Source organism: Mastacembelus armatus, chromosome 13, assembly GCF_900324485.2.
Source record: "Mastacembelus armatus chromosome 13, fMasArm1.2, whole genome shotgun sequence".
In the NCBI taxonomy this organism is placed as follows: Eukaryota; Metazoa; Chordata; class Actinopteri; order Synbranchiformes; family Mastacembelidae; genus Mastacembelus; species Mastacembelus armatus.
The window spans coordinates 13,558,645-13,798,361 of record NC_046645.1 but is presented as its reverse complement, the minus strand read 5'-3'; the positions used below and the strand labels follow the sequence as shown (position 1 = coordinate 13,798,361).

The following is a 239,717-nucleotide window of genomic DNA, read 5'->3' as shown; positions in this document are numbered from 1 at the left end:
GCCATCTAAAGTGTACTCTCACTGGAAGGGTGATGACCTGAAAGCAGACCCACCAAGCCTGGACACTCCACAATACTGCAGAACATACTGGAGAAAGAAGCATCACATAACAACATTGCTCAGTGGCTGGTGGACCTAAGAACAAACCACAGCAACCTTCCTGAACAAGATCCAGTAACCATCACAGTGACAGACATCAGAGAGGAGTCTCAAACATGAAGAACTGGTCAGCACCAGGCCCAGACATGATCCATGCCTACTGGCTAAAGAAACTAACCTCACTCCATGAACACCTAGCTGTGCTAGATGAACCAGCTGCTAATGGATAGGCACTCACCCTGAATGGTTAACTGAAGGCAGGAAAGTCCTAATCCTGAAGGACCCCTGGAAGGGATCAGTCCCATTCAACTACTGCTGAATAACCTGCAACAACATGGAAGTAACATGGAACAACATGGAAGCTTCCATCAGGCATCATAGCAGATAAGATGAGTAGGCACATGGATCAATATGGGGCCCAGAAAGGAATTGGTAGGAATCACCTACTACTGCTAGATAAAGCAGTCACCCAAGACTGCAAAAGCAGACAGATCAATCTGGATCTGAACCTGGATTGACTACAAGTGCTGCACACATTGATCCTGGAATGCTTGAAACTGTACATCAACATCAACAGGACTTTAAAAGCCTTCATCAAGAACTCAGTGTTAATGTGAAAAACAAACCTAGAAGCCAACTTCATGCCAATCGCACAAGTCACTATGAAGAGTGGTATCTACCAGGCAGAGGCACTGTCCCCACTGCTGTTTTACATAGGCCAGATCATCACCAAGAGCAATTACGGATACCGACTGGAATGGAACAACCATCAGCCACCTCCTCTACATGGACAAAATCAAGCCAAGTGATGACGTGTTTAGTGAATACCTCAGGCACCAGAAACCCCCAGAGATGGAAAAGGAAGAGCAAGAACCATCATGGAAGGACAAAGCCCTGCACAGTATGTACCACCGGCAGATAGGAGAAGTGGCTGATATCAAAAATCCTACCAGTGGCTGGACAAAGCTGTATTCAAACGCAGCACAGGAACAGGCAGCACAAGTACAAGATCAATAGAGGCTGGGGTCTACCACACCAGACAGGACCCCGGGTGCAGGCTGTGCAAAGGTGCCCCTGAGACAATCCAGCACATAACAGCAGGTTGTAAGATGCAAGCAGGGAGAGCATACATGAACCCTCAAACTCCCAGGACTCTAGTAGAGGATCTGAGATTGAGGAGGACACACACACACACCACCCATAGGGGTGAGAAGGGAATTTTATTTTATTTTGTTTATTTTATTTTAAAATTCCCTTCTAAAATTATATATATATATATATATATATATATATATATATATATATATATATATAAAAAAATTCCCTTCTCACCCCTACGAGTGGTGTGTGTGTGTCCTCCTCAATCTCGGGTAATATGCTTTTATTATTTGTGCATGTCGACAGTTTAATGTGAGCTACATTTTTGGGAGAAAATATTTTAAAGTTCACAGTGAGGTCTGTAGATTAACCAGAACAACTCAGACATTGTTTTTAGAAACTGCTGGGGCTTTTTGAATTTCATTATCAATTGTGTGTGTACCACAAACAAAATACCATTCACCCCCATTATTCCAAGGTGAGGCATTAATCTGAGCAGTGGATGCCTTAAAACTCTGGCAAATGAATGGGGAGATCTAGTGGGACGGAGTGGGAAAAATGTTTTTTGTGATTTGGTAAACTGACCCCTTAAGCACCAGTTACTGCCTGTGCTTAGATGAAAAGAAAATATCAGAACAGCATATAAGGCTATTTCAAGGAGGTGGTTGTTTTGTTCACCTTTTATGGAAATCCCAGTTGACAAAATATTAAACACAGGCACATATAATACAGCACATCTAACACAACACAGCTCTAACCATTGCAATGAAGTTAAAATCCTACTTATAGGTTCAAAATCGAAAATGTAAGGATAAAGAATTTATTTCAGGGCTGAACTGCATTACATTTTAGTGATCTAGCTACAGTGGCCACTCATCGTATGCGAGGTGACACAGTAGTGTCAATATGTTTGTTTTCTCTGTTTCAGGGAACCTGTTACCTGTGGTAAAATAGTCAGAACATGATTTGACAAATCAGTAGATCCATCTTTCGGTGATAAACAGCTCTCACTGAAGACTTGTCTTTTCGGACTGGTACTGTTGCTTTCAGGATAAATGGAACCCCCTTGTGTCATTGTGAATGGCCTTACAAATATTGACATATCTGTCAGCCTGTCTAATCCTTAATGATAGCTTTCGGAGCCTATAGGGATGTATTTTCTTCACATAACCACATGTCAGTGTCTGGAGGTAGAGTGAGCTGGTGGTGTATGGATTTGACAGTATTTTGAAATAACTAATTTTATTTCCAAGTTCAGTCAAGCAAATGGGCAACAAATTGCTCTTACTATACTGATGCCTCACATTAAACAGGTCTGCTGCTACTGTATGTGACTCATGGGGCAACCAGAGACCTAGTAATTTTGCTTTTTGTATATATATATATATATATATATATATACATACACACATTTATATGTGTGTTTGTGTGTATACACAATATATGTGACAATAAGACACATACTGCGCCCACTGCAACATTATACACATACACATATCACAATTAAGATGATATTGCAAATAGGAAAATATTACCTGCAATGTAGATTTTACACTTTTGTTTAAATAGCAAAACCTTTTATTGCTGGAGTTGAAGAAATGTTCGTGTTTCTGTCTGTACCAGACCCACCAGGGGCTGTGTACATACTGTGTCTTATAAAGCGACTAGTAGATTAGTTCTTTTTCTCCCAGAAGCTTCATGCATATGTAGACAAATGCAATTATTTCTGCGAGACACTCACAGCCGCCATTAACTCATACATCACGATGGCAAAGAATCCACATTATCCATCACTTAAATGCTGCAGTGGTAAATATGATAAACAAACACCCTTTCTGCAAATATCAGAATTGTTTAATGATACAATTTCAATTATCTTCAGCTGTTTTTGCCAGTCTACCAGTCGGAGTCTCCAGAACAAATGAAATGAGAAACTACACCTCCAGCTCTAAGGCTACACTGCTCAGTGAGAGTGAAAAGCAAATATATGTTCTATTTGCCATGGTAAGGCAGTCATAACAACAAATGTCAACATGTGCACTTGTGATAAAATCTTTCTGAATCCTGTATTTTGCGAGACGTGTTGATTTGAGAAAGAAGTGTCTTGTGTGCAGTGTGAGTTGGGAAGTGAAGAGAATCTAAAAAGCAAGCAGTATTTAAGGTGGTACATAATTAAAATCAACATGTTGAGGGAAACCTTTGCCTTGAAAGCCCAGCAGATACAACAGAGCACTGTGCTGACATAATTGTGCATGTTGTGCTCACTAGCGTGCATGTGTGTGCTTGTCGACTAGATAACATCAAACAGCAGACAATAGAGCTGAGCCAGATTACAGACATCAGAGACAGATAGCACAAACTGTCTGAATGACAACTGAGAGTACAGACCTCACGTTTTCTCTCTTCTACCAGGAGTTATTGATTTACCCAAAATTGATTATGACTTGAAATTGATTTTCAGCGGGCTAAGCAGCAGTGGAATCATTGGATTAAGATTTGGTTTGGGTTATTAGATTCAAATAAAGACATGTCCCTGCCGAGATCTAATCCAACCTTGCTAACACCACCACACACATGCATATGTGGTGACATCTTCACATGATCATTGTAATTTAACTCGACACCACTACAGTGCCTCTGTAATCCTTCCAGCAAGGTGACTACACACACACCCTTCTCTGCTTTCTCTATGATTATGAAAAAAAAAAAAAAAACAAATATAAAAGGCCACCTCAAAGTTATGCTGGTGCTCACACACAGTGACCCTGACTGGGGGAGTCTTCGAGAAAGCGGATTTAGTGAAAACTCAGACTTGTTTAGACCTGAGTTGAGGGAAACAGATATTCTTTAAACTCAGAGTCAGATACTGCATTAACTTACTCCTCAAACTCTGAGTGTCTCCTCCCCCTTGCTGAGTCTGCAGAAGCTGTCAGACCAGGTGAATTTAATTTCCTTATTCATACATTCAAAATCCCAGTTAGACAGCAGACAATAATTTATCTTTACTTTTTTATGATCAGTCAGTCAGTGTAAGAACAGCGATCTCTCCTCACATCGTAGATTTATCCTCCATTTAGAATAAAATATAGACTGCACAGTCCTTTATTACACTGGCACTCTATGGATAATCCTATTACAACAACTGCATTGTGTTTGAAATAAAACCACACAACAATGTTTAATTTCTTCAATGGATCTAATATGCCCACACTAAAATGAGGTTATAATATTGGTTAAAATGAGCCTATAGTTTGCCTTACCTGTTTGTACGATGTTCTTATATTTCATTTTGAGCTGCCAGGTGTTTTTGTTCCATTGGATTGCACCTAAATGAATACAAAACACATCCCACCACCTTTTTATCTGTAGCCTACTGTTAAAGAGACAAAGTGTGCTAAGTGTTAAATGATAGGACTATGCATAATGTAACTGTGTTTTTCAAACCTATGCATCGACTCCAGCAGCAATTACCTCCCACAACAGTCCCCTCTCCTATGCCACTGCAGATGTGTTGGGCTTTTTTTCAAAAAAGGTCTTCATGTGGTTAAGAGCACACATGTAACACTTATCAGTTCAACTGTCTATTTCAGACAAGACAGACCACAGGAAAATTGAATTCAATTTTCGCAAATTCTATTTTTCATTTCTTAGACTAGTCTATTTATTCATTTTTTTTAACTTGATTTTTCAGTTTTCTGTCCATGACATATCCGATGGAAAGAAAGAAAAACTGAAATTGCACAATGGATGTATTTTATTTGTTTTGTATTAGAATTTCTATTTCCACTTGTATGAAGAAAGTAGCCCCATTTTTCTTCCCTGCCATGATGAGTTGCTGTATCTGGGCACCACTGATGGTGGTTTTTTTTATAGTCCTCATGCATGCAGTTAACTCAGAATTGTTCAACTCAGACTTGGTTGAACTAACTCTGGTGTGGAACTAAAACTCTGTGGATCATCTCAGGGTCAATGAATGACCAAATATGTGTGACCAACTCAGAAACACAAACTCTGAATTTACCCCGGTTAAGTTCAGAGTTTGTTAAATCTGCTTTCTGGCTGTACTGATCGATGGGTGTCGGGGAGTATCGACAGTCACTAAGGGCTTGGATTTGGCTTGGTTCCATCTGTGTTGTAACTACTCCCTCATTAACTAAAATCATTTGTGCCCAGGATTAAAAAAGCTCTGCCAATGCTGCAACCTTAATTATTGCGGCCATTGATCAGTTTGTGCCATTCTTCAGTGGTTTTGTTGTTTGTGTGTGTTTGCTAAAGGATGCAACATAACACATATCGTATTTTTGGATTTATTATATTCTTCCTTTCTCCGATGCTCAGGACCAATGAGGATATTTATTTTATGGTCCGGTAGTTAAATGTTGTTGTTGTGTATAACTTGACGCAGTAATTTGGTTTTTATGAAGGTCTGCTACATCACTAAAACATATGACCTTTCACTTAAACTTGCATAATTACTGACTTTTATTTACCAATTGAGGGCAAAAAGCAGAAAAGAAATACACACACACACACACACACACACACACACACACACAAAACACAACACAACATGATATTATAACACAGAACAACATTAGCATTCATTTAGACTCATGTTTCTGACCATCTGGAGAGTGTAAGTCCAGTGTTCTTGCTTTAGCTCTCTTCTGCTCAACAAAAACTCTTGCAGGAAATATGTAGCTATTTACTAGTTACTTCCTAACTTCATCTGACTTTTGTTAAGTGCTGGGTAGTAATGTGAAGTGGGATTTTACAGCTTTCTTGCTGAAAAAAAAAAAAACTGCCAGCAGTAATTGGAAGCAACGTAAAAAAGGAAAGTAGTGAGAGTGAACCAAAACAAAGTTATGGGCCGGAAAACTAAAACAATTAACCTGAAAGAAATTAAAATGCTCTGCAGAGCTTAAAGGAACTGCAGATTTGAGTGATAATTATCTGTGGGTACAGCACTCTGAGCAACTCATTTCACATTGCACATATTCATTTGCACCCTTGTTAATATAAAAATATATTAGTATAGCAGCATAACACTAGTTTTGTCTTGACTTTGCCAATAGCCAAAGTCCCTCCATACATATCAAATCTGGACCTTTAAGTGTGTCATGTATTTCTATTATTGGGTGTCGTGTACCTTTCAGGCCAAAGGCTATACGACACAGAAATACTGGTATTGAATGGAAATAAGACAATATGCTTTATTATCCTCCCAGAACATTAAGCTGTAGGCTTCATAAAGCTTCCCAATTATGAAATCACCAAGTATCCTTAACGATATTACTGTGACGTGTATTACAGTAAATAAACAAAACACTGGCTGTGTTAATTGTAACTGATTGCTGCTTGTAACAGGTTACACAAACTGCTGAATGGTCTCAGAAACAAGTGCATACGACTACAGTAAGCCCCAAGGGGAGAGCCCAATTTAGTCAGACCACCTGCACTGCAGAAAATATGCTAGACTTTGTTATTCACCCGTGTGAGATTTAACACCATTCAAGGTTGTATATCCTTTTGTTAACAGGCTGGCAGTTAGTTTGGGAACATATAAATGCAAAGTGGGCCATAGTCTATGTGAGTATGAGGCTATTTTCTATATGTACTGTACCAATATAAGCTCAACTGAGATAATGACATGGAAAATATTTAGTCATTTTTTGCCAGCACTGTTAGCCAGTGAATTACTCTACAGAGCTTCTTGTGCTGACTGCGCATTATCATCATGATGAATCTTTTGTCTTTTGTAGTGTGTCTGTATAGAAACAGCCGCTACTTCACATACTAATACCACTTCTTTTGTAACCATATTGCAATTAATGAAGCTTTGAAGTTTTTCAATAGTGGAATTGTACACAAACATTTGGTAGCATGCTTAGAAATATATTCCAGTCGCATTCACAACACACAACTACAAACTGACACCTCATGGACAAAGACATCAGCAAAATGAAATGGTGAGCAGAATGGCTTCAAAAGGTTCCAATGAAATAAACCAGGCATTTGTTTTCTGTTGCAGCAAACTGAGCAAAGAATATATTCATTTATTTTTCATTTCAATTCCCAGTTGCTTGGATTTTTAACAAAAGTAAATTCTCGTGTATTGTAACTCTCATGTCCTGACTCCTTGAAATAGGTAGAGGAGGGGTGAGCACCTCTAAAGTCAGCTAAACTGCCATCATGTTGATAGCACTTTTCTGAAAGGCCCCTGAGAGGTCCTGAGGACTCTCACGTTTGTACTTTGGCAATACAGGGAAGCTCTTTGCTCACTGTTTACATGCCCCTTCTAGAAGAGGATTAATAAGTAAGAGCCTACATAAGCAGCTGTACATGAATGTGAACAAAAGATAACTTAATAGTGTATAACCCCCAAATCATATTGCTTTTTTAAGCCTTGTGTCTTCATGTCAAGTGCCTGATTAAAATTAGCATCCTGGAAAGTGCTTATTATGCCCTCTTAACCCCATACATCTGAAATAGGACATATTTAGGATTCTGAGTGGCAGAGAGAAAACCCCTTCCCTGTGGGTTGGAGGCCTCTGTCATGTTGAAAGTGTACATTTTTGACACATGCTGACAAGACATTTTGTTTTGTGAGGATGCAGAAAGACATTTGACCTGATCCGTTGGTGTGGGCCGATTATGGCTGTAAAGGTAAGTGTCCTCTGTTGTCCCCCAGGTGTGTCATTCCTGCTTAGGCAGTGAAATATGTGCTGTGGGAGGGAATAAATATAACCCTAAACCTACAAACATTCATTTAAAAAACTTTTATTAGAGCAAACCAAAACAAGTACTTGACCATGAATAAATACACATTTTTAACTAGATGGATTTTGCAACTACCATAAGCTACCAGTTGTGTCTTTGTATTTACCTTTTAAACATGCTGCCAAATTTAAATCTCTAACATAATAAAACCCTTAAATCACAGTTAATAATAAATTTTATTTTAGCACACACATTTTAAGCAGTTATGTTTTTATTCAACTTCTTATTGTCTTCTGGCTTCATCTGTCAGCCTTGTTAGGATAACAGATGAATTATGTAGAACGGTTTGCAATAGTTTCATTTCAATAACATCTTCATTTGCTTTCCTGTGTTGAAGAAATCACACTCGGTGGATTGATCTTGACGGTTTCTAGTCCAGTGTGGACATTTTTCGGATGCACTAGGCTCAGAACAACAGACTGATCTGTGCTCAGGTCAAATCAGAGTCATTCAGACACAGGACCATTATATGGAATCAAAACACATCAAGTATTATCAGAGAAAACTATACCAGTTAGATGTTGAAAGATGTGTGTGTGTGTGTGTGTGTGTGTGTGTGTGTGCGTGTGCGTGTGTGTGTGTGTGTGTGTGTGTGTGTGTGTGTGTGTGTGCAATTCTGACAGATGTAATCTCATCACCAGTTGATTGTGAGTTCATAAATGCAAAGCTTTAGCTTTAGCTTCAGCATGTGAAAATGCCTATAATGTTTTTTTCATATACACCTTAAAAAGTAAGTGACCTTAAAAATGAAAGCAAAAATCACAAATTATAAACAGAATGATTATGTAAAGGTTAAAAAAAAAGTTGAACCTTTTTAAATGCATATGGTATGGGTTGTTATTTATTAACATTGGCTTGTGAGGCTGTCATTTACATACAGGCAGCTTTGAGAAGAACTAAAAACACACATGGTACAGCAATCTGGAGGAGCAATTGTGCAGCTAAATATATGAAGTTCAACACTGAAAGCAAAAATATATCCTCATCCCTGTAGTGCAGACCTGTGTGTGCTTATGCAAGCATTGTGTTTTTGCACTTGTCAATCTGGTTATGCCCGAAAGTGTTCAAAGATAAATAAATAAATAGGATGTCAGGAAATAACTACTTATTTGAATAAATATATGCATTATTTGAATAAAAGTATACTAATAATATATAATATGACCATGAAATTGTGAAATAATGTAACACATCATTGCAATTCAGCTTATCATTTTGAATTTTTCATTATGTTTTAATAAATATGCTCATTATTTTCAAATATTACTTCATTAAGCCTGTTCCCACAATAATAGAATTTATTGCAAACCCCCTTTTTTTAAATTACAGCAGTTTTTATTTCAAAATGTGATTGGCTGTTCATTTGGTACCTATTACTGTTGCTCTTTTACCTCTTTTTACCATACATGGCAGCTAGTTAATGAGTGAGTAATTCATGATGACAGGCTGGAACGGTCTGCTTAGTTTAGAGATTTTAAATGCTTGTACATGTGAGCATGTGCCTGTGTAGGTGCTGCACAATCCATGCTGGGAGATGTCCAGAGCATATAAAAGCAGATCATAGAATTTCATGAAGGGTGTTGTTACTGGACAGTGTGGGTGTGTCACAGCTTCTGTGGATCGAACTGCTGCTCTACCAACAAATGTCAGCTTTCTTCTCTTCACCGTAAATTAAAGGCATTGTCTCTCTTCCTCGTGTCCTTGCAGGGGGTTGTTTTGTGTGTGTATGAAGAAGGGAGAGGCAGTGCAAGCCTGTTTGATCTGACAAGCTTGAATTTAATTGACTGTGATGGGGCTACAGAGGACACGCGAGAAGAAGAATAGACAAGAAGCAGAGGTGTTTTCCAGTTTTCCTCAGATCTTTGTTGAAAAGCAAGGGGTGCAAAGACTGGGGTGGCACTTGTCACTTAATACAAACAGCAACAGTCTGTAGACTTAAAATGTAGGTTATAAAAGTTTGAAATCAAGTTTTCTGCAAGGTCTAGGTGTTCTGTTACCCATCAAAGAGAGCTGAGGCTGTTTTCCCACCGCCAATTCACAGGAACTTCTGTATTGTTTTTGGATGTGGGATTACAAATTAACAGCATCACAGTCAATATTTGGAATAGTTTGATCAGAAGCCTGAACAGACCTTGAAAAGATGTATCCTTTACACACCACCTTCTATGCTGACTGGTGTGAAGCTCTACACGGGTAATAATTCCAATGTGTTCACATCTTTTTTAGATTCTGACAGTTGCCTCCCTGCTGTTTGTGGGATAGAGAAACGTTGTACCAAAGCTGATGGGATAGATGGAATCTCTCAGACTCTCCCTGTTGATACGACACAGCAAATGAGGTGAGATGGAAGGCAAGTTTTTCAAAAGGCTTTGGCATCTTATTTTTAGCGGCGAGGAGAGAACGGCATGCTGACACGACTAGCGGTACCACTAGTCCCCTGTGACAGAGTGGCACTCACAAGGGCTGCCTCACCGTTTGCTGTCACTGCTGTGGGGATGTGACATGGGAGCTTGATTCCCTAGCTCACACCCCCAGGGAGATGGCAAAGGACACTGTTGGGTAGGTTTTTACATTTTTACACCATGCTCCACAAACGTTATTACAAAAGATGGGCAGGCCATTCTTTGCCATTAAATTAAATTGAAAAAGAAAATCTTTACCATCTTTTACCATTTTTCATTTTCTTTGTGGCCTGTTTATCTATTCATCTATCTTCCCATTCATCACCGCTGTCACCAAGACGTCCCTCATCATTTTCTTTTCATGTTTTCCTCCTAGCCAGTTAGCCACCTGCACCCAGTAAGAATACATATGCCAGATCACTTTTTCTTATAAGAGGTGTGTCGTCTGAAGGTAATGGCAATGAAAACATGATGCATCATTTTATACTGTACATGTACAAAGGAGACATCAAATTAAGTCAGATGTTCAAACAGTAGCAGAACACCACCACCACCAAAAACTTTGGTCTCTATGATGAACAGAATTTATTCTTTTCTCTGACCTGTGCATAAAGTGAAGGCACTTTGCAAAGATGCCATTTTTCTAAATTATTGTATTTACAGTGTATCCACCTGATGTGTTAGACGTCCAGAGAGCTGTTGGTATTCCTCTCCTCCACTAATATCACATACCGCATTAGATAAAAGGCTTTAGGGAGCAGAAAACACCCCAACAGTGTGGTTGCACATCTGTGAAAGACAGCTGTGCTCACCCAAAGCCAAGAGAACCACAATGGGCAAGGAATGCTGGGAATGGACCGTGCAGAGAGAGGCTAGAGTCCAAATCTACACACCTAACAGAGTAAACTTGAAGTATGAAGTTTTTAAACCATAAATGAAGCTGTTTTAAAGACTGGGTCTGTGTATCTATCTGATGCTCTGCCAGCAGCTGCATGAGGACACACGGTTGTTGCCAGTAATGCTCTAAGAAAATCAGCAATGTGCCAGCAAAATTCATCAAGAAAAGTGTTTCCTAGCTTGAAAAAGTGAGTGTAGACGATGCATGTTTTAAAAACTTTAAAAATAACACCATTACAAAAGTTTTATGAGAAGGTAGGATTCAATTTATTGAACAGATCTGATGGATATTACAAGGTGTTGTCTCTTACACTGCTGATCACACCAAACATTGCTGGCAGCTGTGGTCAGAAGTGCACTGAAGAAGAAATAAAGGATTTTAAATTTAAGTGTTTTTAACAAAAGTTGAGTGAGGATACTACAACATTGGTACTCTAGTAGGTGTTTTCAATATATCTTTGTTTTGGCTTTCTGTTGAAAGGGGCAGCATCATTTATATTGGCCCCATCTACCCACCTAATGAAAGTTTCTTTGAACTGTGAGTAGTCATATGAAAGAAGCTGGAGGAGCCCTTGTCAGCTTCAAGTGATTCAGAAGGACCCTCAGTGACTTTGCTCAACTTTCTGTCACTCTGAAAACAATCATAACACATACTCTGCCATACTTTCACATCCCCAACACCCTCATCATTGACCTAAAAGCTGAATCCAGCAACAGCGAGTGTTACAACTTCAGGAAGCAGGAACGAGATGGAGTGGTAAGTGGTAAGGAGTAGATAGTGACACTGGAGGAAATTTTCTCCTGTCCTGTGCCACACACATCAGATTTCCTCCCCAAAAAATGTCAGCCTCTAGTAAACGAGTGGTTGATGGTGTGAGTTTGTTTCTGAGTCTCACTAGGGCCCCTAGTGGCTAAAAAGAGATTTGTCAGAGTAGCATTAATGTAAGGGTTATTTATTTATAACTACAGCAGCCTCGTATTTACTTTGAGATGGTGTGAGTAAATGTGTTTTTTCCGACCTCACACAATTGCCCACAGGATGATATTGGCATTGTTGTTACATCAGTGATCCAGCAGGGGGCCACTGAAATCTGAAGTGCCCCTGTCCTGGCACTAATCTTGAACCTAATAATAGGTAATAGAATATTGACAACCTGTTGCTGTAACTGGGTCATCTCAGTTTGCGCATCTCAAACTGAGAGATTCTAGACAATTTAATTATTAATAGTAAAAATTAAACCAAATCATCCCTGTTTCGTGATTAAATGTAACTTTCAAACTCAGTAACAGCAGATGGGCGTCATCTTCAGATGACTACGTCAAGATTGATCAGCCTGACGTCATTTTGATTTCCGCGTCAAAACTGAGCGGGCGCTGTGGTGACTAAGGGCAGTAGGCCGGTGCGTTTTTGCCACAAATGGATGTTATGAAATGGCTCAAATCAACTTGTGCAACCAGAGAGAAGTGTGGAATAGATTGTTTAACCTGTGGCGCCCCCACCGCCGCTATCAGAGTTTGTGAAAGCGGGCTCCACATACGGACTGAGGGGCAAAGGAGGTAAACACCTTTCCAAGTTACCAAACAACACTACAGACAATGCCATGTCATGACATGGGAGCTTCTGCTGCTGCATGCCAAAAGTCATTTTCAACGCACAAACATGTTTTCACTAAACACCGCCAGAGCAGGCCTCAGCCGTTACCACACAAACGGAAAAGTTGGCCTTCTGAGAGGAAATCACTCCACATGTTCAGGAGTGAATTTAATGAGAAGATCCAGCTCCCACAAAAGACATGATATTCAGCTTTACTGAGACAGAGCAATAAAAGGTAGGAAATGATTTTATTTTTTCCCCCTTCTCTCTTGTCTATCAGCTATATTAGGAGTGCGCGCCCAGCTGATCCACGCTTATACAAACATGAATACGAATGAATTCATTTTCCATCTTGGTGCTGTCATCTGCTGCTGCTGGCTTTTTACTAGACCGACCTTATGTCCGTGGCCTCCTTCGTGCACACGCTCATTTTGATAAGTTTCCGTCTGGTGACGTTTGTAAGTGTTTGTGAACTGAAGTTCTTATTAATGCTCTTAAGGGGCTGTTGGCTGCTGTGTTTCTATTATTCGTTAACAACATACTGTCCTGCGACTCTTGTTATGTCAGTACCCGTACCTCTCTATTACAAAAATATTGTGCATTTTGAGAAAAGAACATGAACCGCTGGAAAAAACGCATTTTCGGGAAAAAAAAGGTGTCAGGACGCACGGGTTTAATGTGCATCGGTGATCAAGACGTCTCGACATGAAGAATAATGAGATCTAACCGATCAGGCTGTAATGTCTAGAGGTGTTTCACTCTGCTGAAAGTGCGTTGAATCAAGGTAAACAAGTGGATGGTCGTGCGTAATGGCTCTGCGCTCTGGCGCAGTACATGTCAAATCAGAGGCTGTAGCTTTATCAGGACACCTGCTTTGCTGCATTCAGTTGCTGCAGGGTTTTAATGAACTAAAGGAGAAGTTTCTCATACAATATAAAGCAGCCGTGGACAAGAGATCCTGTTAGAATCAATCATATATGTCTGTTCTAAGTACAGTAACATCAATGACTTACTTTGCATTGCTTTGAATTTTCCCAAGTATTTTATGTAATAAGGAGTTTTGATATTCTAGGCTTTTATGAAGTGCATCAAGTATTTGAACTAAATAGGCTATAAGGAACAATTTATAAAAGGTTCAAAGAGGTGTGTCATTCCTCAAAGCTTTAGAGGCAATGGCAAAGAAGTTACTAGTGAAAAAAAATGTGCATTGATGTTGGACATATTGGCACTGCTGTGTAAAAAGTGGCCCCTGATTTTGAAAAATCCTCCATGTGCTCTTGTCTACCACTGACCTGGCGTAATTATTCTGGGCAGAGGTGCAGATGTTGTTGGCTCTAAAACCAGGTAGAAACTGTCCAGTATGACACTGGTCCACTCCCCCGTGTGGTGCACTTCAAATGCACGTATCCAATTAAAATCAGGGCACGATTCACTTGTCATAAAATCAATGCAGATCTGTCCCTTAATGCAAAAGTCAGCGGTGCTTGAGATAGTGTGAGCAAAGTTAAGTCTTTTCTGCCTCTGCCATCATTTTCCTTCTTTCTGCTCAGAGAATGTAATACAACAGCCTCGTAGTATTGAAGTTCTGTCAACGAACAGCTAATGAATTGTTACAGCAACTGCAGTGGATCACAGACATGTATTTTGTTTTTCCATATTCTTTGGTGTGTTTGTGGAGGTGGGCGAATTTTGTAAAACCTATAAAAAATTCTGTGGATATTCTGGTCTTCATGCAGCCTGCCATCTCCCTTCATGTAATTCTGGCACATTTCAAGACTAATGAAAAGAAGCTGACAACCATCTCAAAGGAATATTTCTCTTTGATGTAACATTTGTTTTAACTGCATTCTTACTTAACTTCGGCATTAGTTGCCCTGTAAGCTTTCAGTTGATTCAGTTTCTTCAGCAAAACCCCTTATTGATAATAAAACAAAAATAGCCTTTTCCCCTTAACCACAATGACACTGGTACATTAAAAAATCAACACACAGTAACACAAAGTGGTATTTTGTGATAGATCATTTAATGGCGTTTTGCTCACATCCTGTTCTCTGCCATGAGTCCACACTCCACCTGTAATTATTTTCTTACCTCTAAAGGTGCATTAACAAAGATTTTACACTTTTCCTAACAAAGGTGAAAACTGGACATGACGTGTTGTGTCAGATATACTACCCAGCCTGCTACGTAATGGCCTTCTGTTGTTATTCTACCTTTTCTCCTCTGTGTTGTAAAAATATGGCAAAATTGTCACACCGTCCAGTACTCTGAAGGGCTGTTTTGGACATATTCAACTTGATTTCTTTTTCACTTGGCCAGCTGACGGTGATAAAAGTCTTAGAAAATGAAGAGAAACCTGAGAAAATAATGTGTCAGAAATTAAAAAATGAAGAAAAATCCTATAAAAAAAAAAAATTGTGTAAATGTAAATCTTTACATCTGAAATAGCTGTTTTTAGTTCCACCTCATTATAAAATCTACTGGTTTACGCTTCCCTGCTTGTATGTTAAATTCTTTCTCAAACCGTAACATTTGCAAGCTATGAAGAAAATTCAGATATAGCATTAGTATACACAGAAGTCTGGCATTCAGCCACATGCTCTGAGTTCATCAGCGGGGTTTGTTTTCTGTAAACACAGCTGGGATCTGGTACTTGTGTAGGTGGTACAAACCTACTTGGAAGCCATACAGGCGCATCCATACACCCATGTGTGCTGGTGCATGTGTATATGTGTCTCAAAGAGAATGGGGTGATGAGCATCACATGTTAAAATATGTGCTTTAAAACTCCTGTTTGTGTCTTATTGTAATGTGCAGCGCTGCATCTCAGTGTGGGTGTGTTTTTATCGAAGTGATGCCTGTGCCGTGGGGCAGGAGCACAGAGCAAGGGAGTGAGACAAGTTTGAACTCAGTCTTAGATACCCTGCAGCTTCTCGCTGAGTGGGAGCATGTGGATGTAAGGCGACACACTCGTGCTGTCTTTTGTTGGATAGACAAAACTTTTAGCGACTGTGTAATCTAGAAAGGGCAGCAGAAAACACCTATTATAACAGAGGGGTTTATGTTCCTCAACTTGCCTCTTTTCCAGTAATATTTTCAAAATGAGGCTTAGTTGATGCGCAGTAGGTTATTTGATTAATTTGCTGTCTTCATTAGTGTTGATTCTGCTGTACTCCTCGACACATTACAAATTACAATGTTGTTTTTTTTTTTAAAAAAAGAAAACCTCTATTTGGTTATTAAACTCTATTTTATTGTGTGTAAACAGTACACAGCGCCAAAGCTCTGGCTTTGGGAGTATTGGCAACATGGTAGTGAAGTGTGTGCAGAATATGACATGATAATTAGACTCTGCTGGCCCAGTGTTCAGGCCCATCAGCTCCAACTGACAGCCTTCATTGCATTTCAAACAGCACTGTGCTGAAGCACAGGGGAGCGTCCTGACTGCTCTGGTAAGTCTGTGTTATTTCTCTGTACTTAGAGAGGCAGAGAGGATTAAGTGGGTTTGGGAGGGTATGTCACTAGCTAGCCTCAAGGTGAATGACAAAATCACTACAACATCAGCATATTTTATTCTCTTTGTACCCAGTGGTAGGAGAGCTAGAGACAGCTAGAGCCACTTTGTTAGAAGATCAGAACAGAGTTTTATTCAAATTAAAAACTGGGAGATATCTGGACATGGATTCTGAAAATCTACTGTGAAAAAAAGCTCGGTTTTCCTTCTCGTCCACAGTGGTGATGAGCAGCTGTTGTCTTGTAACTCTTCATAATAGGTTTACATTATATATCTTAAAACAACATCTGTCTCAATACAGAAATAATTTTTAAATAATGTGTTAATTTCAAATGTAACTTTATTCAGCTATTGTTCTGTCACATGCCGTTAACATCTTCTGTCATTTAGAATCTTTATATACTCACTAGTCCATTTTATATATTACCCTGGTTCAGGATGTGACATTGAAGATGATAATTCATAATTGTGTATATTTTTTAATATATTTTACTGCCATCTTTGTATTGTGGAGCTAATGTTATTAGAAGGAGAAGTTCATTGATGGGTGACCTGACCTTTTTATTTATTTATTTTTTTTGGTACTTTCAGCGCACACTTTAAAGTTGCACAAAGACAGGAGGTTATCAGTGTGACTCTTTTGCAGCTGGAACATCTGGGCAGGATGTGTACAGACCCTCATTAACGTCAGCATTAACAAAATACCAAACTTAACAGCAGCACTGTAGAGTTGTGTTGACTATGTTAATATACTGTATTACTGCAACAGATGCCAAATGATCACTTGCTTGGTTTAATGCTTTTTTTTTTGCTGCTTTTTTTTTTTTTACAGTAAACAAAACATTTTCACTAGCAAAACTCGGCTTTACTTGACTTGACTTGGTTTTTGGGGTAATCCTCACAGTATGTCACCAAGTCAGTTAAACCTCAGGGATGTCAATCTGTGCTTTGAGGAAGCACATGTGATTGGGAATCAGTTTCACCTCTTTTGGTACAAATTAAAGTGACAAAAGGTGAAATGGAGAGGCAAAACAGAACTCTTCACAGAGAGCAGGTTCACTCTGAGCACATGTCACAGGCTCAGAGAGTCTGGAGGTGCTGTAGTGAACATCGTGGGTCCTGTAACATCAGTGAGAGTGACTGGTTTCGTTGGTGGGTCATTGATATTCTGGGGAAGTGCAGTATATCATTGGAGGGCCACACAGTCCTCCGTGTCATAGCCAACAGTACCCTGACTGTTGTGAGGTAATGGGATAAAATACCCAGAGTGTCTATCAGACCTCACACTGATGCAGGGGCCCTGGGTTCTTCCTGGTGCAGTAAAATGCCCGACCTCATGTGGCTGAAATGTGCAGGCAGTACCTGGATGACAAAGGCTCTGATGCCAGTGACTGGCCCTCACATTCCCCTGTCCCTGTCATTGGGACACTTATATTGGACATTATGTTTTGGAGCAGTTCATACCAACAAGTACCACTACAGACAGTCCAGGAGCTCACTGATGCCCTGATCCAGGTCTGGGAGCAGATTTCCCAGCACACCATTCACCAACTTATCAGGAGCATGTCCAGACGTTGTTGGGAGTGCACTTGGAAAAAATACACATTTTTGAGTCACCTTATGAGTTGCTGTGATCAAACTGACACAAACTGGATGAGTGCTCTCAATTTTTTTCAATTTGTTTCAATACAGCCCTCCATGGCTTGATGTTTGTGATTTCCATTTAGTTTTTTTTTCAGCAGTATATTTTAGTGGGTCATTTGCTCTCAAAGCCTATACAGCTGTTATTGCAGTACCAAGCATAAGCTGGCAGGATATCTATATCCAAACTCAATGATATTTTGTTAATTTCAGGACAACCTAATTGTTTATCATGATAGGCTTTATTTTGTTAAAACTAAAGCACTGCCTACATGATCCAATTAAGGACACACCTGTGCATTTACAGTAAAGTTTTATCCTGGTGTGGATCATACTTTAAAGTTTTCTTGGTCACTCTCATAATTCGTACAGCACATAGTTAGCAAACAAATGTCATGGCAGGTTATATGAGAGACAATAAGAATAATATTTAATGTAAAAACATGAGTCTGTCTGCAAACATCTATTTACACTAAACAAACTGTTATCAATCATGGGCAACCCTGACCACCCTCTCCATCCTGTGCTGGACCGACAACAGAGCGCCTTCTCCATAAGGCTCAGACAGCTGCGTTGTCTTAAGGATCGCTACAGGAAATCCTTCCTCCCTCATGCCATAACTCTGTACAACACATCTTCACTGTGTCAGATAACACCCTGGACTGACTGTCTGAACTGGTAATATTTGCACACAGGTTCTCACAATATTCACTTTCACTTTCACTCTCTTTGAAATATTTTGCACACTTAATGTATAGTCTGCTCACTTATTGTATATTGCTTTTTGTATATAATTTCTATATTCCTCTATCTTTTTTTTTTATAATTTCTTATATTTTTTCTTTTTCTTGTGAGATCTATGTTTATGTTGAGTGCCTGTAATTTGCTGCTGCAACAGTGGAATTTGTACATACATTTGTATTCCGCAAACCTGCTGTGCAGTGGTCATTCTAGCAATTCATTCAAACTATATCAGTTGGAAACTTAACAATTGTGCACTTTATCAATGCTGCATTAAAAAGTTGATTCTGGGAACATTTCTATAAATTTACAGACTAATGTCAGTTATCAAATTATAAATTAAATTACAACAATTACATTAACAATTTACAACACTGATCTTTACACAGAATTTTAATAATAAATATTTCCCTAACATCATCTCTTCTTTCCTTGTATGTTACGTATTTATTATATTTGTTATTGATATTGTGTTTGCAATAGTCAGACTGTAATTTGCATTCTGTAGTCTAAAGGCTTTATCACAACATGCTGCCTTTTATTTTCCAGCCATAGCAGTATCTTGGTTTTTCTGTGTATTGACTTGGCTCGTTTTGGTCTCCTGCTTTTTTTCTTTGGATTTATTGCTTAAGCCCAGACTGTTTGTATGCCTCAGACCATCATTTGGACTCTGACCCAGCCTCTGGTTATCCATGCCTGATCCTGTTTTCCTGCACTCTAAGTAAGCTTTGTGTTTCCCTCACCGTTAAGAAACCATTAAGCTTTATCTGCCAGCCTGCCTGTTTGTCTGTGCATTTGGGTCCTCTCCTCCTGTCTGCTGTCTTTCTATACAAGTGTGTTACAGAAGTACTGTAATTGTCAAAAAAGCTGCTGTATTGACTGAATCTGCTGTATAAAATGGAAAGAGGAATGAATATTTCTTCTTGTACATTAGTTGCCTTGGATTCTGATTAACATAATTAATCTTAGAATATATATTGTATGGTACTGTTTAAATTCAGTTTTTAAATACATTTACACATTTAGTCATTTTATTTGACATTTCTGACACAGTGCTACATGAGTGGCACTAAAGAGTATAGAATAATAAAAGTAAAATGCTTCTCTGAAGAGGAGTCCTCCTTCTGTCAGATCCACCAGAGGAGTGATTAATTCTGGGGTTTCGGTTTCTTCTGTTTCTTAGAAGTCCTCAATTGATTGCATATGTTAACTGTAGGCATCTGAAATCTGAAAATGTTGTTGTCTTAAAGGGGGAGTCACGTTTTATATGGTATGGGTGTTATTTATATAATCTTGGCTGCACTACGGCACCACAGTGATGCTTTAGAGGAAACAAATCTGGGAAAGCAGAGGATCATTCAGTTTTCAACCTGCTGGAGATAATGGAATTCCAACCAGGGTGGCCACGTTCACTTGGATGAGTCACCAGAACGCCTTCAAGGCTGTTCCCGACTCATTTTTTGTTGTTGCTCTGTTTAGCTGCCGAAGCTCAACATTTTGTGGCATCATCATGCTGGCAGAATCATAGAAGGATGGCTTCACCCCGCAGAATGAGCACTCAACCTTGGTGTCTAATGGAGTAAAATCTGCTCCAGTCTCCTGCTGTTCTTCAAACCAAACCTTATAGCACAGAAGCTTGTGGAGACAGAAACAGTATCACAAACAAAACTGTAGTATTCTCCATGATGTAAAAAATGAATGGCAACAGCATTGGGGACCCCCCCCCCCCGTACAATAACTGTTCATGCACATCCCTAATACCAATAATATCAAACACTGCCCTAAATGTAAAAATTTCGTGTTTTATTAACTTACCCTCTTATTTATTTATGTCCTTTCTTATCTGGAGTCTGTGAAGCAAGAGAGGGAGAATGCAAATATATTGTATTTAATATGTAAAACAAAAATGTTGACAAAGTAAATTTTGGATTCAGGCATTACTTTGCTCCACTTTTAAAACAGGACTTTTGAACTCTGATGGGGACATGATGTAGCTGGAAAGTAATTGCAGTCAGAGTAACTTTTACCTAGAGTTCAAATGGGTAATCTGGCTAAATGATGGTGTTTTTTTTTTTTCATATAACCAGCCTAAAAATCTAATCGTTTCATGACTTGGTGGTCTTAGTCGTAGCGGCGTAGCTATCTTCCCAGATCAACAATTAATCAGTTATTCACTTTGGTGAGTGCTATTCTATTAACCAATAGAAACAGTGGTTAAAAATGTCTGTTCAAGCCATGGACATTGCAGTAGACAACAGTCAGCATTTTCTGCTGTAAAATCAGACATAACATGATTCATGAAAAGTGACACTGCATTAACCAGCAATCCCCCCTTCCACCTACAGTACCAACAATAACAACTAAAGATCATTTAACCTAGATGTATTGTTATGGAGAAACACATCACACCGACTTTGCATATTCCGTCTGACTTGAGGTCAAACACAAGAGGATTAGTGAGCCTGTAATCCATGCAGGTGGTAGTGTGGCCTTGGGCTACTCAAGTCTTCTCAGTTTAGTATGCAGGCTGGCTGGTTTGGAGAATTGGAGCGCACTGCTGCTCTGGGGGGATTTTAAGCTAAATAAATAGACAAAATAAAAAAGCTGGAATAAGAAAGGGTTTTATGGAAAAGGAGGTGATATTAGCTTTGTGATTGAGTGGGGAGAATGGGACTTGGAGAAGGAGAGGGAATGGAGAGTCACACTGGGTGCAAGTGTTGTGGCATTTTATGGTGTTTCTCCTCTCAATTATCATGTTCCCTACTGTGTTTTCTCCCTTTCCAGCTCACCCATTTTCTTCATCTCCTTTTCAATTTTCTAATTGTCTTGTTTTAATTAAAGCCACACAGCAGTGACTATGAGTCAATTAAAAGCCAAGTAATGAACATAGATAGTCAAACACTGCATTTTTTTGGAATCTCCGTCACAACGTGTTGTATCCACAGTGTCACACCCAAAGATGAATCAATGAGCTTCTTCACTCCTGTATGAATAAGTCATGTAAAATGTCACATTCTGGTGCTCTATTGGGAACCTTGTAGTGTGATGTGTATAAATAGTTTTTATGTGTGCATCTACATACATGGTATATTTATAGAAATAACTCTTGAGTGTGTGACCTAGCACATAGCTCTTTGTTTATTTTTTCATAGTTTTTGCAATTTTTTCCTTCACTTATTTTATTCCCTGTTTCATTACTGTGATATCACATGTCTGGCTGTGTTCCCTTAGCGTGTCATTTCCTCCCCCATGAATCCCAGCCAATTCCCATCCCTCTAACCACTCAATTACTACTGTACTGTATCCCCCTGCTTTCTCTCCCTCAGCTTCTCTCATTTTCTTAATGATACCAGATTCCACATTTTAGAATTTATTTTTCCTCATTCCATCTTTTAATTATGCAGCAGCTTTTTTTGGCTCTGACTTCTAACGATACAGTCGGTGTCTTACCTGTTTTTACACAAAGGGTACTCCAGCTGAACTGGGTCCTGACTGTGCTCTGATCACTCCTAGATTTCCTCTGCACTGAGACAATTACAATTATGTCCCTGTCTTTGATGTGCTTTCCAAGTAAGTGGGTCAAGTCAGATGAGAGTATGTGTGAGACAGATACCTCAAAGTTGAGGAGAATCCAACAATTCTGTGTAAAACTCTGCCCCAAAAAGATAACGTTGACTAGAAATGATTTCCGCACTAGACTGTGTTATTAATTGATGTCTTAGTAAAGTGGTTAATTGCCTGTTTTATTCCTGATGAGTCCATAGGATTTGCAGAGTAGATGTTAAATTTGATAAATGATGACAATCTGGTGTCAGTTTTGTCCTTGTGATTTCGTTCGATTTTAGTTTTCTGCATCGGAAAACGTTCATTAGAAAAGTTATATTTGCAGATGGAATGTGTTATTACAGTGTTTGCAAACACGTGAATAACAATCTCAACTAAAAGGTGCATCTTCCTTTTAGTTTGGAAAAGTATGGAGGGTTGTTGTGTTGTTATGTGATAACAGGTTGTTTTTCTTTGGCATTTCACTGTCTCTTTTGACTCGTCCGTTAATGCTGTGACCAGATTTGGTCTAATCTTCACAGACAACAGATCTTGATTTTTCCACATGTTCAGGTAGTTTCTTCCCAGCCTCAGACCCAGAGGGACAGACATTTGTTATGACATAAGTGATAATGAGAGGTGAGTGAATGTAATAATGTATTTTACTAGAAGTTATTATGATTATCAGTGCACAGGCATCTGAACATACCATAGCAGAAGAATTTCACTGTTTCCTGAAGGCTAAATTCAGTTAAAACTGACATCACCTGTCACTGACTTCATTTTGAACGTGTTTTGCACTGAAGCAAATCAGTTGTTAAACTGAGAAATATACTTTAAACCCAAGCCTTATTAAAACCCTATAAAAATGTGCGTATGACAACTTGAGTAATTTACTTGGAAATGAGAAATGAACCCCTGTGCTGCATTTTCTCACCGAGTTCACACAGAGGGGTTGGTTTGTCATTTCATGTCAGCATACATAAAGTTGACTTTAGCATTTCTCACAGTGAACAAGACTTTGATTAATACTAATACTAATAAAGTTCAGTAAAGTTATTTAAAATCAATTCAGTGTATATGCTTGATAATAGAATGCATTAAGAAAAAATTGTCTGCATCCAAGCTGCACCTTTACTTTTTTTTTTTTTATGAACTAAATAAGCTCAAAATATTTTCATATGACTTTTATGGCAATTTCAGTTAGTGCAACATTGTAATAGTAAAACCAAAACACTCAAAATGAGTCATGTAATCCCAATCCCACCTCCAAGTGGTGGCAACAAATCAAATTCTGCTCAGTGCAGCATCATAGTAGAATGTGAACTCAGTGTGCTCTGTTGGGTGTTGTATCAGATTGGTAATATTGAACATTGCTCTGTTAATAGTACCACATTGCAGGCATTACAACTGGCTACTGGCCAGTTTTCGTGTTCTAATTTCCACACTGTAGACATTTATGCAGTGTTGTTCTGCAAATTGAACTCATCGTTTATAAAGTAAACCTAAAGGACTTAGGTTTGTGCTCAATAAAAGCCGATACTAATCAGGCCTTGATACTGATATTTGAGATCAAATTAGGATGTCCCTAACAGGAATAGTCTGACATTTGAAAAGTATGATAATTTATTTTCTTACAGAGAGATAGATGAAAAGATCAATGCTACTCTCATTCTGTTATGGTGAATATGAAGATACAGCCAGCAGTCAGAAACAGAAACTAAAAAAAGTCCAAAGGTAATAAAAAGCTCCTATCATCACCTCTAAAGCGTCTTCTTTATTTAAATTGAGCAATACTGAAGAAAAAAAAAAATGCAGTTTTCAGGCTTTGTGCTGTGAAAACCTATGAGCTGTCATCGTGTCCTACATTTGTAATGACTATTATGTAATAAGAAGAGGCTGTGTTTGGAGGTAGCTTGTAATCCATGATGTGATTGAAAGCCCAAAAAAAGCTTGTGGTTGGGCTGAGCTGATTATTTTGTTACTGATCACAAGATCGAAAATTAAATTCCATGCCCAAACTGAAAAATTTGCTGTAAGTTGTTACCAGTCTGGTACCAGTTTACCAGACTTCCAGAATCAGTGTGTAATTTACTCAAACGAGCCTCTTGTGAAACCATTAAATTCATATTATAGCATAAACCCTTTTCCTTGATACTTTTCTTAATTAGCACATTATTAAGTCTGTTGCCCCAGACTTGACGGTTGTGGGTGTAGCTGGGGACCAGCCCACAGCAGACCTCAGAGGAGGTCTTCCTAAGGAGAAGTTGGCTGAACTTTGGTAAAATGATGATGAGATAGTATCCAAAGCAGCAGAGCTCAAAATGTTGTAGCTCATTTTCATACGTCATGTTCTCTCTCCGACTCAAGGATCATTTTCTTATGTTCTACCTTGTACCCTATGTACAAAACATATTGTACAGTATTTACTGTTGGAATATTATGCACTGTTAATGTCAGAAAATAGAAAATTGAATTCATACATATATTTCACCCTTCATACTGTTTTTCTTTATACTATTGGTGATATTGAACTGTGAATTAAATTACATTTATTTTGCATTAAAAGGTTGTTTAAAAGTCTTTAATTTTTTGAACCTGGCATAAACCCTAAACAGTATTTGGACTGCTCCAATAATAAAAATCCTTCAGCAAAAAAGTGAAGTTAAAGTGAGTAATTTCAAAAAAAAAAAAAAAAAAAAAAAGAAATCGTAGAAGAGCAAGAAAATAGGGAGAGGCAGTGAGAGTATGAAGAGGCTGTTGGAATCAGCTGGGGGAGGCGTAATAACTGGTGGTGGTGAGTGGATGAGTATCAAACACCAGATGCCAGACCTGCTATCAATTTAAATATAATTACACAGCAGTCTCATCCATGCATAGAACCTTCTTCTGTGCTCATTTATCATTTAACAGAATTTGGGGAAAAAAAAGTTATATTGAACACTTACTTGTGGATCAATTTCTATCATGGTAAGGATTTTTAGAGAAAAGGAAATAGAATTTATGTTCTAAAGGCCCATTAATAATAATAATAATAACCTGGAATATCTACAGATTCCATGTGACACTTTCATTAATATCCTTATTGCTTTTAAATGATTTATTGAACTGCAGTACATCACTTCACAGTCTGCATGCTGTCTTTGATTTTCTTTTCCCCAAGTTGGCAGTAACTTATTTCATGTTTCTGTTTATTGTGGATAAAACTGGCTTTTTAAAAATTCCTTTTGTAGCCAAAATTACACGAATATTTACAATTTATGTTGCACATAAATTGTAGATGTATGCAGGATGAGTGGCTCTGTTTGTTGGACAACAGCTATAGTTTAGCCTGCAGGTCTGATCAGAGGAGACAGATTCCAAACTAGAGCATTGATAGAAGGAGAAACAAGGTGGAAAAAGCCAAATTTGCTGACAGAATCCATTTTAGGTTTTAATGAATTAAAAGGAAAGAAAGACAAGAAAATGAGATACAGCATGCCTATTACCTTCTCCAAAGAGACTTAGAAAACCTTAAATGCAGCAATAAACAGACTCAGACCGCAACAGTAGACATAAGAAGATATAGATTTTAATATCTTTATAAACATTTTTGTACTGTTGTTCTCTGATGATAACTTACAGAATAATTGAATTATGTCAGAAAAAGAAGATGAATAGGCTTACAGTAGAACAAGAAAGAGGGAGGTGAGGAATTGTGCATTAACCAATAAAAGGTTTTAAAAATATAGCATGAAAAATATGTGAATAAAGAAATCACCAGAAAATCAAAACTTGAATGACTCCTCCTGACAGGAAGAGCAGAAAACCCTGTTATCATCATTGATGTCACTGATATTGTTTTTTTCTCATAGTAATACAGTTAATGATTATTATCAGCACTGCAAGAAGTCCTCTTGTCTCCATTGTTACTGGTACATTTCACATCATTGATACAACACCATCTTATCAGTAGATTTAAGGGAGGCACAGACGCTCCAGAAGTACGGCAAGATGTCCAGTAATTGTCCATCTTTCAATGTGTATTGTTCTGCATCCCCTTGATACTTCAGAAGCGATTATCTTTGTCTTGTATCCCCACATCCATGGACAATCGCATCAGTTAATTAAGGGGCAAAATTCCCCTATGATCCCAGTCTTGCTCCATCCCATGTTTTACAAAAAAATGTCTTAAGGATCACGAGCCATAGAGGGTATACACACATTTTTTTTTTCTTGAGTCTTGTAATCCTTTGAAGTTAAATCATTATGAAAAAGGATGTGTTCCTCACATTTTCAGTGAGGGAGATACGCCATCAAGGCAGAGGGATCAGTACGGCACAACCTCATAAGGAAACTTAGAAAGCCCCAATTGACCTTTGACCTCTAAAGCTCCTGTTGGCCCTGCAGCAGGGGTCTGTCTCTAGGTCCGTTTTGCGTCATAGAAAAATCAAATGAACAACAGCTGACACGAGATATAGACAGACACTTCAATATTCACAGCTTGATCTCCCAGAGACACACATTGTTTTCCAAGCAAATGAAAATAGCGCATGGCGGTCCTCATCATCTTTTAGCAGCTTATTATTCAGTTGCACAGAAGTAGAGTGACGTGGTGTAAATCAAGATGGGTGCAGAATTGTGTGCTGAAATGTAATACCAATGAGAATTACTGTTAAATAGACAGAAGGTTTGGACATGCCTGAAAAACAGCCAACAATATAAAGTGTAGTTACAATTTGTGATAGCTTCATACAGTGTATGAGCTAACTGGTTGCTCTATTTATGGCCTGAAAACATCTGTGGCTATAGATTTCCATTCTGTAGTAACAATGGCGCGTTCCTATGTCTGACGCTGACATTTTATTGCCATGCTTACAGTTTGCCTCTTTGTTTATAAGAAGCACTTCCACCTGGCTGCACAGAACTGTTCTTTGCAAAGGATGCAAAAAAGAAAAACCATTTTTAGCAGAAAAGGATGAGTGCTGGATAGGATTGACCCTGGACGCTATACAGGGTCACTTGTACCATTTTTATAACAATTTACAAACTGTGAACTGAAAATTAAAGCTGGATGGCGCACCTGATGGCCTACCTTACCTGTCTTAGAGTTAACAAGTCATCGCTTATTCTTGTGCTCTCTTTTCCATTAAAGTGAAAGACTGATGCTAAAAAATGCATAAGACACCAAGACATATGAAGATGAAATCATAATGGCTCCAGTGGCAGTGCAAGCTTGGTCTGGATTCACCTTCTGTCATTCTCACGTCCTCTGAATTTTGTGCTATGAGTCTTTCTGCTGTAGATGTTTGATGCTTTGATGCCTGTTTCAGTCCAATCAGTAAAGCTCTCTACACAACATTTACACATATAATCATACTCACACACATACATAAGACACACAGGCCTTGTAGTGCAGGAGCAAGAGAGGATCTGAGGGCTGTGTTTTCTGTGAGTAGCGTTTGCCAAACCCTCTGAAGGTCAACGGATTATGTAGTCAATATTTGTCGTTACCAAGGCCACAAAGAGCGCGTAGACATGTAGTGAGGACTGGGACCACGTTGCCCTATTGTTGGCTTGCTGAACCCCACTAGGGGGGCGAACTGTGGTCCGGGGAGTGCACTTGTGCTTCCTCCGTGTAACGGTGCCATCTGGGGACGTGTGATCATGCTTCCCCCCGTCTGTGAAGTCTGGGGAGGAATCCTCCTTGTCTGCTGTGATCTCCTTTGAGTGATGAACCTCATTGTCACCCTTGCCCTTGCTCACCCTGTTACGAGGCTTTGTGCAGTTCCGAGAGCGGCCGGGCCTCGAGGGGTGCACTATATGGGTCTGCCCCCCAGATCCCACTGCCACACCACGATTCATAGAAGGGTTCACCGTGCCAGATAAATTGTTAGTCTGGGCTCTGGACTCAGAGTTAGGAACCGTGGGTGAACAGTTGGAGAAGTCCTCTTTGCGCAGCTCCTTTAGGTCTTTCCCAGCCATATCAACTGGCACATGGCAACCCACAGAAGATGTTGAACCCCGGAAACGCTTCAACCATTCCCACAGTGACAGGGCCTTGCAGTCACATGACCAAGGGTTATCATTGAGACGCAGGTATTCCAGGGCGGGCAGTGTGTCCAGGCACTGTCCAGACAGCTGTATCAGGGAGTTGTTGAACAAGTAGAGTGTGGTTAGACGTTTCAGGTCATGGAAGGCGAGGTGGTCAACCCATTCAATCTGGTTTTGGTGCAAAAGGAGTCTGTCCAAGGCTCGAAGGCCTCGAAAAGTGTTCTGGTTAAGGCTCCACAGACGGTTTCCATGCAGGAACAGGTGGCTCAGGTTGTGAAGGTCCATGAATGTGTCATCCTGCAGGAACTTCAGATGATTATCCTGAGGAGAGACAGAGATTTTAGTGACAGCCCTAGTATGATGTTTGTGGTAAAATGAATAAGACAAACAACACAATGTGTACTAAGTGTACCTGCAAATAGAGATACTGCAGATTTCTGAGGCCTTGGAAGATATTATTAGGTAGTGAACTAAGTCCACAACGGTACAAGTGTAGTGCATTGAGCCGACTCAATCCATGAAAGGTGTCTTCAGCCAAGGAGCGCAGATGGCGATTGTCTCCCAGATCCAGCTCCTCTAGCAGCGTGAAGCCGTGGAAGGTGGAAGGTTCAATGTATGTGATGTTGTTGGAGTAAATCCAGAGAGTCACCGTGTTGGAGCTGAAGTGGCCACGAAGTAAGCGATGTATCTTATTGTTTTGTAAGAAGATACGCTCACTGTCAGGAGGAATGCCTTCAGGGACTGACAGGAAGTTGTGAGCTTGGCAGGAAACGGTGCTGGGTGCAGTATAGCAGATACAATGACGAGGGCAGGACCAGGAAAACTCAAGCCCACAGAGAACCAGCAGGAACTCCAGCCCACAGCCTGCAGTAAACACACACACACACACAGGTTGAGAGAGAAAAAGGAAGGTTGAGAAGGTGAGATTACAAATGTAAATGGCACACACTTAAGGGGACAGTAAATTAGTTAATTTCAATTTGAAGTCTATATTAATTAAGCTCCTTCATGTGTAGTTTAGAGCTTGAAATGAAGAAATATATATGAAAAGCACAAAGCGTAAAAGGCCATGCTTACCATTCTGTGACATTCAACTACACACAAATAGCTAGATAGATAAGCCTTTACTGTCCCAATGGGAGATTGATTTTCAGAGCCTGTACACAGCACAAACAACATACAGTACAGATATTCACACAACATAGACACCAAATATTCAGGATCAGAGATGCAGTCTGCTTAGGGCTGCAATGACAAGCTCTTAAAGCGCTGTATCTGTATTCCAGTGGCGATAATGTGTGTGTATGACTGCTCACATATTTCACTGTGGACCGAAGTGGTGGACAGACCGACAGATCTAGAGTTCCAGCTAGGCTAAAAAAAATATTGAATCACACAGCATAGGAAATCAGAAATCTAAACAGTATCTACAATGATTGGTGATTTGAAAATGGATTCCTTGTCTGGGGCAGCAGAAGTCAGCAGTAGCTGAAGATGGTTCTGGGTTTGAAACAGCAGTCTTTCTTTGTGCAGTTTACATATTCTCCCCGTTTCTGTGTGGGTTTTTTCTGGGTATTCCGCCTTCCTTCCCCAGTCCAAAGACATGCAGGTTAGTTCAACTGCTGATTCTGTCGCTGTCTCTATGTGACCAGTGATCTGTCCAGTGTCAGATGGGATTTGCTCCAGCCCGCCCTGCAACCCTTGGTTGGATAAATGGATTAGATAGTGGAAGGATGGAATTCCTGACTTTGTTTTTTTGATTTCTGACTTTGTGCCAACTGGGGACATGTTTTGATCCTAATAGGTTTAATTTGGAGTTTTGTATCTTACAGCAGTGGTATTTCTATGTCTCTGATCAGTTCTACTCAGAACTACACATTTGGACCTTCTTTGTCACGGTTTACAGCCCAAATCCACTGAGTATGTTTAAACCCACAGTGAGGAATCTATTCAAGTGAACAAACAATAACACCTGTTCTGGTGAGTCACAAGACATTGCAGTGAAACAGATTGGATCCCTGGTGCAACACTCTCGTCTGATTCAACACATATGCAGCTATTTCAGAAATTACCCTTTCCAATATTCTGCCACCTTAGGGAGATGCGCTATTATGACTCCAATCCCTTCCCTGGGTCCATTGGCACTACTTTGCAGCAAGCAGAGGCTGCGATGAGCCCGTTTGTGTTGTTAAATGGGGCGTGGAATGCTTATTTAAACTTGTAGTAAGCTGCTCTGAGGCACTTTCTGATTGGTGACATGATTCCCCAGATCCTTGAGACGGGATGTGACTTATCCACAGTCTCATCTAATATGCGCACAACTCATGGCCCATCATGAAAGTTCCATCTGACAACCCCTGGCTGTCTACTACTCAATTTATTATTCACAGCATAGCAGAGGCCTGGTTCACTGCCTCTAATCGATACGCCTCTGTTGCGTCTTAACTCACCCTGTAATCCTGGGTCTTTTATGCTGGAAATTCAGTAGCTGCAGAATTACTCTTCACCAAGACACTGGCGTATTTATTTGAATCTACATGTATTTTCTTGCCAAACTGTGGCTAAGCTGTGACATTCAGCATCTGACTCTGCTGACCTTTAACAGTAATTCTCGGTGTCTAGTAGCAGAGCCGGAGCAGAGGAGCTGTGTGTCACCTGAACAGAAGTGTGCTCTCTCTGGCACGGATCTAATCCTATTTGTTAAGCCCTGCAACAGCACAACAATGGAAATGCATACATCCTCCTAAACCAGAAATGTGCCCACTAAATGAGGTGATTTTTCACAGTCGAGCACTGTCAAAAGGTTGAATGTGAGTGTGTTCTCACATGTGCTGGTATGCAGGTGACTCGTATTAGAGACCATGACAGGCATTATTAGTTTTTTTTTTTTAATCTTAATGCACCTGGGTCCTCTTAAGACAAGGAGAAGAGCAGTGTTTCTGTGTTTTGTCACTCTGTAGCTGTCAATTTGTCTCTCAATTCTCCATTTCCATGATGATGTATCAAGCATGGCACCTACCAAGTGAGCAAATATGTGAAAACATTTTGCGTTACGCCTGGGAAATAAATGTTTTCTTTATTTATCAGACAAAGAAGAAAGACAAAACAGTGTCATCTTAGCTGCTCTTTGAGATACATTTGCATTAAGTAGGAGTCAGTGGGTGCCGGAGATGCAGCTTTCCAATGATTTCATTTTATATTGGTTCACATTTTTATTATTGACCCTCACAGCTACACTACACACAGCACTATAAGCTATTTTTTCAGCCACCTGCTTCAACAGGAATTCATCTTCATTTAACTGATCTTCCTCTCACTCCAGTAATTATATTTTTTGAAGCCTTAAACTCTTTCCATTAACACTTTACTTCATGCATGTCTTCAATAGAATTAGGTACCAGATTTGTAATGGGAAATGATCTGAGCAGGCGAGAGACAAGACAGTGATAAGCGTGATACACAAGGAGAGTGAGGGAATGAGGCTGTAGATGGTGCCTAGATAGTGAGACAGTTTGAATCAGCGATCTGCTAATCGTGTTGGACACGTAAGGATGCACCTCCTGTCTTCTCCCTCTCCTCAGTTTGTCAAGACAAAGTAATAGATTCTTTACCCAGCTTAATATATTCCTCTAAAATGGCTGTTTCAGTGCTTTGCCAAATAAAAAATAAACGGCAGATGCAGTATGGCGTGTAATATATTCTTCTTTCCCTTCCCAATGAACAAAATATTTTAATTTTATCCCTGATGAGGCTTTAGAATATGTAAGCGTATGATGCAGATGCTCTTTAGAGGCAAAGAGTGTCTCTTCTGGATGGAGACTTAGTGATGGGAGAGGAGCCGACAGCCCATTCCTTGTTTTCAGCCACTCTGAGGACGCGTGTGCTCTCTTTTGCAGCTGGCATAGCATTCCACTTCCACTGGAGACTATACCACCTGCCAGCCCTGTGAGCTCAGCAGCCTGTATAGTTACACCACCAAACACTACTTTAAATACAGCTGTTTTAAAAAAAAAAGCACACCTGCATTAACATAGACACGGGAATACCATGTATGTACTTATATGTAGGAGCTCTCTATGGACAAAGATCATGTCTGTGTTATAACCATAAAAAGCTGGATGACACTTGTTTGCAGAGCTTGGAATAGGGAGACCGGTTTTCCGCACAAGGGAAAAAATAAATATTGTGTGGGAATGCTGTCCATAAATGTAAGTAATTAATGTGTGTCAAAACTTCATTGTGCAATCGCACAATGAGCCATTCAACTCAAATTGTATTATAAAAATAGCTTTGGATGCTATGGAGTGTATATATGCCAGTAGTGCCTATTGGAATTTGGCAGAAGAAAGGAGAGCCTCTGAAAGAAAGATAATGTGTTTCTGGAAAGGAAAAGGCACAGCTATTTCTGGTAGGAGTCTGGGCTGTTTATTAAGCCTCGTCATAATTCTTTCACCTCCAGGTCTCTTGCCATGCAGCTTCCCATAACCCCGTTTTTCCCACCTACTGGTTACTGATGGCATGCTACTGGAAGCTCCATTCAGGGAGAATTACAATGTGACCCCATCATCACCAAGTTCCGCTTTTTACTTTGGAGGTATAGAAACGGAAAGAGATAAATAAATGAATAAAACAGAATGGTGCGTCCCTCCCTGACAGACAACAGAAAGCGACTGTGTAGAATATCAATGAAATATAGTTCACACTAGATTTGCCCTCATGAATAACACATCTCTGCTAATAGGAGGGAAATGGTACATCTGTAGCGCTGCGTGACTCTACCCATCATTAGACTGGACAAACTCAATTTCCTGTGTCTCTCCAAAGACCCTGATAAGCACCCTTGTGTTTTTGTTGGTGCTGGCTGGTTTTAAATAACATTTAGACTCCCTCCTCACTCAAAAGGTGTTTACAGTCATGTCCGGGCATATGGTAGTTAATGATGGTAAAGCTCTACTTTACATTAGATTACTTATTTCACGGCTCCTTTCTTCTGAGGGCTGTGGCTTAAAACCCAGATGACAAAACGTGTGTGTGGTGCTAACTGAGGTCTCACTTGGTGTTACATGGTAAATGTTAGACTGTAGTATTTTAGTCTACTGTATGTCATGGGCATAGCACAATGTTAATATCTCTTTATGCCACAAATAAAATCACAAAATGATATCTTATTTTAGTCATGATGAAATCTTAAAACATTAAAGTAAGTCTAAACTGAGACTGTGACTGTCATGACTGTTTATGGTCTGGGTGGAAATTATCAGTGGAACTAAAGCTGCGGCCAATTTACATGACTTGTTTTTTTTTTTTTAAATCTGGAGTTCGACATGTATAAAAATAAGATAAGAACCATAGTAACAAAAATTTCAAAAACTCATTTGTCCATTCTGCATGCATTTTTTAGATATGTACAATACCACATAATACCGATGCAGTATTACATAAATCACTTTCTGTTCCTTTTATGTTATATAAACCTTGATTTTGCAGCAAGTGGAACAATACTCTGAACACTTTCAAACATTACAGGCTAAATGATTTCATATTTATTTTAATTACCAAGGTTGAATCAAAAGCACAGATGCAAATATTTATTCTTACGGATAAAGCAACAGCAGTAATGAACACATTCACTCAAACTGTTTCTCATTTCCATTTTTAAAGGTTGTCGCTGTCACCGATTATCTCCATTATTTTCTGGGTGAACTGCAAACTCATACATGAACATTCCTGCCAAGAGCAGTGACCATCAACACTTCTGCCTGGGCTTTCATTTGTTTTTACAGCCTTTTGCCTTTTATAGATTTTTGTCTCATTTTCATTCTCTGGACCCACTCCAGGCAATATTGCCTCGTAAGGTTGTCTGAATATTCTTCTAGTGACTGAAAGCAAAATGAGAGAGAGAACAATGACAATGCTGAAATTTCAAAAAATGCATCAGAATAGAAATAATTCAGAAATTATTCTTGTGCTGAGGCATCGGCAAACTGAGAGAAAGCTTACAAGTGCATGCATGTGTGTTTCTGTTGTATTGGAGAATTACTGATTGCATGGTAGCACACTACTAAAAAAAAAAAAATTAGGTCATGCAGACCTGATAGTGTAATTATTATATACTGTAGAATTACAAAATATTAAGCATATTTGAGGGATAATGAGTTCACGCTTTTTTGGAAAATCCTGTTATAGCTTCCAAAATCTTCTCTTCTGAACATGATAGAGATTTTATGAGAGATCCATCAGCCCTTCATCTCTGTTCACTTTCTCACCTCGCTGTAGACAGTCACGTAATTGTAAACATGGTGAGAGGCCCAAATGAGAATTGCTCAAGCTGCTCTTCTAGACCAGCAAGAACTGAGCTATTGATTTATCATTTTGGTTATTCAGTTCCATGTTTGATTCCTTTGATTTGTGCAATGTGTGTATGAATATGCTCTGAAACTGTTGACACTCTTCAGCTGTGTCACTGCTTCCTGTGCTTGAATTATGATTTGATCATTTTTCTGTCGGTTTGGCTTCACTTCAAGGGACTGAACCGCTTTATGTTTCTGACTGAACCCCAGTCATAGCAGACGGATGGTGAAATGAAAGCAAAGAGGCCAGGTGAGAACTGGAGCCCAGTTGCATACTGTAAGCAGGCTGGCATACAGCATGCCAAGTTACATCAGGCTTTAATGGACCAACGTCTTTCCAACATCATTGATATTTATGTTTGTTGAATGCTGTTTTATGGCTCTTTGGCAAAACACTGCTGTTCACAACATCAATCAGAGAACCCTGTTGATAAATCTCTCTCAATTCACAATTGACAAGGTGAGAGAAGAAATTAAAGAATGGGGTTAAACTCCAGATAGAGAATAACAAGTTTTTGTAGGAACCTATGATGGAGGTCTCTCTCGCCAGAACATGAACATGTCCAAACCATCTCAATCTGGCTTCCCTGGCTTTTTCTCCAAAACATCTAACATGAGCTGTCCCTCTGATGTCCTCATTCCTGATCCTATCCATCCTCGTCACTCCCAGAGAGAACCTCAACATCTTCAGCTCTGCTACCTCCAGCTCTGCCTCCTGTCTTTTTCTCAGTGCCACTGTCTCTAAACCAGACAACATTGCTGGTCTCACCACTGTCTTGTCCACCTTTCCTTTCATTCTTGCTGACACTCTTTTGTCACACATCACACCTGACACTTTCCTCCACCCGTTCCAACCTGCTTGCACACGTCTCTTCACTTCTTTTCCACACTCTCTGTTGCTCTGGACTGTTGACCCTAGGTACTTAAAATCCTCCACTATGTTTTACTGCGGCTAACCTTCATTCCAAATATTGCATCTGTGGTACTCTTTCAAGTGGCCTAATGGATAGGGAGATGGACTTGTAACCTGGAAATTGCAGGGTTGAGTCTCAGGTCTGGCAGGAATTGTCAGGGGCACAAAGCGAATAGTCATAACCTTCAATACCACGCCTGAGGTGAGACCTTTGAGCAAGGCACTGGACCCCCAACTGTTCTGGGTGTGTGTGCACTTTGGAATTGGGTAAAAATGCAGAGCACAAATTTCAAGTATGGGTCGCCATATAAGTCACTTCCACTTTCTTGGCATGAAACCATACTGCTGCTCACAAATGCTCACTTCTGACCTCAGCCTAGCCTCCACTACTCTTTCCCATAACTTCATTGTGTGGCTCATCAGCTTTATTCCTTTGTAGTTTCCACAGCTCTGCACGTCTCCCTTGTTCTTAAAGATGGGCTCCAGTACACTTCTCCTCCATTCCTCAGGCATCCTCTCACTCTCCAAGATCTTGTTAAGTAGCCCAGTCAAAAACTCTACTGCCACCTCTCCTAAACACTTCCATACCTCCACAGGTATGTCGTCAGGACCAACTGCCTTTCCACTCTTCATCCTCTTCAACACCTTCCTCACTTCATCCTTACTGATCTTTGCTACTGCCTGCTCCACAACAGTCACCTCTTCTACTCTGTGCTCTCTGACATTTTCCTCATTCATCAACTCTTCAAAGTATTCCTTCCATCTTTCCATGGACCTGTGGCTACTGTCAACACATTTCCATCCCTGTCCTTGATCACCCTAACCTGCTGCACATCCTTCCCATCTCTGTCTCTCTGCCTCGGCAACCTGTACAAATCCACCTGTCCCTCCTTAGTGTCCAACCTATCATACAAATCCTCATACGCCCTTTGTTTGGCCTTTGCCACCTCTACCTTCATTTTACGCTGCATCTTCCTGTACTCCTGTCTGTTCTCTTCTGTCCTCTCAGTGTCCCACTTCTTCTTAGCTAACCTTTTTGTCTTAACACACTCCTGAACTTCCTCATTCTACCAAGTCTCCTTATCTGCTTTCCTCTTTCCAGATGACACACTAAGTACCCTCCTACCTGTCTCCCTGATCATTTTAGCTGTAGCTGTACAGTCACCTGGAAGAACCTCCTGACCTCCCAGAGCTTGTTTCAGCTCCTACCTGAAAGCCACACAACACTCTTCCTGTTTCAACTTCCACCACTTGGTCCTCTGCTCTGCCCTTGTCCTCTTCATCTTCCTCACCACCAGAGTCATCCTACACACCGCCATCCTATGCTGTCTGGCTACACTCTACCTAGCCACTACTTTGCAGTCACTGATCTCTTTCAGGTTGAAACGTCTGCACAAGATGTAATCAACTTGTGTGCTCCTGCCTCCACTCTTATATGTCACCCTATGCTCCTCCCTTTTCTGGAAAAATGTGTTCACTACAGCCATTTCCATCCTTTTTGTGAAGTCTACCACCATCTGTCCTTCTGCATTCCTGTCCTGCATATCAAACTTACCCATCACTTCCTCGTCACCTCTGTTTCCCTCACCAACATGTCCATTGAAGTCTGCCCCAATCACCACTCTCTCACCACTAGGGATACCCTGAATCACCTCATCCATCTCCCTCCAGAATTTCTCCTTCTCTTCTAACTCATATCCTACCTGTGGGGCATAACCACTGACAACATTCAACATCACACCTTCAACTTCCAGTTTCAGACTCATCACCCTATCTGACACTCTCTTCACCTCCAGAACATTCCTAGCAAAATCCTCCTTCAGGATAACTCCTACTCCATTCCTCTTTCCATCCACACCATGATAACACAGCTTGAACCCTGCTCCTAATCTATAAGCCTTGCTACCTTTCCAACTGGTCTCCTGAACACACAAGATATCCACCTTTCTTCTCTCCATCATATCAGCCAACTCTCTAGTTTTCCCTGACAAAGTCCCTACATTCAAAGTCCCTAATCTAAGTCCTACACTCCTGCCCTTCCTCTTCTCTCTTTGCCTCCTTCTTCGACCAACAGTAGTCCAATTTCCACTGGCACCCTGCAGGTCAACAGCACCAGTGGTGGTCATTGTTAACCCAGGCTGTGACCGATCCGGTATGGAAGTCATATTTGTGAATCGCATGTTTGATTTGGCTTAAATTTTACGTCGGATGCCCTTCCTGACACAACCCTCTGCATTTACCCGGACTTGGGACCGGCACGTGAAAACACTGGATTGTGCCCCCTTCTGGTTGCATTATATATATATAACATGTAGTATATGACAAAAAATAAATACATCCTTTAAAAACATTTTGTATGTCTGGCTTTATGTATGATGACAGGATAGAACCTCCTTTGTGATGCCAGTCTGGGAGAGATATTCTGCCATTCTTAAGAGATGATTCTTTTCTGCTGCTCTTTGCTGAAGAGGTTTTGTTGTTTGGCCTTTAAAATACAGCAGGTTGAGTTCTACTACAAGCACTTCGTGCAGGTCATAGTTTTCATTTTTTTTCTTCCTTAAAAACTTCTCATTTCTTGCTTGCTTTTATAACTGTGTGTTTGCACTAGGAAAATTCCTCTCCTGCCAAGCCTCTTAAAACTATGAGTCATCTTTTCATTTAGTATTTTGAAATACAAGCTTCATTTTCTTTTGCACTCCTGCAGCTCCATATCAACACATTCTCACGTCCATGTTTCACAGTTGGCACTGTAGTAGTCCTGGCTAAGTCTAGACCAAACATGCTAGACCCCATCTGATCCAAATGAACTAATTCATCCTAACCTCATCAGGCCTATTTTCATTTTCTTTGGCAAAGTTTGATCTTGCAGTTTTGTGTAATTTTGTCAGGAATGGACTCTGTCGATACAAGTTGACTTCCTGCCATGTCCTTCACACTGTCTGATCAGTCACTGACACCAATTTCCACAGATGATCCTTTGTGCCAAGTCACAAGCACTTACCCATCTGTTTTCTAATACAAGGCTGCAAAAGTAGTGAATTGTGTGCGGCGTGATTTTTTTTCTGAGAACACCCTCCACACCTTCTGTTATTGGTTGTATGGCTCATTATGTACTGTACATCCAAACCACTGCTGCAACTGCGTTTCAGCTTATGTTCAGTAGCCGATGCTGCAGTGATGCTTTTCTCCGTATCCTGTCTTTTTGAAGTCTCACAGTGTAGTTTCTAGAGCCATGTTGCTATACACATAACCCAGACTAAAACTAAGAAAGCTGTGGCACTCACATGTTATTTTATAACCTTGTTCATGCAGTTAACTGTATCTGAAAAGCACAGGTGTACTCACTCTTGTTGCACTGGCCAGAATTTTCACTGTAGTCTATCTAAATATTACATGAGATCATATCTGCTGCACTTCACAGATCTAAAATTACTGTAAGTGAAAAAACAATTTTACATCATCATCAGCGCTGTGGTGATATCACACATACTGTAGGTGTACTCATATCTCCTGTATACTGTATATAAAAGAGCATGCAAACCAGAGGAAAGTTCAACCTAAACGTGACAGAAATGAAGTGTCTGACAGCAGTGTCTCTCACGTCACGGAATCAGAGGACCTAAAAATAACTCTTCCAAAAAAGCAGCACCATATGTATGAAGCATGTGCAGAATAAAGACAATTATATGTGGAGAGTGTGCAGCTGAATACAGCTTGTTGATTTCAGTGATTGATTTTAAAGAAACTGAGACAGAGAGGTTGATTGGCTGAGCTGTCCATATGTTTAATGTTTAATTTCTCCATTTTAATTAACACATTTAATGGAGCAGGTGCCAATTTCACTTTCTTACTTTTAAAGGTGCATGTGCACCTGCTGGTCTTGTCTTTCCTCTCACCTTCACGGTATTCTGTTCAATGTTGATAGATCCCATATGCCGTACATGCACACACCACAAACACACACATGCATACACATAGTACCCTCCGTGCACAAATATATATAGACACACTAACCAAATCACTCTTGTTGGGGGCAACACTATCAGCCGCCAACTACATAAATTCATCATGACAGCGCAAAACCAAATGATTCAAATATATTGCACTCCCTGTGGCAGTATTGCACTACACTAAACTAATGGTTCTGCCAACCATAGATAAATCATCCAATGTGTATCCATATGTAGTTCACACGCTGTAGTTCCATTAAAGTGATAGAAAGCATTTATATTGTAATTCCCCCAGTGTAGGGGCTAATAATTATCTTTCATGGTTGATGGTCTGTGGCTCTCAGAGGTATATAATGCCAAGTTTTAACTTTTCAGTTGTAGGCAAAGACATATCTGGTTTATTGTAAAGGACTGTAAAGATAGTCCTGTACAATAAACCAGATAGGTCTTTGGTGTCAGGATCATCTCAGACACTAGTGCCACTAAAATTTCAAATAAATAAAATAATAAATAAATAAAAATGTATAATAATAATAATAATAATTTCAATTTCAATAATTGTCTTTTATAGATAAAAATAGCAGTGATAATAGGACTAAGAGCAAGAGTATAAAACATTTAAAATCCATTAGTGCCTAAATGGTTCAAATAGTCCAAGTAGGCCTACTATTTGAGAGATGCAGCTGTTTGTATAAAGCCTTCAGAGAAATGCAGAATGATTACATTAGGCTTTTATTGAGACTGTCATCTTAGAAACTGACTATAAAAATAACCACTAGGCTTCCCAAGTATCAGCTACCTCTTAAATGAGTAAAATTAAACATGGATAAAATGCATTTTATAGTTGGACCAAGCTGGCTGTCATACCTGGAGCATAAGGTTTCTACATAGGACTGTAGATACGCAAACTAACATGCTTTATGTCTCAGTTATAGTGGGTTTCTCATAGGTTGGAGCTGAGTATAACTTTCAGCAACAGGCTGGATGGTTGTCAGTCTGGCTTGTCCAGTTGCCGTGTCTTATTCAATCATGTGCACATGTCAGTGTCAGAGTGCTGCACAGCCAGTCAATGTGTGTTTTGTCAGTGTGACATCTGAGTTGTGTGACAGTGAGCAGACAGAAGGAGAAAAAAACACATAAAAAAAAAGTTCAACCGCTGTTGAAAAAAGAATAACTGGTCTGAATTCATTTACGTAACTCAATTAATAAGTAATCGAGGAAGAGGTAAAGATGAGTTTATTGTGCACATATGGAAACATGTCTGCAGCACTCGTACTAGTTACTTTGTAAACCAGAGGACCTGATTACAGGCCTTGTGTCAGTGAGCATCTGCCTTATGAAGAATCTGAGCAAGGCATTGAATCATTACTAGCTCCAGGGCTGCTGCTCTTTTACTGACCCTGTTCTCTGATGTTGCTGTGGAAGGGCCCAAGCAAAACAGTGAAATTTCCCCATGGAGTTAATAAATTAACACAGTGTTTAGAAAAAACAGTGCAGGATGGCCAGTGCAGGGCTGCAGCCAAAAGTAAGAAAGATTTACTTCTCTGTTTTGGATTCATATGAGCAGCACAAATATATAATAACGTTCCAATCAGTAAAGCAGCATGCTGATGTACCCTATAATTTGTCTCAATCTGCTCTGAATTTTTCTCTGTGTCCTTCATTTCCGTTAGCTCTCAGCTCAGACACTATAATCCTTTTAAGGATTTACAATACCTGTTAGATAAATGTTTTTTTTTTTTTTTTTTTTTTTAGTTACTAAAATTATTCTGCTGCTAGGTGGTTATCGTCAGGAAATAGTGAGTAAATTGTGTTGTTTTAACTCTGGGGCTGTGAGTGTTTTTCTCAAAATCAACATCCCCTGTTCGACCATCTTGTCAAATTTTCCTTTAAATTAGTTTTTATATTGTACATTGCTCTAATTCAAAGTAGCAATCCTGGCTTAACTGCTTGAAACTGCTGTTTAAAACTGCATCATGGTTTCTTGTGTAGATTAAACATTCAAACACAACACAGTCACTAAGGTATATGCCACTATAAACTTTTCTGGCATATTGATTTAAAAATTGGATAGCTCTGTCTGGACCCATCAGGTCAGTAGCCTACAGAGTGCACTAAGATCTGGCATTTCACACTTCACCAGTCTCCAAATCCAGGTACGTCTTCCATGTTTCTCTTAAAACAACCTTCCTGCTGCAGCAGCTGCCTCCTTGAATACAAACCTCATGCGCCCTAGATTCGACAGATCAATTATTCATAGCAGGTGAGAGTTTGCTGCTCCAAGTACATAAAGGCACGTGCGCACAGATACACTTGCATGCACATTGAGTTTCAACAATCTCAACTAATGGCTTAAAAGAGGCGTGGAGAGATGGGAAATCAAGCAGAGAAGTGTGTGTGGGAACAGGGCTACTCTGTGGCTCATTAGGTCAAGAGAATAGGATGACCAAGAGACAAAAAGGGCCCAGTCCGGAAGTCAGAAGATAACCTCAACGGAAATCAAAACCCAATGCAAGCAGGTGTGTGTACAGATGCTGATGACCAGTATGCACTATAGTATACAGGCATTTATATTCTAGTGTACCATGAATTTACAAGTGCACATTCGTGAAGAAAATAAAATAGCTGAAAATAGTATATTTAGTTATGCTTTAGAGAAGCTGTTAGTGTTTAGAACATAATAAACATACAATAATGGATGGATTATGTTGCCGTGTGTTATGTTAGATGTTTTGTTATGTTTTGGAGTGCAAGGTAGCTGATATTCAAAAGCCAGACTTTTGTTGGTGTATTCCTTTAAGTAGACTCTCAATTTAAACAAAGGTGCATGCAAGTGATAATTTACCTGCAGTAGGCTTCTTTCACACAATCACTGTTCAGCAAATGGCGTGCAGTACTGGCGCATTTCTAGCCAAACTTTGCACTCAAACCGATTGATTGAGAAAGCCTTGTCAGATTGTGGATAAAAGTTGAATGTGTATATGTCTGCCTTTTCTTCAGAAAAAGCTGGGGGAGGGAGGAATGGAAACAACAGAATACAAAAGAGCAAAAGGAAAAAAAGGGAAGGGAAAGACCTTGATCTTAAGAGAGTAATCCCTTTTCATTAAGTGTAGTTTTTCAGACCCTGAGAGCTTCGCCATTGATCCGGGTGTAATGTCAATTCATTAATGTGCTGGGGCTCTGCAGGACATATCGCCAGGAAGGCCTCCAACACTATCTCCCAACATACACATTCAACATTTACTCTTTTTATTTTTTTTTTTAATGAGAGGGGGAAAGACACTACTGTACAGTCAGTTCTCATCAAATCAAATTTAGATGTGTTTTGCTCCCGACTCAGTTCCACCGTGGTCTTTTTTTTATTCTCATGTTTTTTTTTTGTCTTGATTCAGTCTGTCATGGGTGTCATATAGCCTTAGCTGCAGATGATAACTTACCATCATTTCCTTCGCTCATTTCACTGCAGTGTGTTACAGTTGCCCTTGAGTCACCGTTGAGTCTTCATCTAGCAAGTGCACACATATCTGCGGCTGTTTATTGAGTTTATACACTCCTGAGAAATTTACCAGCCTTCACTGTGAAAGCTCCTCTATAGTTCACAAATGTTACTTTTTAATAAATGGATAAAGTTAATGTCTCTTCTGCTCATTCCATTTACTGTTCCTCTTTACGACCTGTCTCTGCCATTATTTACTCCTTTCCTCTCTTGTCCCATGTCCTCCTTGCTGTCTAATTGATTCTGCTGTTGTTTCCCCAAACTACAAAGCAGGAGGCTTTTCTGGATAAAACACAGTCACTGTCTGGTTGTGATTAAAGAAACCCTGGTCTGGCTGTTAGAGATACTATAGCAGCTTATGGGATTTAGTGAGTCACTGAAAAAGCACAACACCAAACCCAAAGATTCGCTTCAAAGTGTTCCATCACCAAAACCCTAAAACATACAACCCAATAATGAATTTCTTACTCTTATTGCTTATTGCCCAGACGCTTGTGTTTTATCCATAAAGTGGACTATGAGGATCATGATGAATCGCCTGATGTTTTCAGGAGACATTCTGGTGTTTTACAATGTCGTCAGGGCTGCTGCTTTTGTTGCAGCTCTGCCATTTGAAGTTTCTATTTTGCTTTCCTCTTCTCCATTGTAAACCTGAACCCTCTAGAGGCAAACCACAGCTTTGTGAGTGCTTTCCCCTCCCTCTCAGCTGCTTGTCTGCATGCAACTACCACTCACTAGTGAGTACTCCCAATCCCCTCTCGCCTTATAAAGTTAAGTGCCTTGCTGCAGACGTTCCACAGATAAGTGGTTTATTTTTTTTTTTCTTTTTTACCCCTCCACAGTGGATGGTCTGAGACTAATTTTTGTTGCATGTAATGACTTGGTCCCTTGGTCCCTTTATCAACATATGACCAAAAAAGAGAACATTCTGCTGCACTGTATATAGCCATGGTCACAAAAGCAGCTGCAAAAGAAGACGTCAGGCTCCATCTCAGTTCATAAGGCTGGATGATGAAATACGATTCCCTCCAGCCACCCCACCCCATCTCTCCTTATATACAGATAACAAGAAATAAAGTCAAGGACAGAGAGAGCTGAACCACTGAGGGGTTAGTTTACACAAAAAAAAGTGAGCATCATATTTCATAGGTGCATAGAGAGGGAGAGGCAGAAAAATAAAGAGAATGGAGAGGGAAAGAGAGTATATAGAGTTACAGAGGAGGAGAGAAACAGTGTAGGAGCAAGAGAGGAAGAGAGAAAAGAAAAGCAATAGATGCTGAACTGAATTAAATAAACTTCTACTTTAATTAGGATCAAACAGTAAAATGTAATGCTTGTTTTGTATTCACTTTTTGGACCCATTAATTGTATTCACCTGGCCATTTCTAATCACTACAGGAGAAAACACTGCCTTAAAATACTTATAACAGTGGCAAAAAAACAAAAAACATGTACACTGAACATGAGGAACATCCTGTTCTAATGAACTCCTCCCCTCTGGAAGGTGCCACAGAATACTGTACACCAAAGCCACCTGATACAAGGACAGTTTCTTTCCTCATGTTATCACTGATGAACATTAATCCATGTTTGCCTGGATAACAGAATACAACAGACACCCTCTAGTGCAGTATTTGACCCCACTGCAATAACTCTAAATTAGTGCCATACAGTGTAAGTGTAAAATCACAAACTGTAAATATTTGTAAATATACAACAATCATTTGGAAGCTCATCTCTACACTTGACTATTTACATTTTTTTCTACTCATATTTAAATGTATATTTTACTGCTGTTTATGACTCAAAACCAGATGTTCTTTACAAAAATAAGCTACAAACATGTTTAACAAGTTTAGAAATGAAGTAGTCCTGTTAGTAAAAATCATAAACTGGCAAATCGCACTTAAACACCACATTGGGTTTAAAGCCCAAGCACCCGCCAAAGATCTGTGTTGCCAAGAGGAGAAAAATCCCATCAGTCAGTTGGGCATGAGCCTCAGTTCCTCTCACAGTAGCACAGCACTCACACAATCAAGACCAACCAAACCATAGCCAACCACTGGGCATCTATTACAAAACCTGACAGCATTTATCACTGAACAGACAATAGTAAGTGGCAGGTTATCTTAGGACTGTGAATGACACAAAACTGAAAACAAACTGACTGAGAGACCACAATCTGGAAATTGAGACTGGTGGATGAACGCCGACAAACCTGGCACCTCAGAGAAAACTGACTATTAGCAGCTAAAGAGAAACATGGCAGCTCTCCCTGCTACACTACAGTCCATTTAAAGACATAACAACACAGAAATAAAATGCACATTCTTTGACACCAAAAACAAATTCAGAATTTACCTTTAAAAAGAAAATGGCATTGCAGCAAAAAATATGTCTGAACATGTCACAGCCTCAAGGGACTACATGTCATCATACCATATACATCTATCCATTGACCATCGGTCGCTTTTTTGGCACATCCAGGGTCGGCTGGAGCCAAAGCTGACACTGGGCGAGAGGAAAAGTTCACTCTGGACAGATCATCACGCTCAAGGTTGACACATAGAGACAGACAAACACTCACACATTCACACCTACAGGCAATGTAGAGTTACCAATTAACCTAACCCCAAACTGCATGTCTTTGGACTGTTGGAGAAAGCTGGAGTGCCTGATGAAAACCTACACAGACCCAGAGAGAACATGTCAACTCATATCATATTCACTATATTACAATTTATTCATTTCTTTTTTTAAAATAGTTTTTCTCTGTCTTTTGGAGAGACTTTTTTGAAGTTGATACATAGACAGTGCATTCCAATAAACTGATGTTCAAGAGCAAACATCACAAGGATAGGAAAATGTAAAAAAAAATGTGAGAAGAGAATGAATAAAAAAGTAATTTTAAATTAATAGTAATCTGTGTATCAAGTGGGGCAAAACATTTGGTGTCTTTTTGTTAGATTCTTAACCCTGAGACACAATGTAAACCTTTTTACAATGCTGCTGTCTGTGCAGCTAATGAAGCAAACATGATATTGAGATAGGAAGAGATTAGAGGTAAAATGAGAGTGAGAGAGAAAACAAGAGAGAAATAGAGAGCTCTATATCCACCAGAAGTAAAAAAAAAAAAAACATTAAATAAGTTGGAGATTACTTTCAGTTTCTGTGTGCAGTGCAGGACTCCTTCACACCAGACTGGCCAGGCCTTATAAAGCAACTCCTGCCTTGCATATCTCCCCATTGGGGCTATTATCTTCACACCTCTGTGCCCTCACCACCACAAATGTTACTTCCTCACCATGTCACCTTCTCTCACACACCTATTCTGCACTACCCTCAGGCAGCATTGTTGGTAGGACTGTTTTAGAGGTTAAACTGGGCCCCAGTCAACCATGGGAAGCTGTAATGGTGAAAGCTCAAAGTCAAACACACCAAGTTTGCCAAAGTGATTCTTTCAGTTGAGCTTATTGTGTTCACAAAATAACAAACTTGTGTTTGATGTGTGTGCAGCACTTTTAAAAGGGATGAAATGTATTTCGCCAAGAGCAAACAACAGGCAATGTGAACTATCTTGACAATCATTAAATGCAGTGTTGAACATTAAAAATGTAAATTGAACATTTTTTTAAAACAAAGTCATCATACCAAAATGCCAGAATAGCTTTTGAAAAAGGGCTTGCAAGTTGTTTTCTTATCTTCGTCTGCTGTTCGGTAAAGTTTAGGCAACTAAAACCACTTGATTAAATAATAATTAGGCTGACAAGTCTCTGTATCTTCCTTATTATCAACAAACCCATGACATGATAAATTTCGTTGTCTTGGTTACTTTAATAAATGTTTGGGTAAGGTAATAAAAATCATGATCATGATTAGAAGAAACAATGCTGCCTAACTGGGAAACGAACAGCAGTGTCACAAGTTATGCCCAGTGTTCTGTTGACCCATCCACGCACCCCAGCCGCCTCCCTGTGCAGTCTTTATCTGGCAGTGTCACCTGATTCCTAATCGGTTCCTGTTATAATTACCACAGCCACTAGGGGGAGTTGTCACTTGAACATGTGTATGTTACTTGGGAAAGTTTGATAAAGTCTGATGCTGTCAAACACAAAATCTAGATAAGCCTCAATCTATGGGGCCAATTACAGGAACCTCAAATTGACCATGCTGTGTTTTTTCATTGCATATGAACATGGGTACTGTAGTTTTTTCTGAGTCAATTTAAAAGACCATCCTGCTGCAGTAAATGCTAAGTGGAGCACCATATTTGTCTTGGACATGCTCCACTTCTGTTTGTTTCCCATTTACAACATGGAATCGTCATTATTTCTTTTAACCTACAGTGTATTATTGTTACCATGACGACAAAGGTCCTTTATAAGTGGTAATTTAGTCTTTAAAGTCATTATTGTAGTCCAAACTACAGTCTCTCTATACACAACCAAGTTATGTTTGCTAAACCTGATGAAACCGTGACCTTAACTAGTGCTATTTTAGTCCAAAATACAATATGTCTTAACCTAACCAAGTTGTTTTTGTGCTCAAACCGTGACTGTGCCATAACCTCAACCCGGTGTTTACTGTTGTAACCATGACGATGAAGGCCGAGTACACAGCTCTTGCCACACTCAAAATTATTATAAAATGATGTATTCCACTACAGTTTGTAGTAATCCTTACAGATAAAATGATACTCAAGATTAATGTGTACATTATATTAATGGATCCCCAGTTTTTAAGTTAATTTAATGCTTTAAATCTGTCACACTACACTCTCATCCTGATCATTGAAATGGATTTAATGAATCTTTCTTTCACAGATATAATATGATCTTCCTTCTTTTTTATCGCTGCTTCAGACAGTAACAACTTTATTAGACACCTCTATTTCACACTGTAGGTGGTCTGCTGCTAAGCATATTGTCCAATAGAGTAAATTCAGTGTGTTGATGTTGTACTTGGGTATTTTAGTGTCAGTTTTAACCACTTTCATCAATGTGCACACCATAAAATAGCATGTCATTACATCGACTTATTACCGTGTATGAAAAGCCTACATAGCATCTTTAAGATGAACCAGTATAGTATCTTTAAGAGGAACTAATGCGCCTGGAAGTTATAATAAATTTCACCCTGAAAACTTAGTTTTAAATCTTAAATATATTTCCATAATATTAAATATTTATGGGTAAATAGGCAAATGGCCAGCAGGTTAAACTTTTCATTAATAGTTTAATACTAAAAAAACTGAATAAAATAAATACTAAGGAGTCTGGTTGGATACCAGACTCACCTTTATGACCCATGTGGAACACGTAATGAGCACACTGGGTTTTTGTAAACAAGCCATGCCTTTTTTTTTTTAGTAGCCTGACTGTCACTCTACAATCTAGTTATGCTGCATTTGATTATAGTGATATTGTATACCATGCACAGTATGCATGCATCTCTCTCCACTTTAAAGCCTCTTGAAGCTGCTTATCGCAACACACTCCACTTGTTATAAATTCCTCTCTCCACTGAATCTTATACAAACAGGTGGGCTGATGCTCCTTTTTTTCTATAATACTCTAACTGCCACTGATTAGAGCTGGCCTGGCAGTGATACAGTATATGTGCTAGACTCAGCTCACACCTGATAATCTGGTGCCTGAACACATCCGACACTCAACCTCAACCAGCCCAAGCTGGCTGGTTACCACCTGGGAACACCCGAATCCCTCTAATTCTGTCTCCCCACATGACACAGAAACACACAGCTGGGTGATAAATTGCAGGAAAGAATGTGATCAGTTTTAAATAACATATAATATATTCTGCTCTCCTACCTGCTCGCAGTTTGCAACTGCCTTCAGAGCATCTGTATATGACACGTTTTAATTTCATTTTCAAGTTCTCAAGTTCTTAAATTCATACAGTATTCCTTTTCACAGTGCCAGATTTCTGTGTGCTGTTGAGCCATGCCTGTTCATGTCTAAAGCTTTTTAAGATGTCGGCTCCTTAAAGGTATTACAGTGAGCAGAGAAATACAGTGTGCAATCATAAACCAGACAGCATGTCTAACAAGTGGAGTTTTTAAAGGCAACATAGTGGCACTTACTGGACACCTGAATATCTTTCAGAGCACTTTATGGACCATACTAGTGTTTTTGCATCTTCCATTTGGCCCATTTAGTGCATATGGTACCTTGTAATTTACTTTGATTTTCTACTTTCCATAAAACACTGGTTTCAGTTACTGCGCACTTCTTGGTAAACTGCAATTTTTTTATCTTTTTATATCATGACAATTAAGACTGAATTTATTTTTTTTGTTAAAACTGAATTAGCTCATTAAGAAATTTTATTTTGCTATGGTTATGATTTATTATTCGTTATTGTGCTGTTCCATTGATTGTATTGATCGTCATTCTGAATACAACCGAAAATTTGATCTATGATGATCTATGATCTCTTGGTGTTGGTATATTGCTGAAATTATAAATTATAAATATAAAAATGTAAACTGAAACTGTGCCATTGACTTTATCATTTGCAAAACAGGTCTGAAATGTAATCATCCCTACAAGCAGCAGTTGTTTTTACTATTGTTCATTATTGTCTGTTTAGGGAATTGTAGTAGTAAGTGACCAGGACAATTGCAATATGTGACATTATCGTAATGTTTTGCTTCCCAAATAGGTATATGTTCCTTTTAAGTAGCTGAGTTCTTTTCAGTGTCATCTTTGATTGATTTAAGTGATGTGTCGCAGGTGGCTTAAAAGAGACTATGAAACAACAACACCAAAACATACATAGTCAATTCATTACACTCTGTGGATACAATGCCATTATATAGTGACATAATACATTTCTAGCATGATTAATTTGTTAGCCAGGTATTTGGGTAAATTTTACCCCTTTGGCAGTTTTTGATATACAAAGATCTTTGGCCACTAAAATGTATTAGGTTTTTTTTTTTTCCAACTTAGATTAGTGTCAAATTTTCATATCATTGTGAGCAACAAATGATTTCAAAACTAATCCTTGTAGATTTTTTCTTGTACCAGTAGGAGACAAAAAAAAAAAAATGTGCGACAGGAGAGCCAACTGTATCTTTATGCAACAAACCTCAATTTACATGATTCAATAAGGTTCAATAAGTCATGTTTGTTCATTGCTAGTCTTCTGGGTTTGAGTTTTGAAAAACATAACTTGTGAATATGATGCATTTGAGGTAACAAATTGTAATATACCTGAGCTTCCTTGAAAACACCACGTTTTCAAAGCTTCCTCTGCTTACACAGCTGCATCTCAATGAGATGGTAATGTAGCTTTTGACAGTAAAATTGTATGCTGCAGAAAGCGGGAGTCACATGAACCATGGTTAATGGGCTAAAACATGCAAAAATCAATACAATATGATACAATCAAAGGCACAAGAAAACTTCAAACACTCATTTTGTGTCTGTGAAAATGTCATTGAAAAAATTTTTTGTTTTATGTTATGATGAAATAACTACAAAATGGGATGCCAATAAGAAATGGCACACAATGGCCAGTTTTTAGCATGGACCAATTCAATAGAGCACGTAATATGAGCTTGCCATATTAATTTTGTGGGATCGTAGCGATCACACAAAGTCGTCAAGTGAGAGTGATGAGTGACTGAATGAGTGAGCGACAAATAGCCTTACTTTCATTACTTTCACCACCCAAGCATTATTATCCCCAGGCTGCTCCTTCACCAATGATAGCCTACGTGTTTGAAAGTGTAAATCTGCAGAGAGATAATGCACTGTGCGTGGTACTTGGAGGGAAAGAGAAAATGAACCTTTTTTTTTTTTTTTCCTCCATCACAGACTAATGACACCAGGCGAGTTTGAGAAATAGTGATGGGGGAAAATGCTCTGCCGCAAATGCTTCTGAGTCAAGAATTATTTCCTGTTAAGTGCAGGAGATTTTTTTGTATCCTTTTCCTGCTTTCTCTCTGCCTCTCTCTTTCTGACATGTACTCCGGGACTCTGGGAATTCATTCAGTGGATTGCTCCAGTTAGAAATGACAAAACAGAAATTGGAAGCATATTTCTCTAACAGAAATAACTGAACTTGCATTAGAGGAGAATGCTGCAGATGTGTTGAACGACAGAGTCCACCAGCCATACAGATATTGGCAATGGTGTGTCTGAGACTGATGAACACATTCATATTAATGCTATAAAGCCCAAGGACCTCTTTTCAGTTCCCCATAGTCAGTGATAAAGAAGCTGTTAAGGACCATTTTGTAGATTTAGACTCATAAACTTGGCATAGTTTAATATTTGTTTGTGTAGTGCTCAAATCCACATTTTGTCAGTTCAAAACTCTGCAGCCTGAAGACCTAAAGTGAACAAAAAAAAAAAACATTTTTGGATGTGCAGTGCAACTTTCAGTTCAAATACATCAGCATGAGGCTGTTTGGCCATAAGTCATGCTAGCCAACAGTATCCTGTAAATTCTCAGTTCTTGACTGGCTTACCTTTTTCAAAACAACTCATGTGCCTGATCACTGGCACTGCTAACAGTATCTATGCTACAAGAAGCAAGCAAAGATTAACTTCTGTTTATTTGTATTCTGCTCTGATGATTTTAATAGTTACTTCTGTTTCAAATCAACTTTCTGTCAAAGTCTCATATGCAGTTATATCTTGCTGGGTCCTTGGAATAGAGATTAAAGATCACAATGTGCAAAGCCGGATTGCCAGCAGAGTAACCGCAAAGACTGAACAAAATCTGCCAACAAACACAACTAAAGCACAAAGCTCTATGAAGTCACTGTGCCAAAGAAGAACTAGCCCAAACTCTTAAAAAGCCACTCCTTGTTGTTTTTACATTAGAGCTTTAAATGGATTCAACATTTGCAAATGTATTAATTACCCTACAGATATGAGACCATGTGAAAAAACATAACAAACTAATAATAATTTTCCAAAAATATCAAACTTTTCCATAAAGTGTATCCTGGATAATTGCATATCTTGAAGGGTCCATTCGTCAACAAATGCATTGGTCATATGGTTAAATAGATTTGTGTCACATACAGGTAACCAACAGGACCTGAAAAAACAAGAAAACAAAGTTACTTTTTAAAAAAAATAAAACTCTTTATGAAAAACAAGCCCTCCAAATGAAACAACAAAATACATGATTTTGCAGTGCCTTCTTAGAACAACATGTAGACGTGTTTCTGACCTGATGTGATGTTATGACAGGACAAGTCTTATGATGTGGTTAGGACTTGTGGTTGGAAGACCTCTGCTGTCATGCTTACAACAATAACCACTTCTTAAAGATTTAAGAAAGACTTGCATGTAGAAATGGAAAAATAACAACAGTGGCCAGTGCTTTGTTCATTCATGTGTTGCTATATAATTACTATGGCTGCTAGAAAGCTTTGCCACTTAAATGTTAAAAGTGTTCTTACTCATGGAAAGACAGTCTTACAGGGTACTGTGCCATTTATAGTGTTTTGTTCAGTTTAATGGGATTGATTTTTCCTCAAGAGAATCTACTCCCTATCTCCTGCCAGCAACAGGAATAGGTGAGGTGCAACGATCTTTAAATATTGAGAATTATGTTTGTTTACGTTCATTTCAAACACAAACTTGTGATTTCCAGTTCATGCATTGCCCTATCCTGGAGCATCCTAGGAATCTAGATAGAACTCTGGAACAGCTCCATTTACATAAATCAAGCTTGTAAATCATAACTGGGTGTCAGCAGGTTCATGTAACAACTAACTTTTGCCCAAGTGAATCTCCCAATGAATCTCCCACTGAAACTGTCAATGCCAAGCTGGAAAAATGAGGTTTGTGTAGTTCACCTTGATAAATGCTCCGTTTTGCTGCTACCCACTGCTGTTTTGTGCTGTCGTGACTTGATGAGGTGTCTGCCTCCCAGCCTCACAAACCAGTCTATGACTATGCTGCCATCTGTCCCACCTCTCTGTCTTTGGTAACTGCTATTTGCTCTGCTATATCACTCATGTCTTGTCTGCTGCCTCGTCTCAGACTCACGCTCAGTCTTTTGTTTATGCATTTTGTGCAGAACAGATTATTTATGTGGCTTGTAGGAACTGAGGTCAGGAGATCCTTTTTAAATATCACACTGACATAGGATCCATTCATATTTCACAGTTTTTTTCTCCATATCTTTGACTCAGTTATTAAACAAACTTCTCAAAGCAGTACTGACATTCTCCCCAAAATATAGTTCGTTCCGTGCAACGTAACAACATTCTCATTCAAACTGATTGAATTGAAACACTTTTTGAAACCATTTCTTTGGCTGTCACCTAACTTGCATTTCCTGACTTAGTGTTTATGCTGTAGTTTGCTGTCCAAGGCAGTTTACATTCATATTGCTTATCCACATACACTCTAACAACCTTTCTATTGAACAACTGACACAAGAGTTGTTAATAAATCTAATAGAGCTCTGGCAGTCGGTGGTAATAGCAAGACCTCCCATTTGGACTCAAAATGTGTTGTTTGGAAATGACAGATAAGCAGGCCACTCACCTCGGACACATAAAGACGATACATAAGTGACTGAAAATAGTCACCTGAAATGAAAGGTAACTCCATTTGCCCTGCCGTGAAAATGTGACAGCACTAGAAAATGACTTCCCTCAGAGCAGCGTCATTATATTTTGACTGATCTGCCCTGAACCCTGTAGTTGCCCCAAACATCTTGTATCTCATATTTTTTCAGCAGTTATGAGCCTCCTGAAGGACCAGTCCTTTTAGTACTCATTTTCTAATTCCACTCCACAGTTGCTTCTCTTCCTCCAGCTGTCCATTGTCATTCACTCTCAGTGTCATTACGTACACGTGTTGCAGACTCTCACCACTACTTTCTGCAAAACCTAACAAGCCAGTCCTTTAGAGGAGACTTTGATTGATGACATTTTTCACCAATTTGCCACTCACTATTCATGACAGGCAAAATCTTATCCAATGTACTGGATACTAACTTCCAAAAAATTAAATCTGCAGCTCCATTGAGAGATGACTGTTTGCTTTGCTTTGTTTCACCTCACCACTTGGCTTTATTCTGACTTTATTCTATTCTTTAATCATAGGCCATACCTGCTGTTCATATTGGATACACTGGGTTATAGTCTTTTTATGAAAAGTAAAGCAAGTAAATTTATACTTAATGTAAATAAAATTATTAAGTAATTGTATGTATTGATAAATTTGTAATACTTTATTCTTTACTGAACAAAACATATACTTTATCTTCAATGATAACTGACAAATTAGTGCATATTTATTTATTATGATAAATGTACCTACATTTGTTGCAGGATCTGTATTAACCAAACACTTTAAAATGAGCTTGCTTCAAAAGCTTGCAGATTAATAATTAATTTAGCCTAAACTAAAACAGAGCAAATAATAGAGTCCAAGAATGCCCAAATGCATGGTAACTTTTCCTCAATTTTGTTCACACATTTATTGTTTGTTTTTTTTTTTTTTGAGTAGATAAATGGTCAAGAGTAGACGATGTTGGATGTTTTCAGCCCAGCTAAACTTTCATTGATTGTAGAACATTAGTGAGTTCAGAGTTTGACAGCAGAATGTTTAGTTTGTTGGCAAAGATTTTGGCGTCAGCCTTACACAGTCAAATTATCCTTTCTTGACTCACCAATTTGCATTGATGTTCGACGTTTATACAAGGAGAAATATGTCATACAAGTGGCAGAGATACCAATTTATTCACAGCAGCAGCTTAAAAAAGACAAAATGCAAGAAAGAAAAGAAAGTGAAGCTTCAAAACATGCTGCCTTTGGAGGTACAGAAGTGTTGCTCACTTTTCCTAGAAAATTTCTTTCTTATTGCTATTGATGTTGCTGCTCATAACCAGAGCTGAATGCATCACTGTTTCATTCTCTGAGGGTTGTTGGAAAAACATTTTGGAGTTCAGTAATTGGAGTGCTAACAGAAAGCGCAGGTTGATAGAAAGTTGAGTTTCAAAAAAGTGAAATGCACAAAACATCACTTTTTTTTCTGAATTAATCACTGTGAATTTTGCTTTGTCCATAACTCCGGACATGTTGCGGGTGGTAAAATAAGCTTAATGGGGTCAGCCAATTACACCTGATAATCCAGTGAACTTGGCTGCAATTAAAACAGAATGAAGAGCCAGAGGAGAGGCTATAAATATGAGAACACCCCATATGACATTGAGGTAATGAACACATAACATGTGCCATCTGTCATGAAGATATGCATGGTTTGATACAGGTATTTTCACCAGATTCACTCTATCATGAAGTGGTACATTTTCTGGGCCTATTATATAGTCATCTGGTGATACTGTGCCACATTTGGTGTTAACCACTAATCAGAGAGTACTGAGGGAGGTACTGTCTGGCCATGGTTGAGCGAGAGTCTGTTATTGAGTTACATTCTACTCTCAAAGCCATTTCACAAAAAAAGAAATCTGCATAATTGCTGCCCTAAATGTGACTGGCTATTATTATTTCTGGACAGCAGTTCTCTTTGAGTGAGGCTTATACATTTTTAGAATATTATATGGTAAAATTTGAGTGGACGCAAAAACCATGTTCCTTTTAAAACCCTGGTAGCTCTCACACCCCCAAAAATCAACACTTAAAAGCTACACTGAAGTAATTACAATTGCCTAGCTTTAATCACTTGCCAGAAGCTCGATATTTAATTTTATCAGAGGAAATCAACATGAGGAACAACTTCCATATGCCTGATGAAAGTCTGTAAATGCAATGTCCCTTGATGTTTTTTCATTTTGATCCTGCAAGCCATTATACTTCTATTTCCTTTCATGAATTAGGCTGTCTGAGCTGGGAAAGTGCTGGTGGTTCTATCATGCCCCATTACAGCTAAGCATTCTGGGCAATGGTACTTTAGCTCATCTTAAAAATTGCTATTATCACACAGCACAACAAAAATATAAGATAACACAAACTCTGAGTGGTTTATCACGTTTACTATGCCAAAATAAAATACCCCAAAAGTTGAAAATGTTAAAGGTGAAAGAAGCTTCTCAGAAATATTGGTGGTGCATATAACTGCAGACACAGAGCAGGACCTTTTTCTTTAGCATGCTCAGTGTCTATAAATGCCTCACAATTAAACATGAACACAAAAGCTATGTGCCTCAGCATCTGCTAGAGACTTCTCAGCTTTAATGAGTAACGCCCTGTCTGAACTTTGGCCAGAAATGTCTGAATGGAGCCCAAAAAGGAATTTTTAATTTTTAAAACTGTAAATTTTATGATTCTTGTATGTAGACAGGATGTAGGTTATTTGGACCACAGTGTTACTGTGTGGGAGCTTTTCACTTCAAGACTGTGAAAACAGGCTGAGATCATAACATTCACATGGATTCACATGTGCTTACACTTAGCTACACACACACACACACACACACACACACACACACACAGGAACTCTAAGGTCATCATCTTGTTAGGTACCTTGTCATATTTTCAAGTTGACAACTCTCTGTAGCTCAGCAAAGTGTGGGGTTTGTGTTTTTAGCCAGAGCTGATCTTATCTCAGTGAAAGCGGATGCAGCATTTCTGTACTTTGATGCAATAATCACATATGACAAGGGCTCATGTTGAGTTTTTCTTAAACTCCTAAACCAGACATACTGAATTATATGTATATATAATATCCTGACTCTGACTCAGCTGTCACATCACAAATCTGACTTTTGTCAAATGTAAGTGATGTCCGCTTAATTTTTCTCTGATGAGTCGAGGTTAAAGCCTCCAGAGGATTCAACCTTGCTCATGTGAAGGAACATGTGAAACACAGGAGTGGGCAGAATAATCACCTCATGGCATGAGGCTTCTCCACATTAAGGCGATTAAGGTTCCTCCATGCCAGTTTAACAGCATCTTCATGGGATTGAAAATTTGTGTCGTTTTATGGAATCAAAAAGACGCACTTTTCGATTTGTCATCTTGCAGATGAATATTTAATAACGATCCAGGGAGTTTTAAATCATTCGAAGGCTTATATTGCACTAACCTTCTTGGCACTGCTACAGTGAGAAAATCTTATTCCATCTAAGCTCCTGCGATCTGCAGTTTCCACGTCAGCGCTGGAGGTTGATTGACTTTGCTGTGGTGGAATCCCGCTCTATAATTACTGCTAATTACATGTTTCTCCTTCCATGCCAGTGTTTACATGTGTTGTGTTTAATTTTAGATTGCACCATTAAACGATTCCCAACACTTATGTGTGAGAGCAATAATAATTATGGTGATTGTCAGTGCTGGGTAAAAAGCAGGGAATCAGAGGCTTTCAGTGTGTGTATGAGAGGCTGTATTTTCTGTTTTATTGGTGCCACTGAGAGAAGATGAAGGGTTGGAGGCTGAGTGAGATGGCTGAATGACAGTTTCAGTCGACAGCAGTTATGCTGGCTTATACATCTGCAGATCTGTCTCTCTCATCTCATCTCATCTCATCTCATCTGTCTGTCTATAGGTCTGCTCCTGTCTGTCTGCCTATCTGTCCATCTATCTATTTAGATGAGGGCGACTCTGCCTTCCCAGCTGTGGACAAACACCTGTCTTCCCAGCCTGAAGATTTGTTTTTAACACATTCCAATTATTTCCCTTAATGAGCTCCTGTAGAGGTAGATGTGCACCCCCATCATCATTACAGTAGGGACAGCAGTTGCAGTGCTGGGCCTGACTGGCAGCTTACACCGACCTGTTTCCCCTGACTGACTGCAGCCTGCATTCACTGACAGCTGGAGCCTGGCCTTCTGGAGCACGGCATACACTCACACACGTACATTCAAGCGCACAGATGCATGAACCTGTGTGGCTACGGGAAGTAGACACTGGAAAAACTAGGATTTTTCTTCACTATCATGATTACTTTTAGTATCTGCAAAATCAGTATTACATATTAGTACTAGTACTATTAGTGCCACAACTAGCAGCAAACAAATAAAACATCTTTCTCTTTTACTTGTCCTTTGAAGTTGAAAAACTTATCTCATTCCACATTGTCTAACTACAGTGCAATGTTAAAATCAAGACTCCCTGATATTCTTTGCCTACATCATTCCATCAAATGGAAATATGACTGCACAGCATAAAGTTAAGGAGTTAATAAAAAAGCAATCATGAGGAGTGTAAATTAAAATAGCATATTTTTTCTACTTCTGAATTCTACTTCTGAAAGTATTGAACATTTATCCAATAAAATCATCTCCAGTTCAATCTCCAAATAGAGAATAAGGATTGTACTGATTTGTGATTTCATTTCTAGGTAGAGGAGCCCTGAGGTCAGCACTCCTATAAAAAGCAGCAGCCATAGTAGACCCACACAAGACTGCTATTAATCTGACATTACGTCTTCAGTCTTGGTGTTTGATTTAAGCTGCGACATAAGTAGGGTGGTAAATTTACTTCCATCTTTTGTACAACCTTCTGAGAAACTATAGTTAAAAATCTTCAAAGTGCCATTGCTTTTTCCATAATGTGTCATACTGATGATTAATATAACTTGCATGGCTTCACAATAGCTTTCACATCACATTTCACAGCATTGAGTCTGCCTGGCGGCATCACATGCTGAGAGCCTTAAAAGAGTCTATAAAGACCCTGAAAGAGAAGCTGAAATAGCGTTTTATTGCACTGCAGCATACTGTACCTACATCTTCACCTGAAAACTAAAGAAAGGGCCTGAATGCAACTTAAAACACGTCTGTGGACTATTTCCTTCATGGCAACTACCACAAACCCTGTGCACAATTGTGTGAAAGCACAAAACATGGATGTAACTTGGTGAATGAGGATGTTTCACACAAACAGGGTCAGATGGCAGAGAAGAGCTGTCTGACACCCTCATGTCAAGGTAAACAAGTCAGTACTTTATCTCAGTCTACAAATGTTGTGTACCTGCGTTAGCTGATTTGTCTAATGTTGATATAAGGTACTGTAGTTTGCAAGGGGTATATCTGTGCTAACAAAGGCTGCAGAGGTATCAGCATAGATTTAATATATTTCATTAACTCATTTCTCATTGCTACTAAAGTTATCTTGCGTCAATTAGAAGCAGGATTTTGACATCTTTCATTTCATTTAGTTTCTCCACTAATCCCCAGTTTGTTTTATCTGAAGAAAAATCGCTGCTAATTTACAGACTGTGGAACGTTTATTTATACGTAGTTTGTCTGGGAGTAACAGATAATGAACAGATTATTTATCTCTTTTCACAATTCATTTGAATTGTGGTTGCTCTGGTGTTTTAACACTATGGTGAAAAATAGATTTCAGTTTGCTAGTGCTGTATGCATTCCTCAAAGTGCTGAAAACATATGTGATAAGTGCTGTTACTTATACATTACACTACATTACGCTACATTTGTTTGGGATTCACTGATTTGCAAATGAACATTAATATTTACCACTGTATGGCGTTGTATTATACAGCGTGTAGTTAGCTTGATTTAACTGACTTTTTTAAAAGGACTGCTGGGAAATACATTATGTCCTAAATACCAAGTATACAGCATGAGTTGGGTCCGTTATCTTTGTAACAACAATATTTACATACACTGTTAAATGTCACAAGCAACAGCCACTGTGGGTCCCGGTGCCACATTTGTTGGTGGTACGACTTTCAGCTTAATGAACAGGCCAGATGCGAGCGGTGGACTACTGCAATGCCAGCAAAATCTCACAGAAGCAGCAGAACACAGTGACCTTGATAGCCAGGAGAGTGGGAAAGAATGAAGATTGACAGAAATGTAATGAAGTGTTTGGGAATATTAAATGCCATTCTCACTGACATTAGATTGCAGTTTAGAAGGGATATTATTCCAAAATTGCCCATTGCAACTGTAGAAGGCCTATCCAGGACTCAAAGTCACACTATAAATGACATAAAGAGAAGAAAATAAATGGTTTGAGGTGGTATTGCAACCTGTGATGAAAAGCAGCCAATTCCCTGTTTTTCTTTGATTTAATATAGTGGCGACTAGCCACCAAACCAGAACTTAATTTTATCATTACTAGAGGTGGAGTGTTGGTGTAACCATATAATTGCCCAGGAGGTAAAAGACATTTGGCTCTACACATTGTATACAAGCAGACAGTGAAGTGTTTGTCTGCTTTCCCAGACAACTATTTACCACCCACCTATTTTTCTGTGGCCTAGATCCCCACTTCATTGAACCAAGATTGGTTCTTGATAACAGTGTTCTCATTCTTCAATCCCTACTACTCACAACTGCAAACAACTTGACGAGATTCAGAACTGGGGGTGCGGGGGGCATGCTATAAAGATGCCATGATCACATCTGGAGATAAAAAATAGGATTTTTGGATTCACACTCATACTCTGTGTTTGCCACATTACATCCGTTTTAATGGTGCTGTCAGATTTCCTGTATTTGAGGAATCCTTTCTACAAAGGAAGCCTTTGTGATACAGTATGCAGCATTCCCTATTAATTATTGAGGCCAGTATCCCAAATGTATCTCAAACCTTTTCAGAGTTCATATTGTTCCTGACAGCAGGAATATACATGGGCTACACTGCGGTACAAATAAATCTAAAAGAAGCCCATTTACATTAACTGTCATTGTTGCTGAGTTTATAGATCTCTCATAATGACACATTTCAATTTCAGTTAATGATTGTGCACAGGTCTTGGGATTGTATTTAATCAGGCTAGGCCTTTTGAAAGGAATGACTGAACAGAACAACGCTGTCATGAATTTTGTTCTCTTCACATCAGTATATTTAATTATACAAAGATGTTTTTCACCAAGATTATAATTGTCCTAATAACAGTGCTGTCAAATTGTTTTCAGAAATGTCTCTCTGAGACGCAGAATAATCAAGAGTATCTCTCTAGTCTAAACTTTGCGCTCCAATACATTCCCCCTGCTGTACCAGGTCTGTCCCTCCACTCCCACCACCCCTCAGGAAACTGTGGTGATGATAAACTATTGATAAAGCTATTGTGTGGTGGATGATTCAGGGATGCTGGATGAATCATTTTTGATGCTCCTTCAGGAAATTTGCACCATCACAGCCACAAGCTGAAGGCACAGAACAACTTCTTCAGAAACTCTACAAAGGAAATTGGAAGGAAGTCACATCTAAAAGAAAGGACGAGAAAAGTTTTTACTCTGTAGGTGTCAGAATGCAAAAGCATTTCAGAGCGGCTCCACAGAATTAGAGCTTTTCATTAGAGCTTTTCATCAGCTGTAACCACTGTTAGCTACTGTAGTGTAAGGCTTCCATGGTAATGCCTGTCCTTTCTTTTCCTAAATGCAATTTTCTGATGTTTTGTGACCCCGCTTAAAAAGTAGAACAGTATGTTCTTCTGACCACACATCACATCTTCACTGGTTGAACATGTGTATACATTCATGTTTTTGTTTTCTACAGTTTGTATTCCTTTTTGTTTTCTAAGAATATTATAAGCTATAGTGTTGACAGTATTGGGATTAACACTAGGGCCATAGTGTAAGCTACCATACATTTCTATTTTTTAGATTCTTCATGTTTATCATGGATCATGTGTAAAATGATGATTGCTGATTCATGCAAAAAAGAGCCATGTTATAGTTTACATACTGATTAGAGCCATGGCTTCTTGGGCTTATTCCACTCAGGTTTTTCACTTGCTGTTTTGAAGATTTGTGCAGTGGATAGGTGTACTTCTCCAAATTGATTTTTCCAAGATTTAAAATCGGAGCTATCATTGAATCTCTGTGTGTGTGTGTGTGTGTAAGTGAGTGTGCAGGACATGAAATGGGTACAGGTTTCCCAGGAAACTGATTGCCAACAAGTAGGGCATTTTCATCCTATAATGAGATTGTGACTGATTTAAGTAGAAGTTAATTATAGCTTAAACATGTAATCCTAATGCTCTAAAGGCAAAGAAAGATGTTTTGCTCGATTAATTCTTTCAGTAAGGATTTGAGACTACACAGGTGATAATAAGGTAAGACAGAGACCTTCATTGCTCTGATATGCCTTCAAGACAGGATTGGATTCGAGGAACCCCCATGAGAGGATGTGTCCCATGGTGACACATCTTAAAAGAAAATGGAGTTGCATAACTTTAACTTATCCTTCACAATGGCATTCAGGAACAGGCACCTCTTTCATCCATGTCTAACTCAGCTTCATTGCAATTACTTTCTGTGACATGGCCCACTTCAACAGCAACACAACACACACCCACACAGAGTTTATTTCATTCAGTGTGCATTCTAGTCCATACCAGCCAGATTCCAATTTCCTAATTACTTCACCTCATAAAAATTCTCTGTGCTCGTCCTTTCCACTCAACCTGACACACTGTAGACAGTTTAACTGGCAAGAGTTCAGGGAGAGAGAATAACACTCACCCGCCTTCATCTCCATTTATCTATTCCTAATGCATTTTGCATTAATGCTAATATTTGTAATGGCGCGCAGAATGCAGTTCGGTGTTGTTTGCTGAAATGGCTTACTGTTTGTGGACACATCAAGCAGAACACCAGGATGAGATAACTTGAGATAATGGGAGTGTGTGTAAGGAAGCTAAAAGGAGTAAAACAGATGTTGGCACTGATATAGACTGGATGGACAGTTTCTGGCCACTCCAATTATAATTAAGCTGAGGTCAGGAAGAGTGAAAAGTAGTAACGCAGGCATTCATGTCACCTTGAAAAAGTAGAGTGCCATACTGGCAGGATCTATTTATTTATATTTTTATTTATTTATCTATTTATACACTTTCATTGCCTCTTTTATGATAAAGACAGAAACATTTCGCTGAATTATTTTCCTTTGAAGTATTTTGTGTTGCTTCCCAGTTCTTCTTGAATTTGGTCAGGCGAAAATCTGGCTGTAGCCAATGCTGCGGTTACAGCCTTGCTGTTGGGAGCTGTATCTGGTATTTATTACTTCTCTTTTCTGGCTTACAATTTTTTGTTTATAGTCCTTGTACTTGCACATAATCACTGAACTGTTTAAAAACATCCCACTAACAGCACAGTCTTTGCTGCATTGTGAGAAAAGTAATAACAGAGTCTTTGCTCATTCTGAATGTGCCATCTTTCATTTTATTTGTAAAATTCTAACTAGCATATTGAGCATGGGAACAGTGCTAATGTGAAAAGCACTAATTTACTTTAAAATCGCTCTCCTATTATACAGGTGTATTACAGATATAAGTGTGTGGGTAATAGTGAACACCCCTGGTACTGAGGGTGCACTATCATTTCCAGCACATTGTAATGCGGTGAGTGTAGCTAATTAGTCTGACACCTCATTTGCCTTCTTCTGTCTTATGTTATGGTTTGTTTACCTGTGCAAGTGAGTGCATGTGTGTTTGTGCATGTGTCAGAGTCTGCTCTTGTAAGCAAACTTCTTTTATTAGAGAGCTGTGCGGTGCATAGGTTTTTTTGTATTACTGTGGGAGCAGGTGGTTTGTCATTTTTGCCTGATCGATATTTGATCTTTTTGTTTGTTGCGTGGTGTCGCAATGAAAGCAGAAAGGAGGCAAAATAACAGGGTGCTCCTATGGGGCACCTGGTCAGCCCCAAGGCAGACAGAAAAGCCCTTTAAGCCTCTCTCCAGGACACACAATAACCATGCCATTGTCGATGGCAGGTGGAGGGATTGCAGAATGGATAATGCAGAGGAAATAATAGAGGAGTGAAGGTGTGTTGGAATTGATGTTAACATGTTTTGTGCTGCTTTAGTCAGAAAAATGCACAAAATGCTGCTCTGTTCAGCTGCAGTGTGGAAGCCTTGCCCCTGGTGATGAATGTGCTTTTTTTCCCAGTGTATTTTTCAGATTTTTCTCTGAGCCTCAACTCGATCTGATGCACATGTTTGGTATTTGGTGAATCCCTCTGGGATAGAGCCTTTTTTTGAAAACTGACTGCAGAACTGCCCTACATCAACCATGGAACTGCACTAATATGAAGAATTGACCAGTCTTGCATAGGATAACTTAAATCCAACTTGTTCATTAATTTCTTATTTTAAAATATCAGGGGTATCTTGTCTGCACAGTCTGCAAGCTCTCTCTGCTTTACCTCCCTCTCATATTGCCAGCAGAAATGTAAAAAAGTTCATCACAACAAAAAAGTTCATCACAACAACAAAAAGATGGCACTGGTGAACAATTTTGCTGTGTACAATGTTGGTAAGGTAATTTAGGAATAAATAATCTCTGCATTCTGCTTCTGGGGCATTAAGTGATCTTTATGCAAGGAGATTGGTGCTCAATGTAAATACTTATTTGTAGTCATGCTCCCCTTGTTTGATTTTCCTGCAACTTCTTTCTCTAGCAAAACTGCAGAGGGTTTGTGCAGCATTGTTTAACACAATACCCCTGAATGGCTTCTAACTAGAGCCACAATCCTATACAAATTCATGATGACACAGGATTCTATCTATTTAATTTTTTACACGCTGCCTCCATTGTCCTCAAAATATAGCAAAGCCAGCATGAAATTGCAGATGCATTACTCTGGCTAATTTACAGCTCGCAGGCTCAACGAGCACTTCCTAAAATAGATGGGAGACAAGGGGTCAGCTACATTTTTGTCATTCACTGATAAGAGCAGCTCATTCCAAGTCTGTTCCACCTACTTATGTCACCAAAGACAATTCCCACATGTGTGATGGGCACGAGAGCTGTCGCTTTGATTAATGGGACAATAACATTTACAGCCACCATCCAGTTTATTTTCCCTCAAATGCCTTCCCCTGAACTCTCCAGTTTTACCCGCAGATATTTCACTTTTATGTCTTTGATGGCGCCGAAAGAGGGTGATGTGAGGAAAAACAGTGCACAAATTCACTTCCCAGGTTCTTCATTTCTTTTGCTCATGACTTGCCCTGAACATGAGATCGTATGAAAAATCTGGTGGCAGTATGCAGATTTTTGAAAGCAGCACAGTAATGTGGAGAGAGGAGTGGGCTCTATGTGTTACTTTTATTGTAGACCAATGAAGCCATAAGCCTCATCGAGATGTGACGCCCACCTTGAGTCTCACTCCCTCGGTTACTTCGGTACCACATCCCCTGGCAAATCATAGATTCCAGTTCAACCACATATTCATCTCACTCTACTCAACCCCACAACATTCCTGACAGTGCACCCCAGTTCTCAACAGACATCAGAATAAAATAACTTGCTTACCTAAATTGCATGGTCTTTGTTACTGAATCACAGTGGACTCTAACAAACGTTTGTTCATGTGGGCTGGTATTCTTTGTGTGTGTCTGCATGTGGGAAGGAGAGCAGTGACTTGGGAGCCTTGGTACAAACACACACACAGATGATATTTATGTGTGTCTTTGACTTACATGTTTGATGTGTGTGTGTATGTGTGTATATGTGCATATGTGCACTGGGCTGAAAGCAGGGCAGTGACAGGTCCTGACTGTGAGACTGACAGCCCTACTGGGAGTTGGAAAAGAGATGGATTTGGTTCAACTAATTGAACTGTAAGAGCACTGAAGCTTTCAAAGGCGCCAGACCGAGCACTATTTTCACTTAAGATACGTTAAGACATCTCTGTGTGGGCATGAATACATGCATCTGTGTGTGTGTGTGTGTTTGTACCCTGCATGTGTGTTTGCACATTTGTATCTTTATTATTGACTCTGCATCCTGTCAGGGTTGATGGCAAAGCAGAGATCTGGTTCATGTTCACCATAAATGCCTTGATTAAGCTTTTCCTTTGTTGCTGTGTTGTGTGGCTTTCAGGGAGGAGCTGAAACAGGCTCTGGGAGGTCAGGAGGTTCTTCCAGGTGACTGGACAGCTACAGCTAAAGTGATCAGGGAGACAGGTAGGAGGGTACTTAGTGTGTCATCTGGAAAGAGGAAAGCAGATAAGGAGACTTGGTAGAATGAGGAAGTTCAGGAGTGTGTTAAGACAAAAAGGTTAGCTAAGAAGAAGTGGGACACTGAGAGGACAGAAGAGAACAGACAGGAGTACAGGAAGATGCAGCGTAAAGTGAAGGTAGAGGTGGCAAAGGCCAAACAAAGGTCGTATGAGGATTTGTATGATAGGTTGGACACTAAGGAGGGACAGGTGGATTTGTACAGGTTGGCGAGGCAGAGAGACAGAGATGGGAAGGATGTGCAGCAGGTTAGGGTGATCAAGGACAGGGATGGAAATGTGTTGACAGTAGAAAGGCAGTTGGTCCTGACGACATACCTGTGGAGGTATGGAAGTGTTTAGGAGAGGTGGCAGTAGAGTTTTTAACTGGGCTACTTAAGATCTTGGAGAGTGAGAGGATGCCTGAGAAATGGAGGAGAAGTGTACTGGTGCCCATCTTTAAGAACAAGGGAGACGTGCAGAGTTGTGGAAACTACAGAGGAATAAAGCTGATAAGTCACAGAATCAAATTATGGGAAAGAGTAGTGGAGGCTAGGCTGAGGTCAGAAGTGAGCATTTGTGAGCAGCAGTATGGTTTCATGCCAAGAAAGACACCACAGATGCAATATTTGCTTTGAGAATGCTGATGGAGAAGTACAGAGAAGGCCAGAAGGAGCTGCATTGTGTCTTTGTAGATTTAGAAAAAGCGTGCTGTAGGTGTGACAGAGGAGTTCAAGGATGACATTGTCATCTGTAGTGACAGCAGGGAGCAGGTGGAGGAAAATCTAGAGAGATGGAGGTTTGCTCTGGAAAGGAGGGGAATGAAGGTTAGCTGCAGTAAAACAGAGTACATGTGTGTAAATGAGAGGGACTCAAGTAGAACGGTGAGGTTACAGGGAGTAGAGGTGAAGAAGGTGGAGGATTTTAAGTACCTAGGGTCAACAGTCCAGAGCAACGGAGAGTGTGGAAAAGAAGTGAAGAGACGTGTGCAAGCAGGTTGGAATGGGTGGAGGAAAGTGTCAGTTGTGATGTGTGACAAAAGAGTGTCAGCAAGAATGAGAGGAAAGGTGGACAAGACAGTGGTGAGACCAGCAATGTTGTCTGGTTTAGAGACAGTGGCTCTGAGAAAAAGACAGGAGGCAGAGCTGGAGGTAGCAGAGCTGAAGATGTTGAGGTTCTCTCTGGGAGTGATGAGGATGGATAGGATCAGGAATGAGGACATCAGAGGGACAGCTCATGTTAGATGTTTTGGAGAAAAAGCCAGGGAAGCCAGATTGAGATGGTTTGGACATGTTCAGAGGAGGGACAGTGAATACATTGGTAAAAGGATGCTGAGGTTAGAGCTACTGGGAAGGAGGCCTAGAGGAAGACCAAAGAGGAGGTTCTTGGATGTAGTGAAGGAGGATACAGAGGGTTAAATGGAGGCAGATGATTCACTGTGGCGACCCCTGAAGGGAGCAGCCGAAAGGAAAGGAAGCTGTGAATTGTTTTTGACAGGCTGTTCCAACACGGCATGCTTCTCCACTGATGGCTCTTGCTTTAGTCGTTATGTTACATTTGCTATTTATCAGCAGACTCGGAAGCTGGCTTTATTGGGCCTATATGCCGATCTGAAATCTCAGTGAAGAACTTGAAGACCTACTGTTGTTATAACTGCATTGCACTTTCTATAATGTTTAACACCAGAGGACAGACATTGCAGGTCACTGTGAAAGGTTGTGCTCACACGTACATTCATGCACGTACACACTCCTTCTTCTATGACAGGTTGATGAATCTTTTATATGTTTATCCCTTTTAACTCTATAGCTGCTGTATTATTAAAGTGCTGGTGTGCAGCTTACATTAACCCTCTCAGACAGGACAGGCAGGGGCTAGGACAGGGCAGTCTCTCTCGCTCTCTCTCTCTGTCTCTCTCTTTTGTATCTTGCTGTCTATCATCTATCATCATCTGTTCATCTGCCTCTGTCTGTTTACTAGCCTTGTCTCTATCCATCTCCGTCCTGCCTCTCATCCTCTGTCGCAGCTGCCTTCTTGATCTTGGTGCATCTCTGCAACGTCCTTCTCTCAGTCAAACCCACCTTCGATCCTCAATGTGCGTATGTTGTCAGAGAGTCCCTATGCTTTCTCTGTCTCTCAGGAGCTATCTATCAAGATGAGCTGTCTGTGTGTGTCGTTTTCTCTCTGCATGTCTGAGCCAAGAGACCTAGTCCTCCTCATGGACAGCCTTTTGAATCTGACTGTGCTTTGGCCATGGAGCACTGACAGGAACTTTAGAAGGCCTGTCTGGAACAAGACAGTGAAGGGAAATTGAGAGGGCATTGAAGAGGTTATGAATCCCTGTACCGAGTCCTTGGCTGACAGGCATCTCATCCCTCCTGGCTCCCAGTCAGGGGCTGAGATGGATGGGTGGGATAGTTGGGATGGACGTGTCCCAGCTGGAGAGACAGCTATGAGTGGTAAGACTGGCAGAACACCATAAACAAGAGATAAACCTTAAGGTTTAAAGATGAAGGGTGACAGTGTGAGTATAAGCGTGCATATGTTTGTGTAGGGCTACATGTTTGTTTTATTGTGTCTTTATGGTTGTGGGGGTGGAGGTGGTGGTGGTGGTGAGGGGAGGGGTAGGTGTAGTGATGAAGCACTGCAGAAAGCAGGGCCGATTATGTGTGGAAATCCCTGCATACATGTGTCAGCATTATGGGTCTGAGAGACAGAGAGAGGAAATGTGAGATGAGCCATACTGGGCCATGCTGTTTCAGTAAGCTGTGATTCAGTATTGCCTCTTTCTGCAGTGCCTCCTTCCCAACCTGCCTGTTGTAATCCGCCCTGCCTGGCACTGGGTTCTGGTTACGACTCTGCCCATCCCACCCAGGCCCTGTGAGGAACACAGTATTCCCTCCACAGACAGAACCTATTGATTGCTGTGTCAGAGGCCATATTATCCCATCCCCTTATTGGACTGCCAGAGTTTTTGTTCGTTCTGTCTCGGGCTGTGTGTAAAGCCAAAAGATGACATTTAAACTATGGCTGGTGCACGCCTGCTGGACTGCAGCTGACAGCCTTACTAATGGCTACTTTAGAGATGGCATTTCACTCTTGGCTTATTAACACTATTAAAACACAGCCTATTCACACAAGGTGAAGGTTAGTCACATTGTTTTGTCCTGATACATCAGATATAGGAGCTTTCAAAGTGCATGTGGAATAACAAACAGCATTTTCTTTCTGACTTGTTTTATACAGCATCGCAGAAGAGAGTCGTTCGGGGATGTATAGAGAAACATGTAATTCACTTGATTTACAATACTGGTTGGATACAGTCAACATAAAGGTCACACCGCTGCTCAGTAATGCATGCAGCACCCTAGAGAATCACTGTAGCCAAAAAGTTTTACTGCCAGTCCCCAAACAACAAGAGCTACAGTACGTATTTGATGCCTGCCTGCTCTTTTCTTCTGTAGCAAATCAACCAAGTGCACTAGCTCATTTAGATCCCATTTAGAGAGGAATCAGTCTTACTGTCAAGGTACTAACCACCTAGATGAACACTGTAGCTCTGAAAAGGGTTTTAACTTACATTTGGATTCCACTATATATAGCTCTAAGACTAATTGTGTTCTCTGCTCACGTCCTTGGACAGATGACACACTTACACATGGAAAGAAAGAATTGGCTTCAATTATAAGAGAAATCTGATTATTAAATATAAATGGAGCAGAAATGACCATGGACAAATGCACATGGTCACAGGAAACAGCCATGTAAATCATGGTTATGAATTAGCAATTTGAGATATATTTGGAGAGTCTTGTCAGATAGCAAGGTGTTGTCAGTTTGTAGGGTCTTCTGGTCCGGCAAGCAGACTGCACTTCTAGTGATGTCCTTCAAGGAAGTCCAAACGCCACCGGTGATATGTACATAAAGGTGCTACTTTTACCTGGAGGAAAACTGATTTAATACTACTTGCAGACTAACAGGTTTTATGCAGTGTCATAAGAGGCAATCTGATGAAGTTTTGATTTATCAGAAAAGTCGGGTAGTAATGTTTGTCATCCTTGGCTTCCCATGGAGACTCTGTGCTCATTTCGCACCTCCTGTCTGCAATAACGCCTCTCTGAAGTGTAGCATTTTCGATAGCAACACCTATAAAAACCAACCAGTGTTTTCATTCACATAATTAGGACTGGCAAGACGGGGACTCTGTAAACAAATGCAGTTTAATGTCGCCGCTAATAAGGTGATGAATAGTTATAGTTGTTATCCTGTCACAGCAGCGGAGGAGAGCTGTCTGTAGGGATGCTGGGGTTGGGGTGAAAGCTGAAAAAAACAACTCACCTGTGGAAAAGAAAAACATGGGGACTGATAGAGGACAGAGGTGTTGAGGATAGCGGAAGGAGACATCAAATGGGAGAGAGAGAAGTGGGATGCTGTCATTACCCCTGAGAGGACAGGTGCAGACCACGATTAAGACTGAGTTTCTCTGGCAGCCATCTGGAAACAGCCCTCACATCACCCACGAGGGACAGGACATTTGCAAGCATCTATTGCCATGTGCACAGGCTCAGGCCACACACATGCATGTGTTCACATACACATATGCAGCCACACAGCAGCAGTTCTGAGCATGCCGCTGGGGTGTAACAAACAAACTATGCGGTGATGCTGTGGTTGAATTTGAGGCTAGAGGGACACTTGAAATGAATTATGAATACAATAATATTTCCATCCAGTTTAGATCTTCCTGTTCCAGTTCAGCCTCAAAAAACAGACACAACCCCTGCTATAGGTCTCAGTCAGTCTGTCCCTACTACTTTGCTAGCTCAACCCAAATCATTTCTCTTCCTTTCTGAGCTGCAGGGTAATAAGGGAACAGGAAAAGGGAGGGAGAGAAAGAGGTAGAGCCTAAATGAAAAACCAGCCTCGGTTTAACATCTTCTCTTTCTGGGGCACGGCTAAGCTTTATTGGATTTTTTTTCTCCTACTTTTCGTCAAATCAGAAAGAATTTTCTCATAACCTTTGGCACATGTGCAATGTCAAATTTAATCACTTCTTGTTGAAATACAGTCTACATGAAATTAAAATGCAAAGACAGCGACAAATAATAATTTAGTGTCTGACAAGTATTGCATATTACCCAGGCCCTCTTCACTCTCCTCCTTGTTAACAAAGTAATGCTGAAATCTCGGCTTTGCATCTTAACACTACTTTAATCATAAGATATATGAGATTCATGAATCTCATGAACCCAGTTAATACCCAACCTTATTGTTGTTTCACCATAACTGAAAGATAATCCTGAAAGTGTTCCTTTTTTGTTGAAGACAATCCATCGATACAGTCATTTTCAGGTTGCATATCAGGTTCAAGTCTTTAGAACTAAGGGCCTTAATATTTAAGAGCATGATGCTGTTGGGGTAGTGAGGGTTTCTTCACAGCATGTGACTCTTGCCCATTTGTCAGTCTATTCCTGTGATGCGGTAATGTAATTGTCTGACGAAGTACAATGCATGTTAAAGGCCAGTTATAATTGGCTCTAATAGCTTGCAGATTATCACACATACGGTGAAGGGTTTCCCTCTTTGTATTTTGTTGCACTGGTCTTACTGTCTCATTAATTCTAGTGTAGCTTTTTAGAGGACTCCACATGTGAACGATTCAGAGTGTGTTGATGAGCTGGTGTTTAAATGGACAAACAGAAATTAAATATTTTTTATTGAATTCATGCCATTTATTAACCTGTTTAACATTATATTGACAATTCATTTCTCAATATAACTCCTCAATACTTTGTCATGTTAGGCTATTAGATTTTTGTAAGCAGAAAAACCCACTAGAGTTTAAGGCTTATTTTATATTGATATTGATGTTTAAAACTATTTACAATAAATAAATAATTAATCATAGTAATAGTGTCAATAAAAGACATTAAACAGTCTCACCAGTACATTATCTGCAAAGCAGCGTTTGAATCAGGTTTATCATTTCCTGCTTTCTGACCTCCGATTAATGGATAGTTCATTATCATCCACTCAGAATCCTTTCTGCCAAAAAAGGTGCTTGTGCAAGTCACTGGGATGGAAAAACAATTCATTAAAAAGTAATCTAGTGCATATAGCTTGAATCAAGAAAATGATAGGTTTTCTACAACAGGCAGCTCTAAAAACTATTAATCATACCTCAAAACAAATGAATGGCAACAAAAAGTTTTTTAATTCAATGACTGTTTTAAATGTAAATCACCATACGTATTAAACAAATGGGTTTATAAGTGCTATTTGTTGATTACCTATTTGTCCTCACCAATCTTCTGCAGTGGAAGACAAAAATTCCCTCTGTGTTTTTGGTTTTGTTTTCTTCCAGTAATCATAATCGAAACCACAGCATCATGGTGTAAACTATAATTTCAATCATGCATGAACTCAGCAGTGCAGCAGAGCTGTAGCCCTGGAACCCACACTCACCCCACATTCCCCAAAAGTTGCTTTAATGGAGACATTTAGATGCAGTTCACAGAAAGTGAGTTTTATTTGTGTTTGTAAAGTAAGCTTTGCCTGCCTCCTGATAAATATAAGTAAGCTCATAGATTTGCTTAGATTAATTAGCTTGCTGGTTTTAAGCTATCTGATGTTGGTTCTATGCTGTATTTTTACAGTATTTATGAAACTGCACTCAAAATATATTCTTGCAATACTCCTACTATTACATCTACAGCAAAGAGTACTTTTGTGCTCCCAGGAATTACACTTTTTTTTTTTTTTTTTTTTTACCAGAAAATATAAAATGGGAGGAAGCATTCTGTTTCTCACTAATTACATGTTCTGTTATATTTCACGTGGAGGATGTCTGAGATAGTCACCCTCTGCACATCCTGCTGTCTGTGCCGCCCCTGCAGATGAGCAAGTGATTGCTGTCACCATTACTGTACAAAACTGATAGGACTGTGATGGGATTTTTAATTATTTCAATCGACCTGTAGCCTGATCACCACTAAAATGTAAATATTTGCTAATTGTCTATGTAAAAGCAATTAATTCAATTATAAATAATCAGTTTTTGAAACCATGTACACAATGGGAATTTTAAATCTGTATTGTTTCACTCTGCAGGGCATTAATATTGCTTTGAAGAATCATTATCATAATGCTGTGTAAATGTTTATAGGGCTGCTAATAATTTACCATAATGTCCTGTTTGTGGTCCTGGAGACCAGGCCTACTTCAACCTCCTTTTTAAACCAAAGGATTAAAGCAGAAAACTTGGTTGAGTTTGAGTTTACTATAAAGTCTAAAATTAAAAGAATAACGGAGTAAAATGAAAAAAGAAAAAAAAAAGAAAAAGAAAAAAACTATTGCTTACATAATGCAGTGTATCCAAATAACCCATTAGTAATCTGGTTGCATTTCCATAAAAGTATTTTATCAGGATTCATTCTATACATTTCTTCACGCTTGTTTAGGATATGTACACTTGGATTATGAGGTCTCTCAAGCCTGGGTGGTTACCAGGCTGAGCTTACTGAGACTTTTGATCTGCCTACAGTAATCTTCGCAACATCACAGACAATATTTACTGTATACAGTACTTCATGTTTTTCTGCATTCTACAAGGTCAACATTTCTTGCAGCTCCAGGAACACTGTTTCACTTCTGACTTTCATTATCAGGATCAATATCAATATCATCTAACAATTACATTAAAATGACAGTTATTATGATTGATGTACACTTTGCCAGACAGGCAAAAGTAACCACTTTAATTATACCTTAATCTCCTGTCCATTTTAAATTAATCTTCATTCATTTCCCAGTACTGTATTTTTACAATATTACCTCTCCACCAGAGTTTAGCCTTGCTCAACCCACAGCCAGCATCAGGCAGCCAGCTAATGGGCCCGTGTGGTTCACGGCAGCATCAGGCGTTCCTAATGATCCGTAACTGAGCAGCACTCGGCTGTACAGTAAGACTGTTCAGGAGCCTTGTGAAATCTAACCCTGATCTCATTTTGTAACATGTGCTTCCTCCATAACAGGGCGTCACTGGTGGGCGTGAATAATAGAGGAGCGAGACTCTAAGCACACAGGCTGACAGCAGTGGTACTCACCCTCCACCCTAGCAGTTTTACTACATTTGTTGCAGTATCCTCCCATGTCTGTCGTTGACCCAGTAGCAACAGCTTGACTAGCTAATAAAATCTGATTTGGCTGATTTTTATTCTACTCCACATGTATTAAAGTCTATTTTAGCCAGGCCAGCGTCTCTAAAATCACTCCTACATGCATGCAAGCAGGCTGAGCTGGGCTATTGTTGGGGCAGAGAGAGAGAGACTGTGCTTCACAGCCCCTAATCCTATTGCAAGTTAGGCCTGCTGTTTGTTTCCCTGTGCTGGCCCTATCAGTCACACTTAAATGAAGCCAGAGGGAAGGTAATATGGGTAGATTGGGCCTGAGTGGCATGGAGAAGTTGCCAGGGCAGATGGGGGACTGCGGAGCAATACTGTGTGAAGTACCACAGCAAGGGGTTCAGCTCGCTGTGGATGGAATGTGTAATGGTAATGAAGAGAGATGAGATGAATCTGATACTCAGAGGAGGGAAATCTCTCTCTCTCTCTCTCTCACACACACACACACACACACACACACACACAATACTCTTGAGAATGGGCCTATGGATTATGCGCTGATAAACATCATTCAGTACGATGCTATTTCTGCAGTGTTTCCACTTTTAAATGTTTCAACAGATAGAGTGAAACTCAGACGACCAATATTCAATGATATACTGTATGAAGGGAATGTGCTGACATAATACATAGTCAGTTCTCGAATTGAGGATGCCTTGAAATAATTTCTGTGATAGGCTACATCTACACAATCCACACTTTGTGTCAGTGGGTAATGGACTTCCTCTGGTATGCACTGAATAAGGACTCTTGAAGATGGAACAGGAGATAGGCTGGCATTTTAAAATGCCTACACCTGATTCAGGCTCTCTCTAGCGTGGTGAGACAACAGTATCAATGAGATGATTCACTGTGCCTATTTTTAGGCCTCTACCAGACACTTTTAATGCACAGCTAACTCATTTTTTTACAGAATGTGCTATGGCTCTTAAAATATGCAGTGATGGATGTCACATTCAGTCAGAGAGTGCATTTCAGTCTTGATGCAAATAAATAAAACATAGATGTGATCTACTTTTACAGCATTTTATCATGAGTGCTTAAATAAGATAGAATCAATAAGTGGACCTTTGACAATGCTTGTTATCTTATTAAAGAGCTAAGCAAATACATCCATTGCTTTCTCAAAACAGCTCTTCTAGAACTCAGTGAGCTACATAATGAGATATGAGAGAAAAATGAGGAATTATTTGGAGTCTGTTTTTCTACCCTAGTCTGGTAGCTAAAGAGTTATCGGTGTCTAAAGTGTCTTAGAGAGAAATGAATGGGTGGGTTGAGGTTGCACTATTATTCAAATCTATGTAAAATCCATCAATAATACTTTTTAGTCTCTTGCAAGGTGCATATTAGTGTTTGCACCATAGCTTCAGCCTATCCCTTTACATAACAAATAAGCTCAGACTCAAAAAATAGCCCCTTTCTCTTATTCTCCCAACTAATGAAGATTTATGGTTGGCGGTGTCAAATCAGAGATGATTTACCTAACACAATGGCTAGCCCACCATCAGAGGAAGGAGCGCAAAAGAGCACAAAGGAAGGTGTGCTATTAAGAACTCTTAGCTTCTCCTCCTCGTCCAGCCCCATTAATATGCACACATATGTGCTAGTGTAAAATAAGTGTGTGCAGATGATCATATCTTTCAGAATCATGAGCCATAATAACCGCATACAGCACATACAACGTTGATTATAATGCACTCATACTGAGTGTCCTTAAGTAAGTAGTACAGAAATCAGAAGCAGTTGCAGTTTGAAAATATCAAACAAAACAATTTTGTCATGTGCATGCTTCAACGTAACATAACATGAACTATCTTTAACAGTTCAGAGTGATTCCTTTTCCTAATTTAATAAACATTTTATAGACATGATTGAACTGATGACATTAAAATCTTCAACATAAAAAAATTTACAGACAGGGAACCTCTGTCCAAACAGATCTCACTCATAGGGAATACATGTTTTGTCACTTTATTGCTTTAGTACTATAATACTGCACAGGGTCTGTGGGCCTTCAGATGCTGTAGAGGTAAAGCCATCGCCAATAATACACAAGATTGGTGCCTGCTGGGAGTTTTTAGTTAGACTGAAATCAATGTAGAAAAAAACTGGTTTTATTCAAAATGCCAGTTTTAAAAATAGGTCACGTGTGACTGACATATTTTCAACATAAAAAAAGACAGTGAAAAGAGTCTAGCCCTCATCTTTTATACCAGTCAAGACAAGAATGATTGTCATCATTGAAATCTCATTTCCCTCCACCTTTAAAGAACTCAAAAAAGCAGGTGGACATTCCAAAGCATGAAGCTTGGAAAATCAATCAGAAACGTAAGCGTAAGTTCAATGCAGTTCTCTTGTATGGCTGTCTTACTATGCCCAGGTTAGCTTTAATCATTACTGATCCCTTGCCACTATTCAGAAGCTTGCAGCTCCCTCTCCTGCGCTGAAAGCCTTTGATATGGATAGGTGTGAAAGTGGTTCTCATTGCTGATCCCTACCACCACCAGGCCCACCATCCCAGTAATGCAGTTTGCAGTCTCCAGTTTGTGAATTGATTACTTCGCTTTGCCTCTTTAAATTGGTGTCTGGAGAGTCTCTTTCTCTCTTTCTCACTCTCTCTCTCTGTCTACTCAGAAAAACTCCCATCAAATCAAATGGAAATCTAATATGGGAGGTTAATGGGAATGAATGGCAGGAGACCTAGGGTTCAAAATGATGGGTGCAGGTGATGTCCTGTGTCCTGTTCACCCTCTGGTGGGCTTCTCTCTGGGTCCTAAACAAGTCTGGCACTCTCTAAACCAGCAGCCCTGTGGTGTGATGCTGATGTAGTCATATGTGTAATGCCTGTTCACGAATGTTTTTGATGAGAAAATATTGATGCCCCACCCCATCCCCCTAAATATGAAAATCCTCCTTTGATTGTGACACCTGCCTCTCTTCTCTTCTCAGCCCCTTATTCCCTTCCTGTTTCCCACCTTGTACCCAGCAGATCAGACAGAGCAGACTGGATGGGGCTCTCTGTGTGATTACATGTTGAGTTTACATGTGTCCTGGCTTGCCAGAAGGCTGAGTGAAAAAGGGCCACATGGTAGGAGGTGAGGAATTGAGGGCGACCATGAATAATTATGTGGGAATGTGTCAGGTTGTCAGTCTGACTAAGCAATGCATGCAGAGTTTACAGTACATTTGGACTGTCTAGACCTGCCTCCTCACCTTACGCTCCACATTTCAGCTGATTTGCCCTTTCTGCACATTCTTTTCTCAATCTTACTTCTTATCCTGTCTATCTCTGTATTCCTCACCAGCCTGGCATGTCTAGACACTCAGCATTGAGGCAGACTTTGGCATATTACTGATCGATGAATCACCTTGGGGAACACATGCAGCACAGCTGGGCACTGTCATTTTCCTAGGAGCCATAAAATCTCGAACACACACACACACACACACACACACACACAAACACACATAAAAATATTTTGACATTCCATAGCCCCTGACTGAGTCTACATATACTTTAATGGATTAACGTCAACCCTACGGGCCTCCTGTTTACCAAACACTGCACCACACGCAAAATGTCCTGCTGTGATGTCATTATTACATATGAAGAATGGCAGTAGGGTAGAATTTCAAGGAAAAGGGCGTCTGAAGGGCAACTTTATCCCCGGTAGGTGAAAACACAACATATGAATTACTTATTGTGCTGTTTACATCTGACATGCTCACACTCAACATTCTCATTCTTAACCCATCCTTCCTCAGCCTCAGCTGGGTGTTGTAAAACATCACTGACCCCAGACAGACTGCAGCCATGCTTCCTAACCCCCACCACACCAGTTAATGTCTTTTTGGAGGGCATGTTGATATACAGTTAAATAGGAAAAAAATATCCCCCAGGTGAAAGAACAGCAGGACTAGAGGATAGTGTCAGTGTTCGTGCAGTTTTTTTTTTTTTTTTTTTGAAAGCCAAGACATGTTTTTGTGTGTGTAGAAGTGAGTGAATGAAAAATGCAAGAGGGAGGGGAGAGATGGATAGATGGAGACACAAAATGTGACAATGTGACAATGTTTCCATGGAACATGGAAAAACTGACTGAAAGGAAAGAGGGTGTAAATAGCATGGACAATTCAATAGCCTTTTGTTATCTGACTCAGGAAAAGTGGCCCATGGGTACAAGAGTGTCTTAGCTTAGCTCCACATTGAGAAATTATTTTGGCATGGGTAAATATACTACTGAAACTGAAACTACAGTGAACATGTGGCAACCATTGAAACATGTAAGAAGGATGTGTAGTGAGAGCAATTTCACCAAGGCAAAGGAAATAGAGCCAACACTAAGGACGTGCTCAAGGTCATTTCTCTTTTTGTTTTCTCCTCTCACAATAGCCATGATCACGTTTATGTTCCACACACATTTATATAGTTTACAGAAGCAGCAGATGCTCAACGTTTGAAAAGAGATGTCAACCTATCAACCAAATATGCATTGTGTGTATGAAAATATTGTGTCCAAGTCCAACCCTTCCAACTATCACATTTTTTTCTTAGCTCTTCTTCCAAGAAAAAAAAAAAACTTAATAAATGAGAACCTCAACTTGGAAAACCTCTTGAGACTGGCGAGGCAACCGTGGTGCAAGCAGAGTCTTGCATTTCTTGTTCTGCATGTAGCCTAGATTTCCTCCTCCTGAGATTGGTGTCTCTCTTGTGAATGTCTATTCCAAATTCAACCCAGTGCTGATGGCTTGCAAAATCCCAGTTCATGGGCAGCCAACATCTAAAACATTCATCATTCCCTCACTTCCCTTTTGGTGCAGACTCAGCTTCTAACAGAGGATTTGACAAGGTCTTTATCTTTATAGTCCTATTTGGAGGTTAAACAGTGCTGGGTCAGGTAATGGGAATCTTTTTATCCACAGTTATTTTCTTCTCACTGGTCAATAGACTCACTGGATCAAGAGCTATGTTCTTGCTATGTTCAAAACACATTCATATGTCATCCCTGGACAAGTTTGAGAAATGATCCTCACATCAGGCGTGTAAAAATTCTGATTTATTTTCTTACAGTTCACTTTAACAGCACTTAAACTATACTAGACAGGATCCAAGGGCTTGCTCACTGCACTTGAACAAACATATCCCGGTTTGTTAATGTGCATGACTAGCTTCAGATGGGGTGATGCAGGGTCATTTTCTGCCTTTGATTAACACAGTTCTTTGTTGCCATTCAACAGCAAGCCGGCCTGCTGCTTTACCTACACAGAATGAAATTAGCTGTTGCTTTAAATCAGCCAACAGTGACGAATGTGCAGCATTTCCACAATCCTTGCCATAGCTCTTCTCACCCACAGGGCTATTTGTTGCTAAATAAAGATCAATAAAGAACAAGAGATCCATGCTGATACTAGTACTCAGAGAAATTTACTCATTGGTTCTGCACATCTATGTTCGAAACAGGTGTGGCCTTTGTAGACAAGGAAAGCTTATCCTTCCATAGTCAATGAAGAGACAAACAGGACACAGAGAGCAAAATGGAAAATGGTGTTATATTGAAATTTTCTGGCAGGACACTTTAAATAGCTTCTTACTTAATGCAAAGAATTGTAAAAGGGTAGCTATGAAGAAGTGGCCTCCAGGTACTCTGCCTCACCTAAATACAGTACATAAAAGTAGATATACTAACCACTCCTTGTGCTGCTGTTGTAGCTTTGATTAGAACAAACCAAGCACGTCCTTTAGTGCTATCACTCCCTACCTGTATCAGAGTCTGCAGGCTATTCTCATCCTGTATAAACTCAAACAACCTTCAGACTGTATTTTTCCTCTTTGATAACACAGCGTTCATCTTGTTTGATTCCATCTACAATACAAACTGCAGAAATTACATAAAGAGTCGATTCAGAAGCCTGGGCTGCTATATAGTGTTTGTGTAGTCATCTAAGGCTGAGTCCTAAACAAATGTTTCTCTTCCCTGTTTCTGCTGACCGTCTGTTGACACATCCGTAAGTGTTCAGCTTTATCACTGCTCCTCTGGGAAAGTCCAGCTAATAGAATTCATTGCAATTCACAATCTGTTTGCATTTTCAATTGCCCCATTTGTGTTTTTTTTTTTTTTTTTTGCAATCTGCTAATTCCTCTCTGCATTTGTCTCTATCAAGGTAAATCCTAATATTTAAATGGCCTGTCTGACACTAAAGCACACAGAGCAATAAACTTAGTGCTTCCAGTCATCCATCTACTCTTTGTCTCTGTGAGTGATTGTGACCTCTGCTTCAACCACCCAGGAACACAAACATCCGACTGATAAAGGGGAATAAAACATCTGCTGCTTTTCATTATGTCTTTACTCAGCACCCACATACAAAAAGATGGCAGAGCAGCCTTTTGGGTGGGACTGGAACAGTTGCTGGTTTGTCCCTGACTCTGATAGTGCCCACCGTTACTGCAGCGGGCGCACCTCAAAACCATGTACAGTATGTGTGCTGATGTCCACCAAGGTCTAGTAGCGGTTACTGTCAGAGTAAAAATAAATCACACCATCTCAGAGGCAGTATAGCCATGAGGATAGAAATGAATATAAAATAACTTACAATGTTGTACTTGAAAATTCAGGGGACTATCACCTACCTGTTGTCTTGTGCTTGGCTATTAAAACCAGCCATTGTGACATCAAGCTGGGGGCTCAGCTAACAACCTTCTCTGTATGTAAGAACTGTGTGTGAGTTTGTGTCTGCGTGCGTGCGTCTGTGTATGTGTGTGTGTGTGTGTGTGTGTGTTTGCACATGCATCCGTAAGCTATCTGAACTAAAGACTGGCTTGGTTAATCACCCTTTATCAACCGCTGTCTTCAGCTCCTTTGGAGTGCCCTTCACCGATCAGACTGGCACAGCCACTGAGACACACTAATAACATTGCTCATCCAAACAGAATTAAACCTGAAAGGCCTCAGCTATTGGAAGGATCCCTCAGGAACTGCAGCTAAAAAGCCTGGAACCAGACAATGTACAGGGACAGTCACAACTGCTTTAATGCATTCCTTTGGAGCACCAGCTGAGAAAGTGCACACAGAGAAAAGGCAATATTCAGCATTAAAATGGCCTGTTTTAAAGATTACCCAATTACATGAGTAATAACGCAGCCATATTGAAATCTGAATCCCAAAATGCCCATAATGTCTAAGCTCCTTGGTCCAGTGTGAGCAAAATGACTTCTACATTCAGCTAATCTGTAAGATCGGCTCAGCCTATTTGAAAGGGATAAAGGGTTTTCTTATGAAGTTCAGGGAGCGTCAGGTTCATTAGTGGTGTTGAGAAAGAGGAAGTGTGAATTAAATGTGATTCAGAGAGAAAGAAAGACGATAAGAACCACTGAGGCTTTCACTTACAACTGAGAAAACCACAAACAGGTTCCAAAGGGGAAGGTCTTTGGCCTCTGTCAATACTGGGTAACACACACAGACACACATAAACATGTAAGTAGTTAAGGCGGTTTATAGTTGTGGTTCATGTGAAATGTTCTTTATATTTTTATATTGACAAAGTACATTTTATGCTGTGAAACTCAGCCAAATGATTGGCAGAGTGAGTACAATGCTTTACCCAGTGTGAAATGAAGAACTGCTGCATGTTTTATCTTCATTTTCACTTAAACCTGGCTACACAGCTAAAATCTGGACATCACCATTGAACTGCTGAAATGATAAAGACTCATTTCTGTCTGATAAGATTTGTAGCAGAGGACTGTGTGTTTACTGTATATCAACAAGGAAAAGCGAATGAATGCTGTGGGTGTTCTCACACACTGTTCTCCACTGGTGGTCTTTCAAATTGTGAAGGTGCCAACCACACTATTTGCAGAGAGTGTTTACTGACCCTGTGCACTGTTGTTATTATAGCAGTCGACCTGCCCCATGAACAGTAATGGTGACTGAGGCACTACGACAGCTGTAGAACAGCATCAGCGACCAACAGAGTACACCCCAATGGATTTCTCATCGTCACTTGGTGACTTCAATTATGCAAGTTTAAAGATGATTTTGCTGAAATTCACCCACTGTGTAAAGTAAGATATGAGAGGAGAAAGTACGCGGAACCCTCTTTACATCCAAGTTCTTGATTTTAATGTAAGAGTGCTCACGTGCAAACACGCTGTGTATGTCTGTTCACTGTTGGAATTCCTCATTGTTACATGCTTCACTTTCTCACCTCCCACCATGTTTCCCTGTGTGTGTGTGTGCGTGTGTGTGTGTGTCTGTGTGTGTGCGTGTGTGTGCGTGCGTGTGTGAAAGCTGTGGAAATGGCAATGACGGAATTGGATCATATCAATACAACAGAGTACATTTATTATCCCATGTCATCTGGACTAAATAGTTGTGATAAAGTTAGGGTGAGAATCTGAATTCAGACTGTGTAAGCTGCTTTTTCTAGAGAGATAACATCAACATTCTGAACACTTTTTAAAAAATTCCCATATGATGTGTTGACTGAGAATATGTGCAGAGAATGTCAAAAGTTGCCTCAGTTTTATAAGTAATTTCATCATTCACTTGCAAAGTTTCATCATGGGGAGGACATGAGGCATTTAATTGCTGCTGAAATCTACCAGGTGATACAAGTGGCTAAATGACTTTAAACAGTTTAGACAACAGCAACAAATCTAAAAGACTCATTACTGCATGCAGAGTATGTACCATAGCTCATGTGAGAGATAATCTGTAAGTGATGTAAACTTACTTCAGCATTGATAGATTTACATATTTAACCCAGCAAATCATTAGACAAGAAGCTAAAAACATAGCATATTTACTATGTTATTTTTAGTTTCTAAAAGATGATAAATGAAACGGTTTTACTGATTGATATAAATGAGCTGTCCTGGAAATAAAGGCTCATGGCAACTTAGCAATAAAATTACTTTTCAACACAGGCTTCCACTCATGAGCATTGGGAAAGACAGCTTCCAGCTCGGCCCATTAAGTCCAATAAAATAAAAAAGACTGGAGGCCACTTGATGGAACAGTGACAGGTTTATTTGCTGACATGCACCATAAATCAGTTAAGATCAAGACAAAAAACACAAAAAGCAACTACAACCAGAATAGAAGCAACCGGCTCCTTCTCAGGTTGCATCAAACATCAAGTGGAGAGGGACCTCAGACAGAGAGGAATGTCTGTCGGTGTCGAGACAAACGGAAGGTCGTGTGCAGTTTCTTCATCAACAGATTCCAGTCCCTTCTGTTTTATTTTATTCAGCATGAAGGCTGCAGTTGTACAGGGCTCTGCTGAAGTGTTTCCTTACCCAGTGGTGTAGAATTAGTGTGCATGACACAGGCAGGAAATTAAAAATATAAAATACTTCCAAGACGTGCTGCCCTGGTAAGTCAAGTAGAACTTCAGCGCTGCACAACCTCAACACTGACATTCAATCAGCACTGAGGGGGTGTTTGGGTGAGAATAAGCTGCCTGACTGACAGTGCTAAAAGGGGTCAGGAAGTCCAAGGCTATTGATCAATAAATGTGTGCAAGTCTGCACAGGATACATGCTCAAACATACACATACACAAACACGCTGTCTGGCTCTCAGGAAATACATCTCTAATCTCTAGATTGTTCATTAGAAATCACTGGAGCCTCCAACATTCATTTAATGAAGCAGTCCATAGTAATAAAGGAAAGAAACTCAACCCTTTGAACACAATTTACACATTTTCTGTCTATTTACTGCATCAGACCTATGATTTGGTTTCTCCCTAAAGCCACTGCAAAGCATTTAGCTATCCTCCTCTCCACATTATTAAATGTTCCTGTCATTATTTCTGATGACTTCTCTCAGGCATTCCTCTGAAAATAGAAATGCTGTGTTTGGTGGCTGACAGAAAGAGGAGCAAAATCTGAGAACGTGTGTCACGGAGAGAAGGGGAAATCTGATCAAATGAGCCAGTCCCCATGTCTGGTGATAATGATGAGCCTGGAGGACAAGCCTCTATCTGCTCACCAGATTTGTGTAAGATGCTAGCAAGGTTGATGAAGAGATCAAGAAAACCCATTATGGGCAACCGACTTTAAAGGGATGCACACATTACGGTGAACTATTATCAAAGAACACCATGAATTTATTGACTGATTCTCTACCTTCCAAGCAGCAATTTAGTTTCTTACATAATGCTGACTTAATATTTACTGTTTCAGATTTGATATTTGAATCTGTCATATCTTTAGCAAATCTTCACATTGAAGTGCTTAATTTTTATGTTGAGGTTAAAGTTTTCTTTTATGTTTTATTATCCATTTCAACACTCGTGCCATGTACATTTATTCATCTGACAAAAAGAATCGATGAGAGCTATTTTCAGGCAATCTAATAGGAAACAAATGGCAAGCTAAAAGTGACGTTGTGAAAAGCGTGCTGTAAATTTGGTTATTTGTTACCAGAAAGGATTGCTGTTCAGCAGCATATTGTGACATGTCAGATGTTAAAGGAGTAAGGATTTAGGTTCCTGCTTGCAGCTACAGCGATTTGTGACTGTCCTCCAAAGAAAAGCATCACTTATTTTGCTTAAACATCAGTCAATTCAGCACATGTTTAAGAATGCTTAAGAATTACAGTATGGCTTCTCTGGAGTAATGGAGGAAGTGGTGTAATTATTTTAATAAAAATCTTTCCCTAATGCTAACCAAATAATTTTTGTACCTTAAAAAACTTTCTACCAAGAAAAATTTGACATCACAGTCAGGTCTGAAACCTATTTTATTTTTGCAAAGGTAGTACAAGGCATTGGCAAAATCATGTTATGCTGATGAAAGATCGAGCAATATGCCTCACCTTGCAAGGCAATTATAAACAACATATTTTTTCATTTAGTTCCAAGGACTTAATGTAGACTTGACACACATACAGGGACTTGCTCACATTGGAAAATCTAATCAACTGGATCTAGTGGCTTGTCCGCATGGTCCTGTAGGAAATCAGCCTAAGGCATAGGCTTCAGAAAATGTTAAGCATTAATGCCAGTACTATATATATGTTTAGTTTGTTTGAAATAGGCCAAAACATGCAAAAATCCTGCTACACAGATATCATCTCCAACTAGAACATTTTTCTGAATGTAATATGGTCTGTCTGCAAATAACAAAATTTCTTTGGGGCCGATTATGCCATTTATTGAAAAAGGCATTTCTAACTGAAGTGTGTTCAGTGGGTCATCATTCTTGACTGTTCTTTTTTTGAATATTATGTATACTCTACTTGAACATTAATAAGTAATGAATTATTCATATTGGTAGTATTCAAACATTTATGCCTGTATGTGATCCATGCAGCAACAGGATGGAGCGCATTCTTGTGCCTCATATGGCATACCACACAATGATGAAGGGCTATAATGACCGTCAGGCTTTCAGCTTGGTTTCCTTTTAAATGGGCCCAGACAGAAAAAAAGGTTTATTAGAATATAAAATTGACTATTTCATATAAAGTTGTCTTGTTTTGGTTATAAACATGAGTTTGTTTGCAGTCAGCCACACCAATCTATGGCTCCAGTAGATGAGGTAATAACTCATTGTAAATCTTGTCTTTGTGATCTATCTGCCTAATTATCTTAACCCTTGGGTTTAATTCCATTAAAATCCATAATCCCTTTTGTGTTGTGTTACAAAGGCTTAAGATTCACACATTAGCAACATGGTGGAGCTCTCTTGACCCTGTGGAGCCTGAGTACTAACTTCCTCCTGGGCCCAGAATTGCATCAGTCTGTTTGTGCCACTGATGGATATCATTCTACTTTTCACCCATTGGACTAGTCCTACTGTCTCAGGAGATGCTCTCCTGAATGAGACCTATGGAGTAATTCAATAGGATAGTTCCTCTCTAACAGTAATCTGCACACTGTCTCTTAAGACATACTTCTAAACAAGATGCACGTGCAGGCACACCAGTGAACACACAACCACACACAGGCTCAGAAGGTCTACATCTATCCTGTTCAAGCACAGGGACCGGCACCATTTCTGCCTCATCTCTCCTCCACTCTGCCCTTTGCTCCTTTCATTTTCCACCTGTCTCTGATCCTCTGCCTCTTTTCCATTTCAATCCACTGCCTGTTCCTCCTCGTCCTGTCAGGGGAGTGAGCAGACAGGGTGCAGGAAAGTGGGAGTTGTCCCTTTTGGGTAGATAAGCGATTACTGTGTGAAAGATCCAATCCCTTGCATCATACCTCTCACAACCTCCTCTGCTCTCACATTACTCTGGGAACCCATTTCTGCCTCCTCTGCCCATCTGCTCCTCCACTCTTCATATATCCTTGACCATTTATTCTTCACTTATGACTACCGTTGTTGACTTTAATCATACCCTCAATTTATCCATGTAATTTATGATTATGACTATCTATGTACATGTTGTCATTATATGTCTAGATACTAAAAATCACATATTTAAAACTGAGATGTTATAGAAGACAAGAGTTTTTGGGGTAGGAATATAGAAAGAGCTTCTATTTAAAAAATAATTTGTCTACATATGTAAGTGCACATGACCACTTGCATTTTCTGCCTATATGTGTGTGTATATATATCCTAGTGTGTGTTAGCTGCTTCAGGAACCATTTCTCCCTGCCTTATCGCAGAGCCAGAGCCCACTACCCACTGCTTAAGTGCAAGAGGACTAATCCTTCTTCTCAAAGCCCACTCTCATAAACACCGCTTCTTCACAGGCACCCATGCACGGCCAGCCTGTCCAGACCAGCCACTATCCCCAATACTCTGTGTATGTTATGTGCAGCCTAGGCTTCCTTCATGAAAAGAGAAGTTTCATCAAGGGGGAAAGACATCTTTCCACATGCTAGCACGCAACAGTTATTTGGCCCTGAAACATTTCAAAACATTCCCACGTGCACTTTCCTGCATCAGTATGCCAGTCTTCCTCATTCATCTCACTCAATGATAAAGGGAGGAACTTCTTATTCTTATGGAAACTGTAGTAACTGGAGTCAGAACCTCAGAAATGTGATGCTATCTAAAAGCAGGAAAGAGGAACCAAAATGCCAGTGAAATGTTCTTAAATGGGTTTTCATTTAAACCTAAGGGGGTTCATTTACCAGATTTTTTCTTTAATTGGGAAAATGGTCTCCTAGCTGAGTGTCTTCAGGGTATGATTTTTTCTAATGGAAAAATATTACATCTTGAATTAAAAAGTGTTCAGTGTTGACCAATACACAAGATCGGAATCAGCCCTGAGACAATCGTAAGATCCCCGTTTCCCACCACTGCCTTTTATGACTTACTCCCAACTATACTCATCTAATTCCATTCCCTGTCTCACTACAGTAGTAATTTCAATGGTTAATAGCTTACAGCAAGAAATATCAGTAGCATAGCACATAACACCAATCAAAGACACATCATTGGTTGCCTTGGAGAACCATTTTTCTTTTGGTTTATAGTTTCATTTTGTGCTTTTCTTTGCACTGTTGTGTATTGCAGAATGTGTTTGATAAAGCAGCAGTTCATAAGAACTTTTTTGCCCCGGTAGTGCAGCTGAAGGCCATTATCTGCTTACCTTGCTTCTATGAAACAAGATATTTAGTCTGAGAAGGTCAGATACAAAATGGAGATCTGCCATATGGCGTGACAAGTCTTTGATGAGGAAATATATCAAAATCACTGCCGTATCTGGCAGCCTTGTGATTTTTTACCATAACACTTCCTTTAGCTATTTTGGGTACATTTTAAAGGTGGGTGGCTGGTTGGAGGGACAGGGTGGCAGATTGAGATTCATTAAAGTGAGCTTTTGCATGCACACTGCACTCTGCTCTGCATGGATGGTTTGCTCTCTCTACCTAATCAAGTCTGCCAAAAATTGACCCACATCATCCATTCCTGTGAGAGGCACGAACACTGTGTAATGTGGCATGCTTTTTCCATTATTTCAGGGTGGCCTTGCTTTTGATAGTTTTGTAGTTGTAGAGCAATTATACTGTCATCAGAAGTGTGACATGCAAAAAAATATCTAAACGAGCTCATAAAAAAAAGAAGACAAAAATGACACTGTTGTTTCAGCCTTTTCCCAAAATGATGGAAATTCACCTTTTGTATGAGGACTCCATTACAATAAGAAGGATAGTCAAACTCAAATTGATTGGATATCTGGTTTGAAAAGACAGGTTTCAGCCCCTCAGGCTCACTTTGCCAGCTTGTGATTGGTGGATTCACTCAACTGGTCTGGTCATGGTCATGACTAGTTTGAAGACAAATAAATAGAACCTTCCTGTTCTCTTCTCTGTTTTTCATGTCTTTGGTTAGTGGGTATATCCCAATTCCCTTAACTGAATGTTCCTCGCTCCTCCCTTCATCTCGAAGTCGTTCCGGTCCGCCATCTTGAAGACTGGGCCAAAACGCTTATTCCTGCTATGAGGCGCGAGGAGGGCTGCCTGGAGAAGACACAGGAGACCTGCCTTCGCAGAAGTCTTTTATGGGCCAACACACCCTTTTATCAGAAAACAGTTTCACACTTGGAGGACTGACATCTCATACAGCCTGTATAGAGACAGTCTGTGGTTGAATTAGGGTTAATCAAAATTCAAGTCTGTTCATGTCCCTAAAGAGGACGCTGGGGAAACTGTGGATCGAAGATAGAATAATTGTTATGAAACGCATGCTGACAAAGCAGGGCATCGCATTCTGCAGACTGAGAGGCCTAGAAGGAAAAATTAGAGCACTGAACAATATCAGATAGAGAAGTAAGGATGAGGCATGTCCACTCAGGGTGAGGTTCCATTACCAGTTCCCTCTGAAACTGCTCTCCAATCTGACTGCTCATCAATCTTTCAGGACTTCGCCTATGAAGGCAAAGTGGCTCTGCAGCTGGGTCACTGCCAGATGTAGCACAGTCAGATTCTGGCTGTACTACAGCAGCCAGCTTGGACTTTGGTCCGCTTTGGTGTGGTAGATAGGTACACCAGAAGAGTTCAGCCTGTTTGTCTGCACAGCAACAAAATAGTATGGTTCAGCATAGTCAGGTAATGTGTGCTCGCGTGTGTCGGACTACTTCAGCAGCAGAAGGAAATACGAAGAGCTGAGAAGACTCCAGGAACACCAAGCATGCTGGGTAATGCGTGTTTCTCTCTGCCAGTAAAACCACATCAACACTTAAATCGTTTTTAACTCCGACCCAATACACATAAACACAGGCTAACTGACACTGTCTGTCAACTGTCAGAAAACGCACGTCAACTGAGAGCTGTCTTTTTTCTTTTTCAAAGACAGTCACACCACAAAAGCCGGACTGTTATTTTCTGTCAGAAATCTGCTATTGGTGTAACCCTCCAATGTTACTGTCAGGAAAAACTAATGAGCATCAGTTCTCATTCATCATTTTTCACTTCACACAGACTACTACCAGAACACACACACACACCCCACACACACACACGCACACACACACACACACACACACATAAAATCTTCAGCTCCACCGGCTGAGGACATACTCTTCTACACAGCTGGAGCATATAGTCTGTTCGCTGCTGATTCTGTTTGTTTCTCTTGTTTGATGGAGTTGAGTGTCCCCAGGGCACAGTCCGAATATTGTGGGCAGCCACTGAGCATAAACGATCTGAGGCTTGCTTTTTAGGTTGTGTTCACCATCAGAAAAAAAAACTTAGCTTTTCACATAGACATAGTTTCTAGCCTATACAAAGCAAGCCCCTGACCGCACTGTAAGGTAGCTTTTTGCAATAACACAGCGGCACTTAGCTGAAAATGTTTTGTGCTGGAGAGCATTCTAATGCTTTGCGTATCTTGATAATTATGTTCTCTGCATTAATATGTTGGTTTTGCTTAGTTAAATGGGGCCATCATAAAGGAGTGCTGTTAAGCCTTTACATTCTGGGGTGGCTTCAATTAACCTTTTTAGTGATTGCACTGGAAGACACATTGGAATCCATTGTTAATCCAATAATTATTGTCTGGTGGATGTACTTGACTTCACCCTGTCAGCCAGCTAATTCACTTCGTCTGTTTGTTTGCCGGAGTCAATAATTCTTCTTTTTACAATTGGATTTGCTGTTTAAAAGGGGGTGTATATCAGATTGTTCTCCACACTCCAGTTAACATGCCAGCAACGGAGGTCCACATAATTTACCTTTGAGAAAGCAAAATATGAGATACCTTAAGCTAAATATGTCAATTTATATATCCATTTCTCCCCCAAAAAGGCCTAACAGCACTTTACTGATGAGTCCTTGTCAACTGTCCCCAAACTGTACACAAATTTAGCATTATGAAGCCATGATTATGCATTTTGTCCTACCTTTGCTGTTTTCTGATCGTAAGCCTTAAAAAATAGGATTAAAAATAAGTTTTTCAATTTCACCTTTGCCAAATAAGGCAATGGTATGATTGCATTAAACACAGAATGAAGAACTCCCCAGGCAAGTGATCCAAACTACTATCATCTGTCTGCAATGCTCCATAGCATCATAAGAGCACTTGCCTTCATGAGAGCACTAATCTCAGTCAACTGCAGTGCAGTTGGTGAGACCACAACTTGAGCTACAGTATATTGGCCTTCTCAGACAACTGTACTAAATGATTCACTGTTGGTCCTACAGCACTGATGCATCATTGCCTCTATATTTATGGAAAACTCAAGGTTTCTGGAAGGCGCATTCTTCCTTTCAGTACAGGAACTCTGACAACAGGCAGCCACTCATCCCTGTCCTCCTCTCATCATGCTGTTTCTCCTCTTCTCCAAAAGACCCATCTGTTGTTAGAAATCTATTCATTGATAACTATTTGCTTCTCCTGGTTTACTTTTGTGCCTCAATATACTCCACTGAGGCCTTCCAGCATTTCAAGTGTTTGACTTCCATTTCAAATGACCTAGTATTAAAACACCATGGTGTACCCACAGTATGTCTGAGAATGAGGAAGCTTGGTTAATATTCTAACCAGCAATAAAAGACTGAAATTTGAAAATGAAAGCTTTGTAAAGTGACTAGTTTTAGTGTGAAGAGAGTCTGTCCACACCACAACATAGGGAAAAAGCTTACAAGGAAAATCCAAGTCACAGAAACACATTCAAAGGCTTTTGGACAGTCATTTTCTAAAATCAAATTTATTTCTGTTTCCGCACGCTTTGTCTTGTAGAAAGAAACTGTCTGAAGAACTAAAGGTACATGTTATGACAGAAGGTATCTTAACCAGAAAAGTACAGTGTCTGTCCTATTTCATCACCAACGAGCCTGCAGTAATAGAAGACATTTCTAAAATTCTACCTCAGCTTACAGGCTAATGAAAGGTTAGGGAGGGAATTTTGATCCAAAAATGACAAAAAAAAAATAAAAAAATGTAGATCTTGAGATGAAGCAAAATAGCTTTAATAAAGTGAGACAATATTAATTCATGAGGGAAGGAGGATGGGTGGAGAGACAGGGACATGAGAGGTGAATAAGGATAAGGTGAATAAGCAGTGGGAAATAAAAAATGATGATAGTAAAGAAGAAAGTTTTGCATTGACACTGAAATATATAAGGCAAATGTTTTAAAAAGATGGTTTATGCTCCATTGCATGGCTAAGGAGGTCAATTTAAGCATGGCAACAGACTGCTGTGTTTAATGATTTATCTTCCTAATCTGATGCAGATCATTAGGCGGAAGCCCCTGTACAACCAAAACAAGACAAGCATAAAACATCAGTAAATCTGTTTTTTTTTTCCTAGCAAAACAACACAATTCTCCCATCTGCAGCACTTGCTAAGTACCTTTGGCAGATTGCTTGAATGTATATAGTCAAAGGAATGGCTCCGGCATCCTCTTTTCACTGTGGACTGCCAAAACCTGACTGTACAGTGCTAAATATGTATAACTCCTATTTATTACCAATTTCTATTTACATCATCCCTTTTTTATGTGAGAGGTGGGGGCTAAGCCATGTGTGATGTGCTTGTGATTGAATTTTCTTATTAAGGTTGACTGATCAGGGTGGGTATGTGGCAGCAGGGGGCAGGCTTTGAAGGAGATCCAGCCTAGCTGAGAAAAGGCCTTGCTGCTGGGAGCTCACCAGCAGGACAGCTACACACACCATGGAATGCATGCTTTCCTGTGGTGTGGAATTTGGGTGTGTGGACACTGAAAAGTGCTAATGCTTGGCGCCTGCCACATAGGCCCCATTATAAATGATCATGGCTCATTGGGGCAGCTGGACCAAGCATGGGGCAGCTGGTTAATTTGGAGACTTGTGGAGAGCAGTTTGCTGGCCCAGTTACGAGAGGTGGTAAAACGGGTCTAGGTAACGTGATAGAGTGCGTGTCCAAACATATATGGACACTGCTGTGCATATATGCACAAGGTGCAGCTCTTAAATCTTAAATCCTTGATGCAGAAAAAGGAATAAACAGCCCTGGAACTGAAATGACAATTCACTGAAATATTGATCATCCTCCGCAGCAGAGGGAGAATGCACAGAGAACAGAAAGACACAGAGAGTGATAGAAGAAACAGAGCAATGCAGATATAAGGGAATAGGTTTCTCAACAAAACCTTCTGGCAGTGCACAGCATTACATAAACATGTTTTCTTTCCTAATACTTTGAACCCCACACTGATAATTTGCTGGGATGTCAAAAGGTGCTGCATAATTTATTCTGATTGATTCAGTCTTGACAACTCAACTATGGACAGTCCAGAAATGTAGTATAACTTTGAATAAATAAAGAGATGGGCAAACCACTGTGCTGTAAAGGGAAATGTAGCAGCTATCCTGGCTACTCCAAACAAATAAATTATTCATCCTGCAATCAACTCATAATCTCTGCTACTATGCAGACACACAATGCAGGTGTAGGCAGAAAGAAATATGGACAGTGTGCCACACTATTTGCTCCTTGTGTTCTTTGAAAAAAAAAAAAAAAAAAAAAAACTTTGGGTTGTTCTGTTTTGTCACAGAAAAGTACTTAAAATACCATGAGGAACTGAAAGGCTTTTAACAAATTAATTAGCACTCTCCATGTCATCCAGCTGACTGACGAGTGAGAGGGAGGTGAGAGAAAACTACAGGCAGTGGAAGCAGGGAGAGGACATGTGGTGGGAAGCGAAAAAGGGGAGGCCTTTGTTTTTCTCTCTCTAATTAGACAGGCCGGTGTGAGCATAATCCCAATAACATGATGCAGGGAGTAGCAGATGTAGGGAGGAGGAATGAAAAGCACACAGAGGGGGTGTACCAAGACTCTAACCTGAGCCCACGCAGTGAAGAAAGCTCGGAAGGTAAATGTGGTCTTGTGCTGCGAGATGGGATGATTAAAAGTAGATACATACAAAAACATCAGATGGAGATGTTGATATTTGCTTGGTACAAAAGAGAAATAGGAAAAGCACAACTAACCAAATTCCATGTGTGATATTGCAGACAAAAGTTAATTCAGGAGAGTGCAGCAAATGGTGGCTCTCCAGCCTCTCGAACCATCAAAGACTTTGAAAATCTTTGTGCGTTCTGATCCTTTCTGATCAACAGGCACACTCAATGGACATCTGTCTCTCATTTTCCCTACTACACTACGTCTGCTCAATATTGTTGGTGTCTTTGTGACTAAAAGCAATTGGTTAAGGTTATGGAAACAGTAAAGTATGGTTAAGATTAAACTGCTTTGCTGAGGAGAAGCTGTTTTCATGGTAAAGTGAGATGGCAGACAAAACTGAGCCTCTGAGTCATGTAGTTTTACAACCATTTACCTCAGGCAGCTTATAATATCTACACTATACAAACATTACACTATTCCCTGCAAGGCAATTTAGGTATTAAATACAATTTTCAGTTGCAAATTAGTTGCATAGGCACATCATTTGTGGATCCTAACAAAGGTGTCTTTTTACAATATGCATTTCCCTTTTTAAGATCAGACAGGATACAGATTGACTTTTGAAGGGCCTCTAAAAGTCCTGTGTTTTAGAGCAGCCAGAGGGCAGAAGGACTTACTAAGCTGGGGCAGTAATTAAATAAATCTGGATCAAATAAAGAAATGAAGCCAATAATTATTCTAATGTAGGCAAAGTTAACACTGCGTTATTTTGTATTATAGCAATTATTAACTTCAGTGCAATTCTATTATCAAAACGAAATGTCTGCGAAGTATTAACTGAGAGAGACAATTACATTTCAGTAGATTTTCAATTCAGAAGCTGTCCTAGACCATAAACTTTACCTACATGATAATGACAAATGATGGTCACAGTTTTAGATACCATATCCATAATCAGAGTGGGTTAACCAAGGGGTAGAAGATGCTACCATTGCTCTGCTTAAATACTTGCATAAGTAGTTAAAGCTTCAAAAACTTATGCTAAGCTTTTATTTGTAGCTTTTTTCCCAAGCAATCAGAGTTAATGGAGTGCTTTCTTAGAAGAAGTTGTCAGCCACAGGTTCATGCCAGGGGTTTGCCCTGTCCCCCCATATTGTATATTCACTGTAGAAGTACTCAAGTGGAAAGGCATCTCCGGATGTTTGCTGATGACACCATTTTAATTATTTGCTTCAGGATGGAAAGGATGGTCATTGCCCAGTCGTGCAAGACTTTTGTTAAATGGTGCGATGACCACTTTCTAAAGTTTATAGAGTCCATTTTATTCTCTAGTGTTATAACTTGGGTAAACCTTACAATTAAAAGTAGAAATCAATTGTCCAGAGTAGTTAAAAGCAGCTATCAAAACAGTTGGTATGCAGCAGCTTTCTTTGGACAGACTTTTATGGCCAGTTTAAAAAAAAAAAAAAAGGCGCCTTCAGTCCTGTCCAGCCAGGACCATCCTCTGTAGGAGGAATTTATTCTTTTAGGGCAAAGATATTGGTTTCCCAAGGTAAAATGCAATATAGATTTTACTTTGTTCTCACTGCAATCAATGCACTTAACAAGTCATGGCTGTACTGATTTGCAGCATTATTTTTAATGCCCCACTGGGTTCTTTATTTATGTACTTTTCCTCCCTGAAGAGGACAATGGAGATCTGAACTGAAATGAACATACTCTTGGTCATAATCTTGTGTGACAAATGGATCTCTGAATCTTCAGACACTTGAGTCTTTTGAACTTTTTTACAACCCCTCCCTGTTCTTCAACAGGAAGCCTGCAAATGTCAGTGTCAGGTTTCACTATAACTATATAGTTATGAAAAAAAGCATCTAAGTATCTGGGAAACAAATGGATTATATGACTCAAGCTCAGCCTCATCACCATCGGCCAGATTTGTCATTCTGCAGGATTTGAAATGTCTTCCTCCAACCTCTTAAAAATGGCTTTCCTTGAGCACTTGCCTACAGATGAGTCAACACAAGGCTAATTGCTGAGAACAGGATTTGCAAAACTGATCAGTTTAAGTGAACCTGATTTCAGTTTAACATTATTAAAGCAATATTCAAATCAAAGGTGTGAACATTTAAAACTGAAAATGTGTATCACTAGATAGAAAATATAAACTATAAAAACAGAGCAGTTGAACTCATATTTATAATGACGGAAGAGAATCTTGTACAGATTGTGCAGCTTATAGTACAATGGGTGCTTACCAAGTTCTAAGGTGGCTTCATTAAATATTGAGCAGTATTTCAAACAGAACTGTCAAGACTGTGATTGAGAATAACACACTTGAAAGTGAGATGTTCCATCAACACATCTGATCCTGCAAACACCAATGACCCATTTCATCTTGGCACCTGTTTCAACACTTCAGTTAAATGATACATTATTAACAACATTTATCTTTCACTTCCTGAGCATGGGGGCGCATCAGGCCTGCATTTATGTGTGCAGCTTGTATAACTAAGAGAAAGAAGTCATGAAACTATAACAAAGCAATAATAATACTCTCTTTTGAATTTTGCTTTTTCATTTTAGGATGTTCATGTTCAATTAAGGTTCAACACAAGTGGTATTTGATTTCTATCAATAAAATATAAGATAGCATTTGATTAGATATATTTGGGCTCATATTTCAGCCCTGTGCTTAGATTACAGTGCTTACTTTAAATAGGTACCTCTTTCAAATGAGAGCTTGGTTGTTTACATGAGGTACCTTTTTTCAGTACAATAGCTGAAGGCCTTATTCCAACACGACATTAAATGAACTTGTTTAATGGTGCATTTTTTGTCTAAACCCTGTCCTTAAATTAATTCTAGCAAGTCGTAAAGTTTTGTGGAAAATTTTCTGGAAGCCCCCCCCCCCCAAACTCTGAAACAAAGCTTCATGGCCACTATGAATAATCCATCTGATTTTTTTTTTCAGGAGCTGTAATTAAATTTCCTAACGATCGAGGCAATATAACAGAGGGTGATTGGATGCTGAATAAAACTGAAGTTCAGAGGAGTAAGACCTCCATAATGAAGCTTATTCAATTAAAGCATAAAGCACCCCACCAAGCAATGCTATCTCATGTTCACCATGTACTCGCCAAATGACCTGGCAAAAAGAGAATGATATACTGTACTGTATGTGGCAGCAGCAGCAATAATCCAGTTTAATATGAAACCTGGTGCAGATCACAAAGACACAACACATGTTTTTTAATGAGGGAGACAATTAGACTGTGGTTCTGAGGGTCCATGTGTATTAGATTGTTAATTTCAATTAGGATACATCAGTATCCACCTCAGCTCTCTTCTACCTCTGTGGGGAAATCTCAGGAGCGCCATTGTATTAGGGAGCATAACTGTGTAAAGAATACTTTGGTGAGCCTGCAAACCAGATCAGCAGCACACTGTTATACAAATTCAGGAACGATTGTAGAGGAAATGGCTACTTCTTGGCTACCACAGTATTTCCAAATGGTCTGGTTAGTGACTGTGAAGTAATAAGACTGATTAGAAAGAAGGTAGGGGGATCAGGGTAGAACAGTTTTACCTAGTTGAGATGGTTTGGGGATCAGATTAGACCCCTTCCAGTTATGTCTGTTAGAACTGACTGTCTGGAGAACCTACTGTAGAGCCAGTGGTTTGCCTTTTACTGTAACATTTCTTTAGATAAGGGAAACACCCTGAGAATTTGCTTCTTATCTGCCTTTATGTGATGTGAGGATTTGTAAAAGGTTAAATCCTTTCAGAGGTGTCTGGATTTTTGCAGAAAGTCATTCGGTTCCCTGTAGGCCGACAAGATCTCAAGGTACATCCCATAGAGTGCCCTGCTCAGTGGCATGTTGATAGCTGGAGGGGCTGTTTGCAGATGATGCCATCATTAGACTTACGAGGACTTTGATCGTCAGTGAGTGAGCACTAGTAACTAAAAGTGTGAGGTTTTCTGATTTCTCTATACACGTGAGAAGGGATAACATGTCTTCGAAGTCTTACTCGTGTGACAGTAAGAAGGATCATGAGATTAATGGGGGGTGTCAGCTGCTGTTATTGCAGGTGTTGGGAAGATCAAGGTTCTATTTTTACAGCCATTGGTTGGTATTGGCCATTTATGAGATTGTGGTAGGTGGAAACAATTAAGGAGCGCTGTTGAGGTTTCTCTGCAGGTTGAGTGGCCTCGGTCTGATCACATAATAGGACACCAGCTAAAAACAACTGAAAAGTATAAAGGTTATTGAAGAAAAGAACATCTGGTCTGCTCCCTACAGGCACCGCAACGCTTAAAAAGACCACAGAGGAGAATATGGATGGATTAATTAATGCAAGAATGGACAAAAAGAAAAATGAGCTGTCGGGCCCACACAGCTATTCCCCCAATTGCTATAGCAAAACTGAAAAAACATCAACAGGAAGGCTTTGCAGTGACAACAAATGGTTCAACTCCCTAATCTTTAGTGTAATGCTATTATTATTGCTGACATGGTGTCAGCTCAAAAGACATGATATGGTGCATCATGAGTTTTGTTTTCATATTTTGCGTTCATATTTCACAACTGGATGGGGATAGATCAGCGTGCTTGAAAAAAGGAAAACAAAATTAATCTAATGAGCTTTTGCTTGTTAAGTATGTGCTCTGTCTCTGGCTGAATGACAATGACAAAGCATCCGCTTACCACGATATGCATTCCGCTGTGAATAAATGAAAATGTGAGCACACTGCAAAACAAAAGGCAATTGGAGGAAATAATTCAATAAAATGAAATGCCTGTATTTCCAGATAAGCCATAAGGCTTCACCATCAAGGTATGAAATATGACAACTTTTGGTGAGTCTCATGGATATGTGTCCACTGCAGTCTTGGAGCTCCAAAGAGTATTTATTTATTTATTTATTTTTTTGCATCATTAATTTTGCATCTCCCTGGCACAGTGTTTTGGCTGATTCTTCTGCATATGGACAAAGTAAATGCCAGGACAAACAGAGGTCAGAGAGCAACAGAAAGCGAAACTTTCACAAGAAATCTAACTTGCTCTCACAACATTTGCACATATTCATACTTTGCCTTAGAAAAGAAGAGAATTTTTTTTTTTCCCATGGGGGTCTGTAATGTGAACCTATATGTATTTGATGAATGCAAGCCATACTCTGTTTTGAAAAATTTGACCAAGGTGATATGTATTTATGGGGGCAAAAGAGCAGAGAAGGATCCTCATTTGGCCAAACTGACAGCAGTTCGTCAGAGCAAGCCACTTCCCAGGGGCTGAGAGTGTACATCCTGCTCCAGTAAGGCCACTTGGCTATCAGGACAGCGAAAACAGGCACAGTGCTTGGCACCAAGCTACAAAGAGTCTGGGCCTGTATGGGGCGGGGGTCCTGTCTGATGGAGCTATAATAAAGATGGACAGTCACCTTGCCAACTATCTCTAAGTAATTAAGCCGAGACGAGCATTGAGAGGGGGCAAAGAAGAAAAAAAAAAAAATAGCATTAAGACAGAAATACCTGGGGTGGTTACAGTACAAGCTGCAGAGCTAAGGGGTGATAATATTCACTGGCTCGTCTTTCATTTCCTACTGTAACTCTCCCGGACTGCCGGTGGAGCTTTTGATTTGTCCTCACTCTGTGTAACAAATTAAAACTGTTACAGAGTGTTGCAGCAAAGACAGTAGACTGACAGTGCTGAGGTTTATTCAGGTTGTTTTCATACTTCATTGAGAAGGGGATAAAAAGATAAGACAAGAGTTTACAGAATGTCTTATCCACTGAACAGGTATCATCACAGTTGCTGTTTTGTCTGAATGAGCATATGTCAACCAAGGTGGAAAGAGTCTCTATCACTCAACTTAAAAAAGCGAGAAGAAAAACAAACTTTTCCCAAACAAATTAAACAGCATCACCATAATCCACAGAAATACACAAAAGTTTTTCCTGTATGATGTGAAGAAAAATATTGAAACTGCAGGGTATTTGCAGAAAGAAGAAGAAAATACACATGAGAATGTAAGATGGTTTAAATACATATGATTGACTTTGTTCACTGCTCACTGATAACTCAGTAACAGATTCTATAATAAAAAACAAACATTAAAACATAAAAAACTCAAATGGTCTGTATAGGCAAGAGGCCACATTAAATTGCAGCTTGGCAAATACTCATTATTTTATCTCTTACAATAAAAGACGAGGTAGAAAACTTGGCATTATATGGGGGTAATGCTTCAGATTAGTGGACTGTAAAGGAAAAAAAGGAATAAATTTGAATGTATTCCATTTCTGGCTCTCGTTTCTTCCCTCTGAAGTGTTTCCAGAATGAGAAGAAGGTACATGGAAAAGGTATTTAAGCATGACAGTGGAGCTGGAATTAGTTAAAGCTACAAAATACTGCTGTCAGACACTGTTTCCTTCTCCACATTTACACAGCTTTAGCCAAGCCAGCAAGTGACCTTGAATACATGCATAAATGTATGAACACATAGAAGTAATATAGAAATATTTATATTTAGATGCACTGGTGCTGTTTATTCTCATGTTCTATGGCTCAAACTGGCACGTGATCAACATTTCCTTTTTAAAGTGTGAATCATGCCCTGGGAAATATAGTGAACAGTGAAGTAAGTGTAAGTGTAAGTGAAGTAAGTGTGAATGGAGCGCTTTAAGATGAATCCAAAGGATAAAACAAGTTTTATACAATAAAATGACTGTGGAGAAGTTGAAGTTCCAAGAGTTTCTCAGCATTTACTTGGGTGCCAGTGAGTTGGGCAACATGCATTTCAGTTTCCAGATTGCCCTTTTGATGGTGTTGCATAAATGTAAAATTTCAAAATGTACCCATAGTGGATTTAAAGGGGAATGACACTAATTTTAGTCATTAATTTCAGTTTGTTTATAGGTTTGGTGGCATACTACTGCATTGGAACTACTGGAGTCCTTCTTTCAAAAGCTGGTATTAGGGCCCTTTTTTGCCCCATTTTTATAAATATTCAGTATTTTTTTTAACATATGTAACATTGTATTGCTTAGATATTTCTAACTCATCTTCGACTAACACCCCAGATTTCCCCGTCTTCTGGCAGGCTGTTTCAGAAGATGTTCACATAAAATGTACATTATACATGACCACCTACTCTGATTGGCTGGAGGTGATGACTTGTGTTCACACTTAGCCATTCAGAATAGGATGTAATGAATAATGCAAATACTTTTAATGTTGGTCAGTACCTTGCGTTAATGGATGCTGCTGGAAACATAAAGTGTATCGAGATATATAGTACCAACCAGGTTCGGATTCTGAATTAGAATGAGAGAAACCTGCTGTTGCAGATTTTAGGCAGCTGGATGTTTCAGAATGAAAGGCCTGTGGTTAAGTTTCCTAACAAGGTACATGTTTGGCTGCAGCTAGCTTAGCTTCAGTACTGCTTTTGTTAAATAATGAATTACACTTTTATATTAAATATAAAAAGACTTAATGACTGGGCCAGTTTGTGGTTATCTTTTGCAGACTGTATATATGAGTTATGTGTAAAACTGCCTTCCTACAAGCAGATTTAGTGTATTATTTAGAGCTGCAGGCAGTGATGCACTCCATTTCTTTGTTGCTCTCACTATACCTCCTGCCATTTTTAAACATTTATTCACCCAAAGAAAGTCGATTAAGCATGCTTGCCCTTTCTCTGCACTGCCTGCTAGAGTCGTAGGCCTTCACATAGTTACACCTGGGAGTTGCACACAGTACAACTACAGAGTTTTGCCTTAGTCCTTACACCAATTTGATTCAATTTTATGAATTGACAGCATGGGCACTGATCTTATGTAATTTTACTGTTTCTACCTCCTAACAACCCAGTCCTGTTCTTTCTCCTTCTGACAAATTTTACTGTGCTGTGGGTCACCTATGACATTAATCAATTTTTGTTATGTGCCAGATGTTACTCATTAAAACTCACATTAACACTGTTATGCAGCCAAAACAATGGAAAGCATTAATGATTATAGATATGACCTTTCACTGTCTCTCTGCTGTTTCTTTCTTTTTTTTTTTTTTTTACACTGCTCTCTCGCGTTGCCACTGCTTTCTGTCCCTAATCCCCATTCCATAACTATGTATCATGTCATATTATGCACTCGGAGTCCACTCACAGTGCACCACCCGCTACATTAACCTTTGCACACTGCTCAAGTGAAAATCCACAATAAAAATCTCGGGGAGGTCTCCAGGGGTGAAAGGCCATTAAGTGGTCTACATGGAGCCTTCAACTCTGCCACCACCCCCCCTTTTGCCTCCAGTGCCTGCCTGCCCCTGCACACACTGCACATAAGTCCATTACAACAGGAGAGGGGAGAGGGGCATTACAGATACCACAGGCTTTTTCTTCTAAGTCCCAGAAGAGAGCTTTACACTTTCAAGATCTTCACAACCCACTGACTACTGAGTGCACCAGTGCTTGTGTGAAGTCATGAAAAGACAGGCCCCCTTGAACTATTTAGTGTATGACTGCAAACCCAGTGCTTTGAAGGCCTAAACATTTACAGTATATGGCTGCTGTTGCAGCCAGAAGGAAAAACTCTCTTTTGATTTGGTGGATAATATCCATGCCGTTTTGTCCTGTCTTTGCCGTTGCTTGTGGAAAACTAAACTCACAGATGTGCTGTGTTCTCCATGGTGAGAACCAGCTATTTTGTCTTCCGACTGCAGCTGTGCCAGTCACAGCCTTCCACTGTTGTCAAAAATTAATTAGGAACAGCTCACAGACACACACTGTAGCTTAGACTGATGTAACACCTCATGTTGAAAAGCTTGTGTGCCGCAGTTCAACTCTGGCAGAAAAGAACCAGTTTCGATACAACTGCAATGATTTTTGAGAACTATGTAAAGAAATATAGCGTGTGTATTAAGCATGGCAGATTTTTATGCATTAAATCAACTGGTTGAATTAATGCAGTGTCTCTATGACATGCTTTTAGTGAGGTTTTGACAACAATAGCAGTGTGTTGAAGGTAAAGTGAAATGTAGAGACGGTAGTGGACTTTGATTGTCTCATGTTGGCATGTTTATATTAATTGCATAACAGGACTGGGGAGAACATTAGGGTTGTCATTTAAGTAACATGACTGATACAGTACATGTCTGACATGAGAATATGCAACATGTATTGAGTGGATCATGTCAATGTTCCTGCATAGTTTCATTAATTTACCACTAATTACTTATTGCTACATTTTTTTTTATGTTTCCTTTTTTCAAGTTCTTTCTGATGAACTGTTCACAATTGTTTACAGATAAATCAATAATTTTGGAGAAACCCTGACAAATGTCAGCCAATGCTAGTCATTTCTAAAAGCTCATAGTTAATACCACAGTCAGAAGAAAGTGTGAGTGATGCTGATATGGGAGAAACTTGATTAGAGCGTTCCTTTTTTTTTTTTTTTAAGTGCCAAAAGCTGTGATTTCTTCCAAACACCTCCACCCACACTGATGCAGCAGAGGTAACCTCTAAAGTCGCAGTGATGGTGAATAGCCTCCAGTATGAGGAGGAAAAACAAAACTTGATCCAGCAGCCCCTGAGGCACTGGGTGTGTGTGTACTGGCTTCACCAACTAAAGAGCACCAGTTCCCTCTCTGAATCGTTCTCTCTGGCACTGCAGCTCATTGTATACTAAATTTAGTATTTAGCCAGTACTGCTGTGGGGCTACACACCTTCTCCTGGTGTTGTTCTATGGCATTAAAGGTTTATGCTACTATGTTTGTCAATTATTTAAGTTTGTTGTGGTCAGTGGTTGGTGGAGAGATTCTATTTTGCTCATTCATGGCAAGGCGCATCTATGTTTTAATCAGTGCAGATGGGTGGGATTGAAGGGAGGGGAGAGTGTTTTGTTGTATTTTATTGGTGACAGCGACATCGACAAGGACATGCTTAGTCTGTCTCACACAGTCTGCCTTTCATGGCCCCACCATCCTACAGTGAAAGGAAAAAAAAAAAAATCATCCTCAGATGCTCTGATTCAGTTAGACGCCATTGATTTGTGATGTTCAGTTTGTGATGAGATGTGCTCATTTTCTGTTTTTGTTGTGCCAACTTTGGATCTACTTGCCTCATCAACTTCTACTTCAGTCAGTGATTTCCCAGAATGACTTTAACCAGCTGCCAGATGACTGTGTCTAACAGCAGAAAAAATCAAGTGATTTCAGTTGTACTGGTACTGTTTTCTGATAGGTCACGCTTTATAAAGGGAATCTCAAGTTCTGACAAATTGCTTTATTAATTGTATACAAAAGCTGTAAAGATCAATTGGATTAAACAATTTTGGGTTATGAATATTAGTAATTCATCAAGGTACAGTATATGTGTGTGTTTCACACAGCTGATAGATATGAAGTCAATAGATATACATGATAAAGAGTTCTTAATAATCGGATTTTGGGTTGGTTTGATTCTCCACAGGTTTCTCCACCAGGGTCCACTGGAGGTGCAATAATGAGCTAAAACTGCCATGGACAAGATAAATAGCAGCCAGAAAGCTATTTTTTAAAATCTGGTGAAGTTTTTTATTAATTTTTATTTGACTGACCTATAAAATATTTTTAATTTAAACATCAACAAATCCATTTATTAATAGGTGTTTGCCATAGCGGTGATCCTACATTCATGCAGAGGAAAAGACTAGGGGGCTATTTGTTTATATAAAGACTTGCTTATCAATGTCTCCATTGATAAAAGCTGGGCGAATACTCTTAAATTGTAAAATGAGATAATTCTGGTCAAAATTGGTTTTGATAGATGATGCTAAAGTCAGAAAATGTCAAATTCTATGCATGGATGCTTAAAGAATAAACTCAGGCATAATATATCCACCACTGGCTCACTGTTGATAATAAGTGCTGGGCTTATTTTTTTTTTTGGTACTGCGTTCTGGCATTTAAGGAAAGAAATATGCTGATTGGCCTGATGGGTACAATAAAAGGTCAACATTTCACATTTTACAAATCACAGGATGAGGCATCTTTTTACTGATTGATCCGAGGGTGGTGTGCATCATTTCCCCGCTGTGTGGAGTAAACAATAAACCTGTCCAAGTCACTTCTTTTCATCTGCTTACACTCTTGCACTGCTGCACTTTTCACATCCCCAAGGACCTTACACACTATCAGCAGTCGCTGTATGCATATTGTCCTCATTAAACACCTTTACGACAGTGATGAAAGAAACAAAATGGCATTTAAAGAATACATTAGGACATAAATCAAAAACAGCTGTCTAAAAGCTATGGTGCGTTACACCGGTGGCATTGCATCATTTATCACTTTCTAGATACATGGCCTTCTGACGATTTCAAGTAGCCTGACATCACTCTCTCTCTGTGTTTTACTTCCAACACAGTCAACCCTGTCATCTCTCTTTTCTTTATCTCCAGCCCTCAGCTAGTCCAGCATGTTACACTGCACATACAGTCTAAAATACGCCTGTATCTCCTTCAACAAATCGTAAGCATGGAGGAAAACAGGAAAAGAATCACGCCTTATATATAACGTCTTAGATTCAGTGTGAATGTGTCTGATGTGATGTAGACTGCTTTATGTTTTTCTGGCCATCCATCACTGAGATTTAGACACACTGGATGATTGATGTTGTCTCCATGAAACACTCCTGAAAAGAGAAAGGCATGCCACTTTCCTTTTTTTTATTCTCCCTACTAGGAACTGAAACAATAAACGACACACCATATAAAATGTGAGCTTGAAGGCTTTAATTTTTTTTTTCATTTACATTTAGTGGGCCATTTATTACTGATGATTGTATAGTGGTTTAGATAAAATCATTTTGATGTTTTGTAGCCGGTGCCAACAGGGGATTGCCAAAGAGCACAACTGAGAGTAATGTTACATAAAGCTGAAATAGTTGTTTGTTTCTCTCTCTCACACACACACACTGTGATCAGAAATGATCACAGCGAGGATGACAGCTGACAAGAACTTAGAACTAAGCAGTAAAGAGTCTGTTGGAGCCTACCGTTCAGGGCTTTTATGTGCACAATCGTAGAGCAAAGTTTTAAGCAAATTAACACATGCAAATTCATTTAATGCTCTGCACTGATGTGACCTAATCAGTTCATTCAATCATCATAGAGTGGATTTGTATTGGATGGTGTCCCATGTGTGGGTCAATGGGAAGTGTCCTCATAATGTGGGCTACAGTAATTAAAGGCACACACCCACCTAGCTTTTTCATGCTTGACATTTCACAGAAGCATCACTTTAGTCTTATTTTCTCCATCCCCAGAACTGCATCTTCTTCTCTGTTCACATCTCTTTTTTCTAATCTAACAATAAACAGACTCTAATAACAGTCTTTTTTTTTTTTTTTTTTTTGTTTATTAGTGCTTCTGTTCAACATTACAATGCCTCAAATTGCCAAGTGTATTTCCATGTATTTTGTTATTGTAGTCACAAAGGTTAATAATTACACTTACAGAGTAAATGGACAGCAGAGTGTCTTGGTACTGCAGGAAATAATTCTTGTTATTTAGATTGTGCACCTTGCATTTTTCTTGGAAGGGTTTATATGACACACTCTAACACATTAATGGGTGGACAATCAAAATTTATGACAGCTTGGTCAGGTGACATGCATGTAACATGGATGTATTTCAAAATAAAAGGATCTTGAAAAAGAAAACCTCAAGGTTTATTTTATGTGCCTGTAATTCTAGTTCAGGTCTCTTTTCTTTTCCGTGCATGTGCATGAAATTCACTTTAAAAGATATAAGTGTGTCCGACTGCCCCTGTAAATGTTCATTTGCATCATTTGCAAGCAAAATAACCCCCCCCCCCCCCCCCCCCCCAAAAATGACCAAATCATGTTACACATCATGAGGTTAGATATGTTGGTACAAGAAAGAAATTGTCATAAGTGCAAAGCTTTTATGAAAAGTCACACTCATAAAAGTGCTCTTTGTTCTTTGTTCTCATGTGGATTGAATCACCTCTGTGTACTACAGAAAAAGAGCAGCCTTCTTTTGGTGATGGAGAGACTGAGAGAGAGGTCCATGTCTCCATGACCCCTTTACACATCACTGCTTATTGATTGATTGCCAGCACCAGGGCTAAACCCCCTTCCAAGGACAAGTGGCTTCACACACCCATCCAGCACCCACCCACACATGCACACATACAAGCCTCTCCAGTTTCTGCTTTGAACAGGTCTCTAAAGTACACCATGCTCGCCTTTGTGTTTGATGACAAATTCAGTACAGGAGCAGCTGCGAACACAGAGTCTCTCTACATGCTGAGAGGTGGCTTTACAAAGTTGGGCCCTATTGCTGCTGCAGACACATACTTAATGTGTGTTTTTATGTCAACTTTAAAAGGAGCAATCAGTTGAGTACAGTTGGGTACATGCAATATGTAGACCTCGTGATAGTGTTATTCATGGTCTGGGCTTTGTCCAATCAATGGAACTCTCAGTGCTACAGCATATGATGATGTTTTACACAGTAGTGTGCAGTAACTCAGCTGGAACAGTTTCGAGGAGGCCCACCATGTTGCAAAAATAATAATATGAAAGAATTGCTTGTCTGAAAAACATTGTGCATTGGCTGTAGCTCACCATTCTTGCAAAGGTTTGAAATGTATGCCAAGTAAGTACTTATGTAGGTTTAACATTTTCAACTTTTTGGGAAACAGTGATTTGCAACGTTTTATTCGCCTGAGTCTCTCACCAAAACAGCTCATTGAACAGCTTTGGAATTAACTACAAAGTAGTCTTATGTAAAATCGTCAAACAAAGGAGGTGGTCACGGTTTTTAAATGAGATGTCCAAGATTCTCTTCGAGTATAGTGTCTGGGTGTACATTTACTTTAAGTGTTTTCATGCATGTTCAAAATATATATATTTGCCAGTACACACAGGCAAATAACCAGACTGAGTCCACAAGTGCCTTTTTGTCATAGATGCTCATGATTGTGGTTTTCTGTTCATGAGAGACTCAGGCGAATAAAACGTTGCAAATCACTGTTTCCCAAAAAGTTGAAAATGTTAAACCTACATAAGTACTTACTTGGCATACATTTCAAACCTTTGCAAGAATGGTGAGCTACAGCCAATGCACAATGTTTTTCAGACAAGCATAAGAGCACTCCCTTTTCACAGTACATTGTGTTAATACATCTCTATAAATCCTGTATCATTTTGTTCTCTTTTTCTTCTTTCCTTTTTTCTGTCTTTCATTTGTTGGCAACTGGAGGATTTTTTGTCAGTGTACAATAGCGTTTACATAAACGCTATCTATGTCTAGATGCCACATGCCAATCCCAGATATCCCACTACATGCTTTAACCATATCCACTGAAGCCTGTCAGAAAACACGCAAGCATATGCTCTAGGGTGCAGTAATATATGGACGTGATGGCCAGAGTTGTGAGGTTATGGGTGGAGCCATGCTGTGGCAAGGGATGAGGGGGCATCGGAGGAACAGACTGCCACCAAGCAGCTGTTAGGCTCTGCTGGCTCACTGTGTGTGTTATTTATTGCAGCACTGGTTAGAATCTCTGCGTGGTGCCGGCAAAGTGGGTCACCATATTATCTACTGCCCTTCTTTACTCACTCCCTCCTGTACTTCTTCTCTCATTTACTGTCTCACTCTCCTTATCATGCAGACCTTCACTATCACTGAGTTTTTGAAATGTTTCACTCCATATCTCGCATTCGCATGTGTCTGTTTCCTCTTTTCCTTCTCTCATCCGTGCCTTTTTAACCTCTCTATTGTTTCCTCAGATTTGGCTCCCTTTCTTTTGTCCAGGTAGTTCCTTTTATCACCACTCTCTCCTCTCTTGGCTGTCCCCTGATCGTCCTGTCATCATTGGTGCATTGCTGTAGTTTGCTCCATGTATCCCATGAGAAACTGGGGGAGAAAGAGTGTAAATTGGGTGGAAGTAGCCAGTAAACAGGAGGCGTAGACTACAGCTGCCCAGACACCCAGCGAGCTTCATTAGCAGCTTTCCGCTGTGATTCAGGAATCACATTAAAAATAATAAATGCGCAGTGCTCACAGGAGAGTACATGCTCACATGCATAGCCCCACACTCATACTCAAATACAAACAAAGTCCGTGCTCAAAGGCTTTTCAACAAACACAAGTTCATGGACTTTACACAATTAAACCCCCTGCTGTGTAAGAATATGCTAAAATATGCTCTGAATTCTCTCTCCTGACTTTGCATGTCCTCCTGAGAGCACATGATCATCAGGCCATGAGGCGTATAGGATGTAGTCTGCTGAGTCATCAAGGTCTCTCTTGAATCATCACTGGGTTTGGTTTTGGACCCTCAAGGCTTGAGAGCTGACAGGTTCCCACAACTCTGAAGAGCTGCACTGATGATTTGCAATCCCCTCTCTGACTGGCCTGAAGCCTTAATCAGAATCTCAATCCCAGCAGCCCCTGGGGCATGGGCGGGGCATGGACTTATTCCCACAGCCTGGTTGCTAGGAGACAACACTTGGAACTCATAAAGATGAGCACCTGTGTATGACTTGCACCTGCTACTCTAAAGGAGGAATTATTAAAATCTATGCCACTAATCTTCCTATTCTATTCATCCTTATTTGAGAAGAACAGGTTCAGTGTTTGTAGTTCTAATAGTTCATAAACACAGTCAATCCTTCCTCCTTATCCAACAACAAAAATAGTCCTATCAATCCCAGTGCTATTAAACAAGCTGAGTTTAAACTGATTTTCTCAACCTTTCATGTTTCTGGACTGACTTGAAAAAAAAGAGAAGTAAAAACGTTGAATCTAGGCCATGCAAAGTTTGAATGTTACATATTCTGCTGTTGGAAAACACACATGCCTGCATGTACCCAGCAGAAAGGGTGCGATAAAGAAAATTAAGACACTACAGCAACTCTTGCAGCTGCTATTTTTTCAGTACCTCTGACTTCTCCTCCTCTTCTTTTAGTTTCATACCCACAGTTCCTCCTCACCGCTTCTTCCAACCCTCCCCCATCAGAAGACAATAGAGAGCATGTGCTGGCTGTGTAGGGTGAATAGTTGTGGAGGAATTGCAACCAATTAAAGGGAGCAGTGCTACACTTTGAAGAACTGCTGCACATAAGACAAAGCGGTATGTTTGTAATCTAGCCCAGTGCCTCCTCACTGGGCCATGCTCATCAATCCTGGTTACAGCGGGTGGCAAAGGGGCAGGGAGGAGAAGAAGTATTGCCCTGCACTAGGGTTACTTTATCATCACCTTGAGCCAACCTACCAATGCATCTTTTGCCCCTATTGCCTCATTCACAAGGTGCAATAAATGTCAAAAGTGCCCGACTGACTCTATGGTCCATGCCCATATACTGTTCCACCTCCTGTTCCGGTCCACTGTTCTGGTACCCCGCAGAGTGCAAGGCTGCACTGTGCTGCATCGGTCACGGAGCCTCACTCATCCGCCTGTGAGACTGTGGTGGTGTTCATGGTGACAGGAATTGGCATTGGTTTTCAGAAAACCAATTAAAATTGCATCTTCATGGGGTCAATATCACTAGATTTTTCAAAAACAACACTTTTGCTTTTCCCACTGCATCCCTGATAAGCAGTATCATTTGTCAGCATCACTATAGCTTCAAATAAACACAAAAACAGCCCTACAGTATGTCCTGTGGCACAGACACCTACAACTTGACACTGGCTACTTCTGCCTGACTCTGCTGTGGATAACAGCTATTGAAATAGTAAACCTGCAGGGCTGTGAAACAGCAAATGAAGCACACCGCAACAGTGATAGAAGACTGTATCCAGTAAAGACCTAGAAGCCATGTGGTACATGTCCCATTGGACCACCACTCATCTCCTCCACTCCTCTCCTCCCTGACATTTACTTACTACATGCCTGTGTCCCTTTCTAATAACTTTAAAAGAAATTGCTTGTCCATCTGTCATTCTCTTTCATTCTCAAGGGTGATGGGTATTTTTATCCTTTTGTTTCTTGCTTGTGTCTTTTTTTTTCTCTCTCTCAGCTGAACACCCTGCTCCCTTACACAAATGAGTCCACTGTTCTTTTTGGCCCTCACTCACTGTCCAAGTATTATTTTCTATATCAGCATTCATTTTGTCTGTTGGACAGAAAACTTTTGTGTGGATTCAGTTCAGTTTTCTTACTTGTTAGTAAGATATTAGTAACTTATTACCATTTTTGTTCTTCATTTATATCCAATCCTCACCATAAATTTAAATGAACTTCTGTGATACATCCATTAGTTTAGTTTTGGACAATTTACCATCAGTACTCTAATATGATATATAATTTCCCCTTAAATGAGATGGAAAAGGAGTAGCCCGATCAAGTAGCCTATCAATATACCATCTACTGTGTTTGCCTAGAATATTTTCTAATTATCCCCCACCTCATATTCAAAATAAACTATTAAGAAGAAAATGCCAGTATTTGCTGCTTTCTGTGGTCTAATATTGACAGCTTGCTTATTGTTGCAGTTGACCGTTTTGGGGTTTTGAATAGTTGATCTGCTAAAATAGGCACTACAGGATGCCCCCTTCAAGTGTGTCAAAATTTTCCACTATTTTTCACTGGCATACCAGCATTCTTTGAGAGTGTTTGAGGTACTGTAAAGTCTGAAAAGACTTAGTTCTTCACATGTGCTTCCTCCCACCTGTTCTACAGCTGAATAACTAACATTGATTTCCTCTCTCATGTTCATTCATATGGATGCCAGCTTGTGTGTGTGAGATTGCATTCGCTTTTCTGGTCCTGTCTAAGAGCCACAAAATGTATGTTTGCTTAAGTAAAATAACCTGATTGACCAATTGATTTAATGTCATTATGATACCAGTTGCATTGTGTCTGCTGTCAGGTAGAGACAATCGGAGAGAGATAAAAAGAAGGACGTGACAGATCAGGGCTGTGCCATTTATTTTATTATCACCCCCAGTGCCTGCATAAGCTGTTTTGGATGAGGTAGACTATGGCCACATGCCACCCTGATGGCTGTAGGGGGTTAAAAACATGCTTTTAAATGATGCAGCAGCTTCATCATGTTTGCGAGTGCCATGGACAGCTCCACAGAGGATTTGTGGCTCTGACCTAACATAGTGCTGAATAAGAACAGCAAAGCTTCAGTCAGTGTTAGTAAAATATGCATACAATAGAAACACGAGTCTATGACATCCAAAACCAACTGTGGCCTGAATGTGTCAGGTTCAAACATCACTTTGTGTATTGAATAAGGAATAGAGCATAAGCAGGAAATGCACAGAGAAGTTTTATGGGGGCGCCATCAGCCTTAATGGAGTCTGAGAGGCAGCTATGTACAGCACGTCTTCTCTGATTGTTCTAGCACTCTTCCCTTCCTATCTGCCTTGTTTTCTTCTCCAGCCCTGAGATGCCTAAACACACATTTCATCTGGAGTAAGAACACATAAAGCTTAGGCACATAATTATATAATTGACACCCATATTTCCCACTTTACTGCTATTACCATTTCTGCCACATCTCATTCTTATTATAGCATCATGTTTCCTCCTTGGATCTGATGAACCCCCAGTCCCCAATTTCATATCTATTCCTTTCTCCCCAAGTGTGAATGTTTTAATATTATTGTTATGGTTCGGCAGAGGCCACTGGTGTCATAGTAGGAACTTGTCCCATAATCCACCAATGTATTTTTTTATTAGCCCTATTTATTTTACTTTACACATCCTCTGCCTCTTTTCTCACTCTCTCACCCTCAGTATCTCAAACACACATGAACATGCACATGCTGTGCATGTCCTTAACAGGTACTTTCTCCATTACCATGACTACCACCAAACACATACACACTCGGTTTTTTCTCCTAATGATGTTTAAGAAAATGCACATTTTTAATAGGCCAAACCACATCTCTTGCATCTTCACGTAGTATTTCGCTGGTCTCATTAGTATCTCCCATCCTTTACCCACTTGTAGGAAAGAAAAGAAGAATGCAGACTGTGTATTGTTTGGGTGCCCTTGATGAAGCTTGCCTCCATAAATGAAAAATAAACATGTCTGGCTTTTCTCATGCAGTTCTGACATCAGCTACAAAGCCCCATGCAAAAAAAGGAGAAAAGGAAAATTAGCTCCTCTTGACTTGATGATTGTGGCAATTGAACTGAGTACTGCTGTTTGCCTTCTGTCGCACAGAACGCTGTTGTCTGTAGATCATGTATGGTTTGACCAAGCTCTGTCCTGCATACCCAAACACAGAGGGATGTATGACAAATGCTCAACAACAAAAGCAAAAGACAGGCACTGTCTGCACACCAGGAGGAAAACATGCAAACAGTTGGAACACACAACACTATTGGCTAGGAGGAGCACAAACTGTGAAATTAACAATACAAAATAAAAAAACAAACAAATACAGAATGAATGAAGGATTAATATGTGTCTTCACTGCCAGTAAATTGGCAGTGCTCAAATCACATGAGTCTAGGTTGGTCTGATTGTTGCTCCCCAGTTGGCTTGGTTAAACAAATACACTCTTAAAGCAACACAAGAATCAGGATCAGTGCTACAAAAAACAAGGGCATAGCTGCTGCAGACAGCATTCTCTTTGATGCACTCAAAGTAGAAGTTAATGTGAATAGCTTATTGGGCTACTGCTGTGCCATTTTTTGAAAAACACATTCCACATGCATTTAATTTAAGCTCTGAGGCCCGACATGGCTTTCTTCCTGGAGGAGAACTGTTGAGTTCAGAGAAACCAAAGGATGAGTGGCTGAGAGCAGACTGGGCCTCTCTAAACAGCATCCAAACAATAATGGCCAATTGAATAATGCTGGCTATAATTATTTTTTAGAATAAAATAATAATTATATTAATACATCAGAACACAGTATAGTGTTTAGAGATAGAGATGTTTTATTTAACATTGTACATGCTATTTTCAAATGATTCATTTAAATGCACAGTATGGCATGTATTAAAGAATGGGATATATTCAATCAGGGAACACTGGGTCAGTTGTCCTGGGCCCACTAACTTTTACATAATCTGCTGGAATAATTTCTCAAAAATGAAAACTGTATATAGTCACCTACTATTTGTGAGTCACATAAAAGCTTGTTATCTTTATGTTTCTAATTTTTCTTGACAGAGTGGTCAAAAACAATTTTACTTTCCTTCCCTTTAATGCAAGAAGCAGTTTGGTCTGTCTGTAGGGTCACAATTTGACCCTAAATGTAAGGTCCAAATTTCACATGTAGCCTGCACCTATGGTAAAAACAGCCCTTTGCCAAAGAAAAACTAAAAGGACAAAATGCCATCAGCGTTGTAAAGGACTATTCGAAAAAGATAAAGCTTCTGGTTCAACCCCATTGTTACTAATCAAGAATAAAGTAAATATACATTTAGCTAACATCAGCTAAAACATCTGGCTAACACAGTGGCTGTTGTTATTGCGTTCTCTGACAGCTGAGTCTGCAGATGGTTTGCTACAGTTTGGTGCTTGACATTTGGAATTCAACACTAAACATAATGTATAAACAGTGGAACTAATGAAATTATGTGGACATGTTTTGTTTTTTTTTTTTGGGTCTGGGAAAGAAAAAGTTAGTGATAGTTCAGTGAGTTTCATTGATTCAGTCATTGCATGCCTTTTTGCTCAACGATAATAGTGCGTGACCTGTTTATTAAATGTAGTTATATGTGGGCAGGGTTTATGTTCGGTTTCAGTAGTGTTTTTTCCATGTAAATTGATGTAAAGTATGTTCCGTTCCACTTTAAATAATTTGGTTATGATAAGTTTGTGGGGTGGGAGGCGGGGGTGTTATCTTGTCCCAGGCAAGAGACACAGGGTGAGTCTTGGTACAAAAGTAAGTGGGAAACTGCCAGAGATGAAAAAAAGGTTTGAGTTCAGGTTACCAGAGTTATACAAAAAGGTCTTTTTCATGGGAACAATAAATGGGTTAATGACTTAGAGCTGTTCTGCAGCAATGGAAGTAAATTAAACCTTGGAAGCTGACGTTAACAATTGGTGTCTTAACTTTTATTGATTCCCCTCTGTCTGTAAAAAAACAGTGTTGGACAGTATTGTTCTGCAGCAAGAAGCTCTCATAATGGTGAGAAAAAGGCAGTTAACAAAGGGAGACAGGCAGATCATCATAAGCCTTAAAAGTGTAGTCCTTTAGAGAAATTGCTGAGAAAGCCAAAGTGTCAGTGACTGAAGTTCCCTACACCACCAAAATGCCCTTGGAAACGGAAGAAAACTGACAGAAAGAGGTCTGGCAGACCCAAGGCCACAACAACACAGTCTCCAGACTTAAACCCCATCAAGCTGGTTTGGGAGCAACTGGACAAAAGTGTGAATGCAAAGCAACCTACAGTGCAACACGTTTGTGGGAGCAGTGTTGGTAAGAACTTAAAGAATAATATTTGATATCTGTTGGAGAGAAAGCCACGTGTCCAGCCATTCTCCAACTGTGCTCATAAATATAAATACCCCAGCCTGGCACAGTTGGAACCTTTTTAAAATCATAATGGCAACTGCATTTACTAAAGACACTATCTGACCACTTTCCTTATAAAATGTTTTCTGGATGATCATTTATAGCTTTTTTAAAAGGGCCAGTATTTCCAAGGCAGGAGTATTTAAATTTATGCACACAACTCTGTCTGCAAACGGTGGCTACTTTGATGAGTCAAAAATCTAGATAAAATTTTGTAAAACAAAATCATTCCATGATTTCTTTTTTTTAATGTCCAATCTTTTATTTGTTCTATGCTTGTATTTCAGAGTAGGCCTACATTCAGACATTAAACAGTGTAAATTCAAATGGAGGTGTGTCCAAACTTTTGACCGGTAGTGTACATATAAAAACAAATGAAATCAGTGCCTCTTTTCAAGCTAAATATAAATAAAACGAGTTTGAGTAATCATTTGTTCACAGCATGACACCGAATAGAAAGGATTCATCCCTAAATAGAAAATGGGGTTTCAACTTGCAGGTTACCGATGTAGTAAAAATGCTGTCTCCTGCAGCTGTGTGCTGAAAAACACAGACCAGTTAATCACAGCATGCTCCAAACAAATGGCTGTGATAGATCACACAGTTCACCTTTTTTTTTTATTCCGTGCACCACAGCATATCACAATTGGTCATATAAAATTGTGGACCATTATTTTGGCATTAACTGCAAAGCTGATATAAATCTAATATTGCAGTAAATAGTGATTCATATTAGTTATATAATGTATATAATGCCACTCTATACAGTGCATCACAGTATAAATGGTAGTTATTAGTTAATTAGTTGAAACATTTTATCGACTTTCTGATGATCTGCATAATGACTGCATAATACACACAACACACACACACTCTACCATGTATCTCATGATCAGGACTTTGCACATGAACAGATGCTGATGAGGAGTTAGCGCACCTGATTGAGAGGATTAAAAGTCAAATGTATGTATATCTATATTCATGAATTATAGTGTATCTTCTCATGAGATGACTGCAGAGGAGACAGTGAAGGAGGAGCTAGGGCTCGGCTGGCAGATGTGCAGTGCAGCAGTCACACAGGTGTAGGCCTGTTTAATGAGCAAAGGGAGGCCATGTGGACTAAATGCCCTCATCTGTTTCCATCACATTTATGATAAGTCCAGTTTAGGGTCAGTTCTGCTCCATTTAATCCCCTCCAGGACAAACTAGATTCTAAACCAAGCCATATGGAGCCCAAACTGGGATAGTGGAACCCCATTGGTGCTGACCTGTTGGGCAGGGCTTATGTTACCTGTGTTTATTAAAGGTACTAATGATGATAGATCATTTAGATAGTACTGAAGTGTGTCTATAACCTTCAGTGGAGCTGAATACCAAAGACCAAATGAACTATAGCAATGGCATTTACCATCACAGGATGTCAAAACACTGCATATGCAAGAACATATGGCACAAAGGGTGGAGTTCATAATGAATGGATTTGGAAGTAGCAGCAGGAGAAATTCTAGGCTGCTATCTATTGCACAGGACAGGCATGTCCTGCCTGGCTCTAGTCTTCTAGCAATCCAAAGTGGCTGGAATCACTGGAGACATAGTGAAGTGTTTAAATTGTAACCAATGATATTAGCCTGCAGGGAAATTGTTCATACCCAACCAGATGTGTCCTTTCCTGAGGCTACTATTTCAAACTCTCGGCCAATCACAGAGCTGTCTAAGGATTACCTGAGGTCTCACTATCACATTTTGTTATGAGATTTACTCCAAATCTCTATGAGGCTTACAAGACAGGATTCTGGCTACAATCATGTAACACTAAGATATTGTACTTCTCTGTGGGATATGACCAACGTTGCCAGTGAGTGCAGACAAGCCTGAAAGTGTACTTGAATAGAGCTGCTCCAGCTGCCTGGTGTGTGCACACACTTTTGTACCAGCCTCTCAGAAGGCCTACAAAGTAATTAGGGGATTCAAAGCGGTAATGGGAAATATGTATGTCACTCATTCAGCCATGCAGATCAAGGTTTGAAATTTAGCAATCAAATTGAATTTTCTATTCGACAAGAGCACAAGAGCTGACCTGGAGCTATTGTCACATCTATTGCTATGCTGCATTGTATGCTATGTGTTTTGCTATGTTCTGATTTACTGAATCAACATATCAGCTGTAATATGCAGTATTCTGTCATTGTTCCACTTGGGGTCACAGAGACAAATGTTGGACTGGTGGTGGGCTTTTGGAAGCAGATAAAACTGCATTTGCGTTTCTGCCTTTTGAAGTCTCTCTTGTCTGACATGGCTGGCATGGATGGTTTGCACAACAAATAGACTTAGCCAGGGCAGGGCACATGTGGGAAATCATGCATGGGCATGGACAGATGAAAGGTTTTGGTGCCCTGCTTGTGACAACAGCAGTCACAGATCTATGCTTTGATGGCGGCACTCTGTTTTCAGCACCTGCCCCATCCTGCTAACCTCCTGGCATTCCTGTAGAGAAGTAAATCACCATCTCTCTCCCTTCCTGGACCATCAGCAGCAGTCCTGTTACAACTGCTTCAGCTAAGTATCAAATGCCCTGTACTATATACAGCAAACCTTCTAGTCCGAGGCATCACTGTTCATTACCATCAGCAATTACAGATTGATTACAGAGCTGAGATTATTACACTGGAATACAGCTGGAGAAAACTTGCTCAGCATTGATTACAGTGACAGTGAAATTGGAGAATGAATGGCTCTTGGTTATTGCAGTCATCCATCAGCATCATGTTGTGTGTCTGTGCCTATGTATGTTTCAGTGTATCAGTACCCTGGACAAGATAATGTTTGTCTGAAATTAATTTGTGTATAAGTTCATTTTAAATAGTGCTGTTTTATAAACTCCATGTCTGTCATCAACTAAAAGGCAGAGTCATGGTTTATTTTGTGTGTGTGAAAGGAGAACAGGGTTACATTGAACTATAGGAAACACTGCCTTATTTTTCTGTGCTGTGGGATCTAAATAAGTGGTACACCCTTTCATGTAAGCTGTGAATGTGAGTGCATTTACAGGCGATTGAATTTAGTTAGTCTCCACAAATCCAGAAATGCCAATGAGATGAAGAATCACATGGACAAATGGTGTGGCCCTCCATGGGATATGGGGAGTTATATGAGAGAAAATACTGCAGGTTATTAGGCAAAAGAAATAAAAGGAGCAGTAACACAGCATTCACTACAGATGCTCTTCACCACTCACTGCTCACGCAGGTACCATCGCTGTCTCCTTGTTCCCCCCAACACTCAAACAGCAGCCACATTGTTAATTGACAATTGGGCTAAGAGCTGGAATGCGCCCAGTAGCCCTGGGCACACGTCAGGGCTGCAAGGGGAGCTCTTGCAGAGCTCTTAAACCTCTTGGTCGTTACACCCAAATATAAATGTAGTTTTTAACTTTGTACCAACAATAATGCACATAGGACTATCTTAACTGTGGGACTAGTAATAACTAACTTTTAAGAGACACATGAGACACCTATCTAGAAAATTAAAGGTCAGAATATTGGATATTTGTAGAAGCAAATGATGTTTATTTTCTTCTAGTCACAACAATCTTTAACCTAGATGTCTGTACCCACCTGCTGCAGCCTCTTGACTCTGTTTATTACAGTGCATTGCATTATATCGCAATTGGAGTGTGTCCCAGTCAATCATTTTCATTTAGACAGTGTTTATGGTGAATATAAAATTGATATTGTTGCATATATACATAAAAGTGAAAATATTACCTTTATAAGCTTATGTCATTTAAGATCAGTAGTTTTTTGTGTTGTAATACTTTGCAACAGTCCCCTGCCTGCCTTTTATATTTTTAATCTGGTTTTTCATTATTTCAAGGATAAAAACATGAAAGAAACTGTGGCTCACGTTGGCAAACACAAACACGTTTCAAGATCCAAACTGTTCTGTAACCAGCTCACCTCCTCCCTGCCTATCACATCCCCATTTCCTTTCTGTCTATCAAATGCAGTAAACCCCCCCATCCCCACTCCATAAGATACATACGGAGAGTCAAACATATGGACACCCTTCACCCTGCAGCACTTTCACTCTACAGGCTCACAGCAGTGGGGACAGAGAAGGGAGAGAGACAAAGAAAATGAGAGATGGAGATACATAGCTAGAAGATGTTTTACTCACAATAACAAGCATAAAGCAGTAGAATTGCAAGGAGCCTCCAGCACAGATAAATACAATATAAATGCTACATATGCAGCTACTAAAAAGAAAAAAGGGTCTATGACCAATTCCACTTGAATGTTGAGAAGCCCAGTGAAGCAATACACACTCATATATATGTGTTATTTAATGCAGATGTAGTACGGTATTTGAGTAAACAGATCCAGCAGCGCTTCTTACCACTTTAATATACATACAGTATATGATACAGTGTGCTCTGTTTCTTTCATTTGTGATTGCAATACACAAGTACGCTAACCTAAAATACAACATACAGTAGTTTCTCTACCTTCAAATACTACCCATGCAACCAGCAGACATGGCCTACCGGACCTTCAGAAACCATCATTTCAATTATAGAACCGTCAGTTTGGTGCCAACATGGGGAGCAACATGGACCTATCCATGTTGAGATATAATGAAGGCATGATGGTTACATAATGAATAAAAAGCACAGTATTTCACAATGGAATCCACAATTTGTCTTCCTGTGAGAAATACCTATCTCTCCAACCCAATCCTTCTCCTCCTAACGTGGACTTTGCCACTCCATATAGACAAATCCTGGTTTTAAGTTAACTAGCTGCCATTACTGCAATGGCAAAGTATGCTTCTATTAGAGTTAAAATTAATCAGATTTATTTGACTTTATGGTACATTTTTCTTCTAAATTAAACATGTCCAGGAAAATGTGCTGTTATCAGCTGCTCTGATAGTGGTGGCAAACTTCAACTTTTGAAAATGGAATGTAAAGGCCACAGGCCTCTACTCAATGAATCATGCCCTGGATGGAGACTCTCTACACAAGTTCTCCAGGCAGTAAAGGACATCAAGATGTCCACCTTAAGAGGATTAAAAACAGTCAGTGTCAATGTGTTGTGCACCACTCTGTTCATGCAGTAATGGTAGTGGTGCTTAAGAGCATAAATCAGTTACACAATTTGTCTATACCACATCCCCAATTTCCTGTTAAACCCGCGTCATAAGTGGCACATGCACTAGACGTCACCTAACGGTTAGACATAACTATTCTGTCATTATAAGCTTTTTAGTGACTTTCAGTTTGTTTTGGTGTCAGAATCGACACATTTACTGTTCTGAGTTAGTCTAAGAACTCTCATCAACCTTGTGTCCAACTGATGAACATACTGAAGTACTGAGCTACTATTGAGCTAAGTGTTTGTTCTCAGGAATTGGTGGAGACCAAAAACTGAGCTAATTGGAGTGTGAATATTGAAGGTGACGAGAAGCAGAACTCCAAGTGATTGCTTGTTCCTCTTCTGCTGAATATCTAATTAATTCCTAACATGTTCATCATTAATAGCATTGTAAGGCCAGTGTTGTGTTTCTAGTTTGTTCTACTACACCCACGTGGCCAGAGAAACCACCGCATGTTGACTCTGGCGGGAGTTATTTTGAGATATAAGGCTGTGTCCCATTAGGTCTGTATGACTAGATCATGAACAAGTCTCTATATCAGTGAAGTCAAAGACCTAATATGGTGTTGTTTTAGTGCAAGTGAAAATAGTGAAAACAACAATGTAACTGACATTACTCTTTTTCTGTCTGTCAAACCATCCTCAGGCAGGATTTTCTGTTGCCTACCAACCACTTCCTGGGTTTGCTTCAGAACAAACCCTTTTTTGATGTACTCACTCATCAGTAAAGTAAAAGAGTGACAGAGACAGGAAGAGCATGTTTGCAGTCTGGTGCCTGTTTATGGCTTACATTTAACTGTTCACACAGACATAGACACGTATGCCGGTAGGAGAGCAGCAATGGTGCGAACAACTTTTAGGTTATTAATAGTGTCCTCGATGACATTCATCCACATAGAGGACATGTGGTAAGGCAGCTTGCATGTGAAGGGTGATACGTGTGTATATGAACTGTGCATGCATGTCCAGAGTGTTAATGGGTCAGACTTATTGTCTTTAAAGATGTTAGAAAGAAATAATAGGCTTATTCTGATTGATGCCCCCTCCATAGCTGCCTCCATCTTTCTCTCTTTCCATAATCCAATAACGTTCCTGGCTTTCTCCCCTCTACACCTCTATCCACACACATTGTCCTATTTACATGCATAGGCCATACTGCTCTCTTCTTGAAAGGAAAATGGATTTTACGGAAGTGAGTCCTGAAGCACTGTTGCCATGTTGAATGTCCTGTGGGGGTTTGGGAATGGATAGATCTTTCCAAAGAGCAAGTATAAAGAGAAGAAACCCTCTTTAACGCACACATAATTATGCACACACAGTTAATCTTTTAGCTCTTCATTTAACTGCCTCCAGCCATAAGTACTCCAGCACCTGCTGAACACTGCCTTCAGAAGAAATGTTTACTACTTCCTTTCCCTACATACAAAAAGAAGGTAAAGGTTAACCAGGTAAAGATAAGAATTATTGAATGCAGCCACTGGCATTGTGTGTCCATCCTCTAAAATCTTTTGTTTGGTGCATTTTGAACCACAGTTATATTTAAAGTCAACGCAAAGATAAAAAGTGAATAAGTATGCAAAGGTTGAATTAGGGGTTAAGGACAGGGATTTTCTTGTTTTAGTTATTTTCAAATGAGCTCCAAAGACTAAGAACAGCCATCACTTTTCACACTCTCTGAAGGAGTCAACCGATCTCTGCTTCACACTAATCCACTAGCTTTATTCTGGATTTGTGTGAATAACAGAAGACGAACATTTTCTTTGTGCTATTTCTAAACAAACCATTGGACAGCTCACAGTTCTGGATTACTTCATTTGCTGCTACCTAGCATTTAGGTCTGCGCACTGCTTGCCAGTGACTCTTCACGTCCTGATCTCCCTGTACAGATGAAACAGTCCCAGCCATTCAATTACTCTGTCAGTAAAGAGACAGTGGCACAAGGGTGACGGAGTAAAGGGCTGAGGATGGGCTCTCTTCGGTCTTAGCCTGACTCCAAGCTGGGTGTCCTATATTCAGCAGCAGCAGCGTGAATGTCAGAGAGGAGAAGAGATTAGCACAGTATCACCCCCGACGGAGGTTAATGCAGGAACAGGCCAAACATTTGTAACCCAAAAGGAGATTAATTACTGTCGGACTGTGCGTGCGTTAGCTTGAGTACTTACGCTTTTGTTCGCTTTGCAGGCTTTTTTGTTGTGTTTATGTGTTTTATGGATTGAAAATCTAGCTTCACTAAGGATCATCTCTGTCCTTGCTCTGTCTCCCTCACTTCTTGAATTAGCATCCACTGCACCAGTTTTTTTTTTCAAAATGAGAAAGGGCAGGTCATTTGTTTTTTTTTGTTTTTTTTTTTTTTTTTAGTATTTCATTATTTTTTCATATACACAGAGAAGACAGATTGGAAGCTCAAGCCAAAACACACCCACCGCTGCACACTCTGCATTGTAAAGTGGTTCTTTAATGTAGGCTCTGTAACTTTTTCTGTCACAGTCTGTTTTACTTTAATTCAGTATTTACCTGCCTAGCAGCACAAAATAACTATCATGTATCAAAGGTGAGGTCAGTGATCAATTTCACTGACTGAAGGATTAATTTGCCAGGGGCAGGTAGTCTTGGTTTACCGGCTTACTCTCCAGCTTATATTTGCTTTGTTTGTTTTTGTTTTTGTTTTTAGAAGTTTTCAAAGTTCATTCTCTTCCCCAACTTGGTCTGAGCTTTCAACTGGTGGTCAGTGGATGACCAGCAACACAAAGCATGTAATCAAAGTAAATTTCAAAACTCCAAAGACCCAGATTTGTTACACTTCAAATAGTGATGCGGTTTTTTTTTCAGACATTTAAAATTTATTTTCAGGTGTTTAAGTCTTTTTTTTTTTACAGTTTCTTATAAATGAGGATGTTCAGAACTTTGAACAGATTTATAGCATTGAAGTATGAAGCAATTTCTTTAGACATTTAAACAGGATTTTCAAATGCTTGAACCCTATTTTTTAGTTTTAAAACAATATTTTACACATTCAAAATGTATTTCAATCTCAGTTGAAATCCTAGTTTTAATGTAACAAATTCTGTCATCATATATTCATAAATTTGCATGTAAATCTGCAAGTTTGCATCTGCCCCATTCTCCATATTTTCCTTTTTATCTCATCCAACTAGCTGGCTCAGTATTCCTAATATATACAAGCCACCATAACTCAGCAAGAAAGGGAAATAAGCGCACTGGAGGAAGAGCTGAAGGCTGCATCACAGAGTTTTGCAAGAGGAGACCTTCTACTAATTTGGCAAATTATTGCTGCTTGCTAATAAAGAGCACTCAGGACTTTTATTACTGCTTCAAATGTCAGAGGTTTGGTAGCATACAGAAACTGCATTTCACTTGGATAAAATTTGTTTTCATTTTTTATGTAAAACAGAGTTCAGATAACATAGATGCAAGGCATAGTTTAGGTGTGAAGAATACTTGGGAAAAAAATGTGGTGACATACCGTAGGGGTACATAAGACTTTGGTCAATGATAAACAGTGGTTAATAAATCTTACAAAATACCATAATTCTTCATTTTGAAATTTCATTTTTAAAAATCTCAATTTAAAGAAAAGGCTCTATGAGCTTTTAAAGAAAGATATATGAACTAATCTCATTTGTGCAGGCAGTCATGCTAGCAGGACATTGCTGCGTTGCTTCACATAATGCTAAATAATATGTGCAGGGTTAAATTAGGCCTAGATATAATATGTAACAATCTCCCCAGGTACTGCAGTGGCCTAGGTTTTGTGAGAGCAGCTGCATTTATTGTCTTTGTGAAATGGTCTTTACAGTCTCTACATACATTTTTTTATATTTATTGTTTTTCACTGCATATAAAATAAGCCCATGTTTCACTGCTGAATGGCTTCCATGTGGATTCAAGAGGCTAGATACCTTCAAGGTCATTTAAAAGACAAGGAACTAAAACATGTCAGTAGAGAAGAGGAGAGCAGTGCTGTGTAGAGCAGGAATATATTATCTCTTCTGTTGCCATTATTTAAGATCTAATAACAAATTCCAACCACTTGACATTAGCTTCAGGAAGGGAAATCAAGGGAAATCAAGTGCCAGGATGAATTACAACTCACAATAACCTAAAGGTGCAACATGTGTTTCTGACACGGCACCTGTAGCAGAGCAAGAACTGTGGTAGTAAAGCAATTTGTACCCCGTCACATGCTGACGTTCTTTGTCTTGTTTGATTCGGTGCAGGATTTCTTTAACTGATCCCATTGTGACACAGCTGAGTCACATCTTACTGCTGTGGGATAAAAGGTGGAGGGTAGAGGAAACCATCCATCCAAAGGTTTGCATGGGGGACAACTTGGAGTGAAAAAAGGCTTATAAAGGTAGAAAAGCCAGAGGGAGGTCAATAAGTTGGGTCCCGTCCCTGCGGTGACCCAGTCTGATGAGAGCAACTGCACTGCTAACTGGCCTCAGATGTGCTCTCTTCCATGCTGTCTCTGCCTTGTATACCCTCCCTGCTCTGTCTGTGGCTCTGCAGCTTATCCTGCTATGCTCCATCCTGCATTTAACAGGTAATTGATTAAGCTACAGTGGCATATATTGTGAGTATTCTATCAGCTCTACAATCATCACTTCAGTCCACGTATGTGTTTTTCTTGCACAAGGCTGGCTCATTTTCACAGAAAATTCTACTTTCTATGAATTATGTCAAAGTGGTTTACTCTAGAATCAGATATGGCTGCGTCTGAGGGCTGTGTGTGGTTGTAATTAAGGCTCAGTGGGAGCTGTGGCCCTGGAGGGAAGCAAGGTCTCTAAGGTCAGACTACAATCACTGCCTTCACATGTGGCCTGTCTGACTTCCTCTGTACCACAGCGAAATCTGAGCTTCCAGCCAGGTGACTTTATTATCAGTAGCCTAATTGGAAAAACATGCTTTTCATTGGCTGGGTAATGACTGTGAATGGTTTTATAGCTTGTCACACAACAGGCTATTTTCAATTACCTGCAGACGCAAGTGTTCGAATGCCATGAAATTGAGCAATGGAGGAGTTTTAAAAAAATGCCTGCTACTCTGCTTAAATCTGTTCATTTGGAAAATTGACCTCTAGAATTGATGGCTGTATAATCACAACTGAAAATATAAAAGCCTGACACCTCACAGACAGATAATAATGTCATTAAAGGACAGGTTCAGGATTTTTAAGGTTGGTCTTAAAACAATATTGATGTGCATTTATGTACGTGAAATCAGGTCTCATAACCTCCACACTGACCCTGGAGCAGTTCACATGGAACACAATTATGCTGTAAAAAAAAAAAAGGAGAGTACCAAGTACACTCATTCTCTCTAAAAATGTACTCCAAAGTTTGACTGAGGCTAAAATTAAGCTTCAGCACTCCCACTAAGCTAAATTGACTTTATATCTTTCAAAATTAGTCTATTTAAGACAACTTTCCCCCTTTGGTTTCCCAGGATAGTAGTTCTTTGCCGAGCTGGGGCGGATGGATACGTTCTACAACTACTATCCTGGGAAACCAAAGGGGGAAAGTTGTCTTAAATAGACTAACTTTAAAAGATACACACCTGAATTAGCCTTGTGGGACAGTTGAAGCTTCATTTGAGCCTCAGTTAAACTTTGGAGTGCATTTTTATACAAAATTAGGTATTTTGTGCCCGTTTTCTTTTTACAGTGTAGTGTAGTTAAGTGTGGAGATTGAGAAATGTTACAATGATTAAGAACAATTTTCATGTCCATAATTACACATCAAGCTCATTTTAAAACAAACATGAAAAATATTGAACCCCTCCTTTAACAGTGTGGAAAAATGCTATAATTTTGTTAAAAAAATATATATTAGAAAATTTGTGTAAACGTTAGCATATTGACATGGAAACAATGTGATAAACACTGACAGAAAGGTTTTTAATTAACTTCATTTTTCCATACTGGCACCTGCATGCTGTTCTAAACAAAGTATTAAAGGTGCAGCGTGAAGGCTCAGAAGGTTGCATTCTGCAGTCTCACCACTACATGCTGCTAAATCTTTCACATTTTACACATTGCACCTTTAAAGGTGAGGGCACCACTTTAAAAGGCTTTAAAACATGATGGGTAGATACGTTTCAGAATGTAATTGGACTTTGGATGAATGGTTGGTCTGCCTTGACCAACCTAGTCAGTGTCCTCCTTCCTACAAGCCCACAACTGAAAATGAACTTGTAGCTGAGCTCTCAAGTGTTGAGCACAAAGCTGTTTAATTTCACTATCTCTGCCTCCTTTGTTTCCTCCTCACGTTGTTTTTTAAGCTGTCCCCTGTTCTGTGCAGCTTTTCCTCCTTGCCTCATCGCTCCAGCTCTCTGCCCTTCCTTTCCAACTCGTTCCCTCATTTGTTTCTTTGCCCTGGCCCCTTCATCCACATCGCTTCCACCCTTATATGCTGTCGCTGCTTCTATCCCTCACTCTCCAGTTTTCATCCTCTAGAAGGTAAATTCTCTATTAATAGCATAGCGATGTAAGGAGACAAAAAAGAGAGACAAAGAAAGAATGGATAGACAACCATCCACAGTCTACATGCCATAGATCCCCCTATTACAAAGAGCTGAGCTTCATCCTACACTCTCAACCCCTAAAGGCAGTCTGCACTATAGCACTCCTATTTTAACGAACCTGTGTGGGTTTAACAATGTGCACAATGGGGTTTAAAATCCAAGATTTCCCTCTGGACATTGTGATTCACTGACAGCAACAGCTTGCATTCCTTTTGCTTAAAATTCAAGCTATAAGCTTAGATTTGCTTGTTTTTCAAACATAATTCTCATAAAGAGAATTAAAAGAGAATAAATGTGAAGCTTCCCTACATTACCATCATTTAAGAAGAAAAATTATTGCTTTATACTAAGAACATATTGGCACCGAGGCATATATTATTTTTTACACTTTTGTGCATTTGTTTACTTCATGGTGTCTTTATCTCAAGAAGACAGACGCAGTATTTTTATCCCCAGCTAGCGTTTGCTTACAATGGGGAAGCCATTTGGAGAGTAAAGAGCACTGGAGTGAGCATGGTTATGAAGCAGCAGATGGGAGTGACTGTGTCTTTAGGTCAGCTCAGCTAGGGAGCAGAATCATTCAATCACTAGGACAAGAATCAAGAATGGTGAGAGCCTGGACTTCTTGCCTTGAAATGATTTGCTTCCTTTTTTCTATTTCTAAAGAAAACACAAATAAGTGACTTCAGAGAAACACAAATGCAAGGGGAAAGAGAAGAGTGCAAGGGGTTCATTTTTTTTGTCACTTAGTGTCATGAGGGATATATGGCTGGAAGAGAACAATGATAAATCCAGCATAAAGAGTGTATCTGAAAAAAAAGGAAGAATTGGGGAATAAAGGGCCGTCAGTCTGAGAGGGTAATCACTATACTGCAGAGCTTGAGGCATTACTGATGCCATATCTATCATGATTAGATAGTATGAAAATGATCTTGTAACCAGATTCAAAGGACGTGATTGTGATACACATCAGGTTTGTGTTTGTGTGTATGTGGGCATCTTGACTCGGATGTGTGCAGCTGGTAGTCTGCATGTCTTAGCCATTAATCAGAGGGACAACTGTGTCACCGATATTTGTCAGTGTTGGTAATGACTGCGTTATGTACCTCAATCTGTTGCCTTGTCAGTCTGTTAATGTTATAACTCTTTATTGCATATTAATTGATGTTAATTTTCCTGACCAACGGCACTTTGACCCAATCATCACTAAAGACTGGGCCTTCTAACTGACCTGTTTTGATTACTTCAACAAAGCTTAAAGGACATTTGATTTACTGAGGGGTTTTTTTGCACTTTAGTCACCAACATATATATTTCACAATACAGACAACTATTCATATCATATGTTTTTACAGGGATTTCCTTCGACATTCATGAGCTGTGTTGGTGAAAAATCAATCCCAGAGGACAAGAAGCAGGCAAGCATAGAGTTTGTGAAAAGTATGATGTGAACTTTTCTAAATTCAAAAACTTTCTCTTCACTCAAACAGTCAAATATTTAATTACTGCTCATCCTTGAATGAACAGATGATTTTCAAAACAGTCCTCTGCCTTGAAAGTAGAACATCTAAACATGTAAGAGATAATGAGATAAGTGAAATGACAATAGTTTTTTTTTTTTGGACTGAGGTCTCAAAATTGAATTATTCCTTTTGAGCACATGTTGAGGAAGAGCTGGTGGTTCAGATGGTTTTTACACTGTACCATCTCTAAAGCATGTGGAAAAAAGAGGGAATATGTAAAGATATCATGCTGTGTTCTGGGTCAAGTACACCGATGACAGCGAGCTTTTCTGTGTACTCCACCTGGCTGATTACCTGTGATTGCAGGGAAATTATTGCGCAAAGGCCATGCCATCACAAACCCCTTTAGCAATCTGAGCCTGTGTGTCATATAGTCTGATTGTGAAATGGGCTGTGAATTATATGTTCGAATATAGAATATGGTTGGTGAGACGCGTGAAGAGGTCAGAACAGAGGTGGGATAAAGCAAGAGAGATGACAAAATGTGCAAATGCTTTTAGTAATGGATGCAAATTACATCCTGCTAGTCAGAATAATTTTAAAAAAAAAGCTTGAAAAGAAATGTACAAATATCAGAAGAGCTTCGACTTGTTTGAAGCATAGGTTTCAACGTCTACTGCTTCCATGTTTTTGTTACATCTCCTAAACCCACCATTTACTTCAATAGTCAGGTATTTAACAGTATGGTTTGACAAACATTTTTATTGGGGGGGGGTTCAGTTTTTTCCTTACCTTATTATACATTTAACATTTGCTGTAGTTGTTTGTATTGTTCTTGCTGCAGTGCTGCCATTTCTTATTAATGTCAGTGATCATTGCCTTTCTTGAATTTCTGTGCCCTGACATCTCACCACTCATAATGGCACACGGCCTTAACCTGCTTATACTTCAAAACCTATTAGCCAGCCCAGAGTCACAAGAGGCCATGATTTCTCCAACAGTACAGAGTCTGCTATCACAAGTTTATTTCACTTCTGTGCAGCTATACCCAGTCTTCTGCCCCTGCACCACATAGATGTGCAGACTAACACATAATTGCAGACACACACACACACACACACACACACACACACACACAGAAACTCCAGGAGGGGAAGGATATGAAGCTGTAATGTATCACCCCGCTGGCATGGCCTTTTCACACAAGCTGTTGTGGGTCTCTTATCGCCCACACTTCTTTCATGCACGGTGGCAATATGTCTACACTGAATGCCTTAGATGTAACTATACATCAGCAGAAACTCTGTGGTTTCTGTAGGAGTGTCCTGGAGGACAGAGAGGTAAACAGATTCAGGAGTTGCTCAGTCGTCTCTCTATCTGTTTCAGTGCAAACGAGATGTTGAATCAAGATGTGAAGAGAGGATGCAGGGAGCAAAAGGGAAGGGTGAAAGGCAGTGTTTGATGTATATTAGTGCACAAGCATGCTTGACAACAGAACAACAGCACTTTGTGGCTTCATATTTCAGCTCCTTGTTATGTTCTCATTCCAATTCAGTGACAAATTGTCATGTCGCACAATCCTCAATATAGCAGGTAACTAATTTGAAATACTTATTGCCTCTCAAAATAAAATTACTTTTAGGAAGGTAAGAATTATGGAGTGGTTACAGGTATCTCAGCTAAGGTGTGGTCAGTCTTAAATTTGCTACCCATTTATTTCAGTGAAGATTGTAGCATGGCTTAGTCATGAATTGCTGACTGTTCAATTCAATTAGATTGAACTTTGACCTCCAAAACTGTGCAGCTCTCCAATGAACGGCCTATTTTAGATTGTGTCTGACCCCTAATTTATTGTGCATGTTCTTGTTTATACTGTATAACTTCACTGCAAAATCACTCAAGCAGCAGAGGAGGAGGAAGGACGCTGCTTGGCTGCAGCAAGTGCAAAGACGATAGACGATAATGGCAGTAAAGTGTTGTTATAAGACACTGTTCTGTGTGCAGTTTGTGCAAAGCTGTTATTAGCCTAATAACCATGCAAGCACACTTTATGCATACCAACTAGACCTTCCACATTTTTTTCCCACTACAATTAACTCAAAATAAGTTAATAAGACACTCTTTAAAATGTACTCATGACTGTATGTGATTAAGTTATTAGGGGGCTTCAGTAGCAGTCTTGCTAATTTGAATTAACTTTGTTGTGTCATCATGGCTCAGTGTGTTTAAGGAACAACAGTAAGCCAGCATAGCAGACCCAGCCACCATATGACATAATGCTGAAAAAAAAAAAAAGCAGCAGGTCGTCTCTTCTTTCCACTCCTGCAAAGCACTAAACATAATATCCATGTGATAGCTGCTGCATTCGTCTTACTTTCTCCAGAGGGAAAAAAGATCTATTTCCCCCTTTAATATGGTTTTCTATAGTTGTGCTATACATAGCCATGGCCTTATATACACCTTCTTGTTAGAATGACCATGAGATTGTATGCGAAATTAAGAACAGAGAAAAGTGCTTAACACAAAATCACACTTTGTGACCTATTCTGCCTCAGCTGCCTCTTTTACTGTCACGAAATCTCCATCTATCTATTAACACAACAGCCTTGTCCTTGAGAGTTGTCTGGATGTGCCTACATTTGGAATCACTCTTCTTCCTGGTATCGTCCACATGTAGCCTCATGCTGCGTTATAGGCAGACGTGGACCCAACCATTACATATGCCATCTGGTCCCTTATCATCATACAGAGTGAAGACCTCATCAGGGTCAACCTGGTAGTCCAGTGGAGCCAAGCAATGTCAGATAGTGGATATGCAATTTTATTTTCCTGCATATTTCACATTTCATGTTCAGGAGCAGCAGGATCTGAGTACTAGTGGGCAGAAATATGTAATTTGAAAAAGTCTGTAACATGATATATTCATAACAGTCAAACGTGATAAACTTGTGAAGCCTGAAGAATATCTTAACAGCTATATATATATATATATATATATATATATATATATATATATATATATATACATACATATATGTAATACTGGATGACCAGAAAATCAGCAATTAATACAATGTGCTTCTGAACAAGCTATGAATTTAGAGTGGCTGTTAAAGTATTTATCAACAGACAATGTACTTTGCTTGCACAGGCTATGACCTGGTGGAATTACAAGCACACAACAGTGTTAAGCTGTAAAGCTGTAAAGCTCCTCAAGCAGCTGTTTCCTTCATAACTAAAGCACATGGAGGTTATTGTTGGATATTGAAAATCCCGATCTTCACAAGAGAGACTTGCCTGCCAATGATGTGTAGGACACCGAGGACCTCTTACAAGGTTTTGAATCTTCATCGAAGGTTTGACTGATTTTTCAGTAGAAAAGCACTAGATTTTACATGGTACTTTCCCTGTGATGGTGTAAAGTCTGTTGTCACATGTGAGTACACCTATGTGTAATGACTCTCATAAGTAATATGTGTTGAATGTAAGTATAACTTTTTTGACCATGCTATTAAAACTATACGGCACCAAAGGAAAATTAAATGGAGGTTCTCCATTGTAAACAAAAGGTCAGTTTCAGTAGTGTGCCAAAAAACACATACTCTTAATGAAATTTTCACTTGAATATGGCATGAAATATTAAACTCATCTACATTGCATAGAGTTTAGCACAGGAGAGCTCTAAAGTCAAATTTTCAAGGTGGTTGCTGCTTTGGCAGCAAAACTTGGACTATTTCCTCAGTAGATCTGGCAGAACAGAAGTATGGGAGAAAAATGTGTTGCCCAGAGAAGAACACAGTCCCAACACACACTATTCAAGATGTCATCAATAACATCTTGAAGTAATTTATGAACTCTAGAAGTGTCTGCATGCAAATGACACTGCTCTTGATGGCAGCTTTCATGGAAATTGACCAGTTCCACACCTTCGTCGTTTATTAGACAGCTTCTTTTGCTGCTTGTATTGCCCTCCAGTGTCATGTCTTTAGCTGTGAAGGGGTACTTGATCTCACATATCCCACACAGGACAGACAACTGACCAGTCCATCTGGGGATGCTACAACATTGACCACTTAATTACTGTCTCTCACTTCATCTTGCATGGCTATCCACAGTTTTTGTAGCAGATATTTTCTGTCTTCCCCATTTTGCATGCGTAATCATGTCACAAGTCTAACTTTGTAAAGAGCTGTAATCAACCGTTTTTGCAGACAACGACAGAAAAGCTGATTCAACTTTGACCCTCAGTGAGTCATAAAAAGAACAGAAATTTAGTGCAGCCAAGACAGAGTCCCGAGCTCATGTCACAGAGCTGAATGTTTTTGACATGTCTATTGAGACAGTGATGGTAATGCGCAGAGTCCCTCTGTGGAGAAACTCTCTCCATCTCTTCCTTTGCAACACATCTCTTTTTTTTTTGTTTAGTGGAGAGTCACATTTTAAAAATAGAAGTTGCTGCCAGATTTAAATTTAGAAGTGTTTTTGCACACTGATAATGCAATATAACCTTGCTGGCAGTGTTTAACACCTGTTAGAAATTGTACATAAACCTGGGAAAAGGTAGTTCAGAAGGATTTCTACGGGGATCAGACAATGTAAAGTTGCCAGCTGGAACTGGTAGGTTGTGTGTCCCTTTGTTTGAATGAGATAGTGGGGATCTATACCTGGTAGACCATTCACATTGATGAGACTTACGTCTATTCTGCTTTCACATGTGTGGACTTGTATTAATCATGATACAGAGAAAACAAAGGGGGGGGGGGGTGCAGTTTGTTAATTAAGTATGATGTTATTCAGGTTAGGTTTATGAGTAAACCTCCAGATAATGAATGTAAGTCAATTCAGTGTCCTCATGTTCAGCGTGTGTGTGTGTGTGTGTGTCTGTGTAGTGGGGAGTACGCTCCTCAGGTGTTTTACATTTCCAACATTCTGGGATGCAAAATCATTATGCGGTCTTGGATTAATAGCCGTAAAATATAACCAAATAATATTAGCACATTGTCAGTGAATCAAAACAAAACTCGACACTGCAATTAGAGCTGCACTGAATGAAATTCTCTTGCATCTCTAACCACCAAGATGCCATTAAGTATACATTAAGGAAGTCTTTTAAAAAGCAGTTAATAGCACAACTCTCTCCCAAACCACTATCACCAGTCTTCCAGCTCACCTGTGCAGAAATGCCATCACAAGCAATAACCTAAAGCTTTTTTGACTCCAAGACCTTCACTTATTCAGGTTAGTTTCACTGAGCAAACAACCTCTTTTTTACAAGAACACACACAGTTACAGACTCAGCTGGACCTGCCCACTACAGCAGCATTGGCCTGCTGGCTCGCCGGAGCAGTTAGGGTTAACGGTCTTGCTCAAGAGCGGCACAGTGGTGTTGATGGTGTTGATGAGGGAGAGCCTGGCCCTGCTCACTTGTCCCACTCAGATTTGAATCCTGCCTTTGGGCCACCTCATGTCTTCTTCCTCACTATATTTATTTACATGACAAATATAAAAATACATGAATTCAATATTTGAAAATGTTGAGGCAATTCCAACATATATACTATATATCTCTTTGACAACAGTAGATATGTTTCACTGCTCCTTTCTGAATATTTGGTGACTGACAGGTCTGACAGTGGTTTTAATAACAGGAAGGACCTGTTTATATGCCAGTAATACTGTGTATCTGAAATGTATTCTATAGTTGGCCTTTGCTATTAAACTTGCCTCTCATGAGACATCAAAGAGTGTGAATTTTAAATGGCTATTATGCTCATATTAAGCCTGGGTTTATGACACTCACAACAGAGTGCTTTTTGATTGTGCTGTTCCATTATTTGTAGGGTAGCCTACATTTGCATGTGAGCAAACAGTGGAAAAAAGTTAATAGCACAGGCTGAAGTCAAAGCACAGAAACTTCATTTATCTTTCTCAACAAGATACCATTTGTAGTCTATATACACACGCAGATGCACACATGATTGCTCATATATTCGCTCTGCTTGAAAAACAGATACAGGCAATCATCGTGGGACAAACAGGCGTTGGGTTAGTCAACGTAGAACATTATGCAGGGCCTGCACATGGACACACACACACACACACACACACACACACACACACACACACACTTAAAACACAGCACAGGGTAGGAAGAAGGAGAAAGAAAGCGCAATGAGTTCCAGCAGTACACTGCAGAGCCCTTTCTTCCAGACATATGACATTTAGTCAGTTATCATAGCTGTCAAAACAAGCACAGTAGATGATGGCGTGGGAGACAAACAAAGAGGGAGGAGTGGGGAATAAGTGGAGGAGAGGGAGCTAAGTTGAGCTCAGACTGGTGAACTGTGAAGTGGAGAGAAGCTTGAATGATAACCAAACAGAGACAAAAGACAGATCAAGCAGTATTTAAAATATCTGACAGTATAATACAGAAACTTTACAGCACTGAAAACTGAAGGTCAGCATCCGTGTTTCTTCTGCTAACTTTCTATTCTGCACTGCTCTCATACCACACCCATCTAAAATTACCCTCCACTCCAACCACCACATGATGGGCCCTGTAGAGTAGGCTTCTCTTGAACTGAGGCTGATCACAGAGTGCCTCACTGTGGACACATCCAGGCCTGGAGGCATGCCCTGGGGAGGAGAGGCCTCTGGATTCCATTGCAGAGCATTGCATGTTCAGCTGGTCCTCTGATGATCTAGTTCTATATTCTCTGCTCCTGTCAGGGTGCCATTAGGTCCATGCAAAGAGACTGCATTTACATTAACATGTTGTTAGTGGCCACCATGGATGGATACTATCTAATATTGCTTTGATAGACTACACTAAATGCACATCCTTGTCTGAGAAGACTGTTGATTATCATTCAGAGTAGTGAAGCCACAGGCTATCCCCAGAGCAAGATGGAAGTGTTTAATGACAGAACACAGCTCAAAAATGCCATCCTTTATCATGGCTTGTTGCCTACCCCCTGCTGCATCATTACTAATACAGGTGGATACATTTGGCACTGCAAGGTGCAGCAGTCTTTCACTGCTCCTTCAAAAGTCTTATCATTATGTCGCCATTTCCTTACTGTAGCTGCCTTAACAACCTGAAACCTTCTATTCATTTTCCAATCCTTCTCTTGGACAACCTCTGTTGCTCCCTCATTATCATACATTGATCGAAATAAAGGACTCTGTTCTGAGTCACTCTGGGCTGCACAGTCCCGCGACATCCCCCTACTGCCTCATTAAACTACTATTCATAATCCCTGTGGCCTTTAAATGCTAAATCATCCCCTCTGTGTTTTTTGGTAAAATACCTCCCATTACGGAACACTTGGACAAGTTAATACTTGAAGCAAATGTGGTTTCCATTGCTAGCAGTGAATGTAATGCCACCATTTCTTTTGAAATGCACTAGGTTGCCTGTTTATGGCATGTGCAGCACTAAAAGCCCATATTTTAACACAATGGAACTTTAGAGACTGCACGTTGCTGTCCAAATATCAGCACATGAAATAAGGGCCACACTGTGTATCCATTACTTGTTGGTGCTCGTGGTTCTTATTGTTCTTACAGTACATTTTTATACTTCTGCCTAATATCCATAATATAATGTATTACATTAAACCTTCGGAATTCGGAGTAACAATATGACCTGGCCAATGCCTTTTACTGGGTTAAGCATCTCAAACTGCTTTTACTATCAGACTTTCAGACCTCACTTGTCTACAACAAATAATAATAATTTAAAAAAAATCCTGAATCACTTAAAAAACAATTTAAAGGTGAATGCTGAGACAGTATATTGAAATTAAATAGACAAGCTTACATTCTTTTACAGGCACTTCAAAAAAAAAAAAAAAAAAAAAAACATACCTAAATTAAACATTTCTGATTTTTGATCTGTACACTAAAATATTTTAGGGGTTTCACAGCAAACTGACATTCTTAAGTTATCACAGTATACACAGTGACTCCAAATATAAGTGGATATGTGTTGTATACTTAAGATTTATCTGCAAGTGTGTGGGGTTATGATTGTAGGCAATGTATAGGCATAAGCAGGCATTTCTCTTTTTTCACTAGGAGAGTTTTTTTCTAAAATTTAAGCCTAAAAATGTAAGATTAATTCAAATACCACCAATTTAAGATTATTCAATAGTATATCTGTGTATTCATATGCCCTGCGTATACATGTGACTGTTCGACATTACTTGGCCGTAGCTTGCTTAAGCATTCATTCATGCTTTGTCCTGAAGAAGGAGATAGTTCCTCGAAGCACAGAAATAAAATGCAATTTATTAGGGGAATCAAGTTGTCATCATGAACTTCTATGAAAACCGAAGATTGCAGATTTCTGTTCATTGAAGTTCAAACGCCTTTCTAAAGAGTATCATAACATTTATAAAATAGCATGGCTTTATCAGCTTAGATACAATAAAACTCCTGCTGATTATTATTTTCTAAAGCAATTCATATGTTTCTGATGGTTATATCACACAATATTGCTTGAGCTTATAGTTCTGGCCTTATAGTGAGCACATTTAATGGAGAGCATCCCTTACACACTGTGTCAGTGTGCCATGGGCCTCTAAAGCAAAAAAAACAGTCTGGACCCAAGGCAGTGTGCACAAAATTTTTCTGAATAAATACATGTAACTTATTAAGTAAGGGTTCTAAAGAAATACAGCTGCAAATGCAGTAGCTCAGATATACAGTAGCTAAGACTGCTCGTGCTACAGAAGGAGCTCCTTTAGCCGTCCATATCTCTCCTCCTGCTGTGTCGTGTTCTCTGAGGATCCCTCTCATGTCTTGCGCTGGCCTATTAGAGTGTACATCCAGCCAGTGCCACATTAAAATCCCTACAACCCTGTGCTTGATACAGCACATATTACATTAATATTCTCCCACTGATTAGAGACCCATGTGCCATACTGACTGGGGTGTCATCTGTGCATCATCCAGAAAGGGAGTGACAAGGTAGGGCTACTCAAATATATGGTAACACTGCATGAATTTTTCATCTGCCAGCAGCTGTTTTCATAACCTTTTCTCAAGGCGGCCACTGTGGACTCTGCAGTAGCAGAGAGTCATTGGTACACCAGGCTTGGCAGAAACAGGAATCTGTAGGAGTGCAAAAAAGCAGAAGAGGTGGGGTTGTTGGCCATGGTGGCAGGTCAGCTGCAGGGGGACGAATGTGTTGGTCTCCTGGGTCTTTGGTTAGGTTTGAAAAGACAACAGGCCCGTGTGTTGTGATGAATGGATGTCCCTGGCAGGTTTCCCTCAGAGGGAGTCAGGCAAGAGACAGGAGGCTTATCCCTGGAGAAACTGCCTGACCCTCTGTGCCAATTTGGGTCCTGCTGCTGGTGCATGATGGGAAAGAGAAATATCCCTCCCTCCTTTTTCCTGCCCCTGTGAAGAGCACCCTGACCTGAATACAAATTCGGACGAATAATTCTTGCTTTGTAGATGAGGGCAGACGTGACTTTTTGAGTATTCATCATCTGACACCGCCCTTCTACAAAACACACACACACACACAGACACACACAGACACACATACACACACACACACACACACACACATACACCTTGCCTCTTCAAGGTGAGAATTTGGGTGTGAGGACTGCAGCATCATGCTCTGGCTTGTGAGCCAAGTGAGAAAGCACAAGAAAAGACAGGGAGAACACTGTGAGGAGAGAGAAAAACAAGCAAATGTGACTGCACAGTTGTGAGCTGCAGCCCCAGATTCACAATCATACTGGGAATCACAACACTTTTTAATAATTCAGGGTGAATAGAGGAGAAAAAATTCTGCAGCAAGCAAGGAAGCCAAGGAAATGACATGGTGAAAAAGAATCTAACAATACTCCTCGTACAAAATCTGGAGACATCGCTGAGTGACTGCTACCTGTATAGGGCTATGCTATGTGTAACCATATAGAAAATTCTTTTAGTATAGAAAGTTACTATTGCTACTTGCTCACTCTTATATTCTCTGGCAACTGCCAACTTCACTCTGATGTCATAGTTTCTTGGACGGCTGTGTTTAAAAATGTCTGAATTCTTTAAAACAAAAATTAAGAACTATTAAATTTTACATTGTAAACAAAACACTCTAGACTGTGATCTGCTTGTACGTGAGGACACAAACAAAATGACAGTTTGTACAATTATCATCGTTCGATTTTTCAATTTGTCAAGGCGCCTATCCGGTTTCCCAGACAATGCTTTTCCTTTTGCATAGAGTTAAATTGTAATTGGGTTTTGTCTTAAATGAATCAGTTCATTTGGTTGTTCTACTTCTCCCAATCCTTGCCCAACCCACATCTCATTATGATCCACTATTCTTTATTTCTTACCACTGGCATAAACGTAGCGAGCAAAAAACATTTGCCAATTAGTCTAAGCCCCTGTGATTTAGCCACTCTTGCTAACAATTCCAATTTACATTAATTATTCATTTTGAGGCCTCACACTCGGTTATCCCCGCCAGAAAGGTTTGAAAGAGGAAGTGCTGCGGTGAGATCTAATTGTTTTTGTTGACGCTGTTCTGTTTCAAATACCACTACTTAGCATGTCTGTTGTCGAGTCTTGATAATGGCTGATCATTTTTTTGTGAATATTCCTTCATACGCACCATGATGAAATCTATTATGTCTTGTCTCGTCTGCACAGTATCTTCAAAATATAGAAAAACATTTGGATGTGCGTAGGATGCCTACTACTATGTGGGTATACCAAGTGCTGGTGTGATAATGTTTTTCTGTGACCTTTGTCACCTCTTCAGTCTGTCTTTATAAATCTGCAAATTCAAAATGAAACAGTGCCACTTATCCTGCAGACTCTGTAAGAGACAGCAGATCAGGCAGAAAATAACACCTTGGCTCATCGTTCATACTTCTATCTCCTTTCCATGTATTGTTTATTGTTGTGACTGGAGATAAGCTGGAGCTCTCTGAGTGTGTACAGAGCTGCAGGTGCTGAGCATGCTAAACTGTGGGGTCACCGGACTGATGCTGAGAGGTCACGGCCTTTATGTTCAGACATACTCTTCAGGGACTGCAGCTTTCTTCACCCAGTGTTAAGTCTAAACACAAATGCTATCGCACGTGCATTCTTAGACATGTCTCATTAGTCATAAAAAGAAAAAGAAGAGAGAGAGAGAATTGAACATACCCACAGCAGGACAGAGCTTGACTGCAGGCTGACGGACCAGACCTGGCTAAGTGTCAACACCAACCGAACAGATGTTGCATGCTTGTTGCTTTTCCAGACTGTAGACTAATTTGCACAAATAGTGATGGAATAAGTCCATTATTTACTTATAACAAAAGTTTAAAATGAAAATTTATTTGTTATTTCTTTTTTAACTTCTGTTTTTGACATTTTTCTTAATTTTTAAGCAGTTGATTTATTGATTTATTTATTCATTTTAGCACTGACGTATTTGTGGCAACAGAGGTATTGAACTCTGCTACATCTTCAAGGCTTGTTTTCCCCGCAATAATCCAGGAACCATTGTGACAGCGGTTTGCTGAAAACATACATATTCTCTAGTGTTACACAAACTATAGTGGCATGGCAGGACGCTGAAGGGAACTTCATAATATGACTCGCCATCTTATCTCAGTCAGCATGTTTTCTTCTTAAAATTTGTCCTCTGTGTTTTGTGTTTTCAAGATGTGAAATAAAAATTCTCGAACTGTCAAAGTGCAGCTGCCAGGTTTTCAGCAACCGGCAAACCAACAGTATATATGAGGCATCATGAGGATAGGTTTCACTGAAAGTTGTGCCGTTTCATTTATTACACAACACATAACATAACAGTTTATAAAACAGAACTTTATCGTACAAACTATTGTGTTTCTCACATTTGTGATCATAATATCACAGTCTACAGGAGGACAATGTGGGCCATGATGAGTAGATGAGTAGTGTATGGAGAGAGAAAGCTGAAGCCTTTTAGTTCTATAGAAGTGGTTGCACCTGCTAAGTGGGAGGCAGAGAGCTGAAGAGGGCTCATACATTCACGGATGTAACAACAATAGTGTGAATCTCCAACAGACAGGGAGAGTGTGTGTGTTTATACTGTACACCTGCAGCCAGATCGCCCCAGCTGCTCCCACACAGCGCCAAGAGCTGTTCCGATCAGCAGGATGACAGTGCCATCATCGCATGGTTTCATAAGCCGAGGTACTTTGCACAGAGATGAGAAACCCAGTAAACGTGTGCATTCTAACAGACAGCTGTGAACCTGTGCAGTGTGCGTGCTTGCGTGTGTGTGTGTGTGTGTGTGTGTGTATGTGTAGTGGGGCCTGCAGTGAGGGGACCTAACAGATTGGGCTGTGGGCGCCTTCTTCTCACTGCCACATCATGTAGCTTGTACTGTGTGGAGACTGTGGGACAAGGATGATGTTTACATCAGAAACAAGGTGTGAAATTTAGAAATAAACACAGCTTGCTGAAATACTCTTCGGCGAGGGAAGCGCAGAAAGCATGTTGCAACACAATTTTCAACTCTTCTGTTTTTAAAATTTTAAATATAACTGTTATTTTAGCCATTGGATAAATCCATAAAGGCTTTGTTTGCATTTTTTTCTCAGGTGTCATCTGGACTGCTCCACAGAAATTGTCTTTTAACTTATCGATTAACTTCCTTCTGAACAGTGGCCATAAGCTTTCCCCTTCTGTAATAAAATGTGTGAATGTGTTTAAAGAATGTAATTTTAACTCATACTGTGTGGTCAATCAATAAATCCCATCGAAAATTAAAAAATATAAGTAGAGTAAACAATGAAAGATGCTAAATAGAACACATTTGGACAACATGACCAGGTTTCACTGTTCTGTTTTGATAATGGTTTGAAAGTTAAGGGCTCAGACTGGTTGACAGACTGATCAGTAGATACAGGAGGGCTCTGTCTGCAGTGTGCACTCAGTTACCTAACTCACAGCAATTGTTAACCTCCCTATCCATCAGTGGAGAGAGCAGCCTTAACACAAAAAAACCTGCTTCTTCCATTAGAGCCCTGACAGAGCCTAATGCCTGTCCTTGTGGTCTCTCCCTCTCTCATTGGCCCTGTGTCTCTCTGTTACAGTAATGACGCCTTCTGCTTGTATAAAGTGAGCAACTAAACAAGTCTTTAATAATACTTTTTGTTACCTTCTCCTGAGCGCCTCTATGTTTTCCCTTGATACCCTCGTCTTTGAGGGATAAAGGGACTCACACTGGCAATAGTGTGAATTAGCACACTGACACATAAGGATGAAAGACCAGTTCTTATTATGGCCTAAACGCATGAGCGCACTTCTGGGAATAGAGATGTGTAAATGAGCTCCACACACCAAGTGCCGTCTTTTCTGGGCTGTTGTTTTTGCTGTTTTAAATAATTGACAAGGCTGAGCTTGTGAAGACAGGGACAAATCTGCTGAGTTAATGTCCCAGCCAGAGGAGTTTTAGCACCAAATGCTATCAATCCCTCCTACATAGAATTGTTACCGCCACGGCAGTTCATAAATCTTATGTATCCCCGGCTCAGCAATATAACAAGTCAGTATTCCGCCAGCGTGCTCTGTTTATTGTTTCACTGGAGAGCTGGAAGCGGATGACATCTGCTATATTTACCCTCTAGATTACGTTCCATTTCCAAACAACACTTTAACGTCAGGCAGGTCTCTGCATTGGGGCTGGGGACATATTAGCGTGATTGCTGAGGGCAAACTGTAGGCTGTTCCCAGCCATCTGGGGAATAAAGATCCTTGTAGTTTTAGTAAGAGTTCGAGCTGTCAGGGATGCACACATGACTTAGACAGTGATCTTTTTTACTAGGGTGTTGGGGTAGAGTCATGGCAGTGTTCACTGTCAGGCTGTGGCATCTCTGTGTTCCCTGGCCTCCTGCGGGAATTGAGCAGTGTGTGATTGAGGCCTTGACTGAGAGCAGCAGCTACAAGACACAGCATACATGATGGTGTCTATCTATTAGCCTGACAGTGTTTGTCTTGTTTCTTTTTTTTTTTTTTTTTGTTTTTTTGAGTGCAAGTGAGGTAGGATGCAGCGTTCTCTTCAAGGTCCTTTGCCAACCACAGTAAATGGGTGAAAACCTCACTTCAGAATAAAAACAGCTCTGAGCTTTTCCCTTTTGCTCATCATTAAAATCATAAAAAACAGCTACTTCTGCACTGCCAAGGGGAGAAAATCCATATCTGATGGTGTTTTCATACAAACGGCCTTGCTGCGCCTTCAGACCACAATACTATGACATCTGTCCCTTTGTTGTTTCACAAATGACAGCGCACAAGATGACAAAATGTTTTGAGAAGCGTTTGCTTTCCCAACCAGAAAGGCACCTGGATTTTAATCTCAGCAACGTGCAAAGGAAAGTGCTTCGTTAGGATGCACAACTGCTACCCTGCAGAATTAAGGTGACTGGAATGTAAAACAACCAGCTACCCATTTCATCACACCTCACTACTGTCTCTGCACCTCCATCCTAAAGCAGGGTCTCCCCAGCCACACCTCTTGCCAAAGCAAAATAAAATAATAAAAAAGAGCTGCAAGATGCCAGGGTAGTGATGCAGTATAATATCAGCATTACTGAAATTGTCTTACTGCATGCACCATGTGTCACAATCAACATGTCGTTTGAGTCCAGCCAAGGTTCTGTACTTTTTACCAAATAGTGGAATAATAAATACACTTATCTCTGGCACACAAAACAGCACCTTGCACCTCTTTTGTGAGTTTGATGCCACGTGTTTATGATGCAAGGTCTTAATGGCTCAAATGGTTTCTGCGAGTGAAAGCCAATGCTGAAGAGCAAATGCTTGTTGGAGAAGGACAAAGACAGACAAATGTCACGGTGCTTCACACTCATTCAGAACTTAGAAATACACGAGGAGAGAGAGTGAGAGGGGTTGTTTCTGCACCAGAAATAGATTTCAGTGTGATAGTGGTAGGCTGTGGACACGGTAGGATGTTTCTGACTTTAGGCAGATGATGTGGAAAAAAAAGAGAGGGTAAATTGAAACTAATAATTCCACTCCATTTGTATTCCCACTATACAAACCTTAATATAAGGTCAAAATATGACTCTGCTTTAACAAATGACTGAATGTAAGACCATTCTAAGACAAATGTGAGGGGATTTGCATATAAAAAGATGGGTGATTGTGAAAAAGACCTTGGCCCATATTCTGTAATTACCATTAGCACATCTGTCTCTCAGTCCTGCCTTTTAAATAATAGTCAACCAATCCTCTTTTTCAACCACCTAGTGGATTCTCTGGCGCATCCTCTCATTCTCCTCAAGTCATTATATGAAACAACATCTGGTGCGAGCCTGTATCTAATCAGTTACTGCAATAAAATCATGCTGCTTTCAAAGAACGGTTGTATCAGCAAAAACAGCAATCCTAAAAATTAGATGAATACAATGCTAAGTTCTTCCTGAGCTGCACCTCAGCTCATCTAGCTTGCAATGGCACCCTGCAATTACCCTAATTTAGATATTTAGAATTGCAGTCAGCAATAAATGGTTCTGTAGTTGCAGTATCACAGGCCACATCGTACATTAACATCGCAAGGTTGGAATTAATCCTAACAGGCTGCAGCAATTACCTGAGCTCTGACTGTTCCTTAAAGTCAGTCTGGACCGTGACAGACGTGTGAGCACAGATAACATTTGCCAGAACACTGACACAGCCAATATTACAAGCACTAAGCTCAGATGTGACTGTGACAGTAGCCTGTCTCATTAAAGCCAGGGGCAAGGAGTGGAGCTGTGGAGCAGGAGGTGAGTAGAGCAACAGAGCCAAAGACAGGAGCCTTGGAAAATGGAAAGATGATTGTTGTTCCTTTTCCTCTTCACATTCCCCACACTGAACTGAAATTTTCATTTGGTAGAATTTGTAAATCTACGAACTGTGAATACACACACTGAATAAGCCAATGTTTTTGTGTCAAACATCTTTAAATAAATGAGTTCTGACTGTGACATGGATGGTGTGTGAGTTTAATCAGAGGCATAATAAACAGGATGAAGCAATGCCAGGAGATCAGTTCAGATTTATTGTCACACAGGAGCAAATGCATGCCATTGAGTACATAACCAAGACATAACTGTGCTTGGGATCTCACATGCCAAATTACAAATCTGTCTCTTTCTGTAGTTGATAATAAGAACACCAAATAAATGTGTCTGACGTTTCCTTCTTGCCTTTTCTTAACCTCTACTCTATCTTGCAATGATATGCCACTCTATCTTGAGGATTTACTAACTCCCAATGCCAAAAGGGCAGATGCCCAGGTGCTGGTGTAGCTGAATTGCTGTCCTCAGCACACAAAGGCAATGTCGCCTGGGGAGGATGGCTCAGGAAGGGGAAGAGCTGTCAGAGTAACAGGAGAGCACCTGGGATTACTGTCAACAGTCTCCTGGACTGTCTCCCTGTGCCTCTCTCCAAACCTCCCTCCTGTCTCCTAAGATCCATGGCATTCTCATTGACATTGACCTTTAAACTCCAATTAGCCACTTAATCAGAAATTAATTATTAATATTAGAAAAACCAACAGGGCTTAGGTTGTTTGTCTCTTTCACCTCATTATCATCCGCTAATGGCCATCCTTGCATCTAATTTCCACAACAAAAGCTGAAGAGATGGCGTGTGCACAAGAATCAGGTGATTTTTTTTTTTAAAGGGCAAACAGAGATGGACAGAGTTTTCCATGCATCCTCTGCAATTTTCACCTCTGACTCCTCTTCCAAGTTGGAATGTGCTGTGCATTTAATCATTCAGATGCCTCTTCAGACTGCATTAATAAAAGAGTCCTCAGATACATAAGAGCACTGCATCCACTTCTGAACTCCGAGCCCTCAGTACTAATTCGGTGTGAAATGGTTGACAGGGAAGTGTGAAAATGGCTCCTGGGGAAAAAACAGTTTGTGGCAAAAAATGTCACATGCACACCAGTCACTGCCATCTTCTCCACACACACACACACACACACACACACACATGCTTGTTAATTATTTGTCATCTTCTGTTAGATGTCATGCGGTGATACAGTGCTAGAGGCTTCCATGGTAACACTCCTGAGTATTGGTCACTAAATAAAAGGCCTTTGGCTAAATAAGATGCTGGGAATGCACTGAGAAAGCCAGAGGTGCATTGTGTGGTAGTATAATGAATGTGACTCAGCTATCCAGTAATTGGTAATGTTCCTCTGTCAATTACCATTGACACTGTGAGTTATAGGCTAGATCTACAGACTACGAATTGGTCAATTTGTTCATGTTTTTGATTGCCTCATCCTATTCCATCAAAACATAAGATAACACAGAAAATATAAAGTGTTAGCTTATGCCATTCATATTCCTGCATCTATTGGATGTTTTGATAAGGAAATTCTGCTATTTTAAAGTGCAGAAGTGAATAAGGTCTTAACATTTACATTTTTAAACAAGTGTCAGGCAGGAGTAGAGATGCTGTCCTCCTCTCAGATTTGCTTTCTATTTTTCAGGCAGCTTAGAAAGATTTAGGGGATCAGTTTGAGGTTTATATTTTTTGCTCCTCTCTACATTATCCTCTTCACTTCGCTTCAAACCTCCTCTCCTCCAAACCCTCAGTCATCAGTCCACACTGCCTCTCACCCACACGGAATCACAAGCCAGACTGGAAAATACAACAATCCAGAGTTGACGAGGAGTGATAGCAGATGGCTGACACTGTAAAAGGATTAGGAATCTATTCTCTTTAAATAGAACTCTGTCTGGTCCTCTGTGATGGCTGAAAGTTTGTGACATACAGTGACTGATGGGTATTTATTTCTCCTGTGCAAATTCATGTTGTCATACCAAATCACTTGCATGGGGTTCTGTTTATGTCTCCTACGCAGGAAAAGCCTGTTTGTCCTTTGGTAACAAAGAGAAACAATTTTGTTTTCATGATTTCAATATTTTGCCTTTTAATCATCAAGATAGCACTTGAAGTCTATGAGTCACATCATCCCTTGGTTGAAAAACATCTCCCTGACAGAAGAGAGCAGAGGATGTGTCTGTCTGTGTGTCTTATTTGATACTGTGGAGAGCAGAGCTGGAGCTGTGTTGGCCGCTTTGACGGCACTGACACAGGTCCCAAAGACACAAACTGCACAAGTGAGCAGAACTAGAAAGCTGAAGCGCAGAGGCCACAGGTGTTTCCCTTGTGCCACGTTCACTGTGTTGAACTCATTCATGGCAAATCCTCCAGCCTTTTCTGCTGTTACTGAAAACAACATGATCAATGTACTTCTTTAAAGTCACTGAATGTAATTTAGGTTGATTTACAAAATATAATTACTAAATGCTACAGCATTTCATAATGACTGCAAGTAATTATCTCAGTATATTGTCCGCCAGTGGAGCCAGAAGATTGGAACCAGACTGTTTTTTAAAATACATATGTTTATGACAGAATGTTCTAAATCTCTATTAATTAATATTCATATGCACAAACATAAAGCATGCATGATCTGTAGTGCCATTACAAACCTCTTTGTTTTCTCTGAACTAAGTTCCATTAAAAAAAGGTCTCATCACATTAAATGAAGTCAGTGTACATTCAGTTCCCAATTAGTCTTATCTTCTCGGTGTGACACAAACAAAACATTACCATGTTTGTGTACGTGTAAACGTGTGTGTATGTGTTTGTGTGTGTGTGTGTACTCTTTAAGTGCTGGATTTATGGTCGATGATGGATTACCTTAGAGTTCAGGTTTAAAGGTCATAGTAGAGTGTGTAACACTAATTCATAAAACTGCTTATCAGTGGTTTTTCATGTTTTTAGTACAACTTTTCTGTGAAATTCTCAAGCATGTTTCAAACCTTTGCAAATTGATTTTTATGTTGTTCTGAAATGAATACAGAGCTTCCTGACTGTGGGAGAAAATCTATGATGTCCAGGTCAGCAATACAATTGCAGTACATGGGGTAAAGCATCAAAAATCATGGGGGTGTGTTGAGTATACATGATCAACAGAGCAGGGTGTGTATATATGTATACCTTTGGGTTTGACTGGTTTCACACTGACATTTATTTTTCAGCAAGCATGAGAATTGCGTACAGTACCTGTTTATGTTTTTCTTCAGTGATAATTTGCCTCATACTGTACAGTCCAAAAGTTAGCATAAATCCTTAGCTGATCCTCCTACAACTGCATACCATGTTGCAACAGATGCAACACGTCACAGCATGGTATATTCAGTGGACGTCTCGTCTTTTCCATCTCAGAGCTGTTCTGACACATGATCCCTTGTGCCGACTCTATGGCTGGCTGGTTTTCATAAAAAGGGAGAGTGTGAAACCGAGACAGAGAGATAGACAGGAAAGTCTAGACAGAGATGTGACATGTATGTTTGCATGGGCTACATAAATGTACACATATCCCCAGAAACTCACTCACTCACACATGCATGCATGTAGTTGTTGTCTAAGCCACAGAAAACACACACACACCCAAGCATAACCACCATTCTGAATGATCAAACAAAGATATTGGGGCTATGCAGGATCACCTGCACTTACATACACACCACAACTAATGTTACACGTGTCTTGACATACTATTTTGGACATGACTATACCTTTTGCAGCATTGATCAACCTGTACAAACTCATAGCAAACACAGGTATAGATCAGCAACGTCTGAACCAAAATGGCAACTATTTCCAGTCTATTAATATGGTAATTTGGTACAGATAGCCACAACATGAAGTCAACTTGAGAGATATTGACAATGTGTGATAGCTAAGATACTTCTCTCTGATTTCTCTGTGTTTGTTAATGGTAAATGTGCCACAGTAAATGGTGTGCTCGATGCAGCAGCCAGGCCCCCTAGAATGTGTTATTGTAGGTGCAAATAAATTCAAATTCACTAGAGAACTTCTGCACTGTTCCTGCCAACACTGACGCATCTCTGCCTCACTATTGTAGACTCAGACATGCTGGCACACTGAGCACTTTTGGCAGACTGGTGAAATCTGTACTATGAAGTTGTTTGTCTTGAATTAAGTGATTTTCTGTCCGGCACTGTGCAGTGGTAAGACAGCTTATTCACGTACAAAAACCTCGGACAGGGCAGGGATAGAGCATGTTTGCAGTACAAAATCCTCAGATGCCCATTACCTCCGGTTTCATCTCTTTTAACCCTCTACATAAATGGAAAATGAATGCATGCTGTGGGAAATCATTATCAAATATAATAGCATTTACCAGCATGTCCATTAGTTTGACACAAAACAGTCAGGCATGTTTGCTCATACAATAAACTCCAAAGAGCTTCTTCTGGAATGCACACTGTGACTCATGCCAGCCCCCCCCCCCCCCCCCCAGCCCCCCAAAAAAATTCCACACTTCTCATAAATGATAATAATGAGCTATTCACTTCTTGTAGAGCCTAATCAGTTATGAGAACCTGACAGGATGCAGGTTGAGACAATAAGCTGCTTTCCTCAAAGCTGTTATGGCCATAAGTACTCATCACAATAGTGGGTTTCATCTCGGCTGTTGGAACAGCAAAAATCAATCTAATGGCACCACAAAAACATGCTGTTTTTCTCTGCCCCTGAGGCACACTGCAAACACACACACACTCAAAACAATGGGTTTTCAAAAGATTAACCAAATACAAATATAACACCAGCAAAGAGTCTCATATTTTGACCCCCCACCAAACACGTCTGTGTATGTGTGTGGTGTGTGTGTGTATGTCTGTGTATGTGTGGTGTGTGTGCGTGTGTGTGTGTGTGTGTGTGTGTGTGTGTGTGTGTGTGTGTGTGTGTGTGTATGTGTGTGTGTTTAAAGGCTTGACTGTCCTTTTTACTGCAATGATATAATATAAATCATGTAAAATAACACAAGTGCAGACTTGTAAGCCTGGTGCAGTGGTTGCTTAAGTGGGTTCTAAGGACCTCCAGGGCTTCCTGAGGGGCCTCCATGGGCCCCTGTACAATGAGGAACTGTTTACTTTCAATATTATTTTACTCCCTTGATAATGGCACAATGGAGGCATGCATAACTGTAATCTATTCTCATTAGAAGCTTTACTCTCCTTACTGTTGTCAGACAGCAGATACAGCAGACAGCTACACAGATGTATAGGCTAGGCAATCAAATCCTACACAGAATGAAAGAAAGAAAAATCTTCTTTGGACCAATGATCATCAAATAAGACTCTGGGGTCTAACGCATATCTATCTGGGGCATCTTGATATTAAAAGTTTGGGGACCTCTTCCCTTTTATATGAGGTGCTAAAGGTCCTGAGTGGTCATATTAGTGTGTAGCCAGCGGATAATAACCTTGTGAACTGTGGTTTGAGCCATCGCATCCAGATGTACTGGCACTGGCGAATAATAACGCTTCAGCCGAGTGCAGTGCTCGCAGAGATAGCCTTGTGACCCGGGTACAACTCATAAACTGCACTGCGGCATCAGCTGTATTAATATCACAGAGCCATCCCCATGTTTCCTTACACAGATGAATATTTCATTCCCATCGTCTGTGCGTGTTGTGCAAATTAAAGATGCCCTTCAAATGGCGCATCGCCTGTGATGAAACAACGTGGTGCCACAATTTAAAACATCTGTTTTCATAAGAAGTGTCCTGCGCTAGATTCATAGCCTATTACGACAAAAGCTGGGCTCATATTAACTGCATTATAGGCTGCTATTAAAATCTAGGCAAAGGAGAAAATCGCCTAGTGTGATTCATCTGGGAGGGGGGGTTAAAGTTGAGACTTACCCCTTTTGAACATTTTGTAGGCCTAGATCTATTTCGTCTTCTGTCCTCTGAGAATCATCTATTCTTATATTCCAGGTTTTAAAACTTGCGCGCTGTAGTTGGGAAGTTGATCCGGAGCTGTCGCGTCTCGTCGCGTTAATGTCAGTTGTCACTCCTCTGGATTTTCTTGCAATCCACTCTATTGAGTTGTACTGCAGACTGCCGTGGGTCTGATGAGAACTGACAACAAATATCAATCTCCTTTTTCCACAAAAGTCTGGCGGAGCTCAGTCGGACCTGGGGAATTTAGGCGGAAATCAGTGCCGAACAGACGCACTAAAAAACCATCCCCTCAATCCGAATTGATGATAACTCCAGCGCGTGTGATGACCGCAAAGACACAGCAGGCTGGTCCGATACACCCGCTGATAGCAAACTCCTCTTTACACACAAATGATCGTAAATGCTGCAGATCAGTTCTCGGGGCAAGTCGACGGTATAAAATACATGCAGTCTCCAAAACCCACTGATACTTAAATTCAAGTGGCCAATCTCAAATTCTTCTCTCGGTGCTTCACAGCCGTTCAAATCGCATCATATTCATTAAAATCTCTAATTAACATAAGTTATTTGGATTCACATGGCTCCTCTGATGTCGGATTATAAACGCAGTCTCCTCAAATCCTCCTTAATAACCTAGACTTTGATGCTTTCTCTTTCCTTTAAAATGCCCCGTTTTTCAGCTCCCCTCTTCCACTGCGTAATTGTTCCATTTCTCTGAGCTTGTCTGTGTAGATCTCTCTAGCTTTCCACCTATGGATCAGAGCTCGTTGTTGTTGCGCTCCCGGGGAGGAGAAGGTGTGGTGTACTGCCTCAGTGCCTCCACCGGGCAGCATCCAGCTCCATCCCTCTCACTGGCTCTGTCCCTGTCTGCGCCTGCTGGACACACCGCTGGACACACCATGATGAAGACGGGACACAGCAGGACAAAACTTAAGCCACATACAACAACAATACAAACCATTAGGGAATGACTGTGAAGTTCCCTGTTCAGTTTTTATTTTTTAAAAAAAGGAAACTGATTTCAACCAGCAGCCCCCCCCCCCCAATCAATACATAGGCCTATAGATTATGGAGCTACTATTGCATTAGTCATGACACACACACACACACACACACACACACTCTCTCTCTCTCTCTCTCTCTCTCTCTCTCTTTTCCTCTCTCTCTCTCTCACACACACACACACACGCCTGCACTACAGTGTGCAATGCAGTAATAATGATTATGATTCATGTTATGATAATTCTTCTTCGTTTTATTATTATTGTTATTATTTGCATATTGTTATTGATTTCATTCCATCTTCTAGTGGATCAGATTTTCGGTTTTATTTTATATTTATTCAGTTTTGTACTTTATTTTAATCATTCATGCTTTTGTTCGGTTTTCTAATTTTTAAGTTTGCTTGTGTCGGAAAAACGCTGAAGTGCTTTACTCTTCAGTTTTATTGAGGTTATTTTTTATTTATTATAGGTCTGCTTATTTTAATAACTGGGTTAATGTTTAACTTTATTTCTTTCTTTCTTTCTTTCTTTCTTTATTGGTCTTTTAGGGTCCTGTCCTCCTGTCCCGGTCACTTCCATCGATTACATCTGAGCTCCTCTTGTCTCCTCTGACGTCTCTCCGCTCGATTGCTTTCGCCTTTCCGGTACTCACATGTTTCATGTTTGGGAGAAGAAACATGGCGGCGCCTTCGAGTGAACTTCAGCTTGTTCCTGCCAAGAAGCCCACAGGTAAATACTAGAGTGGGCTACAACACATTTACTGAAGGAGACAGAGAAATATATTTCTTCTGGAAGTACTTTATACTGATATGTGACTTTCACGTCGACGGGGCAAAACGGTGCTCGGTTTCTGCATTTGCAGAAATTATTGTTAACTAATTCCAGCTTTTTTCGCACAACCGTAGCCTACTACATGTGTCTGAATTCCAGTGTTTGAGTCCGCTGTGTTATATTAATATTGCACCGATGGTTTGTTTTTTTTTTTCGCACCCTGTGGGTAATGATAACATTATCTGTAGCAGCTGTCGGGCGTTATGAAGGAGGCAGATCAGAGACCAGAGAGAGTGTTTACACTGTGGGTATCTGTCTGTAATGGTATAAAGCAATAGTGTTTACAAATTTTTACTTGGCAACCATACAGTGTTCCCCACAGCATGATATTGCACATGCTGGTAGTTTAATTTAAAATAAGCATTTTTACACCATCTGTTTTTTTTCCCGCTTGACACTTTTGGAAGAAAGACAAAAGACAGAAATACAAAGGATTTGTTAGGGGTGTGGGCATGTTTCTGTATTCTGTATAGGGGGAAGCTCACCGGCAGCTGAGTCTTGTTTTCAAAACACAAACAAGATAGATCCACAAGGGCAAACTGGCTTCAAACGCCCAAATGTTGCACAGGCTGCAAGTCAAGGCTTTATCAGGTGAGATGGTGGGTGCAGGGCTTATGGAAGTTAAAGGTGAAGATGATCCTTGAAGTTAATTTAGGAAGGATCTATAAAAGGATTTAGCAGGAAAGGACCTCAAAGTGTCTTTGCTAATGTAATAAAAAGCTTGTTTCCATTTAAATCCATAGACTTAGAGATGAAGCGGTAATTCTGAATGATGGCAAATTTCCTTAGTTTTTTATTAAATTTGGGATTAAAATATTTTCCTTTTTTTAAAATTTATGGTTCAGTTGTGCAGCAAAACAGTGTTGTCTGTGACTGAAGGCAGTCAAAGGTTTGGACACATCTTATTTTCTTCTGTCTGTTACAGTTAGTTTCTGGATTGCAGATTAATGCTGAAGACATCAAGACTGTGAAGGATTGCTTGTAGGATTATACATTGAACAAAGAATCATTAAACCGAGCAAAATATGTTTTAAATTGGGCCTTGGTGACAGCTTTTCACATTACTGTCAGTATCCTCATTATGGCAACACATTACTTAAAAACATGAAGGTCAGTTAGTCAAGAAAATTTCAAGAAGCATCTTAAACCTTTCTTCAACTGCAGTTGCAAAAACAATCAACATAATGTAGCTCTCACTAAGATACCCCCAGGAAAGGAAGGCCAAGAGTGACAGTCTGTTCACACACATTATGTTATGAGTGTGCAATTTACCTACTTTGCTCTGACTGGACAGTTGTTGGCAATTTGTTTCCGCATGTCTCAGGCCCAGCCTTTTGAATCTGTAAGTGTGATCTGTGTAGCATTGTGTCTGCTATAGAGGCTTAGTTCATTAAAGCTTCAGAAATGACCAGTTAATTACACCACCATTGCTCAGTGTCCATTACAGCACCAATGCTATCTGAAATAGGCACATCACAAAATCAGCTTTGGTACAGACTGTGCGAGTGAAGAGTTTTGGGAAGGCATTCTAGGTGACTACCTCATGAAGCTGTAAGAAAGCAGTGTGTGCAAAGCTGGTATCAAAGCAAAAGGTGGCTACTTTGAAGAAGCATATTTCCCACATTCAGTGCGTTATTTCGTAGTATTGATGTCTTCAGTTCAAATCAGCAATCTAGAAAAAACAGCAGAAACCACAGATCTGAGAAATCATCAGATGGCACTGTATATTTAGAAACTGGTTCAGTGGCTACATTAACTTTAAGGACTACAGTTTGTGAATTTTACATTTGCAAATGAAGCACAGTTTCACTTTGAAATTCATGTTCATGTTTTAGAGACTAGGCCATATGTTATGATTGAAATCCTACCTGTACCTGAGAACTAGTGGGGCTATGTTGAGCTCAGACTATGCCTACAAAATCTCCCTCAGTGTTTCTCTCTCCCTCGTCTGTTGGCATTTCAAGCTTGTAAAAAAATTATCTTGAGAAGATGCTATAGAGACAGATTTGTGGTGCTGTGCAATTCCCCACCTCTCTTGCCTCATTACTTATGGCCTGTCACTGCAGAGACTAGGTATGCATTTGTAGAGTATGGGTCTGGGAAAACAACTTTTCTCCCTTGCACCCCCAGACCCAACCTGTCTGAACCTTCCATGGAAGCTTGAGTCCAGCTTCCTTTGGTACAGATGACTCATGCAGAGTATCTTCTCTGATAACCTATTATGTGACTATGAGCTTTTGCTCTCCTGTGTGACCAGTTTGTAGAGTGCATGTACAGCTAGGTCCGTTAGATAAGACGTACTTGCTTCAACCTGTGTTCGCTGTGTTAATACCAGCTCAAACATTTCACTTTCCCTTCAGTCCGAGGACCACGGCGGGTAGCCAATCAAATTCCAGATGAAATCCTGCAAGACCCTGAGATAAAAGAGGCAATCAAAGTCCTTCCTGCAAATTACAACTTTGAGATCCATAAGACTATTTGGCGAGTGAGACAAGCAAAAGCTAAGAGAGGTAAGCACTGTTCTTTTTTAATATACTTGATGAGTTTTGTATGCCAGTATATGGCGCTAGAATGATGACTTTAAACTTTGCCACTGGAAAATAAAATTTGGCACTTTAAACAAAAGCACTACTGAAAAAAAAACATTGGCAGTGAAGTATTTTGTACTGATGTACTTGATGTAAGTTGTTTTTTGTTTAGTGACAGTCCTCAAGCAGATCTCTGCCAAAACCATTATAACATTATTAAGCTGGTTCAAAGCTGAAGTGAAGCAGCATTAACATTTACATTTACTGTCTGTAATTACATTTTAGGTCTAAATAATGACATTTCTTTTAGCTAGAATGGTAATTGAAGATATCCACAATAACTTTTTAACTAACATTCTTACTAGTAGAAACTGTATTTAATGTCTATAAAAATAGTTGTTGTTCCATTGGACAGCGAGGCAGGAGCCCCTTGTCTTTTATTCCTTAATATGCAAATTATATGCAGATCATGTAGTAACCATGTCCCTTAGCCCCGCCCATCAGAGCCCTCTCCTCCATTCCAAAACAGTGACAGTGATTGGCTGAAAATTAGAAGATTGTCACTGAAAAAAGTAACTTTGGCATTGCATTTTTTTCAGTATTAACACTTTTTTCAATGCCAGTGTTGATGTTTTTTTCAGTACATATCCTTCATTGCCAATGTTTAATTTTTCTGCTCTAGTTTTGTCTTTATTTTTCAGTGCCAAAGATTAAAGTCGTCATTCAAGCCCCTTACTATTAATATTCTGTATAAACAGAGACAGTCAGTGTGTTTGCTATAGAGGAAAAACGAAAAAGGGTTGACACACAGGTTATACTGCAAAGTGAAACAGGGCCTGGGTTTTCCTTACTTAACTCAACATAGACATTATGTAAAAACAGAGCCAGCTATGTCTTTCACAGTGCCTGAAGTACACGCAGATGCACTGAAATCTAAAGTGCTTGTGCTAGAGGCTTTAAATTGCACAACTAACTTTTGAATTAGGTTACATTAGCTGAGTTAGAACAGAGGGTGGATGCTCTGAAGCAAAGGATTTGCAATAATTACAGTCAAGAACACAACCTTTATTTACATGAGAGGAATAATTCAAATGTATGTAATTAGCAGACCCAGAGCAGAAATTACACTTTGACAGTGTCAGCCATCAAGCTGTAGATTCCTAAAAATATTTATGTCTGTTTATGTCAGTATTACCACAAGGTACTGTCAATGTTAGCTGATGGTTCAACACTGAGGTGCTTTCTTTTGTATTGTTACTCACACATCATTTCTAGTTTCTTTTGAAAATTTCTGGAAGATTAGCACTACACAGTAAATGCATGAACACCCAGCATGCAGATTATTGATAATCTGTTTGAAAGACAGGGTGTGCACGTGTTCCTACAAAATGCCATCCATGAGTGCATCTGTGCTTTGACCTACTTAAAGAACTTCAGTAACCTGTGAGGTACATGTTTATCCAATGCTTTGACAAATCAGAAACGGACCCAGATTTCACAAGGCCACGTAGCTCATCCCACAGTGGCTGTGAAATTCAAATCTAACATCTAACAGTACAAATATTTAACAGTAAATTCACAAAGAAATCTGTATGTTTATGATGTGATGTTTTTTGTGCCTCTGTCTTGGTATGATTCAGAAAATACCTTGTTTTGTTTTGTTGTTTTTTTTTTCCTAGTGGTTAGTTCTTGTGGGTTAGCATGGGCACCAAAGGGATGCAGGATGGTTTTCATAAGCGCTCCATGTCCAGTGTGTTTTGGAGTCAGTTATTACTGAAAGTATGAGGGGATGTGTTGACCTTCTTTGATCTTTAGGGGAGGACTATTCCCTCAGGAATTGTGCTTATGTGTTATTGACAGAGGCTGCACTCACACTGCACCTGATGGTGCTTCAAATTCTTCACATCATCTGTGCAACACAGATTTTTATTTTTTATTTTTTTGGTACCCACATTGTAAGCACAAGCTGATTTCTTAACGTGCAGACATTTCAAAGTAAAAGAAGTAAGAGGATTTAATTTGGGTAGCAATTTCTTGCAGACTATATAGACATCATATATTTTATTTTGTGATATGTTTCATTCATTGGTTTTATGTCAGTGTGAAAGGCCCGACACAAGATATGGGTCACTTAAAAATATAGTAGTCATACAGAATAATCAGATCTGTGCAAAACAAATCTCAACTGGTGGAAAGACCTGCAGTGGAATTGTAGCCCCAGGACTAAGTGAATGTGGGCACAGTGGTGGGAGGCTTCACTGACAGACTAATCTTTGTTTTCACTCTAAAGCAGCCTTTAGTAACACATAATGGTATTATTATGTTGTTATTATTGGGTTATAATAAAAAACAGAAGCGGTGAAAAGTTGTAATTACAACAGTACAGGTGACATCACATAATACATCATTTATGGTGTTTTCATAAATTTGGTTCCGATGAGAGTCACAGTAGGGCTGATACTATCATCTCTGCTTCTACAGTCAGTGGTTCCTGCTGCACCACATCAAGAAAGAAAGAATTTGGTCTTAATTTTTGTAGCCGTACACTTGATTTTTGTAAAACTTAATATTAGATTCTGTTAAACTGTATATTACGATTTTACTGTAGGTTTTATTCCCATGACTTACATGGAAATTGCTTTTGGAAGCAATGTACATATAGTTTTAGATAGACTATTAAAAAATGTGAACTTATACTTTTAATAGTGTACTTCAGTGTCTGCCCTCATGCATTCTTACATGTATTGCACATGTAGTTTGACTTTCCCTTGAAACTGGTCTCTGGGTAGTGTTACAATTGCTGCCTCCAGCGAAAAAATAAAAACTGTCCTTCGCTAATATAAATATCAAAATGTGCAGTCTTTCTGTCGTTGCAGCCTTTGGTAGAAATATTCAGATGGCACGCCAAGAGGATTGAATCATTTTCTAGTTGTCCCTGTGGGGAGTGTGTGGTTTACCGCAGCCTGCTGCCTTTTGCTTTTTTTGTTGTGTGACATTCTTTATCAGAGCCTATTTTCACTGTCTGAACTCAGAGAGCATAACTCACCTTATCACCCCTGTCTTTCTCTGTTCCTTTTTGTGTCCATCTGTTTCTTTGTCAGCCCCTGAACTCCTCCCGAGTCTCATCCACTGCACTTTTGAAATTGAGGACTTTAGGAGTATACAGTAGGATTGTATTTTTTGCGCCCATCCTCTTTTGCAGAGTTTATAAATAGCCAAAAGCTGTATGTTGCTTTGCCTAATTTCCTTGTTTTAATTTAATTGTGTGATGTTCTGATTTAATCTTTTGTTCATCACAGCTTAGCTGGAGCAGCTTAGCTGTTTAGAGTCGTCGTAACTGCTGTTGGCTCTGCGCTGTTTTGATTACTGTTCAGTTAAGATAAAAACAAGTCAACAGAAATGTAATTAGGTGATAATAACCAGCCAATCTGAATCTAGTGTTTTGTTTATAGAGAAGCAGTTGTTTGAGTAACATGCCTGGAATAGGAATTCAGACCAGTGAAAGAGGATGGAGGTCCTTTTAGATTAACCATGCACAAAAAGATGGAAGACACATGTTTATCCACATTCAGGTGAAAATGTGGCTCATTTTTGTAAAATGCTGAATGTCTGGCAGAGAGCAGATTTGCACCTTCCAGCCCTGCTTCATCGCTGTTTATGCAACAGTTAAGAAAATAAAGGCTTTAGTTTTTCTTGCGTTATGTAATCATTACTTAGCCAGATGGTATTAGTTTCAGATGTCAGTGTTCGAGAGTAATACAAATCTCATGACCAATGGGCAATTTTTAAACAAGCATATAAATTAAACAAAAAATATACAGATTTATAACGTTTGTTATCGATATCCGAGATATGAAATTGCTGATTCCTCAGTCTTAATGTAACTACCAAATGTGTTTCTAGGTAATAACATTTGACCCTTACTGTTTAGTTTAAAATACCATAACCACCAAACTATGGTTCACTACCTACAGTAATGCCACTGGTTTGGATTTGAGCAACTTGTTTTTGAACCTCAGATCAAATTTATTCCTATCATTTTCATATATCCTGAAGTTTATTGCGCAAATGTTTTTCAGCCTTGCATTAAACCACTGAATCACACTTGGGAAAAGCCAGGGAAAGAAAAAGCAGCGCAGCCTTAAGTTTCTGGGGAGATCTTAAATTCATAAAAGTGTTTCCCTTGGTAGGGGATTGATGGTGTTTGGAGTCGTCGTGTTTCCCAAGGTCCTCGCACTACTGAACTACAGACAGTGAAAAGCTTAGCACACTTGACAGTCTCTGTTCAAATGTTTCCTTGAGCTTCCAAATAATAAGCAACATGTGGAGCATTTAGTTACTTCTTGTTTGTGGTAAGAAAAAAGTTAAAAGCTATAATGAGAATACAGCTATGAGCACAAAATTCTTAGGACATATATTTAAGTTAACGATATTAACTGCACATTCAACGCAGGCCACAGAAGGCCCACCCCACTAAATAGAATTGCTTAACAAGTCTAGCTTGACAAAACATCTAGTCTAGTCCATGTCTGGCAAGTTGATTTTTATCTCAGTTAATTAATGGTCCTTTTCTAAATAGTGTTTTGTGCCTCCCCCATTGGCAGAATTGTTTCTTCCTTCTATCCTGATACACAGATTGACTCGAACAGTAAGCAGTCCAACACAGCCTTTTCTCCAGTCTCCAGTGGGTCTCTTGATAAACAAACAGGGCAGCAACACTGGCTCTGTAGAGCTCAATACACATCGCCTTATTAATTGTAAATACACATATTACACAGGCTCTCATCAGAATAAGAGCTGGTGTAATTATCTTAATTTGTGTTCATTTTAGTAGTTTTTTTTTTTTAGTATTGACCACCTTGGAGACCATAACATATTTTGTACAGGAATTAGTATTACAGTACAGTAGGTATATCACAGAATACTGTTAAATTCCTTTTATTTCTTTCTAGGTCCATTTGGTTTATGGGCTTTGTTATTTTGGAGCAGTTATGTGTTTCCAAATGTAGAAGCAGCTTCTCATGATTGCTTGCACACTCAAACATGCATTCAAAAAGCTAGTCCCACCTCCAGCATCTGACTCACCTTTTGCTGGGAGCAGCAGATGGAGGAAGCTCTTTGCTTCTGTCAGCTGTGACAGAGGTGTGCTCTGAACCCTTTCTCTGTTAATAAACTTGCCCTTTTCTAGGTAATGACCTGTCTCTCACTGTCTGCATGAGCGCTTGGTGATCCCTTAACCTTTCATCAGTAAGAAACGATCTCACTCCACCTCTTTGCGCCCTCCCATCTGTCACTCCATCTCATGACCATCCTCTCTCAACCTCCTTGGCCTTTTGTCTGTCCCACCTTTCATTGTTCACTGTCTTGAAACTGATTCAGGCCTGATCCAGTGAAAACGTTTGCGCGCTAAATTCGTTGTCTTTGAACTGTAAGTGTCCACTTAGACAATGATGGAAGTGAGGTGAAGTGAGGTGTGACAGTTTGACTGGGAGGAAGTGTCATGACTGATAAAAATAAAGCCTTTGTCTGCCGGTGTTTGTTCTGTGTAGCTGCCTGGGTGGCAGGAACTTCACATTCAACTTCTCGACACCCTGTGGATGCATGTTTGATGCATGTTTGTGGTAATTTTAAAGCTCAAATATTCATAAATTAGTGGCCCCTGACAACCGGAGTGTTCCACCCCTGGTGTAGCCTAATTTTATCCCGAACAACATCACACCTATATTTCAGTTAGACAAAAATCCATTTTAGCATTTCCAGGCATGATGGAGGGTACGATGACCATCACCTTAAAAAAAAATGTGATTCCATGTCTACAAAACGACAGCCAGTTTGTGTTTCGTCCGTTCTGGGCTTTTAAAGAAACATGGCATCGTAACATGATGTGCCTCCTGTGTAGATTTAAAAGGCTCATTCTAATGGTTGTTTTTACCAGTGATTACACTCTAATGACAACATATTTGTGCATTTTCTTCTTCTTCTTACACCCATTCGGGGTCGCCGTAGCAGATCAATTGATTCACATTGTCCATTTGGAACAAGTTTTACGCCGGATGCCCTTCCTGACGCAACCTCAGTGTCTGAGGATGGCAGCCCCTGGTCTTCCAAGTTGTTCTCCCATCCAAGTACTAACCAGGCATGGCCCTGCTTAGTTTCCAAGAGCGGACGCTATTGGGCACTCGCACTCCGGTGCGGCTGTTGACAACATATTTATGAATACTATTTTTTATTTCTCCTAATAGGTAATTATAAATATGTTGAACCTTTAAATATTAATCATATGACTCCCAATCTTTTGATTTGGCTGAAGAGATTGATACTATTTGTTGCAAAAAAAAAACAAATTTAATTTATTAAACATTACTTTTATAATAATATTTGTTCTTTTTTTAAATCAGGTAATGGATTGACCATTAACAGAACAGAAAATGATTATGATGATGAACCAAAATTGCTAAACTTCTTCTGGTTCCAGCATCCTAAATGTGAGGAATTCCTGCTTTTCCATTTCCTGTCTCTGAAAATTTTGTATCTTTGGCTTTAGGACTCTTGGTCACATGAAATAAGAAATTTAAATATGTTACATGGGTCTTTTTTCACCTTTTTCTAATTTCACTTGTCTTTTCCTGTTTGTCCATTCATGTTTTGCTTTCTCTCCTGTTAGTGGTTGCAGGGTTATTCCTGACATAATCAATATGTGAGTAGTCTCTGATATCAAGATCATGTTTATTTGATGATGTTTACCAAATCATGGATTCTTCATCTACCAAATAATATGGGATCATTAAAGCAAAACCCCAAATACTCATCTCTTAAGAAATCCCCAGTGCCCATTTGAATTTTCATCTATTTTAAATTAGAGTAAAACTGAGCACCCTGATAGCAGAATGGTTACAGTTTAGACAACATAACTGCAATGTCCGCAATTCAATTCTGGACCTCTGCTGTATGTTATGTGTCCATACCCATGGCTCCTTATTTCCTCAAATAAAAATGAAAAAAAAAAAAAAAAAAAATTTAGAAGAACAGCATCATAAGCATTTTTAAGTGGATCGCAAAATTGAAATATAGTGTTTCAAAATAAATAAATGTATTTGTTAATATATTTATGTTATAGAGCACTTTCAAAAGTGATTCTGAATGCTTACATTTAAAAAAAAACAATAGAAGAAACGAGTAAAAAAAATGTTTTAATAGAAATTTGTGAAATTAGAACAATAAAATAAACCATTATATTAAAATGATTTTTATGGATGGGGTTCCAAAGGGGACATTAACTTAAACTTGCTGATTAGGGCCTAAACTTAATGACCACATAAACACAACTCTCTGTTGCCTTTTTTGTGTTTTGCAGTGATCAGATAATGTCTTAATTATTATTTGCAATTCCTTTGCTTTCTCTCTTATTTATTTCATGTACTCTGTATCACATATTTGTGATGTGCGTATTCTTTCCTTAGAGGTCCACAGGAAACTTAAGTTAATAAACTTTCCTGTGTCTACTGGTACCTTCCTTTCATATACCAGCACCTTAGAGACAGAGGATCTTTCCTGCAGTGCTGATGTATGTTAGCAGTGATTCCTGCAGAAGGTGCAACCTTGCATATCTCCAGTCATGATTTGCATCATTTTTCTTTGAATTACTATGGATCAAGGAAAGAGCTGCACTTCACTAGTTGCAGGCAGGGTGCAGCTGAGATGACAAACTATGGTTTTAGGCTATTCTGCTTGTTTGATGCAGAGTGAGCACAACCACAAACCACTTAGCAAATTCTGGACTAAATTAGTTTTTTTTTTTTTTTTCTACCGGTTAATCTGAGTTCTTATCTGAGTTGATGTCACACATGAGTAGATCAGCAGGTCTCCTGTCGTCAACACACTACACCATCAGGAAGAGTAATTCGTGTTAATTGGTTTCTTGAGTTCAATTTTATAGCAGTTCCATCAGCTTGTCCTATATTAAATTCTAGCTTTGAGACATAAACTAGTGGGAGGCCTGTGGGGTGAGGTGAAGAGAGTGTCAAAGTGTGACGCTGAACTGGTGGCAGGCACAGAAAAAGGAAGAGTTTAATGACTCTGTACAACCCATGAGTTTTAGAGATAGACCTGTGGCGATTTGGCTTGATTGTATCTCCCACATCCTGTCACCTGCTAAAATAAAATAAAATATTGTGGCAGAGGGGAAATTGCCGTGAAACGTCACCGTTTGCTGTCAGTGGAACGCTCCGAACCAGTAGCCTGAGCTATGTATAGCTGTGCTGTCCATGGCTGAATACCATGCAATGTTGCCCTGACTCTAGCGCAAGTATGTAACTTTTCTCTTTGCTTTTTTTTTCACTCTCACCAGTGGCTTTGCAGCTTCCAGAGGGCCTACTGATGTTTGCCTGTGTCATCGCTGACATCATTGAGAGGTAAGGTGGAGAAAGAAAAAGGTTTTGTATTTTTAACTGCTCAGGCTGCATAAGTCAAGGCAGCAGCGTACGAACTTTAACCACCAAGGCAGCCTGGCACTCATTAGGAGAGAGCGGGAGCTTTATCATAATTCCCCGTCTTCGACTCAATCGGGGATTCAGAGGAAAATGAGACATAATTACAATGTTTTAGGACAGAGCGCATATCACAGTTTCACTTGCTCATATTTGGAGGAGGAGAGAGATATTATTCTTGTTAATTACATCTCGTTTCAGTCTGCACATGCCCTATTATATATCAGCTCTCCATCACACAGACACCAGGGTTTATTTTTTTGTTTTTTTTTTTCATCCTGCAGTGATAAGTGCTTGAGCATTAATGTGCTCCATATCTAATAGTTTGTCCTTTATGCTATGCTGTGGTTTGGCCACCACTTCACTAAATTAAATTTGTATTCACTGCTTGCTAAACAGGAACAGACCTTCTTCAAAACACTTATCTGAGAACAGTACAAGAATAAGCTGCTTTTTCCTTCATTTTTCTCCCTGGTTGTTGTTGTCTCTGTGGTCTTGTTTGGCCTTCATGTCTCAGGAGTATGTTTTTTTTTTTCTCTCTCTCTCTCTCACTAAAAATGGCTGGCACTAAATGCACAGAGTGGATTTCTTTCATAGGTATTTACTGTATAGTCAATTCTAACTGTATTATGTGATGGATGAGATTATGAATAATGTGGCAGGAGCTGCCATAAAAGTTTCAGGCTGGCTGGATATTTGATTTCACACAAGCAATTTGGATCACATGATTTTGAGCGTGTAACTGTGCTGTTCATTCTACCACTTTATTTACCATATATGTGATAAAACGGTGGTCTTAAAGAAGGCAAGCGGGTGGTCTTTTCTCCCTTGCCTCAACTTTTTTTTTTTTTTTTTTTATCTATCTGCTATTATTTGGTTCTTTTTTTACTCCAGCTGTAACAGACCTCTATCTCCTTATCTTTCTAAGCCTGTCTTTACAGCCATTTCTACTTTTTTATCACAAGAAAGATGACAGAGTGAAGTTTTGATGATGGGGTCTGCTCTTATCATTCCTGCTGCTATCAGGCTGAGAGCTACCACTGTGCGCTGCATGGCTTTTAAATAACACACCCATACAGTCCACATTGATATGTTTGAATTGTCACTGTCCATCATCGAGTCTGCTAAATCAGCCCCATCTCTTCTAATGAGCACAATTAGCAGACACTAATTGCTTTTATCACTGTCTTCATGCCTCGTCCTCTGTTTCTCACTTCCCACTTTGCCATCTACACAAACTTTCTCCCAAACTGCAGTACAGAAGATTGTTCTCACAGTTTCCCATCATTAGGTCTTACTATATAGTTTCTCTTAAACCTTTTTGCCCCTGACTTACGTACGATTTTCCTTTGCAGCTCCAGTCTATCCAGATTTAACAGATGGGTTCTTTAAATCCTGTATGAACATCAAAGCCTTTGCAAAGTACTGAGTATCTTTTATCTTGTGCACAGGCTGACAGGTTGAACATGTAATTTAAATGACATGATCTGAATGTAAGTGCTATTGTCTCTCCATAAAATAACTTTGAGAAACTTGATGATAGGCAAACCTGTTGGTCATCCAGGGTCATAGATACGGCCACAGTTTGGCCCTTTTCAAGTGTGTTATAACTGCATTCGTAGTTTTGATCAGTTATGACATGATTTTTCTGACTAAAGTAATAGGTGTGATCTAGAAACATGGAGAGGTGATATTGCTACCACAGTGGTAATATTGCCAGACAAGTGAGACAAGGCAGTACATGAGGTGTTCAGCTAAGAATTTGTATAGATTTTTTTTTTTTCAGCCACTTTATTTGGAGGATAAAATGAAAGTGAGCCCACCTGAAATGTTGGCAGTAAAACCCTGATTGCAAAAGAAGACTGTTTGCAAATCTACAGCCAAGTGCTGTGGGTCAAAGCAGGTTTGCAAAGTTAAATGTGATGGATTTTGCCAACAGTCAGTTTGGGTAAAAATATTACAGTTCAAGTGTTTGTTTCTTCTTCTTCTTTCTTTGAAATACAATACTAGGCAACCTTTAGGTTTAATGTGTTGTTATTTGAAAGATGGATCTAAGTTCTAATAAACAGTTATTCTTCAGCTCAGGGTTTGTTTTATCTATCTTCTGATCACCATCGATGGTGTGTGGAAATAGTTGACACATGAGAACAGGCTCACCAAGAATGTGTAATATCTTAGAAAGTGTTTTTTTCTCAAGGTCTTGTCTCCCTCCCAAGCAGCATTTGATGCCACCCAAGTAGTCCGGTTGCCTTTGACTTGCTATTTGCAGGTATTAAGACATAGTCGACTGAAAACCTTCATAGACATGCTTGGTTATAATGCTGGCCAAAACAATGCCTGTTTTAGTTGAGAGCCACGTCACTGTGGTCAGTACCACCCGTTGGCTCCTCACTGTATGATGTTGATGTGCTCACCATCACACTATGATTATGATGCAGAGATGTTATTGCAGCATTTGTAGGGTAGAGTTAAAGGAACTCAAGCTCTTGGTTTAAGTTTGTTTCCATTTCATACTGTAACTGCAGAGGTAGTGTCCTGGCAGTTAGAATAGTCCTGGTAGCAACCTATTAATCAGTACAAGTGTTTAGATTAGGGCAGATCCCTTTAAAGCTTAACCTGCAGGTGCATACAGTCTGTTTCTGGATGTTTAATGTGACAACCCAGATGAGACTGCTTGTTAGAGAGAAACCAAGAAGAGAGGTATATCAATAATTGTATCTCAAAAAGAAAACGTGTGATACAGCTTCGATCCCAAGTATCTCATATGAAACAATTTTCACCCAGATGAAGTACGGTAAATGTTTCAACCTGGCTTTGCAGGAAGTACCATTGCAGAGTATGTTATGGTGGCAACAACCAAGCCAGTTGTTCGCTTGATGAAAATCTAGCAAATAGGCGTACCAATCCTAATGTGGATCTAGCATTGGACTGGCAGATTAGATTGTGGTGTTTGGAGAGAGAGTGACAATAACCTTTGAATGTTGGCATAACAGGCAGTCGACCTTGTGCCACCCAGCTTATGTTAAGGGTTACTAGAGGTCCCAGGAGTTGGGCGTCTCTACCATCACTGTCACAACCACAGGCTGTTGTTCCTGGGAGACAGGGCTGAGGTCCATGTCAAAATGGGGATGAAAGGACTAAGCTGCCCTCAGAATAAGGCGCTTCAGTGGGATGCGGTGCTAAGTCTTAATGAGGACAAGCTGCTCTGAATTATGGCCATGCTGCAGTTAGTATACTTTGGCCCAAACACTCTTTTATATATGCACACTTTACCGTTACAAACTATCACGCTCAGTGTGACAGGCCCTGTGTTTCTCTTTTAAGAACCATTGCACTCTGTCTGTTTGTCCATCAGTTTATCCTTCTGTTTACCATTCTGTCAGGCCTTATGCCTTTATCCCCCAACTTTCTCTTCACTGTCATTCACATTAACAAGGAGAAAATCCATGGTCTTTGTCACTTTTACACATTTGCAGTGAAAGAGCAACACAAATTACACCCTGCTGACACAAATTAAAACTAATAAACTGTCTAAGTAACAAAATAAATAAATTAGATAAACAGATGAAACTTAGACTATTCATAAATTCATAAACTATTGACATTGCTCACTCTAAAACATACAAACATCAAATGTAGGGTAAGAAGATATGCTTCATGAAGGATGGTTTTGGTCCAGGGCTGTTTTGTAATATTGCATTATGTAGAAATACACACATCTGATAAAGCAGGAAATTGGTGTGTTCCTGGATTTTAACATGACATTGCAAGCATGCAGATTTTTTTTTCCACCCATCATCACCCGAATAATTTATTGGTTTTCAGTTAACGCTGTGAATGCTATGCTATATGAATGCATATTTACTGTATGCAAAGCAGCAGCACATTTCTTGTGCCATTTCAAATCATTTTTTACTGTTCCAGTGTTGACATTGTCATAGGCATTCAGACTTATGAACTCTGTTTTCATAAGTAAACAAAAAAGAGCTTTCAGAATAAAAGAAAGAAGTGTTAACTTGCGCAGGCAGGCAATGATGCATGTGCTGTCACTATACCATATGTTTTATTGCCTTTGATGGTCTGCCAGCTGTCTCATTCTAGCTTTGAAAGATACTTTTATGAACTTACTTCAGTATTTACTGCCTCTGCTTTTGTGACAGCGGAGGAATATAAAGAGAGTAGCAAAAACAGGGTGTGCGGGGCTGTCGCCATGTCCTAATCCTAGAGACTGCACTAGCATTTAATGTTCTGCCACTGCTCTCCTGGCATTTAAATCCTCCGCTTCTTTATAGCGATGCTGGCCTGTAAACCTAATCTGAGGTCTTGTTCTCTGAATTTGATGCTTTAATGACAAATTTGCTGAGCACACAAGGCCAAAGGGCTCCTGTTATTGATGCAAAAAAACTGTAGTGAAAAATGAAACATCGCTGCATGAATAGAAATCTTCTGACTCTTTCACTAGTATAGATCAAGAGACAATGTGCATGTTTTAACTATGATATTATGTTATTGTTTGTTTTTTGTATATGTGAGTTATCTTGGTAGTATAACCTGAATTGACAAACAAAACTGGACTGATCTAACACTGAGATGATCCAATACCTCTTTGAATAAGATAATTAATTGTTGCTTGAAAAAAGAAGAGGAGGAGAACAGAGTTATCGCATTAAATTACTGAATAAATAAAATTGAAACATCTGTGATAAACAGCTTTGCAGATATATTTATTTATCATTTATTTTCAGAATCTGGTTTTCCTGAATACAACACTTCAAAAAGAGGAGATATATATATATATGAACAGAAAAAAGGGAGGAAGATTGTTTTAAAAAAATACCTAGGAGACCTATGGGTCAGAAGAGAGGAGGTTAGTTAAAATGTAAGAGTAATATCTTACTGAAAACCCTCACTGTTACCAAAATATTCATTTTCCCTAGATCTGCCAGTTGTGCTAAACCCATTCACTAGTTACCATTTCACAGAATCCCTATTTTTAAGAGTGTCAGTTTGAACGTACAGGCAGGTTTCCAAATTTTCATTGTCTTTGACAGGCTGTAAAATGCTGGCAGTTTATTAGACTTTTATTTTATGGAACTCTAACATAGTAAAAGAAAAAAAATGTAAAAATAAATGTCTGAAAAATGTGCGACCAGCAGTAACATGACTGCAAGAATAAGAGCAAGATTCAGGTCTGATCTGTGAGGCGAGCTGGTGTGGAAGCAGTTGGTTCTGAGCTGCTCATCGGTGAGCCCTCTGCAGGAGTTGTGTGCTAGTCCTGTATGTATGAGTCAACAAAACGTGATGGAACACGCTCGCTTGATGATCCCACTGACATACTGTGCCTGTTTTCTGTCTCTGTCTCTCCCATAGTATCCCAGATAACTGTCAACATAGCCCTAGATCGCTTAAGTTACAGTCACGTCAGATGCAGTGTGCTGGTAAATTAAGGTACACTATGCACACACAACCCCAAGATGTATCCAGGACCTGCACCATAGCCGTCTCCATCTATCACAACAGATTCCTCTATATTCCACACGGCAGTTTGAATCATCTCTGTGGGAGCAGCAGCCGCTGCCACCTAGGGTAAATGTCAACTCGCAACCATTAGGAAGGAGCCCAGTAGGAGCCTCCAGCTCCTTCTTTCACTCACACCTCACAGTCCTTGTGGCGCCCACAGCGCAGCTGAGCTGTAGCAGTAGAGCTGCTGGGCATTAGTGAGGGAGCAAATGTGTCTGTGTGCCAGCATATATGTATGTGCATATGTGTCTGTTTTTTGTGCATATGTGCAGCCTGGTTTCCTGGTGTCTCTGCCCACTCTAACTTCTGTCTGCTCCTCGCCTATATGAGGCTCTCATATATGATATATCCATATATGAGCTCCCAGCCCACCCACTGAGCCGTGTGCTGTTTAATTAGCTCTCTTGCCAGGCACATTCTCACTGCCCACTTGGAAGCTTGTGCTGAACTCCAGCAATGTCTCATCTTCAGAGACCACCTATAAGTCCTGGGAAAATCTGTCAGCATCAGCCGGGTTTTTCTGTTCCTCTGTGTCCTCTCCGACACCTGTAGACAAAAAGACATGGAGATTTACACTTGAAGACAAAATGAGGGACGAGCAAGGTCAAACCTCACACCTACTAACCCGTGCCAAATTTGTATTTGAAGGGGAGCATTTTATCTCTGTATTGTCTGTTATATCCAAAGTAAACTTATAGGTATTTGATTTCCTAATAGGGCAAACCCAGCAGCAAACAGGCTATATACTCATTCTTCTTCTTTCTTATTCTTATCTCTCCTCATTCTCAAAATGCTACATGGATCTGAGTTGATAAACAGACACAGAATTGGTTCATGCTGTTGGCTATGGCTACTAGAGGCTATATGCCTTATTTTTTCTTAAATCCTCCATGGTCTCCCACTAAAAAAAAAAACTAAAAAAAAACAAATTAACATGCTTGTGCTTCTGTATCCTTGGTTCAGTATTTCTTGAGTTTTGCCTTGAGTTGCCTACGGAAAAAAAGGCCAGGATTATGGAGTAATCAAAAGGGTTGAAGAGCAATGACATTTTTTTTTTTAAATTTGGGTGCATTATTTTTCAGCCCATGCACAAAAATCTGTGGCATCTGGTATAGCTTTGAAAATTAAAATCAAGATATTTTAAATACTGAATGTAGTTTTTTCAGACTAGGTACCGTTCACCTCTAAGTCACAGGCATATTTGATTGTATTGTTGGGTACTGGTATGAGAGGGTGTAAAGTGAATCAGTCACCCTGATGTCCCTGTGAATCTCACAGACAAAGGCCTAGAAGACCAGCCAGACACCCGCCACTTCTGTCTTTGCTAATCTTACATCTCATCCACGGCAGCATCATGTCCAGGCAGACTGGAAATCCTGATAGGTGCTGGCACTGTGTAATATGATATCCTGGCAGATAGCACCTTGGAAATTGCCTCAGCTGTCACAAAAGTACAATTGATTCCCTCCATAGATACAGGAAGGAAAAAAAAAAAGATCACTTTGGATGAGATGGGGCAAGCCAGATGGAGGTTCTGAGCGATTATTTCTAATGTGTGGCTTTCAACTTCTAGCTGAAATGTGAGAATAGTAATGAGCACTTTGGTGAAGGCATTAGTTGCTCAGCCTGCTAGTGGAGACAGCATCTTAACCTGGATACTTCTTATTAATGAATTAATGATATACACGTACACAAGTGCACACAGCTTCCTTTTTCTCAGCAGTGTGTGAAGGAGTAAAGCAACACTACAGTAAGTGCTGGAGGTTACAATCTTGTTCCTCTCAGTTCTCGCTCCAACACAACCAGTCAGACCAACTATAATCTCTTTTATTTTGGATAGCACAGTACCAGACACATCTCCATCTAATTGCACTCACAGAGAAGCATGTTATAATATGCACAGCGTGGAAAGAATGTACTGGGAGAATATTACACATGCTCTTAAAATATGCTTTCATAATACTTCCACAGATATTGCTATGCCATTTGAAGTTGGGGTTGTGCAAGCTGCAAATTGAGAAAAAAAAAAACAATTCATGAAAGTATGATTTGAAATTCTGCTTTACGTTACAATAAGTTTAGTGTTTCAGTGTGTGTTTTAAAACATGTGAACCTAGTCCAGCAGCTATTTTCTACCATGAAAATATGAACATATCTTTGGGATATGTGTTCATCATATATCCTCTATTTTCCGTTATGTTTATTGTTTTTTTATTTAAAAATGTTTATATTTAGTCTTTGACCCAAATGAAACTACTTATAGTGACATCAGAGCATTCTGACCCCTTCTCTTTTTGCCCCCTTTACTGCATTTATATGAATAAAATTGCTATTTTAGCAACACTCTATAAGCCATAAGAACAAAGTAAAAACAGAAATTTAGAAATGTTTGCAAATTTATAAAAAATTAAAAATAAAACCGATTATTTATAAAACCATTTATATCTTTAACTGTGGTCAGATACATTGCGTTTTTTTAATTATCCTATTGTGTGTAGAATTTGATGTTTGGAACTACCAGGACTCTTCCTATAGTCGGTCTTCCGTCCAAACTAAGTAAGCAGGCAGGAAGAGGGAGTCAGGGAGGTGGTCAAGAATCCAACAGTTAAGTTAACAAAATTTCCAAAGTCCTCTACAGTATGGCTAGCTGATATGGCAAAAGATAGAATTTTCAATTAATTATAAATTCAAAAATAAAAACTATATGCCATATGTGCAATTACAGCACGAAAAACATTACTGTCAAGGCTGTTGTAAACATTGTAAATACCACTTTAGCAGCTGTACAACACTAACAGAAAATCACCACTTGCAACCTTGTCACTATGCATAATTTGTTTAAACAAAAACAAATTTAAGTCACCACTGGTCTGTTATGACTGGAGGAACATGTCAACAGCTACAGACTTCAGCCACCGCCTTACGCTATGAGGTACCACATGGTTCAGTACTTGGTCCATTGCTCTTCACACTGTATCCCTTCCCTGTTGGTAACATCATCAGACAGTACATTGATTTTCACTGCTATGCTGATAACCTCCAATTTAACATCTACATTAAACTTAATGAACAGTCCAACCTAGGAAGCTTTTAGCTTTGCTATTAGGTCAATTAACATTTGATGCTACAAAATGTTTCACTTTTGAACAGTGAGAAAACCAAGTTTATTATGTTTAGTCCTCCCCATCTACACTGTCATTTCGACAGTCTTATGGTAAACCTAAATAGTTACACTGTCCCTCAGGCATCAACGGTCAGAAATCTAGGTATCACTATTGACAGTCACACATAAAATCTATTGCAAAATCAGCTTTATTTCATCTTTGCAACATTACAACTGTATAGTTAAATCATGCCCGACCAGACCAAACCCAACCCTCAGAATTTAATTCATGCATTTGTTTCTTCCTCCCACAAGTACTGCAACACACAGTTCCAAATGGTCCAAAACACTGCTGCCAGAATACTCACAACACTTACAAACTTGATCACATCTTGCATCCCCACACTGGCAACCTATTACCTATAGGGCTGACTTCAATGTAGTCCTACTACGTACATCCAAAATAGTTCATGTCATTTCCCTGTCCTATCTCTGACCTTATCCACCACTAGAACCCTGTCTGACACCGTTGCACACAAAATGCAGATCTCCTGGTTATACCGCCCATGAGAAACAAATTGGCAGGTTCTCGTGCTTTTTTCACAGAACACCTGCAATGTGGAACACATTAACCTGTGACATTAAAAAATGTTGATTCTATTGAGCCGTTTAAATCAAAACTAAAGCTATATCTATTTTTAATTGCTCTTGGCTAATGCTGCTTCTGTTATTTACTTGTTTTTGTCATTTTATAGTCCTTGCATTTTATGATTTTGTTTTTTTATTGTCTTATAATCTTTTATCAATTTCAGCATAAATGTGGTGTTATATTCTTGTCAAGTGTGTTGAGACCTTGCTGCTAAATGCACTATAAATAAAGCTGAAGTTGTGCTGCCACTTTTAGTCTGAATAATGTTTTTATCAACTTTACACCACACAGGACAGAATACAAAAACATCTCACTGAGTTAACATGACCTTTTTTTGGTTATACGCTTGTGCTCGTAAATTTAGATTAGAATATGTATTTTCCATTTCTTGGAAAATATAACTGAACATTCAGAACCTGTGTCTGCCTTTTGAAAATCAGAATGAAAAATGACTAAAGATACTTTCTGACCATTTTCATTAAAAATACAAGGTTTCAGCATGATCATTTATGTCTTTTAAAAATGGCCAGTATTTCTCAGACTGTGCCAGGGGTATGTGAATTTATGACCACAACAGTGTTTCATTGTCTTTGGCTCTCGTGGCCACCAATCCTCACTTGTTGATTGGCAAACCTCATGTATGCAGGAATGAATTCTGGAAGATTTTACTCATTATAACCATCCTTTGACACAGACCGTCTTGAGCTTCCAGCTGCCCCAGGTTTTGTTTTTTAATCTTTGAGGACGACATGTGGTGTTGAAAAATTGGCTTATGGAATCAAGTCTGTGCTGCATAGCTTTTATTATTAAGTTTTTTGGAGCTTTAAGGTCTCTAACTTTGTATGCTGGTTTTACATGACTGCCTATTGTATGATTAATTACATAGGAGTTAAATATGAACTAAATTAATATTTTCAACCAGAAGCATCAGCTTCAAGGAAGCTTAAGTGTTCTTCTAGCTGTACAATAGCACTTAATACTCCCATTATCTGTTCTCTTTGGTCCCTTATCCTGATCCCTGTCTTTATAACCTCACGGATCTGATAACCACTGTGTCAAACTCAATTCAGTTTTTAGAGATTATTGGAGATTAGATCTGTTCCTGGTTATAGGACTAGCCCTGAGTTCTGCTTCTATAGCAATATCAGCACAACAGTCACTTGTAATAACTGCCATATCACCAATTTGTTTTGTTCAGTAAATTGGATTGCAGCTCTTTTAAGCATACACTGCAACACTGTGCAGTTTGGAGCTCTATCTTGATAAAACTGTAGGCTTTTCCATAATGACCCATGGCTCAGGCTTTTGAATAAATGCCATGACAAATAGATGAGATACACTCACAGAAATAGCACTAATGATCTTGTTTTTCAGGGAGTTAAAGGATTATCTAATGGTATTACTGAAAACATCTGTCTAAAGCGTCATCCCATACTCTCTGCCACACGCCTCTCTGTTTATTCATTCCTGGCAGATGTTCAATGGCTGCAGTTAGACTGTCAGATTTTATAGGGGGCTTTGTCTCCAAATTTTCTCTATGGAAGACTGGTGGCCCGGGATTCCTGTGTCAATATGACAATGAAATAAAAATAAATTGGAGGGTAGAGATGTTGAGTGGAAGATGTGTACAATGAGAAAAAGAGTGGAGATCATTTAATCTTCCTGCAGTGTCCCTTGCCAAATTTATTTTGGTGGGCAATACTTTGTCAGGATATTTTCTATGTGCGGAAAGCAGATTATAGATATCAGATTTGCTAATATTACAAACCTGGCAGCAAACAGCTCATCCGTCTTCCGTAGTCTGGCCTCTCATTGTTGTCGTCATCCTTGGTTTCCTCCTTCTCTCTTTCTACCTCCATCTTTGTTATGTTCTGTTCTCCTACTCTGTTTTTTCACTCTTCACATGCTGTTTTCCCTCTCTCCCACTCAACACTCTTCCACTGGACTGTAATTTTGCTCTTTCTTTCTGATTTAATCTTTTTTTGCTCATTTGCCTAAACTGATCTCATTTAAGGAGGAAATAATGTTGGTTCATCTCGGCCGTACTACCTTGCTGCCTCCGAGAGAAGCCCACTCACAGACACACAATAGGCTGGGGGTGGGCTGATGTCTGAAATGTAATGGAATAAAAGATGAGTCTTTGCCTGATGTAGGAAATAACTCACACATGTACACATCTGTTGAGCAGTAATGGTGAGCTTTGTCCTTGTGTGTGTTTGCATGTTGTCTTGGTATTGAAACACTCCACATATGCGCATTTGAGCTGTCTGCAACTGTGAAAGTGCACCTTTACCAACCTTGTTGACCTGCTTCTCACTTTTTCTATGAGACCTGCTGTTTTTGTTAAACATATGTTAAAACTCCTCCAGTAAAGACTCTGGGCCTATAGTAAGTACAATATTGCCATCTCAATGTATTTAAGAGGAGTGCTCAAAATCTGATTAGATAATCTGTGTTCTATTTACCTATAATAACGGTTTTAGAGACATTTCATTAAGACATCTTTTTCATGAGCTCTGAGCAGTTGCACAGGGGATAGAATTACTCTGAAGAAGGGACAGTTGGATGAGAGTAGTTTTGTAGATCTTTTGGAAACTTCTGACACTCCTCGATATATCATCAGTGAGCACAAGAGCAGCTAAATATATTTTATAACAATCTACCTGTGCCCACACAAGTTTGGCAGACACCAGATTCTCTTAATTTGGGGAAATCGCATCTTTATACTATTCTGTGGTAAAGAAAGAAAGAGTGAGCTGAGATGCTGATGCTTGTGAGTGCTTTCTATCAAAAACAGAAGACACTGTGAAAGATTTCTATATGTATAAACACTAAAGATAGATACATTGATGTAATGTAGTAGTAGTAAACGAAGTTGACATCATGATGCATAGTGGCAGCATTAAAAATCAAAAATCCTTATGTTTGTACATGTCCCATTGGTGTCAAATGTTTTCTCTGTTTATTAATAAAATTAATGCAAAAATAGACACATCAATAATAAGATGGGCATGCTCAAACCCTAAAAAGGTGCATGCATGCTAAAATTGTTGCCTAGCAACAGCTGATGTAATGTTAAAACTGATGGATGTTTAAAGATGATTGAAATCTAATTTTGAATTGATGAAGTTGTTTACCATTGTCCAAGAAGCCAAGATAGTGATATCATTTCACATGCAATGATTCTGCCACATATCTACAGTATTGTACGTGCATCTGTGCATTATGTAGAGCTACTTTTAGCTTATGGAACATATGCTTGTTACTCACCTGCATAAATAATAAGTCCACTGCCAGTAGCTTGATATACTGTAAATGCTAATGTGTGCATGGCAAAGCAAACTGTTGTTTGTTAACAGCTGCCAGTAGTGTGAGAAACACCCTGATTTCTGTGAGCTCTGCATCTGCCTTCTATTCTCTTATTTCCCTGTTTACTTGAATTGAATTCTATACAAAGTGTAATTTTTTTGTTTTTGTACATGATTAAATTTTAATGTAGGTACCAGAAATAAAATGATAGGTTGACCTGCCTTATAAAAGAACAGATGGTAGCATTGTTAGAGGATATTAGGAAAGACTGGCCTCCATCCCAGCATGCACCGGAGTGAAAGCCAGTAAAGCAGTCTGATATCCAAACAATCAGGGTCAATGTATTCAGAATTAGATTCATCAACCCATTTACATGTATTTGGAAGATGAGAGAAAACTCAGAGCCCATGGAAGAAAACCCATGCGGTACTAAGACGACATGAAAACTTGATATAGAACTTGATATAGACTTGGCTCAAGATTTCAAATTCAGAAACTTTTAAGTCACAGGAAGGTGCTAACTATCAAGCTATCCTGCTGCCAGAATGTGGTTATAGCTGCTGGAATCCTCTGCCATAACTGTACGTCATGTTAATGTTTTAATTGGATCGGAAATGCTGTAAGGTGAAACTTACCATTAGACAATTTTGAAAATACTGTAATATTTACCGCTGAGCGCAAAAGGATGCAGAAAGCCTGACAAAGCTTTAATTATTTTTTTCACCCATTTTGCACTTGACTAGCAAAGTTACTGCTGAACAAATTAAATGACATCTGTGGGGAAATAAGAACGCATGTAAATTTGCAAATTGCTTTAGCCCACCTGATGGTGGCAAATGACTTTGAGTTGTTGCCAGTTCTTTTTTTGTTGCTGCTGTTTTTGTTTGACAGGCTTGTTGACCATCCACACGCTTGTCAAGCAAATGCATAAATGCATGACAGGCTGTGCTAATGCAGCTTATGAGAGCTTGTTATTCTTCTTAAATGGGCCTGATTGCACTCTGTACATCAGTACAATGAAACATCGTAAGAGCCATAAGAGGTTTTGTTTTTTGTTTTTTTTTAACCGCTGCTTCCTTTAAATGAACAGACCACCAGTTATGTCAGTTGGGAAGTCAAGCAAGTTACATTCTCTATTCTGCCTTGCCCTTGAGCAAGGCTTAACTTGCTTTCCGGTACAGTGGAGATGGAATCAGAGACATAAATGCCTTTCAGTAACAACTCTCTAAACATGACACTCACTTTAGTGCTTTTTTTTTTTTTAGTCAGTATGGGTTGGGGCCATCAATCTTCAAAGTATTGACACTACTGATCTATAGTCCTCTGCTGCTGATCATTGTTTCATTCATCATTTCATTTCATGTTGACATCTATAAATGTCATCTCTACATGTTTTGCACTCAGGCAGCCCTATATCTGCGCACTGCCATATCGCACAATTGCCACTGTGCAGTCATGACGGTAGTCCTGCTCAGTGCCTGCTCACCCACGGTCTGGTCGTACATGAAAAACACCAGTTCTTCACAGATGATCCTTGTGCCAAGTGGGAAGCACTTGCTCTTGTGCTCTGTCGTGTCTTTATGAAGTCTCATGATCTGGTTTCTAACTTGTTTGAACAAGTCTGTACCATGTGGAGCCGTGTTGTTGTAGGCATAACTCAGATTATTAGTTGAGAAAGCTGTGGTGCTCACGTTATTTTGTGACCTTTTTCATGCAGTTAACTGTAACTAGAAATCAAAGGTGCAGTGCTTTTTAGAATGACTACTGTTGTAAATACTGTACCAAGAAGTATGAAGACTAATAAAACTGGTAAAGGTTTGCTGTCATCCAATTAGATTGCAAGAGTTTTGAGGGACATCTAGCCTAGTGGTTACATTTGCAGAAGTCAAACTTTTTAAGCTGTTTGGTCTCTTTTGTCAGCATGTGTCTGGTCTTTCATTAAGATAAGATTAGATAAACTTTATTCATCCCCAAAGGGAAATTCAGGCAGTTGCAAGTAATTACAGCTGACAATTTACAATTTAACCTACAATCATCTCTGCACCTAATCTCAAGGGATCAAAATAAGTAGCAAAGTATCGTATGTAGTCCTTTCAATACAGAAATCTGTAGCATTACATCCACATGAATATGAGTGATCATATCGATTTTGTGTATCCTTAGTTGGCCTGCATCAGAGTAAAGCTTCAAAATTGGATGGAGCTCTGCAGGACTGCTGAAACATCTGAAACCCAACTGTTGAAGTATTTGACACCCTCAAGGTATAAATGTATGATGATGCAAAGCAAGAATAAATCTCCCCCGTACCACCATGTGCACATCCTATTTCTTCAGCTACACTGCTAAAAATATGCACTGCATAACAGCTAAACAATGTAAAGACCATGAAATTCATCCTCCACCAAAAAATCATTTCAAATTTGATGACATCAAACTAGTTTTTCATGTTTTTTCAATAGAAAAGTCTCCATGTAAGAGTTTTTTAAAATACTGATTCTTTTTCAGACTGACTGGTCTAAGAGTAAAGCTGAATATCAGAGTGTAAAATTACCTGTGACTTTCCACATCTCAAAACACAGCAAACCTTCAATCGGTGCTTATTCAAACAGATGGTGGAAGCCCGTTAAATTAAGTTAAGTTCAGTCTAGTAATTTTCATCAACAGATAAGTGTCATCTGCCACAGAATGGCTTTGTATGTGCTAATGGGATGGTTCAGAAACAGGAGAAGTTTTTTTTTTTTTATTCTCTTTGTCTGCTCCAACATCTCTGAGCTCTAAGGCACTGGTGCCTGCATGCTTTTATGGCAGCATCAGAGGAAATTCCTGTCAAAACCACAAAAGGATATCATCTCAAGAGGGCCGGAGCAGAAAGATTAATCTGCTTTCATGCCTACTGTGGCACAGTAGGGCAATAATGGAGCAGACTGAGGGGCTATTTATATCTAACATATCAGCTCCTTAACCTGTTGATAAACAGTGATATAATAAGTTGGCACTAAATCTGCAGCTATGCACACGTGAATATTTATATTGCAGTTTACGCCTTATGTTTGCAGGCAGGTTAACTTGTTATTTTATTCGTGGTACTTACACTAAAGTTTTTTTTTTTAATAACAAGGATTCAGATCAGTTAGCAGTTTCTTACACATATTGTGCCATATGCTAAAGAGCTCATTAACCAGTGTTGTTATGGAATTCACAAGCTTCTCTGACATCTTAATTAGATCTTAATGACGTTTCAGTTGGAATGGCTAAACTGAGTACCCTGAGATGAGGCAATCCCAGCGCTGATATACGGAGTGAACTGTGAAGACGACTGACACTGTGGTGCAGACAGGAATGGAGAGAAAGTGAGATAACTGAGTAGAAGAGGAATAAATGTAAGTGAGGAAGGATCTGAAGACACTTGCGCTTTATTCAGTCCAGGCTGTAAATATTGGGGCAGTTGCACTTTTTTTTTTTCTTCACAGCACAGACTTGCATAGCAAGTCAAACTCATTCCTCATTAAGTAAGGCTTCATGACCAGAACCTCTGTGAATTTACCACAATATTCAAACCCCTGGAAAACCCCAAAAATGAGGATGAACCTCACAAAACAAAGATTAAGATAGATCCTTGATTAAGGTTCAGTGGTCTGATGAAACCAAATCAGATTTTGTGAAAATGATAGAAATAGAAAATAGAAAATCATCCCACCTCTTCTTTCAACCATGGTGGAGGATCTGTTTTGGCTTGAGCATGTATGTCTGCCAGTGGAACTGGCACATTTGCATTTATTGATGATTTCACTGCCGACATATATAGCAGGATGAATGCAGAGGTGTACAGGAGCAGTCCTGGGTGGTCACATTCAGCCAAATACATCAAACTCATTGGACAACTCTTCATCTTTCAACAGGCCCACGAGTCTAAACATACAAAGCAAAGTTGTTTGTATTTTTGGTTATTTTGCATCATCTTGTAGTCTTTTTGTGTCTCCTTGTGTTTTTTTGCAATTTTTGTGGTCATTTTGTATCTCTTAGTGGTCATTTTGCGTCTTCTTGCAGATATTTAGAATCTCTATGTGGCTGTTTTGTGTTTATTTTGGTTTTTATGTCTTTTCCTGGAATATTTTGGAGACAAGCTCCAGGGGCCTGAGGAGACTCCTCGTGTCCAGTGGGGCCTGTTCAGTAGACCACCCATGAGTGGAATATTCGACTGGATGAGTCAGCCCCTTGCTTTCAGTTCACCTGCACTGCCTTCACCTCTTGAAGACCATACTAAAGACAGAGAGACCTTACAACAAGCAGGTGGCTGCAGTGAAGCCTGCGAGAGCATCACCAGAGAAGACAATGCAAAAGATTTTCCACAGAATTTTAAATAGCATGATTTAGTTTTGCTTTAGCTGAATCTGTGCAATTACTGTTGAACCCCTAAACAGTCCTTATACATACATACATACATACATACATACATACACACTAGACTGTATGTACCCAGCAGTCATGTAGATTGCCCAGTGGGAGATAATGTGCATTAGGACTAGGTTTTGATTAACACAGGTACATTTTTCAATCTGTCACTCTCTTATTAGCATTTGTTCTAGCATCTTTTTCCCTTCTTTTCCTCTCCCCCAGATTGATATGCAGCTATATGTTGCCTAGTATTTACTCTGCTCATGTTTCAGTGGCATCACATGTCTCATATGGGCCTCTACATCATATTCTCAGCATTTATTACCATAGAATTTCACTGTACTTACTCTGGAAATAACTAGATACGCTTTTCCCTGCCAATGAAGGTAGCGTGATAATGGTATTTCTGGCAGATAGATGACTGATTAGATGAGGTAATCTTGTGTATTGCTGTGTTTTGCATTGTAGATGATTCTGCGTGGTCTGCGGGGGATTGCAGGGAATAGTCTTTTTTTTTGTTTTTTTTTTTCCTGGTGGGCAGGCTGTGTATTTTTAGCTGAAAGGTTGATGCAACTCCAAACAGAATCAACAGACCGCCATGAAAGAACAATGGACTATAGTGAATGAGAAAACTAGTGCAGGAATTGTCTCAGACCTTATGAGTTTTATCTTTTTTTTTTTTTTTTTGTGACCCATAATTACCTTCCTGCTCCCTGCTGCGTGCACACGTGTACGCTGTACAAACAGACACACAGACAAAATCAAAACCTTGACAAGAGAGCGGGTAATTGATTCAAATCTTCTAAGGCAAATATTTATTTACCAGATGAAATGCTCTGTCTATATTTTCCTGGGCTCAGCTGGTCCGTGCTGCCCTTCACTTGAGAGCAGCCATTAAAGGAGAAACGACAGAGAAATAGGGAGAGGGCGAGAATGAGACAGCATTAAAAACTGAGGGACAATGATGAGGAGCCCAGAGAGAGCGCAAACCAGAGATTACAAAAAAAAAAAAAGAATGAGGGAGGAAGAGCTAAATAGAAACTTTATCTGAAGCCCCATGCGAGAAGCAGATTGAGGAATAAACAGAGAATGGATGTGGGTTGAAAGACTAGGCAGCAGGAGACACATTACTAAGAATCTATTGGTAACTACAGAAGCTGTTTTGTGTGCAGCCATGTCTGTTTATCTCTTCCTTCTTCTCTCCCCAAGCCCTGCATCTCATATCCTTTTCACCCTTTCTGTCTAAATCTGTCAGGACACAGCCACATATACCTGGCAACTTTGACCATTTACAACCACCCCCCTTGTCGACTCGAGTTTTTTCTCATGCAATACCTTTGTTACTCTCAGCCTTTATTCATTTTACTTAGCCTTTATGGGTTTACTTAATATTTTATTTGCCATAAAGGGGCACAAAAGGTGATAAAAGCAAGAGCTTGTTTTTCTGTAGTCCAATCAGCAGTTCATTCTTAACAGGTTCAGATGCACAGATGCCTGTTTAATTTGGTTTTTCCTTTCAAGAAGGCCATGATTTATTTTTTTTCCCTATTTTAGCTACAAAGTGAAACATCAGGCCCACATGGTCTGTGCTACACTCTCAACCTACTTGCAGTGTATGGCATTTAGTCTGAGTAGTTTATTTTCATGCTCCAAACACTAGCTGTTTCAAATGTTGTATAAATCCAGGCCAGAGATAGAATGGCCAAGGTCCTATAAACTCTAATCTGCTTATGTGTACCAGTTCTTGCACTCCTCTCCTATTTCGTCTTCCCTTTAGCCAGCCTTATTTCTATGGCCAGACTGACTGGTGTCCTATTAACCCTCATCTGGTACGGCTTTAACTACCAGACAGCTTGAGCTGCACTCGGGCCATTGGCTGCCGGTCATGAAAAGCAAAGGAATAGCAGTGTGTCACCCTGATAGGCTGAGTCAGTCACTGATTGACAAAGCTGTCAGATATTATGTAGTCTATGTGTAGCACGAGGAAAGAGAGTGATCTTACTCAGTGCTTTCATAATCACACCGTGCCTGGCATGCCATGTGTATTAATTGCCATGGTAAAGAGTGACAGGATGTGTATACAGTCTGTGACAGCACTGATTACTGTGTGTGTGTACCTCCCAGGTTCACAGAGGCCGATACTGTTGTGATGGGGGACGTGACGTATGGGGCCTGCTGCGTGGACGACTTCACCGCCCGAGCCTTGGGAGCTGATTTCATGGTGCATTATGGACACAGTTGTCTGAGTGAGTACTCTTACCTGTCTGTGTGCATGTTTGTTTCTCCATCATTTATGCATGTAGATTCTACCACATAGCTAAAAGTGAAGTGAGTAAGCTCCACGCGCTCCCACCTGCTTGACAAGGGGCTGCATGAGAAAGAAGTCAGAGCACAGACATACAGACGCAGGTATTGATCAGTGGAAAGCATAACTAGTTAGTGCAGCCTGCTCAGGTCTAGTAGGGAAAGCATATTAGACCTTTGGAGCCTCAGCACCACATTTACCCAGCAGATCAATAGGGAACATGCATTAGAGCTGTCCTTTTGAAAACCTCAAGCGGGTCTTGAGGACCTTCACCCTCACCCCCGCTGTCTGTCTCTTGCAGAACATAGGACGAAATGCTAAATCAATAGTTTTGATATATCCCTGGCAGAGCAACCTCTCTCCCAAATACCAGAAATGACCAACAGAATATTAATACGCTGAAAAGCTAACGCTGTGTTGGCTTGCACTTTTTTTGTCTTGTGTTTATTCTTTTTGTGTGTGCACGTTCATAATTTGATGTTTGTCAAAGAAATATATGAGTGCAGACGTGTATGTTTACAAAAAACAAAGATGTGCACTCATTCCCTTTTGAGAAAAAGCCAGTTTGGGCAAAGATAAAGGCAGCAAAGATATTTTATTTGTGGTATGTGAAGCAAGATCAGATATTAATTGATGGAAGTGGTTTTTAAAGAAATGAGATGACCAATAGATTCCTGTAGAATTTGTGTTAAAGGGTGCCAGAGTGTATGTACTGCTCACTGTCATCACTCGGTCATGGGGACATCATCTACATTGTTTCCCAAGATGTCAGACACCTGTGGAAGATTAAAGCCACTGTGTTCTGACTGACTCATAGAGAAACTCTCTCTCCTGTGCTCCTTTATTTCCCTTTCATTTCCTCTGCAGTATCTACTTTTCAATGTTGGTGTCATCATAATCCTTTGTCATCACAACGCACCTCCATCTGGTGCAGGACAATATAAGTAACATCACAAAACCATGTTTTCTGTGTTTACAGCTTGAGATGGGAATTCATTAACCATATTTTTGTATGAATGCCATCTTGTCACCTTGTCTGAACAACAAATATGAAGCTAAAAAGGGAGAAAGAGTGAGCGGGTAGCGGGGCAGAGAGGATTCAAATTGGGGACTCTAAAATGATACTTATTCTTATTGGGCTCTTATTTCGTTGTGGTGTTTTACTGATAGCAGAAAAGAAATTAAAAACTGGCATGACATAGCAGCTTTTATCAGATAATACACAGGCCAGCTGCCATAGCTGGAAGTATAACTGGACCTTCTTCTATTGACTATTTGACAGCATGACTCGTTTTAGAAGAGCTTTGTAAAGCAAACAAGCCACCAACTTTACTTTGACAGATTTATTAGCATGGACCAGCATGACACTTTAACTTTAAATAGCAGGCATGTTTATATACACAGACATTTATTTCCAAATATTCACTGCATTTATTATATTATATATTATTATTGTACTAAGTCATTGTTCATATCGAATTTACTGCTCAGATTGTTATTGTTACAGTGGGTACGGAAAGTATTCAGACCCCTTTAAATTTTTCACTCTTTGTGTCATTGCAGCCATTTGCCAAAAACAAAAAAGTTCATTTTATTTCTCATTAATGTACACTCAGCACCCCATCTTGACAGAAAAAAACAGAAATGTAGACATTTTTGCAAATTTATTAAAAAAGAAAAACTGAAATATCACATGGTCATAAGTATTCAGACCCTGTGCTCAGTATTGAGTAGAAGCACCTTTTTGAGCTAGTACAGCCATGTACAGCCATGTACTTTCTTGGGAAAGATGCAACAAGTTTTTCACACCTGGATTTGGGGATCCTCTGCCATTCTTCCTTGCAGATCCTCTCCAGTTCTGTCAGGTTGGATGGTGAACGTTGGTGGACAGCCATTTTCAGGTCTCTCCAGAGATGCTCAATTGGGTCTAGGTCAGGGCTCTGGCTGGGCCAGTCAAGAACGGTCACAGAGTTGTTCCGAAGCCACTCCTTTGTTATTTTAGCTGTGTGCTTAGGGTCATTGTCCTGTTGAAAGGTGAACTTTCGGCCCAGTCTGAGGTCCTGAGCACTCTGGAAGAGGTTTTCTTCCAGGATATCTCTGTACTTGGCCGCATTCATCTTTCCTTCAATTGCAACCAGTCGTCGTGTCCCTGCAGCTGAAAAACACCCCCACAACATGATGCTCCCACCACCATGTTTCACTGTAGGGATTGTATTGGACAGGGGATGAGCAGTGCCTGGTTTTCTCCACACATACCGCTTAGAATTAACGCCAAAAGTTCAATCTTGGTCTCATCAGACCAGAGAATCTTATTTCTCATAGTCTGGGAGTCCTTCATGTGGTTTTTGGCAAACTCTATGTGGGTTTTCATGTGTCTTGCACTGAGGAGAGGCTTCCGTCGGGCCACTCTGCCATAAAGCCCCGACTGGTGGAGGGCTGCAGTGATAGTTGACTTTGTGGAACTTTCTCCCATCTCCCTACTGCATCTCTGGAGCTCAGCCACAGTGATCTTTGGGTTCTTCTTTACCTCTTTCACCAGGGCTCTTCTCCCACGATTGCTCAGTTTGGCTGGATGGCCAGGTCTAGGAAGTGTTCTGGTCGTCCCAAACTTTTTTCATTTGAGGATTATGGAGGCCACTGTGCTCTTAGGAAGCTTGAGTGCTGCAGAAATTCCTTTGTAACCTTGGCCAGATCTGTGCCTTGCCACAATTCTGTCTCTGAGCTCCTTGGGCAGTTCCTTTGACCTCATGATTCTCATTTGCTCTGACATGCACTGTGAGCTGTAAGGTCTTATGTAGACAGGTGTGTGCCTTTCCTAATCAAGTCCAATCAGTTTAATTAAACACAGCTGGACTCCAGTGAAGGAGCAGAACCATCTCAAGGAGGATCAGAAGAAATGGACAGCATGTGAGTTAAATATGAGTGTCACTGCAAAGGGTCTGAATACTTATGACCATGTGATATTTCAGTTTTTCTTTTTTAATAAATTTGCAAAAATTTCTACATTTCTGGTTTTTTCTGTCAAGATGGGGTGCTGAGTGTACATTAATGAGAAATAAAATGAAGTTTTTTGATTTTGGCAAATGGCTGCAATGACACAAAGAGTGAAAAATTTAAAGGGGTCTGAATACTTTCTGTACCCACTGTATATCTTAAAACTGTTAATGTTGTGTTTTCAGTGGCTTCCTTTAGCACTGACCTACATTTTTAAAAGAGTATTAAAGACAACATATGGAATATCCATGCAGAAATACTGATTGACTGATTTTTATTTTTTTTGACTGATCAATAAATGTGAGAGCCTCTTGCCAAATAGCCATGAATAATAGCGATGTTGTACATCAAATTAAACAGCGGAACCTGAGCTAGAAGACTATATAAACCTTTTTTACATGCCCCAAACACAACTCAAATGACAACTAAATTAATTACTAAATATCAAACTGCACACAGCACCTCCATGTCAACCCATTTGCCACATTTCCGGCTCTACTGCTACAGCACTTTATGCAAAACACACAATATGAAAAGCAGAGACTCCACATATTCGGAAGATGTGTGTAAAAACACAGTACAACAAAGCGATAAAATATAAAACAGATATACTGATTTACACATCTTAACAAATCTCACAAGTGTTCCCTTTAATATGACACCAAAAGTATTCAAATAGACCTTGTGGTTGCAGAGATATACTAATTTCATTATGAGCATACAATTTTCAAGGAGAGTTCTAAAAAAATAGTCCTAGGGTTCAAAGGGTTTAAATTAATATTGAAAAATTGCAAAAATAAAAATTACAAATAATTGTTAGACTTGTTTTCATTTACAAAACACCACCATTATCGCTGTTCTTAATGATTGCTGCATTATTCATGAAGTTGTCCAAAAGCACAACAAAGACTGGTACTTGTTATACATATTGATTTGTAAATAAGCTATCTGTAAAACAAGCCAGTATACCATTATGTCCAAACTTTCCTTAGTCCCACTTGCTATAAATGTGCTTGTGTATTTGTTTACATGGGCACTAATAACCAGCTGTGCTGAGAGACCTTATTGCTCCAACATATAGATAAATAAAACCACTGATGGGGCAAGTGAGTCCTGTCCATCTCATTGACTGTGTTTGTAATTGCAGCCTCTAAGTGCTCTCAGTCTACCATGCTATTGTGAACACAGATCAATGCCACTTTCTTTGCCCTTTGCGTTTTTGGGAGTGCCTATAAACAAGTAGCAGCCAGCTGTTAGTCTAGGCTTTACTCAACTTACTCAAGCCTTTTTAGTCTTTCGATACATTTAACTTGTTGGCTTCCCACTCAACATGTGGCCTCCAGCTAAACCCACCTTTTGAAATCCCTATCCATTTCCTTCCCTTTGCTCTGTGCTGCGATGGGAACCCATTCATCACTTCTGTTGCCAGTTAATTGATAACCCCCACCCCCACCCCCCGCCCCCCATAATCAGAACACTCACACACAGTATCCTATTACTTTTTCCATTCCTTGTTTCCATGCTATCTTTTTGAATTTGTACAGTTCATTATGAAATATTTTTTGCTTTCCAGCCTACTACTTTCACAGGAATTTCATATTCCTCGCCTCTGTTTCCATCCCATCTGCATTCAATCCTCTGTGAAGGTTTGATGTGTATCTTACAGCTCTTTGGTATATTCCAGTCCACCCTATTCAGGGCCTGTTTTCTGCCCTCTTGCCATTTTTTGCTCCCCTGCCTCTCCCTTGATGTTGCTTTAATCTAGGCTATCAAGTGAGCTGCACTTGCTCATAAAACATTAGCACCATAATGGGCCATTTGCTTAATGATAACAAAAAAGTCCCCTTGCTCCTGATCTGCAAATTAAATGTAACACAAGAGGAAGAATAATTATCATGGTCTATGCAAACCGTAATTTTTCTTTCTTATCCACACCCTTTTCCCCTCGTTTATTCGCCTACTTTTTCAGCATCTAACTCAGCACGTCTCTAGCTGCCTCTCCAAGGCCCAGGTGTGTAGTAAATGGCCTGTGAAATTAATGGCATTAATAGTAATCGCATGTGTCTCTCTCCTTCCCTAAATAATTGAGGATTTTGCATCAGTTCCTGCATGGCTGAAAATTCACGCTAAATGAGTTTTAGTTATACCATGTACCGTGTATACCTATATCTGTATCACCGAACATATGCTGAGCGTTACCATCAATAACGTATACGACAACCCTACCTGACCTAACGGTATGTTACACAACCCTCTGTCTTTTTGTCTTTTGTCTTCCTGCAGTCCCCATTGATGCCACAGCAGGTATTAAGATGCTCTATGTATTTGTGGACATCCAGATGGACAATGCACACTTCCTGGACACTATCAAGTTCAACTTCCCTCCTGGACATTCACTGGCACTCGTCAGCACTATTCAGTTTGTGGCAGCGCTGCAGGTGATTAAGCACAAAGTCTGGCTGATTTTATGTGCATGTGGGTGAGTACATATTTCTGCCAAAGCGAACTGAGGTAGAGAGATTCTGTCTCTTTTCCTGAGAAATTATTTTCCATCCATCCATCCATCCATTTTCTATACCCGCTGATTCCTTAACCAGGGTCACAGAGATCTGCCAGAGCCTATCCCAGCTCTCTTTGGGTGAAAGGCAGGGGTACACCCTGGATAGGTCACCAGTCCATCACAGGGCCACATAGAGACAAACAACCTCACAAACTCACACTCACTCCTATGGGCAATTTAGAGTCACCAATCAACCTGACATACATGTTTTTGGACTGTGGAAGGAAACCAGAGTACCTGGAGAAAACCCACACAAGCACAGGGAGAACATGCAAACTGCACACAAGAAGACCGTGTTGCGAACCTGGGACCTTCTTGCTGTGAAGCAACAGTGCTAACCATTCAGCCACCGTACTAGAAATTATTCTCAGTCAGAGCAAAGTATTTTTGTATGCACAGTATAAGAGCACGCACTTGTGTATTTGCACAGTTTACTTTTTGTGGTTCTTGGCTTATGCATGTATATGAACATGCTCACACTCCACACTTAAGCTTAGTTCAAGTGTGGGTTTTAGAAATCCAGCAGCAGTTGTTTTGGATTTAAAAGGTAGAGTGAAGTCAGAAGGCCTCATGGTTCAGCGTCGTGCTCAGCTCTGCTCTTTACATAAGCAGTGGCGGCAGCTATAGTATTAAACTTGAAAACCCTTGTTTTGTTTTTTTTTCTCTTTCTCTTCTGTAATGTGTTCTGTTGCTTTCATTCGCTGTTGTACCAACACCACTCTGGGCTTTCACTGATGTTATTTTTATACCCATGTTGAGGTGGTTGAGTGCACCCATGTGTACTGTATATGTGTGCACATGTCTCTGTGTTTGTAGTTGGTACTGTATACTTGTCTCACTGATGCCTTATGTTATGTAGTCTTGTTGAGGTCACACAGTATGGGCAGGAGAATCTGGTGAGTTAACTGGGAGTTAGGCTACTCTAAATTAACCTGAAATCCCACACTAACTTGCATTTAGGTTTTTTTATGGTGGTGTATTTGACCTCTCAGCTTTTCACTTTGTTTAAATAAATGTAAGGTTTTTGGCAGAGTTGATTTTTATTGAGTTATGGAGTGCCTTTTCAGAAAATATTAATTTATTGTATGAATATTATATCTATAGTCTTCTTTTCTACATGTCTTTATTATCTTTTTTTAGTATAATATACAGGTAGCTGTGTTGGGAATTACATCTCTATGAGCATTAGTGGCATGCATGACCCATTTAGAATCACTCTAGGGCCACAATTTCAGTATAATCTTTTCTGGCCTTTCTCATTCTTGCATCATTGCCCTCTTCTGATCCTTGATGTTATGACTACAACTTCTTTTTTTTTTTTTTTTTCCTTTTGCATACATATTCTATCCTCTTTGTCAGTTGCATCAATTTCTATTACAAGAAAGCAAGGAAGCTGTCAACTGCAGAAAAGGAACAAATATTAAACATGCACAGGCACTGAATGTTACAAAAACACAGAAAGGTTAGGATCAGCCATTTACACATTTTATTTATTTATTTATTTGTCTGTCAGTTTGTTTGTTATGATTGGCATCCATCTGTGTAGTAAGATTACTTTAAGATTAGCCCACATAGCAGAGCCATTTCAAACTGAGAGCTGCTCTGAAACAAGTGACAGCGTTAAAGATGAACTGGACAAAACATGTAAATCTCTCGACTTTCCTTCTCCCTCCCTCCATGTCACAGGCTGTTAGTGCAGCACTCAAGCCAGAGTATGACGTACTGCTCCCACAGTGTCGACCTCTGTCACCAGGAGAAATTTTGGGCTGTACCTCCCCTCGCTTGGACCGCCATGTCAATGCCATAATGTAAGAAGTCTCCTTCCTCCTGTCTTCCACCTCACAGTTTCACCCCAGCTCCTGCCTGTTCTTACTGTTAGTTAGCAGAGATATCCAGATAACCAAAGGCCTCCAGCCTTGACTCATCCAGTCACTGCCCCATCCCTTTTATTAGCCACCATAATTACCCCTGCCATTGCCATACCAACACATGGGACAGGAGGAATAATCAGTATGACTTCACACCAGACACACTAGACATAGCTAAATTTGACAACTACTTATGTCTATATATTTCCAATCAGCCTTCTGTTATTTTCAGCCAGGTGCTGATCCAGAATGGCATGGCTAAAAATACCTTCACACATTGCAACGCACTCAGTTGTATAAAGCCAGAAAGACACTTTTGGCTGTTTCAAACCAACCACACTGCATCCACATGATAGCCAATTCTCTGTAAAAAAAAAAAAAAAAAAATCACGCAGTATGACATGCCTACTGTGGAACATACATGGTGAGATTTGATTATCTGTGTCACATGTCATTGTTTGTAAATTTGTTTCCCTTGATGTGATTGCTTGATTTAGAATATTATTTTTCCTGTCATTTCCTCTAAAAAGGGAAAAACATGATGAATGCAGTAGGTCCAAAATGCAGCCATGTGAGACAAGTGATGCTTATCCTCACTGTACTATAGGGATGATAGTGCTCTGGCAAAGTAACAGGTTCAGGCAACAAACACCACCTCCGCAGCGACTCTGTGTACATCTGTAGCTCTACAGCAGAGAGAATCTTAAGCTTTGTGGTGCACAGTGAGGTGAAGTAATTCCGCAGGTATAATTATGTTTTGGTGCTTTACGTCATATGTCTGATCCACACTCATTTAGCGTTAGTCTCTGTGATTAAAACCTCCCAGCGCATGAGATTCCCTACAGTGTAGTATTGTGGTGGTAACATCATAGTATAGAGCAGCTTCTCAGCAGCAGGGACAGGGAGACTGGTCAGAATTGAAAAAAGCAGGAATGCAGCCAAATAAAGAGAGGTCCTTGAAGAAAACCTGCTCCAAAGGGCAGTAACCTGAGACTGGGGGTGTGATTCACTTTTCAGCATCACAGTAACCTGTAGCAAGCACTTAAGCATTTTTTTTTAACCAATTTTACTGACATCACCTTTGCAAAGGGAGTTGTGAACATAAAAACTGCTTTACTATCGAAGGAAATGATGGCCGAGCCTGTCTACCCAGCGCAGTGTCTCTCAAAGCAACAGTTCCCTGGCTCCCATTGTTGGATAAATTCTCTCTTTTTTTTTTTTTTTTTTTTAAATCAGTTCTTCTCAGAAGAACTCAATAAGTGAAACATAAAGAAAATGCAGTCAGAAGTCTCCTTTAATGATTATGGGTGCACCTGGCTCCAGGCAACACACAGTGAGAAAAGAAGAAAGAACAATCCTCTGTTCTCTCCAACAACATTTATACATGAGTTGTATGTGAGAAACTTCATGGGAGCGACTACAGATAAGCTGTGTTTTGCATATACGACCTTGAAGACACCAATGTGGCTGTGTACCGTCTCTCGGAACGACTATCATTAAAATTCTCCTAGAGCTAAATGTTACCTAAGTCCATGAATGAAAACAGTGTTCCCTTTACTTTCCCATCACCCATTCTCTTCAGTACCTGTGCTTCCCATCCTGCAGTGAGCTTAGTTTACCGATCCCTGGCTTGCGCAGAAGACACTGCCTTGTTTACCCCCTTTTGTCTGCAAATCAGGTGTATTGTCCTGCATGGTTTTAGCAACACTAATTCAATTGATTGCCCACTACCTACAAGAAAAGCAGCATGGGCCAAATTGTTTTTCTTTTAACAGTGTATGGTTATATTCATCACCTATAATAGTGCAATAAATTACATCTTGCATTAACTATTTAAGAACAAGTGCTCCAACGATGTTATATGCACAAGTTCTAATTGCATTTTACCTAAGCTTTGAACCACTTGAGTACTGTGGAGGTACATTAGTCTTTGAGGTCCATCTTGGAGCTTTTGAAAGCACCTTCTCTGTCTCATTTTGATTTTGATAATCAAGCTGAAAAGGTTTTCTAAGAAATGATGAGCTGACCATTTCTATCTGTTGACTATACTGTTACTCTTATGTTCAAAATAGAACAGTAGGAGTATGCAAATGTGAAGATAGGGTGTTGCATAACACAAAGACACATGGCATTTATCATTATATGGAAGGATGGTGACCGGGGGGGGGGGAGCTGGAGTCGAGCACAACAGCCTATTAAAGCTACAGGGAGCTAAGGATGAACATGGATAAACTGCAGCAGGATATTTTAATGGGAGCATAATTATATGAGGACCTTAGATGTTGCTAAGCAGAAAAGCAGTGCAACAAGTTCATTTTGTGTTGTTGTTCGGTGTTATTTCTTATACACACATACAGCCAGACAAACGTACATACACAGTTGCAAATTAAAACCTTGGCTATACTTGTCTACCAGGTATACTGTATAGATATCCACCCACAGCCTGTTTACAGGCTGCTCTAAATGTTGACCAATTAGTGGGTTGGTGTTAATTGCATGGCCTGTCTCAGTAAGCCTACTGAGAATGTACAGTTATGAATAGGGGTACCACTCTGAGCCCACCTCCCACTAACTGTAGGATTCCTCTCAGTCTGACCCTGAGAGGGAGGTTTACATACTGTTCAGCATATGTTTTCCGGCACTCTACATGCCTCTGATTGCTTTGATATGTGAACTCTGCCTCCGCCTGGGCTCTGGTGAAACCCCTAGATTAATTCAGAGGGCTTTCATTCTTTGTTAACAGCATGCTCCAGTCATAGGGGTCATACTCTCAGACAGCAGAGATGGACAGACCCTCTACCCAGCCTCAGGCCTTCTGCTGTCTGCCTGGTAACACTTTGGTCCTCTGTTAAAAAGCTCCAGGGATGAATGCATTTTCGAAATGAGAGAGAAAGCTGATTGAGAGGATATCAGAATTATAGCTCAGTATTTATTATGAGGGCGTTTTCTTTGCAAGTCATTTCTCTTTTTTCTTTACTTCTAACTCTAAATACATCGGTGTTTTTACAGTTATCTTGGAGATGGAAGATTTCACCTGGAGTCAATCATGATTGCAAACCCAGAAATCCCTGCCTACAGGTAATGTGAAATAAAGTGCCACAGATTGTCTTCAATTATTTTCATTTCTCTGTAATTTACTGAAATCATCTAGAAAATGATTATTGTAGTCAATTAGCAGTACAGCTCTAATATGACACATTTTAGGAGAAAGTGAAAGATGTTAATGGAATAAGTGTTCTGATTGCAAAAAGTAAAAGTAAATTTTGCAAATATAGGTTAGAAAGTATTTGGGATCATCTATTAAGATACTCAGAAGAATGTTTTATAATGCTATTCAAATGTTTATAATCTCTGTAACACTCATAATCACTCACCTCATTGCTGTGTCCTGATAACATTTTGTTGAAGTTGAGTTTTGATGAGGTCTTGTCTAAATGTGAAGTGACATCGTGTTGTAATAGACGTATGCACGGCTGCACAGATCACAGGTCTCATAAACAAGATTCTAATCTCAAGTGAAGCTCTTGTACTGAAGAAAAGGAGATTAGATGTTCATAAATACCTCAATTTTCCCTAAGATCCACTAACTCCTGTCATACTCCTGATGGCTTTTCATGATTGGATTTTGTTTTTTTCCTCTTTTCTTGCATTTCTATCCAGAAGATAGATACTTAAACAATAGATGGTAATGCAATGGTATGTGGTGGGTTTGTCTGTTTATATCTATGCACACATTCGTTTCACATCTCTGTATGTTTGCTTTTTTCTATTGTTTTTTTTTTTGTTTGTTTTTTTTTTTTTTTTTTTTTTTTGTAGATATGACCCCTACAGTAAGGTTTTTTCTCAGGAGTACTATGACCACGAGGCCATGATTGCCTTAAGGCGCCAAGCAATTGAAAAGGCTCGTTCTGCTGAGAAATGGGGCCTGATCTTGGGAACGCTTGGCCGCCAGGGCAGCCCAAAAGTCCAGGAGGTGAGAGACTGTGTCTTTGTTTCAACATCTATAGGTCCTCAGGCCACTTGTGCAATGGTTTGTAATATTTTTCAGTTTCAGTTTCTCTGGCAAGTGATTGTGTAACCTGAAGTACTAATAAGATGAGCAGTTTTCACACAGGGCACTTGTTATTTCACATTTAGAATGATGCAGATGTCCAGCTATAGAAAGTCCTTTCCTTGATCAGGCTGTTCTCCTCAGGGGCTGCCATGTATTGGAGGGATACTGCTAGAAATGTTCAGTTCTGCAGCATAAATTAGAAGTAATTAAACATTAATATTTTAATGCATTCAAAAATACTGTACATAATCCACACTTTTTACACCACTTTCTCAGTAAACTGAGAATTAGGATCATAAATTAAATTAGAAACTATCACTTCAAATTACTGCTCATAGTTATTAAGCCAAATTGCCAAACAGAATTGAGAAGTTTTAGATTAATAAACCAGTGAAACTTAATTTTTTTTAAAAAACTAATCAAATATTGACTTAGGAAACACTAACCATCCAAGTCTCTCATCAAAGTTTCCTTTTGTGTATAAAACACACTTTTCCCAGCTGTATCAACTGTCAGTGTAAGTTCAGCTACTCCAAACACTCATATAGAACCGATTGTCTGGGAAACGATACACACATGCTGGTGCATTAGGTGCAGATTCCTAAGGGAGAAACTCAAAGTCTTTGTAAGTACAAGCTATTATGCATTAGCACGCGCACAAGTCTGTCTGCAGGTATCAATCGATCGCCCGAGGAGCGCTCTCTGGTCACTTCCAAACCACAGCTGCTCCTCCTGTTCTGTACTGTTCTCATTATTTTTTTCTTTTTATTTCTGTATTGTTTTGTTTTTACTTTACTTAGTAACTTTGCCTTTCTCATATTATCATCTATAATTCAAATGCAGTAGGACAGAATACATGAACCTCAAATTTAACACTAGATAAACTTCTAATCCGCGTGCGTGAGCGTGTGTGTGTGTGTGGGACCAGCTCACTGTGCACTTTTCTTTTCCCAACTTGCCTAATTGAAACATACCACACAGATGTGGGAACTCTCTCAAATACCCTGCTGAGCACCACTGTTTTAGAGAAGGTCACATCTATATGATTGTCCGAGGTGTGCAGGGAAAGGTACCTGAGTTGCAGAAAGAGTGAAGCATATTCCCTCCTTTCTGTCAAACAATGTATTAGCCCTTTCACTTGGCAAGAAGGGTTTGTGTAGTTCTTTGCTAAAGTTAACATGTTTTATGGACTTAAAAGGTTTATGAATAACCCCTATTGTATTTAGTACTATAAAAATGGAGTGTATGTCATGTTAGTATTCTCAGCACCAAAAAAGTGCCTTATTAGTGGGTTTTACTTTGTTAGCAATGCTGTGAATATTACGGATATAATATCTATGTACCTCCAAGGAGTAGACAGAGACACCAGTTTGGTGATAGCATCATTGCTGATGATGTAATTCCATTGGCATCATCAAGCAATGACCTGTAGCGGTGTGAGTGTGCGATTGTGAAAGTCAGCACTTGCTATGAGATTGACGGGTGGATTGCTTCAGTGTCAGCAAAGTGTGCCAGACACTTGTGATGAGGGAGTGTGAAGCAAAATTGCTTTGTCTAAATTCCCAACCTCTCCCACAGTTTTGAGCTCTGGGTAGAGACTGAAATATTGGGACTGTTGAGGTTGAGGAGACTGAACATCCTTCAGGACTTTGGAGTTAAACTACTGCAAGCCAGTAGTGTTTTATTAAACATCTAATTACGATTCCTTTCTATGGAGGCATTTGACTAGAGCAAACTGGAAGGAGATCCAGACAAAGTCCCAGAATATGCTGGGAGGATTATACATCTTGACCTGGACTGAGAAAGCTAGGAGGAGCTGGAGGACATGGATGAGGGGAAGGTTCTGTCTGCTGCCTGCCTTAAGTCATCGTCACCACAGTGTAGACGTGGGTGTCCGGCAGAATGATGAATGAGGCTTTAGACACTGAGAGCTGGATTAAATAGACTTGCTGCAGGGACAGTAAAGCAAAAACAACTGGACAGCCCTAGGCTGCAATGCTCAAAGGACTGTGTCTTATCATTTGTTTCATCTGAGAGGATTGTGTTTGATGTTCGGATGGCAAACCTTTCTACTGGTATTTTTAACATTAGTTTTCTCTCTTCCTAGCACCTGCAGTCAAGGCTTCAGTCATTGGGAAAGTCCTTCAATATAGTGCTCCTGTCTGAGATTTTCCCCAGCAAGCTGGATTTGATGCCAGATGTAGATGCGTGAGTATTAAGCTGCGTACACATACTGTACATGTACAAATCCAGATTTGGTCACAACCTTGAATAAGAAGCTCTTGGCCATGGTAGATGTAGTAAAGATGATTACCCATATGCATCTAGCCTTGAAGAAGCCAACCTATAATATATAAACTCAATTTTCACTAGAGAAGATGAATGTAGAGAACAAAGCCAGACACTAATTTATATTGTGACTGGTTAAAGGCTGATCCAGCTGTTTGCAAAGTAATTTGAGTCTATTTTCTATGACAGCTCAATGGTTTTTGAGTCAGACCTTAGTACATTCAGTATTGTCGGGCAAGGCTACTATTCTCCCATACACAGTGAAAATTCCCTGTTACTACAAAAAGTTTATTACTACTAAAAAGAGTCTCTTAAAAAGTGTAATTGATAGATTTTTGTTGATGACTTGCCATGGCTTCCTGCAACATTCAACACTGATTGTCTTCCACTCATCACTAAACTTCCACTTTAACTTATTGTTTTCTTGACTTTGAATCTTTTAATCGCCACTATGTTCTTTTGCTATAAAAATGGCTAATTTACCTTCCACATCATAGACCCAGGCAGAGCTGTTATCAACAACAGCAAGCAGTCGTCTAAAAGTTGCAATCAACAACATTTGAAATGTATTCTGTAAGCATCATTGCACACAAAACTGGGGAGTCAGCATAATTTGCAAGCGCACATTACAACAAGAAGCTGACAAACCATAGTCTAGAATGTGTAGCTTCATAAACAGAATTGGCATTCATGTCTCGGAGAGATTCCATCGTTTTGCCTTCGTAGCAAAAGTCCAATGTATAATGAAACTGCTTGATACAGTTTCCTCAACTCTGACACACTGAGCATAGAAATAGGAATTTTATACATGAATAATCAAATCAGGTGCTTGTTTTTCACTATATACTTCTGCAGTAAGGTCATGGTACAATAAAAATAATGGCCTTGTGTTTGCTCAAGATAGCTTTTTTATTTATTTATTGTTAATCTATTTTATCATTAGTTTTATGATTTTGTTCCATCATCTTACCATGTGAATCCACCAAACATAACAGTCTATTCCTCACATTTTATGAAATTACTGAATTGGTGAAGTGTCACTGAATTCTTGATAATCACAGTGGTAGGTGCTGAAATATGCTGTGGCACTTTATGGTGTTATCTAGCCCAGCATCATTACTGTATTAAAAAAATAAACTCCGGAAGATTTCTCAATGAAATGTCAATTATTCAGGCTTCAAGGCACAGCTTCTTTGATTTATCTGACTTTCAACCAGAGGAACAGAGGTGAAGATGGACAAGGGGTTAGTGAGACATGGATGTGATACAGCTCCAATCAAACTCACAAAGGCACTCACACAGTCACACACATGCTCCACACACTCCCTCAGATTGGCCTCTCACAACGGAGTAATGAGAGGGGTGATGTGTGAGGGAGGAGTGGGTGAGAGAGGAACCGAAGGTCTAAGAGAGATTGAGAGCGAGTTGGAGAGAGAGATGCAGAGGTAGTTGAGGGGGCTGTGCTTGGAAAGCAAACGATCGTGATAAAAGCAGGGGGTTTTTTTCTTTGTTATTTGGCTCTCCTCTTCAGACTGATGTATGAGTGCAACTCCAACATTATGTAAGTGAGGCACGATTCACTCAACCAAAACAAGCCCTCATTAAAAAAGCTTTTCAATGTTTGTTTTCATAGTGTTTATACACTGATGTCAAGAAAAATGTTGTTTGTACACAACGCCTGATATCTATATGTATATCACATGCATAATATAGTTTTATACTAAGTTGCCAGTTTATTAGGAATACCTGGCAACTAACTGACCATTATATTTAAATAAATTGGGCTCATACACAATACAGTTTAATAACACCATATACTACAGCCTTCAAATGAACATAAAGTTAAATCACAATGTCTCCCAAACAAACGTAGAGGAAAAAACTAAGATTAGCACCTTCAGGAAGGCAAAATCAGTTGCAGGGTTGTTGTACTGCATTACTTGGACCTAAGTGTACCTAATAAACCGGCCATTAAATATTTATACATAATTAGTTAGTTACGTAAGCTTTATTTAATGGGAAAGTCACACTGAGATCAAGATCTGCCTGAATGACCTGAAAACAAAAACAACAATAATCTCTCTGGCGGGATGTTTCTTCCAGGATGGATAACAGTAAAATAGTTGTTGCACATATTGTACAGAGCAGAATAATATACAGTGGGTACGGAAAGTATTCAGACCCCTTTAAATTTTTCACTCTTTGTGTCATTGCAGCCATTTGCCAAAATCAAAAAACTTCATTTTATTTCTCATTAATGTACACTCAGCACCCCATCTTGACAGAAAAAAACAGAAATGTAGAATTTTTTGCAAATTTATTAAAAAAGAAAAACTGAAATATCACATGGTCATAAATATTCAGACCCTTTGCAGTGACACTCATATTTAACTCACATGCTGTCCATTTCTTCTGATCCTCCTTGAGATGGTTCTGCTCCTTCATTGGAGTCCAGCTGTGTTTAATTAAACTGATTGGACTTGATTAGGAAAGGCACACACCTGTCCATATAAGACCTTACAGCTCACAGTGCATGTCAGAGCAAATGAGAATCATGAGGTCGAAGGAACTGCCCAAGGAGCTCAGAGACAGAATTGTGGCAAGGCACAGATCTGGCCAAGGTTACAAAAGAATTTCTGCAGCACTCAAGGTTCCTAAGACCACAGTGGCCTCCATAATCCTCAAATGGAAAAAGTTTGGGACGACCAGAACTCTTCCTAGACCTGGCCGTCCAGCCAAACTGAGCAATCGTGGGAGAAGAGCCTTGGTGAGAGAGGTAAAGAAGAACCCAAAGATCACTGTGGCTGAGCTCCAGAGATGCAGTAGGGAGATGGGAGAAAGTTCCACAAAGTCAACTATCACTGCAGCCCTCCACCAGTCGGGGCTTTATGGCAGAGTGGCCTGACGGAAGCCTCTCCTCAGTGCAAGACACATGAAAGCCCGCATAGAGTTTGCCAAAAGACACATGAAGGACTCCCAGACTATGAGAAATAAGATTCTCTGGTCTGATGAGACCAAAATTGAACTTTTTGGCGTTAATTTTAAGCGGTATGTGTGGAGAAAACCAGGCACTGCTCATCACCTGCCCAATACAATCCCTGCAGTGAAACATGGTGGTGGGAGCATCATGTTGTGGGGGTGTTTTTCAGCTGCAGGGACAGGACGACTGGTTGCAATTGAAGGAAAGATGAATGCGGCCAAGTCCAGAGATATCCTAGAAGAAAACCTCTTCCAGAGTGCTCAGGACCTCAGACTGGGCCGAAGGTTCACCTTTGAACAGGACAATGACCCTAAGCACACAGCTAAAATAACAAAGGAGTGGCTTCGGAACAACTCTGTGACCGTTCTCGACTGGCCCAGCCAGAGCCCTGACCTAAACCCAATTGAGCATCTCTGGAGAGACCTGAAAATGGCTGTCCACCAACGTTCACCATCCAACCTGACAGAACTGGAGAGGATCTGCAAGGAAGAATGGCAGAGGATTCCCAAATCCAGGTGTGAAATACTTGTTGCATCATTCCCAAGAAGACTCATGGCTGTACTAGCTCAAAAGGGTGCTTCTACTCAATACTGAGCACAGGGTCTGAATACTTATGACCATGTGATATTTCAGTTTTTCTTTTTTAATAAATTTGCAAAAATTTCTACATTTCTGTGTTTTTCTGTCAAGATGGGGTGCTGAGTGTACATTAATGAGAAATAAAATGAACTTTTTTGATTTTGGCAAATGGCTGCAATGACACAAAGAGTGAAAAATTTAAAGGGGTCTGAATACTTTCCGTACCCACTGTACATTTAGGACAGTCTGAGTGTGAGCAATGAAAGAACCACAAATATGCAGACTATGATCAGGGAGGGCACAGAGCAACCTGAAGGCATAACCGACAGTTAGAACGCGAACAGCCCAGCAATGTGTGTGCTCTTCACCCAGAGCACACACATTGCTGCAGCACTAATTAAAATAATCACAAGTTTTCTTGGTAAAATGGGCTATTAAAGTTTTTTTTTTTGCAGAATGAGTGATTCCAACTTTAAGCTCTGTTGCAGCTCATTCCAATATAAGGTGTCTAGTGCTCTAAACTGGCCTTCCTCAGCTCACAGTTGATGTCACAAAATTTTAAAGCCAATCATTTCTGTGATTTGGTTTCATGGCTGTGAGTTCCAAACACACCTAAGGATCTTGGCAATTTATACAGTTTCACCATATTAAAAAAAAAAAAGACACATATGTGATGATACTTTTTTGATGCCAGTGAAGACCAACCCATCTTTTCATATACTGTAGCTCACAGAGATGAGTATGGTAGCTGTCGCCAGTAATAAATCAAATGGCACAGTAGTTGAGAGCTTCCAGTGGTTTAAGAGTTGTAACAGCAGCATGAGCATACCTAATATCTCCATAACCCAATGTGGACAGTATGGTGAATTGTATAACATTTTTCTGTTTCCATAGGATAAGAAAAAACAATTTCTGTATAAGAAACCAATTCGAGTTTTTAATTCAAGATGTTCAATGTGTGTTTTAGAGAAAATCCTATCTCTAACCAAATTCCTAATTATTTGTAAGGCTGCACTGTATCTGTTTCATCACCATTTAGAACATTAATTGGATTTGGGACACCAGTGATTCGTGTGCTTGTGAAAAGCACACAATTTGTCTTTTATGAATATAGAATAAGTTTTAGATTTAACAAGGGAGTGATGCCGACGGCATACAAGATGGTATCATCAGCATAAAAGTGTATAATGCATTGTTAGGTTGGAGATAAACTTTATTTATATACAAAATAAAAAGCAGTGAGCTTTATATTATAATTTTATAAGGTAAGTTAACAATATCCTCCATAACAGCAGCTGCTGTGGTTATTGTGCTATGAGCTGTTCTAAAACCAGACTGCTGCAGCTGTAGGAGGTTATTACCCTTCAGGAAGTGTACATAGTTGTGAATTCACTGATTCACTGATGATTTAAGGATTTGGGACAGACAAGATCATTTCAATATGAGGCAGTAGTTATAAGGGTCACCTTTATGTAACAGTAAGACTACAGTCCAACAATAATGCTGTCTATGCACTATTGAAGAATAGAGCTAACAGCTTTTAGCCATTGACAGTTTTTGATATTCAATGCTATGGCTGATGCCAAAAAAAAAAAAAAAACTGTTAAACTTAGTTCAATTTCCAGCCTTATTGGAGACCATTGCATTCATTCACCGTAATGATGTTTTCTCAAAAAAAAAACGTTGTCTTTAATCTCCCTTAATGAGTCCTGGTTTGAGATTAAAGTAGAGTTTGAAGGTTCATTTGGGAAAATGTGACTTACTGACAACACTGTTTACATCATTAGTCATGGGTGCTTATTCAAAGTGAGATTGGACAACACTGAGTGGATCTCGTCTGTTAACATTTTATCATGCCTTATCAACCATTTTATTATATATATTCTTTCTTATTCTTTTGCTCCACTGTTGCTAAGAATAAAGGCTACAGTCAACATTGCAAACCACCAGGTGTGGAAACTGACTGTGCTGAAGAAGGAAAGCGAGAGAGGCAGACTGAAAGATTGACAGTTAGGGGGCACAGGATGGCTTAGTACTAACCAACACAGCACACTGCGTGGACCCACTCTAAGGCTTTCTCGGTCATTAGACACACACATACTTGCTCATATAAAGAGAAACACACCATTAGCATGTGTTCTTAAGTGTGTAATTTGGCTGTACACCAAGCAGGTTTTTTTAAACTGTTGTACAGATATCAGCACCCAACACACATTTATCTCAACTAGACTGTGAATGCCACCCAGTGCATTGCAGTCATTTACCTCATAGTTAGAATTTTAAATTTTGACTGCACTGCAATAAAATAGGTTGTTTTATTTCAGTTGGGTTTGCATTTGAAGGTGAACGCTTTCTATTTTCTGTATGGATTGTGCTATATAAATAAACTTGCCTTGCCTATTTTTCTCCAGTGCAAGAAGGTTAATTGTTGTTGCTTTTGGCTGGTCATAATTGTGAGTGTAATTGGAGTGAAGCCATGCTGGTGGAGGTCCTCCTAATGGTGTCAGGGTGTAATGGGCCACAGCAGGTAATGCAGTGAAGCCTGAGCTGGAGCTCACATTGCATCGTAGCACTAAATCTCATAGCCGCCCTGCACCCTGCTCTCCTAATCCTTCTAGGTTTCTACTTTCTCCTAATGTAAACAGATCCTTTAGAAAGGGGCAGAAGAGACAAAGCTCCCATCAGACTGTATATTATTCATCACTCTTCGTTCATTCTCTATTTCAGTTCATCTTTAATTGGGAATATGTTGCGAAACAAAGCTCAACTGCCAGAGACAAAAAGCCCATTTTTTTTCTTCTGTTTATACACATCTTCCTCTCTTCTTTCCTCCAGCTTTGTCTCTCTTTCACTGCACCCCCATGATGCAAGTTCTCTGCTGTGCTGGCTAGATTGAATGCCAGATAAAGGCTGGGAATGCAATTTGGGCTGCATTCTGGGGGCAATACCTGGCATTGCACCATGTATTTTACTGTGAACTGCACCATTCAATCAGTGTCTGTGCTAATATTAGAAAAGTCCCTTCTGGCTTCATGTGCCAATCAGCTCTTTGCTCCTTAGGAGGGATCCTCTCTGCCTTTCCTTTTATGCTGTCTGTCTCACTTTCCGCTCAGACCCTTCTCTCAACACTAGCCCCAAGGATTTAGTCGGAAGAGTCTTGGTTTGCTTATTAATCACCCTCCTCGTTTTAACCTCTCCCGGTGTTCGTTTCACGTCATGCTACAAATGTGCACATAAATAGATAAGTGCACATCCACATCTATTCACATTTGTACACATGCAAAAACTGTTCAAGTCTTACCCTATTTAGTTCCTTCTTCCTGTGTGTGTGCCCTAAGGCAGTTTTGATATACGGTATGTGTAGTGTTACGAATAGCAGCTGATGGACTGAAAAGGTCATATTTTCAGTTTCCATTTCTCCATTTTAACTCAGAAAACTTAGGTCTGAGGAGATACAGTACGTGCATGCTGCAACTATCTCTGACTCAGCTAACTCTCAAATTACAAGGATGAATAAGATTATGCTCTTTGGGGGGAGACATCTTTTTTTTAAAAAGGCGTTATTTGAAAATGAGAAAATGCCAATGCGTTTGCCCAGAGGGGGTGGAATATTGCTGTGACAGAAAGCTGTGTGGAGCAGGAGTCAACAGTGCAATCAATTCTGCAGTTGAGAAACTGTGTGAAAGTTGGAAATTGAAGAAGAGACAGATGGGGAATTTTACACAGTAGCACAGACATGAAAGCGTTCAAGCATTTACACCACAATTTTTATTTCCCTGTCTTTGGAATCACCTATATTCTTTTGCTTAAATCTTAGACAGGTGTATTGTGTTCAATATTTACCTAGACCTATATTATCTCTAAGCCTTATACATGCACTGGAGCTAAATTTATATCATGTCAATATTTCTGATAGAACTCCACCAGGAGGATTAGGGACAAGGGAGGGTTCGCTCCCTGAGTGGAGATGGAGCTGTGGATAGGATTGATCTGTGAACGCTAACCCCCATAGCTGCAGCCAGTTCTCTCCATCTACATTTTCCCATTGTTCATTTTTCCCTCCAGCTGTTTACATCCACACCCTCCTCATTCCTCTCTCATGCATTTTCCAGAGTAAACACTTTTTGCCCTGCCAATCTTCTGCCTCTCATCTGCCTCTTGCTTGTGCCTTGTCACCCGCCCCCTCTTTTTGTTTTTGTCTTCACTATTTCTTCCTATCGCTGCCTATCTGTGTCCTTCTCCCTCTTTTTTTTTTCCTCACTCCCCTCCCCATCTCTCTCATAAACAGCCCCCACCCCTCCGCCCGAACCTCACCCTCACCATCACAACCACCCTGTCTGCCAGCTATGTAGGCTACCTCCGTGGAGACCAGGCTGGTGCAGCTTTTTTATTCACACTCACCTAACCTCTCCCTCTTTTTTTCACTCCATTTCTTCTTTTCACCTCTGTACATGTCTTTTTGTTTTTGTTTTATTTTTATTCCTCCTGCTACCAATCTACCCTCCACCACCACCACAAATATTCCCTTTTTCTCTCTCTCTCTCTCTCTCTCTCTCTCTCCCTCTCTCTCTCTCTCTCTCTCTCTCCCTCTCTCTCTCAGCCTTTCTTTCACCTCCTGGCTATCTATTCAGCCAGTGTAGCATTGCTGTCTTTGGAGCTGCTGCAAATCAGGACAGATCTCTCCTACAGATGCTGGAGATCAGGTGGAGGGGAGTCTCTCGATACAACCCCGTTGCATCACGTATCTAGATGCAACGAGCAGTCACAGATGTGCCCTGCCTGCCTAATAGGATCTTGGTGTCTCACCCACTCTGACTGCTCCTGTTTTGTGCACGTTTGTATCATTCATGGATGTACATTTGAGTACAGATTTCTACCTTCTCATTGCTGTAGGTGGGTCCAGATCGCTTGTCCACGCCTGTCAATTGATTGGGGCACAGCCTTCTCCAAACCCCTGCTGTCTCCATATGAGGTAAATTTATAGACAAACCTTATGGACTCTCTGCAAGATCATAGGTGTCACTCACTTATGAGAGGAGGTTCATGAAGTACACGCATACACCTTCCTAATAGTACACAGGCTTCTTGACAGTTGTGCTGCTGAAGCATTCATCACAGTACAGAAGATATGGGAACTACTACAATGTTAAATATGAAAGAATGATGAATTTGTATAGGACTCATCAAGGCCTGCTTGTACTGGAGAAGGAGCAGCACACCTTCTGCTACTCCTCCTCTCTCCTTCACACACACACACACACACACACACACACACACACACACACACATTCGCATGCAGACACAAAAGAGCATCAGGCAGCACACTAGTCCCCCTACTGGCAACACAATCACATGACCCGCTGCCGGCTTGTTTTTCTAAAGGGAGAGAGAAAGATTGGACAGCAACCCATAAAGCTCTGTTTCAAAGAAAGTGTTTGTGTGCAGCTGCAGCTGGTAGAGCAGGCCTGCAAAAAAAAAAAAAAAACAAAAAAAAAAACAAGCTTGCTCTGTGATGGGTTTGGCAACTATTAATTCATTCTTTTTCCTTAACGATGTGCTGCTGATTTGAATCCTTGTGAGATGTCGGCAAGGGGAATTGCTGTCTTTAATATTGGATTGTGTTGAAACTATTGCTGTTTTTGCACACATCTTTGTGCACCACTTGTGCTGCCAATATATTACAGAATGAACGCATTAAGAATAATGATAGCATTCACCTCAGAAGGAAATGTGATGATTATTTTGTATTGTTTCTGACTGTGGTCTATAATGACCTGTGAAGTCCCGCTGTAATGAGGAAAGCAGCAGTCTGTTTTCTTAAGCTCACTCTCCCCGCCAGCTATTTGGGAACAGTGTCTACGCGTTTAAATAATTTGCAGCCGCACTTTGTCTGTATGTGTGCTTCTGCACGGTTGTGATACAGGAAGTCTTAATGCACCCCTCATCTCATACTTATGAGTGTTATACGTCGCAGTGCACTGTTTCTCACCACCATGGCATTTAGAGTGAAGATGAAGAAGAAGAGATGGGAGGGTGGCTGGTGCAAGGAGAAGGGGGGGGGGGCAAGCATTTATTTTCAGTGCGTCTCATGTTATATTTATAGTCAATAAGACACACTTGGCTTTCCTGTCGGAGCAGGGATTAGCAAGAGAAGCTAGCTTCCACAGAGAGAGCCAGTTGGTGTGAGAGGGGAGAGGAGGAGAGCAGTGTTGAGAGGCGAGGGGAATAAGGGCAGAGAAGAGAAGAAAATGAAAAGGACTTTAAGAGAATGATGTTTGGGAAAATAAAAGGGGAAAAAAGACGAGAAGGAAAGGTTTATTCCAGTGTACATATTTGTTTAGGCATAAAATATTGAGCCTTAAATTGTATTTTAATAGCTGGATATGAAGGTGAATGTTGCTATTTTTTTTACACTTGAAAGACTACATATTTCTGTTTACTTTTGGTAAACAGAAATACATAGCATCCAGCACATTACAACTGTTAAAGTGTAAAAAGGGAAAAAGCTGAAAAAATAAGCTATTGACTTAATTTCTGCTTTCTGAAGAAGAAAAATTGATGTCTTTTTGTAGAGGTGCTTGTTCATCCGAAGCTATGCAAACAACAGAGTTCACTGTTTTAAAACTACAATTTTCATGTTTCCTGTCAACTGTATTCTCTAGCTCTCTGACTTGTTTTCTCATCATATTTTCATCCATTACCTAAATTGTCCCAAATTGTGTGAAGCCGAACTTGCGCCTTGTAATCTAAATAGATGGAAAGATGGATGAGCAGTTTGATAAATGAATAAATGAACAATTAGATGATTTGTTCTTTCATTCACAATCAATATTCATAGGCACTTCTCTTCCATATGGAGCAGTCTGCACTGAAGTCACAGCACTGTCATGCTGGTGTTGTTACTCGCCTCTACCAGCTGTTGTGTCATGCAGTACTGCTGCACAGGGATAACATGACAACTGTTATCCAAGCTTAATATTATGACACCTGTCATGTCTGTGTAATCAGCATGTTGTATCTTCTTAGCACTTCATGCTTTTCTGCAGCCAGTTTGCTCAAATGCTGCAAATCCACTACTAGATAACAGATATCAGAATTGCACACACCTCAACACCTCTTAAGGTGCTTGCTATTGCACTTTTAACTTTCTTTCTCTTGGCTTTTTTTTTTGTTTGTTTGTTTGCATTATCTGTCCATCGCTCTATAAGGCAGCAGTTGCCTTACAGGATGTAGACTGGAAGGAAATCTACCCCATGGACTTCTACTCCAATCAGAGCCTGGGGCAGTGGACGCCCAACCATCCTGACAACCAACCTGTGCGGCCCACTCGCAGACAGACCCAGGTGAGCAAAAGCTGGTATATAGTGAATTCACATTGTGTTCAGGCTTCATTGCTTGTTTTTTTTTTTCTCTTTATGTCACCATACTGACACCCAGTGGCACAATGATAAAAGGACATGTGTCTGGACATCTCTCTTAAAGTGACCTTGACCTTGAAATGCATTATAAGTTACAATGAATTTTTATTTAGTCAGTTGCTGCTCTTTGATATCACTCTACAAGGAGCCATATTGGCCTACATTACCACTAATCTGTCTGAGGTGGGTATTGTCACTATTCCAAGTGTTAATGCTATCCCACTGCCTGCCTGCAGAAACAAGGTCCAGAGCCAGCCCTTCTGACCAAACAGTGTGGGCAGAACCAGAGCGCCCCCTGTGGCTGTCAAGGCAAATGACACACCCTGACCAGCACTCCCTTTGACTCGTCTCGTGCCTGCTTCTGACTGGTAACGGCTGGTGGAAGGTCAGACCAAAGGAGGAGAGGCGGTATTTGTCCAGACAGTGTATCAGCAAGCAGAGCTAAAGTCTCCACCTCCTCAAATAGATTACAAGCCATAAATAATCCCTCATGCTACAGCACAGCAAATCAAACCAAATTTCATTTTATGCACCTGTTCTGTGATCAAATACATGCAACAGAGAGAATAGCCTCAGTGTTTGAGCGCCCGCATGTGTTAGGTTTCCATGGATGAGCTGCTGTCCACTGTGCCAAGAAAGGAATTACTTCTGCACACTGTAGATGTGTCTGTCTTCCTGTAGTGCACACATAACTTTTTTTAAATGTTATAAATAGGGTGAGAGATTGTCAGATAACCTTGAGAACATTTTCTGGAATTAAAGTCTCTGTAAGTGTGGTTTTAATCAAATACAGTCTCGTCCTTGGGTAGCACTGTATGTCAGACACTTCAAATGAGTTTCCCTTCAAGCGATATCTTAAAGACATTGGCAGATATTGTATGATATGTTACATAATGTACAGTATGTGAGTGTTCCACTGTAATGTGGATATATCTGTAATACATTATGATTTGAACTTGTTTCTCTTTGATCCTTTTCGGGTCGAATTCTGAAACAATAAATCAGAAATGGAACCCAGCTTCTTGTGTGAGAATTTTTGATGAACTCTGGGCCGTCCTGAAGCAATGAGCCTGTTTTTAAGGCTGATGGGTATGAGTTTCTAGATGCATGCATGCACTGCTAGTCACGACCGCTTGCCATCCTCATTATTTATTGATGGAGGAGGAGTCTATCAATAAATAAATAAATAAACACTCTGTTGCTGTTTGGCAACCAAACAAGAAGCAGACTGTCAGCAGTGCACCATGGCCTTAGCTGATCTCAAGAATTTGTCAGCTTTCACCAGGTTGCAGTATTGTGTCTCAGGTGCGTATGGTCTTCTGAATGTCTACAACTACTAGGCTTCAGATCCTACCTACTATTTTCCACCATCATATCTCCTTGGCAACAGAGGCCACTGTGATGCATCCCGTCCCGCCAGATGTCCATCTTTCGAATGATGTGTGTGCATATCCCACTAGTGGCTATTATCTTGAAGAGCTCAGTATTCGCTACAGTACACTGTGTGATGTACAGCGCTCAAGATTAAATGATTAGGCAGCAGAGCTCTCACGCAGCTGATGTTTGATTTATATTTTGCCTCATTGTATCAGGGGAATGAGGGGAGAAGTTTAATGAATCTTCTTTTCTCCCCATCTAGAGTGTGCAGTTTTTAATCTCACAGCCTAATGATTTGTTTTGCTTTAAATATTAATTAATTGCCTATTTGAAAATCAGTAAAAAAAAAAAAGGATGTTTTCAAAAAAAATATCCTAGCTGGCAAGATAGTTGTTTTGTATAACAGGGTTTGAGTTTGAACCACTATGGAAACAACAGAAGGATAAAACAGATATTTGAAGATTTTTGGATTTTTGATACACACTGGTGTAAAATTGTTTCACAATTAAAACTAATAATATACATCTGTCGGTTTGCCTGATACATGTGAAATTATTATGCATGCAGCATTGCTGTTTCTTCAGAATTCAGTTGAAATACATTCAGTTTTTGCTAAATACGTTTGGGCCTTATGTTATAATAGCTGTTCTTACTATTATTCTTAGTGTTTGATTATTTGGATGCTCATTGATTTTTCCCTTGAAAACAAGTAATGTTCCATAGATCTTAGTTGGAATATTACAATATGATCCACATATTTACTCCTACATTGTACATAAGTAAAATGGAGTGTATAATATAAAATGGTGGTCCACCAAACCTCTTAAAACCAAAAAAAGTGAATTTTTGAATAGATGGATAGAACTATTGTGAAGCATATTGTGGTTGCTTGAGTTGGCTCATGGAAGCAAAGTAATCAGGGAGTTAGACCTTAATGAGACTGATCCACAGATTTCTTTTAACTCTGCCAGTCGCAGACAGGCAGAGTTCTCTGAGATTCCTCACCAGCTATTTCTTACTGTGTGACCACTAGGTGGCAGCGTTTGCATGGCTTATTTTAGCCATGTAAGGCACATCAAGTCACACACTTTTCATAGTGGAAAGGTATTGCTGGGCATGGACCCACAAGTATCCAGTGTGCATTTGTAACGTCTGTGTGCAATTGTTTCCAGATGTGGTGAGAATTTCACTCTAAGCTCCTTCTTTCCTTCTTGGCACATCATCTCTTTCCTTCCTCCTTTGCACCCTGTTCCGAATGTGTTGACCATCACACTTCCTCTGCCAGCGGCACCCAATTTCCTGATCTGAGGCTAGCACTTGCCAAGGAGGATTTGAGACATGTTTTCTATGGGTGTTACTGTATTACTCTGCAGCGAGCACATGTTTTAGCCTGTGCTTAACACAACAGGTGCTCAGGTCACGTACTGCTAACAGTGATATCAATATACTCTGACTGCATGGTCAGGTGGTTGCCATTGGTGCCCAACATTTGTTTGCATAGCCTACAGCCATGAGCATAGATATGACTCCAAAGCCATCAGCTAATGCACCATCAAAAACCACACATCATCAACCATCCAAAGGCGGTAATTGTATTAACGCATTTACAGTAAATAGGGACTGTTCGCTGGGTTAATGTTTTTCTGTGGCTTTTGTGTGCTATCCATGAGGAAGAAAAACATGTCAGCACCTGTGATGTATTTAGTTGTTTATTTCTGCGACCAGGGAAAGGCTGAGTCATAGCAGTCACTCATTGTCCCCTCCTTTTTTTCATTGTCACTGATCTGTTCAGCACCTTCCTGAATGTAAGGCAAGTTTACATTTACCCTCAGCTGTCTAGTGTTCATTTCCTTCGCATATGTTTCTTATTATCACTGGACCTTTCTGTTCCAAAAAATCAAACATGGGTAAAAATGAGACAGAAGTTATGAATCACAGCTCTACAGCAAAAAATGAATAGAAAATTTGTTTTCATTAGCTTTGAGGCAGAGTGCAACTTCAGACAGCCACATGTGACTGGGGCTGTACTGGGGAAGGAGTGGCATTACTGGACATGTATATAAGATTCAAACTGGTTGCACAGATTGCCTGGATTTATGTGCCTGCTTCTCTCTCTGTATTTCTCTGTGTTTTTCCTCTACTTGTTCCATCTGCAGCTTAACCTGGATTACATTAGAACTAAACAGAGATGACAACAAAAAAACAACTGATTTTGTTTTAACGTTCCTGTATTTACAACTGTCAAGACGCTTTGTAGGTGGGTGAGCAACTGCTTAGACTAAAAAATGAAGATGAAAAATCATTGCTCAGATGCAGAGGAATGTTGTTTCTTTGAGTGTGCTGTGATAATAGTATTGGATGTGGGATGTAACAGTGCATGTGCAATTTTAATTTCAGATGAAGGGCCCAGGATGATGAGCTGCATGTTGTCAATGTGCAAGATGTTCCTGCATGTTTTTTTTTTTGCTTGAAAATCCATGATCCGTGCTCTATAGAAAGCATACGTTAGCTATGTCACATGATACACCATGTTTCAAACCAGAAGTAGTGTGTTTGTGAGCGAACTGGGGTTGGACAGGCATGTCTGACAAGTCTTTGCACCACTGATCTACAATATTGTGTCCTGTTGCCACATCTGGCTAGACAGAAGACAAGGAGAAAAGCAAATGAAAACTTAAGTACGTGAACAGTATAAAAAAGACAGAGAAGCTAAAAAAACAAGCTTTGAAATTAGTGTCTGTTGTATTTAAGGTAGAACTAGACTAACACCAAGGGCTCCTTTAATTTACTTTGGTAAAGTAAACAATAAATGATGTCTAGAGGCTGCTCGCTCTGTACGTGTGTGTGGGAAGCCTGGGCGGACAAACAGCAATGTGAAGGAAGGTTGCTAGAAGGTTGAATAAGCGTCTTCAGTGGGAAAAAAAAAAAAAAAGTGGTGTAAAGAGATGACTAATTCTGCGTGGGAGGTCAGCCTGTCCCTGATCATCCGGCCAAGAGCCACCCCAGCACAGGGCTGTCACAAAGTCACCTTGTTCCTTAACCCACTCTGTCCCACCATGAATTGTCTGTGTTTTCCTCTCGTTTTGAACATCCATCTTTCTTATTAATTATTGTAGCTCTTCCATACTCTAGCATAAAAGGGCCTAAATGGAAAACCTACGAGCTTGAAGAGTTGCAGATTTTCTTTTGTTGCTTTAGCTGAAGGTTCTTGTGTCTTTTAATACCAGTATGATTCATACCATGAGGGCCCTTGAAAGCTATTAAACATTTGAGTTTTCAAAAAGTTTTCAAAACGGAAAAAACTCCAGGCTGAAAATGAGTCTTCAGTACTTAAATCTGTTTTTTTTTTTTTAATTCAGGATCTTCTTCTAGTGAGTAGCACTTTTATGTAATATGAGTTTTGAATCCCTTAGTGAATGAATGAAAAAATCTTTTTATTTATGTGTCATACACCTAAATGTGCCCTGTCCACATGGCCTTACAAGACTCATTCACATGCACAGGCAAGAAAAAATAAACAAAATCTCAAAATTCACAATAAACATTATACATAATGAAAGATGTAAACAGTAATTTAAGCATAAAATGCTCTCACATCTTAAGCATTAAGCATTTAACAAAAATGGAGCTATGTCCATCCATCATCTATACCTCTATATTCCTATTAAGTGTCACGGGGATCTGCTGGAGCCTTTTGAGTAGTAACTTAAAATAACCTACACCAGTAATGAATTTATAAAATAAACTATAATCAGTATTGCAGTTTAACTCTGTGGCTTTTGATGTATCAGATATATCAGACTTTTTCAACAGAATCAAACCATACTCAATGTATTTATTAGAATTTCTCCACAGTTCAGGCAGTTCAGTCCACTGCAAAATACATGTTCCTCTATGCTAAAAAGCATGATGCAATTGATTGTGAAGTTACAGTACTTGAAAATACAGTCGTAATGTACCAGTATCTAATAACTGGCTCTTAAATATCTGAATACGCACGCTTATTCTATCTGAATGACAAGATTTAATAGGATTGATTCAGTCTAATTTCCAGTAGGAAGCTGCAGCCACTGACTCATTGTTAAAAAGTCTGAATAAGTGCAGCTGTTAAAAATGAAACTGGTAAAAGCGGGGAGGAAATATGAGTCATTGGAAAGTGCTGGACTCCTAGCTGGCCATAAAATGCTGCACATCAGTTTACCGTTAGCTAATAATATGACATATAGAGATGAATATTAAGACGTGTGCTTTGAACAGAATTGATCATTCACTTTGTCTTGTGTCATTCATGAACTAAAGGTGCTTTCAAATTTAAATCTGCTACTCTATTAACAATTAGTTATTGGTTTTGTGACAATATAATCCGAGCTAATCAGTAGTCAGCATACAGATTCATGCATAATAGAGAACTAATCATTACTGATTATATAACATATATAGGAATGGGCTTTCATGATTGCACTTTATCATATATTATTCATCATTTTACATATTTACTATTATAATTTGTTCCATAGTTTGTATTTAGGTCAACTATTCAGCATTTATATACTCAATTCTAAAACATTACATGTCAATTTTTCTTCATAAACACCTGAGATCTAAATATACAACAAAACATTTTAGTCTAAATATTGTAATATAAAATAATGGCTGTTGTATTTGTTATGGGGCAGAATAGTAGTGTGGTGGTTTGCACCTCAAATCAAGACATTCTGGGTTTGAATTCTGTTCGACCCTTTGTCTGTAGACTTTGCAGATGCTCCCTGTGGCAGTGTGGCTTTTCTCCAGGTACTCCAGCTTCCTCCCACAATCTAAAAACATGCAGTTTGGTGTTTGGCTAACTGGTGACTCTAAACTGCCCATAGGTGTGAATGTGAGTGTTTGTCTCTATGTGTCAGCCTGTGATAGACTGGTAATCTGTCCAGGGTGTACCCCACCTCTCACCCGCTGTCACCTAAGATTGGCTCCAGCTCCCACTGTGACCCTGAATTGGACTCAGTGGTATAGAAAACACATGGATAGATGTATCTCTTATGTTTCCTTAAATTTTTATTATTATTAATTTTAATTAACATTTGTCAAAATGCAAAGCTTGTTGACTTCCAAATAAAACATTTGATGTCATTACTCTTGCTGTAATAATCTTGGTAAATTGTTTTTAAAAAGTAGGTACATCAAAGATAATAAGAAATATTCATCAGTGTCTTGATAGTCTGTCATTGATTAATCATAAGTGGACTGTCCACTGAGGATTTGCTGTGTTTTTTTTTTCATTCAGATTTTGATATGAAAGTGCTGTAACAGGTTTAACAGACACATTGCAGGCACTTTGATACCTCATGAATTTTCCCAGTGGTAGACTGGTGTGATACTTTATGTGACTTTTGTTTTCTTCTATTCTCTCTTATTCGGTTGAACTTGGTTTCCCACCAACAACTGAATAAACATTGTTAAAGGAAATCCCTAGCATTACTGGATACAGCCAGTTTGTGCTAATGCAGGCAACAGGATTATACTGTGAGATACTGAAGGGACTTAGTATTAAGAGATATCTTGGTTTGTCCAGGGTGTACATAATGCACCAAGACAAAGTACAAAAGAGAAATAAAGAAAATACCCTTTTTGCACAAAAGTATGAACTGACTGGACTGTATTTATGTTATTTTCAGGGACAAATAACATAGTGTGGCTCAGATGCGACAGCCATTTACTTTAGATATGATTCAGTCTAAGACCTCTTTATATTTACAGAATATGTCTTATTTTCTGAAACATAATGGCTATAAAACATTTTCCCTTCAGACCAACTTGTAAAAAGTGGACCACATTTTGCTGAGAAACTGTTCAAGTAGCTTTCCATTTAACAAATCCCATACTACTCAATTTGTTTAATTCATGATGTCCTAATTCTTTTGGCATGAAAAGTACATTATGAACCTTTTTCTTTTAGCATTTGTACACCAACACAGGCTGCAGTGCACATATTAAATTATTCCAGGGTGTCATTTTATTTCTAATGACTTCATTTATCTCTTCTAATTAAACTGTGTTAAAAACTGTGAAAAGTAAGAAACAAGTATTTTAATAAAAAAGCCAATTGTGGATATAAAAATTATGTTGATTATAACCAGCGATTTAAGTTTTGGCCTGTAAACAGTAACTGTTTATGTGCTGATGTGAAGTTTTACAATGCAGAGACACAGACCATACATGCTTGGAAGGATCCTCAGCCACTGGTTTGTCTTGTCTATGGCAACTACCCATTCAGGATGAGGCATATGTCTGATGTCTGATTGTTTTATTTAACTCTTAAACTGGTACACCCACACTGGCCAGGGGGTGCTGAAGTTTATGAAAAACGTCACTGCTCATTGACAGACTCTGATTTTTATTATATTGTTAAAAAGCAACTCAAATCATTATTATTGACAAATATATATAACAAAGTAAAAAGTCAATTTATTAATTTGAAAAATCATACAGATGGGTATAATTCAAATAGGCATATACCATAACAGTGACATGGAAAATTAACATTAAAACTAAAACATTTTGTAAAAAATCAATAAAAATAAAAAAATGTTTGTACAGCTACGGTAGCCATTATGCTGCTAAAACTGTTAATTAGACAAAAAAAATAAACTTTCAGTTTCAATGCAGTTTCAGGATGTTGCCTGAGCTCTTTCCCTCCCAGGAGTGGACAAATAAATTGCAGGTTTGAAAAATCTGTCAAAACCAGTGCTTTCATCTACATGCTAACGAGCCTCCCTCCTCTAGGATAAGGTTATACTGAAATGTTTCTTGTACAGCAGCTACGTAAATGTTCAGATCATTTGTCCTCTGAATAACATGTCTGGTATGTAAGGATTTCTGCTGCTGTGTGCGTCAGTATGCGCAGGTTCACAGAAGTCAGTCAAAATGTTTATCTACCTAAACATAAATTATAGATAGATAGATGGATACATGAATACATATTCAGACAGATAGATACATAGATAGATAAACAAAACAGTTAAATCCTTTGATTAATACTACAATGTAATCATTATTGTCACAATGGGTTTTACATGTTGTGTGCTTTTTTTTTTTTTTTTTTCAACAGTTTATCCTATTGCACCAGTCAGGATCAGATGTGTGTTTTGCCCCCTAGCGACCATGGCTGTAGACTGTTACCAGTGGTGCTGTTGCTACAGTAACAATCTAATGCCACGGTCACCATGGAGACAGTGGGAGAAATATGATTGGCTGTGGTGACCAGTGACGTCCTCAGTGGTGGTTGATGATGTTGGTGATGCAGCCTTCAGTACTGCTGGGCTCAAAAGGGAACTTCATACAGTACAGCAGCATCTTCCCACTCATACTAACTGTTACAGTCCCAAAGGTGATTTTTTTTTTTCACAAAGAGCAGAGCTTTGCCAGACGTCAGTAGCCATGACTGTAGACTGTTACTGTACTTTGGAGGAGTTTTAGCAGTAAGCAGTCTAGAGCCAAGGTATTGATGCACTGACTGATAGAGCAGAGCAGTAGCATAAAATCAAATTAGACTGCAGAGAGTCAGAAAGCATAATAGCTGGTAGCAAAATGCAGAGGGAAAGGTGGTGGAGTCATCATGATGTTGCCCTTTGTTTAACAATGACATGTCATCTACAATTACATTACATAAACAAATCAAGGTGTGAAGCACCGTGTAAAAAGACCTCTTTAGCACTGTTTACATTTACCTGGCATATATAGCTCTGGGATATACTACTCAGCTCTTAGCTAAATCAATTCATACTGACACAGTACTCACAGCCTGAGGCCTTAGGTTATGTGTGGCCAGGCTGGTGGTTACATAGCCCCCACTTGGTGTGTTTGTAGTATTGATTTCCATGTTGATTATATGTGAGTCAGCCACAGGATATGGTCAAAAGGGAGCACAGGGTGGACTGGTGGCTTATGCAAGCTCAACTCCGCAACTCTAGGACTGACGTCATCAGCCAGGAAATTTGAGTACTCACAAGTTCTTATCTGATGTTTATATACTGGCTGTTTGGGTTGTTGAAGCTGGTTAAAGTGGTTGATGATGATGATGATTTGTGTATTTTCATGTGAGCAGTTTGTTTGTTTTTTTACTCTGAAGGTCTATGTAAGGGTTAGGAAAGGCAAAGGAAATAGGATTTTAAGTAAGCAAGTACATAAGTTACCACTAATGTGTCATATTTATTTGTCCGGGTGTCTCTCTCCGGTGGGGTCACTTCCAGTTACTGGCTTTAGATCTAAACATTCATACATTCATAACTGTTATTCTAATTGTAGCCACAAGAAAAACACACCCATCTTTTGTAATTCAGCAAAGTAGCTTAGTTTTGTTGTGTGAGGGACTATACTGTGGTCTCTGTCACTGTCCATGGTTCTGAATAGTCTGACCGATAAACAGTGCTGGCCGAGTTTCTGCTGCTGCGTGAGCCGTAATTATCTTTAGAAAAGCGCCTCTGTATTTGGAAGAGCCCTGCAACCTCAGACAGAGGTCAGAGAGTTTAAAACGTGTCTGCTGGTAAATTATCGAGACCATCAGAGAGTAAAAAGAGGGATACAATAAAATATCTGCTAGGCCATGCTGTGAAACGATAACGTTTTAAAATATCTATATTTTCCTGTATGAAGGAATTTCGGATGGTTCACAGACTGTATGGACAGAAATGAATCTAGTCTAGTTTTTAGTATCTATCTATCAGAGATCTGCTGCTTTATGGTTTATCAAAACGTTGTTATAATTCGGCCCCATGCAGTTTAGCCTACTGACTGTTTTCAGAACCACGGACAGCCCCACGCAGCCTCATAGAGCCGCGGGTGGTTTAAAAAAAAAAAAAAAAATCGGCTCTTTGAAACATCTTCAGATGTTGCTGATCGTTTTTATGGCTCGTGGTGTGTCCAGTGATGCCCTGCGCAGCCGGACATCAAGGCTGAAAACAGTAGGAGAGGTTGTCGAACCATGCTCATTGTAATTCTGGTCATAACCCCCGCCCCCCTTCTTCCTCCCCTCCCAGGAGTTACCTTAGACTTTCTGCTCAGACCCCCAGGCCTTCCCGCCACCCTCGTCTCTCCACATCGCAATGCAGCCCGTAGATTAACACGCGCCTCGCTCTGTGTCTTTAAAAACCCTCTGATGGGTGACTGGGAGTCGTCTGCATGTACGCAGGAATGACGCAAAATTGACTTCATCTCAAGAACGCGTCACGATGTCATTTCAACATGAAGGAAAGAAAAAAGAGAATCTCCGCCTGAATACTGAGCCACTTTCACTACTCAAAGTAAGTCATCACGGGGGTAGAACATGCAGCACTGAACCGATGGGCTAATACTTTTAAGGTTGATGCAACTCATTTCGCAGTTTGGTTCATCCTAATCTTAACAAACATCACACGAGTAGCTTCTATATTGTCCCATACCACCCTGGCTGTATGACGCACAGCAGCCCTTTCCATAAGTCCAAGAAACAGCCTGTCAGGACGTGTCCCACATAGACTTGACCGTCTACCCTTGAAAACCCGAAATCAGGGCCATGTCGTGATTCGATTATACTATGGGGATGTAGTCTGGTTAACATGCAGTCAGCGTAGTCAACTCCCTACAAGACATTCTCTCCTTTTTTCACAGTTGTCACTGCCCATGTGCGCCAAAGTGACTCACACTGCAGTAACTTCCAGCCTCTGTAATCTACCGTAGCTTCACGAAACGGCACGCAGAGGGAAAAAAAATCCACGACAGGAAAAGATTGAGGTTACACTGATTTAACAAACTCGTCGTTGCTGAAATATCTTGCTACACGTGGAGTAAGACAGCTCTTGTAATCATTGAAAATATCGAGATGACAAATACTGACACGATGGCAAACGTAACTTACCTCTTGGTCTTCACCGGTCCAGCTGAGATTTCTTCAGTTTCTGACTTCATCAAACTATATATTTAAAAAAAAAAAAAAGCACCGTCTTACCCTTTTGTAGATCGTTAAATTCTAACTTGAAAGAGGAAAATTTGTGTAACTATTGTATTCATAATCTCTCTAACCTCATCGTCAGCACCGGTGCGTAAATGTCGGTAAAAGTAGCTCGAATTTGGACTGGAAGTGTCAGTCTCGTATCTCCCTCCTCCACCTCGGTATCTCATGAAATTCAGCGGGCTGTCCCGGTGATCTGCTCTTATAGACATCCCGTAGTACTAGCAATGGAGATGGGAGGGGACACTCATTCATTCAGAAGCATCACCTACATAGACGATGTACGTGGACTCTTACGTCATCGAGGAAATTTAGTCAACAGGACGACGCTCAGGGTTCCGTGAGGGGGATAAGAAAGGGGGAGGGGAGTGATGGGGGAGAGGAGAGTATGCAGGGGTGACATTTTGCTGGGTACAGAAACGCTACCCACTAGTCCTCCTTGTATTTGTCATTATCAGACAGCTGATTAATTGTGCCCCCCCCCCCCAGGAAATTGCTTTAGAGGTGTAAGGCCTGTGTGCCATAGTGAGGCATAAGCAAGGAGTCTCATAGGGGGAAGCAGAAAAAAAAAGTTAACTGACAAATTAGTCACCCAGACCTTCCTGTGGGTTTATTAAACTATTTGTCTACCTGACTTGTGTGTATAAGACTGCGCCAAGGAGCTGATCAATAACTCACTTTCTTTTTTGAACAAGGTTACTGTATGTAATACATGCCCTCCTCTTCACCTCGACAGATCCTTGTCATTTCCTGGATCATCTCCGTGAGGCACCATGGAGCACTGGGACTCCACCGTGCCTGCTCTAGTTTGCTTTTAAAGGGTTAGCTAATTTAGTGCTGCACATTTAGAAGGTCTGGGGGATGTGAAAAACAAAATCGAAGCAGAAGAGATGGCGACAACTTTACTTTTAGTTCCAACAATGAGTCACACCCCAGTTTGTTACACTATCCTGCTTAGGTCTGATAACTTCATGATGAAGTCTTCATCATGGTTTCTGTTTCAGACTTTGGAAACGGCTTTAGGGCCAGAATCAAGTAAGCTCATCTTCATGGGTAAAAATGGTGCAGTGGTCTCTTAATATTCTGACTTATGTGAGAAGCAGTGGAGAGCAAATATCACAACTAAAGTTCATCCATTTTGCCTTTAGGTAGACAGTTGATCAGATCAACATCGCTCAAAACCTTTTTCTCATGACGTTTGATAAACGCCCCTTTTGGTGATGGTGTATACAGGATGGAGAAAAGAAGCTGCACACAGGGTGGAGAAAGGAACCCCATTTGCTGATTTTTTTTTTTTACATTTTTTCTTCTTCTTTTCTTTTTTTAAATTGTTTGGTCAGTTCTTGTTAGTTTGAAGAAGCACACAGGTAGACCTTTTGGGGAGTTTTATGAACCATTTTTAGTATGAATTGTTGAAACATTTCTTGGTACTTTGAACTTTGTCCTCACTACACCTTTCTGACAGCAGACCTTCTGACTTGTCATAGCAGGAAAAGGACAAGTCTTATGACATTAATAATTCCCTGCTCTATTCCACACCCATTTGCCATGTCACTGCTCTATTAAATGTAATCAGTCACACATATATTTAAACTGTCCACTTTGAGGAATGTCTGTCTACATAGCCTAAATTTGCTGAATTTAAGTTTCAGTTTCACGTGCAAGTGCAGAGTCTCAAGGCTGCCAGAAGCCATCAATTTTGGATAATGATTCAGCAAATAGAAACGCATAAACCAAAACTTTGAGGGAGCCATTCAGGTCTCACTGCTTTTCTTACTCTGCTTCTGTATTTCACCTCTATTTTCCTTCTCCAACCTAGTCAGTCATATTTGCCACCTCAAACAAAATACTTCCTTCACTGCTGACAATATTTTCAGATGATTTCTGTATTTCCACATAGAAAATGAATTTTCTGGATGTGATTTAACCCTTTATTTGGCCTGTTGCAGTTTAACCTTTTTTTTAAAAAAGCTAAAATTAAAAAAAACAAAATTTTCTGGTTTTGCTTTTTTGTCTTTTCTAAAATACTGAATATTTCCTGCTACTCAGGTGCCTATTTTAAACAATCTGAAGAGGAAGATCATTCTCACAATGGTCATAACCTGTAAAAAGGGGTCACAAGAATCCATTACACTATAGATCAGCCACAGGTTTAAGTCCATTCTTCCATTATCTATACCTGCTTATTCCTATATAGGGTCATGGGGATCTGTTGGAGCCTATCAGGTTTAAATCATTCAAATAATTTAACATAAGTCAAAATAAAGTTTGAATCGTTTCACATTATCATTAAAATGTGCTAATTTTACAGGGCAGTGATTTAAACATAGAATGATCCTAAAATACTGTTGATGTATGCATGAGGTGAGTCGGAGTCGATGGAACCTACAAGGTATGTATCCATCACACTGAAATAACTTGTAAATGAGAAAAAAAGTCTGAACAGTATATGCTTATGTAATAATCCCTGATAATGCATTCTCAGTATGTTTCTATTTTTGCCTTTTCTTTTTTTCTGCTTCTCTCGCATACATTTCTACTTCTCATAGGAGGAGAGTGACAAGGAGGTTATGTCTACAGTGTAGATAAGGGTTACAGAGCTTGGGCTGATGAACCGACAGGGAGAAATATCAGATTGACAGACAAGCACCGGTCATTAGTGTACAGTAAGTCTATGAGTAGATCATATTGAGTGCTGACGGCTGCAGATAATCATGTTAATTAACAGTGTGTATGTTTATTCACCTAAGTTAAATGGATTTGGTGGTCAGAATAGACGAAATAACAGCCATGCCATACATTTAAGAAAAAAATACTGTACCACAGCAGACTGATTCCAAAATGAGCAAAAGGGATGAATCAGTGTCTAACAGATATAGTCTGAAATTGAACATTACTAACTCTGCAAACACTATATAGTAGTTGCCCTGGTTCTTCTATGTTATACTCTGTGGTGTCTCTGTTATTTTTTTCTGATTTAATTAAATGTGTTTACTACAAGCAGTTAAATTTGTAGACTTTTTCCATCCATTTATCAGCTACTTGGAGCTGGAGCTGATCCCAGCTGACACTGGATGAGATGCGAGGTTCACCTTGGACGGATCACCAGTCTGCCACAGGACTGACACACCTCTTTCAGAGACAAAATATCAGGAAGGCTCCAGGCCCTGATGGCGTGTCACCCTCCTGCCTTAGAGTCTGTGATGACGAGCTGGCACCCATCTTCACACAGATCTTAAACTGATCTCTACAGCAGCGTGAGGTGCCCTCCTGCATCAAAAGCACCATCATCATCCCAGCCCCCCAGTCACTGGTCTGATCCAGGACAGTGATGAGTCTACATATAGGTGGGAAGTGGAACAGATGGTTCACTGGTGCAGTCAGAACCACCTGGAGCTGAACCAAGTCAAGATTGTGGAGATGATAGTGGACTTTAGGAAAAGCCCCCCAACTCCCACCCCTCTCACCATCCTAAACACCAGAGTGTCTACCGTGAAAACCTTCATGTTTCTGGGATCCACAATTTTCCGGGACTTGACATGGACCTCCCACATAGACCACATCTGGGAGAAGGCCCAGCAGAGACTTTACTTCCTGCAGCAGCTTAAGAAGTACAACCTGCCACAGAAGCTGCTGGTCACCTTCTACACTGCCATCATACAGTCTGTCCTCTGCACTTCCATCACTGTTTGGTTTGGCTCCACCAAACTAGACAGGAATAGACTGCAACAGAAAATCTGGTCTGCGGAGATGATCATCGGGCCAGTCTTCCCTCCATCTAAGACCTGTACTAGTCCATGGTCAGGAAATGGGGAAGGACCATCTCTGCAGAACCGTCACACCTTGGACACAAACTGTTCAGACTCCTCCCCTCTGGTAGGTGCTACAGAGCTCTGTACTCCAAAACCACCCAGCACAGAGAATGTTTTTTAACCCCAGGCTGTCACTCTCACAAACTCTAATGTCATAGAGTGGCAGAGGTAACCACTGTACCATAAGCACTGTAGGCATATACAGTGGGTACGGAAAGTATTCAGACTCCTTTAAATTTTTCACTCTGTGTCATTGCAGCCATTTGCCAAAATCAAAAAACTTCATTTTATTTCTCAATGTACACTCAGCACCCCATCTTGACAGAAAAAAACAGAAATGTAGAAATTTTTGCAAATTTATTAAAAAAGAAAAACTGAAATATCACATGGTCATAAGTATTCAGACCCTGTGCTCAGTATTGAGTAGAAGCACCCTTTTGAGCTAGTACAGCCATGAGTCTTTTTGGGAATGATGCAACAAGTTTTTCACACCTGGATTTGGGGATCCTCTGCCATTCTTCCTTGCAGATCCTCTCCAGTTCTGTCAGGTTGGATGGTGAACGTTAGTGGACAGCCATTTTCAGGTCTCTCCAGAGATGCTCAATTGGGTTTAGGTCAGGGCTCTGGCTGGGCCAGTCAAGAACTGTCACAGAGTTGTTCCGAAGCCACTCCTTTGTTATTTTAGCTGTGTGCTTAGGGTCATTGTCCTGTTGGAAGGTGAACCTTCGGCTCAGTCTGAGGTCCTGAGCACTCTGGAAGAGGTTTTCTTCCAGGATATCTCTGTACTTGGCCACATTCATCTTTCCTTCAATTGCAACCAGTCGTCCTGTCCCTGCAGCTGAAAAACACCCCCACAACATGATGCTCCGACCACCATGTTTCACTGCAGGGATTGTATCGGGCAGGGGATGAGCAGTGCCTGGTTTTCTCCACACATACCGCTTAGAATTAATGCCAAAAAGTTCAATCTTGGTCTCATGAGACCAGAGAATCTTATTTCTCATAGTCTGGGAGTCCTTCATGTGTCTTTTGGCAAACTCTATGCGGGCTTTCATGTGTCTTGCACTGAGGAGAGGCTTCCGTCAGGCCACTCTGCCATAAAGCCCCGACTGGTGGAGGGCTGCAGTGATAGTTGACTTTGTGGAACTTTCTCCCATCTCCCTACTGCATCTCTGGAGCTCAGCCACAGTGATCTTTGGGTTCTTCTTTACCTCTCTCACCAAGGCTCTTCTCCCACGATTGCTCAGTTTGGCTGGACGGCCAGGTCTAGGAAGAGTTCTGGTCGTCCGAAACTTTTTCCATTTGAGGATTATGGAGGCCACTGTGCTCTTAGGAACCTTGAGTGCTGCAGAAATTCCTTTGTAACCTTGGCCAGATCTGTGCCTTGCCACAATTCTGTCTCTGAGCTCCTTGGGCAGTTCCTTCAACCTCATGATTCTCATTTGCTCTGACATGCACTGTGAGCTGTAAGGTCTTATATGGACAGGTGTGTGCCCTTCCTAATCAAGTCCAATCAGTTTAATTAAACACAGCTGGACTCCAGTGAAGGAGCAGAACCATCTCAAGGAGGATCAGAAGAAATGGACAGCATGCGAGTTAAATATGAGTGTCACTGCAAAGGGTCTGAATACTTATGACCATGTGATATTTCAGTTTTTCTTTTTTAATAAATTTGCAAAAAATTCTACATTTCTGTTTTTTTCTGTCAAGATGGGGTGCTGAGTGTACATTAATGAGAAATAAAATGAACTTTTTTGATTTTGGCCAATGGCTGCAATGACACAAAGAGTGAAAAATTTAAAGGGGTCTGAATACTTTCTGTACCCACTGTATGCACATCTGTACCTTTATAGTTCAATCCTTCCACTCATACTCCAATGTCACTCACATTGTATATATCAAAATATAATTCTTTTTGTAGCTTTTTAATTTTTTATTTCATTTCATTATTTTAAACTTACTCTCTTCCTTTCTTAAAAACTTTATTCAATTCTTGTACACAGAGAGAGCTTAGTGAACCACAGGATCCAGCTGGGTGGCAGGTTCAGGCCCAGAAGCTTCTTGCTGCTAGATGACAGGACTGACCATCGTACCGCCATGCTGCTGCAATTCTGATATTTCAACTCTGGAAATTCTCAGTACCAAATTGAACCTGCATGCAAAATTTGTATGGCTACCAGACTGCATAATATTAACAGAATTTTTTACAAGGAAACCTGGTGCATGTGTGTAATTTCTGTGGGGGACCAGGGGGCATGTACGGAAGAGGATTAGGGCCACTGAAAAAATAATTTTAAAAAAAGCTCAGAATCCTGAGAATAAAGTCAGAAATCACATCAAATATACCTGAATATTAATGCTTGACTGTACTAACCAACTATGCTCCTCTTACATTATTGTCGATGGCACCTGTGTCACAGTTTTCTATTTCCCAAATCCATTTACTAGCACTAGTGCCCATGTATAACATAGTTTTAATCCAGTTCACATGTATGCACATGGAAGTTCATTCTCAGAATTACACTTTAATCTTATACCACGAGCTTTTTTTTTTTTTTTTTTTTTTTTTTGTAAACTTTTCAGTGGCCCTAATCCTCTTCCGTAGACATGTCCCTACGGGATGTATGGAGGACGGAAATCCGTTACACCGGAGTACTGGAGGGATTTACGAAAAAAAACAAAAATACGGAGGTAACGTTATGTGTAAAAAAAGAGGATTAAAGAAGCCAGCGTTGTTGCGGACTATACGGACTAATACCATGCAGTCACAGAGGAAATACTTGGAGCAAGTTACAGGTGAGTGTTGTGGGAACAGCGGGTTATACAAACAACACTAACGTTAGCATCCTGACGTTTGCTAGCTGTAGCTAGTTGTACTGAAAACAGTTGCACTGAAACCAAAGCGAAGTTTGGAGAACTTGGCTAAGCTAACGTTGTCTTGTTATCTGTGTTGTAGTGAGCTAATTACAGGCATCCTGTTAGTTTTTATAGGCTGCACTGCTCGTTCCTGAACCATTCGGCCACCTTCACACCACCAGTCAAAGCCTTAGTGGCTTTTTCTTTATTGTTGTTATTATTGTCAACATTGCACATTAATACTGAAAACATCAAAACTATGAAAAAACAAGTTGGGGATTTATGTTATATAAGCAAAAATAGTGTTAAACAACAGAATATGTTTTATATTTTAGTTTGTCCAAAGTAGCTGCATTTAGCTTAGATGACTTTCACTTGATAGGTGTGTTTTGTCCAGAGTAAATTTGTGACATTTCTTGCCTTATATGTCCTTTAGAAGAGTGGGTACGGAGCCAGTTGCCCTACTGGTGCTACTACAACTGCAGTACATATCCATATTATGATAAGAAACTGTTAAGAGAAACGAAAGCCCATCATTACTTTAAGAAATGAAAGTCAGTCAGTCCGAAAAATCTCAAGAACTTTGAACGTATCATCAAGTGCATCAAACGCTAATGATGAAACTGGCTCTCATGAGGACCGTCCCAGGAAAGGAAGACAGAGCTGCCTCTGCTTCAGAGGAGTTTATTAGAATGACCAGAAACGGCTGATTTACAGCACCTCAGATTACAGCTCACAAAAATGCTCCTAGGAGTTCAAGTGGAAGACATATTTCAACATCCACTGTTCAGAGGAGACTGCTTGAGTCAGGCCTTCATGGTCGAATTGTGGCAAAGAAGCCAGTACTTCAGTAGAGCAATAAGCAGAAGAGACTTGCTTGGGTCAAGAAACATAAGGATTTATGTTTATGTGAGGTATCATAAGAAATGGACATTAGAAGAGTATTAAAACTGCCCGTTGGTCTGATGAGTCCAAACTTGGGATTTTTGGTTTTAACCGCTGTGTCTTTGTTAGATGTAGAGAGGGTGAATGGACGGTTCCTGAATGTGTGGTTCCTACTAGTGGCATGTAGGAGGATGTGTGACGGTGTGGGGGTGCTTTGCTGATGACACTGTTGGTGACTTATTCAAAATTGAGGGCACATGCTACCACAACGTTTTAGCACTGATATGCCATCCCATCTGGTTTGCACTGAGTAGAGCCATCATTTGTTTTCCAACAAGACAATAACCCCAAACACATCTCTAGGTTACCTAAGAGTTATTTGTCCAACAATGAGAGTGATGGAGTGCTGCATCAGATGACCTGGCCTCCTCAATCACTCAATCTAAATCCAACTGAGATGGTTTGGGGTGAGTTGGGCAATAGAGGGACTACATCATGAGGCTGACTGACAGAATGCCAAAAGTGTGCTAAGCTGTTGTCAAAGCAACAGGTTCTAATTTGTACAATCAAAAATATAGATTGGGTATTTTACATTTTTGCTTACTACACAATTCTATATCAATGTCTTCAAAACTGATATACAATACTGAAGACAATTTAAAAAAAACAACAAAAAAAAACGAATAAAAATACGTCTCAACTTTTGACTGGTAGTGTATGTCTGACTGGGGATTTTGACCTTGACTTTAGGGCAGGGGTATTTGACTCACTAAATACATGGCTCTTAGAAATAACATTTTATTTTGCATTGACATTGATAAAGATGCAGTTTCATGCGATCACATTTAATATCCATTTCCATTAATCAGGTCAGGCACAGATACTCACATATTTGCCCACTAATTTGTCTCTTTGTGAACAGAATTTCTACTTTCAACATGTTAAAGAATTGATGTATCGCCATAACATTATGGTAAGTGGTTTACCAAAACAATTTCCTCCTCATTTTATGAATCGAATTGAAGAATCCACTAATCTTTCAAATTGATTAATAATTTAGTGTTATGTGTCTATAAGCCATCCCTTTACCTACACCTACCTACATACTCTAAAGGTCCAGAGGAAAATCAGAAGGAAAGTCATCTCTGCAAGAAAGACCAAAGGATGTGCTGAGTTATACAAACTAATGAGCTAAACATTAATAAGTCATAGAGCATCAAAGGTAGTGCTGGTCAGTACTCTTACTAACACAAATGCCAGAACCAGCCATCAATGTTCTCACAGAGGTATCATGAATTAAGAATGAAAAAATAATACGTCACTGGGAGTGAAAATCTCACTGCACTTCAAGTTCTTATGCCCTCCACACCCCGCATTTTCACCCTAAGGCTGTATTTCACAACTCCTCGCTTCAGATTCCCTCTTATGTTGTACAGGAGTATCATCTCGAGCTCCCCCACCTCAACCTTCCCGCTTTAACTTCTTCCCAAGAAAAAAAAATTGCTCTGTAACGCAGCAGTTGCATGTGTCAGAGAGAGAAAAAGACTCTAAAAGAAAGACAGATAGCTTGTGAAAGAGCAGGAGAGAGGAACAGTGGGGACACCACTTTGATGTCCAGGGAATGTCTCTGTACACAGTCTGATCCCTTGTGTCATTTCTGCAAGTGCAAATGAACATCCCTACAATTACTGTCTCCTAATTCTCTTGCTATTATTCCCTCTGTATTCATTTCATCATCTCTTTCAATTCAGTGTGTATGTGGTCATTTGTCTCTGTGCTGGTTACATGAGCATCATTTTGCAGATTGAAAAATTGGAAACGACCCTATAAGGCACAGCATTACCTTACACAGTAATCAGTATTCAGCTTTACCACTCTTCCTCTTCCTGTTCCCCCCATGCTTTTTTTCCCCTTCCTTTTCCCTTTCCACTCAGTCACTGTCTCTCCTTCTGTCCTCCTCCCTGTCCCTCATTTTACCACAGCTGCATAGTTTTACATGCATTGAGGTGGAACACTGACAATGATTCAGTCTGGTTTCCAATCTGCAGCTTGTTAGAACTGAAGGCCTGGAGTGATGTCAGTAGTGCAACAGTAGATTGTGAAAATAAAGAATTACCCCTTGCTTAGGGCAACAGTAAAGCTAAGTAATGGCAGTGTTCTCCAGTATGTACTGCTTCAAATACTTATTTCTCAGAATTATGATAGATGTGTTGTGATGCATATTTATTTTGGGGCTCATTTGGTTACAGGATCCTTTTCACTTGGCATAAAACCCCTATCTTCATTCTAACATCACCACTGCTCATGAATTTTTCATCACCCCCCCCCCCCCCTGCTCCTCCTCAGCTCTCCCTCGCCCCCCTCCCTCCTGGAAAGTCAGTGTTAGTGGGTTAGAATTAATTAAACAGGATCACCCGTAGGCAGTTTGATTCCACCAGACGTGATTGTTCCTTCACCGGTACAGGTGTGCGCACTTTAGAAGAGAGGCAGATATCTTTGTGGTTCATTCATATGTGCCATCCTACCAACCTGGGTATAATGATGCCTGAGATTCAGGTGCGGCATGTTAAGTTGATGCTGCGTTGTGCATCGATACAGTATGTTCATCACTGAGTATTTCAAGGCAGATGGAAGCTTGAATGAAGTATAGACCTGGAGTCTTCCACTGACTCAACAAGGGTATAGCTCATAAATCTGGCCAAAATCCTCAGTCTGACTCAGCTGATCACGATTCTTCAACCAGAGTTTCTAGCTCGGTAGCACATTTATAAATATCCACTATTTCTGGAGCACCGTTGCCTTACTTTCATACATTAGAATCATTCATTTTTAATTAACCATCTCTCTGTTAATATTATTATGTAAGTTGTCTGTAGAATATCAAGTAAAAGGGTGGCATAGCATATTGTAGGTAACAATTATATGGAAAGTGAGAATTGAACTCTGAATGTAATTTTGAAACACTGTATAATGGGTCTTAGTGAAATGCTGCTATGAAATTTTCCAGGCACTCTTTTTTTTTTTTTTTTTTAAATGCCTGCCTTCTTTGGGAAACTTTTTCATAGTTTTTCAGTTCCTCTGCTGTATGTGAAATGTTGGTTTGAATCTGCATATTTAGGGGCCCCCTGCTGGCTGTCCATAAATACTACAATCTGGGGCTACTACGAATGATATTTAAGGGTATTCATCATTCTGTCTCTCAGGAGCGCATTAAAAGGTTTCAGAAGGAGCCTACAGTAGCAGCCAGTTTTACAAATTCAGTATGCACATTGATCCTGATGAAAAAGCGTCAGACAATAAGACACCTGTTCAGTCTAGCCTGCACTTCGATGTAGTCGCATGGAGAACCGTGATGCTTTAGTTATTCCACTCTGGCCTCCACACCCCAGCCTTCCTCTCCCTATCCATCCCTCCCTGAGCTGTCCACACACACTGCACATGACTCATCCAGATGACTCACACCCCCCACCACCACCTCCCCTCCCCCACACACTCACACATCTTTGTATTATCTCCCCTGGCTAACCTTGACAGAGAAACAGTGAAAGGTGCTAGTATTGTAAGACGCAGCTGGAGATCTGCTGCTTTATGCCACCTCCGTGTTTTACACAATTCCCCCCTGCGTCTCACCCAAAAATATTAGCATTTGAACAAATGTATCCGCAAACATCGGCCTTTCAGAAATAGTTTATGTTGTCAAATTTACTTTGTGACCACGGGCTAACATGGTACAGTGTGAATCCTTTTATTAAACCAATATGTTTTTTACTAAAGTGATGATTTTTTTTTTTTTTTTTTTTTTTTTACTGACGCAGGGCTACGCTTCTATCTCAATGTCCTGCAGTGTATAAATACTGTTCTGTATATGTACTGAAGACGACACATGCCAAATGTTCAGCTGTTCAAGCAACACTGAGGTTTCTGTCCTCAAAAATCCACCTTTTGTAAGATGATTCAGACCTTTAAGAGCAGTGTGCCATGTGCTTTACTTTTTTCAGACCAGCAATCAGTCTAGCAGAGTAGAATTACGCGCTATTAAGTGTCATTACAGGTGTCAGTTGTTCCAAATGGATACTGTTTCATTCACTTTAACTGCAGTCTGTTTGGAAATCTGTGTTGAATATTCAAGTCAACACGCATGAAATTTGGGTACTTTTAAACCTCACAAATGAAAAACATATTTTTCATGTGGTAAATTTTACTTGATTTCTTTTGCATTATCAGCAGAGAAAAAACAACTGTTACTTCATGTTTTACATAGCATTTTGTTATTTCAATATTATTGTTCATACAGAAATCAAGCAAATTTCGAAACCAAACCAATTATACTGAGTGAGGGTTTAAAATCTACTGTATCCCAAATTTACTGTGGCATATATTAAAAGCTATTGGGAAGCTGTAATAGTAATCAAACTGCAGAACCTAGTTATATATCACTGTTGTTTATGAAGAGGCATTGATGTATCCCTTTTCTGTTAAGTTTAGAGATTACACCACCAATAGATGTCAGTGTTGGTCTGACAAAATTCTCCCTACTCTTGTACTTTGTGCCTGCTGTAATACATTCCTGTCAAGCAAATATCTCAGGAGAAACACAGCAAATATATGAAACCTATTTTAATTAGTGATTCAGTTTCTTAGACTTCTCCTCAGGAGAAACAAGCCACATGTCGGTTCTCGTCCATGACTATGAAACATTCAGTCCTTCTTATGTTTCTTGGACATAAAGAAATTGACTTCCTGCTGTCTTATGCTCCAAAACAACTTGCACTCTGTTGGCTCACATACAATGTACATTACTCACTAATATTGTATGTCCCTGCAATGTGCTGTACGGATGTATCTGGCTCTTAGCACCAGGATTCGAAACCATGTCACTTTCATGTTGGTTACATTTAATACTATACATTGCAGGTGGATGTTGCTACAATGTTGTGTCAACTGTGGGCCTAGCTCTTATTTGGAGGAATTCTTTCTATGTGTGAATCATTTAAATCTGCTAAGTTGTTGAAAACCTAGTGGGTTTCATTGTACATTCCTTTAGTGACTGTGTGGGTTAAGACTGTGGCTCCTAACTGCCTTGGGAAGAGCAGATAGGGCTGTGATATGAAATGATTTAAGAGTTCCAATCTAAACCACTGCTGGTTGGCTTTAGCACACGTCACCACACACTCTGGGTGTGTCATCTGTCTCTGGTCAGCCTCACACAGGATATGCCAACACACATTGAAACCCACTGAATGCCTTCCTTTTCAGAATCTGCTCTGTACTTTACAGTCTGAGTCACAGGGGAAGATGTGCAGTCATTATTTTCATAATACTGTCAAGCTTTTTATGCCATGTTGAGTACCATGCTGGATCAGAACATGGAGTACCTCTTTTTGTTAGAGTATATTGCACCTCACTGTTAATACTGGTCCAAAAAGGAGGTTTTTAGTAGTTCAATACATAGAGTTTACACTGGTACAATCTGCCTCCATGAAATAGCTGTATACTGACACTTTACAAAAATGTTTGCCTTTTTCCTTTCTCTCCTTGCATTTTATATGTGACCAAACTGTCAGGAGTTGGAGTCTGTATTTATTATTTATTAATATTTACTGTAAAAATAATACACACAAAGCATAACATTTTTTCTAAAATGCAGTGAAGCCAAATTATGAAGTAGCAGAAAATAGAAATACTCAAGTAAATTACAGATAGCACAAAATGTATCGTAATAATGTATTGTACTTGGTACTTTCTATCACTGGCTTTATGTAGCTGAATATTTTGGATGGGTAATGATGCATATTGTTTCATTTCCACTCAATAGCGGTATTGTTATAGGTTAGTGCAAAATACCCAATACTCAAAATACTCTGTACATTTAAAGGTCCACACCTGGTATGTACTGCAGGGAAGAAAACACTCAAATATTCTGAGACTGTTCACTGTGTGGCAACTAGGAAAGCCCAGTGGAATTCTACACGTCCACCCTTACTAGATTTGTAGACTACTTTATTCAAGCAGGGAACATTATTTGGACAGAGTTAGGGTACAGATGATTCTCACTTCATGAAGGGGCCAACATATTCCTAATATCAGGTCTTCTTAATGTCTGTAGCTCAAAGGTTTGATGCCAAAGCAAGAGAAAGACAAGCTGAAGAGGATCAGTGTTGATCAGAATAGTGTTCATTTGATTCCAGGAGGGGAGTTATGCTGACCAATGGTGAACTGGTAGTCTGGCATTTTAAGTATTTTCCCATTGCAGTGAGGTACTTTGGAGGCCGATATAGTTGGAATTAATTATTTTTAATTTTTTAAAAAATGTTCTGGCCAACAATCAGCCAATAAAACAAAGACAGCAACCCATTGGTTCATCTTCTGTACTGGGAGTCAGTCAGGAATGAGTGAGTGCACTGGTCCACTTGTCCACAGCACTTACTACTCAGCTCGAGTGGCATCCGACCAACTGTGGTGGACCATCAGAGCCAAAAATGCCAGGACCAATTTCATTTTGTCTCTTTTCAGTCTTAAAGCCAGCCACGTGCTCACATGCATACATGTGTGTTCTTCCAACTTAAATTGATGTGTTGGATATGTAGCTGTTAATTGGTTGTGGTTAATCTTACAGTTTTTTGACACTTAGGATTAAAATAGACCTTTCACCCAAATCACTCATAAGACTAGTAGGTGTTGGATTTAGCACTGTCCGCAAGGGATGTCCCCAGACAGGCACTTGACTCAAATATCAACTTTTTGTTTTTAACTTCTACGCATTTTACTGTGCACAAGTCTGAAAAGGACATACCCAAAATGAAATGGTTACTAATCTTGAACCCTAGAGATTCCATTTATGTCACAGGTTTCTTTTGAAAGGAAATTTCATATATAGTTATTGTCAGACATTAGTAGTTAGACCAAATCATATATCCACCCCATCATCGGCTGTTTGTTCCTGCTCTCCAGGGTCACGGGGGGCTGGGGCCAATCCTAGCTGACACTGGGAAAGAGGCAGGGTACACAGATCACCAGTCTATCACAGGGCTGACACAGATACAAACACTCCCACTCACATTCGCAGCTACAGGTTTAAAGTCATCAGTTAACCTACCTCCAAACTGCAAGAGAAAACACACAGACCCGGGGAACATGCAAACTCCACACAGAAAAGCCCCAGGCTCGAACAGAATTCAAACTGAGAACCTTCTTGCTGTGAGGCAACGGTGGTAAAAAAAAAAAACGACACCACTGTGCCTATCTTGAAAGTGTTTTCTTTTTAGATCAACTTTACAAATGGCTGCTTCCATCTCTCACATATCCTATTATAAAAAAAAGAAAAAAATGCTGTAATATATAAAAAAGCTGCTTTATTTGCTTAACATTTTTCCTACTTCACTGGTGTAAACTGAAGCACCCTTGCAGATTTGTCACCATACAGGGCAGCATTCAAACACCGTGGATTAAATGGCAGGTGGTGGTCCAGGCCACAGCATACGCCGACATTCACAAACACCAACTGCAGAGCAGCCTGTGCCAGAAATGGAAAGAATAGCATTGGTTTTGACAGAAAGTCGAAATATCAGGAATTAGTTTATGAAGTGTTTAAGAATTTGGCAGTAGGGGGAAGGGAAGGAGAGTTTTGTTGAAATGTATGAGGCTAAAATAGACAAATAAACAATACTTTTGTAGAATTATATGGTTGTAATGACTGCTTACTTGTAGCTTTTTCTTATAATCAAAGAATACTGTACCTATGTAACAGAACTGATACTCAGAAGGTTTTTTCAAATGTATGTGCGGCTCTGAAATCCAAAATATAATCTAGTGACCATTTTCTTCTTAACTTAGCCATTTCTCCATCTATTTACAAAGTAAAAATGTGTATGTGCTAATTAAATCATTCCCTGTTTTCAAATAAAAAAAACATACTTGACGTGATTGACACTGAGACCAAAGACAAGCAATGAGTCAGTCATTAGCAGTGAGTCAGGTCATTATTACATTATGTTGCATGCAGGGGCTGACTCATAACTTATTTTACAAGTCACAGAAAGAGCAGAAAATTAATAAATATACTAAAAAAATAAATTAGAATAGGACAAAAAATGAGTATGTATATAATGATGTGCTGAAAATATAGGAATATAGGAAGGAAAATAAACTGTGCATCTGAGTACGTTGCAAATAGATATGATTTATTATATAATGCAAAATAATGTGGTACATCAGTGATTAGGGTAACCTTTATGCCCTCGGTAAAACAATATTTAAAATTACTTACTCTGGCATCATTATATGTTCATGTCATGTGATAATACCTAAGTTAGTTTCTATTCTTTGAAAAAGTCAAAGGTCAAATGACCTGGAAAAAGTGAATGTGTTAGGTTTGAGTTTAGTGCATTGAGTCCATCAGGGGTCAGGTGAGTCATCGTTCTTCATTTATTAGACACAAGTAGTGCAATTGTTTGTATTTCTTATAGACAGAGTCTGAAATGTGCATTGTTATTAAGTATATGTGTGTGTATGTGTATGTGTTATGACACAGTGTGCACTCTCCCTGTGGTCTGGCTACAGCACATGCATGGCCAGAGTCACGTCCTTTAGTGTAATGCTTGTGGGAATGTGGTGAGTTTGGTTGAGACCAGCTCATAAAACACTGAACCCTGGCACTGTCCTGCTTCCCCTGCAGACAGGGAAGCAGCGACCAATGGGGAAGCCACACAGGCAGCCAGTGTCGGGAGCTTCTCTCTACTGCTGCTTTGTTTTTTTGGGTCCCACGCATGTTGGAGCTCAGCTGACCCAAGGGTCAAGGCTTTTAGCTCTTGACTGCTGTGGTGTTTCTGTCTCTGTGACCAGTTTCACTTCACCTGAAAAGAGAAGAATGAAATTATTTTGAAATCTGCTTTTGCTCAGTTCACTTGTTCCAATAATTACAAAAGTCATAGAGTGGATTTCTGATAATGTGGCATGATTTTGGAATCCAGTGTTTTTTAATCTTCATTTGTTGCTACAATAGATAGTTGTTGTTGTTTGTTGAAACTAATTGTGAAATGTCTTAAGATGAAATGATTGCAACATGAAATATTAGTCAAGGTAACCGGCAGTGTCCTAAAACCAATGGTGAAATTTAACAATATTTTGTAGTTATCCTTTAGTTTTCAAATTAATATTTTGTATTAAACTCATCTGGCCCTTAAAAAAAAAAAACTCTTTAGAAAAAAGCATACATGAGAGCCCGTTGTGAGAAGTTTCAGATGTCTCTAAACTGTTAGCAGTTTTATCAAAAGGTGATTTCCAGTCTCTAATGGTAACATGGATATCATTGTTTCAGGCCAAGTGAAGTCAAATTACCTGGTACTTTGCAAAAAGCAAAGATTAAATTGCAAAAAATAAAAAGAATATGCGCAGAAGAACTTATTTTTTTACTTTGCTGTCCTATCAGTCATATCACAAAACTTAAGATTGATCTTTAATGTAGTGGTTCCTAGCACAGGTAAATGGATTAAATGGACTTCACCTTCACCAGCTCGAACATTGATATTTTTAATTACAGTTTCTTGATAATACTTCTTCAATTTTAAATAAGTAAGATTTTGAATGTAGACTTAGGTGTTTAAGTAGAGATTTATTAGTTTTTTTTTATTGTAGTTTTTCAGTAGTTTCTCAGTTGTCTTAAAAAACTACTGAATCGTAGACAAAGCATGCAATTTCATTACCTAGACAGGAAAGTTTTAGGAAATTATGACCCAGTGTAGTTTAAATATAATATAAAATAGTCAAAATGTAAAAGATGATATACTAATAACACATTTAAGCAGAAGGTGGTTCATTCTACTTGATAAATGTAGGTTTGCTGCTTTGCCAGCCTTTTTAAATTATTGAAAACATGTTAGTACCAACTTTATTTCTAAACAAGAAAAGAGAAATTCAACATCTTCTGAAAAACAATTTCAATGAAAGGGAACTGCACTGAAAGTAGGTTCAGGATCATATTTGACCTTTTGTTCCAGTAGAGGTAGCAGAAGTGACTTTGTGGTTTACTGTTGTAATGCTCTGCACAAGTGAGGGTGGAAGTACCTCTGCCCTGTCAATGCACTCTGTGGGTCTTGCTCCCATACTTTCACACACAGACACATGCTGCATGGGCCAAGCAATAATTAAAAGCAAAAGTAAATCAGTGGTTGTTGGCTGCATCGTTACAGTCCATGGAACACTGCACCACAAGTGTAACTCATCACTGACAGGTCTCATTTTCTATGAAGTGTAGAAGCTAAATCGAGACTTCACTGTACCCATCCATATATTCACAGTTAGATATATTGAAGTATTTGTGTGTGTGTGCGTGTGTGTGTGTGTGTGTGTGCGCAATGGATGTGAAATTAATATGTTTGTTACTTTATGCCTGTTATTTGGTTGTATGAAAGTACAGCGACACCACATGCTAAGACTGTTTGCATGTCTGTGTGTGTATGTTTGTGTAGCATTTGTGAATGTGTCAGGGCAGAAACCTAAGCCACCATTGGCTCCACAGGGCTTCACCAATTCCCAGAGGTCCCAAACGCAGGCAGCTCCAGTGTTGTCCTGGCCTCAGTTAGTCTCCATCTCTATGTTTCTGCCATGCCCTCAAACACTTGGAAGACCTTCTTCCTCCCATAAATGTCACGATCTCCTCTCATAAGATAAATGAACCTGCAGTCACGAGCCAAATGAGATAATCTAAAATCAGCAGCAGCATCTCCTTCTGTCTCTCAGTGATACCGGCTTTTTCCACAGGATGTATTCAGGACATTTGAATCTGTGCAAACGTGTCTAAAATATGCCGCTTTGTGTTTGCATATGCATTTTGTCAATGAGGATGATAAGAGAGCTTTGCTGAGTAAGGAATAATGATTTGCATCACTTGGAACAAATGAACAAATTTATATTTAGGATAAGATAAATTTCCACCATTTTAAAGAATAGGAAATTCAGTGGTCATGTGTCAAAGATTGTTTGCCACATGGATGTGTTACATGTGTCACATGCAATTTCTCAATTCCCTTTTTTTTTTTTTTTTTTTTTTTGCCTTTTCTCAGGATATGCAGAGCCATTCAGTTCACTGCAATAGTGTGATAAGACCACTTACACTAGTGTATTATAAGGTTGATGTTGGTATTAGGTAGCATTGTGACACTCCTTCCATTGACCAAAAGATTAAATATGCTACAATAAGGCATTCTCTGAAAGACACTTATTCTCATGTCCATATTTGTATTGTCTGTATTCATCTTAGATATTACATGGAAATATTCACTACCAGTCAAAAGTTTGGACACACTTCACCTTTTGAATTGAATGAGAAAGTCTCTCCAACCATTTAACTGGTAGTTTGTAAAATATATCGTGAAAAGTAACAGGTCACTAAATTGCACAGAACTGTGCTTATAAAAAAAAACAGTAGTTAAACCTATTTTATAAAAAGAGACAAATGTCAGCATCACTTGCCAATATTTAAGAAGGAACGAGTTCTGAAAAGTAGGTCTGAGTAAACAGCTTATTTAATTACTTAGTTGAAACCATATGAAGTTTTTTTTTTTTTTCTTATTTTTTAATATCAAGAAGTTAGCTGACACACTAATATACTTCATGAATAAATCTATCTGTTATTATCATGAATAAGAAATTGCTTTCTTAACTACTGAAAACACCAGGAAAATATCAAGGGAAATCTCAGAGTTAAGAACTTACAAAACACCTTTATTTACTTGTGCATGAAAAACATACAGTTTCTAACTTTTGTTAATAAACTGAAAAGTACATGGTGAGATAAATGCAAGCAAGTGGTGCTCTGTTATCTCTGTCTGTCTCTTAAGAGAAGGAAGTAGTGATGCGTTTCTATCTGGACCCGTGAGCTTACTTATCTTTGGTAACATTTGGCAAACTGTTTCTGCCTCACTGTGGTTTCCCTTTATTTTAAACTGTGCTCACATAAAACTAGGCCACACATACATACACATATGTACACAAACATACATTTGCTTATACTTATGTAGTGGAATTTCATTGCAGTTGTAGCTATGCATCTGTCCAATAAAAAGTGCCCTTTGCTCTAAAAAGTCAGTTAACATCAATGAAACACATTCACTTTAGCCAGATGCATACTCTCATTCACTCTTCTCACTGTTCCAGAAACCGTGATTGAATCTTGAATGGGTGTGATTATGATCTGCTGTCGGAGTCTGGGGCCAGATCAGACAGATGAAGGTGTGCGTATGCCAAGCCAGCTGTTGTTGGCCAGGAATTGATCTTGGCTAACCAGAGTGGCTAGTCTTTCAAAGAGACCTTATCATCTCTGCATAGAAATGAGGGTTGGCTCGTAGCAGTATGACAGTCTTCCACCTGTACAAAAGTATTCCACATATACATGGAGCGCTGCACCAAATAGAGCAAACCCCTATTAGTAGAAATAAGTTCACATTTTTTAATTTATTGCATGAGGAAGGGTCAGATTTAGCTGTGATGTTTAGACCAGTAAGTTGCTCTACTAGTAACATAAAAATTTGCTTTGGCTATTCCAATTTATTTTCAGTGCCGCAGTGACCACAGGTTGACCTGCAAGCGAGCAGAAACATATACATAGACACTTACCACCTGTCACCTAGTGGGATAAGTCAGTGAGAGTGAAAACCACATTATAAGGAAGTGATGTTGTAGCTGTTGTCTGAGGTCAACTTTGTTAAAGGATGGTGTAGAAAGTGTTTTTTTTTTCTCCGTATAAATACCCATGTGCCAGTTTATCTCAATCAAAACATCTTACAGAATTTTAATGTATTGTCAGTGATAGTGATGAAAAAAGAAACTGATCAACAACAGGAAAAGGCTATAAGTGGCAGGCAATCTGCAAAGCACATGCTCAGGCTCGTGCACAACATAAAACCTTGATGCCCTATGGAGGATCACTGTGTTATTACACAGGAAGTTGATGAACACCACCATGACTCACAACTGGAGAGAGAAAGAGCAATAGAGAAAGCGATGGGTATCAGTAAGCAGAGAAAAGAGATAGCAGCATCACGACAGCTGTTGCCAGGGTTACCGCCTCTCGTCAGCACTGGAAAACACATACAGGAACTGTGCTCTTACAAAGGCAAGGCCAGCACACTTCTTAAAATGTGCATGGCAGAAACTGGAGAACCCTTGAAACATTGGTAATGGTTGGAGATATTTGTTGTTCTGCTTTAGTGTCCGTTTGTGTGGGTACATTTTATGTATTTGGTTTTCTTTTGTATAGAAAATACAATACAAAAAAATATTGTCTATGGAAAGTCCTGTTTCCTGTTAAAACTGTCACATTCTTCCAATAGTAACACTTAAAAGATAATATTGGCAATATTTCTATGTTCTATGTTCTATCTATCTATTCTGTCGTAAAAACTAATTAGATAAAAAAAAAAGTAAGCATGAAGGCCTCTAATTTATCCTGTCAAGTATTTCCTGTGTACCCAAAACCTGGTATGGATTATTCGTCTGTGCTACAGACATTCATTGTTGCCCAAAAACTATTAAAGCGCATCAAAAAGACACTGGATTTGTATAGCCATGTTTCGCTATGGCTATGAACAGGAAGTCTTTCTGAGTTATTTTTAACCAAGCCTTCATAGACCAGTCTGCTGCAATAAATACTTACTGCAGAATCAAATTGGTATTTCTCATAGCTACTTCATTTGAAATGATGACTGAACTGATTAGTTTAATGTGCTACTGACACTCTGCAACAGATACACATTTTAATCCAATATGCCTGCTACAATCTGCAATACCCTCCTGTTTTAAAAATCATTTTTAACATCACTACCTGCTGGTTTGAATCATTGTTAACGTTTAGCCTGTCCATGTAAACATAAAGCACAACTGGGGTTACTGGACAGACTGACATATTGACCTTGTGATGGTGCTAGATGTCAGTCAGTCTTTGTCAGTCAAAGTCAGCAAAGGCAAAGCTGTTCATTCTGAGGAGAACATGAATATTTACAGCAAAATTCACAGTAGTCCTTTGAGTAGCTGTGAAGACATTTTACTAAAAA

General features: G+C 39.7%; 2 protein-coding genes across 3 annotated transcripts; one reads left to right on the top strand and one right to left on the bottom strand.

Moving 5' to 3' along the window:
* Positions 1 to 26,985: 26,985 nt before the first annotated feature.
* Positions 26,986 to 150,119, bottom strand: rtn4rl1b (reticulon 4 receptor-like 1b). The gene is made up of 3 exons (XM_026321481.1): positions 149,844 to 150,119; positions 28,755 to 29,206; positions 26,986 to 28,663 (listed from the first exon to the last, which is right to left on the bottom strand). Exons 1-3 carry the CDS (start codon positions 149,854 to 149,856, stop codon positions 27,770 to 27,772), a joined length of 1,359 nt encoding a protein of 452 aa, XP_026177266.1. The 5' UTR covers positions 149,857 to 150,119; the 3' UTR covers positions 26,986 to 27,769.
* Positions 150,120 to 151,487: 1,368 nt separating this feature from the next.
* dph1 (diphthamide biosynthesis 1) lies at positions 151,488 to 207,775 on the top strand. Of its 2 annotated transcripts, none has more exons than XM_026321493.2 (12): positions 151,488 to 151,618; positions 154,081 to 154,230; positions 162,596 to 162,659; positions 181,835 to 181,956; positions 187,293 to 187,447; positions 189,256 to 189,377; positions 192,447 to 192,515; positions 193,254 to 193,410; positions 195,599 to 195,699; positions 204,233 to 204,311; positions 206,548 to 206,682; positions 206,994 to 207,775. In XM_026321493.2, the coding sequence occupies exons 1-12, from the start codon at positions 151,549 to 151,551 to the stop codon at positions 207,072 to 207,074; spliced, it is 1,305 nt and encodes a 434-aa protein (XP_026177278.1). In that variant the 5' UTR covers positions 151,488 to 151,548; the 3' UTR covers positions 207,075 to 207,775. The 2 variants fall into 2 exon arrangements, with proteins under 2 accessions (XP_026177278.1, XP_026177288.1); XM_026321503.2 differs by lacking the exons at positions 151,488 to 151,618; positions 154,081 to 154,230 and adding exons at positions 160,670 to 160,733; positions 160,913 to 160,945.
* The last annotated feature ends 31,942 nt before the right edge of the window (positions 207,776 to 239,717 follow it).

What these genes read in the sequence shown, in the direction of transcription:
- rtn4rl1b (XM_026321481.1), bottom strand. An exon ending in TGCAGTATCTCTATTTGCAG is followed by an intron (nt 28,664 to 28,754) that starts GTACACTTAGTA and finishes GTCTCTCCTCAG; the next exon opens with GATAATCATCTGAAGTTCCT.
- dph1 (XM_026321493.2), top strand. Translation starts at nt 151,549, where the DNA reads ATGTTTGGGAGAAGAAACATGGCGGCGCCTTCGAGTGAACTTCAGCTT. An exon ending in GCAGCCCAAAAGTCCAGGAG is followed by an intron (nt 193,411 to 195,598) that starts GTGAGAGACTGT and finishes CTCTCTTCCTAG; the next exon opens with CACCTGCAGTCAAGGCTTCA. An exon ending in CCACTCGCAGACAGACCCAG is followed by an intron (nt 206,683 to 206,993) that starts GTGAGCAAAAGC and finishes GCCTGCCTGCAG; the next exon opens with AAACAAGGTCCAGAGCCAGC.